The following is a 288,358-nucleotide window of genomic DNA, read 5'->3' as shown; positions in this document are numbered from 1 at the left end:
GTATAAGCACTTTAGGGATGCACTGAATGCAGGATTCAGTTCAGGATTTAGCCATCTTCAGCAGGATTTAGATTCAGTCAAGTCCAAGTGCCTGTGTGAACCAGATCCGAATTCTTAAACTCTTGTTACTATTCATCCAGGAACAAGGAAATTGCTGTTTTATTTCCGTGATCCCATTTGACTGAATCCCATCCTATTACATTTGCTAGCCCAACAATATACTGTAGCTTGTCAGCTAAGCATTGTCATTGTCAAGTATTATGAACAATACTACAAGAACAGAAAATCTGGTGTAAAAATACTTTTTGCCTTTTTTTTTGCCTTTTGCTTCCACGCCTCTTTCTGTTACAGTTAGTGCTGTAGTATTTCTGGTCAGGTGATCTCTTAGGCAGCACACAGACCATCACAAAATGGTGGTTCAAGGCGAGAGATGTAAAAGGGCAATATTTACTTAAATATATATTCCAGTTTGATCAGATTCTTTAATATGTCACTTAATTTGATATAAACTATCTGTTGCTCAAGTATTCATTTTTGGGTATAGTTTTCCTTTAAATTACTAAGGCATTGACTGCTTTTGAAAAGAATGTAATATTCTTTCTCTCTAATTAATATGCTTCCATATATGACCAAGAGGAAAAATATTTATTAAATAAATAAATGCAACAGGAACATGATTCAAATACAGAGAAGGAAATGCATCACCTATTATGACTAATACAAGACAAAGCATTCCACAATAATTATTGTTGTTAACACGTTCTGGAGCGTAAGTCCAAAATATTTTTCAATAACTTTAGAAATGTTATTTTCAGAACTCCTTTACTAACTCATCTGACTCTTTCCAGTCAGCCATTAACATGGACATATAAGGGAAATTTGTACATTTTTATTTTACTTCTAGAGGGGTGTAATCAGCCTTGAAAACACCCCACTACTGTCAAGTGGGTATTGCTCAGGAAATTCTGATTTTCTGAAGAATATTATCCTATATTAAATGATTAATTAACCATCAACAAGAACTGTAGTTGGAGAAGCCCTGGGCTGAACTAATACTGAGGATTTGACTTAGTAAATATCCTCTAGAATCACTTCATTGACAGTTGTTAGTTGTTTTCTACTCTAATTAATCAATAGCTAATTCTGCCCTATGCTGTTATCATCACAATTTAACTAGTCCCCAGTGCACATTACTTTTGATGTGGTCATCATGCTTCCTATATACTACATGCAGGACTTCAGTCAGTTTTCTATTTATTTATTTCAGTATTTTAAATTTTTGCAATAGTTTCCTTTTAAAACTGAGAGGTTATGTATAGTGATAGTAATAAATCATGCCTGCCAATTCAGTCCTAAATCATGTTCCCCAAAATGTGTGAGGTATTGGGCAAATTAAGGGCATTTCTGGATATGACTAGGGTCGCTGGGGGTGTAGAGTAGACGTCCCACTATGATTATTTAAAGTTTGTGAAGTTGGTTTAAGGCTAAAGGAACCCTTGTTAATGGCAATAGCTTGATGCTGTTTTTCAAATACTCGTATCCATTATTGTTAGAATGTGGTGCATAAGGGACAGAGAACATGAGTAATTTTTATGGAGACATAGTTAACAAGGATTTATCTGGTTATCAAGTAACCTGGTCAATCAGGATCCTGTACCCTGAAAGATGTAAACAAGCAGCTGTCCTACTTGTTCTCTCAAGCAGCTCCCTTCCTCAATGGACCTGCAAAGAAAGTTCAGGTACTGTATCTTGTGGTAGGATGTAAGCATGCCCAGGCTGGCAATCTGTGGATTCTGGCAAATTCCATAGACAATTATTATTTAATGAGCTGAGGGGGGCTGTTTGGGCCTCTGTGTATTTGAAATGCCAGGGCCTATTTTAAATTCCAATCCAGACCTGGATGTACTTTATGACTCAGGATCAGTTTGCATTGGATCTGTAAGTGGGGTGAATTGGGCTCATAAATTGTTAGTCATAAGAATTTTGAAAATGTTACACATTTGGTGGGCTATTTATAATGCGGTATGAGTGAAATTTGCAGAAATTTTTTTGTAAAAAGCCGTGTGAAATAAATGGTGAATATTTCTGGGTTTTTTTTTACTCCATGTGAACGCCAGATTAAAATTTAGAAACATTGTTAATATGCACTGCTTCAGATCTTTGTAAGTAAGTTCGGGCAAATGTTGCTCCCAACCGTCCCGTTTTGAGCGGGACAGTCCCCATTTTGACAGCTCAACCCACAGTCCCAGATATGTACTGATATGTCCCGAGTTTCTCTTTGATCTGCTGCACTGAACTGCCAGAAAAAGATTTCTAACTTAATTGGCTCTTGGCAGAGAGCCCCAGAATACATATTTAAAGGAGACATTTTGTGTAAAAAATAAGAATGTACCAGTGCATTATACTAATTTAGATATAAAAGAATTGTGCTTTAAAAAGTAGTGTTTCAGGATGATTTATTTAATAGTTCTGCAAAAACCCTAATAATCCCTCCCTTCTCTTCCACTTCATGCTCCCTGAATTCCCAGGCTGTGCAGGGGAGCCAGCGGCTCTCAGCTCACTGGGCTGTAGGACAGGAACCAATCAGCAGCTAGCAGGACCTGATAGGGAACTGAAGCCTGTCTATACTTGTTTGACTGCATGGCTGTGATTGGCTGTCCCCCTCCTACTGTGCTTCTGACAGAGACCGTTAGGACACACCCACCACTCAGCCGAAACACAGACAGGGACCAGAGAACATCTATAGGGAGCGCTAATATAGGGGCTATTTTTAAAGATAATATTAATTTTTACCACCATGTAAAAGAAACACCATATATTACTTATAATTGCCTACAAATTAGGGTTTTTTCATTTACCCTATATGTCTCCTTTAACGTTAAAACGTTAACGGTTTTAGATAAGAACTTAAAGGGCAATATACCTTCATTAGCAAAACTGTAATAGCATAAAAACCACAGAAATGTGTTCAAACTTTCATAACCTGCCAAATGTTGTAAAATGGACATATTAATTAGGGGGTGTGGTCACAAAAATGGACATGGTCAAAAAAAATATTTTCGCGGCGATACACGCAGCAAATATTTTTGTCCCTCTTTTTTTTTTTTTGTGAGGTATGAAAATGTATGCAGTTTTTTACACATGTGGTGAATTTTTACACTATTTTTACACAAATAAGAAATATTCCCGTTAATGGTTAAGTTTCAAGCTTCCGAGGACCTCTTGACCCACAATAAACAATAGTTTATCCACTGTGGGACCACAGGATAATGCATACCTCCCAACATTTTGAAGGTAAAAAGAGGGACAAAAAAAAAGTTTTCACACGTAGCGCAGCGGAATTTTTTGACCACGCCCCTTTCTGTGGCCACACCCCCTTATTACCATGTTCATTTTACAAAATTTGGCAGGTTATTAAAGTTTGAAAATAATTCTGTTTTTTGTGTCTGAAAATTGTTACAAAGTATCTTATTTGCACCTGTTAGCTGTTCTGTTTCTTTTTCTTGCTGTTCAGTGCAGAGAAAATAGGGACTTTCCAGTACAAATGAGGGGCTGCAGGCTGAGCTGTCAAAAGAGGGACTGTCCCTCCGAAAAAGGGACAGTTGGGAGGTATGAAATGTCTCACTGATTATTCCTGGTTATGACAAATGACATAGATGATTTATTAATTTTTAGAAATATGGTATGATTTTGGTCTTATATTTCCAGATATAAACATAAAATCTGTATTTTGTAGCCAGTACCTCATCACCCTTAGGCAGAACGTCTTTGGTTTTGTGCAAGAGAAAACTACAAGTCCCAGAATCCTATAATCACTGGCGTTAAGTCGTTGCTAAGCGACAAGAACGTCATGATAAAAGACGTTGTTGTTTGCGCGGCCGCGTGTGAAGCGCGCAAAAATGGCGGCTCACTGGAATAGTGAGAATGTTGTGGTAGAGTTTCGGGACTCGCATGTGAGTGGAATGAATGTAGCAGCTGCGGCTTCATCGCAGATATCGCCTGAACGGCTCCTTTAAAGGAGAAGGAAACCCCCAGGGCGCTAAACCCCTCCCCCCCTCCCCTGTGCTGCCCCCCCTCCCTCCTCCCCCCTGGCCTACCTGTCCCCCTGGGCAAATGCCCCTAACTTTTTACTCACCCCTCTGCGCAGGTCCTGTCCACGGAGTACGCAGTCGCCATCTTCTCCCACGCGCGTCTTCTTCCTGCTCTGATCGGCGTTTTCTGGCGCATGCGCAGTAGGAACAGGTACCGGTACGGCTCTACTGCGCATGCGCCGAATGTCACGAAGTGAAATCGGAAAACTTCGTGACATTCGGCGCATGCGCAGTAGAGCCGTACCGGTACCTGTTCCTACTGCGCATGCGCCAGAAAACGCCGATCAGAGCAGGAAGAAGACGCGCGTGGGAGAAGATGGCGACTGCGTACTCCGTGGACAGGACCTGCGCAGAGGGGTGAGTAAAAAGTTAGGGGCATTTGCCCAGGGGGACAGGTAGGCCAGGGGGGAGGAGGGAGGGGGGGCAGCACAGGGGAGGGGGGGAGGGGTTTAGCGCCCTGGGGGTTTCCTTCTCCTTTAACCTTCAGAAAAAAATAAATAAAAGAAATGAAAAGGCTCACGCATGTGCAGCAGTGTTAGATGGCTGACGCTTGAGTCACTTGTTAGCTGTCAGGGGAAGTTGAACTGGCATCAATGTGTTGGCTTCAGGACCAGGTCTGTCAGTTCCCCCAGGCAACCCAGTTGGCCGTTGGCAACTTAGGTCCCGACCGCAGTTGTGCGCGATGGCGCACAATCAAGGACTCGCGTGCGCAACCGTGCGTAACGGTGCGCAACCGAGGGCGCGCGTGCGTAACAAATGACGCACGTGCGTAATGGTGCGCAACCGAGGGCGCGTGTGTGGTCGTGAGCAAAACACTTCGACTTCACAGAGTGCACCCACTTTGCAATGTGGTAACACTTGCAGGACTAGGGGTTGGCTGCATACAAGGGAAGTGCCTGGTGCCAACAATCTTTGCACCGGACATACCTCCCAACTGTCCCTTTTTCGGAGGGACAGTCCCTCTTTTGACAGCTCAACCCGCAGTCCCTCATTTGTACTGGAAAGTCCCTCTTTTCTCTGCACTGAACAGCCAGAAAAAGAAACAAAGTTTCTCACTTAATTGGCTTTTAGCAGAGAGCCCAGAACAGCTAACAGGTGCAAATAAGATACTTTGTAATAATTTTGAGACACAAAAACACAGTTTAGATAAGGAGAAATATTTTCAAACTTTCATAACCTGCCAAATTTTGTAAAACAAACATGGTGATTAGGGGGTGTGGCCACAGAAAGGGGTGTGGTCAAAAAATTGCTGCGCTGAGTGCGTAAAAATTTTTTGGCAGGTATGGCACCCTATGCACTTGCCTCTTGTGCCTACCCCTACTTCCGGCCCTGGATGGCTTTGTGGCATTTAAAGGAGAATTCAACCCCCTAGGTGCAAAAATCCCTCCCCTGCATAGGCCTCCCCATGGCAAATGCCCCTAACTTGTTAGTCACTCCTCCGTGCAGGTCCTCTCTTGCGCAGTTAACGGGCGCCATCTTTGCCCGAGTGCTCTTCTTCCTGTACTGATCGGCATTTGGTGGTGCATGTGCAGTAGAAGGCATTTGGCGGTTGAATCTACTGCGCCATCAAATGCCGATCAGTACAGGAAGAAGAGCACCTCCTTTAAAAATACACGTTCATAAGATATTACCCCTATATAGGGCAGGTCAATTACACCGTATTTTTATACTTTTCTCATTACAATAACTTTTATACTGTTGCTTTGGATAGTTAGTAGACCACCAAATTAAATTGTCACATTATTGACCTTTTATTCAAGTATATTTTTGAGTCACGTTGCTTATCCCCTCTGTCTTTTTTTTAAATTGTAGCATATTTGATCCAAAATAGTTTTGTGTAGAAGAATTAATTTGACTCTTTTCCCTTGTGTGAGTTTCTTTTTGTTCATCCCACGTTGAAAAATTATGCAAGCAGCTTTATTGGCTCATAAAAATAAAAAAAAGTGACTATAGTGCATGTAGAGACTAGCCTTCCTGTATTTATTATTTCCAGTAACATTATCATTGGTATTGTCTATCATTTTCACCAGCCAGGTGGCAACCTTCAAACGCTTGTCCACCTTAGATTTGTAAATTCTTTGGGACAAATGTGACCGGGGTAAAACCGTTCCGTTGTATTGTGTTAAGTGTATATAAATGTATATAGCCTTTTTCAAATCCATTTTAAATAATTCTGTTGTGTATATATCTAGCTCTAAAAGGAAGAAGCTATGAATTTAAAGGAGAACTAAAGCATAACTAAAAAATGGGGCTGAAATATTTTAAATGTGTTGTGGGCTTCTATACCAGCCCAAGGCAACCACAGCCATTTAGCAGGGACGATCTGTGTCTCCAAAGATGCCCCATTCACTCCTAATCTAGTTTTATGCTGGTTCACTGCACGTGCTCTAAACTGCTGTCACTTACTGAATTTAGGGACTGATACACAATGTACTGAATAAATACTATATAAATGTCACAATATAAGGCTGAGCCAATAATTATAGGTGCAGCAGAATTAGCATCATAATTTAATAATCAGCCCTGTAGCGTCAGTTTATATTCTGCTTGATGATTTGTGACAACCCCGAAGCTTAGCTTCTCAACATCTGCTCAAAGCGCACTGAGCATGTACATGTCAGAGACACTTCTAACAAAATCAAAGATGGGAAATTCTTGTGACTACTCTGAAGACTTGGATTATAACTACGATTAGAGATTCTCAACATTTAGACTAGATCAGTACACAAGTTCTAAAAATCCACTGGTGACCAGGACCTCCCTTAAAGTTAAGGACCCTCCTTTAAGTTAAAAAAAAAAAAAAAATTGATGGCCAGGCCCAGTGGCGTAACTACTGGGGGTGCTATTGCACCAGGGCCTGCCGTAGATCGCGCAGTGGTCAGCATGCTGCAAGCTTCAGAAGAGAGGACTGGAGCTCCCATACGTGCATGATGATCTATTCAGTTTTCTGTACCCTCATTGGTCACTTAAGTTTAAGTCCCAGGAAAGCTGCATTGGGATTGGATAGGCTGGAGGGGAAAGATCCTACTTCACCTATCCAATCGCTGTACAGCTTTACCCAGACTTATCTTTAAATAACCAATGAGGTTGCAGAGAACTCTGACTAGGAGACAAATCACGCACATATGGGAGCTCCATTCCTCCTGCTGACAGCAGAGGGGTCCGGCTAAACAAGTAAGTCAAGCCTGGCCGGGCCCCCCCTAAGAAACAAAGACCTGTGGGGCACAGGACAACTGTGCCCCCCCTGATGACGGATATAAATATGTATGTACAAGACTTTTATTATATAATAAACGGAAAAAGTCCAGACTATTTCCTTGCATAAAAGAAAAAAAGGCTTTATTCAGCCAAGTATACATACAATGTTTCTCGAGCATTATCTATCTTAATGACATCAAATCCTATTTAAAGTTAATTAAATGGAGAATATGACCTGCATGCCTTTATTTGAGAGTAAATAGGTTTTGAAATTGGGGGTGGCTCTAGGACTGATATTAATATGAAACACGCAGACATGATATGACAAGACGCAGTAGAAATATGAAACTGTGAGGCGGTGACCATGGTAAATGGACTTTTGTAAGATTATATTGTAGGTACATAATGTTTAATCTGAACCACGTGACCTAAATTGGTTACATATCCTACCTCTGTCATCATTCCCTTAGAGGCACGATTACGGGGCAGCTGGGGCCGTAGGTGGGTGGTGGTCTGGGTCAGTGGGGGACCACTGTGGTTTTTTTTTTTTTTTTTTTTTTCAATGATGGGCCCCGCCGGCCCAGTTCAACCCTGAGTTCTGAGCACTCCACTGTTTACAAAGGATGAATAGATATTCATCCCAAATGTCACCCTTATTGGGCTTCAATCTGGGTCCTTCAGTTGCACTATATACTGTAATTTCTGTTACTATCCTAACTACTGACATCCCTTGTCTTACTTTTTATGTTATATTTCTGTATAAATTACAGCATTTTTTTTCTGGTCTTTCAAAGAAGCAAAAAGAAAATCCATGTAAATTTATATTATGCATTTTGTATAGAATGATAACTTGTGCATACATAATATTTTTTTTTATTATTATTAGTTTTCATTGTAACAAAAAATAAGTGCAATAAAATACAATATGTGCTCAGCTACAATACTGTCCATGTCTGATTGACCTCTCGGGTTATTCCAATTCGGTACTAATCTTGCAGCTGGCTTTAAGTTAGGGAAGAAAAGATAGACGAGGGGAAAGGGAGGAAGAGAAAGACCTCTAAAGGGAGAGATAGTTATTTTAATTTCAGTATATCATTACCAGTCGACATCCTATCTATTACCTAGTTCAAGTGGTTCCAGAATCATTGTACTTCATATTTTTTAAAGGGAACTGCTACATCAGTGGACTGCCAATAACAGCTTGCTGTACTTTCTGGGTGAGTTTGTTTCCACGAAAAAACTGTATGTGTGTAGTGCATTTACAAATGTATTTATATAGCACGGTCCTGATTATCCAGTTTTGAACATACTCAATATTCTGTCAGTTTTAAAGTTTTTATTAAACATTACAGGTTACATGGTGAAATTTGTTTTACACAATTATTCATAAGAACATCAATAAAGTTTTACATTTCCTTTGACATTTACCTGTCCCGTGTCTCAGTATTCAATCCAGGTACAGTGGTAGTTGTAGTGTGTAGTTGTACTGGAAAGTCCCAGTTTTCTCTGCACTGAACAGCCAGAAAAAGAAACAATGTTTCTATCTTAATTGACTTTTGGCAGAGAGTACAGAACAGCCACAGATGCTTATAAGATACTTTTGTAACCATTTCAAGATAAGGAAATAAGTAATTGTAACAATATAAGAAATATGTCCTTTGGGAAAAGTTAGACTCACAGCTTAAAGGGCAATTCACCTTCATTAGCAAAACTGTAATAACTGTAATAAAAAACCACAGAAATATGTTCAAACTTTCATAACCTGCCAAATTTAGTAAAATGAACATGGTAATTGGTGTGTGGCCACAAAAATGGGCGTGGTCTAAAAAAATCTCTGTGTTCGCGCAACAACTTTTTGGTCCCTCTTTACTTCCAAAATGTTGGGAAGTATAGTATGGGTAATAGTGGAGATTTCCACGACCTAGCGATAATAATTTAGCTGCTGTAAAGATGTGGGTGATAAAGGACCCTGGAATGTTTATTTATGTTCGGGATTTTGCTCCCCAGTAGGTCCTGGGTCAGTGATTTGTGCAAGTTGATGTCAGTAACTGATTGCGGTGCACGCTTTTAAGGTGCTTGGTTGGCCCTTCATAGCTGCCAGCTTTCCACCGTCACTGACCCTCCTACTTCCATCTCTGATCTGTCACTCTCTGCCCCTGATCTGCCCTCTACCTGTCCCTCTGATAACATTGCCTGCTTCCCTCCAAAGCTGGATGGTAAGTTTTGGCAAAGGTGGCAACCCTAGAAATGTATAGTGACCATCTACGGCATCATACAGCAGGCTTTATGGCATTTGCCAGAATCTACAGAGTGGCAGTCCAGTCCTGCATACCCCCATCAGCAACCAGTAAATGAAAATTAATTTTAATACGTTTATCATTTAGAGTGTTCTGTCTTCAAATACAGTGCTTTTCTTGTGCTTGAATAAGAGCCCCTCTCCTGCAGGCCATGAAGTGACAAATTACATATAATAGTCCTGGATAATTACCTGAAAATGTGGAAGGAGGAACTGTTAAAGAGGAACTGAAAATGAAAATTTAATATAAACGTCATCATACTAAAATAATAAACGTTCTAAATATAATAAATTAAAAATACTGTACCGTTTTTGAAATAATCAAGTTTATCTTCACTATCCCTCTCTCCGCATCTGTTTCTCTTCATTCTGTCTTTGTGCAGGAGTTTAGTGTCTGCTAATCATTGACCGTTAGATCCAATACATCTTATAAGGGGACTCCTTTTGTCTAGAGGATGTATTAGAGCCCACTCTATAAAAATCATCAGACATCATGCCTCTCTACATGCAGAATTTGTGCAAAAGGCAGATTTTTTATTTTAAATTGTTTGTACTGGAATCGGTTATTTGAGTGAGCTCTTATTTAAACAATTAGCCTTGATTGGCACATGAAATGTTTTTTTAAATGCAGCGATGTCAATGGGCAGGTATTGTTGGGTGCTTCATTGCCCGTGGGAGGGAGGGGTTTCCCACATGGTGATGAAGCATCCTGTTTGACCGGGCCATTAGTGTGAATCTTTGCAATGAACTCTATGTTAAAGGGGTGGTTCACCTTTCAGTCAACTTTTAGCATGTTATGGAATGATCAATTCTAAGCAACCTTTTAATTGGTCTTTGTTATTTATTTTTTATAGTTTTTGAATTATTTGTCTTCCTTTTCTGAATCTTTCCAACTTTCAAGTGGAGGTCACTGACCCCATCTAAAAAAACAAATGCTCTGTAAGGCAACACGTTTATTGTTAATGCTACTTTTTATTAATCCTCTTTCTATCCAGGCTTATCTCCTATTCATATTCCAGTCTCTTATTCAAACGAATGTATGGTTGCTAGGGTAATTTGGACAAACTGGAGAGCTGCTGAACAAAAAGCTAAATAACTCAAAAACCACAAATAAAAAAAATGAAAGGCAATTAGAAATTGTGTCATAACATCACAATCTACATAAACGTAAAGGCGAATAACCCCTTTAACTTTTACACAGAGCTGGATTATACCGATATAAAACCAGTAATAACCTTAGAGACCATGCAAAGTTGTCCATAAGCTAACAGCACTGTTATATCTATTTTATTTTCTGTGTGGGAAGCAAAAAGTATAACCCAAAAACAGCTTTAGTTACTGTTGGTGCATAGGGTTCTTTTCCAACAGCATTATGCCTCTTTAGTCATACTTCCCAACAGTCTCATTTTCTGTGGGATAGTCCTGATTTTGACAGCTCAGCCCACAGTCTCAGATTTTAGTTAAAAAGACCAGAAAAAGATACAAATCTTAACTAAATATGAGACTTTTTTGGCACAGAGCCCAGAATACACAGCACCTGCACTTAGATGGATTTGTAACAATTTAAGATAAACAAAGATACAATTGTAATAATTTAAGATAAGCAAGTCTCTTGGGAAAACTGTGACTCACAGCTTAAAGGGCAATTTCAGCTTCATTAGCAAAACTGTTATAACACATAAAACATGACCGTAAAATGTGTTCAACCTTTCATAACCTGCCAAATTTTGTAAAATGGACATGGTAATTAGGGTGTGTGGCCATAACATGGCCGTGGTAAAACATTTTTGTTGCACATGTGGAAGTACTTTTGTCCCTCTTTCGATTTTTTTAAATGTTGGGAGATATGCTTTGATTACATAGTAAGTTAGGTTGGAAAAAGACGCACGTCCATCAAGTTCTACTGCCTAACTGCTAATTGATCCAGAGGAAGGCATTCACCCCATTTGAAGCCTCGCCAATTTACCTCAGAGAGGGGAAAAAAATTCCTTCCTGATTCCAAGATGGCAATGGGACTAGTCCCTGGATCAACTTGTACTATGAGCTATCTTTCATAACCCTCTATTTACTCCCTTGCTAAAAGGTCATCCAACCCATTCTTAAAGTTATCTAATGTATTATCCAGTACAACTGAATTCAGGGAGAGAATTCCACAACTTCACTGCTCTCGCTTCCAAATAGATGGAACCTCTTTTCTTCAAAATGGGTGACCTAATAGTAAATAAAGCATTAGTGAGATTATTATATGATCCCCTTATATATTTATACATAGTTATCATATCACCCTGTAAGCACCTCTTTTCCAGAGTTAACATCCCTAACTTGGCCAGTCTTTCCTCATAGCTAAGATTTCCATTTTTTTTACCAGCTTAGTTAGACCTTATCTGCACCCTCTCTAATTTAATAATGTCCTGTTTGAGTGCTGGGGACCAAAACTGTATGGCATATTCTAGATGGGGTCTTATCAGTGCTCTGAACAATAACCCCCTCCTCCCGCACATCTGTAAGACCTTATTTGCCCTTGATGCTGCTGACTGGCATTGCTTGATACAGACAAGTTTTATCTAAAAGGACTCCAAGAAGAGGTACCCCTTCATGCTCCCTAGGCACGTGCTTCTTCTGCCTACCCATAGTTCCGGCCCTGCCTTCAGTCATTCATGAACAAGTTAAATAAAAGTGGACCCAATACCAAGCCCCATGGGACCCCACTAAGAACCTTACTCCAAGTAGAGAATGTACCATTAACAACCACCCTCTGTACCCGATCCTGTAGCCAGTTTCCTATCCATGTGTAAATGACTTCATTAAACCCAACAGACTTTAGTTTAGAAAGCAGTCCTTTGTGGGGCACTGTATTTAACGCATTGGCAAAATCCAAATAGATCACATTTACTGCTCCCCTGCTGTCCATCATCAGCTGGCCATAGACGTGCAGATTTTACCCGTGTATTCGACGAAAAATCGGACATTCCAACCTGCCACTTACCATTCAGATTAAATAAAGTAGTAAAATAACAAATCAGACGATGTTCTGCTCATGACGGCAATCATACAAAAGTTATGTCCGACAAATATCAGTGACAGTCATCCATTGATATCATCAGATCAGCAATACATGAGAAATTATCGTTAGCTGCCCGAAATCTTCTAACCTGTCCAATCGACTAAATGACTGATTGCTATGGTACGAAAAATGTTGGAATGAGCCACACATGGTCCAAAAGTCATATGAAACCTCAACTTGTGCTACTATATGTTTGCGTCTATGGCCAGCTTTACTTACCTCATCATAAAACGCAATCAAATTTGTCTGACATGACCTATTCTTCATAAGTGTCTGCAAAATGCTTTACCATATCCGATTAAACAGCTCTAGAAGCTCTCTCTGTTTAGTGTAGTCAATTAGTTGTTGAAAAAAATGATCCAAAAACATGTGTGTGTGGCAAACTTGAGTGAATCAGTATTCTCTTACTCAGTATTTGGTGTAACCCCCTTGTGCAGCAATAACTGTTGATCAGTCCTGCACATCGACTTGGATGAATTTTAGCCCATACCTCAATACAGAACAGCTTCAGCTCTTGGTTGTTGGTGGGTTTCCTTACATGACCCTTTCGCTTTAGGTCTTCCCACAACATTCAGTTGGATTCACTTTATTCTTCTTTTACCATCCTTTGGTAAAATGACTTGTGTGTTTAGGAACATTATCTTGTTGCATGACCCTCTGTTACTTTAGATTCAGTTCATGGAGAGATGTCTTGACATTTTCCTTTAAAATTCTCTGGTATATTTAAGAATTCATTGTTCCATCAATGGAAAGTCATCCAGGCCCAGATGCAGTAAAAAAGGCCCAAACAAGTTTCACTTGGATGCATTGTTTTCTTTTTCCAAACCTAACGCTCCTCATTGAAGCCAAAAAGTTTTATCTTGGCTTCAGTCATCCAAAAAACATTCTTGCAGTATCCTTCAGGTTTGTCCACATGATGTTTAGACAGTCAGCAATATTTCTGGGGGAGAGCAGTGGCTTTCTCCTCTACCCTGCAATACAAGCTACTGTTTTATTATTACAGAGAAAAAGGAAATCATTTTTAAAGATGTGGATTATTTGATTAGAAGGGAGTCTAGGGGAAACAGCCTTTCCATAATTTGGAACTTTCTGAATAATTGGTTTCCAAATAACGGATGCCATACCTGTAGTACATTCCCTATTTCAAAGTTTTGTTACCTGCTCTAGATTGCCGCTCACACAAAAAACATGCCTCTCTACAAAAAACATGAAAATACTTTTGCCTTTAAAGCATTTTGATCGGGTTGGTCATACCCGTTGAATTGTGTTGCGTGAACGCAAATAGTTTTATGGTTCGACTAGCTTGGATAAAGCAATTGCGATGCTTTTCAATACAAATGTATTTTTTGGTTGTTTTGTCAACTACATGAAAGGCAATTTCACATGGCTGACAAAACACCCAAAGTGCCATTATCCTAATTGTAGCAATCCACATTTCATAACATGATAATTTGCTTTCTTGGATTTATTAAGCAAAACCAGGTAGGGAACACCCTTCGTTTTCTCAGCAAGAAAAGACTTGACTTGTCAGTTGCATTTTAAAAAAAGAATATTTGAGTTGCTTTGTTCTGCATACTGCATGCACTGCATACTCCAGGTGAGGCACTGGCAGGGTCTATAAAGAGGCAAAGTTATATTTTATCCCTTGATTTAAAGGTGTTGTTCGCCTTACAATCCTTTTTTCATTTCAGTTGTTTTCAGATCGTTCACTAGAAAGAAGACTTTTTTCATTTACTTTCTATTTTCTATTTGTTTTTCTAATATTGAAGCTTAAAGTTTCATGTCTTCTAAAGCAGCTCTGGGAGAGGGGGGCCACCAACTCTGTAAACTCTTTGGCTCCGCTGAGTGGAATCCCTGAGTTTCAATAAAGGCAGCTGTTAGAATTGATACAATTGTTGCTTATATTCCACAGATGCTGTTGAGACTTGTATCAGCTAATGTAGCAAATTCTAAAAGTTATGAATCTGTACCTGGCTTACTGAGCTGCTGGACTGAAACACCAGAGACAGGAGCATTAAACTTTAAATTTGGAAAAACGGTAAAAAGTGGAAAGCAATTAAAAAAAAAAGTCTGGGGAACAATCTGAAAACAACTGAACTGAAATAAGTTTTTGGAAGATTAAAAGATCAGTAACACCACAAAATGAAAGTGTTTTAAAGGAATGGCAGTATACTTTAGTGTTGCCCTGCACTGGTAAAACCTGGTGTGTTTGCTATTGAAACACAACTATAGTTTATTTAAACAAGCTGCTGTGTAGCAATGGGGGCAGCCATTCAAGCACAGAACACACAGTAGATAACAGAAAAGTTCTGAAGAATCCCATTCTATTCTACAGATCTTATCTGTTGTGTATCCTCTGCCTTTTCTCCTTTTTCAGCTTTGAATGGCTGCCCTATAGCTACACAGCACAGCTACTGTTATAGAGTTTCTAAATATGTCGGTTTTACCAGAGCAGCAAAACAGCATATTGTATTTTCATTAAGTTAAAAGATTTTAATTTTTTTGGTGTTACTCTTTCTTTAACAACCCCTTAAATGCCCCTTTTTATGCATGTGTAGTTCCTGCAGAATGATGCTGCCTGGAATTAAACAGCTTGTTATCTAGAAAAACCCCAACAAACTACCATTAAGGGGCACATTTACTTAGGGTCGAATATCGAGGGTTAATTAACCCTCGATATTCGTCTGTCAAAGTTAAATCCTTCGACTTCGAATATCGAAGTTGAAGGATTTACCACAATTCGTTCGACGATCGAACGAAAAATCGTTCGATCAAACTATTAAATCCTTCAAATTGAACGATTCGAAGGATTTTAATCCATCGATCGAACGATTTTTCTTCGACCAGAAAATTGTTAGAAAGCCTATGGGGACCTTCCCCATAGGCTAACATTGCATCTCGATAGGTTTTACTTGCCAAAGTAGGGGGTCGAAGTTTTTTTTAAGAGACAGTACTTCGACTATAGAATGGTCGAATAGTCGAACGATTTTTAGTTCGAATCGTTTGATTCGAAGTTGTGGTCGAAGTAGCCAATTCGATGGTCGAAGTAGCCACAAAAATCAGTTTTTTTTATTCTATTCCTTCACTCGAACTAAGTATATGTGCCCCTAAGTGTATTACTCACATTCATATTATCTCTACCAAAGTGCACAACCTTGCATGTACTGTATCTATATTGAGTTTCCAGTATTGTCAAATCACTCTGCAAAGTGGCAGCATCCTGCATGGAATCCAGGATTCAGTTCGGGTTTGGGGCAGGATTCAGCCTTTTTCAGCAGGATTTGGCCAAATCGTTGTACCTGGTGGAACTGAATCCTAATTTGCATGTGCAAATTAGAGGTGGGAAGGGAAATTGTGTGACTTTTCATCACAAAACAAGGAAGTAAAAAATGTTTCCCATGTTTTCCTTTCCTGCCCCTAATTTGCATATGCAATTTAATTTGCTTATGCAAATTAGGATTCTGATTCAGTTCGGTATTCAGCTGAATCTTTCACGCAGGATTTGGGGATTCAGCCGAATCACAAATAGTGGATTCGGTGCATCCCTACTTACAACACTAGCCTAATTAGAAAATGTTCCATTTACAATCTCTCTTTGTAATCTTCTCTTCAGTCCGTTTTCTAGCTAACAACAAATATGTTTCAGGCCAATATTCCATAATTTAACCATTGTACACATATATTCCATACTTCTTTGCTCAGCTGAGGCTTTCTCTACTGACTTCACTATGAAATATCACCATCTAGTGGTCTTAAACAGGTTTCTGTTAAAGGAAATCTATACCCCCCAAACAATGTAGGTCTCTATAAAACGATATTGCATAAAACAGCTCATATGTAAAACCCTGTATCATGTAAATAAACAATTTTCATAATAATATACTTTTCTAGTAGTATGTGCCATTGCGTAATTATAAATAGAAAATTGCCATTTTAAAAAATAAGGGCCGCCCCCTGGGATCATACGATTCTCAGTGCACACAAACAAACCAAACAAACTATACTTGTTAGGTCACATGAGCCAATTAACAGACAGAGTTCTGTCTTTTGCTTAAACACTTCTTCCTGTTACAGGTAGAGTTGTAGCATTTCTGATCAGGTGATCTCTGAGGCAGCAGACAGACCAACCATCATGAAATGGGGGTCAGAGATGTAAAAGGGCAATATTTACTTAAATATATATACCAGTTTGGTAAGATTCTTTAATATGCCACTTAGTTTATATCATATTATCTGTTGCTTAAGTATTCATTTCGGGGGTATAGTTTTCCTTTAAAATGTTTCAAGAATAAAGATCTATAGCAGCCAACATGCAGATAAGTACAAATACAGATATAAAAACTATATTTTATGCCAGCAATAAACTGTTCCTTCCTGCGTTACTGTTTAATAAAGACAGGATAACTGAAATTATATTTGCTTGTTTTATTTTTGAATATACAGAAACCTTGAAATTTACCTCTCATGATTATGTAACCTTATGACTGCAGACATTTGTTGTCCCTGCTTTTTTAGAGCAAAAAAAGGAAGACAAGAAAAATGAGTATTGCCATGTGTTTTATATTCATGTACAATATTCCACATTTGTCAGCAAGTTCCACTTTGCACAGCATATTTAAAGTTACATTAGCCATTTCTGTTTATCACGTGTAACCTGTAAGAGGCATTATCTATAATCAAAACATTTATCTTTGCCAGAGACATCAGAAAGCCTGCAGTGTCCTTGTCTGCAGTAGGTAAGTGTTGTTTTAGTTGCTCTCCTTGAGTCTGTTTTTATGTAGTCTAGTTTCTCTGCATAAAAATGCAGTTCGAAATTGGGTTCACAGAATAAAAAGTATTAATCAATACCACCAAGTCTTATTCTATTTTAGAAAAGTCATCATAACACTGTCTGCAGTAGTAGCTGACGTAGTAGCGGACATAGTAGCGGAGGTACCAAGCATTGCTTGGGAAATCTAGTGTAATAACTTTAAAATAATATGTTTTTAAAAGTGATTTGCATTGCAAAACAATTTTTACTGTAAGGTAGATTTATTAAGCAGTATTTTTAGCTCAAACATCACAAGCAAAGTATTTGTTTCCCACTCTTGAACATGTCACATAAAGTTGACAGTGGGAAGTCGATAGGTTAATGTCAGCAACCGAAAGCTTCTGCCCTTGAGCTTTGTAGATGGACTTTGCAGAGGTGGACCTGTACCCTAGTTTATGCTTTATAGTTCTCCAATATTATGAAATGGCCCAGCCACATCGGGCAGGTGGTTAGACAATGCAGATTAAAGCTCTTTACTTTTGTTCTTTTGAAAACTCTCATTTGTAATAGAGATAGGTGTTGCCATTGCATTTTAGTTATGTTTAATCCTAAAATATGTAACAGCAAAAGGTTGAGTTCACTACTGTTTTGTTTTCCTGCAGCTGGGGCATCACAGATTAAGTGGAGCAAAAAAATTCCAATTGTCTTGCAACAAGCCATGATGGTGATGTTAGAATTTGGGACCGAAGGGTAAGCAAGTAATATTATCACAGGTGGTTATTACTTATGCAGTATTAAGTAACGTAACTAGGTGGGGGCGTCCGTGTGATTTCTCTCTGCGCCTGCAGCCGACTCCAGCTGCAGGGGTGCGGGCCCTGGCCCAGTTGCACCCCCTGCTCCCCCGGTATTTACGCCCCTGGCAGTATTTTGTAGCGCAGACTGGTTCAGAATTGGCAAGTTAGGCCAGGTATATCAAACCTGTCCACCCTTATTTGCACTAACTAACCGTGAGATTAGGCATGCACTGAATCCCGGATTCGGTTCGGGATTCGGCCTTTTCAGCAGGATTCGGATTCAGACGAATCCTGCTGCCCGGCCGAACCGAATCCAAGGCCTAATTTGCATATGCAAATTAGAGGTGGGGAGGGAAATTGTGTGACTTTTAGTCACAAAACAAGGAAGTAAAAACATTTTCCCCTTCCCACCTCTAATTTGCATATGCAAATTAGGGTTCGGATTCGGTTTGATATTCGGCCGAATCTTTCACAAAGGATTCGGGGGTTCAGCTGAATCCAAAATAGTGGATTCGGTGGATCCCTACGATGAGATGCTCTATTTCAGTGATCCCCCACCAGTAACTCGTGAGCAACATGTTACTCACCAACCCCTTGGATGATGCTCCCAGTGGCCTCAAAGCAGGTGATTATTTTTGAATTCCAGTTTTGGTTGCATAAAAACCAAATGTGCTGCCAAAGCCTCAATGTAGATTGACAATCCACATAGGCATCCAGACAGTGAATATATCCTGGCAACCTCCAGCCAGGATAACTCTGTTAAGGTAATGTTCCCAGGAGACAGGGACAAAAATATTAAACGTTTGCTTGCCAAGGGCGAAAGAAATTGCTTGTGACTGGAGCATGGTTTGATTAATCTGACAAACAGAATTGGGAATTGGCTACGCAACTGAAGGATGGAATCAGAAATGTTTAACCTTAAATTGTCAAGGTGTATTTGACTATGCGGAGATACTTCCATACTTTATAAGGTTCAGAAACACAGATCCATAGATGTTTACACTTATCCAATATGCTCCCAAGTAATGTGCAAGTAGATTTTATAAAGTACATATTTTTAGAGGACAATTTTATTTTATATGTTGAGAAGCTCTCTGTACCCACATTACTCTTAACCCATAGGCATTGAATTAGCAAGCTTAAATGTATTTTGTATAGTCTAATCAATGGAGAGTCTAAGGCTGAAGGGGAATTTACATGTCATTATTATCATTATGGGGCAGATTTATTAAGGGTCGAATTGAAAATTAGAATTTTCGAGTATTTTTTATGGTCAAAACTGTCACATTCTATTAGGAAGTTATTCAAATTCGATTCGAGTTTTTCAAAAAATTTGAATTTCAAGATTTATCGTACTCTGGCCCTTTAAGAACTTGAATTTAAACCTGGTAAATTGCTGTTTAAGTCAATGGGAGACGTCCAGGGATCATTTTGGAGTTGTTTGCAGCCTTCCTGACATTCAAGTTTTTTTAAATTCGATTTGTTTCCGATTTGAGTTTTTGGGTCGATCCTATTCACTCGAGTTTAAAAAAATAATGTAATGTAATAAATTTAGATTCATCAAATTTCGTGTTCATGGGAGTTTTAAAAATCTCATATGAATTCGAAATTTGACCTTTCATAAATAGGCCTTCCCATGTTAGCCAAAATGTCAAGAGGAGAGCTATTTTTTTTAAAAGCATATGCCTCAAAATGCAGTATGATCCTGCAAAGGTAGAACAGTTTTGTGCACATAACTTTTGATATAAATGAGAAATCTTATGTCAGACCTACTGCAGTCTTACTGTCAAGAATAGTATTGGCAGCATAATATTCTCATTGTGCTTCTAATCAGAAGGAGCTGGGATGCTTGTCAGGGTTGAAGGGAAATTTAATGACAAAAAAAACCAGAAGCAAAGGAGAACCAGCTTCACTCAATGGAATAAAAATAGCCGTATGTTTTAGAAAAATATAAGCAAGGCTGAAAGGGAGATGAAAGTAATTTTACAAGATGGAGCACAATTCTGTACTGAAATCCATTTTTCAAAAGAGCAAACAGATTTTTTATATTCAATTTTGAAATCTGACATGGGGCTAGACATATTGTCAATTTCCCAGCTGCCCCAAGTCATGTGACTTGTGCTCTGATAAACTTCAATCACTCTTTACTGCTGTACTGCAAGTTGGAGTGATATCACCCCCTCCCTTTTTCACCCCAGTAGCCAAACAAAAGAACAATGGGAAGGTAACCAGATAGCAGCTCCCTAACACAAGATAACAGCTGCCTGGTAGATCAACACTCAATAGTAAGGGTAAGGGCTATTCCACACGGGGAGATAGCCACGCGTTTGCGGTCGCGGCGACAAAGCGCCGCGCCAGTCGCCGCGACCGGCGCAGGCGACAGTTTTGTATGGGCGCCTATGTAAAAACGCCTGTGCTAACCACACGAGGCGATGCGCTTTTCAACAGTCGCCTGAAAAAGCCTGGCGAGGCATTTTCAGGCGACTGTTGAAAAGCGCATTGCCTCGTGTGGTTAGCACAGGCGTTTTTACATAGGCGCCCATACAAAACTGTCGCCTGCGCCGGTCGCGGCGACTGGCGCGGCGCTTTGTCGCCGCGACCGCAAACGCGTGGCTATCTCCCCGTGTGGACTAGCCCTAAGGACACACTGGACGATTTGTCACCAACGTTTTAAAAAAGTAAATCGCAGCGACAAGACGATCGTCTTTTTTGAACAGACGATTCACAGCGACTATTGGCACAGAGCGATTTGTATCCCATTACTCTGTGCGGTACGTGCTCCACCCAAACCGGAAACGGTTTGTGCTTCCCGCTGTAACCTGGCGTCTTTACATTCTTGCGTTCTTGCGTCATTGCGTTCGCATTGTAATTTGAATACAATTGCTGCTACTTATCTGTATGTGTGTGCGTGTCTAGGAGATTTCAGTGCTTTTCTAAGTACATGCTATTTCTGATAAATCGCTCGGAAAAGGGTCTCAGTGCGTTTTGGAGCTACAGGCGATTCACAAACACGCTGTGGGCACAGGAGCTGGCGTCTTTCATTTGGTTTTGTTCAGAGACAAAACGAGCAATATGTCACCGCCATTTGCTTTTTAAAAACGTTGGCGACAAATCGTCCAGTGTGTCCTTACCCTAAAAACCCATGTCCCACTGAGACACATTCAGTTACATTGAGAAGGAAAAACAGCAGCCTGCCAGAAAGCATTTCTCTCCTAAAGTGCAGGCACAAGTCACATGACTGGGGGCAGCTGGGAAATTGACAAAATGTCTAGCCCCATGTCAGATTTCAAAATTTAATAGAAAAAAATCTGTTTGCTCTTTTGAAAAATGGATTTCAGTGCAGAATTGTGCTGGAGTAGCACTATTAACTGATGTGTTTTGAAAAAAACATGTTTTTCGATGACAGGATCCCTTTAAACTTGCATTTTATTTGTGCAAGTGCAATCAGAAGCTGAAATCAATATAAACATCATTTGAATGAATTCACACTTGGGTGGATTGTATATTTAAATATTATAATTGTATTATTTATGTGAAAATAGATTTATTGTACCCAATGGTGAGTGTTGGCTTTTTTCATTTGGTAAACTGGGTTTATGCAAAGAATGGAGTACAACAGCATTTAAGATAGGCTTGCAGGTTTTCCATTTTTGCTGCATATAGACTACCTGAGACTTACCCCATACAGGGGCAATAGTCCTCCTCTATGAGGCAAGGCCTGTGAGGGTGTAGGCTGCTGTATACCATTCTTGGTCATTCTTATTTACTTTACAGTTCTGGGATTCCCGGCAGCCACGAAAGTGTCTTAATTTATTACCCTGTCAGGTGCCAGTTTGGAAGGCACATTACACGTAAGAAAGGCCTTTAAAGGACAAGGAATGTCAAACAAACTGCACTTTCCAAGATGGTGACCCCGCCCCCCCCCCCCCCCCCCCCCGTGACAAGTTTGAAGTCCTGGATCATTGCTGCTATTGAGGGCAAGTGCAGTTTATAAAATATGGCATTTTTAGCCATATTCATATTTAGGGCTTAGTTCACCTTTCCTACAAATTGTATAAAGCATTATAAATATTGAATATTTTCAGTGTGCTTGACACATATTAATTATTTTTCAGATGGCAAATGGGGCAAATAGCTTTTACATGTATTTTGGCATGTGAACATATCCCTTTGTTATTAGCAGTGGTGATACCTACGACTACCTCTTATCTCACAGTGACAGGCTCTCCCTAGTCCCTGCATGCTGACATTAAGATAACACTCAGGTTGACAGATACTGTAGCACACAATATTTCTCTCTTCTTCTGTCTGTCAGATTCTGAAGGACACGTCGCTGAAAAAAATGAAACGCAATCAAAGCTGCTTGGAACCCTGTCTACGCCAACTCATTTCCTGTCTGGAAAGCTTTGTGGTGAGAAATTAGAACCGAAGTGGGTATGATTAAAATCTTAGGGGATGCGTAGGAGGAAAAATAGAAAACCACCATTTAATGGACAGATAAATATTTGCCTTTTTCTTTTATTTAAAGGACCAGTAACATCAAAAAAAAATTAAAAAATTTCGTTAGTACACAATGAAAAAAAACACCTACATAAATTATAGTTTAAAAAAGCAAAGTCTTTATTAAGAAATAACTTACAGAAACTCTGCTTCCTGTCTTCTGCAGAAAAGGCGAAAGGGCGACCTCCATTGAGCGGTGCTTTATTTCTGAGCCTGTACAGCAGTGAGAGAAAGATCATGGTCCCATAGAAACACTGGCACCGCAGATCCGCAGAAAGTTCATTCTGGAAATGCCGCTGCACTACAGAAAGCACAGAATGTGGCAGCTAAAGGATCCAGCAGCAGAGAGCCAGGGAGGAGAAATCAAGCACCGCTCAATGGATGGTCGCCCTTTCGCCTTTTCTGTAGAAGACAGGAAGCAGAGTTTCTGTAAGTTATTTCTTAATAAAGACTTTGCTTTTTTAAACTATAATTTGTGAAGGTGTTTTTTTTTCGTTGTGTACTAACGAATTTTTAAAAATGTTTTTTGATGTTACTGGTCCTTTAAGGCAGGCCAGTGTGTAATTATATTGCCTTGCTTTTTAAAGGGGAAGTATTACCCTCTCCTCCTGCAAATCTATGCTCCCTTCAATTAACTTGTTCTTTTTGCAACTGCCTCATTGCACCCCCACCTAATGGTTTTAAAAATTAGTGGTGAGCACAACTTTCCCTTGTTTGTTATAGTTTATGCAGGAGCAGTGACCAGCTCCAAGTTGGACCCTTCCCAGCTGTTGTCCGTTGATCTCACTGCTGGCTAATTAAATGGCAACCACGTTTGGGAGTTTTACTTTGAAAGCAGCAAGTAAGCTGCAGGTAAAACTTCGTCCCTTTGTTAAATTTATAATGAAGCAACAGAATTCTTAATGAATCAGATGTAATTTAAGCGTAGGACTGGCCAGATATGGGATGACTTTGACGTAGTTGGCCAGCTTAAATATATTGCAATATATGGACAAACAATCCCTGTTTTGTTTAAAGGGTAAGGCATTTTTTAGTAGCTGTATGCACAAAATGTCTCAATATCTTAAATATATTCATAATGGCTTGAGTGCAGTGGACCTCTTGTATTTGACTATTTGTCCTTGCAGCTGCCAAGTGGAATTGCTTGCTACAACCAAATTTATTATCCACAAGTACCCCTAGGTCTCTCAGGAATTCATGTGCCTCGTGTTACACGCATAAGATTGCATCTCATTTTATGTTTTAAAAATATTTTATATAGTATGAGGCACGTTGATACTTCCTTTATCATGGTCTTCTCTGCATGTTTTGAGAGGTATTTTGCTCCTTTTAGTCCAGTTCATCCTAACCTCTCTTACTCAAATACTTCTTTATTCTTTTTTGTGCCACAGAATCAGGAATCTAGCCCTTCAAGCAGCCCCTACTATCTACAGGGCCCAATCATCCCACCGTTGCTCATGTCCCCAATGCTTATGGCTCATACCAGGATGCCAATATCCCCTTTCCAAGGACTTCTGGTGCCTGTTTCTGCGGTGCAGGTAAGTAATCTGTATATTATAATTAATTAGATAAGATGTTCGTGTACACTCACAATGAGTTACTTCAACTGTGTAATATGGGCTAACAGGGTGGGTTGTATACCTCTTTTGTGAATAAAAAGAGTATTGTTGAAAATTTCTTTGTATGTCTCTTTTTAATCAATATCATTAAACACCCAGGCCATTGTTTAGTATTTTGTTAAATTACCTTGTCCTGCAAACTACTCAAGTGATAAAGTCTTGCAGGAGACCTTGTGCAAAGGCAAAGCAGTATTACATCCAAGACATAATGTCCTTAGCTGACCTAAAGTGAGGCACATGGTCATATACACATCTGCAAGATAAGCAGTCTGATTGAATGCATGCAATTAGTAAATCATTATTTATGCATAAAGGTCCACTTTTTGAAGTACACTTAAATGAGGAGTTCATCTTCTGTGTCTATATGTTATTATTCCTTTTTTTAAATATTGAATTATACCAGATTCATTTTAATTTACTTCCTATTACATTTATTTTTTTAGGTTATCTTGTAAAGATACAAGATGCAGTGTCCCCTACAGAGCCTACACCAAGGTAGGAATCAGAATGAATCACTTTTTTTGTACAGTATCTAGAGCTGTAAATTCGCAGACTAAGCTTTACCTGATAAATTGTAAAGGAAAAGCCTACTGTAACCTCAAGCTTAGACAATTTAGTATTTGTATTCTTTACGTACATATTTAGCCACAAACCTCTATCCCTACCAGGCCCGGATTTGCGGCAAGGCCGCATAGGCCCGGGCCTAGGGCGGCAAAAAATAGGGGCGGCATGCCGCCCAGCCGCATTATGGGGAGGTTCGCGTCCCCATTCAACTACACCAGCTGCGCCGGCGTTTTTTCGCCGGCGCGCTGGGAAGGCGGGCGCTAGGACCGCGCGGCCGCCTGGTCGGACCGCGCGGCCTAGGGGCAGGCGGGGAAGAAATCCGGCCCTGATCCCTACCTAGACATGAAACTGTTTTTGTCTGTGCACTACAAATTATATAATGTGATTCATCAAAAAGTTCTTTCTGTGAATTTTGTGAAGGACTGGAATCAAAAGACAGTAGATCCTTGTAGTCCTTGAAATATGTGTTTCTGTTCCTTTAAACGCAGAAAACATCAGCAAACTGTATTTTTAATTCTTTAAAATATATAAGGGTAGTTTACAATGCAATGCAGCATTTTAACCTTAGAGCAGCGTTTTACCAATGTTTTAGAGCACCTGCTGTTGTGGTTGCATTATTTGTTGAAAACCCCTATAGTTATAGAAAAAGCAAAAACTGTTAGCTTATCTATTCACCATTTGCAACTGAATACAATTTAAAGAGTATAAGTGTGATTAAATATACTCTTTCTCTCCTTTTTTCCCATGTTTAGTTTTTCTTTGCTCACACTGCTGCTGAAATTCTCTTTTGGATTTTTCACCAAACCAGCATAAAATAAGTCCATGTTTAACCCTAATAAGCTTTATAGATTACATTTTTGGCTAACAAACTATATTATTAATATATTTTATGTTGCCTATCTACAGTATTTACCCAGTTTTTATTTTTACACTGAACTGTTCCTTTAAGCTGTCCATGCACAGTAGAAGTTGAAAGTAGCATCGGCCGGGGTTTCTGATAAGTGACTATAATCTCTGGGGGGTGCTTAAAATTTGGAACCTCCCCAGTGATTTTACCTTTCCTTCTACTTTAATTAAATTGACTGACAAGGAAGGTATGCAAGATTTAAAGTAGGTTTAGAAACACAACTTAGGAAGTGATACCCCTGCTTCAAATTTCCATGTAAAGAATTCAGAAGATTTATATGTTGTAATCCAGGCTGAGAGAGTGGATGATGCTCAGCTCTGACAGATGGAGGCATTTCTATATTCAGAGGGCGTTTCTGACTGCCTCTCTGAGGCAGACAATGTAGAAAGAGTGAGTCACATCTGTTTTCTCATCTGTGAAGGTTTGGTACAAAAAGAAACAAGAATCACATGATTGGTGATTTTATTATTGTAAATGTCCATGCAAAGCAAACAATACTTGGAGGGTGCGAAAACACGTAAGGTGGGCCATGTGGGGTCAATATGTATCATAAGACTTTTTAATAATTTGAATAATAAATATTTATTTTTACTGAAGATGAGCCTTGGGACATATATATTTTGATATAAATTTTTGTGGATTAATTGCCTTTTGAACCAGGGCATGTCCCTCTGGCTCTGCCGTAAGCTACTGGACTCCTGATTATAAAATGGTTTACATCTTAGAATTAACACTTGAACCAATATTATCAATATCTTGCCCTGGACATGCCTTAGGATACCTTTATGAATGAGTAAGTCATTTTTTTTTAGAATGTTATCCTGTGTAAAAAAATTACTTTATTAAAATAAAATTAGAATTGAATATCTGTTAATTTTTCCGTCCCTTTGCAGAGTTTTTTTTTATACACAGTGATATAATGCTTTTAACTTTGGTTGCAGATCCCTATCGGCTCTCTCTGCTTATCACACTGGAGTGATGGCACCATGAAAATTCGGACAGAGACTCCAGGAAACCTGCATATATGCAGCTTGAGTCCAACTCGCAGTGAGAAGGAGCAAGTTTCCATTAGTTCTTTTTTTATTACAAAAAAAGGGTATGTAGGCTTTATCATAGCCATCTCATTTAATAATTCTCTCTCCTATAGTTATGCTAATATTCAATTGCCATAATGTGACAATTTGTCACCTATTAGGCAAGTCACACAAGTGTGTACTACTTGAGATACTCACTGCATGCTGCAGATTCAAAGGCGTACAAGCCACCTCTATCTGAATTGCTAACTGTGGACCATCAGTGCAGATATATCACTTTAGCAATTAGCCAGCCAATCACTGTGTTCTTTGCAAGGAGTGAATGGAGGTGGAGGTGTCTTGGCTTGCTAGCTTCTTCTTCTTATAAATTTGGTATTTGTTACACATCAACAGCAGCAGCTCAGTATATTATTGATATCGAGATTTGCTTGCTGCTGCTAGTTAATGGTCAGAATGCGTAAATATTTTCACCATAAATGATCGCACGCACTCATATCCTTACTAATAATCTATTCAAACCCTTTGGTTCACTGCTTCCCATTGTGCCACTTCTAAGGCACTATAGCTTAATGTTATTCATTATTTTTAAGCTCAAGTCCCACTTTGTGGTCCAAAATTGTCTCCATTTCCTTGTTTAAAAATATTGTTAATTTGGCCATTTTACTGTCACAGATAGAATAAGGATTTAGCCAAAACATTTGGCCTTCCAGAAACATCTCTAGTGTAGTAAATAAACACTCAAAATCTCATTCTGACTGCCTGCAGCTTCAGGCCCCTGTCCACTGTCGCAGGCCACATTAATGAGGTACACGTACACCCCACAGATTTGGGAATGTTTAAGAAAGTGTAATGCACTGATGCCACCATGTCATTAGGGTCAAATTATGGTACATTCTTAGATTATTGTAACAAAACAACTACACAAGGACTGCCGGGGTGATTTAAAATTTTCAGAAATCTTCATTGGCCAAGCAAAATCATTTAAGGTATTTTTCTTGATAATTTTTTCCCATTTTTTTCTCTTCTCTATCGCCTCGCTCTACCTTTCATCCTCCTTTCCCTTCACCTCTTCTGACATGCAGACGTCCCCCCTGTCTGCTTGCAGGCGATGGTCCATCCAAGTGATTAACTTCGCGGTATTGTGCCCTTTGCTGCCTTTTTTCCCTGCTCAAATATCTGGTGCAGTTTGTCTAAGACCCCAATAATAAAACTCTCACTCTATGCTCTCAAGCAGTACACCTAGTGACCACTGCTACTGCAACCTGGTTCCTGCACCTACTGTAGCTCTATACAACAAAGTAGTGTCTGGCAAAGGATGAGACACTAGCACATTATATATATATATTATAGAGCTCATTCTCCTCATTCTCTGCTATTTAAAGGGGTTGTTCATCTTTAAATTAACTTTTAGTATGATGTAGAGAGTGATACTCTGAGACAATTTGCAATTGGTTTTCATTTTTTATTATTTGTGGTTTTTCAGTTGTTTAGCTTTTCATGCAGCGGCTCTTCAGTTTGCAATTTCAGAGTCCAATTTACCATAGCAACCATGCATTAATTTGAATAAGAGACTGGAATATGAATGAAAGGCCTGAATAGAAATATGAGTAATAAAAAATAGCAATACTAACAATAAATGTTTAGCATTATAGAGCATTTGTTTTTAGATGGGGTCAGTGACCCTTATTTGAAAGCTGGAAAGAATCCAAAGAAGGTAAATTATTCAAAACTATGAAAAATAAATAATTAAGGCCGATTAAAAGGTTGCTTAGAATTAGCAATTGTATAACATAAAGGTGACCCACTCCTTTAAATAATGTGGCTTTCATAATTAGACTGTTGTGCTAAGGCCTTTGTTTTAACATGCTCTGAATCAGTTGAAAATGAAACTGCTCTATGCAGAATTCCCATACACTTATCAGATGTATATATAACTTGACACTAATCATGTAAGTACTCACAAACCAATCTGCATCATTGCTTATTTATTATAACTTTGCACCAATCATTGTTTTATTCTCTGGCTCTTGGTCCTCAAGCTTTGTACTAAACCTTTCCCTCAATCTGCAAATATATATAGGGAATATCTGAGTCTCCTGTTGTTTTTTTTAACTTTATTTTTCTTTGCTATAGTCCTTCCCAATCAGGCTCCCTTTCTCAGTTTCTTGGTTATTTTGATTTGTTGCTTATCTTTCTCTTTTCTGATGAGCTGCTTCTTTTTGATTCTTGCTTTTTTGTCACTAATTATGCATTGTTCCTACTCCCTTCTTTCTGCTTTTGGTGTTATTTTCCTTTTCTTTGTGAAACTGGAACTAATTACCTCACGACACCCAACATTTCTTTCTCCCTCTTTAACCACTTTCCAGTGTTTGCCTCAATCTACGACTGAATTTGATTTGGCCTGCCATCACCCTCTGTTTATGTCAATTGTCCAAATTACTGTTCTCCAATTAACACAATCACTCTTAGTGATCCTATGTCAGCACAACAAGGTTCATTTTTAAGTGGACACAGTTGGACTAATTATTATTATGGGCTCACTGTCTGTAATTGGGAAGCAAAATAACCATAGTCATTTTTGTGTGGCAAAAGTAAAATAAATTCACAGTGTCACTTGGTCTTGCCTCATATGAGGACATCCTACGAAAGCCAGCGAAAGTAAATGAAGCATTTTTTCCCCATAAAAAAAAGTGCTGCTTATTTTGCCTTATCCTTATCCGCTTGCCTTCTATATTCACAGTTTACATGTTTGAGAAGTTAAGTTTGACATTTCCAGGCAGTGTCTGCCAGTAAAGTAATTTTAGTCCAAGCTGACCGCCAAAGTAGTTCCGAAGAATGATCAAAGTGTATTCCAACGTGATCATTTTCATTCTTTGCCAGTAGGACCCGCTGATGACCCCAGTCATATGACAATTTCAGCTGACATGACCTTTCTATATGCCAGAATGCAAAGCAGTCTTCGTTTTCTGTTTAGAGTTGGCTATGTGTATCACTAGACCAGTGGTCCCCAACCAGTAGCTCGCGAGCAACATGTTGCTCACCAACCCCTTGGATGTTGCTCCCAGAGGCCTCAAAGCAGTTGCTTATTTTTGAAATTCTGGCTTGGAGGCAAGTTTTGGTTGCATAAAAACCAGGTGTACTGCCAAACGGACCCTCTTTTAGGCTGCCAGTACACCTAGGGGTGACCACATAGCCAATCACAGCCCTTATTTGGCATCCCCATGGACTTTTTCATGTTTGTGTTGCTCTCCAAGTCTTTTTTACATTTAAATGTGGCTCACGAGTAAAAAAGGTTGGGGACCCCTGCACTAGACTATACCCATTCATAGCATATTTGCCTGTGTGTGGCTGACGTTATTCAAACAGTCATAGCATAGCAGATGCCCTCAAAATATGAACAGTGAAGATGGCTGAGTAGGATTTGTTTACAAAATATGCCTTTCCTATCAAACCTCCCCTGACAATTGTAAAACAAAGGATTGAAATTTTCTTTTTTTGTAAGTAAGGATGCAAACTTTTCCGGAACTTTAATGTCCGAATTATGCAGTTCTGGAAAATATCTTACTGCTTTGTGAAGAACAATATGAGATATGCGGCAAAGATGGGGAATTCTAAATGTAATACTAAAAAATGCAAAATAATCAATTTAGGATGAAGCAACGCAATTCTTAAATATGATAGGAAATGAACACAAAGAAAACATTTTGGAAGTTGTAATTTTTACTCTGCCACTAAAATACCTGCATTCCTGTCCATAGTTTGTAGCATGCCTGGCTGTGTATCTAGCATTCCTGAAGTCTGCAGAACAGATGTGAGCATTGACACATACCACAATTATAGAACATCTCCAATTAGGTACTGTATATAGGTGGCAGCAAAAAAAACCCTGTATAGGAAGCCTTGTAGATCAGGCCTATTACTTATTTTAATGAGCAGAGCCAGACCCTCTGGCCATTGCTTTTGGCAGCCCATAATAGATTTGAGAGGGTTAGCTAACAGTTGGCTTATATTGTCTGTAATAATTTAATACACACTATCACAGCTTTTTAATGTTTTTTTTTTTATCCCTCAAAATTGTGTATTTGGTACTATGATAGACACTTGTGCCTAACCACAAGAATATACAAAAATATATTATTCAAGTACTTACTTTGGCCATTCTGCTTGTTCCCTTGTGACATCTGTGTGTTGGGACACTCTTATTAAGAGTTTGCATGTTAAGTGTACCTGGATGATGCTGGTAAAAAAAAGATTAAAAAATTAAATTGGTTCAGGGAAAATGGTTCACTGCTTCCCATTGTGCCACTTCTAAGGCTAGTACCACATGGGCACTGTAGCTTAATGTTATTTATTATTTTTAAACTAATCTAAATCGAATTAATAGAAAAAAATAGAAAGCAACTGAGAAGGCCATTGGTTGGTTGCTATTTAAAAACTATGCACATTGTATGTTTCTCATAGCTTGGCACAGTTGCCAATCTGTTACAGGTATGGGATTCGTTATCCGGAAACCCGTTATTCAGATTTATCAAAATGTGTGATTAGAACTCACCACAGTAAAACCCACCCATGTTCTATTCATTCCTATGCGTTTTTTTTTAGAATCACATTAATCAATGGATTGATCAATTCACCATTTGATAAAAATCTTTTACAAATCCCTTAGGAATGGATAAAAAGTGAGTGAGTCTTTCTGTGGTGAGTTTTGAATTCACACTTTGAGAAATAAGTATGATGCAGAGAGTGATTTCTGAGACAATTTGCATTTGGATTTCATTTTTCATTATTTGTGGTTTTTGAGATATTTGGCTTTTTATTCAGCAGCTCTCCAGTTTGGCAATTTCAGCTATCTGGTTGCTAGGGTCCAAATTATCCTAGCAACAATGCATTGATTTAACTGAGAGTTATGAATAGGAAGGGGCCTGAACAGAAGATGAGTAATAAAAACTAGCAGTAACAATACATATTTGTAGCCTTTCAGAGCATTTGTTGCTTAAATGGGGTCATTGTCCCTCATTTGAAAGCTGGAGAGAGTCAGAAGAAGAAGGCAATTAATTCAAAAACTATAAAAAAAACAATAAGTAATGAAAACCAATTTAAAAGTTGCGTAGAATTGGCCATTCGATAACATACTAAAAGTTAACTTGAAGGTGATTCACCCTCTTAAAGGGTACCTCTGAAACTTAGGAGTTAGGGGTGATGAGGTGGAGTTATTTGATACCTACATACATATTCTTTCTTTTAAGGAACTAGTTATCAAATAGTTTTGTAACTATAACAAAGCTGGATAAACGTAGCATCAGAATTGCCCATGTGACCTTTCCTCTAAGTGTGTACGAACTTCTCTTTCTCTGTGTTTTTACTGTTTATAAATATTGTGAATTAAATCAGTACTTCTCATATACATTTACATCTTTTGATGTCATTCTTCCTGCAACACTTTCTTTTGTTATTCATTTTGCTCAGTTTTGTTCATATTTTTTTTTTAATGTCGCTCAACACTAATACACCCCCTTTACTCTTCTTGCCTACCAGAGAGATGGGACTTTAATGGTTCAAAGCGATGTGTAAATAAAATGCAAGGGCTGCGCTGAGTGTGGGACGCAAAGATCTGGTGCAGGTGTGTTTTCGTTTCACCACAGCCCACAAGTGGGAGAGGTAGTGTAAAGCACACTTATAGCCTCTGCCTGGGTATTAGCAATCTTTCAGTGGAGTGTAAGCTCTTGCAATCATTTTTAAAAAGTAAGCAGCTTTCAGGTGGGTATAGAATCCAATTTGTAAACGGTGCTGCTGCTAATGATGAATGTCTGAGCCCCAAGTCTGATCCTGATGCAGAGACCCCATGGGCACATCACCCATTTGGCTGGCACCTACTGGAATCACTGTATGGTTTGCTTTACTCTTACACTTCTATCATGACACACACTATTTTGCACTTTTTAATAGACGGACAGCCTTCCATTGTAGTTTCTCCATTCCCTTTCCCTTGATTGATTTTTATATTAATAGATTTCTAATTACTCCTTATATATAAATAGCTCTTTTCCACAATATTTGGATTGATACCATTTTAATACGTCTCTGTTTTTCTTCACAGGCTAGCTCATTACTGCCATTTGCCAACATTTCCTTCACGCTCTACCCACAGCCGATATGTAAGATCCTCATTTAATTCTTTAAAGCACACTTGGTGCATATGATTTGATAACACAGAGAATAAATAAGAGACGACACAGGCTTTTGAGGCATGTTTAACTCATTCCCTGCCATTCTTCTCTGATCTTGCAGATCTATGTGCCAGACATCATGGCACAGATAAAAGAAAAACCCAGAAATGTAGGTTGTGTAACTTCGACAGTCAGGTCTTTGACAACTGTTATGATCCCTGGCATCTAGGTTTTTTTTACATTTGAAAGCTGTATGACCCACAGACAAGAATAGCAATAGAGAAGATGCCAGGTGAAACCTGGGTGGAACTTAATATTTGCAGTCAATTCACACCCTGACTTCATTTCCGTTCGCACTAGATTTTTAGAGAAGTTTGCCCTGTTTTTATTCTACATAGTACTCCCCTCCACCACCACAATCATCTTCTTATCCTGCCTCTTCTTACTTTAGTTACATCATTTGGACAATCTTCTGAGCATTAAAGGCTACATTTTCCTACCATGTATATAAGTTGTCATGGGCATATCTTCCCCACTCAAGCCACATCATTTGTACTGCATATAACGCCATTTGTCAGCCACATAACATTTTCCTAAAACAAATATCAGCTTTCACCTGGTGGCCATTTTCCCTCTGACACATCATCAGTAACATTGACATGTGCAAACAGGACATGTATGCTCTAAGTTCATACAATACAGAATGCAGCTTTACACAAGCACAACATACTTTAATAAAAAGTTCTGCTGGGGTTGAGCACTGTAATGTTTAAGCTGAGATCAGGAGAGGTAGTTAGGAGAAAAAATAAGATCAGACAGCTAGAGCAGAGTTTCTATGGGAACCAGAAATGCTATTTCTTCATTGGCTGTTAGACTGGAGGTTGTGTTTAGTAATCTGAGCTGAGAAGAACTGAGCATGCTTATGAGCCAGAATGGGGGGCAGAATGGGTTAGAGGAGTAGAAGGATTTCTCAATGATTAAAGGAGAAGCAAACCCTGAAGTTAAAAAAAACCCTACCCTACATAGACCCCCTTCCTCCAGCCTAAGTGTTACCCCGGGCAAATTACCATAACTTTTTACTTACCCCTGGGTGCAGATTCAGGCATCGGAGTTCACAGCCATCTTCTTCTCTTCGGAATGAGACCGGCGTATCGGCAAATGTGCAGTTGGAGCAATTTTCTGTTTCGCGACAAATGCGCATGAGCCGAAACTCACGGAAATTGCTGAAGCGCCAGTCTCATTCAGAAGATTACCGAAGCGGCTGAAGATGTCGCCCGTGACCTCCAATACCTGAATCTGCACCGAAGGGTAAGTAAAAAGTTAGGGGCATTTGCACATAGGCTGGGGAGGAGGTCTACGGAGGGGTTTTTTAACTTTAGGGTTTGCTTCTTCTTAAGGGGATGCTGCAGCCTACTGTTAACCTTTTAACAACCAGAGTGGTAGTTATTTAAAGATTTCAAAGAGGCTGTTTACTGATTAAATTTGTGTGTGCGTGGGGGGTTTACATGTCCTTTAAGAATAAACCCATTATCTCTCCAGTTACCATTTATTTAGTTTTTTCATACTATGGGTTCACAGAATCTACTTTTTTTATGAATAGTGAACAAAAAAATTGCCATGTTTCTTTGTCCATAGCTTATGTGATGTTATGTGACTTTAATGGTTCGAACTTCATTTGGCTGAACACAATGTCCTTCAGAAATTCCTAGGAGTCGTCTGTATCTGGAATCCAGTGCATTTTTTTTGTTACTCAGTAATGACATATCCGAAATATAGGTCTCCTATTCCCATACAACTGTACTTTCAAAGTATCGCAGAAGCTTATTTGCCAAAGAAAAAGGGGGGGGGATACTATGATGCCAAGTAAAGTAGTGTCTCAGTTGCAAAAACGAATTTAATAGAAGGGTATCATAGCTCCTAGAAACTTTCAAAACTGGGTAAAGTGTGCTTTGGATGTTTAGAGATATAATGAGCTCCAGTGTTAGAAGTCTTGAACTAGGAATATAATGATTATAACAAGAGTTCAGAAGCAATATGTTTGTAAAACCACAGTATAGAAATTCCATGTTTTTGTCCTGGTTGACAAGATGTCACAGATGTAACTAGCCTTGTTATTTACAGTTAACTTTGCTATTCTGTGCAACTATCACTACAAATGACTTCTTAAAAAAAGTGTAGGTTATTTGTTTACCAACAGCTTTGGGTGAGTGATGCTTACACAGAAGCACCACTAAATAGGCCTTTTTTTTTTAAACATCTATGATAAAATTGTTTTAGCATGCTATTTATAATTTTGCCATAAAAGTACTTGCCCAATGCTTTTGAATTACCTATTTCATCCCCAATGTTCCTCGGTAACGGGGCTGCTGTATTTTTGCTGTAGAAATCTATTACCATTAGATTCTCTAACTGACTTGTTGATTGGAGACAGTCAGGTAGGTAAAACAGTCAGGTTTAGGAACTTCAAGTAACAATTATTTACAAAAGCAGCCCTATTAGCAAAAAATAATCAACATGACCTATAGGTAAATTTTAATGTATATTAATATTTTGAGTTATTATTTTGTATTTTTAGCGGTTTCTGATATATCTGCGTAGACTTTTTGTGGCTCAAATGTTAACAACCCATATGTTAACTGAATAAAAAAAATTCTCCTTGGCTGGTGCATTTTTGTGCGCAGAGTCTCAGGAAATAAACTTGTCTAAATTTACTTGGGGGTGCTTAACATATTGGCATTAAAAGTGAACTCAACTTTACTTGTTCTTTAAGGAATGTTCTCAGTAGTAAGAGTAGTACCAGGGCTTCATATTTATTGGAGAGAGTCTCCATATCCATTCTTTACAGATACCAGCAAGGTGCGATAAAATCCAAACTTCAAAATGTTATTGTTACCCATTATTCCTATAATTCCATAATTTAAATACAGGTGTCAAGTATTGTGTACTGTATTGAAATTGTTGGTACATTATCAATACATTGTTGCTGAAAACCATTGCATATATTTAGGAGTAATAACATGATAATCAGTTATACTGGAATATAATAAAAAATATATGCTCTAACAGGGACTCAAGATATTGAGCATGGGGCTTCCTGGGAAGATGCATCTCCTGATACTGTAACATAAATTATGTGGATCCATGGGAACAGGAGAGAGATCAACACACAACAAAAACAAACGGTGATCACAGTGTTTGCGAATCTTGTTTCATAGGAGAATTTGATAGATTTACCAAAAAATGCAGGTCCTTTTGCAGAAACTGCACTTTTCACCTTAAATGCATTGTCTGCATTCAGCAGCACTGTATTCATGAGAGATGGGCTGGGGGAAGCAACTAAGCACCCCTACCCGTTTGCAGATTACCTAATACTGCATTCTGATGTGTATACTACATAGGAAGAGTTTAATTCTAATTTGGTTTAGAATCTTCTCTGTTACCAGAACACTTCAGTGGGATAAGGAATTAAACCAGTTTAAATCCCTGGGCAACTTATTTTTTGTGTACACAGTTTTAAATTGAGAGGCATATAATGAAAGTGCTAATACTATGGTATGATTCTGCGTAGGTTGCTGGACCCCGTCAATGCTCAGCAGTTTGATGACTTTAAGAAATGTTATGGAGACATCTTGTACCTCTGGGATCTGCAGGAGAAATGCGCTGAAGTGTTAAAATCTGTTTCTTGTCCTCATGAGCCTTATCAGGCGGATAGGTAAGTATTTGTACACAGCACAGTGTGGCTGCAGAATGGCATCTTAGGATGGCTGAAACTCAGCCTGCTGAAGAACCCGCCCCTATGCTGCTGAGGGGTGTGTGTATGGATGCTGGGTTTTCATTTGGAGGGGTTGAACTTGATGGACTTTGTATTTTTTTCAACCCAACTTAACCATGTAACTATCATACTGAAATAAGAAACTTACAATCAATTACATTTTCTGCATCGTTTATGTTCACTATCCCTCTCTCGGCATCTGTTTCTCCCCGTACTGTGTTCATACAGCAGTTGGGTGTCAGATATTCATTGACAGTTAGATCCAATATATCTTATAGGGGAGCTTCCTTTCCTAGAAGATGAATTAGCTCACTGAAATAACTGATTTGATTACAAACAAAATCTAATAAACTACGACACTAGGATAAAGTGAGAGATAGATGCCAATAAACAATAATACAATTAAGTATGAGAACCAATGGGCCAGGGTGTCCACCAACTGATATGTAAATCTGTATGGGCAACCAAATGGGACTTAACCCCTTGCCCATATAGTTCGAATACACTCAATTCAAATAAATAAACATGTAATAAAGTAAAAGGCAATATTTATTCAACACTATGCCTGAACACCATAGCTAAAACCAATTAAAAAGAAAGCAGCGCTGAATGTGGAAAAAGGGATCCCTTAATGCCAATCAAATTTATGTACTTGTGCAAAAATACAAATATAGATGGAAGTGGACTACTATCCAAATGGAATGTGTCTCTATACACTGGATAGGGCTGTCCAATGATGGAATAAAGGTCCCAATATCTGGTTGGGTGTACAGCCTCCAAATGTCCGGTTGCTGCAAAGGATTGGATAGCACACCTGATTTCAAAAGGCAGCTGCCTTTTTTGATTTTTGTTAATTTTTTGTGCCCCTGATGAAGACCCTTAAGGTCGAAACGCGTTGGGCTCATTATGCTTTTGTTCTGTAAATTTTCTTTTTTTGTGTTAGTTTCTTTTTGTGTATAATAAATAAATTTTTGCTTTTTTTGAAATCAGGTGTGCTATCCAATCCTTTGCAGTTGTACATTATATGGAGACTCTTGTGGGGAGTAACCTTTGGATTAGCACCCTGTAATGTATTACTAGGGTGTGCGCCTTCTTTTCATATTATGTTTGCATCCAAATGTCCGGTGTCAGTGTCCAAAATAAATTGCTGCAAGTGCACAATTGTAAAATGTCCCAGGGTCTGAGAAGGTACACGGCTTTCCAATAGGGAACAACACCCCTGCAATCACTATGTGCTTGGAGTATATAATGCCGTATCAGGGCTACTTGTAAAGGGGTGTGCCCGCAGCGGAGTCCTGTATGCACAGAGAGGTGTGGAAAGGCCATCGCCCAAAATAATGTTTCAGTGAGATACTCACGTCCCCCACGATGTACCGCCTTAGCGAGGCGAAAGAAATTACCGACCAGTGAAATCCTTGGCGTCTCCCCTGAGGCTCAGTGCGATAACATCTCCAATGCGGCTCCGTGTTGTATCAGCATAAATGGCTATCCCTCATAACAGACCTCCAGGCGGGGATCCCCACATCCACAGCAGACGCTGCACCTCGACAGCCGTTTCGCCACCAGCGTGGCTTTGTCAAGAGGAAAAAGCCACTCGAAATTCAAAAAAGCCTCTTGACAAAGCCACGCTGGTGGCTGGTGGGATATTTGGTAATTATGATGTCCAGTTTTGCAGTACTTTGGTAGGGATGGGGAGAAATGTTGCAATTCTGATACACAGGTTGCATTGCACCAAGGCACCATGACAAATAGGGAGCTATGAAAAACCATGCACTTTGTTATTAGATTACTTCAATAAAAACTCATGTAAACAGTAAGTTTTTCAGATTAGTATTATGACTGGTAAGGGTACCATCTCCTGCACATTGACAGCAGAAACGTCATACTGGAACACTTTTCAATAGCTTGGGAGGTCGCTGGGCTGCCTTGCAGAGGTGGCAGGACCATAGGTTCAGTAACTGAATGTACTTTTCAATGTCATATATTTCAAAAAATGGAATAAAAAAAAATCTCATCCTATTGAAGTAGGTTTTATATTCATATATAAAAATTATATATGTGTTTTACAACTTGCAGGTTATCAAAGTGTCCCAAGTGAATTTTACTCCATCACCAATTATATGCTTTAGCTATATAAATAAGATTTCAGCTAATAACAAAATGATAAATTCAAATAATCGAGGATCATGAGTACTACCTATATTGCATAGGGTAACTACATTTATGGTTGAATATTCAGTGAACTATATGGACCCATGCTTTATGTAGCAGTATAGGTATAAGGGGTTCCCTTGCACTCATACAATAAGTAGCTTATGAGCGTTGAGACCTCTGGGTGAGACATGGCAAGATCAGCAGTGATCGGCGGCAATGTGTATTTCATAAACAAAATGATGCCTTACTTTTTTTTATTAAAGGAACTAAACTTTTCAGCCTTCATTTTTTTAAGTAATGCTAACACTGTGTCAGTGGTTTACCATTAAAGCCCTGACCCCAACCAAACCCCTTCTTCTGGATAAATCCCCATAGTTTATGTGCATGCAAAACACATTTCTGTTTATATTTGTAAAGTAGTAATAGGAAAATCATTTGAGGGTGTTCACATTTTAGGCATCCCCCGTTGGCTTTAGCTGCTACCTCCTGTTCTAGGGTGGCGCTCCTCTTCCCCAAAATACAATCTAGCCCCGTACACAGTTTTCTGAACACTGCAACAACATTTTCTTAAAGTTTTTCTGGCTGAAAGTAACTGCGATGCTGTAAAGCAATTCCTGCCCCTCACTGATCAGTTGATCAGGAGAGCTTTTTTTGTTGTTGTTATTATATATTGGGCAACTGAAGTGTGTGTTTTTTTGGGGGGGGGGGGGTTTGATGGGACTAGTTGTGTTTGCACACTTTAATTGTGTAGAGCAGTGATCCTCCACTAGTTGGTCATGAACAACAAGGAGTGCTCACAAACCCAAAGGCTGTTGCTCCCAGTGGCCTCAAAGTAGGTACGTCTTTTTGAATTCCTGGCTTGGAGGCAAGTTTTGATTGCATAAAAACCAGGTGCACTGACAAACAGAACCTCCTGTAGAACACCGGTCCACATAGTGGCTACCAAATGGCCAATCACAGCCCTTATTTGGCACCAACACGGAACATTTTTCATGCTTGTGTTGCTCCCCAGCTCTGAATGTAGCTTGAGGGTTAAAAAAGGTTAGGGACAGCCGATGCAGAGGTTGTTGTTTCGGATTATTTGTGTCATTCTCTGTGTTAATGGCTTGTTTTTTTCTGGATTGGGTGAAAATGATCTGATATATACATTTTTTTATATTTGCTGCCAAATACTTATTCAGTTCCCCACTAGAGGTCACTATTCATCTATCTTACCCATCTGCAAAGAAATGAGACAACTCTGATGTGACAAAGCTATTGCAAATGTGTATGTAATCATTGGCAAAGTCTTAAAGACCAGTAACATAACAAAAATGTTTCAAAAAATTAATTTTTACTTAACGAAAAAAAACAAGAAGACACTTTTAACTTTAAATTCGCAAAGTCTTTATTAGGAAATAATTTACAGATTCTCCGCTTGCGCTCCTCTTCAGAAATGTGTTTCTTAAGAGGAGCGCAAGTGAGAATCAGTAAGTTATATCTTTTTAAAGGCTTTAAAGTTAAAAGTTTCTTGTTTTTTTTCGTTATGTAGAAAAACATTTTTTCTCATAGGTGGAGCCTGGGTTTTGCCTGTGATAGGTAAGGCCTCAATAAATTAAGGTTAAGAAATACCTTGAAGGGCAAGCTAGAGAGAGAGTGCTGAATGACTTAATCATAAAGTATCACAAGTATTTATATAAAGTATTTTTCAATCTTCTCACTGGGAAGGTGCATACTTTTTTTTTCTTTCTTGTTGGGGTGGGACGAGAATCTATTGCTGTACAAATTGTAGCTCTGGATAGGGGCTGCCTCCTGGCTGGTAATTACCTGCAGTGTAAATTGTGATCATGTTGACATTGTCATCATCTTGATGCTGTAGCTTCCCCAAAATGTTTTTCTTATATAGCGTGACATGCACAAGCTACACTAAACATACACAGAGAAGTTTGCTTCTTTGTTCAGTCTAGCAAATGAAATATTATTTAGCAATATCTACCTAATAAACGATTTGCAGTAGTACAAATAACAGTCTAAAAACAGGTGTGCATACCTAACCACTAAATACCCACATATCTAAATCAGCTACTGTTGCAATTATTGGTAGGCACTGAGCTACAGTCATTCTCTTATGTAGACTTCAAGACCCATAGAGATTAGCTAACTATGCACTTTCATTTACCAGTATTACTTGTCAATAAAGGACGTTGTATATAAATTATAACAGCAATCCTAAATGGAGGCAGCTTGTTCTGGCTTTTTCTCAACCAAGTACTATTCTTGGATTTATACAATTACTTACATTTAAGGGGACCTGTAACCCAGATGTAAAATAAAAGCCCCTTTCAAATTAAAGGGGTTGTTCAATTGTTGAGACAATTTTCTCTTTTATAGACCCGCCCCCCGATGATGTCACAAACGGGGCAGGATGAGAGGCGCACGTCTATAAAAACTCAACCCGGAAGTCAGAAGATGGCATTTGAAAGGTTGCGGGCGGGTAGAGCAGTAAGAAGAGTTCAACCTGCGACTCGTAAAGGAGCATGCGAGGTCGGCCCGAACTGCCAACCCGTGGGTGTCGGGACGGCCCACACATCACTGTTAGTAACAGTGTCGGACTGGGACACCAGGGGCCCACCCAAAAATCTTAGACCAGGGGCCCACCAAAGAACCATAGACCAAGGGCCCACTCTCAGTATTATTATTCTTCTTCTCCTCACTCAACCTCTATTCTCATAGTCTCTATTCTTTACATACTATAATCTATTATTCCATCTATTTAGCCCCTGTGTTCTCAAAGAAATAGGAAATGGCCATGAAATAGGCCAAATCTTTAGCAGCACAAGGGCCTCCTGATAACTGGGCCCACCGGTTATCCTGGTCCTGGTATTAGCAATCATGCATTAGTTTGAATAAGAGAATGGAATATGGAATAGCAGAGGGCCTGAATAAAAATATGAGTAATAACAATTAATTTGTAGCCTTACAGAATTTGGTTTTTACATGAGGTCAGTGACCCCCATTTCAAAGCTGGAAAACTAGCAAACGGATGTTTATGACCATATTCAGTTATTCTCTAACCTGATTACAACTGGGGTCCTAAACCCAAAATGACAAGGAAATATGACTCTAAACTATATAAAACAGCCTGAAGTCTGAATCATGAAGTGTTTGGGACCTATCTCACATTAAGTGACAAAAAATAAGTATTTCTACTTACAAACAGTAAACATGTCATATCTACAAATATATACATAGCTGTTAATACATTGTAATGTTCACCGTTACAGCGAGCAGAATCAGTGTTTGAAATGAATGAAAATTACAGTTCACAATTTGATAAGTATGCTTCTAAAAATCCCATAGGAATGAATAGAAAGTGGGCAAATTTTTCAATAGTAAATCTGCCCCTAGATTTTAACTTTACTGCGCATGTTCCCTGTCCAGCCGCAATGGCTCTCAGGACAAGAAATAAAGGGGGTTATTTATCAAGGTCCAAATATCGGAACCTTGAATAATTTGTAAAACGACATATTTATGAAAGTCAGATGGTCTAAAAACTCAAAAAGCTTTCGAGGTCCTGTATAAGTCAATGGGTCCCAGTGTCTGCGCTGATGTCCGTACCAATATCTGATGATTTCGGGGGTTTCGGAGAAAAAATCATAGTTTTTGCAGAAAGCTCCGAAGTTTGTCCTACTCTAGGCTTTTTTTCCTTCATAAATCAGGTCCATTCGGGAATTCGGAGTTGCTCGAAGTTTGATATTAGAATATTAGAAATACTGAGATAAGTTCGGACCTTGATAAATAAACCCCCAAATGTCAGCGCAGTGCTCAATAGAATAGTACGCTTGGGTTGGTGCATTTTTCAGTAAGATTAGACATTAAAATCATTGAGAGGGCCCCCCTCACAGTTAATTAACCCTTTCCATGTCCTTTAAGATGACTGTTTTATATTTTTATCGGTCACTTCCCCAGGTCCTTGTGATGCCAAGCTTTGGTACACACGATTAACAAGTAATGGTACTATTAACACATTTGCTCCAAAATTTTTTTTTTTTGTGTTTTGTTCAGTTAACAAAGTACTGTAAATAGTATATAATTCAAATATCAAATTAAACAAATGAAAATGAATAACTCCTTAGGAAGATTCACAACAATAACAAATGTGATTATTTGAAGCAAATATATATTCCTGGAATTACTAGAAGGCAAATATACAGATAACAATATAACAACTTTTTATATAAAAATAAATCAAACACTTAGGGGCCCATTTACTAAGGGTCGAAGTGAATTTTTGAATTTAAAAACGCTGACTTTCGAAGTAACTTTTTGGGTACTTCGACCATTGTTTAAGTCAAATTTGACTTTAACATCGATTCGAATTGAAAAACGTTGAATATTCAACCATACGAAAATCAAAGTACTGTCTCTTTAAAAAACTTCGACTTCGCCACCTTAAACCTGACGAATTGCTATGTTAGCCTATGGGGACCTCCTAGTTTTTAGAAGTCAAAGTTTTTTTAAAAAAAAAAATCATTCGATCGATCGATTAAATCGTTCGAAATCGTTCAAATTGAACGATTTTACTTAGAACGAATATTCCCATATTCGATAAAAAAAAACGTAGACTTCGACTTCGAATATCAAACTACTACAATTTGATGGTCGAATTTCGAAGTTTTTTTCACTTTGAAATTCGACCCTTAAATGTGCCCCTATGTATACACTTTTTGGCTACAAGGGGTCTGTTCCTTTAATGCTATGTATTTGCACAGTTCAATTAATATTACATTTGTGTAAAGCTGTTTTGGTATCTGTTACCTTAATGTGAAATAAAAGCCAAAAACTTGCAATTTCTATACAGTTTGATAATTTTCTAAATCTCATTTCTGTTTAACAGTTTGAAGGCTGTGCCCCTGAGAAAAATCCATGTTCAAAGGCCGAAAAAAGCTCAATGTGGCATACAGTAGTGTAGCAAAAACAGGGCTGGCAAACATGATGCAGTGAATTCTAAAATGAAGAAGCACATGATTTAAAAATACTAAAATAGTATTCATTTTGTATTGAAATTATGGATCCAGTCTTAGCCTTAGTCACCCTCCTTGTCTCTTCCAGTGATGCAGACAGAATAAACAATATGTTGCTGGAAAGATCCTCTTGTATTACACACTCTGAAAAAGGAGAACAAAATTGCTGAATAAACATGTAATTTTGTTTTGTTTTTTTTTTACTATCTTTTTATTTATTTTAACAATAAATCATATTCATTTCAAAACATTGCGATTAATTGTACATTTTTTGTCATTATTCTTTTTTGTTACATGTTTTGTTGGTGCATAAGTTGTATCTTCAGTGATAAAAATGCAAATACAATGATATCAGAATACAGCAATAATAAAAGGAAATGAAAAGCACTGTGGGGAAGAGTCGGGGGAGAAAAGCATTTTTACATTTTGGGGTGATATACCATCTTGAAAGTATTTTGTAAGTCATTTCTTGAGATGCAATAATAATTTTTTGTGTGGATATCAATGTCTTAGTCCAATCTTCTGGGCTCCAGGACAAATTAAAGTATTTTTCCCATGCTGTCATATAGGAAGTTGGTGTATTCGGTTGTATTTCTATTAGTAATTAATATATCTTAGATATTCCCTTTAGTTGATAAAACATTTTTACAAAAGTTTTCAAATAAAGATCCCTTGAGAGTGGGCTTCCGTTGTAATTGGGAAGAATAGAAATGAGACAGTTGGGAATACTTCAGAAATTTTTGGGGGGAATAGCTAACTGTTCCTTAAGAACTGCCCATGATTTGAAGCCTCCGAGGGATAATAGATCATATAATTTGGTAAGTTTATGGGAAGACCACCATTGGAACCCACTGTGATTTAGTCCTGAAATAAAATCTGGATTACCAATTAAGGACTGCATATAACTGTTGGTGTTCTGTGGGATAAGTTTGCTTTTCATTGTTTTCCAAAGTTGCAAATTAAATTTGATTATAGGGTTGGTGATATAAAATTTCTGAATGTTATTAGTAGTTGTCCATAATAGTGCGGACATTTGTAATGGGTATACTGTGGTATTTTCAAAATCTACTATCAGAGAATTCCTGGTGAATTATGCCATTGAATTACTTGTGCCAATCTAGCTGCTCTATAATAGTTTCTTAGGGTGCGAGGGGCACAGGCTTGTGTGGGGTTGAAGGAGGGAGGAGGGAGCTGTGACTGATCCACATGGAGGGAGGAGGGGTAAATGGAGTGTCTGTGTGTGAGGGAAGGTAAAGTCAGTGCTGGGTGGAAGGTCTGTCATTTGTGGGGACATGTGAGGAGGGAAAACTCTCTGTCTTTTGTGTGTGTGGAGGGTGGCTGTGTTATAATGGGGTTTGTGAGGAGAGAATGTAATTTTTGTACTTGGGGAGTGCTGGTGAATAGTCTCATGTGGAGGGAGAGCTCAGTCACTTTCAGGTAGGGCTCAGCTGACATTTCTCAGTGTTTGGTGGGGGTAAGTTGTAAGTGGACAGACACCATTTTCTAGAGGGGAATAAGTCTTGAGAGTCTTGAGTAAATGTTCTGCACAATAAGCTGTACAAATAAATGAGCAATACAAGCACATCACCTTAGCAGGGTGTTCTTTTTTTATCTGTATTCTATACTCAAATGACTGTGCACTTTAACTTTCCAAACACAACTCTGACTGTGTTTGCTGAAGTAAGAGGATTTATTTTATTAATTACTCTATAATCAGGCAGCCCTGGGATTTATTATTAACCTTCAACTCCTGTGTACCTGTGTCAATGAAGGAAAATATATATATATTTGTTTGATTAGAGAATTGGAAAGGACTTTACAGTGGTATTTTTCACTTTTCACATACAGTAAGGGATTTCTGATAATTGTGCAAATATGAGGATATAAAATAATAATTACATGTATGAGTGAGTGGGATTATGCATTTGAGTGAGTGGAATTACATGTATGAATGGGATTATGCATATGAGGGAGTGGGATTACATATATGAGTTGTTTTATGCATATGAGTGAGTGGGATTACATGTATGATTATGCATATGAGTGAGTGGGGTTACGTGTAGGAGTGAGTAGGATTACACATACATAATAAAGTTACATTACAAAATAAAACTTCTAAGCAAGGTCATCAGGCGTGGCTGGATATACAAAAATAAATGATGATAGAAAATGTCTGCCTGGTTGAAGCAGATCTTGCATTCAGGAAAACATTACAAAGAAATACAGAGCAATGATGCATTTTTTGTGGGGAATATGTGCCCAATTTAATGACATGGTAAGGGTTTATAGAGTTTAAATGTCCATTAATGTATATGCTTATTTGCATAGTAAAAATTAGTTAGATTTGGAATATGCTGGGTCTTTTTACCTATGTGAGACTCTCAAGTAATGTGCACAAGATAGCAGCCAATGCAAAGGAGAAATTAACCAACTGGGTAGTTTGTTTAGGAGAAATTAACCAATGGCCTTTGAATTTATGTGACTGCTTACAAGTGCACAAGCAACCAATGAATTACAAGGGGAGGGCTGTATCAATGGCCAATAGGAAACAAGTAAGGGCAAAGCCTGAGAGTGATGATGTAATCAAATAGGAAGTGCAGGTTTAAAACAGGCCACTCCTATCCTTCAGAAAACTGATCAGAGAAACAGGAGAAGGACAGATTTAAATGGTATATAAACTAGCTTTTACAATGACCTTTATACTTTTTTTGATCGCAAATGGGGTTTCTAACACAATGAGAACATTTTTATTGTTTTCTTAAGATTTGGACATTAAAGGTGAACAACCCATTTAAGCTGTACTGTATAGCTGTTCAATTTTTTTTCACATCTTTGTGAAAAGATGTGGCTGCCCTGCCTATTATTATTATAAAGAGAGTCAATAGCACCTGGCGCATTTCGCCCGGCAACCCCTAGGCTTTATCAAAGGCAGCGATCACGGAAATGGATATTGAGTTTTATAGCCGCTCGCACCTGCTGACGTAATTATTGTCTGCCAATTGCGGACAAGGTCGTCATGTTAGGAGGAGGTATCGATTTAATCGGTCTCATCTCTGTGACAGGAAACATAGATGATCCACCGAAAAATGACGTGTCAAATTATGCATAATTCATCTCCCAAGGAAATCATCAAATATACAGTTTTAACATAATGTATGGTGAACTATACAATGTATCCTCTATGAAAATAGGAGAAGAAACATTGATACTCATTATACTCGGATTAGATACTGTTGCAGTTAATAATGTGGGTGTGTCCAACAGAGGAACTGGACACAAAGTAACACTTAAAAGGTATAAATACTGAGATTAACTGGCCCCTGCATTGTTTACACCTCAAATTCACACAGTAAACTCCTGCATTGTTCACACCTGTAACATCTGTATTGTTCACAACCCTAAAGCCCTATGCTCCCTGTGTGCCATACTCTGCCTGTCCTATGCTCCCTGTGTGTGCTATACTCTGCTTGCACTATGCTGTGTGTGCCATACTCTGCCTGCCCTATGCTCCCTGTGTGTGTGTCATACTCTGCCTGCCCTATGCTGTGTGCGCCATACTCTGCCTGCCCCATGCTGTGTGTGCCATACACTGCCTGCCTTACCCTGCCTGCCCTATGTTCTCTGTGTGTGCCATACTCAGCCTGCCCAACACTACCTGTGGGAAGAAAACATCATAGGGTTTGTTAAGGAAGTTTCTTAGCATTTGGAAATTGTTGTAAGGGGGTCCCTAAGGTGTTTAATTATGTGCTGGGGGTGCAGTGTTATCCACTGTGAATGAGGAGGTACAGGGATTTAAGGGTATGCTTTATGACTATGACTTAAAAGTTTAACATATGAGTGCAGTGAGCACCAGGGCCGGGTCAGACACCCTAGGCAAACAACCGGTCCAGCGCCTGCTAGCCACGCGCATGCATAAACTGCTGCTTCCGTGCACGAACCAACACTCTCACGCACATGCGTCTTTTGATGTACGCGCGTGCATGTGCCATTTGATGTACGTGTGCATGCGCGAAAGCACAACTACGGGGCCAAATAGAAGAAACTTTTGGAGAGAGGCGACTGGATATGAGGCATGTGCCTGGCGCCCCCTATCTTTTGCGCCCTGGGCACGTGCCTACTCTGCCTACCCCTAGTTCCGGCCCTGGTGAGCACCAACCATTTGTTTATGCTACCACAATTAATGTGGATATGGTCTTGTGGTCACATGGGTGTGGTTTAAAGTGGGTGTGGCTTAAAAACAAAGCGTGGTCAACACTGGCTTCCATTTTGGTCCCTCCACCATGTAGGCCAGAAAAATTCCAACCCTCGTTACCACATAAGTTGGACAGCACTGCTTTAGGGCAATCTAATAACAGGTACAACATTTAGTCCAGTTGAAGTAATCCATAGGGACCAAACAGTAGGTTGTATTCACTGGTCTACTGGAAAGCAAATAACTGCTTGCTATAGTTGTCAGTCAGCCAGCCAGGAATATTTGTTTCTGGTGTCACATGCCTAGAATCACCTTGTTATTAGCAAAATACATAAATCATGGGGCATTTTGCATGGCTTGTATTTAAATAATTAAACCCATGTGTATGTAAAATATTCATGACTTTTCTCATATGGGAAAGGTTATCGTGATCACTGATTTACCCCACCACTAGCTAGCCTCAAAACATTTTCTTGTTGTTGAGAAAAATACTTGTGGGGATACACAAAAGTGGCGTACACAAAAAGTGGAGTAAAAATTATTATTGGAGTTAAATTGTTATTATGGAAGCCAATTCAATAAGTTTTGCCATTACTTTGACAAACCTGGACTGTAACTCATCACAATGTGAAGTTGGTTTCTGCAGTGGCATATCTACCGCCCCCAAGGACTACCTTTCAAATTTCTTAACACTTTTTTTATGGGGAGACCATACAAGGTAGTGATGTGTGTGTGTTAAGAAATAACCAACCAAATATTCTATATAATAAGTCCAAGTACATAAAAAGTTATATACAGTGGTCACATCCCAGGAACCCCCAGTCCAAGGGTTATCCATAGTTTAGTGGGAGAAATCAGGCAAAAATCTGGAGAGACCTACTGTTGAGTGAAGAAGTAGCCCAAGTACTATTAAAAATAAAAAAAATTTCTTAGGATATACATCAGCCTGTCTGTGAAATTCAGAATACGACTCAAATGTTATCAATCCTGGTGCCATCTCGTGGAGCACTGCAGAATGCATTGGCACTATATATGTAAGTAATATTTTATAATAGTTCAGCCATCCAAGTGGGTTACTTTTTAAAATTACATCTGTTACAACTGTTCCTTTTGAAGTATGGAAACGCACAGGACAAAACGTGCTGATCAGCTGAAGGTCTGACCTTTAGTAATTTCTTACACAGTAATAAAAAAAAATACCAGTCAAATAGACTATTGGCTGTTATGTTAATAAAGTGCTTCCGGAACAGAACCTATTGCTGTCAGTCTGAGAATGGTCCTTAGAGGCTCAGAACATGTGGTTTTTTATTAAGGTTACCAGATAAATGGAACAATCAGGCATATTTCTAGTAAATTTAAGTTGCTGGGTTAAACTTATTGCAAATGAAATGCAATCAGTTCAGTCCTTCCAGCTGGATGTTCTAAAACTGCCCCTGATTTTTGTAAGATTAGGTTATCTTATTGATATTGTTCCTTGCATTATTTGCCCCTCTTTAATTAATGGACTAACGCTATGGGGGTTATTTATAAAAGTCCAAATGCCAAAAACTCAAAAAATTTTAGTTTTTACCATAAAATCCGAATTTTTAGTGGGAAAAAAACATCGAATTTTTCAGAATTTATTAAACCCTGAGGGTGTTAATCATCAGAATAAAAAAAAGTACTCAAACTCAGACCTGCCAAGTTCATGTAGAAGTTAATGGGAAATGTCCTGAATATATCTGCTCTGCTCTGCAATAATCCAAAAATGTCATGGTTTTCGGGCAATAATCCAGTAAAAAAAGATTTTCTGGTGTCAAATCTGAAAAATCCAATTAGAATTTTTTCATGATTTTTTAAAGTTCTTTCCCGCACAGGAAATTTTCAGGAAAATGTATTGATAAATAAGGGGGAAAAATCCATACAGATTTGGTCGGAGTATTTTGGTTGGAGAAATTTTCAGATTTTGATAAATAATCCTCTATGTGTTGGTGAACAGCATTTTCCTCACAATTTATGCCCACCTGCTTAAATTCTGTTCATGGTAGTCTTTCCCTGACATCTATGTCTCCCATGGGAGGTGGCATATCTTCCACTTCTATATCTCCAACTGGTAACTGGATTTGAAAGTAATATAGTCGGGATTTGAAAGTAATATAGTCGGGATTTGAAAGTAATATAGTCTAATATGTAACTGGACTTGGAAGTAAATGGTCTAATATGTATTTGGTACCTGCTTTCCGCTTGCTGGCTCTCTTTGCCAGTTTGTTAACGGAGCTGTCTGAGTTCTCGGATAAGATGGGTTAGCTGTATTACGGTTAGCTCAGGAACAGGTCCTGCAAGCTGCCGACGCCGGTGCATTAAACAAGGAGGAGGACCCAGAAAAGACCAGTAGCTCTTTCTGCTCACGTCCATATGCTGGAAGCCAGACTTGTTTCCATATGAATATGGGGGGGTTTGTGGATGCACACCTAAGGCCAATTTCAAAAAGTATAATTTCAAAAAGTATAAAGCCCTGTCTAAGTAATTCAAGTAAATATGCCAGTGCATGTAATTTTGAAACAGGGTTTTTTTGTTACAAAGTTATGATCATAATATTGATAAGCCACCATACCACGTCAAGGTAAAACCCCATCATAACTTTGTAACAAAAAAACCCTGTTTCAAAATTACATGCACTGGCATATTTACTTGAATTACTTAGACAGGGCTTTTACTTTTTGAAATTATACTTTTTGAAATTGGCCTTAGGTGTGCATCCACAAACCCCCCCATATTGATGTATTTGCCTGAAGCTTTGGCTAAGCTCATGTGGTTATTGCACCCTCATACCCCCCCTTTATACTTTTGGTGGTCGCCCTCACTTGTTGTGCCTTGGTTTGTGCAATCGCTCTCTCTTAAAAGCCATAAGTGCTGGCGGCATGGGAGGGTCTAGCCGTGAAAAAACCAACGTCCCATTAGACACTACTCTATGTACACATACACTTATTATGTCTCTTATTTATTTCTTCTTTACATTCTTTTATTCTATGCTTTCTTACACATATACTCCCAAATACACATACACTTTCCCTTACCACTACCATACATACCTTCACATTTCACTTACACATGTATACACACTATTGTGCAACTGCACATATCACTCTATCTTGATTTTAATTACAACACCTGACTTCTACTTTTCTAAAATGGGCGTTGGTTAAGGCGGTCTCTCCCTCTTAAAAGCCGCTCAGCAGTTGGCGGGGGAGGATCTAGCACAGAGTTGAAACCAAGGCACAGGAGATGTTTACACAAAGAATTGTTACTACAGAGAGGTAATGTACCTTGTTTACTATGATTAAAGATAAATAAGTTAGGGACCACCATGTGGGGTTTTACCTTGACGTGGTATGGTGGCTTATCAATATTATGATCATAACTTTGTAACAAAAAAACCCTGTTTCAAAATTACATGCACTGGCATATTTACTTGAATTACTTAGACAGGGCTTTTACTTTTTGAAATTATACTTTTTGAAATTGGCCTTAGGTGTGCATCCACAAACCCCCCCATATTGTTGTTTCCATATGAGGCATACAGAAAAACAATATCAGAAACACATTGTTTATACATATACTGATACATCACTTCCTCTGCCTCTGTAATTCTGTAAATCCTGTTACTGGCATGCTATGTTTACCTTGAGGTGGCGCTGCGGCTAAATCTTGAATATGAACTCTTTCTTTAAAAAGAAAACTAAATATTGAGGCTAGACCTCAATATTTAATCCTTATAATAAAATATCTTTGATTGCTTATGTGATATGCAGTGTTACTATTTATGTCTCATAAAGCCCATCAGTGCTACAAGCTATTGTGATTTTCACAAACTCACAGTAAGGAATGTAGCCATCGTCTCACTATCCAGAGTATCACACCATAAAATCCTCTGGTTGCAGGGCAAACTCATAGACAGTCATATATCCCAGTCTTCTGCGCCTCTCTTTATTCACAATTACCTTGCATTTCCTTATCCCTGAAATTTATATAGAGTCCTCCTTCCCACCTTCATGAACTATGTGTTGTTGCTCTGCGTGTCAGGTGTCTGTCTGAACTCATTGAGTTTCAGGTTTTGTGTGAAAGGCTCCCATTACAGAAATGCATATATCTGTGAATACATACTAGGAACTAAATGCCAGGGTGTGTTTCTGTACCACACCTTGTAAGGCTCGTGCGAACAATTGCTGAGCATCAGTGTGAGATCAAGACTCACCAATAGTCCTTTAAAGGAAAACTATACCCCCAAACAATGTAGGTCTCTATAAAAAGATATTGCATTAAACTAATCATATGTAAAACCCTGCTTCATGTAAATAAACAATTTTCATAATAATATACTTTTCTAGTAGTATGTGCCATTGGGTAATCATAAATAGAAAATTGCCATTTTAAAAAATAAGGGCCACCCCTTGGGATCATACCATTCACTATGCACACAAACATACCAACAAACTATACTTGTTAAGTCACATGAGCCAATTAACAGACTGAGTTGTGTGTTTTGCTTCAACACTTCTTCCCATTACATTTGCTCTTTTGAAAAATGGATTTCAGTGCAGAAGTCTGCTGGAGCAGCACAATTAACTGAAAACATGTTTTCCATGACAGTATTGTTTAAGTCATTATGCGTTTCATCAGCTCTCCAGTTTGCAATTTTAGCAATCTGGTTGCTATGGGCCAAATTACTCTATCGACCATGCAAGAGACTGGTATATTAATAGGGTATGGTCTGAGTGGAAAGATCAGTAATAAAAAGTAGCAATAACAATACATTTCTAGCCTTAGGGTTAGTTCACACGAGGAGATTCGGGGAGATTTTGTCGACTGGCGACTAATCGCCTCATCTTCTGAGTGACTATCTCCCTGAACTGCCTCAGCGTGTTTTCCCATAAGCTATAATTAAAAGTCGCCTGCGCTAATGCACACGCGGCGATGCGTTTTCCAGTCACCCGAAGTTGCCTCACACACATACTGAGGCAGTTCGGGGAGATTGTCGCTCAGAAGACGAGGCGATTAGTCGCCAGGCAACAAAATCTCCCCAAATCTCCTCGTGTTGTGTGAATTAACCCATCCAGTAGCAATCTGGAATTCTGGCAAATGCCATAGGGGTTGCTGTAAGCTTCCATAGACAGATGCTTTGGTGCTTTAGATTGTGTCTGTTTGACACATTGCCTTCCCCTAATTCTTGAAGATATCCTGATAACTGATTTCCTTCCACATTCACTTGTTAGGAAAGTAAATATAATATAAAGTATAAAAATGTAAACTACTAATTGCCAGTGTGTTCAGTGTACATACTATATGTAAATATCCATTGCAGCTTGTCAATTCCTCTTGTCAGAGCAGAGATAATCCTAGCAATGTAAAACAGACTTCAAGATGTGAATGGGACTGTTGTTCTGATGTTTACATGGGGGAGGCTGCCTGGTGTTCTGCCACTATCACCAGATCAGGACAATAGGCCCAAGTAAAGGTGCTGTCCCCTCCTTCCTCCCAAGCCCCCAATACGTCTGTTTAAAAGGCGTAACTCTTCCAACTGTGACTGGCGTGAAACTCTCTGATTGTCCTTACACAACACTGGCCTATGTGTCTCTCCCACACCATCTTTCCCCTTGTCTATGTGCTGAGGCAGCAGCTAAGCATTAGGAATTTCAGTGAAGGGTTGATGATATTTAAAATATGGTGGATTTGCTGCTATTGCAAAGGAAACGGAGCATCACTTCTAATGAGTTAAAAACATACAGTGATTGTCTTACTCGGCTGTCACTAAATAACATAACATTTGTTTCATTTTCATATGTCAAATAACAGGTCTGCACACTCACAATAAATCATTAGACTCAGGTGGTATAATAGAAAATACTATCCCCTTGACAAAGGCTGTGTGCCGAAACGTTGGGGCTATTCTCATTTGGCAGGTGTATTCGCTTCTTGTCGTTCCTTTTCTGCCTTGTGTGTACCAAAGGGTGGTATGTATATTACAATCATGTGCAGTGTTTTGTCTTTGTAAACATTGTGTTACTGTCAAATTGTTTTTTTAAACAGTAAAGTATTTTCTATTATACCACCTGAGTCTTATGATTTATTGTGAGTGTGCAGACCTGATATTTGACATGTTATATTTGGTTGCTCTCTAGGGGTGACTTTAGGTTTTTTTGCATCTCCTATTGCATTTTTGTCTCTCTTTGTTCTAAATGAGAGTGCCCTCCACTTACCTGTATTTTTGTATTTCATTTTCATATACCAAAAGTTTGTGTGGCAGTCAACCCGAAGCTGCCGACCCATGGCTCCCACAGACTTCGGATTGGCTCTCAAGAGCAGCCATACAAAGAAGCCCGGGGCGTAAATGGCAGTCACCAAAATGGTGGCGAGAATTACAATTACAAACCACCTGCAGGTCTTAAGACTCCAGCTTTGTCTGGTCTGTCAGTTTTTGGATGTATTAACACACCCCTAATGTGTTCATATTGTTGCCATACTGAATGCATGTATTAACAGCCAAATAGCATTCATAATGATAAAGCAATTTGTGAAGCGCGCGTCGGCAACTGATCCTTTTAAAGCAACGGTTTATACCATTTTATGGTAAACCTTGTTTTTTTTAAAAAAAATACAACTTTTTTTGTATTGCGCCCTTTTGGCGCAAACTGTTTGGAAATCCAAATCCTTTTTCTCTAAATCTATTTACTTTCCTAAGAGCACTGGGATTTGTGGTTTTATAGTTAGCCAGCTCTTCCATCAGCTAGATACGGTTACCACAGAGACCACAGTCCCAGTGTCCCTGACTTCTCCTCTTTGTGGGGTCCCTCAGATAGAAAAATTACAGACAGTCACAGCTCTAACGGGACTTCTCCATCTACCATTTTCTAATCATTCTTATCTGTGAAATCTGAGCATTGCTATTACTCGATTGAATGAATTAAGAATGTGCTTATAATAATTAATTTTTAAGTCACAAGGAAGTGTTGTTAATTAATTCATAACAGTAATTAATTTTTCAAGGGGTAACTTAGAATCTACTCACACATTATCCCATGCACTAAATCACTTTATCTAGGAATGAGATAGCCTGGAAATCAGGGAATTGTATTGAGCACTAAGTCAATTTAATTGCGGATAAGAATTAGTCAGTCGTACAGAAAAAACTATTGCACTAGCACCTTATAACATTGAGTAATTAAGTAATTTATGGGAGTTAATCCCTGATTTTTATGTATTACTTTTTTCTTTTCTTAAATATTAGTTACAATTTATTGTGCGTTTATAATCAATTGGAACATATTTTGGTCAATTAATTTTATTACATGCTATAATTAATTAAGGGGATACCTTTTTTATCTTGATTATCATTCGTTATGTGTAATCACTTGCAGCAGCTTGCACACGGCTGAATGCAGAAGGCAAACATGGAACTTTTTCATTAAAAATATGATGACCAATGTAAAAGTATTGTTTTGCTTTTTGCACCGTGTTCTATTAGGTCTGTAACTAGTCTTATCAAAAGAGATGCCAAAGCTTACACCATTGCAAGCCTCACTGCTATATGATGCGCTAGATGTCTTTCTGAAAATGTGTATTATAGTTCTGTAGTCTGCAAGGCCGAATAAAAAGCAACTGCAACTATGTGGTGTTTATACAAATGGCCTGTAGATGTCACTGTGCTCATACTTATACTGTGCATACTTCCAGGTAGCTTAAAAGTGAAAGTTACTGTTGTTTAATGCCTGCATGAGCCTGCTAATAAATCACTGTTATACTCTAAAAAAAATTGATATTGCTATTGATATTGTCGGTCCTTTTACAGATGTTCCTATAGATTGTAGATTTGTTATAACCTTGATGGACTATTACAGTAAATGGCCTGAAATTGTATTTGTTTCTCATATAACATCAGCTACAGTCTACAGTCTTCAGCAGAGAAGGTAATCCAAAAGAGTTAATATCAGACAACGGACCACAGTTTGTCTCATATGAGTTTGAATCCTTTCTGAGAAAGAGGAATATTGTGCATAGCAAATGGAGAAATCGAGCAATTCAACAGAAGTCTGAAAGAAGCACTACAGACAGCAAATCTTACTGGGAAATCTTGGAAAGTATTTACGACAGAGTTCCTACATACTGTAACTACAGTGCAACGTGCCATGCAACAACCCAATCATCTCCAGCTGAATTATTACATGGTAGACAGATGCGCAGACTTCAAACTTCCACAAAATACTGTGCCAACAAAATCATCTACTGCTGACATTGTGAAGCGACAACAAGCCAAATGCAAGGCTTATACTGACAGAAAACGTGGTGCCAGATAAGTACACTTTCAGCCTGGATCTTTAGTCAGAATTAGAAACCAGGAATACTGAAACAAGGGCAATCTAAATTTACTACACCACTTGAAGTGAGACGCCAGTGAGGACCATACACAAGTGAACTGTCTGATGGACGCATATGGAAATCAAGTCGTCTTGCTCCTGTTAGATATGATGCTGGAGGAGCTCCATTTGATGAAGGACATTTTTCTACTCCTGATGTCAAGTGCAATAGGCCTGAAGAAAGTGAACCTATAAGGCGTACTGAGAGAATCAGAAAACTACCTGAATGGACCAAGGACTATGTTATGTGAAGAATGTATAATATTGTTTTAAAATGCATACTGTTTAGTTGTTGCTGTTTATTATAGTTGTCAAAATGCTTTTCTACTATAGGGGGAATATGTGGTGTTTATACAAATAGCCTGTAGATATCACTGTGCTCTTACTTATACTGTGCATACTTCCTGGTATCTTAAAAGTGAAAGTTACTGTTGTGTAATGCCTGCAAAAGCACATACTCAACTCATCCTCGGCTACCCAAAACATAACAAACTACATTTTCAACATGCTCTGCTCACAAGCCAGTATTTCTACATTTAGCAACCTCAACAAACAAGTATGGCCAGCTCCAATAACTGATAGAACAACCAAAATGTAAATAAACAAACCACAACCCAAGCAAATATGTTTCTGCCTCTCAAGGCTATTTTGAAAACGCCACATACTTGCCCCTGTGAAGAATACCCCTGGCCTTCTGGTGCTAGTTCCCAGCTAGCATAGCCTACAGCCAGGAGGACTGGTAGACATACATGTCTTAAGCATTCAGTAGGAAGTACTGTTAATAACGTATGTGATATCTGGTAATCACAGGGATGCTGTGAGTTTGTGACACCAAGCTTCAAACAAAGAGCAGTAAGTAAATTAAATAAATAAATAAGTACAGTTGCAGTCAGTTAACTTTATTTAAAAGCATTCCACTTCTGTTTTGTGTTAGTTTCTTTTTTAAACAAGAGCCGTAAATTGTCACCTCAATTTGTATGACGCAAAGTGTTCAAATCTATGGCAAAAAGTATAGTCAGGATTCAGACAGGAGCCACTAGATGGCCTTCAATGGAAAGGTAACGGTCGCTGGCTGTCTTTAGAAAGGGAAGCACCCATGCAAAGAGCAGTTCAGAGTGATTGTTTTATGAAAGACTTACATATGAAGATGGGTGCCAATTACTTTGAGGTGATAAAGTAATTTTTGTTAAAGATATTTGTTTACTATTTTCAGCAGACTCAAACAACCGCTTCCCTCCGACATACACTTTTATGGATCTTTCCAAAAGTATTGTTCCATTCATCTGATGGTATCTGATGTTGGATTGTCATTAGGGCCAGAGTACCAGAAAAAGATACTCCTTGGCAATGCAACAAGGCTTGGACCCCATCTGAGGGATAAAAATAATTCTTTAAATTGGCTTCGGCTGTCGATGAAAAGGTCTGAGCTGATAGGGGGATGCTTCCATATGCAGTTTAATAGCTATGGCTCACACTCCTGCCTGGCTTAGCCCTGACTTACCCAGAACTGCCCTCAATCTGCCCACACCCACCAAACTCCTTGGAAGGAAGCCACACCCACCTTTGAGGCAGTTAAAGGTAAACTATACCCCCAAAATGAACACTTGCGCAACAGATAGTTTTTATCAAATTAAGTGGGATATTAAATATCTTATAAAACTGGAATATATATTAAATAAATATTGCCCTTTTACATCTCTTGTCTTGAACCACCATTTTGTGATGGTCTCTGTGCTGGCTCAGAGATCACCTGACCAGAAATACTACAACTCTAACTGTAACAGGAAGAAGTGTGGAAGCAAAAGACACAACTCAAATTTTCTACTATGATTACCCAATGGCACATACTACTAAAAAAGTATATTATTATGAAAATGGTTTGTTTACATGAAGCAGGGTTTTACATATGAGCTGTTTTATGAAATGTATTTTTATAGAGACCTACATTGTTTGAGGGGTAAAGTTTTCCATTAAAGGAGAAGGTATAGCATTTTACACTTGGGGGTGCCACGTTAGTGACTGCTTTTACTTACCTGACACCCCAGGCTGGCGCTCCTATCAGCAGAAAACCGCACTGGCCCGAGGTTCTTCTAGCGACCATCATGGAGAGATCCTCTTCCTGCTTCTGCGGGTCTTTTCGCAGTTGCGAATGCGCAGTAGAGAGAAAAGCCGTACTTTAACGAAAAATCTGTCTATTTTCACTCTAATGCGCATGCATCTTCCCTGGGAAATTTGAATAAAGCAGCAAGAGGATCTCTCCATGGTGCTCGCTAGAAAACCCCTGGGCCGATGCGGTTTTCTGCTGATCAGAGCCCGAGGTGTCAGGTAAGTAAAAATAGTCACTTGGGGGTGCTTAACTTTTTGCACCCCAATTCTAAAATGCTATTCCTTCTCCTTTAAGGCTTAGAAATGGCTCCTGACAGGGCTATGTCCTATGACAGCAACTACAGTATGCGATGAGGGCAGTGTTGCCATAGATACCCAGATACATGTTACCCACAACCCTCCACACAGTAATTAACAGGGTAATTGTGCATTAATTGAGAAAACTATTAATGGGGAATACAAGTGATTTAATGTCTCCAACAACGTATATACAAAACACCGAGCCACTACCTGAAACTGGTCAAGGTTCACATTTACTCTCTAACACATAATTATTGGTCTGGAACGGAACGCCTAGAACAAGGTGTTTGGAGCAAACCTAGTCTTCTTCTGATCATTATTGAGGCGAAAGTTGAAAGGCTACTTGTCTCTTCCAGTTACACACAGTAAAACCTTTGCTTCAGGGCCGGACCTAGGGGTAGGCACAAGAGGGGGGGGCGCCAGCCACTTACCTTATATGCAGCCTACCCCTAGTGCGGCAAGTGTTGCGAACGCACGTCCTCGGTTGCGCATGATTACGCACGCGCGCCCTCGGTTGCGCACAATTACGCACGCGCGCCCTCGGTTGCGCACAATTACGCGCGCGCGTCCTCGGTTGCGCGCTGTTACGCACAATTACGCACGCCCGTACTCGGTTGCGCGCTGTTACGCACGCGAGTCCTCGGTTGCGCATGGTTACGCACAATTACGCACGCGCGCCCTCGGTTGCGCACAATTACGCACGCGCGTCCTCGGTTGCGCGCTGTTACGCACAATTACGCACGCCCGTACTCGGTTGCGCGCTGTTACGAACGCGAGTCCTAGGTTGCGCACAGCTGCGGTGGGGACCGAAGTTGGTAATGGCCAGCTGGGTTGCCTGGGGCAACTGACAGAACTGGCCCGGCACTGCTTTGCTTTGCTATCACCTAGTCCTGACGGTCCAAAGGATCATGGGAACAGGCAGCGGTCAGCAGGGGGACATTCTGTGTCTGAGTGCCATGGAAACCTACCAATTTGGTTCTCTAGGTAAACCTGAACGCAGGCCCCGCCCATCCGCCACGCCCACAGGGAAAGGACGCGGAAAAGCCTAGCCGCAGGTTACTGAATATGTAATACTATGCAGATAAGGCGGGCGTGGCTCCCACTGCTGATAGTTAGGAGCTTCCCACTCCACTTTGTAGCGGCTTAGGAGCGCTGTCTCTTTGCACCTGTCTCTCTCGGCTATGGCTTCGCGCCGGGTTTCACCTGTTGAGTTGCGCGACAAGTGCTCCGCCGGCAAGTGCTGGGTCCTTCTCGGTAACAAAGTGTACGATGTGTCGGCTTTTGTCAACCTCCATCCTGGGGGGGAGCGATTACTGCAGGACCGGGCTGGGAAGGATATCCAAGCAGATTTGAATGGACCCTCGCATCGTCACTCGGAGAACGCTCGCCGCTGGCTGGAGCAGTATTATGTGGGAGACCTAGAGCCGGAGCCCCAGGAACTGAAGCCGCAGGTGAGTTGAGGGGCGGGTGTAGATGTAGGTGTGTGAGACGCTGGGAATCTCTTCGGCAACAACTTTCCATCTGTACTGCCACTGGGCAGGGGTTGGCTGTGCTGACGTCATACAATGAGCTACAATTGCTGCTGAGGGACAGTTCATCCACACTTTCTGCCCTTGGGACAGTCTCTCAGTTTCAACTAGATAGAGCCCCCCTAGACTCATATTGTCACTGCTTGTCCAACAGTGTTCCACCACCTTCTGCTATTTACAAGGTCTGCCTTCCCTCTCATTATTCTCCTGCTAAAACTTACAATTGTAGAATACACTTTTTGCTAGGCACTTTATGAATATTTTGCTTATAGTTCCTTTGTGGAATTCTTCAGAAGCTTGTGGGTACATGTGTGCAGTCTCACAGGATATGTTATCAGTGTTGGACTGGGGTATCTGAGACAACACCCCAAGGACCCAGGAACCTCTCCCCATCCTGGCCCATACCTATTCCTTCTGCTGGGTGCTGCTAAGTTCAGGCCAGCAGCAAGTGGCTCCTCCCATCCTTCAGATCACAGACAGTCAGTAGTGGCAGGGCCTAATGGGATTTCTCCCGGGGGTTCCACTGGCCCAGTCCAATCCATTGTACAATATGTAGGTACAAATATGGAAACTATTATCCAAAATCCTCGGGACCTGGGGTTTTACCAGATAAGGGATCTCGCCATAATTTGGATCTCCATACTTTACTAAAACATTATGTTGAATAAACCCACTAAAATTGTTTTGCTTCCTATAAGTATTTATGATATCATAATCGGGGATCAAGTAAAAGTTACTGTTTTATTATTCCAGCGGGAAAAAAAAAGTTTTTGCAAATTGGAATTATTTGCTTGCAATGAAGTCTTTAGGAGATGACCTTCCCATAATTTGGAGCTTTCTGAATAACAGCTGTCTGGATAAAGGATCCCATACCTATACCTAGCTCTATTCAGTTGGCAGGCAGCATTGGACCATGACCCATACAGGCAAAATGAGTTCAGAACAACGATGCATGTTCCCTCTAAGCTGTACACATATGCATTCAAAGTTTTTGCTGCTGCACATTATGAATTGCACTGCAGCCAAATAATTTTTTGTGTTTAAAAATGTAAGTAAGTTTCTTATTTATATGATAAAGTTGATATTACATTATTATTTTCATGTTTTCAATCCATACTTTTAGTTCTGGGAAGTTACCATAGGATATGGGGTGTGCAAGTGAATGGATACAATGGCTGATAGTTAGCCTACACCTGTGTTCACAGTTGTTATTTACATGGCTATTAAAGGGGTGGTTCACCTTTAAGGTAACTTTTAGTATGTTATAGAATGCCCATTTCTAAGCAACTTTGTAATTGGTCTTCATCATTATTTAGTTTTTGAGTTATTTGCCTTTTTCTTTGGATTTTTCTCAGTTTTAAAATGGGGTCACTGACCCCATCTAAAAACAAATGCTCTGCAAAGCTACACATTTATTGTTATTGCTACTTTCTATTATTCATCTTTCTATTCAGGTCCTCTCCTATTCATATTCCAGTCTCTTATTCAAATCAGACCATGGTTTCTAGGCTAATTTGTACCCTAGCAACTCAATTGCTGAAACAGCAAACTGGAGAGCTGCTGAATAAAAAGCTAAATAACTAAATAAAAACCACAAATAATACAAAATGAAAACCAATTGCAGAATATCACACTCTACATCATACTAAAAGTTAATTTGAAGATGAACAAGCCCTTTAAGTGAGGGGAGAAAGCAATAGTGTCGGGGTTTATGGGAAGACACTAATGTTGCATGAGTTTGTGATTAACAGAGGGTAACAGGTACCTGTTGGAACCAGCTGATGTCATCCAGAAGATAGCAAAGGAACACCTTTTGGGGCGTGTCAGTAAGAACCTAAGGTATAAATGAGCATTAGACTCGTAGATCACGTGAACTATTTTTCAGAATGAATATGTGAGCTATAAATGTAAAACTGCTAATCACAGCTGAACCTGTGGGAATAACTGAGGATCAATCAGTTTACCCTCTTTTATTGTAAATCCACTGTCAGAGATAAAGAGCAGTAGAGTGAGCAGTAAGGATTGACAGGAAACAGATCTGAAGCAGGTAATTAGATAAGAGTAGGTATGTGGGTGCTGAGTTAAAGATCAAGGTGAAGGAGATTAAACAGTGACAGGTGGAGGCACGTGAATTTCAGAATTTGTATATGAAAAATACGGAGTGGGGTTAAAGGTATGTGGCTCAAAGATTAGCTATTAAGCAGTAAAAAGGAATTGCACTATTAAAATTACAGGTAATTACCACTTATAAATGTTGCTGCCAAAATGACTGCATAACCCATCTCATCACCCTTGAAGACCCCCTACATGTATGTTTTCTTCTTTGCAGCTATGCCCTTATTGGTCAGATAGTAAGACATGTGAGTTGAGGCTAATGGCCCACAGAACACTGCCTTACCTTTTCTCCTCTACAGGGAGCTGATATCAGTGTGAAAATGTGAAAGTATGCAGTTTCACATCTATATCTGCTCTGTGTGTCTGCACACAAGTGACATCGTGCCTGGTAGTGCTGAGACATGAACAAGCAGATGGGAGCACATCAACTTCTTTCTGCCTGTGGCAAAAACAGAGGTTGAGAGAAGCTGAGACAGAGCCCTGTTTGCTATTAGTCTTGGTTTATTGGCAAAAAAGCTTAGTATTATTGAAAATTGACTATTGAATATGTTTTGCCACAATGCACTGTTCAGTAGCCATGGATCCAACGTCACCATTCATTGTAATAACTAAGAAATTAGTTGAGACAAATGAAGGCTGGTACCACTACTGTGAAAGGTGAAATGGCAAATTTCCTGTGTTTAATAAAATGCCACAAACAGCACACTAGGGGTGTATACCCTTTGGTATATGTTTTGTCCTTTGCCACAATGCCTGCTATGTATTTTGTTATACTATAGCATGGTACAAGCTGATTGGTCAGATGGTAGGCATGTGTTATTCGGGTAAAAGTATTAGGCTCGGTGCCTTTGAAAACCGCTGGCCTCATGTTTTGATGCATTTAGGTGTACTCAAGGGAATGTTGAAATTGGACTGGTGAGATAGAATGGGCGGAGGGAAACATTTTGCATACAAAAAGTAGTTTTTGACCTTTGTTTTGGCAAGAGGATGGTCCTTGAACAGTATTATGGCATTCCCTGGCCAAAAGAACGATATATGCTAACATGAAAGTAGAAGAGATGAAGCTCCAAGATATGCAGGGCCATATTTTTTATCATTGAACTGGTTACTGTCCCTTTGGAAGAGAAGTTTTTTGCATATGGTCATAGTGAACACACAAAAAATGTGTTTCTCTAAATGTAGCACTTATTTTTAAATGAGCTATTTGGTATAGAATGGTGACTCTCTTTGTCTAAAGATGGCCATACATAGCAGATTGAAACTGCCGGTTTGGCCCTTTTAGACCAAGTGAGCAGCTTATCTGCCCATGTATGAGGCCCATCAATGGCCTCCCAACTGATATCTGGCTGAAAATCAAAAATATCAATCAGGCAGGTTTGAACATTCTGTTGGACAAAAAGCACATTGATATGTTGATGTGGTCCTTGCCCCATCGGTCTTTGTATGCCTCAGTGGATGATTGGACTCCCAGAATGTGGTGGCCAACTCATGCCAGGATCCACATGTTTGGCAGCCTCTCCAAACAAGCAAATCTGGCCATGGACAACTTAAGACTGGGTAAGGGCAATGACAAGTAGTGATTTGAGGTGCTCTGTTACCCAGCGAATTGCTAACTCTATGGGTGGGCAGCAGAACACTCACAGTTGCTTTCTATTGATAGGAACATTGGTGACCTGGAATTGTGGGTACATATGAGAGTTGGATGATGCTTGGAAAATTTAATTTTTCCTGCCCCCCCAGCATCAGAAGATAGAATGTAGATAAATGTAAAAAAATGAGTTTGTTTTGTAAAAATTGTTACATGCCGCCCATGTCTGACCCTCAGGCATGTTAACGTTTAGACAGTGTATTACCAGGTGGATTCTCGGGTCTATGGAAAAATACCCCTACATTTCCTAATTTGTGATGTGCCTGTACCTGTGTCAGGAAGCAGATTTTGATGCAGAAACACTGGCGTATGCAATTTGGTGCCAAAATCCACTCCATGTGCCTTCACCAAGGTCAATATAATTGCTCCAGGTGCAGAAACATGACAAAGTAGTTTGGGGCACAGGGACATTTACCTAAAGGACTACAATCCACCTGCTATCACATTAGACTCATTCTGTGAGGCTACTCTCAAATAGAGTTACTTGATACCAGAATAATAATGATTACAAATGTGCATTAAGATACTGAATAATTGTATGAATTGTTGACAGCACTTTCCAGCCAAGGAAATGGAACATGCAAATCAACAATATAATATTCAATATTCAAAATATGCTGTACAGGCAAGAGTGGTAATTAACACCAGCACATTTTCGTAGAGCAGGGGTAGGCAACCTGAGGCTCTGGAGCCTCATGCGGCTCTTAATCCCGCTTGCTGCGGCTCGGTCTTGCAGCTTTGCCTATGAGGTTGGCTATACAGCCCTCGTACCTGCTGGCGGCTGCTTGAGTGTGTGACCAGGGTAAGTTAACGGTTAGCTTACCGCAGTCGCACACTCAGGAAGCCGCCAGCAGGTGCGAGGGCTGTATAGACATCCCAGGAGTGACAGACAAGACCGAGCCTCAGCAAGATGATTCATCATCGTCCTTACTGCGGTCACAAACTCTAACTCGCTATTCAGTGTTTAATTTATTTCAAAGTAGGCCTACACACGCACACTGCACTTCTGTTTGTTGTATTCTGTTTTTGTAACAGTTAAAATTGAAAAAAAGGTTAAAACTTTTAAATGTTTATAATCTGTTTTATGTTTTGCGGCTCCAGACTATTTTCTTTAGTGGAAGAGGGGGCAAAATGGCTCTTTTGATAGTAAAGATGCTGACCCCTGTCATAGAGAGCAAATGTCACTATGGGCTAGTACATTTCTTCAAGCACAATTAAGGTTATTTAAACAAAATAATTAAATTATTTTATTACTGGCCTTTTGGACCAAAATTAGTTTTGTGATTGAGCTGGGCCTATTATCACGTGGCAGATTTATAGCAGTATCCCATGGTGTGGTATCACATGATGAGTTGAAAGAAAAATGTTTTTTTATAGGGGTAGTCTAACTTTAACTTAACTTTTAGGGGGTTTATTAAAGTCCGATTTTTTTCTAGGGGAAAACACAATTTTTTCATAGAAAAAAACTCTGCTAAAAGTCCTAAAAAAGGAGTACTCCATTTCAAACCTGCTGGGGTCATGTAGAAGTCAGTGGCAGATGTTACGTTTACAATTGGAAGATATCATGATCTGCACTGGGTTTCGCACAATAATCCGATTCATTTGTGGTTTTCAGGTGATAATCCCCCTCAAAAAAATCGGGGTAAATACGTAAAAATCGTACAATTCTGATTTTTTTTTTAACATTTTTATCAAGTATTTTCCCACACCAGATTTTTGCAAGTAAATGTATTAAGTACAGTAAAAATGGGCACAGGATTTTGGTCAAAGTTTGGATTTTAGTAAATAAACCACTTGGTATGTTAGTAGTGATATTCTATACATTATACAATTGGTCTTCATTTTTGTTTTTGTGTTTTTTTGTGTTTTTTGAGTTTTTTTGCTTTCTTTTAAGCAGTTCTCTGATTTGGAATTTCAGCAACTATCTGGTGGCTAGGGCTTAATTTATACTAACAACCAGGCAGTAAGTCAAATTAGACACTGGAATATGAATAGCAGGGCAACTGAATACAAAGAAAAATTATAAATATAGCAATAACAATAAAATTGTAGCCACACAGAGCAACCATTTTCTGTCTGCCATGTCAGTGACCTCTATTTTAAGAGCCATAATAAATAATTTAGAAACTATAAGCAATGAAAAATTAAGACCAGTTAAAAAGTTGCTAGGAATAGGTAATTTTATAACATTTGTTAACTTAAAGGAACAGTAACACCAAAAACAAAAGTGTTTTAAAGTAATGAAAATATCATGTAGTGTTGCCCTACACTGGTAAAAATAATGTTTGTTTGCTTCAGAAACAAAACTATAGTTCATATAAACAAGCTGCTGTGTAGCAATGGCGGAAATTGAAAAAAGTCTATATGGCACAGGTTAAATAGTGCATATCAGATGACACCATTATGTTCTACAGACCTTATCTGCTATCTGCTGTGTAACCTGAGCTTTTTCTCCTTTGAATGGCTGTCACCATTGCTACACAGCAGCTTATTTATATAAACAATAATAGTGTTTCTGAAACAAACACACTACTTTTACCAGTACAGGTTATCACTGCATTATATTTGTGTTACTTTAAATCACTTGTATTTTTTGATTGTTCCTTTAAAGGCAGACTATCTCTTTAAAAACATTTTTTTCTAAATGAATCAGTTAATAGTGCTGCTCCAGCAGAATTCTGCACTGAAATCCATTTCTCAAAAGAGCAAACAGATTTTTTTATATTCAATTTTGAAAATTGACATGGGGCTAGACATGTCAATTTCCCAGCTGCCCCAAGTCATGTGACTTGTGCTCTGATAAACTTCAGTCACTCTTTACTGCTGTACTGCAAGTTGAAGTAATATCACCCCCTCCCTTTTCTCCCCCCAGTAGCCAAACAAAAGAACAATGGGAAGGTAACCAGATAGCAGCTCCTTAACACAAGGTAACAGCTGCCTGGTAGATCTAAGAACAGCACTCAATAGTAAAAACCCATGTCCCACTGAGACACATTCAGTTACATTGAGAAGGAAAAACAGCAGCCTGCCAGAAAGCATTTCTGTACTAAAGTGCAGGCACAAGTCACATGACCAAGGGCAGCTGGGAAATTGACAAAATGTCTAGCCCCATGTCAGATTTCAAAACTTAATATAAAAAAATCTGTTTGCTCTTTTGAGAAATGGATTTCAGTGCAGAATTCTGCTGGAGCAGCACTATTAACTGATTCATTTTGGAAAAAAATTTTTTCCCATGACAGTATCCCTTTAAGGATATTTTGCATTGTTGGGTTGGAAGTCTCAGGACAAGAAGCAGACTGGTTTACAGTACTTGTCAATCAACTCAGTCCAAATAAGTCAACCAACCTAGTCCGATTTGCAGGAATGTAATTTTTTCAGATTTTTTTTGCTGTAACATTAACCTAGAGATGTGTAATATATCTGATAACAGCAGAGAGGTGTGGCCATAGTTTCTTCTGTTCTTGGTTTCTATATATACCAGGCAGCCCTGCTGTTTCATTTCTGCATCCAGTTAATGTAAATACATTTATTAACAGTAAATCAAGTTTTGAAATTGAGTTATGTGATGCACCAGCTTTGCCATTTGCTTAAAATTTGATAGAAATAAATAAATTAAAGGGGACCCATCACCCCAAAAAATTATTCAAAATCCTATTTTATCACATTAGTTAAGCAAAATTAACTTTAATTACACTAAATAAATTATTTGAATCTTGCTTCCTTCAGTCTGAGAATTAATAATTATGGCGAGCAGGCAGGAGCCATTTTGTGCACACTGTTATTAAGGCAAGCCTTGCATCATCTCAGAATCCTGTTTGTGCACCAGAATGGGGGACCTGATGTCCATCCCCATGCCCTGGTTACACAATTAAATGGTGATGAGAACTGGGGCATATGTGGAGAGCAGTGACATCTAGGAAGTGCTGAATGGAAAGTGAAAGTAATTGTCTGCCTCGCCTCTCTATGCCCAGGTCATAGAGGAGTGACAGACAATATTTGATTGACAGCTGAGATTTTTAAATGAGCTTAAAACAAGTATGAATGCTTTAATAAAAAATAGTAATTGGATTTCATGTTTAATTTGAAAAGGACTTTTATTATACAGATTTTTGTGTCTGGGTGACAGGTCCACTTTAAGTTAGTGCTATATAGTTATAGTCAGTATGAGGGCCAAACATTTAATATACCTTGTTTATCTAGTTATATGATGCCTCTTGGGTAGAAAAAGTTGGAATGATTTGCTGGCATTGTTTCTTTTACTTAAAAGTTTTTCACCCTGTTGCAGGGTAATGCAATGGGTCTGCTGTTCCAGGTTTTTCTAAAGCAGGTTTATCAAGTTTTCATTCATTCTTCTCCTGTTTAATCAGGAATAATAAACATAATCTTCATATTCCTTTAAATAAAAGAATAAAAACCTTTGATTTCTTCATAATGCTTCGTTGCAATTACAGTTATCCAAAATGCTCAGGACCTGGGGCTTTCCGGATAACATGTCTTTCCGTAATTTGGATCTTCACACCTTAAGTCTGCTAAAAAATCATGTAAACATTAAATAAACCCAATAGGCTGGTTTTGCTTCCAATAAGGATTAATTATATCTTAGTTGGGGTTCCGGATAACAGATCCCATACCTGTATTCGATTTTTGTTGATGCAAAATCTAAATAAATTATTTATTAGTGGAATTTTTCAGCGTCATCCCTCATTGCAACACTATGTAAATTTGTGACAGTCACAGGCTGAGCTTCTGCTTTCACTCTTGATGTTCTCTTTCCTGTCATGAACTCTCTGTCAGTCGATTGACCCTGCAGGCATACTATTTTTGCCCATGAGGTCACTAACCCAATCAAATACACATTCACTAACCTAGATGCTGTATATCTATTTTGTTACACTTTACGTCATATTTGACTGTATGTAATGGTATCATAGGCACCTAATACTGCTGCAAATTGTATATCTCATTACTTTCTGTGGGTAGGTCATTGGAGCTGCAGTTGTCTGTACTTTTCTGCAACAAAACTTACTACAGGCATGGGATCCATTATCTGGAAACCCATTATCCAGAAAGTTCCAAATTACAGGAAGGCCATCTCCCATAGACTACATTTTTCATCAAATAATTCTAATTTTTAAACAATATTTCCTTTTTCTCTGTAATAATAAAACAATACCTTGAACTTGATTCCAACTAAGTTATTTTTAATCTTCCTTGGAGGCAAAAATATTCTGTTGGGTTTATTTAATGTTTAAATGTTTTTTTCGTTGATTTAAAGTATACCAAATACGTTTATTTAAAGTACTAAATAAGACCCCTTATCCTGAAAACCCCAGGTCCCGAGCATTCTGGATAACAGGTCCCATACCTGTGCAGTAACAAATAATTTCTTACTTTTGCTTTTATAGAAATAGTCACTCTCTATAGGTAAGCCTAACACACAGATTATCTTTCTCTAAAAGTACTCATTTATTAATGCTGCAGATTTGTTTTTTATCATCTACATTAGAGCAATCATGGTTCCTCTGATGAGGTGAAGACATGCAGAGACGCTAAGGAAAAAATGAAGGCCCATTATTATGACAATAACTGGAAAAAAGTATTTTGAGAGAAGCTTCTCTAAATCGTTGTACAGGTATAGGATCCTTTATCTGGAAACCCGTTATCCAGAATGCTCTGAATTACGGGCTATATCCCATAGACTCGATTTTAATTAAAGTATTCAAATTTTACAAAATGATTTCCTTTTTCTCTATTCCATAGTGTGAGTGAATACACAGCAATGGGCAGCATTGAATCCATATTTGGAGCAACTCTATCATAGAGCAAACTGCCTAAAGCCTTTAAAAAGATTTAACCCTGTAGGATTAGATGGGTAATTTATAAATAGGCAAAAACATGCAGGAGAAGAAAACAGTACATTATACAAATACAGTTATAGGACCTGTTATCCAGAATGCTTAGGACGTGGGGTTTTCCAGATAAATATTTCTGTAATCTTTATACCTGAAGTCTAATTGAAAATCATATAAACATTAAATGAACCCAATAGGCTGGTTTTGCCTATGTTAGTTTGGATCAAATAAGAGGTACTCTTTTATTATTACAGAGAAAAAAGGAAATCATTTTTAAAATGTATTATTTGGAAAAAATGGAGTCTATGGGGCAAATTTACTTACCTTTGAAGTTGTGCTAGCGTTGGCTTTGCGGCACTTCACCAGTCGAAGTTTTGCCAGGGTACCGCCAATTCACTAAGTTACGTAGTTACGTCCCTTCACCATAGCGCAACTTCGCCTGGCAGAAGGGTGCGAAGTAGCGCTAGAGTAGGTCCACTTCGCTAGCGAAGTAAGTTGGCGAAATAACTAAATGATGTCACGCTGGCGAATTTGCCCTAGCGTTAGCCGTTTCGCACTTTAGTGAATTTGCCCCTATGGGAGACAGCCTTTTCATAATTTGGAGCTTTCTGCATAACAGGTTTCCAGATAATGGATCCCATGCCTGTATTATATATGAATGTACAGGAAATCTCTAAACCATTTAATGGTTTTATTCCCATGTAGATAAAAAAGCAAAAAAAGGACCGCAACTGCTCGCCGCTCTCCCCTCAAACCAGGTGCTCAGTCAGACAGTGTCCCCACTGTGAACGTAACAAAACTCAAAAGGCAGACGGCACATCTGAAATGGGGTTTATGGGAGTTCCTGCTGGAAAAACCTAACGCGTTTCGGGAGTTATCCCTTAGTCATAGGTACTAAGGGATAACTCCCGAAACGCGTTAGGTTTTTCCAGCAGGAACTCCCATAAACCCCATTTCAGATGTGCCGTCTGCCTTTTGAGTTTTGTTATGCCCATGTAGCCTAAATATAAAACATAATTTCCCAGAAAATTGTTCACATTAACTATAATACACAACGGGGCACATTCACTTAGCTTGAGTGAAGGAATAGAATAAAAAATACTTCGAATTTCATAGTATTTTTTTGGCTACTTCGACCATCGAATTGGCTACTTCGACCTTCGACTAAGACTTTGAATCAAACGATTCGAACTAAAAATCATTCGACTATTCGACCATTCGATTTTTCCTTCGATTATACGAACGAAGGAAATGCGGTAAATCCTTCCACTTTGATATTCGAAGTTGAAGGATTTTACTTCGACGGTTGAATATCGAGGGTTAAATAACCCTCGATATTCGACCCTAAGTAAATGAACGATTTATTCTGTTTTTCTGGACAATTTATAATGAAACAAAAGTAAAAATTGATTCAAATAATTATTGATTCCAACAAGGTCAGCACAGCTCTCATTGATTTTTATAGGACCTCGACAACTTGGCAAAGTTTGGCATTAGTGGTTTTCGAGGTTTCTACACTTAATAAATTTCGAAATTTTAGAGATTTTAGGAAAACCACAAAATTTCAGAGATTCGTGGAAAAAATCCCAATTTGATTGTTCGTTAATGGGCCCCCTAATGTTTAAGGCAGATGTAATTTTGCATTGACCTCTAAAGACTTTCTGCTAGCGTTTGCACAATTGATTTGTGGCCATGATATTTCTGCTAGAATTTAAATATGTTTATTTTGGAATGTAGTACACAACCTTTTTCTTGTAGCATGTTCTTAATATCACATTCTGATAAAGATATGCTTTTGCGTGTAACTGTGCTCACAGATTTTCTTCAGATAATTCAACTTCATTTATTTTCCAGGTAAGGTCTAAGATTGCCATCTGTAGGCGTCTCAACTTTTAGCCAGTTAAAACCCAGTTGTATTCAAACTGATGGCCTTGCAGGTTGATCAGTGAAATTTGGACAATAGTTTGGCCAAAATGTTTAAATGACTGACTGATTAACTTGTACACTGAAAAGTCAAGGTCCTGAATCTCAGTCTCTGTATGGCTAGACAGTTGCACTTAACCAGATGGCATAACCACATAAAAAATATATTGTGTTTGAGCAATCTGTTTTGATTACTTTGTTTTTGTTGTGTCACATTTTTGATTGAATAATGTGTCCTGCAGTGAAATTATGGTTGCAACACATTCTCCAGCTTCTAAAAGAGAAATCTTTCAATTCAGATATGATTCAATCTTATTGAATGCACTTGATATACTTTGTTGTTTTTTTAGGAAATTAAAAGCTAAATTCCATTATATTTAGTTCATGTGTAAATTTAGAGGGAATTTCACACAATGGTCACATTTGGAACCTCATTCTATAAATGTATAAACAGTATACAGTTACAAAATAGGACAATGCAATTTTTCAATATGTACTATTTAAAGTGGAGCTATCGCGAAAATGAAAATGAAATATAAGCTTTCTAATGCTGAAATAAGAAACTTTCTAAATACAATCAATTAAATATTTGTTTCTGTATTGTTTCTAAAATAATCAAGTTTATGTTCACTATCCCTCTCTGAGCACAAATTCTGCATGTAGAGAGACATGAAGTCTGGTGATTTTAATAGAATGAGCTCTAATACATCCTCTAGGCAAAAGGAGCCCCCCTATAAGATATATTTTATCTATCTGTCAATGAATATCTGACACCCAGCTCCTGCATGAAGAGAGAATGAAGAGAAACAGATGCTGAGAGAGGAATAGTAAAGATAAACTTAATTATTTCAGAAATTGTACAGAATTATTTTTAGGAAACTTCTTATTTCAGTATGCTGCAGCTTATATTAAATTTTCATTTTCACAATAGTTCCCCTTTAAACAAACCTTCATTTGTGACCAATTATTTTTTTATTTTCCCTGTAATAAAAAGACCGTACCATGTACATGAATCAATGCCACATCATACTAAACCTGTTAAAAACATAACTGATCATCTTTCCACCTTAATATAGCCCCTTTTCTCCTTTTAAAATAACTATTGATGCTAATTAACCCTGTTGGTTTAGTACCCTGCCATGGGGTCATTTTTATACTCTTCCTTTAACCCTTCTAATTATTAAAATCAAAACCGATAGCTTTTTCTGTCACAAAATATTGCTGACGTCCATCTCTTTGTCTTTCTCAAGCAACTACTTAACCACACATGTATTTATACAAAAAAAATTCACCGGTCCGGGTTCATCTTTCCGTTCGCACCACACTCCACATCCAGATATCCCTTCCACCACACTGGGAACTGTGTTGTTCCCGGGTAATTGTACAAAATTCATTACTTCCACATTCTAGTGCAATTACCAGGGGTCACTACATGCAAAGTATTTGCATGCAGCAATTCCAATGGATCTGGAATGGCAAGTATCATTTTCACTTTGTCACCCACAGGAGAGGAGATTTCCAGTGGGTGACAACATGCCCTATCTGTCATTGCCCTTTAAAAATGACAGTGCTTTGTATACAAGTAGCGCTATATAAATATATATAAAGATATGTATGTTATAAATTTAGCCAATGAAGACAAATGTTTCCTTTTATGTATATCTTAATGGCACAGCATGAAGATACATCACCTGCTTGCACCCTGTTAGGGGATGCTACTAGTTAGACAGAAAGACTAGTGTTACATAGAGCTGTTCATAGAGCTGATGGGAGCGCATCAGAAAACGCAGGTAGACAAAACTAGTAGCATTCCCTAACATGGTGTTTTCTAGGCATGGTAACCTCTAACCTTCTAAAGAATTTTATTCTAAGGAGTGTTTGTTCATGGAATAGGTGTTCAGTTTAAGCACACCACCGGTTTCAGAAAATTACCTTCATGGTATCTGTCAGAATTATTTATAGCTATCTTTCACAGAACACAAAAGATTGTCGTGGCTTTGGAACTAAGGGCAGAGACACACACCAGGAGATTAATCGCTAGCGATAAATCGCTGCTTCTCTGGGCAACTAATCTCCTGCACTCTCCAGTAAAAAGCTTTCCCATAGGAAATAATGTGAATCGCTGGTAGTAAAACCCATGTGTCGCTCCAGTCTCCCAAAATCTGAAGGAAGCAAGATTCAAATAATTTATATAGTGTAATTAAAGTTTATTTTGCTTGACTAATGTGATAAAATAGGATTTTGAATATTTTTTTTGGGTGACGAGACCCCTTTAAAGACCAGCATGGCATGTGTGAGGTAGTTTATCCAATAGTCTCTGGGACTTGGCTAGCCAATCTTGAAAATATTTCCCCACTCGCCCAAGCAACTCCTTTAGATGGAATTTCCTAATGAGAATACAATTACCATAATCCTATTATCTTTTTTCCTCTTGTAGTAGCTAAACCTTAGGACACCAACATATTGGTGTTATGTCTGCTGTGATTCGCCTTAATAAAAGATGGAAACAAGTGTCTACCCACTGTAGCTTGCTTACCATGGATTCTATTACTCTACCTATAGTATGTTGTGCTAAGTTGACACTTGCATGGTTACTGTGGCTAATCGCGTGATGAAAACATGATTTTGTTATTATAGAAAAAACACTAAATATTTTATAAAAGAATGCATTTATGAACCCTGGAGAAATATAAGGTCTTATGGTATATTTTTTTTTATCTTGAAATATTAAAATATGTGTTTTAGGTTTTTGTTCTCCTTTACCCTTCCATTTCCAGGTTGTGATGCTCAGCTTGAACTATACTGTCACTTGGATCCCTTATCACGCTGTACCAATGACTACAGGCTTTTTTATATATTATTTATATATTCTTAGTTACTGGATACATTTTTAGGTGTATAAACAAGGTTTTTAGGGCCTGCAGCACACAATGAACATGAAATTGTCTAGTAGTTGTAGCAATGTGTAACTAGTTGTTCAAATAAATTGTGAATTCAAATGAGGTAGGGTGCGCTATGGCAGCAGTGTAACGATCCTACAATCTGAAACGAAACAAGATTTCCAATAGTGCAGCGAGCCTGTACACGGAAAGATATAGACTAGCTACAAAAGCTACTCACAAATTTATAGCGGTATTAATGCCATATAAGGTTTCACAGCCCCATAGCGGAAAGCAGATCTCCTTCCAAATAATACCTAAGGAAAAAGAGAACTCCACATGGTGTAGTAAAATAGGTAAAGTGTTAGGACTGCGTTAAACAGTCCGCGCTTACCCTTTAAACTTGTGACAGTAGCGTAAGTAGGTAGCGATGATCCGGTCGTCGGTCAGGGGCACTGTAGGAAAAAGCCGGTTCCTACAGTGCCCCTGACCGACGACCGGATCATCGCTACCTACTTACGCTACTGTCACAAGTTTAAAGGGTAAGCGCGGACTGTTTAACGCAGTCCTAACACTTTACCTATTTTACTACACCATGTGGAGTTCTCTTTTTCCTTAGGTATTATTTGGAAGGAGATCTGCTTTCCGCTATGGGGCTGTGAAACCTTATATGGCATTAATACCGCTATAAATTTGTGAGTAGCTTTTGTAGCTAGTCTATATCTTTCCGTGTACAGGCTCGCTGCACTATTGGAAATCTTGTTTCGTTTCAGATTGTAGGATCGTTACACTGCTGCCATAGCGCACCCTACCTCATTTGAATTCTGAATTTCTAAGTGGACCAGTGGATCCTTATATCAGAGGTGCTGCTTAGATAGCGGTACAAGCGCGGTCACTTCACCTTTACTTACAGATTTACTCAAATAAATTGTGCTTGATCATTTTAATACGCAAACCTGAAAGCAATGCGGTTCATGATCACAGTGTTATTTGTGTAAAGATTAAACTACTTTTATGTAGCAGTTTAAAAGCATAGCAACAAATATCCTTTATGATTTAAGGGCATGTCAACCCAAAAATAATAATTTGCTTAATAAAAGAAAACCTAATTGTAACAAAGTCTCACCCTGGTAGTCTAGTGGGGGACGGCAGGGACGCCTGCCGCTCCTCTTCTTGCGCCGGCTCCTTCTTAGTGCGCGCACGCGCACTTCCGGGTGTAAAGGCGCCAGCGCGCAATGGCGCCAAATTTAAAAGTATTAAAGGGGCATTCCCACTGTTTGTCATTGCCCGTGATAGGATTGTATTCCTGGTGCTCCTGAGCCTTGTGCTATTTGTCTGCTTTCTTCTGAACCTGTTTGATTCCTGTTGTGACCCCTGCCTGGCTATTTGACTATTCTGACTTCTGAATCTTGACCTTTGCCTGCTTACGACTACTCTTCTGTTTAACCCCTTGATTGATCACCCGGTTTTGACCCTTTGCCTGTTTGACGATCCTTGCTATCTGCCTGACTATGATTCTGCCTAATCCTTTGTACCGTGACCTTTGGCCCAAAAAGACTTTGCTAACAGCCGTGCCCCTTTGCCAGCCAGAACAATCTCGCCTTGCACCCCTCGTTAAGTCCAGGTGGCACCCAAGTAAGCTGAGGGCTCTCCCGAAGCCCAACGGTGATCACACTACTGGTGAAGCCGAGCCGAGACCAGGGTACTTGGCACTTGTTCTGGTATCGGGTGCCGGCCGTGACACTAATTTTAAGAAATGTTCCAATATGCATTGTTTTTTAAATTGCAGTGCTTTTAAAGTTATTAAATATTTTTTTATTAATAAAAATTGCTATAAAAAACATAATTTGCTCAACTCCTAGTTGTTACTTTCTACAAAATGTTGCAAAACAATGTTCCCAGTAAAGACAAGACTGTTAATCAGCTGAAGTCTGAGTTACCATGGAAGGTACAGATGGAAGGTACAGATGGAAGCTACAGACAGACACTGCATTCAATAGCAGTATATGTATTAATACCTTATAAACCACAGAAAAACGTGCAAAAAGTTGCTTAGAATCATGTTTTCCCGTGTCTTCCGTCGGCTTAAATGAAAAAATGCCTGAGCCAATGCATTTGCGGTGCTTCGGTTTCCGAAGTTACCCACGAGTGCATTGGCGCAGGCGTGTTTTCATTGAAACAGACGGAAGACACGGGGAAGCAGTTCGGGGAGATTAGTCGCCCCAAAGAAAGAAAGAAAAACCCTTAGCCAAACTCAAAGTTAAACTACATAAACTAAAAACAATTGGCAAACCTAAAACAACTTATATATTAATTGAACCTGGCATATAGCTGTAGAATACTGTAGCTGTTAAATACAATCCAAAATTAACTAATGTATTGTTCTTAGTAATATAGTTGCTTCTGCCTCATTAAAGCTCTTAAATCTGATTTGAAGTGTTGTTAAGGTTTAAGGACTGAATTTAAACCTTATTGGGGCTCTTAGATTAAATGCTGCACAAATCTCAAGAATATTTTGCCTGTGCTTTTGGGGTTTCACTGCCCGCTGGGGTTTTCTCCCCATTGGCCTAGTCAGACCCTCTCTATTGTGAAGCACAGAGGTGGATCTATGTTATTTTGTGTGAGGTGGGGATGTGAGCTACATAAGTACATGAATGTAGCTCACATGACAAGAATCTGAAAAATAAGGCCAAGCTGACCCTCTGTTCTGCTATCCTGTAAATAAATGTAAATAAAAGAAAGTAGATTACTTAGTAAGTTTTATGCATGAGCAACCAAGAAAAAATATTCTGACCATATTTTCATAACATTATTTTTTTTTTAATCTTTACGAACAGACTTTCACTTGTACAGAAAAAAATGATCTGCAATGTAATCTTCTAGTCGTATAAAAACCTGTAACCTTTGCCCCATGACTACTGACTAACTCACCTTATCTGATGCCAGACTATGTTGTCACATACACTCCTTAGGACACACTTCCCCTTATATTGCTCCTCCTGTAGCACAGCTGTCAACTGGCTTCACTGCATAGCAACTGGTGTAGTTACCTCTACCTACTAATAAGTGCTGTATACATTGACATTGGAGGGTAGGGCAAAAAATTTTTTTATGTAAGTAGAGTCATTGCTAATCTGAACGATCAACAGGCAAAGGGCATTCCAATCTCAGTTTGCAAAACTTCTATTAGGTTGATAAATGTAACAGTTTAAAAGAAGGTATTGTGCACAATGAGATACATGGGGCACAAAGTTTAAAGATCATAAACCAGGAATACTTTGTACTTTACAGATGCTAGTTTTTCTGTTCAACCCAACACAACTGGGTTTTAACAAGAAGACAATGACTGAAAAACATGTATTATGGATAGGTAATACCCTACATTTCTAACTTTCTGCATCAGGATGCAGTATGATCCTACTGGGCTTTCACACAGCCACTGGGCGATTTATTAATGGGGTGACCGTGGAAGGCAGTTTGAACACATAAGTGAAACCACTTATGACTGTTTATCTTGAAATATAAGATCATTATAGGAGAGCAAAATTTCACTATACAATGTATCTGGGCCTCAATGAACAAAATGGCTGTGCAGACCATTATGAAACCACCACCATGTTTTCAGTGTAGTAATAGTTGGCAAAAGACATTGTAGGTTGAAATTTTCCTTTCAGCTTTCTACAAATATTAAAGGTGAAATATGATTTTTCAGAACAAAATACATGTTTTACAATGCTCCGGAATCCAGGTGTTATGCTTTTTACATCCGTTTATGTGTTATTCATTGGCTTCACATACAAATGGTATCTGAATGGCAGCCTTACCATAAAGTCTAGCTTTGTGAAGCTCAATACATACAGTGTTTGTTAAGACTGTGTAACAGTCATGTAGATTCAGTTATGCGTTAAATGTTGAGGCTGTTGTATTTTGGTATTTATCAACTATTCTGTAAAAGTACAGCAAAAGGTAGTTTGTAATTTGGCAACATCTGAAATGGCTCTGTGATGTTTATCAGGGAAATTTACAGAACCTCTGAGCTTTTCTTGTTTGTCAGGTTTCAGTGCTACACTTTTAGTGTTGGGTGTCATCAGCCACTTTGCTCCTTTCTTCCTGCCCACACCCTGGGCAAGGAGTACGTGCACAAACCCAGGCCTTGCACAGCAATACCGACCCATCAGTGCTTACCCTCCTTTCAGCAGAAGTATGTGATGGAGATGCAAGCCAAAGATGGAGACCATGTGATTTATTTTCTCATTTTGGTGGAAATAATGTAGTGTTTTTGGACAACATCAGGAGTCCCATGTTTAGACATAAGTCAGTTTTTTTTCTCCTTAATTGTTTATTTCCCTGTGAGTGAGCTTTGATTTGTGACTACTGTTCCTCTTTGCTGACAAATTATTTTCCTTGGCATAAGGAGTCGTAATTTCTGAGATTGTTCCTCTCTTCAGGCATCAATTATTTTCCCCTAATTAACTCTGTATCTTAATGCTGGCACATGTTGTTGGCAATCAACCTTGACATCATAGCCACCTTTATAATTTTGATGTAGTTATTTGAACTTAATGAGGGCCCAGATATACAAATCAGACACCCCTGGGCCGGCACTGCTCATTGCCCCCCCCTCACCTTCCTGTGCATGCAAGCATGTGCCCGTCTTAAAGGGGTTGTTCACCTTTGAGATAGCTTTTAGTATGATGTAGAGAGTGATATTCTGAGATAATTTGCAATTGGTTTTCATTTTGTATTATTGAAGGTTTTTAAGTTATTTAGCTTTTTATTCAGCATCTCTTCAGTTTGCATCTTAAGCAATCTGGTTGCTAAGGTGCAAATTACCCTGGCAACCATGCACTGATTTGAATAAGAGACTGGAATATGAATAGGAGAGGGGCTGAATAGAAGTATCAGTAATATAAAGTAACAATAACGATACATTTGTAGCCTTACAGAGCATTTGTTTTTTAGAAGGGGGACAGTGACGCCCATTTGAAAACTGCAAAGTGTCAGAAGAAAAAGCAAATAACTATAAAACTATAAAAAAATAAATAATGAAAACCAATTGAAAAGTTGCTTAGAATTGGCTGTTCAACATAATCAAATTTACCTTAAAGGTGAACCACCCCTTTAATGCATCAGGTCCAGATCACTAGCACTGGAGATTGGTGTGCAGGAGATTTAAAGAACTTGCAAATCTCCTGCTTGTCTCCATTGCTTGTAACCAATTTACAATGCTGCCCTAGGCCCATGCCTTTGTAACCTTGCAACAAATCCAGCCTAACTTAAAGGGCACATGTTGGGCAAAAATATTATCCCCAAGCAAGATGCGGGTTAATAGAGCCCCCACTCCAGTTGGGGGTAACAGTAGTTTTTTATAAAGTGCCCCCCTGTCAGCGCTAGGACACTCACACCGGGGAGTCATAATTCGCTTCTGACATCACGCTATGCGCAGAAGGAATGAGTTGCAACATCCGCTCATTATCAGCATGCGTCTGTCAGACATGGTTGTTTGTACCTGGAGCTCCCTCCCTGTGCAGGTGTCTTAGCGCTGGCGGTGGGCAATTTTTTTTTTGTTTTTTGTTACCCCCAACCTAGCCTACACCTTTGGTTGGGGACAATATTTTTGCCTAACAGGTACACTTTAATGTTGCTTTCCTTTATTTTATCATCTCTTCTAGTAAAATGGTAAGATTTGTTGTGCCTAGTTAAATCTGCATACCATGGGCATCAAATCTCCATCCCCTTCACTAGCATTTCAAACGCTGCAAGTAAAGTACATTACTCACATCGATAAGTCTTTATCACAGAAAATACATTCCTTATCATTTTCTTGCAATGAAGCTGCATTTTCAGAAGATTTGTCACCCACATTAGTGCAGATTTAAACAAAGACAACACATCTTACTGTGTGCCATCGCCCTTAAATTGTATGTACTTTTGAGCAAGGCACTGTTCCATTCTAAAACACTTATTTGTTAGGGCCCAGTGTTTTTGTTTTGTAATGTTGAAGTTCATAACATCCCTTGTAACTAAATTATTAGATGTTAAAGTATTATTTGACTTTTTAAAAAATATTTTTCAACCCACTTGTTTTGAAAGCTGGTAAGGAGGACAAATGTTATGTTTTAGGAGGTAACCATTTGATGCCATTACAGAAGAGTGCTTGGCAAAGGTCCAGTGTTAGGTATAATTATCTTTTTTTCTGGCTTTCCTGGTATTTATAGCATAATGAGTATTAAGATCTAAAAGCTAATTTACTATGCTGAGGAAAGTACACAAAAATTGTGGTAAATGCCACATTTTTGTACTTTGCACCACTTCTGACCCTTGACTTGATGTATTGTGATTACAGATTCCATTTACAGTAGACTGTAACAGGTCATAATAACAATACAGTATATAACAATATATTTTTCTACTAGTATGTGCCATTGGATAATCCCATGTTGATTGCAAGTGGACATGGTTTGTACATACTGTATGTACTGTACACTATGGGGGTAGATGTATCTAAATGTGAGCTTAGAGCTCACCACAGTAAAATTCCACCATATTCTATTCATTCCTATGGGGTTTTAGAGGCGTATTTGTCAAATGATAAACTCTATCTTTCACTCATTGATAAACACACATCTTAAAATCCCATAGTAATGAATCCAGGATTCCTACGATTTTCGGACCGTGTGTGGAGAGTCCCGACATTTTTCGTCCGATGGAGATCGGTCGTTTGGTCGATCGGACAGGTTAAAAGATGTCTGTCGGCTGCCGGTAATATCTCTGCATGTATTGCCGATTGTACGATATTCAGTGGGAGACTGTCACTAGCTTTTGTCAGACATAACTTTCATACGATTGCTGTCAGGGGCAGAACATCGGCTGATCTGTTCTTTTACTACTTTATTTGATTTGAATGGTTAGTGGCAGGGCGGGAGATGGGGAAGTCCGATCGTTCAAGGATTCGAACGATCGGATCTTTGCATCTATGGCCAGCTTTATTATACTGTGATCTGATACATGCTTAAAATCCTTTTACAAGGGTGTGTTTTTGCTGCTTTTCCTAATGAAACCTGATCAGACCCGCACCTACTAGACAAAACAGTAGAATGTTTCTATTTTCACAGTGTTAATATTTGTGGTTTACACATTGCTGTTTGTTGCATGATAAATCAATCAACTGGAAGAAAGAAAATATCTACAAGGAAAGTTGGTTATATGTTTAAGTAATTCATTGGTTTTCAGAGTTTTCCGGATCCCTTTGAGTTCCAAAGATTTGTCCAGAAGCCTCTTAAATCAGTATAAGATGACAGATATGAAACCGTATGTGTTTGACTCTTTAATTGATAGCAATCAATCCAGATCTCATCTTGGTTTACTGTACCCCCCCCCCCAAGTCACTCTGCTAATGAGAGAGAAGTCATTGGAAAAGCAATGCAGGAAGGCAGGTGGCTCAGATGCAGACTGAAGCAGACCAGCACCAATCCAAACTAGGCCAACACCAACCTGCCTTAGTGGGCTTGATGCTGCTTCTGTCAGCCTAAAGATGGCCAAACCCACACATCACTACTGCTTATGATTCCTGGAAATCACTAAGGTTACATAACTCTTAATTGGCGAATATTTTAACATTACTGGCATGAATCAAAACATGACTCTTCACGTTCCAAAACTTTTTCAGTTCAGATAGTATTCAAATAATAAATACGTATAGTGAAAGTAACGTTTTTATGCTTAACTAACATGGTAGAATCTGGAATTATTTCTTAGGCAGCTACAATAGTTGATTATAGATCTGGAAACAACGGAAATGAAAAAGTGTTTGGAAGGTGAACAACCCTTTTAATATGTTTTTGTTAATAGAAGAGATAAGAGACCAGTATTTAAGCCCCACATTCATGCCTAATTTACTGTTATTCTGTAAATACTGATTTTACTTTAAAGTTGTCCTTTAAACTATAGTCTGCCTTTCAGGCCTTACCACTGGGCCTCTGTTAGAAGATAGTTAAAAATTGATTTCTGAGCAAATAAGAGGTGATCATCAGTGCCTGGTACACAGGCCTAAGGACATCAGAATACTTCTCTTTTTAGCAGGCTTGATTCAGTGCTGTGTATAATTGGCTTGCGTTAAGTCATTTCTAGATGACTGCAGCTTTTGTTAAAAAACAAAAGGAATTCTTATGCAACTTCTTTGCCGTTTTCATTAATTTGACTATATGCCTCATATGCTGTCAATTTATCACATACTGTATGTATTCTAATAACTGCTTAAAGGTCAATGCTGATGGGACCCTTCACAAAGGATTTTTCCCAAGTTTTTCTTGTATTTTGTTATTTCATGGGTTTAAAGGGGATGTAAACCCAAAAAAATAATTTGAAAAGAATGAAAATGTTATTCGAATCAATAAAAAAATCCTGTTATTTTTTAAAGTACCTTAAATACCATTCTTGTGGACATACTTTATTGTATTTAAAACATAGACTTTGCGTGTATTATTATGTGCAGCATTTCATTAAGAGGGTTATTTACTAAAATCCAATGTTTTTCTGGTCAGGGTTTTAAAGGGGAAAAAAAACAATTTTCAAGGGGAAAAAAACCTCTAATTTGTTTAGTATACCCAGAAGCTGCTTAAAGTTAGAATTTGAAAATACTCCATCTCAAACCTGCCGAGGTCATGTAGAAGTCAATGGCAGATGTCCCTTTAACAAATGGAAGATATCATGATCTGCGCTGGGTTTGGCCAATAATCCAAATAATTAGTGGTTTCAAAAATGTATATATTTTTTCAAGATTTTATCAAGTCTTTTCCCGCACCAAAATTTTTTATTGATAAATAAGGCAACATATTGGATGGAAGTTCTGCAGACGAGTCCTTCAGTGGGTTGAGTACCCTCGGTTACCCACAAAAAAAGTGGTACCCTGCGGGATGAGGGTAAGATTTTCGGGTGCGGGTATAGATGCGTGTTGAGGGTCAGTTTGCAAGTCTCATCTATATTTCTTATGTTATATTGTCTATATTTTACTCCTTTTGAAATGTTACAAAACTTTTTTCTGTCTCCGCCCACTTTTGGTTTGCAGCAAGAGTACTACCTGTTTAATGGTCGTCGTGGGGTCGCGGATCGGGTTGCTTGATAAGGCAGTTTGCGGGCTGGGGTCGGGTAGCGGATCCAAGTGGGTAAATATGCGGGTTGCAGTTCAGGTCACAGGTTCAGGTTCGGTCCGGGTCTCAAAAATTGGTTCTGCGTAAGACTCTACTGCAGCCCTATCATGGTAAGTTTCCATTGTTGGAGAACTCAGCAAACAAACAGATCTTTACTCAATTCGGCCACCTATAGTCTTCAACTATTCGATCATAATATGGAACTATGAAGCCCTGTCCTGTGTAGTCCTCATCTGATGGGATTTTAAAACCTGCCCAATTGGTTGCTGCAGATTTTTGTATCAAGGTGTCAGACCTCCCACAAGCCCCATAATAAGCTTGATAAGCTTCTGACTTGGTCTTTATGTACTTGTGGCTTTATAGAAGCTTGGCTTTATAGAAGCTTGCGGGAGATAAAGTATAGAAGAATACACTTAAGGTGGTCATAGACGCATCAATGATATCATACAATACAATAAAATAATTGTTTCATACCATATTCGGTGCGTCTGTGGCTGGAGACGAGGCAACCGTCATTGGCAGAAGACTTGGATATCGGTCGGCTCGTCTATAGGGCTGGCCAGAAAATTTTGATCAAGAGCCTTTGAAGGCACATGAACATCAGCCACTGTTACCGCTGAATTGTCAGATACAGCTAGAATTCTATTGTTTCTACCTGTATATCTGACAATTCAGCTGTAACAGTTAGTATTGAAAAACAATAATCTTTGAAAGATCGTAATTGTAACATCTATTGCCACCTTTAGCTCTTAATAGTTCCATTCCAGGAAGGAATATTTTGTGCTAATGATTAAACCTTGATGTACCCACACTGTGAAATTCAGTTATATGAAGATTTATAATTCCATGGCTGAATCATAACTTTTTGCCTGTGACTTCAGCATGGTCATTTGTGAAGTTCCCTTTATCTGTAGAGTGGGCGATAGTGGGTGATGGAATTTCACAAATTCAAAAGATGCTGATGTAACTGCCCGGAGTCAGTGAATAAACACTATACATTGCAGAATGTAGAAAATGTCATTGTTTTCACAATGAGAGTTGGTAGCTAATGTTCAGAAGACAAGCAGTAGTCAGTAAGCAAAATACATTTCAACATGTTTGAAGAGTTGTTAAAACCCCCTGAAATTGTTCTTCTTCTGTTCTTATTTATCCCAGATAAAAGGAAGAATTGTTTCATACTTACCATAATTCTCTTTTCCTGGCCACTCTCCATATCAGCATTACACCCAGGAGGCACCTCCCATCCCTGCCCTTAGACCAGACAACCCCCCCTCTCCAAAACCTTTAAAGGCACCCAGAGACTCAATAATACCAAGTTAGCCTACAAGGGTGGTAAATGCTGATATGGAGAGTGGCCAGGAAAAGAGAATTACGGTAAGTATGAAACAATTCTCCCTTTTCCTGGCCACTCCATATCAGCATTACACCTGGATCTACCAAACCTTCAAAATACTCAGGGTGGGAAAAAATACATCAAAACCCAATAGAATGCAAGAGACCTTTAATTCAAGACAAGAATGCAAGACGAGCTCCTGCTGCAAAGCCATGACTACCGGAGACCGAAACATCTAGAGAGTAATGCTTAATGAAGGTTCCAGCCAAAGACCAAGAAGCCACCTCGCATATCTGCGGCGTTGTAACCTCCACCAAGCTGCTCAGGATGCAGCAATTGCCCTAGATGTATGAGCCCTCAAGCCTTTCGGAGCTACTATAGCTTGCCTTAAAACTGGTAAGCCTTCGAGACGCATAAGTAAATCCATTGACGCAGCCTGGCCCTTATGGCAACCTGCCAGGACTACAAACAATCTCGCCAACTTCCTGACGGTGCCTCAAACCTCTAGGTAATGATCCAGGCAATGTTCTGGGTCAATCTTGTGCATCACATCCCCATGATCCGACTTGAATATAGGGAGAACCACCACCTTCTTCAAGTGAAAGAATGACAATACCTTGGGTGAGAAGCACTTGTCCGGCTTCAATATCATATATCTATCATGCAGAAAAAGGATATGGCCTGAATCACAGGAGAGAGCCTGCCACTAACAAACTCTTGCAGCAGAGGCGATAGCCACCAGGAAAAGGGTCTTGAGAGTCAGAAGCCATACTGGAAAGATCCAAAGCCAAGGCTTTAAGCACTACAGAAATACTCCAAACTACAGAGATACTCTTTACTGCAGGACGTAACTTGAAAGCGGGCATAAAAAATCTTTTCACCATTGGATCTTTGGCCCAAGATCTACCTGACAAGGCTCAGAGGGCAGACACATGGACCTTTAGCATCCTGTACTGAAGTCCCTTCTCCAGGCACCCCTGCAGGAAGCACAAGTCCTGACACAGTGAAATCTCCTCTAACTCCTCCTGCTGCCCTCTCCACACCAGGATTCTCTCATAGATTTTGTAGTAAGTCGAATATGTAGAAGGCTTCCTGGCCCTCAGGAGAGTAGTCACTACAGATCCCGATTACCACTAAGGCCAACAACATCTTGCGCTCATCCTTGAGGCCTGAAGAGACAGCACCCCTGGGTCTGGATGTAGTAAAGGACCCTGTAGTAAAAGGTCCCTCCTCCTGGGAAGAGGCCAAGTTGGTGCTATCACCAGATTGAGCAGAAGTGGGTACAAGGGCCTGCATGGCCACTTTGGAGCAATCAGGATCAGCTTGGCCTTGTCCTGAATGACCTTCGGAAATGTTTAGAGAATGAGCGGAACCACAGGAAAGGCGTAATAAAGTCATATAGAAAGACCAGTTCTGCAGAAGTGCATCCAGTGCCCTTGCCTTGGGACAGAACCTTCTGGAGAAGAAGACTGGCAGTTGGGTGTTGAGACTCGAATTGATTTCTGGCAATCCCCATCTCTCCACCAGCATCAAAAAAACCTCTTGATGTAAGAACCACTGGTGCACATTCCGACTCAAGAAGTCTGCCTTGTGATTCTCTACATCCGAAAGATACGCCGCCATCAAAAAGACAAGGTTCCTCTCTGCCCAAGACAGAATCGGCTGAACATCCTGCAACAGAGACCTGCTCCTGGTCCCACCTGCCTCCTAACATTTACTGCTACTGCAGAAGTGTTGTTTATTAGCATCATGACCAAGGAGCCCTGCAGGACTTTGGCAAATGAAAACAGTGCATGTTTTTCTGCCTTCATTTCTAGCACATTGGATGGAACACCCTTCTGTTGGAGAGGCCACCACCTCTGGACCCACTCCGAGCCCAAGTGCACCCCCCAACCCCACGTGACTATCTTCAATTGAGGCTAAGCTAAAGGAAGCCCATTGCTGAAATTCTCCTCTGATAGCCACCACCTGAGATAGAGATTGAAGGCCTGAGACAACTGGATCTGCTGATTCTAATCTCTCCTCACCCTGTTCCACTGGTCCAGGAAGAGACACTGGGCTTGCCTTATGTGCCATCTGGTCCACCTTGTGACTGGGATAGCCACTGCCATGGAACCTATAAGAGACATTAGCTCCTGGGCAGAGACCCGAGATTTCTCCTACATACGTGACACTTGGCAGATTAAGGCTTTAAGTCCCTGTGGTGGAAGTGACACTGTCCCTTCCAAGGTGTTGAAAACAGCTCCCAGGTACAGCAGAGACTGAGTGGGAGTAAGATGGCTTTTCTCCCAGTTCAGAAACCAGCCGTGAGCCAGCAAGAACTCCAGGAAAAAGTCCGATGAAAAATGAGGCTCACCTTGCTCCTCACCGACAACAGGATGTCTACTAGATAATGCCATATGGAGATCCCCTCCAACCTTAGGGCAGCAATCAGGGTTACCAGTACTTTGGAGAAGACCCTTGGGGAGGTTAATAGGCCAAACAGAAGTGATGGAAAAGATGGACTCCATCTTAAACGTCTGAATCTTCAGATACCTGTTGACCTCCTTGAGATTCAAAAATGGCCTCCAACCCCCAAGGCTTTCTTTACCAGGAACAGGACAGAATAGATTCCCCTGTTTAACTCTTAAGTTGGCAATGGGACCACCACTTTCTCTTCTATCAACCACTGGACATACTGATCCAAGGCCTTCTTCTACTTCCCAGAGGCAGGGTAAGGGGACACCACAAATCTGTTTCTCACCAGAACTGAAGAAAACGACATGCCAATAGCCTCTAGTCAGAATGTCTAAAATCCACTTATTCGAAATGATAGCATGCCAAATATGACAAAACTCTGCCATTCTGGCTCCCACTCTTCCCTCTGCAGACAGAAACACTTCTTAGGTGGTTGAGCCGGTCTAGACTTATTACTCCTTGAAAAGGCAGATTGGATTGGCCCTCTTCTAGAAAAAGGGCTTTAAAGTCCTCCCTAGTTCCTAGAATGGTGGGAGGAACTTGCAACACTTGATTCATGGGACACAAATGATTTAAATGGCTGGTATCTTGGTTACTTCTTATCCTGAGGCAGAAACTGGGTCTTGCCCCCTGAGGCTTTGACTATAACCTCGTCCAGTTTGTCTCCAAAGAGACAAGATCCCTCAAAAGGCAGAGTTTACAGACTCATCTTGGACAAGACATCTGCAGACCAGGACCTGAACCAGAGGGCTCGTCTAGATGCTACTGAAATCGCCATCTAATGGGTGGACAATCTGGTAATATATACTGCGCCCTTTGAAACAAAACCTGCTGCCATCTCTTTCTTATATGTCCCCTCATTTACAGCTATGTCAATGGTGTTGATCCATAAGGACATGGCTTTAGCCACTGAAATGAGAGCCACTGCTGGTTTGCGTGCTCCCGCTGCCTTTCTGAGGGCAGATTCCACCCTTCTGTCCATGGGGTACTTGAGGGCAAAACAATCATCAATTGACAAGGTGATCTTTTTTGGCAGGTGAATGACCGCAGGGTCTACCGATGGAAGAGCAGACCAGTCCTTAACCTCCGCCTCTTTAAAAGGAGACAATTTGGCAAACTTAGTGCCTGGTGAAACAAAGGAGACCTTCTTAGCCACCTTCTGCCACTCTGCTTTAATCAGATTTAAAAAAAAAAGTGAAACCAACAAGAGACAGCAAATAAAGAAACTATAAAACCAATAAAACATGCAGCACTAAAAGGCCTAGTATACATATACATAAGAAGTAAATTGATCTAATTTACACTTCACAGCACAATATAAATATACATGCAAGAGGCTAAGGTATTTTTAGTATTCTGCAGTGGGTTGTAAACATTAAGTACAATGAGTTTAGTAACTAAGGGTTGAGTAAGGTAAAACATTTAATTCTTATTCTTTGCTTTCCTTCTTTTTTATGTCTGCCCACAGTTCAATCACGTCTGGTTTTTGATGATACTTATGTTTTAAGGATGGGAGCCAATATATGGTAAAGCTGCTGTGGGTCTGCTAGTAGTTTTTTTTTCTGAAACTCCCACATTGAACTTTTTTGCTCCTACAGGGGCAAGAAGGGGCCTCAGTTTCACTAGAATCTTGGGGGGAAAAAACCACTGCAGCTGCTGTTGATGTAGAATTGCAAATGCAAAGGAGGTTCAGGGTTGAATGCATGTGCCTACCATTTCTCCATGCTGCAACCCATCAATGTAATAAAAGGATTTGGCCTTCTCTTTGACAGCCACTGCATGAAAATATATTATACCGTATAGGGGTCACTTACTGATCTCCTAGCACACACCTTAGCATACCTCCCAACATTTGAAAAATGAAAAGAGGGCCACACCCATTTTATGGCCACATCCCCTAATTACCATGTCTATTTTTCTAGGAGTTTTAGTGCAATGTTATAATAAGTTATAACAGTTTTGCTAATGAAAGTGAAAGAGTGCTAATGAACGTGTTTTTTGTTTTTTTTCCAGAACTTGAAAGAGAAACCGCAACAATACAGCTCAGCCACAGACCATAAAGATGTTTCTACTGGAATTCAGTTTAAAACTTTCAGCCCAGAGACGGTATGTCAATTCCATGTGGTTTTTCTATAGCAATAAACTGCTATTGACACGTTTATTGGTAGCATACTCCTGAAATGAGGGAAATGTGATTGAAAACTGAGTAGGGCAAATTGTGGTTTCAGTGGAAAGCCAATTTTTTCTTCAAAGGTCGCATTGGAGCTAGTGCAGTAACACTTGCTGGGATCATTTACTAGGACAGTGTACTTTGTCCCTTTCCTGTTGGTGAAGGCCCACAGACGCAGGTCCTTGTGCTTGAGAATGAAGTGCAAAGACCTGTGCTTTTTGCATAAATAAAGTGCTACCACCATGGACTGAAGGGGCTGAATTGACCACTTAATTCTGCCTTAATTTTTTAGGATTCATTGAGGTCTGGCATGGTGCAGAGAGACTGGTGAATTGCTAATGTGGTGCCGCTATTCAAAAACGGATCACGTTCTCAGCCTCAAAACAATAGGCAGTTAGTCTGATATCAGTGGTAGGAAAGCTTTGGAAGGGGTATTAGGGGATAAGATACTGGACTTCATTGCAAATCATAATATTATTAGATTGTGCCAGCATGATTTTATGTGTAAAAGATCTTGCCAGGCTTATTTAATTTCTTTTTATGAGAAGGTAAGCAGGGACCTCGATTCTGGGATGGCAGTGGATGTGATTTACTTATACTATGCTAAAGCATTCGATACAGTGCCACACAGAAGGTTACTGGTTTAATTAAGGAATGTTGGCCTGGAAAATAGTTTTTGTACCTGGATAGAGAACTGGCTAAAAGAGTGGTGGGCTGAGTAGTCATTCCAACTTCTAGTGACATGTTCAATTTGAAAGGGACCTATATTTTAAAAATTGTTTTTCCCACCAGATGTGTGGGCAAAATAGTATAGTATTTAGCAAGAAAATCTTCCTTTTAAGTGCTGTGGTTCCTACACTGGGATGGAGCTCCCATTGTGGGATGCCAGGTTGTGTGGGTGTTCTCCATCAGTTGGGACACACTGCATGCCCTGCTGATACATGATCTGTATACAGTTATTTATCTAAGATACTCTTGTTTTCACTAAAGATCTTGAAGTGGTAGTTTACCTTCAATTCAACTTTTAGTATGACATAGAAGGAGACCATTTGCAGTTGGCTTCATTGTTTTATTTTTGAAGACTTTTCCAGCTTAGATTTCAGCAACTGGTTGTTAGGGTCCAGTTTATCTTCGCAACCAGGCAGTGGTTAGCATGAGAGACTGGAATATGAACAGAAGAGGGCCTGCATAGAAATAGAAATAATCAAAAGTAACAATAACAATAAAACTGTAGCCTCACAGAGCAATACATTTTTGGCCTGCTGGGGGTCAGTAACCCCCCATTTGAAAACTGTAAAGATGTAGAGGAGGAGGACAAATAATACAAAAACTATAACAAATAAAATAGAAGATGAGGTTGCTAAGAATAAGGGCTTCTAATACATAATTAGGATAATGCTACTAGGGATGCACCGAATCCAGGATTCGGTTCGGGATTCGGGCCAGGATTCGGCTTTTACAGCAGGATTCGGATTCGGTCGAATCCTTCTGTCCGGCCAATCCGAATCGTAATTTGCATATGCAAATTAGGGGTGGAGAGGTAAATTGCGTGTTTTTTGTCACGAAACAAGAAAAAATATGTTCCCTTTCCCACCCCTAATTTGCATATGCAAATAAGGATTCGGTTCGCTATTTGGCCGAATCTTTCGATAAGGATTCAGGGTTCGGCCGAATCCAAAATAGTCGATTCAGTGCATCTCTAAATGCTACACAGGGGACTGATCTTGAGCTGTAGAAAAGCGCAGGTCAGGAATCAGTTCCAACACTGACATCAGCCCAAGTGCAGGCACACGCAGCAGCATTCTATGCGGAAATGCAAAAGCTAGAATTATGGAGCCGAACTCTGCAACATGTGCCTGCATCCAGGCCAACACAATGGTTCTGGGTGCAAACAAAGTAGAAAGCTTTCAGCGTTGTGGCTGATTCTCGTCCTGTGCTTTTATACAGGCAGAGATCAGCCCCTGTATGGCATTATCCTAAAAGTTAACCTAAAGGTGATTAATATACCGGAGCATGCCACCAAAAACCTCAATATCTGCATCTTGAACACCTTTCTCTTCCTATCCCACTGTACAGATTCTGCTACACAGCTGCACAGCTCTTATTAAATGCTTGCTCTCATCTTGCCTCTAAATACTGTGTATAGGTACTTTTTAGTGCAGAGCTGTTATCTGGCTTCTTAAAAATTCCATACATTCTTGGACCTTGGGCAGCAGACCTCTTGGGGGAGTTCAGTAGGATCTGTAAAGAATAACATACAACTGGATTGGATCTTGTACACTTAGCCTGAAATGGAAACTCTAAAACAATAGTTTGTATTAAATTCCTAAAGTTGGTATAAAATAGCTGTGTGCATTATTCCAGATAATTAGCATTCTTTCTGATCAGCTGGAACCCAAAGTATAGCGTATACCAGGGGATTTTTGTCCATATATTTGATACACAACTCCAGTTGGCCTGCCTCAGTAACTATTATTGTAATAATTTCTCTTTTTTGTGCTACACAAATGTAAGCAGACACAACAAGTTGTAATTAGTTAATTGTTTCAGTGTGAGTTTTAATTATTGCTCCGGATTCAGAGGAAGACGGGCAGAGAGTAGGACTGCGCTTATATACTCTCCCCCTTTCCCAGAGACTCATGAAAGCCTAGATATGAAGTTAATTGATTTTTACAGAGAACACTTTTCTGCCATACATATTCTTGGAACTATGGCAATATCTGTAAGATAGTTCTAAGCTATTGGGGACTCTGACCAAATGTTTAAGGGGTGCCAAAAACAGAAAAAGTCAGAAACACACTATTTTATTTTGCTAAAACTAAGTTTTATTTCCACTTTTTAGGATTTAGTGGACTGGGAGAAGCCTTTACTCTGGCAAGTGGGCCACCTACAGGAGAAGTATGATGAGTGGGTACATCAACCGGTGAACCGACCTATCCGGCTATTCCACTCGGACTTTGTGGAGTCATGTTCCAAAACAGCCTGGTAATACTGTTATTTCCATGCTCTGACCAATTTAGAATCCACGATTTGACCTTATTTATCAATGAAAATACTTGATATAATCGGTTCGGAAAAAAACTTGAAAAGTTTGTGTTTTTGCAAAAAAACCGAGAATTTTTAGAGTTTTATGCCCATAACGCTCTAAATTTTCATAAAACCTTGTGAAACCCATGATTGTTTTCTGATTTTTGGCCGAAACTCAGCGCAGACCATGATATCTTCAAATTTCAAATTTGGACCTATGCCCTCGACTTCTACAGGCAGGGGTGATCCTGGCCCATCCGCCGCCTGAGGCAGCAGCAGTTGCTGCTCCCCCCTCCCCTGGAAATTCGCTCTTAAAGTACCAGGAGCAGCATTTTTGCTGCCCCTGGTAACTAGTGGGGCGCTGCCGCCTGAGGCGACAGCCTCAACTTGCCTCATTGGCGAAGCACCCGTGTCTACAGGACCCCGACAGCTTGGAGATGGAGTATTTTCGGATTCTGACTTTTAGCAGCCTCCGGGTATAATAAATCAGTTTCTTTTTCCACTAAAGTTCTGATTCTGAAGAAAAACTTTAATTTTTCAAGTTTTTGGCATTCAAACTTAATAAATAACCCCCTAGAAGTTCACTTATAAGATTTTGTGTCACAAGAAGTCTAAGAAATGTCTTTCTAGGGTTACATTGGTAGACACATTGTGGGACATTCACTAAGAATTGTAGTTGCGCTGGCGTCCGCTTCGCCGTGCTTCGCCGCACTTTGCCAGGCGTATTTTTGCCAGCGCTACGCAAATTCACTAAAATCCGAAGTTGCGCTCAGGGGTAGCGTAAGGCAGCGTAAGGTTGCAAAGTTGCACTAGCGTTGATTCACTAAGCAAAGCGAAGTTACGCTAGCGATGGTTAATTTGCATACGGCGCCAAATTCAAATTTCAGTGGAAGTATATGTAGCAGCACTACACAAGCCTGAGAAACCTTCAAAATATCAAATAAAATGTTTATTTTGCCCTACACATGTGCCCACTGTATAGTTAAGTTGCCATGAGTTAGGAAATGTAGGGGGGAAGGAGGGGAGCCCCAAATTTTTTTTTCGATCTTTTTCAGCCTATCACCCATAATAAAGAAAACACGCCAGCGTTTTGTGTTAACTTTTTTTGAAGCAATCCCTATCTACTCTATTGCGCTTTGCTGGTCTGAGGTGGCGAAGGAAGTCTAGCGTAAAAGGTAGCATTCAGAATAATGCGCGCGTTAGTGAATTTGTGTAGTTACGTCCATTGCGCAAATTCGCCAGGCATAAGGGTGCAAAGTAACACTAGCGAAGTAACACTAGCAAAGTTACGCCAGCATCTGTTAGTGAATTTGCGAAGTAACGAAAATGCCCAACGCTAGCAAATTCCCGCTAGCGTTGGGCGCTTAGTGAATTTGCCCCATAGAGTGAACCTACAGTATAAGTAGGAATATCCAGTCTGTTTATTATAAACAGAAATAATAGGAAAAGTGAAAGGATCGGTTATAGCGTATGACTTCCCTAAATGACTTGGATACCATTTGAATATTATTTTGCTAAAAATTATATGAATGGTCATCAAATTGTATGCAGATATTGGTCATGGATTTTATCATAACAACACACAGTATATTCAGACACATAAATGTTAACATAGGATAATAACAAAAGAGCTTATGGCTTTACACATGTCTTTTTTTGTCTACACACTCCACTTTTGGGGGCCGATGTATCAAGGGTCGAATATCGAGGGTTAATTAACCCTCTATATTCGACTGGGGAATGAAAATCCTTTGACTTCGAATATTGTAGTCGAAGGATTTTGCGCAAAAAGTTTGATTGAATGATCGAAGGAATAATCCATCGATCGAACAATTAAATCCTTCGAATCAAACGATTCGAAGGATTTTAATCCAACGAATGAAGGATTATCCTTCGACCAAAAAAACTTAGCCAAGCCTATGGGGACCTTCCCCATAGGCTAACATAAGGTTCGGTAGCTTTTAAGTGGCAAACTAGGGGGTCGAAGTTTTTTCTTAAAGAGACAGTACTTCAACTATCGAATAGTCGAACGATTTTTAGTTCGAATCCTTGGATTCGAAATCGTAGTCGAAGGTCGAAGTAGCCCAAAAAACACTTCGAAATTCGAAGTTTTTTTACTTCGAATCCTTCACTTGAGCTTGGTTAATTGGCCTATTTATGTGAACACTCCTATTGATATAGAATGTAGCCCAGTATTTATCAAGGGTAATTAAGTGAAAATGTAATAAACCCCACCACTGGTGTAATTTTTGGAGTTGTGTGTAATACCTTATAGCTCTGTTTTTTTTCACCCTATGCAGGTACATCGTTTTGTCTGTATGGGTCCCTGTGGTTCTTTATTTATCTTGGTACTGTCTCACAGAACTGTCTCAAGGAAACACAAGGCTCTTCTCTTCATTCACCAAAGGTACTTACTCAGCCAAAACCAATATTCTACATGTATGGGTACAGATTCAGGGCCAGAGGTAGGCACATGACTAGGGTGGTTCCGAAGTCAATGATGGGGAAGTGAGGAAATGAGCTATTGAGTAAGTTGGGGAGGGGGTGATGTGGGGGTGCAGGCAGGAAACAGGCTGATGAGCCCCATAGTAGTGTCGCCTTTGGCAGCAATACTACTTGCCAGGCTTTGACCAAATTATGATAAAAAATGATGTTATACACAAAGACTGTGGCACCTTTGGACATTCCGGGCCATGTAAATCCACATTTAGCCTCCAGTTGGACAGCTTTGACCTATAAAATCAGAGGGGGGCATTTATGAAAGTGTATACATAATGCAATTAATAATTAGTAATTATAATGATGTAATAATATGTTTACATTTTTAGCAACAGAGTTGTGCTAGATATGCACTTATGTGAAACATCATTGTAGTATGTGGTACATTTTTAACATTTTAAACAAAAATTTCACTGGGCTATTGTAAGCGTTAATAAAGTGCAATATGCAATAAAGGGATTTTATCACAATTATAGATATTTAGTGACAGAAAAGAGTGCCCTGGAACATTTGGGGCAATTCATATCTGTATCAAACTGGGACATGTAGGACTTATGCTTCCCACTTCCAAAGCAGCAGGAAGTAAAAAATACATGTTCCTCACCTGCACCTTGCAGCCCCTCCCTCTGGATGAGAATGCATGGCTTTAACAGCCTCACCTCCCAACGACAAACCTGCTGATCAAACAATTAGCATGTTATGGAAGGGCAATGACACACAGTGCTAGAAAATACCCTGCCATAAAAAAATACTGAGAATTGTCTCTGCTAAAACACTCAAGTGCTTATGAAGGCACTATGGAGCGATTATGCGATATAAGTATATAAGTATATAAGTATTTTAGCAGAGACAAGTCTTAGTATTCTCTGTGGAAGAGTATTTTCTGGTGTTTTGTAGCTGCGACAAAACACACACAGCAAATAGCATTGTGTCATTGCTGTAAAGGTATTTAAAAAAAGAAATAATGTGAAAACCATTGATCTGTCCAGTGCTGTAACTATATAGAAAGCTGACCTGACGGGGTGGAGGCCCAATGAACAGGAGGGCCCAGACTGCGTGGTTGTCTACCTCTACATACCCGTGAGCATGCAGTGGCAAGAGTGAAGTTAGGGTGCAGGTGGGAGGAGCTGCAGACCCCTTTGTAGACTTTTGCGTGCTGGGCCCTTTTGCAGGACTGACGATCTCTTGCTATACCACTGGATCTGACATTAGCAATAAAAAGTGTATAGCAACCTCTCTAATCAAATAAAATAATCTGTTTGGCTATGACACCTTTAAAGGAGAACTTAACCCTTAATGAGAAAAACCCCTACCCCCCAACCCTACATAGACCTGCCTTCCCCTTCCATCCTAGCTGCTACCCCTGGTAAATGCCCCTAACTCTTTACCTACCCCTCTGTGCAGATTCAGGGCATCGGAGTTCACGGGCGCCATCTTCCGGCACTTCGGTAATCTTCGAGTCTTCTTCCTTCACTTTGGCAATTTCCGTGACTTTCGGCGAATGCGCAGTTGGTGCGAAACGGAACCCTATGTAGGGTTGGGGGGTAGGGTATTTTTTTAATTAAGAGTTGAATTCTCCTTTAACCAAACTGTTCTTTTTGATATGTAGTACAATGACTTTAAACACCATGTAGGGTGTTGCATCTCATCATTACGTACTGTATGAAAATGAAAGGAGGAATATTCTTTAAATACTTTGCATAGTACTAGAATTATTTGGTTCCCATAGCACCACCAGAATGCAAGTATATCAATAGTCTCATGGGTAAATGAACCACCAATAGAAATAGATAACCAGTGCATACCCTCAGGGAAAAAGAAGCCAGATATGCCACATGCCTGCCTTTGCCTAGACCAGGGGTGTCCAAACTGCGGCCCGAGGGCCACATTCGGCCCAGGATGCATATGAATGCGGCCCAGCTTGAAACGCTTGGTTTCCGAGGAAATAGGAGGAGGGGGACTCTGCCCATTGCCCAGTTAGTAATAATAATATAATAATATGTCTATATAATATCCAGGTGTCCCATATTCCAGTGTATAGTTCCACCTGGTTATCCAACTGGTATTGTAGTTCTTTTCTGTGTATTTCCTTTACTTTTACAAATCAAACGTGTTTTTGTATTTCATGTGTGGCCCCAGACAATTTTTCTTTTTCCAATGTGGCCCGGCGAGCCAAAAATTTGGACACCCCTGGCCTAGACGCAGTATTCCATAGATTATATAAAGTTCTCTTAGTATGAAGATAATCAATTCATCCCTGAACTTTGAGATTTACTGCTTTTGTCACATCAAAAAATATTGTTGTGGGAATTAATTTCCTCTGTTTGGAGTATATTCCATATCCTGCTGCTTTAGCTTTTTGGAAACCCATGTTTCTGGCCTGTTAGTGGCCAGTGATATTTCAGATGTTTCATTTATCCACAAGCTCAGGCACCTAAGAGAGCTTCCAAACGCCAGTTCTAGTCTGCAGGTACATCAGTATAAGCTTTGTGTATGAGTTCATTACTTTTCTATTATTCACCAGTAACTACTGAATTGTTGGTTAGCATATATTCTTTTCCCCAAGCCAAACCAGATAAGGCTTTCATGTTAAGCTTGTATCTTGTATTGATACGTGCTAGGAAAACCTAGAGGGTTTGTTCCAATAAAATATTTACATGTATATTAGTTGTAACCCAAGCTGAAACCCAACAGTGTGCACAAAAGAAAAGTTTATAGTGCACACTTCTGGACAAAAGATACACCATGTAATAGAAGAACCAGTAGGAATTGATGGGGTCTGTTGTAACAGCTTTTTTTAATGTGTAATTTTTGCAGATTATTCCGTTCCTGTGCCAGTGTTTTTCTTCTTTCCACTTTTCCTTATTGGAGTATTGATCTGGACACTTATGGAATATGGAATTCACAGATTTGTCTTCCACATGAACCCACCTGCTAGTAACTACTATCTCATCACCCTGCACTTTATGTTGCATGGACAGCATCATAAGGTAAGGTGTCTGAAAACAGCAGCACAATTAATCTTGTCTTAACACACAATAGAATTATTATTTGTGTTCTTAAAAATTCTTTTTAAAGGGGCTGTTCACCTTCCAATCAATTTTTTTCAGTTCAGTGGCTTTCAGATTGTTCATATAAACAAAAAAGAGAAGATGCCGGCTCCAATCTCCTTTGGACTAATTATAATATATCAATAGAGCAAATCACTTATAAATCACTTATAAACTTTGCGGGTCAAATCCCTTATTTTTGTGTATATATATATATATATATATGCATGTAATGCTCAAGTTGCTCAAATTTCTACGTTGATGTAGACCGCTAGGCAATCCTTACCAAGCAGAAAAATCTGGCCTGGGTGTCCAGACCCCAGGCCCTTCACTCCAATCGTTAAATGATAGAAAACAGCCAAAGAGCTTTACACTCACCAAGTTAGCCGAATGGTCTTTTTCAAATGCTTTCCAAATTGTATTTTTTACAATGTTCCCAAATTTTAGGTTCAAAGTTTAATGTTCCTGTTACAATTTGCTGCATTTAGTTGATACATTTCTCAGCAGTATCTGTTGAATATTAGCAACTATTGTATCAATTCTAACAGCTGTCTTTAATGAAACTCAGGGATTCTGCTCAGCAAAGACAAATATAACAAATGTATCAACTAAATATTTAAATTCAGAACATTTAAAGAGTTGGTGACCCTCCGCCCTCCCTCCCCAGAGCTGCTTTAGAAGGTGAAAAATTAAAATTTACACTTCAGTATTAGAAAAACGGTCACAAATAGAAAGTGATTGGAAAAATCTTTATTTCTGGTGATCTATCTGAAACCAACTGAACTGGAAAAAGTGTTTGAAGGAACTTTTCTTTGCGTACATACAATTAGCAGTAAAAACAGATTCTATTTTTTAGTCAGGAAAAAATCCAGTAGCACACCAAAATATTGTTGCTTTAGTGAAATAGGTGATTTATTTAACCCTTAAACATTCACAAAGATGGCAACGTTTATCCTTTATCCAGCCCGGAGGGACCCGAAACGCTGTCAACTTTGTGAATGTTAATGGGTTAAATATATCACCTTTTTCACTAAAGCAACAATTTTTTGATGTGCTTCTGGATTTTTTCCTATACTGACCTTTGTCCCTGTGCAAGGAGGGGAACTTCTAGTTGAGCACCCACCACTTCCAGCGGAAACTTTGCAGGTTGAGCACTCCATTATGGCGCATCTCTATTTTTTAGTCAGTGATTAGTGTGGGGCATATAAGACTTTGGACACCTTTCTAAAGGTTAGGTGTACTAGAGGTCCATAAAGCGCACCTAAATACATGAGTTCAGTTATGTTACTGTGTTAAACTACACAAAATGAATGTTTTAGCATGCACATATATTCAATGACACTTGCATTGGTTGTTCCTTGTGGGAAAAAGTACATGTAGTACAGCCACTCTATGCAATTATGATGAATTTACAAAGTAATTTTGAAACATGGCTAAAATGTGATGAATTGATTATTATTATTACATTTCAGGCTCCTTTTGACAGCTCTCGTCTAGTGTTCCCTCCAGTTCCAGCATCCATTGTGATAATTCCTCTATATATATTGGTGCAGCTTCTTTTCCCAGTTCCAGTGGGGCTGTCTATCTTTGTGGGAGGACTTTTTGGATATGTGGCATATGACATGACACATTATTATTTGCACTATGGCAGTCCTAGCAAGGGCTCATACCTGGCCTGGCTAAAGTCTTACCATGTCCGCCATCACTTTGAGCATCAAAAATCTGGTATGATGTTTTTTGAAGACTTTGTATTTTCATTCATTTGATCATTCCCTGCCTCTGTTTATCTAATGAATTTATACCTATTTTTTACCATATTATACTTTTTGTTGAGTCATTTACAATTTACTTTGATTTCACTTCTTAAATATTACTTTAAAAATATGTAGTTTGTCCATGAAATGTAAAGTGGGCTTGGCCATGGAGAGGCTTTGAATGCCGTGTCAAAATAAAGTAAAGTTTACAGTTCTTTACAGGTGTATTAGTGCTAATACTATTAATGCACTACTAGCTAATTTCCTTCCATTAGTCTAGTGCACACTATGATCAAAGCTGGTCGGTTGTTGCTGTTTATTTTTCTGGTGCAAATTAGCACCCATGTTAATAAGTAAGGGTCCCAATGTACAGGCCCGTATTTGTGGAAAGGCCACCTAGGCCCGGGCCTAGGGCAGCAGGATTTTATGGGGGCGGCATGTTGCCCAACCACACCAACATTGATTCAAAAACACTGGGGATGTGCTGGAGATACAATCATTTTTTAAATTTCCCATGCGCCAATCCCCATTGATGATGAAAATTTGCACGAATAAAGGGGAGGGGACAGGGTGACGAACAGCAGTGGGCCTATAGGTGCCCACTATGTAAATCCGGCTCTGCCAATGTATGGTACCAGTGCGAGCTGTTATTTCTGTGAGAGAGTTAAGAAACATAAAAACCTGTATTTACTGAAGCATGGGTTCTTTAAAAAAAACGACATATACTTATTTCAAGTACTTATGGCAACAATTCAGCAAATCAAAGATTTACGGGACATTTTTAAGCATTTTGGGGGGTTGAAGACAGTCTTGTGGGTCAATAATTTATTAAGTCCCTTGTCTTACAGCAGTGTCATAAATTTGTAAAAAAATTAAAATAATAATTTCCCTTGCTATAGTTCCATGGGTTTCTCATTAAGCATTAACCCAAAACTGGCCTCGAGACTGGGTCCCTTAAGTCCTAACAATTATAAAAATATATAAAAATATATAAAAGCATTGGTTAAAATTCCCCTGCAGTAGTTTTATAGATTTCCACATTTTGTAACTTATTTTTTTCTAGCTTATAACTAGCCAAAGAAATAAAGGATGACAGTTTATGACACTTCTGTGCTCACTAACTTCATTTTATGAGCAGCGCAACATCACATCAACATCCTCTTCTCACAAAATTCATTTTCTGCCAACGGTGTGCGTATGAAAAATCAACACCAGGTTGCCCCGTTGCAAATTCATTATATAAGCAGTCTAAAAATTGCTAATATCTTAAGTACTAGAAAAAAATGTCAATTAAAAAACAATGGGCAATTTTCCTTTTTTTTTTTACAATTTTTTTTTTTGAAAGGTTTCCTTTAAAAAATGTATATTAGAAAGTTGCTCAGAATTATATATATTTTTTATTTTGGCTGAGGGCCCCATTAAGGACACAGCTATTTAATCCCCAGCAATAGACACTGGCAGTAGAATGCGTTCTACTGAAGAGATTAGTGACTTTTGATGTGGCAGCACATGTAATACCACCTATGTACAAAATAACATTAGTTGTTCACTGGATTTAATATCTGTGTGTGTGGAGAAGCATTCAGTGTGTGCAACATTTGTTGTTTGTGTTTTTTGAAAGTAAACTCTTTTCGGCAGAACCCTATTTACCTCTTTTTTTAGTTACTGTTGGTTTTTGTATGTTTTCTTGTATAATGGAATAAAAGGCAGTGTGAGTCTCTCAAAAGCAGTAGTTGTCAAAACTAAACTTTTATATTAGGAGACGGGCATTGCCTAACACCTTTTGTGCCTATTGGGGCACTGTCTTATAGCCTTGTGCGTCCATTCCCCAAATATTCTAAAAATAATAATAGTTGGCTCTTAATTTTTTACATACTTTTCTTCCTTTTTTCTTTTTTAGCTGCAATTTATGACTGTTTTGTATTTTTCCCTCCAGGTTTTGGCATCACCAGCACCTTGTGGGACGGTCCCTTTAACACTCTTATTCCTGAGGATAAGGATAAAGACAGCTAGGACGTCCCATGCTTATAGTTTTATACATTCACAAAGACACCTGCTGGCTTGCAGCCTACTGTACATACAGGGGGAGGAGAACATGTGTTTTCACCTTTCTATAAATAAAAGATGTTCAACTTTTTCCATTGATCCCATGTGTTATGGGATGCATGTCAGCGGGAAATAATTATTTATTAAGGAAAAAACAAATTGAAGGGGATTGCCAAGAAATGTAAGAATGCCTGTGCTTGGCATCTACTTAATCTAATGCAATGCAAGTGTTTCCATAGCTGAAATGGACCGCGACTACTTGACCAAGGAGGTATACACAGACACATTGTATTCCTTTAAAATCGCACTGACAGACTTCAGCTTTAACCCTGGCTCCCCCTGTCATGTGAACAGCACATTGTAAAATTCCTAATGTGTATAAATGCCTAAAAATAAACTAATATTTTCTTTTTTTTTAAGAAAGCAAACATGTATGTTATGTCAATTAAATATCTGTCATGTTTCTAAACATGCTAGGATACAATGTCACACAATGTTATATAATGCACCATAGCAAAACACTTACTGCATACATTCAGTCCCCCTTATCCTTGAACAGGGAAAAGTCCACATCACAGTCTTTGAGAAATGTATTGATCTACTCTTTGCACCAAGGGGGATGTAACTGATGGCAAAAAAAACAAGGTGTTAGCTGTTGGTTCCATCCAGTTGGCACAGTGTATAAATATATATTTACCATGTACATAGAAATTGTATTTGCCATTTGGAGAAATGTGTTCCAGATTTTCCAGGACAAATAATACCCAATCATCTAGTTCCCATTTCTTTATGGTACAGCCCAATATCTTGACTTCATGTATCATGTAGAAACCCTCCTAGGCCTGACTGCATATAGCAGCTCCTTTTCCAAACTCCTCGGTTACACCGGTGTGTAGTGAGATAAGCAGCTCTGGACAGAATCTCAGATATGTAGTTTGCTACAACAAGAAGGCAGTTCTCTTCAACTTTTACAAGAGTCATCTTTATTTATATACTGCCAGAAAGCTATGCATCACTTTACATTGATTTATAATGAACATAGATTTTACAATAATTTAACAAACAAGCGTTACGGAATTTTTTAAAAAAGGGATTTGAGTTAGTGGCAGGGAAAGGTGGCAGTCCTATTATATACAGGTATGGGATCTTATATCCAGAATGCTCAGGACCCGTGGCCTTACAGATAAGGGATCTTTCTGTAATTTGGATCACCATACTTTAAGAGGCCCATTTACTAACAACCAAATTGCTAGAAGAAAGCTAAACAAAACTAGGGTCCCTGGCCAGGAAAAGGACATTGGCTAGTGGGGCCTGCTGGGATTTCCCCTGTGAAACCAGCTGACCAGTCTGACCCTGGACAGAATGGAAATAATAACGATTGAAAGAAATGGCACAGTAGTCAGCAAATTAAGAAAACATTTCAATATTCAACAAATGTATAAAACATTGTTTAATGGCACATGGTTTTCCTAAAAGCTCTTCTGCTTGTAATGGAATGAGTCAGTGTTGTTTTTGTTTAGGTTGGTTCAGTACTGCCTTTTTATACAGCAGCGAGTAGAGTTGGCTGATATGCAATGCTTGGTGTGTTCTTCACCAGGAGAAAGAGATAGAAAAGGTAAAATTGCTTCATTATTTACTGTGATTTTCCTTTCCTGGTTCCTCTCCATATCGGCAGTCATCAGGTCAGGCCCCTCCTCACCTCATTGAAGAACCCATCCCACCAAACAAAAGTCATCCACAGGCACCTACCTGCTTCACCTCATGTGCCAGTGTGCCCATGCCACTAGATGAATGGAAGAAACCTTCATCCTCAGAAGCCTGGCTACATTCGAGCGAAGATCTTGCTGTGTCTTTTCACCCCTGACTGGGTATTCAGAACTGCTCCAGACTTTTCGACCAGTCTAGATGAGTCATGATCTTGAAGAGCCTTGAACACCTTGTCCCTGTAACTCACTGATTGAGACCTTGAAGAAGCACAGGTAGTGGAATACTCTTATCCCCTGCCACCCCTGAAAGGCACATATCAGAATGTGATGTCTAGGGTACACACTCAGCAAGCCACGGCACACAGCCCTACTTGTACTGACTCCAGAGACTCCATTTTGAACTTTTGGAATGTTGAAACCGGTTCACGGGCTTAGGTTCAAGATCAGATACCAGTCCCCTGAAGGTTTGCAGACCATTTAGAAGTAGAAATAAACCCCCTTCTCCTGCACCTAAAGGGGTACAGGAATTATAACTCTTTGAGCCAACATCTGTTCCAAACAGGCCAGCAAATCTTGCCTTTTTTCTGGAGAATTCAGAAATGGGGACATAAGACACCTTGGGGGAGGAAGATGATCCCGAAATTCCAGTGTCTGTGTTTTTTTCACAGGCACCCAGAAAATGTTGTAACCTTACTTCTAGCACCCAGGGACCCCGTCTTTCTGAAGGACTTCCAAGTGGATAATGTGGCAGTAGATCTGGAGCTGAACTGGTGAAGGGAATGAGTCCCCCAGCCCAGCTGTTTTGCTGGATTTCTTCCTGTTCCTGAAGCCCCTCAATTCGGGATTTCCTGCAGATCTGAGCTTAAATGGAACCTTGCTGCAGAAGAACTTTTTAGACCGTTGTGTATGTATCTTTTTCGACAGGAACTGGCTCTTGCCCCCAAATGCCTTGGAAATGAATTCTTCCAGCCTTTTACTGAAAAACACTTGGAACGATAATGAACAAATGACTGATTTCAAGGTAGTATTTGACACCCAGGACACAAAGCCCTTCTGTATGAAACCGAGAGTGCTACATATCTAGAAGTTAGTCAGGTAATGTCAGTGGAGGCATTGAGCAGGAAGGAGACACCTATTCTGTGTTCAGACTGACCTTCCAGAATATCATTCTTCTCTCGGTCCTCTATGATAACAATCTCTACGCTCTCCGGCCAAATTTCCACACCTTTTGGCCATAGATATGCCACCCTTAATAACAAAAAAAACGACCCCCCTACCCTACATAGACTCCCTCCCTCCTCCACCCCAGCCTAGCTGCGCCCCCCCCCCCGGCAAATGCCCCTAACTCTTTACCAGTGTTGGACTGGGATGCCAGGGGCCCACCAGAAAACCTTAGACTATGGGCCCACCTTAGACCATGGACTCACTTTCCAAACTATTATTCCTCCTCTCTCAACCTCTTTATTATCCCAGTCTTTTATATCTACTTTATATATTCTTCCATTATTAAGCATTTGATTCCCATAAAGAAATAGGGAATGACCATAAAATATGCTAAATGGTTAGATGCAAGAGGGCCCACTGACACCTGAGCCCATCGGGAGTTTTCCTGGTATCCCTGTGGGCCAGTCCGACACTGCTCTTTACTTACTTAGGCACTGAGGCAACCATATGGAGAAGCGTTAAGCAGTGTTTGCTCAACCCTAAATCAAATACCATCTGTCAGTGTCATAAATAAATGAGCAATATTTCTGTGACTAAAGCAACGTCACACATGGGCAATATGTGTGTACTAGTGTTAAACTAGTACAGGGGCACCCCCCCTACACAGCATGTATTGATTCTTATCATGATTGTACTCATTCTGATTCAGCTACTCGCGTGCACTGAAACAAACCAGCCCACCAGGAGTCATAAAATATACTGTAGATGATAAATGAGAGCAAATTAGTCTAATGAGTAAAAGCAGCAGTCAGAGAGGAAATGTTTGGGATGATACATCACAAACTAGGGGCAAATTTAGGGGAAAAAACATTTTAAATACAGTAATATGTCTGGATGGTGGAATAAAAAAGAGGTAAGAGAAGAAGTAAATTCTATAGGACAAAGTGACTAACGCTAGCAAAAATTCGGCAGATTTACTAACGGTCGCCATGGTAACTTCGCTAGCGAAGGAGATAGACTGTAGCGGTACTTAGCTCACTAGCGCCTGGCAAATGGACATAACTATGTAAATTCACTAAGATGTGGATTTTACTGAACGTTACCTCTTGCACCAGACTTGCCTTCATCACCTCAAACCAGGCGAAGTGCAATAGAGTAGATAGGACTTCCTCAAAAAATAGTTGAAAAGTCCCAATAAACGCTGGCGACTCTTCATTTTTCAAGGTGATAGGCTGCAAAAGATCGATTGTTTACAGTCTGGATTCAGTTTGAATACTGAGAATTTGGACAAGAAGAAATGAAAATGGCTAAATCCCATACCCAATATCTTATCTGGTGCACCCCAGTGCTTAACAGGGGGGGGTTTAGGGGTGAGGAGGAGCTGCAGATGTGTTAATATAAGGGAAACATGCAGGAGCATATGGTTAAGCAGTTGGATGTTTCTTCCTTTTAGAAGAAATATATACACTACTTTAGTGTTAAAGGTGTTCAGCTCCCAAAAGGTTTTAAGATTCCCCTCAGTAGTGAGTTCAGTTTTTAATGGAGTGGGCCAGGTATGCAATATATACTGTAGTTCTGTCGGACATTCAACCTGTCGGGAATAATGTAAAATTTCCATTGTATGGTCACACCCTCTTCAGGGGCTTTCAGTTATGCATATCGGTTCAAGAACAATAACGTATTTACCTTGTTGTTAAATTAACCATTGCCAGAAGCTGGAAAGTCACAATCAGAAGATCAGAAGATTAAATGTTGGCTTAAATAAAAATACAAATTAAAGAGAGCACATCAGGTCACTGCTGTATGTAGTATATTTTATGCTTTATTACATTTTCTGTACATTTGGTTAACAGCTTCAACATATTTAAAGTATAATGGAGGAGCTTTCTCCATCTCCATCCAAAGTGCTTTCCCAATAGCTTGAATTCATCTAATCCCTAAAACTCATGTGATCAGACATTAACTCAAATAAGCAAAAGCAGATTGCTATTATAAGTCTCACCAGGGTCAGTTCCATAGCTGGACATGCTTAATTATCTAAGAGCACAATAAGTCTGTTCTCTCAGAGAGAGAGAGTCAATAATTACCTTACATTGGCCCTTTACCAAGTCCTGTGGGTAGGAACATTAGACCCTTGAGTAGAAATACAGCTCTACTTTATGGACACATAGCTATAAAGTTATTTGCTGCATACCTGAGATTTGAATAATCTTCTCTCTGGTGATAACCCCTCACTTGCTGGAATCTATCACTTTCTGCATAATACAAGCTCCTGATGGAAAATCATTACCCAGGGCAAGGGCATCTATAACATAGTGAGATATTCTCTTCATAAAGTCTTCAGTGCTTTAAATTATTGTAATTTATATATATTTCTTATTTATATATATGAATTTAGAAAAACAAACATTATGAGCGTGATTCACATCAATGAAAATACTTTATTTTATGGTTTATCCTATGAAAACTTATGAGCCAGATTCAATTTGAGTAGAAAAACCTGTTCTAAAAGCTACAACATTTTGTGTGTATATGTGTGTGTGCATTGGCAAAATGTGTGTTGTGTGCATTTACAAGTATGTGTGAGTGAAACCCCCCTGATCCCCCAAATATGTATGCGAGTGTGTGTAAGTGTTAGGGATGCACCGAATCCAGGATTCAGTTCAGGATTCTGCTTTTTTCAGCAGGATTTGGATTCGGCCGAATCCTCCTGCCTGCTGAACCGAATCCTAATTTACATATGCAAATTAGGGGAGGGGAATTGCGTGACTTTTTTCCCAAAAAACAAGGAAGTATAAAATGTTTTCCCCTTCCAACCCTTAATTTGCATATGCAAATTCGGATTTGGTTCGGTATTCGGCCGAATCTTTCGCGAAGGATTCGGGGGTTCGGCAGAATCCAAAATAGTGGATTTGGTGCATCCCTAGTAAGTGTAAATGTGTAATAGTGTACAAAGTATGTGTTTGTGTGTTTTGTGTCTGTTAACACTAACCTGGGGGGGTTGCAGGCAGCAGACCCATCCTCTGCGACGCGGGACTGGCTGGAGGCACAGGAGGAAGTTGTCCCACGAAGATCCAAGTCTGGGGTCACCACTAAGGGAAGGTGGAAGTGCAGGTAGCAGAAGGCACCCTTTGGGGTCCCTGGGCAATTGCACCCCAGAGGCCACTTTTCCACCCACTCTGCTCAATGGGTAGGGGCTTATGAGCAAGCGGGGCAGAAGCAAGCATCTTTAAAATCTGCTCCTCCACGCCAATATACATTCTGGGGCACTTGGGTACTTTTATACACAGATCGTAGACAACCAGCACTGGTAGGTAATCTTTCATCTAATCGAGTCAATATGCTCCCTAGAAACTCTAGTTAGGGAGGCTTTCCCAATGGCCATGTGGTTAAGGCATCCACCAATGGTGCAGATGGTCATGAGCTTGAATCCCGCTCGCGGCTTTAAAAAAAAATGCCTGATGCATCAGTGTAAATCGCTGCCTAGGGAAAGAGCACCACATGGATGTATGGAAGTTAGTGAAGGGGGAGCTGCAGCGATGGTCAAGGTGGGGCCTGAAGTCACCCATCTGTGATGAAGGAAAGGGGTCTTGCTTAAAAAATAGCTAATAACTGAATGGCACAGAGGAAATGTCATGTACAAATACCCCCAGACAGCTGAATGGCACAGAGGAAATTTAAAGGTATAAATACTCCCAGACTAATCTGAATGGCATTTCATGTATAAATAACCCCAGACTAATAGTGGAATGGTACAAAGGAAATTTCCTATATAAATATCCCCAGACTAATAGCTGAATGGCACAGAGGAAATTTCATGTATAAATACCACAGAATTGCACATAGTAAATTTATTGTATAAATACCCCCAGAATAATAGCAGAATGGCAAAGAGGCAATTTCATGTATAACTACCCTCAGACTTATATCTGAAAGGCACAGAGGCAATTCCAAGGATAAATACCCCCAAACTAATAGCAGAGTGGCACAGAGGCAATTTCATGTATATATACCCCCAGAATAATAGCAGAATGGCACAGAGGCAGAATGCTTAACCTTGGGCATTGTTTATTAAGAACAGTGTTCTATACAAAAATTGAAAAAATATTTGGAAAGCCAATTAGCAATAGCATCTGTGGCACTTTACCAAACCCAAAGTATTGGTTAATTAATAACAAAGCCCAAAAAAAGGGAGCCTGTGGCAGATGCCTTTGCATCCAAAGGACAGTTATCTAGTGGAACTTGAACTCTGGGCTTGTTGGACTGATACAAGCGATTGGACATGTATGCCACAGAGCAGAATGGCAGCTTGGAGAATGTAGCTTTTTTCAGAATAGCCCCCTGCATCCCAGGGCCACCATGGATGGAGGATACTCTGATCACTTTCCAGTCCAGGGGTGGCTGCTTGCCTTTTGGATGCGGTCTCTGTGGGTGAGGAGATTCCTTTCTGGGTAGACGAGGGAGTCCTGAATCGAAAAATGTTGTCGCGCGGCAAAATTGTTTTGACGCGTTTTTTTTTTAAGTTTACAATTCTATGGGCGTCATTTTTGCGGCGAAACAAGCGAAAAAATTCGCCCATCCCTAGCGACAAGCACTGAGACAATGTGGCCCTTTCACATGTAGCTCAATTCTTCAAAAGGTTCTTTGATCTTTTCCGTAAAAAATGTTTATCAGTCTATAATGTCCTCTAATGTACTCATGCCCCTCGCAAGCACATTTTTTCTCAAGAGAAAAACAATCCCAAACTTGATAGCCTTTCCTCATAGTTTGATTCTTCTATGTCATTCTTCCATCCCTATTATCTGTTTAGTTACAAGTCTCTGTACTCTTTTCTGCTCAATTATATCATACTTAAAGGAATTGTTCAGTATAAAAATAAAAACTGGCTAAATAGATAGGCTGTGCAAAATAAAAAATGTTTCTAGTATAGTTAGTTAGCCAAAAATGTAATGTATAAAGGCTGGAGTGACTGGATGTCTAATATAATACCCAGAACACTACTTCCTGCTTTTCAGCCCTCTTGGTTTCCACTGATTGGTTACCAGGCAGTAACCAATCAGTGACTTAAGGGGGGGGCACATGGGCCATAACTGTTGCTTTTGAATCTGAGCTGAATGCTGAGGATCAATTGCAAACTCGCTGAACAGTTATGTCCCATGTGCCACCCTACAAGTCGCTGACTAACTCAGAGTTAGAGAGCTGCAAAGCAGGAAATAGTGTTGTGTTCTGTTAAACATCCAGTCACTCCAGCCTTTATACATTACATTTTTGGCTAACTAACTATATTAGAATTTTGTTTATTTTGCACAGCCTATCTATTTAACCAGTTGAATCCTAGGATCCCAGGGGGCGGCCCTTATTTCTTAAAATTTTAAATTTAGGGTTACCCAGTGGCACATACTACTAAACAAGTAGATTATAATGAAAATGGTTTATTTACATAGAAGCTGTTTATGAAATTTTTATATAAACTTACATTGTTGGTTAGGGGGGATAGTTTTCCTTTAAGTGCAAATGGCTGCACTAGTGTTATTGGATACCCATTACAGCTCCTGTACTTGCACCTATGAGTTTGCAAATGACCTCCCAGTTTTATGTCATTCAGTCATATAACCACAGACATGTTGGGTTAAACTATAATCACATACCTCCCAACATTTTGTAAAAAGAGTAAAAAGAGGGACAAAAAAATTTTTTCCGCATGTAGCGCAGCAATTTTTTGACCACACCTCTTTCTGTGGCCACACCCCCTAATTACCATGTGTGTTTTACAAAATTTGGCAGGTTATGAAAGTTTGAAAATATTTCTCCTTATCTAAACTGTGTTTTTGTGTCTCAAAATTGATACAAAGTATCTTATTTGCACCTGTGGCTGTTCTGGGCTCTCTGCTAAAAGCCAATTAAGTTTCTTTTTCTGGCTGTTCAGTGCAGAGAAAAGAGGGACTTTCCAGTACAAATGAGGGACTGCGGGTTGAGCTGTCAAAAGAGGGACTGTCCCTCTGAAAAAGGGACAGTTGGGAGGTATGCATTATGTTTCTCCTGCTCTGTCATGTGCTGTTCCACTAGTCCTGCTCATTCCCTCAGTCAATATAGTCACTTCTTTCCAAATTTCTGAATATGTCTAATAATGTTTCTAATAGACAATGGAGTAGAAAAGAACTAGATCATACATTAATTTCTCACACACCATGCCATCAATAAACTGTAATAAGAACACACCATTCACAGACAAAAAAAATCATCAAAATGTTTTTATTCCCTTTTATTGTTCCTATACAGAGCTCACCAGCTCTGTGTAGCTAAATAGACGTACAGCCGCCTGCAGTTCACATTCCCACACGCAAAAAATAAAATGCTCCACCCAATAAGCCCTCACTTCCTGTAGTCGCGGAAGTAAATTTCGCCTCTCTGACTTTCTTCCTGTTTCAGACTGACCTCAGGAGACGTTTTGTGTATCTGGCCAATCGCTGATCAGGGGAATCGGTAGGCGGGGCCAGAGCGGTTGGCGGGGAGAATAATCTGATCTAATGGAGAGGTTATATTGCACATTGCCGGGCTAATGGTTTGGCATTCGAGTACCCACAGTAAGGTTAGTAGTGATCATGCTGCTTTATACAATGGCGGAACTGCAGAATGTTCCCTCCCTATTCGCTTGTGTATCCACTGACAGCTTGTGTAATACTGGCTTTGCCACTTCTTCTGCTTATGTTTTATTTACATGAAAAAGGCTGATCTTCAGTGCACACAGCAGATAGGACGTGCAGAAGACATTGTTGCTATCAGGGACATTATATTGCTGAGGCTCCAATACACAGCCCTTGCCACATTTAAGGATAGTAACTGTTTACTATCCTTAAATGTGACAAGGGCTGTGTATCGGGTTATCATCACTAAGATTGTAGTGTAAGACCTGAACCTTGTTTTAATTACCCTTTTTTTAATATAAGGCTATTTTACTGTAGTTACAGGGAGTTACTGTAGTTTGTTACAGTTGCAGTCCATATAAAATTGCTCAGCAAGGCCTGATGCAGTTTAAGGGAACAGAAACACCAAATAAAGTAATGAAAATACAATGTACTATTGCCCTACACTGGTAAAACTGGCATGTTTGCTTCAGAAACACTACTATAGTTCATATAAACAAGCTGCTGTGTAGCAGACATTCAAAGCTGAAAAATGAGAAAAGGCACAGGATACACAGCTGATAACAGATAAGCTCTGCAGAATACAATGGGATTCTTCTGAGTTTATGTTATTTACTGTGTATCCTGTGCTTAAATGGCTGCCCCCATGGCTACACAGCAGCTTGTTTATATAAACTATAGTAGTGTTTCTGAAGCAAACAAGCAGGCCGAAAAAAATTTAATCGCTGATTGGTTATAGCCTTTGTTGTTTTAAAGGAAACTTCTGTAAAATGTATGTACAGGTATGGGACCTGTTATCCAGAATGCTCGGGACCTGGGGTTTTCTGGATAACGGATCTTTCCGTAATTTGGGTCTTTATGCCTTAAGTCTACTAGAAATTAATTTAAACATTAATACCCAATAAACCCAATAACCTGGTTTTGCTTCCAATAAGGATTAATTATATCTTAGTTGGGATCAAGTACAAGCTACTGTTTTATTATTACAGAGAAAAAGGAAATCATTTTTAAAAATTTGGATTATTTGGATAAAATGGAGTCTATGGGAGACAACCATTCCGTAATTCGGAGCTTTCTGGATATTGGGTTTCCGGATAAGGGATCCTATACCTGTATAAGAATTTGCCATTTTGTAAATCAATTAAATATTTAGTACCGTTTGTAAAGTTTCTATTTACTATCCCCCTTCCCCTGAAATCTGAATCTTTACATTCAGCTTTATTTTGAAAGACTTAAAGACATTGTATAGTCAATATATTCTAGATATATTGAATGAACAGTCAGTCAAAATCTGACTTCGACGTCTGGATGAAGGAAGACAGATTGCTGAGAGGAGGGCACATGAGAACTTAGAGTATTAGTACATAATTTTTAATTGGCCATATTTGAAAAGTTGTTGCCTCTAATAGCACACTTTTACTGAAATCACTGGGGGGGGGATATTTGTAAACAACCTTTTATTTGTGCCAACTATACTCTTTTGTTTCCTGGAGAAGTCAGGTAGAAGTGCTATTGCATGTGCACTCCCAATGGTATCATCCAACCACAACAACTTTACACCCAAAGAGAAAAATCTATGGCACTAGTTTAAAAGTATCACCCTGCCAGCACTGTACTTTTTGACAGTCCTGAGTTGGACATTATTCTGTGCTGCATTTTGATTGGTAACCCATGGCACAGAAATTCTGTAAAGGACTTAACAACACATCTCCGAGAAATGGTAGACCTTATGTGATATGTTCAAATTTGAACAGTTGGTTGTATTGAGTTAGCACACCAGGGCAGCTTGGTGCATTTATCTTCGTACATATGGGGTGTAGTGCCTTACTTGATATATTTATGAGCTTGAATTGTTTTTTTTTTTTAGCACTGAATATGGCACAAGAAGAAATGGAGGTGGATCTTCTTAACCTATTGAATCCCATGTATTCAAACAGAGATGTGAGCACATCACATCAGCCCCGTGGTAGTGGGCAAGTTCTTTTCCTGCCACCCCCCCTTACATATTCAGATGATTCCGAGGACCTCTTCTTAGGACCAACGGAGCCACATGATGTTATTGTGTTGGATTCTGTGGAGGAGGCTCCTGGGCAGGTTGCAGCACCAACTAATGCTCTACAGATGCTCCACAGCGCTCTTGAACAGTTACGACAGGCTGCTGAGCAACGCTCCTCTGTACGTCCTACAAGGGTTCAAAGAAGGAGTACCAGGCGGCATCAAAGAGGAGGGTCACAGCGTACAGCTGGAACTAGGTATCTGATAGCATAGACCATTATACTGTATTTTTTAAAAAAAACTTTCGACCAGCGTTCCAGTGTCTCTGTCTGTTTATCGGGGCAGTTCACTTTTATCAATGATGCTAATTGAGCAGGTTACACCCGCAGGTTTGTAATAAATATGTCACTTAGAATAACAAGCTTCGGACTGTGCCCCTTAAAGGTCTGGGGTGCAGCCCTCGACTAAAGGTGGCCATACACGGATAGATCCGCTCGTTTGGCGATGTCGCCAAACGAGCGGATCTCCCTCCCATATGCCCACCTTGAGGTGGGCAATATCGGGCTGATCCGATCGTGGGCCCTAGGGCCCAACGATCGGATCCTAGCGTTCGCCAAACGGGCGGTCGGATCGCGGGACCGCATCAACGAACAGATGCGGCCGCGATCCGACGGGATTTTTAACCCCATCCGATCGAGATCTGGCCGACTTTCGGCCAGATCTCGATCGGGGAAGCCCGTCGGGGGCCCCCATACACGGGCCAATAAGCTGCCGACACGGTCTGTCGGCAGCTTTTATCGGCCCGTGTATGGCCACCTTTAGATGCAAACCCGTTCAGGTGAAGAAGAATATAGTGACTGACTACAAATAATCGCAGTAAAACGTATCTTTTAATAAATTGAATTAAAATCAACTCGGGCCAAGCCCTTACACAACGGTGCACATGACAACAGACTCACTGTATGTCCTCAATCTTGCAGTGCAGGGCAATTCCCTTAAAAGTACACATAATTAAAAAATCCACAGTAAGCGAAGGTAACGGGGTGACTTGTGCTTGTGAATACACCCCACGTCCACCTACACTGCCCTAAGCATTTCGCCGCTCACAACAGCTTCATCAGGGGCATAGGTACCATGCGCGTCTGGTTTTGCAGTTTAAATACCCTGCTGGTGGAGTCAAAACCCGGACGCGCGTCTTTTTCGCGTCACTTCCGTTTGTGTCATTCGAAGGCAGATTCGTATCCGGAACTGATATTGCTCAATGCGCATAATACCTTCGTGTTTATATTGCGCATGCGCTGCCTAACTTTGCCAGTACTGTCCAGCAGGGATAATTACTATGGTACCAGTATATGTATCCTTTTGCCAGTATTGTAGCCAGAAATGATTATATTAAAGGGATACTGTCATGGGGGAAAAAAAAATTCAAAATGAATCCGTTAATATTGCTGCTCCAGCAGAATTCTGCACTGAAATCCATTTCTCAAAAGAGCAAACAGATTTTTTATATTCTATTTTGAAATCTGACATGAGGCTAGACATATTGTCAATTTCCCAGCTGCCCCAAGTCATGTGACTTGTGCTCTGATAAACTTCAATCACTCTTTACTGCTGTACTGCAAGTTGGAGTGATGTCACCCCCCTCCCTTTCCTCCCCCCAGCAGCCAGACAAAAGAACAATGGGAAGGTAACCAGATAACAGCTCCCTAACACAAGATAACAGCTGCCTGGTAGATCTAAGAACAGCACTCAATCAATAGTAAAAACCCATGTCCCACTGAGACACAGTCAGTTACATTGAGAAGGAAAAACAGCAGCCTGCCAGAAAGCATTTCTCTCCTAAAGTGCAGGCACAAGTCACATGACCAGGGGCAGCTGGGAAATTGGCAAAATATCTAGCCCCATGTCAGATTTCAAAATTGAATATAGAAAAATCTGTTTGCTCTTTTGAGAAATGGATTTCAGTGCAGAATTCTGCTGGAGTAGCACTATTAACTGATGCGTTTTGAAAAAAACATGTTTTCCGACAGTATCCCTTTAAATAAACACATAGTGTATTGAACTATAACAGTGTAATGAAGTCATTACATTGTGTTGATGCCTCGTTTTAAGTGATGAGAAAGTATAAATTGGTGCAATAGCCCTGAGAGATACCGTTTATAGAGAAAAGGGGGGCATAACCGTAATGTCTTCATAGAAAGTCCTATTTATATTTTGGACTATTAGAATCAAATTGGAAGTGGAGCCAGTAAACATTAATTGTATGCATGCCGGAGACCTCTAGTGACCAAACAGAGGTATAACCAAAAACTCAATAATTTCTCCAAGGCATGCTAATAAGTAAAAAAATATACTTTATTTACATCAATAGTTAAAATACATGAGAGATATCCCCTCTAACGCCTAACGCGTTTCATGCTTACCCAGCACTTAGTCATAGGATTCTGCCTATGACTAAGTGCTGGGTAAGCATGAAACGCGTTAGGCGTTAGAGGGGATATCTCTCATGTATTTTAACTATTGATGTAAATAAAGTATATATTTTTTTACTTATTAGCATGCCTTGGAGAAATTATTGAGTTTTTCTATTTATATTTTGGCCCGAGTTGATTTTAATTTATTCGTTTTACTACGATTATTAATAGTCAGTCACTATAGTCTTCTTCACCTGAACAGGTTTGCATCTAAGTCGAGGGCTTAATTTGTATTTATTTGCATTTCTTAAAAGTGCTAGGATTCAGCCAAATCTTGGATTTGGTGCATCCCTGATTTTATTGATATTCAGAGTGTTGAGGTTCTATTCTTTATAAATACTTTCAAAATTGAAAAAAATGTGAGTTGCCACTGCCATCCATATTTTGGAGCTCCTCTCTTGCATGATTATAAGACTGAAAAGTTACAGAATACATTTTATTGTAGGTTATGCAAGAGGTGCAAGCTATAAAATTATAAATGTCCCATATTTGTGTTTACAGTTCTCGTGCTGCGTTGAGTAACTTCTTCCAAATAAACAGAACCCAAGGCGTGGCTCCTACCTCCGAAAGAGAGGAGAGAAATGCTGCTTTGAGGACAGAATCTTCAAGAACTTCACCAGGGGACAGTTCTGATGAAACTGTGGAACTGAGTGAAGAAGAGGAGGGTGGAGGAGGAAGCTCAACAGATGTTGATGAAGTAGATATTAATGCAGGAGCTGCACCACCTGCAGAGCCAGGTCTGTCTGTGTCTTAGCTGCAGGCTCTGGTTTTGCTTAGTATTACATGAAACATAGCCAGCTGAAAGGTGGTCTCATGCAAATGCAGCACAAAGCTGGTTATTACACCAAAAGCAAGAATATTTAGCAGGCAGCAATTTTCCCAAGCAGGTTGTTGTTTTGTGATGTCTCTGCACGGGGTCACCTTATTCTTTTTTTCTTTGTTTTATTGCGAATTCATTTATTTTGCAGTTTCCCCTTAACTATACTTAAAGGGGTGGTTCACCTTTAAGTTAACTTTTAGTATGTAATAGAGTGGTCATTTCTAAACAACTTTTCAATTGGCTTTTGTTATTTATTTTTTTATAGTTTTTTAATTATTTGCCTTCTTATTCTGACTCTTTCTAGCTTTCATGTGGGGGTCACTGACCCCATCTAAAAGAACAAATGCTCTGTAAGGCTACAAATGTATTGTTATTGCTACTTTTTATCACTCATCTTTCTATTCAGGCCCTCCCCATTCATATTCCAGGCTATTGTTATTATCAATGAGTGGTTGCTAGGGTAATTTTGACCCTAGCAACCAGATTGCTGAAATTGCAAACTGGAGAGCTGCTGAATAAAAAGTTAAATAACTCAAAAACCAGAAATAATACAAAATGAAACCCAATTGCAAATGTTCTCACAATATCCCTATACCTCATAATAATGTAATTTTAAAGGTGAACAACCCCTTTATTGAGTGAGCTGTCAAAGGCTACCAGTGTTTCAGCATATATTGTACTTGTAGCATACTACATATCTGTGGTAGCAACATATAAGGGTCTGTCTGTGTCTAAGCTGCAGGCTCTCGTTATGCTTAACATTACAGCTCAGGTGGTCTCATGTAAATTCAGCACAAAGATGTTTATTATACTAAAAGCAAGAATATTTAGCAGGCAGCAATATTCCCAAACAGGTTGTTGCTTTGTAATGTCTCTGCACAGGGTCACCTTATTTTCTTTTTCTTAGAGTACAGATAATAGGATTTGGAATGCATAGAACTAGGTAAGGGAGCTTTCTACAATTTGAAGCACATGTCTGCAGGTTTGTAAAAATACATTTCAACAAAAAGAAACAATAGGAGAGTTTTTTGACCTAGTACAAATTACAGAGGAAAGCATATTAAGATTTAAAAAAGTTTGCAGTGCTTTCTGCATAATGGGTTTCTAAATAATTCCCTCATATTTGAATATAATTGATTGCAATAGGCTGCTACCATACTAGCAATTCTTGTGAGACTTCTGTAGTAGGAAATTACACAAAATACATCTTACAATAATGTGCTTGGTTTTGTTAACAAGAACCTACTTTTGTTTGATATTTTTTTTTTTTTAGCTCCTGAGGAACTCCAGATTAATGTTATAGAGGTTCAAGCAGAGGCCCCTGAATCATTACCTGTTCCTGAAAGTGTCACGTTACCTCTTCAAATACAAAAAAAACAGGTGTGTCACAGTTACCCATGTGGTATCCCGAAGTACCATCAGCATAAAAATTCGTATTTAATTTCACATTTCAATATTTTAAAATTATTACACATTAGAAGCCCATTTATCAAAGGTCGAAATTCCAATTCATGTAAATTTTATAAAATTCTAATATACTCACAATTCGACTGGGAGGTTATTTAAGAAAAAAATTTTAATGGCTAATATGCGATCGAATGGTTCTGACCCCAAACATTTGAATCGTATTCGGTTCGTACGAATTGAATTTTTCTCCCGAAAAAAAAACTTGAATGTCAGAAAGGCTATTAATATCTCCAAATGGCTCAACAAACTCGCCAGGTCTTAGGTGGTGAATATTCGTATTAGGACTGTTTCCATAGTCGAGGTGTGAGAAATCTCACATTCAAATGTACATTAGATTATTGGAATTGAATTTTGAATGTGTGAATTTTAAAACTCGAAAAATTTGAATTCATTTAAAATGTACTATTCGACCCTTGATAAATCTGCCCAATTGTGTTAATCATTTAAATAAACACTACTTTGGCATTGTGCAGAAAGACTTGGTATCTAAAATCCATGTTACCCTTCCCTTTATTCTGTAGATTTTTTTCTTAATTATCAAAAAGAAGGGCAAACGAACAGTGGAGTTAATAACCTGTTGAGCACTCATAAAAAAAAAAAAGAAACCTTATACCCTCTCACTCACAGAATTCATTTTACTATCCTAGAACCAGATTTTCAGTGTTTCTGAGGTATATTAAGGTCTCTCTTAGAAATCTCCTTTATTTCTAAATGTTTTAAAAAGAAGCTTTGTTCCAAAGGTGGTTTTCAACTTCCTTGATAGAGTTTGCCCTCTCTGTCTGGTTTAACTACTGATATTTCCTGTTATTAAAGGGTGGCATGTATATGGTTTAGAGAGAAATGTTTTTTGTTTTTTTTTGTTAATGTACCTTTTGCATTGTGGGGGGTTTTACACCTGTTCACCTCTGGATGATGAAACTTGTTGATGTGTTGGCGCTGGGGAAAACAAAGTTATAAATTGGTATTGTCTCCATAGGAATGAAAACACATAAGGTTTGACTGTTCCATTGTTTGTGCTGTTCAGCTGTTAGAATATGGAGCTGCCAAAAAAGGCATCCGTATGCATTGGAAATCGACATCTCCTCAATCTCTCCACTTCTGGTGAAATTAAATTAACAACTTCCTGACTAATCAGAAACTGACATACTTTGCAAGATATTGTCCACATAAGTTTGAAGCAGCTTGGTGCCCATGGGTGTCCTTCCACGATGCTTCTAATAAAACTGCGAATGTGTGATGGCAAAATTACATGTTTACTTTTATTCTTTATTAACTTCTCTCTCTCCTCTCCAATCCATGTCTGTCTGTCTTCCCTTCTTCGTTCTATTTACCACTGTTAAAAGTTTAAAATGCAAAAATAAAAATTTTAAAAAAGAATATTGAGCTACACTATAACTAATGTTCCTTCCAACATGAACTTTTCTTTTTTTTGCAGAAAACACCAGTGAAACAGTTGTCACCAGTAAAACATTTGCCACCTGAAGAAGATGAAGGGGACACATGTGCAATCTGCTTTGAGCCATGGACAAATGCTGGACAGCACCGTCTTTCTGCCCTGCGCTGTGGTCATTTGTTTGGCTTCACCTGCATCGAACGTTGGCTGAAGGGGGGTGCTGCCAAGTGCCCACAGGTCAGTGAATATTTACATTGGTTACTTATTGAATTTTCTAATTCAGCATTCAGTAGATCAGCGTTCAAAGTAAAAACCAACTAATTAATTACTGGGTAGTTAAAAATATAAAAGACAATGATCAATTAAAGAATTCAGACTTGCATTGCTTCTAAACTGCAATTAAGCTTTTATTGTGCACTCCTATTACATGTTTCGGGCTCACAGGTCCTTTTTCAAGTGTGTAAAACCTAAAATAGAATAATGGTGGAAATGCTGTATTTTGTATACTAAACATAAACATGAACTTACTGCACCAGAAACCTAATAAAATAAATGATTTATGTTTTTAAAGTTGGCACTAAAGTTGTAATTTTGTTAAACATCTTTGCAGGACCAAGACTACGTACATGCTCAGTGTAGTCTGGGCTTCAGTTGGGGGGTTAAGCTTAGGCATCATCATAAATTCAAAAGAGCACAAGTCAAATAATACAGTATCTGCTATAGTAGCCGATACAACAAGACTGATTAATAATCAGAATATGCAGACTGCACTGGGTCTGTGGATACAAATCTCTACACGTCGCCAGCTGCTTTATAGGGAAACAAACAAAGCTGCTTGTTCTGAGAAGTAAGGTGGAGGGGCTTCCCTGCTCTGTTTGAAAGTATGATTGTTTCCCTGCAGTTAGGGACCGTCTGAAGTTTACTATCTGCAGCTGCCAGAGCAAGTAAAACAAAGGGGAATTTCACTGCATACAGTCAGGTTTCCTATAAAAAAACTGTACACATTTTTTAATTAAAGTATATTGGAGATATAAATATTAAGGCAAGGGATCTGGTTAATCTATAGTATAACACGGGACACAGGTAACAACTTGCCATCAGTAATATAGGACAAAAGCACATAAATTCTGTGCAAAAGTAAATTCTGCAGTATGAAAAGTCTTTGGTTATAAGTAATATATTATGATTGTGCAGTGCAGAAGACCTGAAAAAGGAGCTCACAAGTGCTGAAAAGCATCTACAATTTCTTTAATTTCCTCCTGAAGTTGAAGATGCTGATATCAATTTAGAATAGCAATGTAATTTTCCTTTGTATGCACTTTACCTTTTTTAAAGAATCTGCTTTGTATTTCCAGTGCAATAAAAAAGCAAAACGTGCCGATATTGTTGTACTTTATGCGCGGACACTGAAAGCTCTGGACACAAGTGAGCAGGAACGAATGAAAAGGTACTTTTGCTTCCCTTTGATGACAGAACTGTTATTTGGAAAGGAAACATGCTTCTTGTGTTCAATTCTAAATAAAGGAATTGAATAGCTATTATATTAACATAGCTTCCATCCCTTGTCTCTTAGTTCCCTGGAGATGGAGCAGAGTATGCGCAGGAAAGCAGAGTTGGAATCTGCACAGTGCCGACTGCAGGTTCAGGTGCTAACAGATGAGTGTGGAAAATTGCGCAAGCAGATTCAGGTATGTGTGGCAAAATCTTCTTGAAGTTCATCAAATAATATTCTGTAATGATTTATAAGGACTAGGGCAAGGGATCTGGTTAATTATATCAGGGCTGTACAAAAGATAGATCTGGATCTACCAGTAAACCCTCCTGTTTCATGCTTTTTGTTCAGATATTTATTGCATTAAGGTTACATAAGAAATAGTTTGTTAAATATAGCAATATACATTTTCTCATTAATCAATATTTACATAATATTTTTCATGGAACAGAATGCAAACTGCTTTTATAGATCATCATGGGAAAGCATCACAAAAAGTAGATCTCACATTTGTAAAGTATGGGCATTCCTGATCTATAGTATAACATCAGAAACGGGTAACCGCTCACCAACAGTAGCATAGAATGACCAATAAACGTAAAACCTGCAGTGTGAAAGGCTTTGGTTACAAATAATAACTGATGATGGAGATGTGCAGAAAACCTGAATAAAGGCCACAAGGGCTGAAAAGCATGTAAGATCATTTCTTTAATTTCCTGCAGGAGTTAAAGATGCTGATTGCTCAGCATGGCACCAGTACCTCCATGCAGGCTTCTTCCTCTCGATCCACTATTTCTGGTAGCCTGTCCTCTAGCCAGGGCCAGCACAAGTACAGCTTTGAGAAAGCCATCCTAATCTCTCAGACTGGGAGCTGTCGTGTTATGTCATACTGTGAAAGTATGAGCTGCCTAGTAGTATCGCAACCTTCACCTCAGACTACACTTATTCCCGGTAAGAAACAATTTGGTTATGGACAGATTTTTTTTTGTAATTTGTTTTTTATGCTTTAATAGTATTTTGATTTTGAGATCAACGTTTAAACATCTCATTGCTGATTAATTATAATCATTAATTTCAATTGTTCAGAGGGCAAAGGTTATTACAGTGAAACCTCAAATTTTAAATACCCTGATTTTAAGTTTACCCGCATTTTACATTTTTTATTTGTGGTCTCACCAATTTATAATGCATTGTTTTCCTGGGATTTTATATAAAAAGTTTGTCCTGATTTACCCAAAAACAGTTTTTGTTTTTTTCTCAATGTTATTTGTGAAATAAAGAGGTTTAAAATACTAACCAGATTTATATTTTTCCATGGTTCTGCCTGTAAATGGTTAATTCCAATAAGTCTGCCCCTTATACATTCCTGCTCCAATCACTTATTGCTTTAGGTTGTGTATGTGACTGACAGAGAGTCTAGCACATGCCCCCCATAGTGTAACATTAACACTGCAATGCTTAACCCTTGTTATTAACACACTAAATATTGATCTAAAAGTAAAATGGACTCCTGTGCTTATATCCTTTCAGTACTTAAGAAAAACTTACTTTAACAAATTTCCCTGATTTTACATTTTCCTGGATTTTATATCCTTTCAGTACTTGAAGAAAAACTTTAACACATTTCCCTGATTTTACATTTTCCCGGATTTTACATGATTTTTTCCTGGTCCCCTGAAAAACGTAAATGGGGGTTCTACTTTACTTTGTAATACAAGCATTTTACCAAGCAATTATAAGCAGTTCCCCCTATTAAAAAGCAAAAATATACAAAGAAGACACCCTAGCAGAATAATGGAGCATTTAGTAAATGTAATTGTTTTTCTATGTTATAAAAATGTAGCAAAGCAAATGAATGCGTTAAATCGAGGCACCACAAGGAAATAGAACACCCTTTGTCTTTTTTCCTATGAATGCTATTTAATATTCAAGTACATATTATTTTTGGGAGACTGTCCAAAGCTAATTTTTCTTTTCTTTTTTTTCCCTGTAATCTGCTAAAGCTGATTTTCATATCCTAAATCTTCTTATTTCTGTAGGTGTGGTTTAGCAACATCTGACATTACTATAATTGTTGCAAAAGGGGAATTCAGTTACTGAACATTTGTTATCTTGTAGACAGTTCAATGTACCTATTTTTATTCATTCTTCCTTTCAATTCTATTTTATTCTGAAGCTGTCATCTTTGTAGGTTCACTGACCCTAGCAAATATAGGCTTCAGTACCTTTATTTAACATCATGCCCTGCTAAAATCATTCCACAAGTAGGAACTAACATTGCTATGGTTTTATGTATTTTTCAGGTTGTGGAATTAAAAAGCTCAGTGCTGCAAATCTGAAAAGTAGCCAGTATGTTCCCATACATTCAAAACAAATCAGGGGCCTTGCATTCAGCAATCGTTCTGATGGCCTGTTGCTCTCAGCAGCTCTTGATAACACCATTAAACTCACCAGGTAGAAATTTTTGTTTAGAGAAGTATTGAAAAAGTCACATTGTGTTATCCATTTGCATTCTGGTTAATGATACTGCAGTGAACTGGGTGGTTCTCCTTGAAGTTAACTTTTAATATATTATAGAACGGCCTATTTCTAGCAACTTTGCAATTGGTTTTCATTATTTCTTTTATTATTTTCAAACTATTGCCTTTCTCTTTTGATTCTTTCCACGTTTCAAATAGGGGTCATTGATCCCAGCAGCCGAAAACTATTGAGGCTACATTTTTATTACTGTTACTTAGGGGCAGATTAAATATAGTAATTGACGGCACCAGTCAGCGGTTTGTTATCTTAAAATGCCTTTATTGGGACATAGGCTCTGACCCCAAACACCCGGCAACGTTTCAGACCCCTCTCGGTCTTTCCTCAAGCCGGGTGTTTGGGGTCAGAGCTTATGTCCCAATAAAGGCATTTTAAGATAACAAACCGCTGACTGGTGCCGTCAATTACTATATTTGGTTTGATTGAACGGATTGAAGTTGGAAACCGTTGGACGTGCATCGCATTAAAGTAATTTGGAGGTGAGGGTGCTGACTGTGAAATTTGTGAAACTTAGGGGCAGATTTACATAGTGTCGAATATCGAGGGTTAATTAATTAGCGCTATTCAAACAATCGAAGGATTATTCCTTCGATCGAACGATAAAATCCTTTGAATCGAACGATTCGAAGGATTTTAATCCAACGATCGAAGGAATATCCTTCGATCAAAAAAAGTTAGCCAAGCCTATGGGGACCTTCCCCATAGGCTAACATTGAGTTCGGTAGCTTTTAGATGGCGAACTAGGGGGTCGAAGTTTTTTCTTAAAGAGACAGTACTTCGACTATCGAATGGTCGAATGGTTTTTAGTTCGAATAGTTCGATTTGAAGTCGTAGTCGAAGGTCATAGTAGCCCATTCGATGGTCGAAGTAGCCCAAAAAACACTTCGAAATTCAAAGTTTTTTTACTTCGAATCCTTCACTCGAAGTTAGTGAATCGGCCCCTAAGTCTGTGCACAGAGGCTAATTTTTCCTTGTTTCCCATAGCTTGATGACTAATACTGTGGTACAAACATATAACACGGGACGACCCGTCTGGAGCTGCTGCTGGTGCTCTGACAATAGCAATTATGTTTATGCTGGATTGATCAATGGCTCGGTGCTTGTATATGATCTACGAGACACAAGTAATTGTGTACAAGAGCTGGTGCCGCTAGGGTCCAGGTATGTAGCCTTTTTCAATAACTGTAAATCAGAATGTATTGTGTAAGTTCATCTGTCATTGCAGTTTTTTTTTTGTTTCTGTCAGGTGTCCTGTGGTATCATTGTCTTATGTGCCACGGGCTGCTTCTGAAGTCTTTCCTTGTGGAGGTGTGCTGGTTGGGACCTTAGAGGGTGCATGCTTCTGGGAAATGAAAGATGATCAGTATCGGCCACATGTCCTTCCTTTGGAGCCTGGGGGTTGTACAGACATACAGATAGAGAGCAATACACGGCACTGTCTTGTTACTTACCGTCCTGGTAAGTCTGTCTTTTAAACTACTGTTTACATTTTTAACAAATGTGTTTGTTACTGATTTTTGTTAATGGGACCCTTTAAGCCGTGGTGTCATGACTAAAGGAATTTCTGAGATTAAATTAAGCCAATAGAAATGGGTTTTATTGGAAGTCTGATGGTTAAACACATAAGTTTCAGTTTAAAGGGCACTTAATATTAATGCTCTAAATGAAACTTCAATGCAGTGGATAATGTCATGGAGCTACACCACACTTTGGAGGCAGAGCAACTTTATAATAAGAAATATCCTCCCCAGTACATCGGCCCTGTCTTCTGATGTATAGACTTTTTGTATGAGCAAAGTTCTGTAACTATAGCACATTTATTTGAACTCCAGGAGTGACCATTACACAAATTGCAAGACTGAGTAGTAGTACTAACCCACCACAAGGTACAGTTCATAGTAAAATATCTGTATTATGACAGAGTTCATATAACTTATCTCTGAATTTTAAAGAAGATATATGAGAGAGAGAGAGAGAGAGAGAGAGAGAGAGAGAGAGAGAGAGAGAGAGAGAGAGAGAGAGAGAGAGAGAGAGAGAGAGAGAGAGAGAGAGAGAGAGAGAGAGAGAGAGAGAGAGAGAGAGAGAGAGAGAGAGAGAGAGAGAGAGAGAGATGTATAGATATTAAAAATCATTAGGCGAGGGTGTGACCACAAAATACATATAGACAAATACAAGATTCCTCTGCACTCAACCCATTATCAATATATTTAAGACAGAGACATTTTGTGCATACTGCTACTGAAAAATGCCTTACCCTTTAAACAAAACAGGGATTGTTTGTCCATATATTGCAATATATTTAAGCTGGCCAACTACGTCAAAGTCATCCTATATCTGGCCAGTCCTATGCTCAATTTTCATCTGATTCATTAAGAATTCTATGGTTTAATTATACATTTAATAAAAGGGACGAATACGTTTTACCTGCAACTTACTAGCTGCTTTCAAAGTAAAACTCCCAAACTTGTCTGCCCTTTTATTAGACACCAGTGGGATCACCTGACTATAGTTGGAGAGGGTGGGAGCTACAACATGGAGCATGTCTCTGTCTTAAATATATTGATAATGGGTTGAGTGCAGAGGAATCTTGTATTTGTCTATATATATATATATATATATATATATATATATATATATATATATATATATATATAGAGACACACACACACACGTATATGTGTGTATGTATATATATGTGTATGTGTATATACACACACACACACACACACACACACACACACACACACACACACACACACACACACACACACACACACACACACACACACACACACACACACACATAGAGTAAGCCTTATTTTCTTTTTGAATGTGTGTCTATATTTACAGGTAAAAACCATAATTATGTACGTGGCGTGATGATGGAGCTGACCAGTAACCGGCTGAATGACTCAGAAGATGAGTACAGTTGTTCCTGTTACCCTGTTCAAACTTTTAATGCAGGTAACACTTGCAAGCTTCTCACCAAGAATGCCATATTTCAGAGCCCTGAGAGAGATGGCACTATTCTGGTTTGTGCTGGTGATGAAGCTTCAAACTCTGCAATGGTAAGTACTGAAGTGTAATTCAGGATTTGGAATACAAGGTTGCATACATTATAAATACTGCTACCATTACACCCAATATAGTGGTGAGACCTGTATATGCTGTCTTGAAAGTCAGCTAGTCGCCCTACTATCCCTTCATCAGAGTAGAATTGTTTCATCCATACTGATGATACTCGTGCAATAAAGGCATACCGTTATTCTTATAGGGGGGATACCATTACACATTCAGCCATACAATGGATGTTTTTCTTTGTGATTAATGTATAATACCTTTTTACAGCTTTGGCATTCAGGAAATGGTACTCTTCTTCAGAAGCTTCAAGCGGACCAGCCTGTTTTAGACATCTGTCCCATGGAAGTAAACCAGAGCAGTATGCTGGCCACTTTAACAGAGAAGATGATAAAAATCTACAAATGGGAATAACATGTCTCTTCAAAAGATTTTTTTTTGCATATCTTTCTGGCAGCATAGAAAGTCTTCCTAGTCGTCATCCTGATCTTACCTGTGACACCGAGATGTGCCAGGTCTCTAACTAAAATTCATCTGAAATTCACTAATTTATGTACAGTAATAGTTTGTTCAGCATCTACGTATTTAATTTCATTCCTACGAAAAAACGTCACAGCATAAAATTGTGTGGAATCCTATTGTAATTTTAAAACACTTTTTTTTTTTTTTTCTGGGAAGACCCTGTCCAGTGGCTTTCTTTAAAAATAATGCCTGTTTGTATGTCTCTTGTATATATTTTCATTGTAATTGTAAAACCATTTCCTTGTTCCCTTCTGTCCCAATAAAGACTACTCATTTTATTACCAAAATGGCGCAAAATATGTTTTTACGTATTTTTGCAATGTTATTAGATCTGTTTTAATTATGGCTTTCTCATAGTTTGAAGCAGTGATTAAATGTTAAAGGAAGCAATGCAGATTAAGGGGCAGATTTATCAAGGGTCGAATTTCGAAGTACAAAAAACTTCGAAATTCAACCATCGAATTGAAAAAGATCGAGTTCGTAGTTTTTTCACCGAATTTGGCAATCCTACGATCGAATAAAAATCGTTTGATCGAACGATTTTAGTGTACGATCGAAGGATTTTTATTCGATGTGTAAAGACTTAGAAAATGTTTGTAGAAGGTCCCCATAGGCTAACATAGCAATTCGGCAGGTTTAATTTGGCGAAGTATTGAAGTCAAAGTTTTTTTTAAAGAGACAGTACTTCGATTATCGAATAGTCGAAAGATTTTTACTTCAAATCATTCAAGTCGAAGTATCCAAAAAATTACTTTGAAATTCGAACTTTTTGTACTTCGAAAATTCACTCGAACCTTAGTAAATCTGCCCCTAAGAATTCCCTGGAGCAAATGTCAGCCAAAATATCAAATTAAACTGTTTCATCTAGGTTGCAAAATGTGTTTTGCACCATATGTGCAAAATCTAATCTCTGTAGATAAGTTATATGTGTCCTCTTTGCCAAAAAATCACTCCAAGTGAGATATTTAGAGGCCCATTTATCAAAGGTCGAATTTCGAATTCATATGATTTAAAACTCCCTCAAACTCGCATGAACTGGAAATTCGACCAATCGAAATTTATAAGAATCTAATTTTTTTTTAACTCCAGTTAATTGGATCAACTCGAATTGAATTTGATTCGAGTTTTGAAAACTGGGTTTGTTTTTTTCGTAGAAATTAAGTCCCTAAAAATTCTTTTCTAATAGATTCAGTACATTCCAGCACAAGAAAACACAATAACTAAGATGGGAGTTGGCCAAGTCCTCCCCCGTCGCTAGTGTAAATGCCACTGCTTTACTATACCCTGCAAGTTCTTGCACAATATTGTGTACCTGATTATGGCATGTGCCATTAAAATTGAATTCTTAGAAGGAATGTTAAATTGTAGGTTTAAAGTATAAGAAATTATACTAATTATTAATTAATTATAAGAAGTATAAGAAATTGCACAAGTTTTTGCACTAGTTTAGTAAATAGCAGGTATGGAATATTTTTTTCAGAAACCCAATGACCCTAAATCTCCCACAATTAATTTTAGAAAATGTTTTGCTCTGTAGTTATAACAACTATACCATATGCATTATGTTAGCTAAGCTTCATGGATCCATATTGGTTTGATAGTAACTAAACTGTATAAATCCATATTAGTGGCAAAAAAATACCATTGGGATCATTTATTTAAAAAAAAATATTTTTAGAAGACCATGTATGATGATCCCAATTACAGTAAAAAAAAATGTTTTTTGGTAACCCTAAGCTCCACCATGAGTGGTAGCTGATGTTGGAACTCCAGGAAGTACATCAAGAACTGCAGCTGCTCCAGAGAGAAAAGTTTGTGACAATCCTGGGAAGTGTACCAGCATTTACTAACAGACCCTTGTAAAAAGCACCAGAAGGCTGCATGGTGAAAATATACTGTCAAGTTAAAATTTGTACCAAAGGATTCAAATTGATTCATTTGCCTGCACCAGTGGAGGCACACTTGACATACTAGCAAAAAAAATAAAAAAAATATACTAGCTTATTATTAGATGTTTTGTGGACATTTTGTTTCATAAAAAGTAAAGTTGTGAATGTTGTTGAGCACTTCCAGATAAGGGAGGTTTATTGCAAAAGTTATAGCAGATGTAATGGTTCGCCTCCTGTCCTGTTTGGCCCTGGGCAAATGCCCCTTTTTTCTTGTTTATTTGAACAGCCCTGAGGTAAACATCTGCTTATTTGACTAAAGATGGGAATATACTGTATAAGCTGATAAAATTTCCAGCTATGCCCAATCGATATGTTGCAAAAATCAGCCCTACATGTATCGGGATAGTTTGAAATTCTGTTGGGCAACAGGCCTCTGTATGATCACTGTATGATGAAATTATTGTCCCTAGGGCAACAGTGATTATCGTTAGCAACCACACCCAACACGCAGATTTTAGGGGGTTATTTACTAAAACCCAAAAATGTCTCAATGTTTTACTAAAACCACTTTGACCAAACTTCCATCCACATTTTTACCTTATTTATCAATAAATTTGAAAAATTCCGGTGCGGGAAAATATTCAATACATTGTTTAAAAAATCCGAATCGTATGTTTTTATTTTTTTGGATTATCGACCGGAAAAAACGAATTCAGATTATTGCTCAAAACCCAGCGCAGATCATGAAATGTAAATGCAGTGTCGGACTGGGACACCAGGGGCCCACTCTATTTTTTCTTTCTCTCCTCACTCAACCGCTATTCTCCTATTCTCTTTTTTTTTTATTTTTTACATACTATAAATCAATTATTCCATATATATAATATATAATAAGCCTAACGGTTTACTAAATCTCGAAAAAAGTTGCTGTGCCAAACTGGGCTTGCCTCCTTTCCTGGAAAAAAATACCGGCCTTCCTATATATTTATCTTTTTTCCCCTAGTAATAACATCGGGATTAACCATCATTTTTACGGGACAGGCCTATAAAATACAGGCCAGGTGGCAACCTTAATCATGAGGTGACTGCATCAGCATCTATAGGCCAATATGCCCTCACTATGCAGGGCCGGATTTACATAGCGGGCGCCCCTAGGCCCACTGCCGTTTGTCCCCCCTGTCCCCTACCCTTTATTCATGCAAATTTTCATGGAGATTGTATCTCCTGCACATCCCTAGTATTTTTGAACCAATGTGGGTGTGGTTGGGCAGCATGCCGCCCCCCTATAATCCTGCCACCCTAGGCCCGGGCCTAGGTGGCCTTCCCACAAATCCGGGCCTGACTGTATGGGATTTTCTATCTTATCCAATAAGATAGTTATCCCATTTTTGGTCACATTTTTGTCAGACATGGACAGTAATCTGTCCATAATTTAGTCTGAAGAGGCCAAATCAGAATAGATTGGCCCTGGTATTGTGAGATACTGGCCCTCATCCAAGTATTCTGGCGTTGTTTGCAGACAATATCTACAGGCAGACACCAACATTAGGTAGTTGGCACCCTAGAAAATCTATTGATGTGTTTTCATTCGTAGTTGACAAAATGTAACTGATTATGTAAACATGTAACTTTATTATAAAGCTATTAATTCAGAGCACCGAAAATCTCCCATTAGAGTATACCACCAGCAAAAACATGGCTACGAATTAATTGTAGGCTTGAGTTATTTCCCCAGTAAAAGTCAATTTGAGCCAAGATTTCTAGCCCTCTGGGCACAACAAGTACGTCACAGGACACCAGCGGCCATCTTTGATAAGACCATTGCCTAGAAACCAACCCAGCGCGCTAACGCGTCCAACTAGACTACGTGACGTAATTGCGTCGTCAATACGCGTGCGCGCTTGGATCTTCCCCGGTGGGCTGTAGCTTTGCGAACTGCTCCTTGACTAGCACTTCCCAAGATGGCGGCCTGCGGACGTGTCCGGAGGTTGTGGTACTTGTGTGTGATCACGGGGCTAATTGTGTTAAGCTCCGTGGGTTCCAGAGCGCAGCCCGCTTCGCTGGATGGAGCTGCAGCCGCGGCTCCGGTGGGGGGTGCTGCAGCACAACCTGCGGCCTCACAAGCTCGTAGACTCCCAGGCTGGAAGCTTGCAGAGGAGGAGGTCTGCAGGGAAGACGTGACCCGCATCTGCCCTCGACACACCTGGAACAACAATCTGGCGGTGTTGGAGTGTTTGCAAGATGTTCGAGAGGTGAGTGCCTTTGTGTTTGTGCTTGGGGAGTGCCGCTGCCATTGTGTGCTTGTTTGTACACTGCCCGCAAGCCTTTCAACAAGAACTTCTTGCAAATCCGACATCCTCTGCGGGGAGTTGTAGTTCAGCAATTCCTGCTTAAAGGCTGTCTTTTGTTCCTTGTTAGACTGTTACAACTGTCCATCATGTGTACAGCCTAGACCTGAATATGTGCCTGTTCTATTGCTGTGCATTGAGTGGCACATTGTAAATCACTTTTCTCAATGTCTAATCCATCTGTTTTTGGATCATGGTTCCTCGCTCACACTTTGCAGCCAAACACTGATAGAAACTGACCAGATGTTACACAGTGGCCACATGTAACACAGTGGCTGATTGACAGTAATCGCTAATTGGTCGTTTTATTATGCTGTCCTGATAAGGCTATAGATAACTATGGATTGTGTCATTTATGTTGTGCAACTGTATTTTCCTGCCGTAGTGTTATTATCATAGAAGCAGCTTCTCTGCAGTAAGAATTGTACGACAGGGCTACATTTGATTAAACACTTGGGGATTAAAAGTGCAAAAGTAAATGCTCGTAAAGGAGACGTGTAAAAAAAAAAAAAAAAATAACAACGTACCAATACGTAATACTCATTTAGATATAGAAGAATTGTGCTTAAAAAAAGTAGTGTTTCGTGCTGATTTATTGAATATTTATGCAAAAAACCCTAAAAATCCCTTCTTTCTATTCCGCTTCCTGAATTTCCAGGCTGTGCAGGGGGAGCTGTGGCACTTAGCTCACTGTTCTGTAGGACAGGAACCAATCAGCAGCTAGCAGGACCTGATAGGGAACTGAAACCTGTCTGTGCTTGGACTGCAGGGCTGTGATTGGCTGCCCCCCCTCCTACTGTGCTTTTGGCAGGGACCGTTAGGACACACCCACCCCTCATTTGAAACCAGTGAACATTTATAGGGAGCTCCAATAAAAGGGCTATAATTTTTAGCACCATGTAAAAGCAACACCATATATTACTTATAATTGCCTACTAAATTAGGGGTTTTTACATTTATCCTATATGTCTCCTTTAATTGTTATAGGGGGACACATAGCATAAGGAACAAGTATTTGCCTTTGCATTCTACTAATACAAGGGATGTGCTTATACTTTACAGTGGGGTGCCTAGTGATTATAATGCCTAGTGATTATAATCTCTAACCTGTGATCCTGCCATCTTGTTTCTTGTCCAGGGATCCCTAGCATCTTCTCTGTGTAGTACTAATTTGAAGTAAACTAAAAGTACTAATTTATTCAAATAAGTTATTGGCAATTAACTTTATTGCTGATACCATGCCAATGATGTTTTAGCAACGAGGACAGGTGGCACAGGGTCCAAAATTAGCAATTCTTATCACTGGACTTGTCTAAGAAATTGGCACGCAGTGTGATTAACCCCTTTCTTGTCCTTCAAGAGTTGCTTTTATATAAAATAAATGCTGCAAACCCTGCAAGCATCGAACATGTGTACCACTTCCTTATGATTGCTTTTCCAGGCTGGAGAGTCTGTGGATCTCAGCACTTTGCAATGTAGGATACAAGCCAATCAGCAACTAGGCAGATTTCGCAGTAAACTACATTTTATCTTTCACTGTGTGACAACTACCTGCATCCTACAGTGTATCTGGCCAAGGGTCCTTTGGTACCCACCACTCACTTGTAACATAGACAGGGAACACAAAGGATCTACAGAAAGTTTTGGAAAGGGTGTGTTTTTATAAGGTAACAATCCCTTTTAGCCAAGAATAAAATCAGGTATGATATATTATTAATCATTACCTAGATGATCAACAGCATTGAAAAGTAATTCTAATTTAAAAAGTATATGAAATTAAAACATATTGATACATTGTGGAAAATAGGTCTGTCTTTGACATTTTAAAAGTAAAATTCCCCTTTAATGAAACCGCAAAACTGTTTATACCACATGTCTGAAATTAGTCTTAGATAAAAGGCTTAATAGAAAAAAAATATTTAGAATGCGCAGTATAAATGACACACAACACACACACTCTCTCTCATTCTGATTTTTAAAGGTGTTGTTCACCTTCCAAACACTTATTTAATTCAGCAGTTTTCAGATTGTTCACCAGAAATAAAAACTATTTTCAGATGCTTTCCATTTTTTATTTTTGACCAATACATTTCTCAGCAGCATTTATGAAATATTAGCTAACTATTGTATCAATTATGTAACTGCTGCCTTTAATGAAAAGCAGGGATTCTGCTCCGTAGGGCCAAAGATACATTGAACTAATGTATCAATTCAGAACAGTTTACAGTGGGTGACCCTTCCAACCCAGAGGTGCTTCAGAAAGACATAAGGTAGAAAATTAAACTTTAAACTTCAATATTAGAAAAACAGTGACAATAGAAAATAGAGAGTAACTGAAAAAAGTCTATTTCTAGTGAACTGTTTGAAAACAACTGAACTGAAAAAAGTGAACAACTTTGCATGGCATTGTAATTCCTTATTGCCTATGAATAAAGTGCCAGAGGGTACAAGACACATAAAGCATTAACATTTTTGTTTTATATTATTACTCTGGATATATCTATGATTTAGATAAAAAGCTGAAAAGCAAAATAGCGCATCTGCTGGAAAAATGGACTGCATAATACAAATTCCCCTTTAAAAAAAACTAGAATGTACTGTAAAAAAACAAAAAAAAAAAACAAACAATTGATACTAGTTATTTATGACCCATTGAAGTAAGAATGCAATAGTAAGCAAGTATTTGAGGATGAAAAAGTACAGGCTCATCTAGATAAACGTTTTGTTCAAACAATTCCTACCACAAAATGACCCAAACGATCTAATTGGCTATTTTTAAGTCAGAAAATATTTTTCCTGCTTTCTAGAGCTGTAAAATACTTGGGATCAGTCAATTGAATTGCTATACATTTTAATAATTGTTTTTAACTACAGTGTTTTTTTTTAACTGTTCTATGTTATTAATTTTAGCTTGTTTGCTCATCTTCTCAGATGACTTTATACATCTTTTATTGTGCTATACGAGTACTTGCTTGGTTAATCTGAGGACTTTCATAGGTAGAAGCCATTCAAAGTAAATATGAAAAATATTTATAAACATCCTAGATAAGGTGCATAATTTTAGACAATGAATATAGCTAGAAATACTGTAATGTACTAAGTGAATTGTATGAGTCCAGTGGTTCAGCAGCACTATAACCGTAGAGATTCAGGCCTTCAAAGTTGTCCATATCCACTTCTCATCTTGGATCTTGTTAGGCCATCTTTCAAGTAACTTGTGACTTAGCACATCGTAACTGCTCTGGACTGCTCTTCAGAAGCAAATCTTTGTGGTCAAGGGAAATAGTCAAGCAGAAAATGTTCCTTTTGAGAAAATGTTAGTTTGCCATAGAAACTTGTGCTTCAGGGCTGATTATTCAATACTGATGCACAATGCCCTGGTTTCAGAGCTGCTATGATACCAGATCTGAATCGAATTGGTGTAACTGACAGTAAGTATACTACTGTTCCTTATCGTGTTGGCCAGGCTTCGTGTGGCCCTTAAGTGTTAATGTGTGTATATATAAGTACTTTTAATGTTGTTTGAAGGCCTTGCTACTTCCACTTTAAATTTCATTCAGAGCTGATACCCAGTCTACTAATGGAGTCTTGGATTTTGTGTGTTATTTCCTTATGAAATTAAACAGAAAAACTACCTACGCTTGAATGTACGTCATTACGAGATTTGTGCTGTCAGGCTGATTCTGATAACATGTAGGCTGCAGAGTTTATAAACTGTCCTTGTGTAGGACAACATTAGGTTTTCTAATGGCTACTGCTCTGGTGCAATTAGCCTAGTACAGGTATGGGAAATCTTGTGTGGAAACCCAATATCCAGAAAGCTCCAAATTATGGAAAAACTATCTCTAATAGAGTCCATTTTAAAAGAGGATTCAACACTCCTCACGCTGCCTATTACAGACAAAGTGCCCCTATTTGTGTACCTGCTATAAAAATGCAGAGTTGCTTAGCTGGGTTGCAGGTGCCATCTTGCCCCTCTTGATCCTCTGGCAGTTAGACTCTGACAATACTGGAGTATTTGTAGTTCATGCTTATCCTGGCCCAGCTTGGCGGGGGGGGGGGGTAATTGAATTCTCCTTCAAACAAATCAGTTTAAGGTTTTACAGTGATTCCCCTTTTCTCTGAAATAAAAAAGGGCTTTTCCAAGATGTGCACTGTACTGTCAAAACCCACCCTCACTTGCGAGACCTTATCTATAATTGGAATCGGCATGGCAACCTGACACAAAGGTTGCTATTGGCTGCTGGTGACCATTCATGAGGTTGCTTATTCCTTCTACTCTGTCACTCAATCAGTTCTGATTCCCTGGGGGACACTATTGCACAGAATCGCAGTCTAAGGTATGGAGACTCAGTTTACAGAAAAAAAAAAACCACACAGTAGGTCCTATACCTGTTCTAGGTTTATCTGGCTACTGCAACCCCTAATTTTGTGTCAAAAGTAAGATATTAAAAAACATTAACTCCTTAAGTTATAAACTATTGTCTTCTTTGAAGAAGTCAGTCAGTGTAAAAATAAAAACTGGCTAAATAGGCTGTGCAAAATAAAAAATGTTTCTAATATAGTCAGTTAGCCAAATATGTAATGTATAAAGCCTGGAGTGACTGGATGTTTAACATAATAGCCAGAATCCAACTTCCTGCTTTCAGCTTTCTAACTCTGAATTAGTCAACGAATTGAAGGGGGACCACACGGGCCATAACTGTTCAGTGAGTTTGTCATTGATCCTCATTCAGCTCATATTCAAAAGCAACAGTTATGACCCATGTGGCCCCCATCAAGTCACTGGTTACTTCCTTGTAACCAATCTGTGGAAACCAAGATAGCTACAAAGCAGGAAGTAGTGTTATGTTCACATCAACTCACTCCAGTCTTTATACATTACATTTTTGGCTGACTACATTTTTTATTTTGCAGAGCCTATTTACCCAGTTTTTATTTTTATACTGAACAATACTGAACAATTCCTTTAAAGAAGACAGGGCCAGATCACGGGTTGCTGAATGTGTGTGCTAATGGGAAATTGTAGCAGTTAATTATTGAGAAGACATATTACGGTTCTATAAAGTACTAGAAATCTCTACACATTTGCACAATACCTGTCATAAACTTAATGCTACAGCTTCAACATACCTTCTATGCCTGTTTCCACTGGTTATTTTTTATATCAGCACAAGCTGTCAATAGCCACCTCAGATATTTTCTCTTGTCAATTGTAAGCCATTCGACTTTGTTCCATTTTCATTTCCTGCTGTGCACCTGCTCCCTTTCATTGCCACAGTTAACAGTCATGCCCAAAAACATATTGTGTTTTTGCCAGTGAGACTTTTAAGTCATTTTGTATTCAAGAAAGGTTTAATTGCTTTTAAAATTAAATGAGTAATTGGTTTTGCTTGGGGGAATGATATGTTAAAGGCAGTCTATCATGATTTTTATGATGTCGTTTTTATTTCTAAATTACACTCTAAATAATTCATTCTACAATATAACATTTCATTCCTGAACCAGCAAGTTTTTGTTTTTTAAGTTGTAATATTGGTGCCTAAGCAGCCATTTCATGTAATTTTGCCTCGTCATGTACTTTCAAAAAGAGCCAGCACTTTAGGATGGAACTGCTTTCTGGCAGGCTGTTGTTTCTTCTACTCAATGTAACTGAATGTTTCGAAGTGGGACCTGGATTTTACTATTGAGTGCTGTTCTTAGATCTACCAGTGAGCTGTTATCTTGTGTTAGGGAGCTGATATCTGGTTACCTTCCCATTGTTCTGTTGTTAGGCTGCTAAGGGAGGGGGTGATATTACACCAACTTGCAGTAAAGAGTGACTGAAGTTTATCAGAGCACAGGTCACATGACTGGGGGCAGCTGGGAAACTGCCAATATGTCTAGCCCCATGTCAGATTTCAAAATAAAATATAAAAAAAAATCAGGTTGCTCTTTTTGAGAAACTGATTTCAGTGTAGAATTCTGCTGGAGCAGCAGTATTAACTGATGCACTTTAAAAAAACAAAAAACAAACAAACATTTTTTCCCCTTGAAAGTATCCCTTTAAAAAGCAAACAAGTTTTAACAGTTCAGCCAGGCTGTATGTTATAACTAGGGATTATTTTTGTTATAACAGAATAATTCCTGTCCGTACATACAAGAGACCCTTCAGGCATAATTTTTTGCAATATACCAAATGCAATTATATAAATGATTTTTCTGTTGACACATTTACGCAGCAGCTTGCCAAGATTATACATTATGCAGTCTGTTCCCCACAGAGCTTACACTCTAATTACCTTATCATTAACACACAAGGGTCAATTTTGTCAGGAGCCATTTACCCTGCCTGTGTTTAGATTTTGGAAAGAAAACAAAGTACCCCTTGGAGTCTCACTTAGACACAAGTGCTGCAAGGAGCAAGTACTACCCACTGAGCAGCTGTGTAAAATAGCAGTTACAAGGAGTGTTGTTCACCTTTAGGTTAACTTTTAGCACAAAATACACGTATTTGTACCAACTTTTGAATTATTCTTTGTTTCATTTATTTTTTTGAACTTTTTTTTCCTTCTAGCCTTTTTCCATCAGATGGTGGTCACCTAACCCAGCGGCCACAAAACTGTTGCTCTATGAGACTATAGTGTCGTTATTACCTGTTTATTGTCCCCCCCCCCCTGCTTTTATTTAGGCCCTCACAATACATTTTTCAATCTCTTATTTAAACCACTGACTGTAGAGATCTGCATCTCTGTTTCTTAACTAGGTTTGCATGTTACTGCTAAAGCTCAGCAATCTGCTTTTGCTTATAACCTATTGCAATGTGTGATTTGTATCATCACTCTTATACCTGCTGTATAATCTGTTTAAATCTGACTTGGTTCATAGAAATGAGAAGATTGCACAGCAGTTTCCTATAGGGGCTTGTGTTGACACTTGCTTTTAAAGGAGAAGAAAAGCTACAGAAGCAGTTTATTGAAAATAGATTAGCCACAATAGTGCAAGCTATAACACTATATGTATTCTGCGGAGTTCTTTACCAATCCTGAGTAAACCGCTCAAAAAGCTCTGTTTAGGATAGCAGTTGCCCGATTACCTTTTTGTGACATCACTTCCTGCACGAGTTTCTCCCTGCTTGTTTATAGATCTGGGATCAGATTACAGCAGGGAGGGAGAGTGGAGAAAACTGAGCATGCTCAAGCCCTAGCCCTGAAGGTTAATGCTGAAAACAGGAAGTCTGATACAGAAGCCCATATGTACACAATAGAAGGAAAGAAATACAGTGCCTCTTTTGACAGAGGATAACAGTGAATTAGAGAACTGGAATTAGAGAACTGGAACTAGTCAAAAATGCAAATAATTAAAAAAACTATAAAAAAATAAATAAATAATGACCAATTGGAAAGTTGCCTAGAAAGTTAGAATTGACAATTCTATAACATACTAAAAGTTAAACTTTAAGCCATACACTCTTGTAAGCACACAGAAATTTAAAGCCAGCACAAAAAAAGAATGCATACAAAGAACTTTGGGCTAAAAAAAGAATGGAGTGCTTATTTGGATCAATCGCGTATGTACACGGGGGGGGGTTAAATCACTCACAAAGGATAATGTTTGTGTACACTGCAAAGAGAAATTAGAGGGAACATAAAAACCAATACCTTTTGGCAGCTGCAGAGACCACAATGATTGTTAAACTGAAATAGACTGCAACTCTCCATAGTGGTTTATTTTTTTTTTCTTTGCTCTACAAATAATTTTCCTGTATAATTTATTTTAAAATGAGGGAAGTGTCTTTCTATAACTTTGTTATCCATTAAATATTTAAAAATAAATAACAGAAAATGAACATAATAACCTGGCCATACTTACTAAAACATATCAAATAGACATGCAATATGTGTGATATCATTTAAGGTGCTTAAACAAATAAAAGGATAATGTTCCCTTTTCATTTTCTCTTCTCACTTTTGCTAAGGATGAAGCAGTTAGTTGTTGGGTAGCGACCCAATATATATTTTACCTAAAGTTAAAAACACGTTCTCTTCTTGTTTTTTTGCCCTGTGACTGGCCAACACTGTACAGAGAACTATACCTGGAACATCTCAAGGGAAGGATGCTCAGCTACCGATCACATACCTAGGATAAAGGCTAGCCCCAGTATGTTTGCTTTCCATGTGAAAAAGCCAAATAGTTTATTACTCAGAATTAATTCAGTAGCTTTCTTTCTCACTTTCAAAGACTCATGATTTACGTGTTTATAGCTTTGGCATTTGAGACCCAGTTAGTATTTTTTTTTTTGGGCTGTAAAGTTAGCAGTGCCTTGAGGTTTGGGGGATTTATCTTTGGCGAAGCAAAGGTATTTATGGAAGCAAATCAAATAATTAAAATTAAAAATCCAGGGTAGCAAAATGCTGTGGTTGTGTTTATTCAAGGCTACGACACAACATGTTTTGGGTCTTACATACCCATTCTAATGCTGGAAGCAAATCCTCTCCTTAGAACCAATCATTTATACATGTGGTACTGTAGCTGTTTGTGTAATAGCCAGTAGAGATCTTTGCCTAATGGAACGTTAATGGGATTTCTTTGATTGTAATAAACTCTAGTTCAGAGAAATGGCTTCTATGGGCATGCTAACTTTTAAAAATATATCCGCATGCAAAAGTCAAATTTTTCTGCTTAAAAAATGATTATATCTGTTTCTAAAAACCGGTGTGGGACAAACATACTTTTTATTTAATAATTGCTTAACTTTTTTTTTCTTCTGCCATGCTGGTTTCACCACCATTTTTTAAGACTTGTATGTATGTACACTGTAAACTATAAATAAAACAATGCAACGATTTGTAAATTATTTTAACACTATATTTAATTGCAGATAGTATAAAGACAGCATGTTGAAGCTGAGAAAATATTATTGGTTTGTGAAAAATATATGCAAATTTTTTTTATTTGATGCCAGCAACTCCTATCCAAAAAGTTGGAACAGGGCATGTTTCTCACTTTGTTGCTCTGTAAAGTTGTTAGTTTTGAAAGTGAAATCTTTTTTCAGCTGCTCAACTTTTCAGGGTCTCCTTTGGTACATCTTGAAACAAAAGATACAACAAATGTTTTCAGTGGGTGAAGGTCTTGGCTGCAGGCTGGCCAGTGTAGCCCTCAGACTCTCTTAACTTGAATTTGATTGAATGCCATTGTCTTGCTAAAATAAGCAAGGCCTTTCCTAAAAAGGAGTCCTGGATGGCAGCATATGTGGCTCTAAAACCTGTATACATTGTATACCATCCAGAATTAAAGGATGTATTTTATATGACCTTCATATTCGGTTAAATTACTCGTCCTTCCTCAAAACATGTAATGATGCAGAAAGAAAACCGTTTTGAAAGCATTTTACCTCCTAAAACTGTCATTATATAAGAGCTGCAGAGAGATCTTTACAGAAACTAGGCTGAAATGAGGAGTCTGAGTGTCTCTTCAATCTCCAACAGGAAGTGGTCACAGCACGGACTCCTAAACAGGAAGTTTGCAAAGGGGGAGGGCTGAGCATAGTTTTAAAGCCAATACAAACATTTTTGACTCAAAAGGTATTAAAATAAAAACAATTTCTTCTATTTTACATTATTTTACATGGCTTGATGCATTGTGAAAATGTATGCTATATGTCCCTACTTGTACAAGCTATCCATTGCATACCATGACAGATGTTGGCTTTTGAACCAGGTGCTGATTGTAATTTGAAAGTGCCTTCCCATTTTTACTTATCTGACCAAAGGGCAGTTTTCCACTTTTCCTAAGTCCATCTGATATGAGCTTGGCCACCAAGCAGTGGTATTTCTTGATAATGTTTATTTGGTTTCTACTCTGAATGGTAGAGGTTTTGTTTGTCGCTGCATCCACAAATTCAGGTTGTGTTTATAGACGGTGGCTTTTGGAATTATTTTTGATCGCATGCAATGATTTCCATTACAGAATGAAAATGAATTGATTAACCATGTAAAATGGATTATATGCCGGTGAATAGATGCCTTGCATATGCAAATTAGGGTGACGAGGGAAATCACATCATCTTCTGTCACAAAACAAGGAAGTAAAAATGGTTTCCCCTTCCCACCCCTAATTTGCATATGCAAATTTGGTTCGGTAATCGGCCAAATCTTTCACGAATGATTCAGGGGTTTGTCCGAATCCAAAATAGTTGATTTGGTGCATCCCTACTGGCTACTTTGCAAAATAGAAGCGATGCATGTTTTCCCACTTTGATTCACACTGCTGCTGGTGGGAAGAAGATAAAGGTTCATTTGTTGTCCACAGTATCACAAATTTAATCCGGTGACAAAAGGTTTCACTTGCCATTGCCCTTATGGGTAAAGGGACAGTAAGATGTAATAGCAATGTCATCATACCTTTACTAAATTACATGTTTTTTTATTAGCTTAGTTAGGCAAATATCCTACTTGTATCCGGTGCACTACTTTCTGTTTTGTTTTGTTGTAAACACAAACGGTACTACGTCCTCAATCCTGACCAAATTGATACATTTCTTTGCCGAAATTCGCCACATGTTCCTGCATCTGGCCTAACATAATTGTTCTGGGTTCAGGCAAAGAAGGGTCTGATTTTTGGGGTAAAGGCAGAATTAATCCACTAGCTGATAATAATGCACCATGACTGGCATTAACCTGAGACAGCTAGACTGCGGCCCAGGCAAAAAAAAAAAAATACTTGGGAATAAGATTTTTTTTCCATTATGACTAGTATAGCTGTGGAAAATATACCCCATTTGCTATAGTCCTTATGCTTGGGCCAGACGAGGGGGATCTTGCCCTGTGGAGAAATGTAGGCTGAGAATCTGCTCCTCCGCTGCTGCCCATGTTCCTGCATCTGGAAAAATTATCTCTGCTCGGGTGCAGGCAGACACAGCAGATTTTGCCACTGAAACACAAGGTTCTCCTCAGGCTGAGATCCAGCTTCTCAGGTCCTAGGCTTCAAGGTTGCCAAGGTTGACATAGCAATTATGATTTTTCTTAGAAAGATTGTTCATTTTAACACACACTTGTAGAGCTGAATTGTCGGATATACGGGTAGAAACAATAGAATTCTACCTGTATCTGACGATTTAGCAGTAACAGCAGCTCGTGTTCGGCTGCCTTCAAAGATGCCCAATCAAAATCTTCCACCAACTTGTCTCCCACCATACAAACGACAAATATTATGTGAAAAATTTTTGGTACGACTAGGTGCATGTATGGCCACCCAAGTCTTTGACATACCAGCCATTGCTCAGTTTCTGCTTTGTTGCTACTACTTGCTATGAACCACACGCCTTTACTTGTAAAGCACACCAGCTGCAACCCAGCTAAACTCAAATATTGATCTTCCCAGTCTCCCTATGTACCTATGATTCAGAATGTTGACTCTTGGAAATATATGCTAATTAAGGTAGATCAATATAAGACAGTAGAAAAGGTATTGGGCATGTTATAGAAACCAGCTTTCACTGCACGGCAGACTTTGGTATATGCCTGCTGCAAGTACAGTACAGTATTTGGTCTGAGATTTAAACGGATTGTGTCATGATGCCGGTTTTATTTCTAAATGACACTGTTTACACTGCAAATAATTCACTCTACAATTTAAAATTTCATTCCTGAACCAGCAAGTGAATTTTTTTTTTAGTTTATACTTTTGTGCAGGCAGCCATCTCGGGTCATTTTGCCTGGCCATGTGCTTTCAGAAAGAGCCAGCACTTTAGGATGGAACTGGTTTCTTTCAGGCTGTTTCTCCTACTCAATGTAACAATGTGTCACAGTGGGACCTGGATTTTACTATTGCTATTGGCATTCTTAGATCTACCATGTTATCTTGTGTTAGGGAGCTGATATCTGATTACCTTCCCATTGTTCTGCTGCGGGGAAAGGGAGGGGGTGATATCCCTCCAACTTGCAGTGAAGAGTGTCTGAAGTTTATCAGAGCACAAGTCACATGACTGGGGGCAGCTGGAAAACTGACAATATGTCTTGCCCCATGTCAGATTTCAAAATAAAATATAAAAATATTTGAGAAATGGATTTCAGTGCACGATTCTGCTGGAACAGCACGATTAACTGATCTGTTTTAAAACAGTATTCCTTTAAAAATCTCTATTTTGCTGTTCCTGCTACAGACTCCACATGTTCCTTTAATTTAAAGGAAACAGCTATAGGAGGGTTAGGGCAGATTTACCACTGTGGTTCTTCCTGATGGCACTTGGGTTCATTGTTTGGACTGTATCTGAGCAACTAGAATAGTAGAATGTGTGCTTTTTTTACCGCAATCTCATGCCGCACGTGATCTGCACCTACACTCTTAAGTAATGTCCCTGCACCCGTGTCAGCACCAGTGCTGGCACATGGAGTGGATGTTAGCATGTGAGTATGCATTTTGGTGCTGAAATCTGCTCAGTATGCCTGCATTAGGGCTGAATCAAGTGGCTCCATGTGCAGGCACATCCGAAAGCTGTTAGGGGCTGATTGTTTGCCTGCATTTATCCGCTGGCAGGCAATCTGGAACAAGATGATATGAGTCACTGTTGAATATTTCTGTAGATTCTTTAGCTGTCCCCATCATTCCACTTATGGATGTGCTAGTATTAATGTCAGGGCCCTGGATATGCAGGTCTGGCTTTGCACTTTTAAATGTAAGATTTTGACAAAAAAATGACAGCTTGGAATTTAAGTGATATTTATTCTGTTTCTAAAGGTTGACAAAGTGGATTTTGTAATATAGGGACTATGTGCTCTTTAACAGCATAACATCGGCAATTCCTTGCGGATGTGTCTGGCTCCTGTTGTGCTCCAGTTACCACATAATAGGGAAGAGTATTTGATTTCAAAAGTGCAGTTTTATACAGTGTATGGCAGAGGCTCTGTTCGCTTTAATGCAAACATCCAATTTAATGAAGTCGGGGGGGAATTTTTTTTTTTTTTAAATTGCAAACACCACCTTGCAGTTGTAGTTATTAGTTAGAGCTGTCACAGTTTAATCTGATTTATTTTGTGCTCCTTTCTTTTGCCTGTTCATTTGTGTAAACACATAGTGATACCTGTGTGGAAGCGATGGCTGCTATATCGGCTGTAGGCAGGCTATTTTATTTGATTCATTTTGTATACTCCACTAGGTCATGGACAGAAGTTCAGTGCATTAAAGAAAGTACAAACAAATCATTCACACACAATGTAACAAAGAATGGGCTCAGAATGCCCTGCCTGCGAGAGCTTGCACAAATGCAATGTAACCAGCCTTAAAGGCATACTGTCGCGGGAAACATGTTCCCCCCCCCAAAACGCATCAGTTAATAGTGCTTTCTGCACCGAAATCTGTATTTTGATCTGAGGCTGCAGTTTAGGGTTTGTTTATACAGTTATCACCTTTTTCACAAATTAACTTGTTTATATAGCGGTAGCAATTTTTGAACAGTGGTTTATAATGTATACAATTAAGAAAATATATATTTAAAAAATAAATCAAATGCAGTATATATTTAATACAATTTGTTGTGCTTATTTTTAGCAAAAGAGTATGTCGATGTACACTGTCCCTTTAAAGGTCAAACTCATACCAATAACTTTGGTGCCCAGGTGCCAGTTTATGCAAGTGTTTTGTGGTAAAATATATTGCTTTTTTTAGGCCAGTATATTGGGAACATTCCTTCTGAAAGTGTTGTTCTTCTATAAGGCAGTGTTTAAAAGCATATTAAACAGGAGAATGAATCCTCTCTCATCCCCTTTTCCCTCTAGCTAAGAAGAGAAATTGGTTTATATCTTTACAAGATATCAAACGTTACTCTGCATTTCTTCTCACACTACTTGGTTTCCCTCATGACTCAAATACAGTGCGCATGATAAATCAACCAATCCCAGTCTTTCCTATAGCAGCTGGCAGGGCTATTTATAGTGACAGGGTTTGAGCACAAGCCTAAATATAGCCACAATGTTTTGTTTAGAATGAAAATTTTGTTTTTTAAAAATACTTCTATATGACCCAGCCAGAATTAAATCCTATATCAGCACTGAGGCTCAACATAATGTCCAGAGGCCAGGATTAGGTTTCTATATGATTTCTCCATTTTGCTAAATGTCATAAGTCATATTAATTTTTTAGCTGGATCCTTTGCCTATTTGCATTAGAAATAAGGACCACAGGCTTGCAGGTCCATGGTTCCAGTGCTGGTAAATGTGTCTGTATGACTAGACATTGTTACTGCAGTTTGTCATTTTCCATTCCAGGTGATTAGTGAACACTATTTCAGTGCAAATTTCAAGTGGTAGAGCTCAGTAATAATAATAATAATTATTACACATTTGACAAATGTGTAACCAGGCTTTCCTGGACTGTTGCAGTATTATGGGAGATGGATCCCAAACTGCTACTTTAAAAATGCAGTAGTTTCTGTCATCTTTTATTTGCAGGGTTGTGGAGTTTATAAATCCTTAGCGTCCGACTCCATGGTATACCATACTACCACTACCTATCCTACTTTCAGTGCTTGTATTTAAAGTTATTAGGAGTCAAAGTCTCTACATTTTTGGCGACTGACTCCAGATACCCAAAATTACTTCCAACTACATCCTTGTGACTGGTTTCAGTAGTTGCGAAAATGGTTTCAGACTGGGCTGCTGTGACAATTTGGACAAAACCTGGTGGGCCCAATCCACCCAGCCCTCTACCCTACCCAGAGCTGATGATGGCTTGACTGGGAGAGGGCCCTTTTGGCTCAGTCTGACCCTGGCCAAAATATCTAGCTACACCACTTCTTACCAGATCCTTTTATGCCTCTTTTATCTGTTACAAAGATGTTACAGACTATCATTTAACCCTTAAAGTATTTTTAGTGGTACCCCATCCTGCCCAATGACTCCCTAGGGTTATATCATATGATTATGATGGAGTCTTTAAACTAGTTAAATTAGACAATCTGTAATATGTTAAAGGAAGTGCCAACCCCAAAATAAGAATTGTGCATAATAAAAGTAAACCCAATTCTAAGCAATCTTTGCAATATACATTATAAATTGTCAATGGTTTTAAAGGTTTTTGTATATGTATTTCATACCAGCAAATTATGCAGAAAAAAAGAAAAGCAAAAAACTAAGTTCTTAGCAGGCAAGTGTCTCCTGTATTGGGAAGATAAGAGGGTCCTGTGTATAAAATTCACAGACAACGTATGGGCATTTTTGGCTAAATCCAGTGACTTCTTCATGTAAAAGCTACTGTGCATTGTCATAGTCTGATTCTTACTCTTATTAGGACCAGTCTGAACATATAGCTGCTAATAAGAATTTTTTCTTGTTGCTCTGGTCTCTCTTGACTAAGGAAGAATAGAAATGTAACAGTGCGAGTGCTTAATACTGTGACAAGGTGACAAGTCATATGCACAACTTTTCAAGATACTTTTTTCTTTTTATATTTTACAGGAATTTATCATCTTTGACACTGCTTCAAAAACTGTCATTATTATGATTATAAACAATACTAGTGTGAATGCAAGTAATTGCATTTATAAATTAAAATTAAAAATGTGTTTTAGGATTTCAGACACATTCATTTTTTTTTTTCTACTTTCCAGACTGATAATGAAATTTCCTCCGACTGCAACCATGTAAGTATGACACTTTTAATAGTTCCATTTACACTAGGAATACAGCTGTGTGCTATCAATCTTTATAAATATCCGATACCTTATGCTTCAAAACTGCCACTTAAATAATGGCAGCACAGAACTAGTAATTTAGTAGATTTATTTTTTATATTTATTTTCAAATATGTTTAGGTAGGCTTGAAGAGATCATAAAACCAGCCATGAGAATATTTTATGTACAGTTAGGTTTAGGTTAGTGGCACACACTGTATTTTGGCCGACATGCATGTTGTGTTCACAGTGACAGGATTATAGTCCTATCCGTGTGCCATAAGCCTTATATCTTTTTTTCCAGAATAACTATATATACATAGAAACATTTTTTATTTTGCACAGCCTATCTATTTAAATAGTTTTTATTTTTACACTGAACAATTCCTTTAAGGGCAATGGACATAAGGTGGTTTTTGTCACGGCTACAAAATGCCAGGAAATATATTGCAATATTTTTTACTCTGAGAATCACCTCTGCTAAACTATTTTAAACGCATAATTATTCAAAAATGCCTTTGTGCACATTTTTGAGCAATTAAGCAGTTGAGTGTTTTAGTAGAGTTGAGTCACAATATCCCATATGACAAGGTATTTTCTGACATTTTGTAGATGTGGCAAAAGGTGTAATTGCTCTTAGACTCCTGGTAATAAAACCATTCTAGGCATGTACTAAATGCATTAGTTTTTCTGAATATACCTGGGCATTCTTTTCGGGTTTGGACACATTTTGAATGAATTGGAACTCTTGGACCCATCTTCTGTCAAAACCTTGCAAACCTCAAGATGAGACTTTTTTTTTTTCAGATATTTATTTTTACATTTGCTCAGATTTTGATATGACAACTTGTAATCACTAACATTTTATATAATATCCTTTATTTTGTTTTTGTATTGTATTTTACTGGTACTGTAATTTGTCGCAAATATATTGTTTTATTGTTATCTACAGCTCCTATGGAATTATAAATTAAACCTGACAAAAGACCTCAAATTTGAGTCGGTTGCAAAGGAAATCTGCAAGTCCACTCTGTCCATGGTTAGTAAAATGTTTCTTGGAAAACTGTCCGGAGCTGTTAGTTGATTTTATATTCAGCAATTTATTTGTGAGTTCTTAAACCTAACATTATTTTCCAGCAGTAAGCAACATTCTTATTCTTGTTGACAGATTTTACTGGTTCCAGTACAGATCAGCATCTAGCATGGATCAGTTGTTTATTGTAGGCAGTGATAAGTCAAGGAAGCACATTCATAATCCATTAATATCTCAAACAGAATGAGAAAATAATTAAATGTATTTTTTTAAAAAGAACTATACATCATCTACAGTTTGGGTATAAGATTATATGTATCATCTTGATGTTGATCAGGGTTAACATAATGCTCCTAAGATAGGGCTGTTAAAATGAAGGCCTGCAGGCTAGATGTGGCCTTCATTCCTATGATTCTGCTCAAGTGCTTCACAGACCCCTAGGATGACATAACAATTTTATTATAATTTGTCCTTGAACATTTAGTATAGTATAGCAAGTGGCTTGCAAACAGTTGGGTAGCACTGCCCTAAGGCATTGGTTCTAAAGCTTTAGGGCTCCGTACCCAAAGCAGTAGTTGGGTGGCATTAGTCTCTAAAGACAAATTTTGGTGAGATTTTACGTGAATGCAGTAGTTCTAAAATTAACCAGCCTTGTTATTCAGAGTTGTGTTTGTATCACTGGGAATCTAATTCAAATTAACACCCTTATTTTTCAACTGCATAATAATTATGGAAATTATGGGAAATATGCCTACAGTATTACAGCATACATGTGGACACCATCCAAACTCTGCTGCATAAGATACTCACATGAATTTCTATATATGTGCTATTTATGCATTTTATGCTTAATAGCTGAATACATTTGCTATGCTGTATCAAAGCAGAAAGCAGAATTTGATTTAGGTTTTGTCATAACCCAGATCTTTTGATGGGGACTCGTCAACAAGATTCCCACCTTGACAGCACACAATACCAATAACTTTTAAAGCCATAAATGAATTTCAAAAACTATATTGTTTTGCTCAATATTTCATAATGTTTTCAGGTAAAAGACGCTTTGTATTCTGACAGCAAAATCATACTTGTAAGCAGATTCTCCAAGTTTAAAGGCAGACTTTAAAAAGAAAAGTCTTAAGCTGGCCATACATTAAAAGATCATACAACCCCCCCCCCCAAATGTATATGCTCTGTCCTGCCTTTCAGCTTTGTAGCTGACACTGTAACAATCCAGAGGGTTCTACTTGCTGGACAATATGGCAGTATTAATTAATGTCATGCACATAACCTAATTGTGTTTCTTTGCAGCTAACAGAATGTGCAAATGAGACTCCTGGCAAAGGATATATAGTTTCTTGTTTGGTTGATCACCGTGTTAATATCACAGAGTACCAGTGCCACCAATATATCACCAAGATGGCTGCTATTATCTACAGCGACTACCGGCTTATATGTGGATTTATGGAAGACTGCAAAACTGAAATAGATGCTTTAAAATGTGGCAGCATAAGACCTGGTGAAAAAGTGAGTGGGATTTATAATGACTTGATTAAATGTTGCTTGGAAGTTCATATATAGTATATGACAATACAGAAATTATTGTATGCAGTATAGCTAAAAGTACTGTAAAAGCACGTGTTTACTGTATATTAAAGTTGGCCATATTTATTATGGGAGCATCGCACATATTTTAAAGTTGTAAACCATTAAACAGTGCATGTTCTTCCTCCATCTTGAATGTGAAATTCTGGCATTTTGTTTTCTTGCATGTTTTGAAATGTTTTTGTTTAAGAAACTATTTTAAAAGCTCATTATTTGGTTTAACCACTGAATATAGAGCTAGATGGTCTGAATTCACTTGTCTGAAGTCTAACTTGCTCTTTCTTTTAGGACCCTCATTCTCAAGGAGAAGTTGTGTCCTGCCTTGAGAAAGGAATAATTAAGGAAGCAGAGGAAGTAAACTCTCAGTTGCACATTTCTGATAAATGCAAGCAGGCTATTTTGCGAGTGGCTGAACTTTCTTCAGATGACTTTCATTTAGACCGTCACCTTTACTTTGCCTGCCGTGATGACCGTGAAAGGTTCTGTGAGACTGTAAGTATGAGTTGGTGTTGTGCAATCCTGATTTTTTGAGGGTCGAAAAACCTTATAGGCTTTCTAGCATTTTTTAAACTGGTTACCATGATGGTTTAATTTTCTAATGCAGTTCTTATGTTTTAAGTTGTATTCTGTAAATTTCACCTTTATATGGGAAAATTTCACATTGGACATCCTTTTTTCAGACCCAAACAGAACACAATATACAAAAAGTTATTTTACGGGGATTACATTTACAAAACCATTGACCATTTTTGATTTTTTTTTATATTGGAAAGTTGTGTAAATTTACTCTTTCATTTATGCAAAACTTTAGCTATATACATAATACCATAAAATAATATCCTAGCTTCATGGTAACTTAGTATCATAGTTGCTTAGATTGGAAAAAAACCTCCTTTGATGAAACCTAACTTTGTTGATCTGGAGGAAGGGGAATATACTATTTATTTTTATAGTGTTTATGCACGTTTTCTACATAAATCCAGCTGAATAAGCACAAAAAGTGGTATATATTTCAAGTGTCTTGCATTAGTACATATATATTTCTCTGTCGTCTTTAGGGGGACACAGGGACCGATGGGGTTAAGCTCCATCCTCCAGGAGGCAGGACACTTGAAGTAATTAAAGTGGGCGTGCCAGGTTAGGCTTAACCCCACACACTGTACTCAGACTTCAGTTTTTTAAGTGTCCTGCTACCTGGAGGATGGACATCTCTATCTCTGAGAGAAATCTACGGTCAGTCTGTGACTGACACCAGGGGTGACACCTAAGGCAGGATTACCTGTACTTATATGGTTAGCCCCCTACGCGAGGACATCCACCGGGGTCATAACTCTAGCCTGTGGGCTATACAGACCACCCAGACGTATGCCTGTTCTAATTCTAGCGCAGAGGGTCTGGCCGGTGTGAGGGGGGGGGGTAAGTGACTACATATATGTTATATAATGTATGTTCACTATGTCTGCTGATTCTGCATGACTTTGTCTCCGGTGACCCCTTTCACCCCCAACTCCCCCCACCCCCCCGCCCGCCCGCCCGTCGCCTCACTGACTAGCCATACCTTACTCTCCCTTAGTAGTGTGGGTGGAGGAAGATAGGAGGAACCCAGCGAGGGAACGTCTAGCGTTCCAGCGCTGCTCAAATGGCGGCTGTCTGCTTCTTCGGCGGGCTGTATTACAGCACGCGCCGAGTGGAACGCATGATGCGTTCCAGCGGCCATTTTGGGTTTCCTCGGCGGGCTGTTACACGCGCGCGCCGAGTGGAACGCATGTGCGTTCCAGCGGCCATTTTGGGTCTTTTCCCGCGGCTCAGCAGCGCTACACAGCACAGCTCTTGTCTGGCGACGGCACAGGTTGGCTACCCCACACCCTCTACATAGGATGGCAGAAGGTAGGCCAGGGGGGCTATTCAGCAGGGCGGGGGGACGAGTCCCCACAGCACAGGTGAATTTTTTTGTGTGTGCTAAGTGTCAACAAAAATTTCAGGGGGCACAGGGTGAGTCGCTTTGCAGAACTTGCACCATGGGGCAGGGGGCAGCTATGGTCTCTGGGGCTCTACCAGAAACACAAGCTGAAGATACAGTGCAAGGCACTTCTCAGGAATTATCTCATGGGCCAGCAACAGACCCACTCCCTCCATTATGGGCAGTACAGTTGTCACAGTCACTGGCTTCTCTTCAGGGATTGCCAGCCATTGCTGATAATCTAGGAAAGGCGCTGGCTAAATTTCACCACAAATCCGGTGGTAAACGCAAACGTCCTGATGACGAAAAAGCGGATTCTGTTACTCACAATTTTTCTGAGGATTCCTCTATTGAACAGGGTTCTTCCCAGTCAGAGGGAGAACTTCCGGCATCTATTGCTTCTTCTGATGATGAGCAAGAAGAACAAGATGAGGCAAGGGAAAAGGATAGCCTTCATGATGTTGAGGGCATTATTAAAGGGGTACTCGATGTACTTAACATTTCACCGAAGTCTAAAACAGGGGAGACAAAATCTCTTTTCAAACGACAGCATAAATCTACAGTCTGTTTTCCTGAACATGATCAGTTACTAGGGATCATTCAAGAGGAGTGGGACGCTCCTGAAAGGAAGTTTCAAGCTACTAAGAAATTCACAAAGTCCTATCCCTTCTCTAAAGAGCTTATTGATAAGTGGTCTAACCCCCCGGTGGTCGACGCACCAGTGTCAAGACTTTCTAAATCTACCACGCTGCCAGTCACTGACGCAGCGGCATTCAAGGATCCATCTGACAAAAGACTAGAAGGTTTTTTAAGGGCAATATATTCCTCAGCAGGATCTACACTGCGGCCCTGTTTGGCTTTAGCATGGGTCTCAAGAGCCATTCAGGCTTGGTCCGAGTCACTCGTCAAGGACATTCAGGGTGGTGTTCCCCGAACTGATCTTCTATCCTCTGCACAAGCAATTGCGGAAGCATCAAGCTATCTTTGTGATACTTCCTTGGATGCCTCACAGCTTACTTCACGTACTTCGGCTCTGTCAATAGCCGCACGCAGAACGCTTTGGCTGAAGAATTGGTCAGCGGACATTAGTTCCAAGAAGTCCTTAACTTCTCTTCCGTACAAGGGCCAACGATTATTTGGCGAGGAACTCGAGAAGATTATCTCACAAGCGACAGGTGGTAAGAGCACCTTCCTTCCACAAGCCAGAAGTAGAGCATCATCAGCCAACAGACGGGGAAATTTTTTTCGTGGCCAGAGTGGCCGGTTCGCGCGGCGGGGTAGTCCGCCACAAAGATCCCACTTTCGCTCCAAAACCAACGACAAGAACCGCCCCCCGTGGAAGAGTAATCGACCTCACAACAAACCATCCGCTGATAAGCCCACGTCGGCATGACGGGGCAATCCCTCCGGAATCGTTGGAACAGATCGGCGGAAAATTACTACGATTCCGGGAGGAATGGATCCGTCACTCTTCAGATGCCTGGGTCAAGGAGATCGTCTCTGGGGGCTACCATCTCGACCTGGCGGCACAGCCTCCCAGGAGATTCATTATGTCCAGGGTACCCTCCAATCCCTTAAAACAAAGACCTTTTCTGGAGTGCATAGACAAGATGGAGAGATCGGGGGTTATCACACCAGTACCTCAGCCGGAGAGATTCTCCGGGTTCTACTCCAACCTTTTTACAGTCCCAAAGAAGGACGGCACGGTCAGACCTGTTCTCGACCTCAAGCGACTGAACAAGTACATCCGTTCTGTGCGCTTCAAAATGGAGACTTTGAGATCAGTAATTCGGGGCATGGAACAGGGTCAACTAATGATGTCCCTGGACATAAGGGATGCCTACCTCCATGTTCCCATTTGGCCTCCTCATCATCGCTACCTCCGCTTTGCATTTCAAAACATTTCAAAACAGACATTACCAATTTGTGGCACTACCGTTTGGCCTGTCCTCGGCCCCGCGGGTCTTCACCAAACTAATGGCAGTGTCGGCAGCCACCCTGAGACTGCAAGGGATTTCGGTGACACCTTATCTCGACGACCTACTTATCAAAGCCCGGTCAGTAGAGAAGGCCAGGGTGGATCTCCAAAGGGCGATTTCACTTCTCCAGAGCTTCGGCTGGACCATCAATTGGTCCAAATCCAATATGACTCCGAGCCATCACATGACCTTTCTCGGGTTGGAATTCAACACCCTCACGCAGTCTACCTCTGGTCAAACAGAACAGAATCAGGGGTCAGGTACAGTCTCTGATAGACAGCCCGGTATCCACAGTACACAGAGCAATGCAAGTCCTCGGATCGATGGTATCAGCCATCGAGGCTGTCCCCTTCGCACAGATACATCTTCGTCCTCTTCAGTCCAGCATTTTTGCCACCTGGAAGGGGGGATCGTTGAACCAACCTGTCCGGTTATCTCCGGCGACGAAAGAAGCTCTACGGTGGTGGCTGTCCCCCGAGAACCTAGCAGTAGGACAATCTTGGGCGACGCCAGATTGGAGGGTGATGGCCACGGATGCCAGCCTTCAGGGCTGGGGAGCAACTTGGGAGAACCACTCTGCGCAGGGCCGCTGGTCTCCCGCGGAGTCCAGACTTCCTATCAACATTCTGGAACTCAGGGCAGTGAAGTTGGCACTCAGTCAGTGGAGCCACCTCCTTCGGCTACAGTCAGTCCGCATCCAAAGCGACAACGTCACCACGGTGGCCTACATCAACAGACAGGGAGGGACTCTGAGCCAAAAAGCTCTGGCAGAAGCCAGAGAGATTCTGCAGTGGGCAGAGCAGAACTCTGTCAGACTATCAGCCATTCACATACCAGGCGTGGCCAATACAAAGGCGGACTTCCTCAGTCGAAATCAACTCGATCCCGGGGAGTGGGAGCTTCACCCGGAGGCTTTCGATCAACTAGTGTCAATCTGGGGAAGACCAAGCATAGATCTCATGGCGTCGAGGCGAAATCGAAAAGTCTCAACCTTCTTTGCACGATACCGAGACCCTCTAGCGGCAGGGGTAGATGCCATGACACAACACTGGCAGTTCAAGCTGGCTTATGTCTTCCCTCCACTTCCAATGCTCCCTCGGGTGCTCAAGAAGCTCAAGCAGTCCAGAGCCACAGTAATCGTAGTAGCTCCCTTCTGGCCGCGAAGAACCTGGTTCTCCGATCTTCAAGAACTGTCCGTGGCTCCACCGGTCCGGCTGGACGGCAGGCCAGACCTTCTGCAGCAAGGGCCCATAGCTCATCACAATCCCGGTCTGTTTGCTTTGACGGGCTGGCTGTTGAAGCATCCATCTGGCGAAATCAGGGATTGACGGAAGAGGTTATTGCTACTATGCTCAAAGCTCGAAAACCATCGTCTTCCAAGTCGTACCATAGAGTTTGGCACTCCTACCTCGAGTGGTGCAATGAGTCAGAATTTTCGTTCATGGAGCCCTGTATCCCTCGAATCTTGTCCTTTCTTCAGCGGGGCCTCCAATTAGGGCTTAAACTCAGCTCCCTCAAGGTGCAAGTTTCTGCCCTTTCTATCCTATTTCAAAAGCGCCTAGCTACTGAGGAGACGATTCGCACCTTTCTACAGGGAGTCGCTCACGTGGCACCCCCATTCCGACCGCCTACAGCTGGATGGGATCTCAATCTGGTGCTGGAAGCCTTACTTGATCCTCCCTTTGAACCCCTGGGTTCAATTTCCGATGCATGGATGACGTGGAAAGTGGTCTTTCTGATGGCAATATCCTCTACTAGACGAGTATCTGAACTTAGCGCTCTGTCTTGCGACTCTCCATATCTCATCTTTCACAAAGACAAGGCTGTTCTACGCACACTTCCACATTTCCTGCCGAAGGTTGTTTCGGAGTTCCATCTGAATCAGGAGATTATCGTTCCTTCCCTCTGTCCGGAACCTAAGAACGATAAGGAACGCAGGATCCACAGCCTTGACGTAGTCAGAGCTCTTCGCTGGTACGTTGAACGGTCAAAAGCCTTCAGAACTTCAAGGTCATTGTTTGTGATTCCCTCTGGACCTCGAAGAGGACAGGCGGCTTCTAAGACTTCTCTTGCTCGTTGGATTAGAGAAACTATCAAGCAAGCATATACTACAAAGGGAAGAGCACCGCCTGAAGGTATCCGGGCTCATTCCACTAGATCGGTAGGTGCCTCTTGGGCTTGGCGTAACTCTGCTTCCTTGGAGCAGATCTGCAAGGCGGCTACCTGGTCATCCGTTAACACATTTACCAAGTTTTACAAAGTTGACACCTTTTCCTCGGCCGAGGCTTCTCTCGGGCGTAAGGTGTTGCAAGCAGTTAAGTAATTCTGCAGTTTCGGTCTATGCTCGCACCCACCCTGCTGTTTGGGACTGCTTTGATAAGTCCCCATCGGTCCCTGTGTCCCCCTAAAGACGACAGAGAAAACAGGATTTTTGTACTCACCGTTAAATCTGTTTCTCTGTAGTCGAAAGGGGGACACAGGGCTTCCCGCCCAGTGACGAGCTACAGACCATATTTGGTTTTCTGAATAGGTTCCTTGGTTTACTAGTTCTGCCTGTTATAAGTTTAGTAATTCTAGTAGCAGCTTTGGAACAAACTGAAGTCTGAGTACAGTGTGTGGGGTTAAGCCTAACCTGGCACGCCCACTTTAATTACTTCAAGTGTCCTGCCTCCTGGAGGATGGAGCTTAACCCCATCGGTCCCTGTGTCCCCCTTTCGACTACAGAGAAACAGATTTAACGGTGAGTACAAAAATCCTGTTTTAATAATCGTACCAGTTTCTACATTGAGTAGATATGACTTCTGGCCCTCTGTTGTGGAAAATCCCAATTTTCCTCCAATCCTACCATTACTAGTTATAAAATTTACTGGTTGTCTGTCTCTGCAAGCTTTATAAGGTACTGATTTCTGTCTGTCACGTGTTATTTAATTATATTTAACCACCCAACAGGTCCAAGCTGGAGAAGGCAGAGTCTATAAGTGTCTTTTCAACCACAAGTTTGAGGAATCCATGAGCGAACCGGTATGTTTCTGGAAACTGCTGCTGAAAATCCATTAGAGACAATCTTTCATTGTAATCCTTGTAATCCAGTGTAAGAAACAATTCTGTTGTTGGCAAAGAAGTTAGCCGTGACGGTCCTTATTTGTGTAAAATATATTTTCCTCCTTTCTCTGTACAAAGTGCCATGGATGACCCTTCACTGCTAAAAACATTGCATATGCATGAGACCTGTTATCCAGAATGATCCGCACCTGTGGTTATTTGGATAAAGGGTTCTTTCTTTAATTTGGATCTTCATATCTCCCTACAAAGTCTACTAAAAAGAATTGAAACATTAATTAAACACAATTGTGTTGTTTTGCCTCCATTAACGATTCATTATAGCATAGTTGGAATCCATTATATGGTACTATTTTATTACAGAGAAATGGGAAATAATTTCTTAAATTTTTTTTTTACAAATGTGAGTTTTTATTTAAATTGGGTCTATAAGAGATTACATTTATTTTCTGTCCACAGTGCCGTGATGCTCTTACCACACGGCAGAAGCTGATAGCTCAAGATTACAAAATCAGTTATTCGTTGGCAAAGTCCTGTAAAGCTGACCTGAAGAAGTACCGATGTAATGTAGAAAATCACCCTCGTTCACGAGAAGCACGGCTTTCTTATCTACTGCTGTGTCTGGAATCTGCTGTTCATAGAGGTATGTGCATGGGCGAAAACCCTGTTCTTCGGTAGTCATAGAAGTTGCTGTTTCTATCTACACCTAAGTTGAGGAGGAGTTTGGTCTGTTTTTGTCTCCTTTGGCTGTGAAATTGATTAATGACTACTTTATGTAGAAATACTTTTTTGTGTGTGTCTTTGATTGTATGTGGTGGATGGCAGTAGATTTGTGAGGTTCTTAAAGTTCTAGTTTTCTTTATTAGTTGTTTTTAACATTTCTATTGTATGACAGTTAAATCTGCCCTGTTTTTTAGTTGCACAGTGCTTTACAATAATGTATTAAAAAAAAAAAAACAACAACAATGTGAAGCCTTTGCCCTAGTGATGGACAAAAATGTATTTGTTTTCCCTTGCTTTCAGGTCGCCAAGTGAGCAGTGAGTGTCAGGGGGAGATGCTAGATTACAGACGCATGTTGATGGAAGATTTCTCTTTGAGTCCAGAGATCATTCTCAGCTGTCGAGGCGAGATTGAGCACCACTGCTCTGGCCTACATAGAAAAGGACGGACGTTGCATTGCCTTATGAAAGTGGTGCGAGGAGAGAAAGGCAACATTGCAGAAAAGTGTCAGCAAGCTGTGAGTCTTTCTATTGCAAATACCTGCATGAGTGACTTTTAGTCAAACAGGTTTATTAGAAAGCTATGCATTCAGTATCAACTTAATGTTATATGTTCTCCACTTTATATTTCCATTAAATATGCAAATAGGTAGAATGTCATGTTTGTATATGTGCTAGAACGATATATATTGCTGCATAGTGATTGCAGTGTCCTTTCTTCTATACTATTTATTGCAAAATGTATAGTACTACATATACAAGTACTGCCATATAATATAGCTTTGCAGAAAATCCTGCACTGTATAGCCCTTTTTAGTTACTTGTCTTGTGATAGTCTGTCTTCTGTACATAGTCTCAAAACACAATTAATCTATCCCAAATCAGCCAAAATATGTGAAGGACAGCTGGTAGTACCTAGTAGTACATTACTTTACAGCCTGAATTTTTTGAATATATATACAGTATTAATAGGCTATACGACACTTGCTGTTGAAAAGATATGTACATTTTGTCTTTAAATCCCCCCCCCATATAGCTCCAAACACTGGTACAAGAGACAGACCCTGGAGCAGATTACCGAATTGACCGTGCTCTCAATGAAGCTTGTGAGTCTGTCATTCAGACTGCCTGCAAACATGTCCGTTCCGGAGATCCCATGTAAGTGTTACCCTTTTTACTTTGGAGCTATAGGAGCTTACAGCATTTTCTGTGTAGGTAAACTTTTTTAGTGGCTGTGAACCTGTGTATTTATATATATATATTCAGAATTTAAAAGGTAAAGACTGGCCTTTTAATTTTCTCTTATTTAATGGGATAGTTCGCATTCAGATTAGCTATTCGTAGGTAGTGATATTCCACAACAATTTTGTTTTGAAGCTTTCCCGTTTGGAATTAGCAACTAGATGGTGATTTCAGTGATTGGGAGATAGATAAATATAGTATAGATAGATATAGTAGAGAGTTATAGTATATAAAGATAAGCTATAAAAAGTAACAATAACATGTTAGCTATCTGTTTTTAGTTGATTTGACAACCAGATAGGCTTTTACAGTTATGAATCCTATGAAATGCTCCGCACCTGCAGTTTTGCACATAAGGGGTATTTTCCTAATAATGAGAACCATTCCTTGAAGGGGGAATTTTAATGCTATAAACGTGCATCCGAATTGTAGTGAATGCTAATAATAATTCACAAGCAGATAAACCGCAAATCGGTTAAACATAAATAATTGTTTTTAATAGGATATTATGAGGAATTCAATTTCCATATTTTATATGGGACCTAATCTTTTTTCTGTAATTTGGGTCACTATTCATTGTCTACTATAACATTGATTAAACCCTGTAGCATTGTTTTGCCCCTAGTATAGTTTTATGCAACCATAGAGTACAATGTATTGTTTTATTATCACAGAGAAAAATGAAATCATTAAAAAAAAACTTTTAATTTTTACCATTTGTGATGTATTGTAGAATAAGTTTGTTGAGACAAGTGATATGGAAGCATATCCTGACTTGTATATTAGCAAACACACACACACTACTTTACTCTTTGGTTACATGAAAGCTGACCTGACTTTCTTATGCCTTAGAAATAAAGTAAAGCTGGCACATTAATGAATTATTTCCTCTTCATCACATTTCCGTGCTTTGAAGCCAGCGGAATACCTTTGATAGTTTAATATTGTTTAGCACCATGTGACATCAGATTTTAGTGTTTGAGTTGGAGGACATAATGCAGGTCTGCCCACTTCTACTCCTGACTGTGCACAGACACAAGGATTTTGTGGCAAAAATAAGTACCGTACTTTTGATTTCCGCGGCAATATTTGCCCAGTCTTAGTTCAGGTCTGTTCACAGGCTGATGCCGTGCCTACTTATGTCAGGGCAGAAGGAAGCGGATCCTAATTTTTCCCCAGTGTAGATGTGCCTGTGGGAAAACACCTGGTATGAAACTACTTAAAGCAATTTTTGCCAGTTACACCCCACGTTCAAGGTTTCATGGATTCATGTGTTTTATGTGTACTATTCTTTGACTCTTCAGGATCCTGTCCTGTCTCATGGAACATTTGTACACTGAGAAAATGGTGGAGGAGTGTGAACATCGCTTACTGGAACTACAGTACTTCATTTCTCGTGACTGGAAGTAAGTACTTTTTAATAACCAAGCAATGCATATGTGTGCATAGAATTATTTGCTTTCCTTAAAGTGATTCTGTCATGGAAAAACATGTTTTTTTTTCAAAACGCATCAGTTAATAGTGCCACTCCATCAGAATTCTGCACTGAAATCCATTTCTCAAAAGAACAAACAGATTTTTTTTATATTCAATTTTGAAATCTGACATGGGGCTAGATATTTTGTTAATTTCCCAGCTGCCCCTGGTCATGTGACTTGTGCCTGCACTTTAGGAGAGAAATGCTTTCTGGCAGGCTGCTGTTTTTCCTTCTCAATGTAACTGAATGTGTCTCAGTGAGACATGGGTTATTACTATTGAGTGTTGTTCTTAGATCTACCAGGCAGCTGTTATCTTGTGTTAGGGAGCTGTTATCTGGTGACCTTCCCATTGTTCTTTTGTTTGGCTGCTGGGGGGAAAAGGAGGGGTAGATATCACTCCAACTTGCAGTACAGCAGTAAAGAGTGAGTAAAGTTTATCAGAGCACAAGTCACATGACTTGGGGCAGCTGGGAAATTGACAATATGTCTAGCCCCATGTCAGATTTCAAAATTGAATTCTGCTCTTTTGAGAAATGGATTCCAGTGCAGAATTCTGCTGCACTATTAACGGATTCATTTGGAAAAAAAAATTTTCCTCCCCATGACAGTATTTATCCCTTTAAAGGACAAGGAAAGTTAAACTAAAGAAGTTGTCTAGAAATGTTGTACATTATGTTTTGTGCTTCTGTACCAGCCCAAGACAACCACAGCCCTTTAGCAGTAAAGATCTGTGCCTCAAAAGATGCCCCAGTAGCTCCCCATCTTCTTTTCTGCTGATTCACTGCACATGCTTTGTGCTGCTGTCACTTACTGAGCTTAGGGACAGGCATAGAATACAAATGTTACAATATAAGGCTGATTAGTAATTAATATGGATAATTAATACATGGCAGCACATAAATCAGTGCAACTAGCATCAGAATTTAATAATAAGCCCTATAGCATCCGCTTATATGACCAGACAATATCATTTTCTGCTTGATAATTTGCAATGTCCACTAAGCTTAACTTCTCAACAGCTGCTCAGAGCCCACTGAGCTTGTGAGTGTTAGACACTTTCCAAGATGGTGACCCCCTGTGACAGTTTGAAGCGTCTATGTCACTGCAATACCCATCCTAAATGCCATGTGATAATAGGTGTACAAGGCTCCATGTATTTTGCCCAGTTCACTCTTGATTTTACCCCATAACAGAGGCCTCACTGCAACAGACACCAAGACTTACTAGATAATTATTCACTGACATCCACATCTTGTGGCAATAATTTAAGGTGCAACCCATGGGCATCACGCACATTCGTTTTAGGGGTTACTGGTTGTTTCTATAGCTAAGTGAAGTGGTTCTGCTAAACTGAACATTGCTCTAATATCAGTATAGAGTAAAATGACATCCCTTCATAGCCACTGTCCTTTAGTGAGTTTATTTGATTTAAAATTTTTGGACTTTGTTTCTGATAGGTAGGTATCACCTGGTACATACCCACCAGCACATTATCTAGATCCCTCTAGTTATAGCATGTGATATAAATCTATTGAACAGGTGTGTGTGTACCCAGTAATAAAAGGGAGGAACAATCTTACTTGTGTAATTTTTAACACAGGCTATGCAAGATGTAACTACCAGGCACCTCTTCTTATACTCATTACTGCCCTGCAGTAACTTTCAAATTCATATCTCCCCTTCCAAGGCTTGACTTTGTCTTATACCGGAAATGTCAGGGTGATGCCTCTCGTCTATGTCATGCCAACTCTTGGAATGAGACTAGTGAGAACATGCCAGCTGGTGCAGTTTTTTCTTGCTTATATCGACATGCCTACCGTACAGAAGAGCAAGGAAGAAGGGTAAGTAAGAAAAGTAGCAACACTTGAAAAGTACAGCACTTTATTTTAATCTGTGTCATTGATTTGTGCTTAAGGGATATTAAAATTTGGAAGGTTGGCGTCCTCTTTCCACTGCTTCTGTTTTACATAGGTTATAGTTATTGTATGTAATGTAAATATTTTTTTTATTTTCATGACAATGGAAATTTGATTATTTGTACATAAACTAAATAACACGTACATTCAAGACATATATAAACACATACATTTTTTGAGAGGTAGTTGTGCTCACAGTGTGCTGCTTGGGTTATGATTCTTGGAGTTTTATGACCATATTGTGATATAAGCCTTGGAATTTTATCGAGCAGCATTACCCCCCCTCCTTAAAATCTCTAGGCTATAGGAAACTTCTAATTCTGCTGTCTAATGCCCTGCATTCAATATCTCAGTTATCGCGTGAATGCCGTGCCGAAGTACAACGCATCCTGCATCAACGTGCCTTAGATGTAAAACTGGATCCTGCCATGCAAGCTAAATGCATGACTGACCTGGGAAAATGGTGCAGCGAGAAGACAGAGAGCGGCCAAGTAAGTCTGTACCATTGGTGCATAAATGATTAACTGTATTCAGAACCACACTTGTAGAAACTTAAAACAGACTTTTGCCTGAAGCTAGTGCGTGTATTTGGTTTAGATGACTGTTCTGAAGGTTGCATGTTTATAGAAATACTAGTAAATAATCTTGAAAATACCACAGAAATGTTTCCACATCACTTGGTTTTATGGTTTGCTTCTAGGGGTAATAGCTCTGAATTGCTGTAGAATCACTCAAGTCAAAGTCCCAAGTTGCCAGAGTGAAGCAACGCTCAAGGATTATATTTAAATCACCAGCCCATGCCATTCTTGAACCTGATTTATGTTGACCAATTTCTAAATTTCTCAGTACGTGCATGACACCACAAGTCCACAATATCAGTTAGATTGTGGTTCAAGCATGTTTAAAAAAAATCTTCAAATGCACTATTTCTGTCAGTGTATGGTACTTTGGCAGATGAGGAAATGAAAAGTAGTTGCAGCTCTTTTTCACTTCCTGCTGATCAATCAAAATGTAAACTTCCTACTCCATCTCTCTGCAGGAACTGGAATGTCTCCAGGATCACTTGGAGGATCTCATTGTTGAATGCAGGGAGATTGTTGGAAACCTGACAGAACTGGAATCTGAAGTAAGCATAAAAATAAACTGTATTTTACCCAGTGTATTCTAATGATACTTTCTGCAGTTGTATTCAAAGCTAGACCTTTTGTAAGATATCTGGACATAGCTTGCACTGACAAAACAAAATTGGATTGCTTGAAAATTGTTGCTAGTTACCAGTTATTATTAAAGGGATTCTGTATGGTTTACTTTTTATTTTTCAATTACACTGTTTACATTGCAAATAATTCACTATACGATTTAAAATATTATTATTAAACCCAAAGTTTTAAGATGTTGTATCGTGTTAGCCATCGGGAAAAAATGCAGAAAATGTAAAGTTTGGTGATACCTTTTATTGGCTAACTGAATTAGTAAAAATTGCAAGCTTTTTTTGCCTGACAAAGGGGCCTGTGTGCTCTGAAAGCTTGCAATTGTTACTTATTCAGTTAGCCAATTGACGGTATCACCAAACGTTAACATTTTCTGCAATTTTTTTTTTTTTTGAAAATTGTTTTTTATTAATTTTCATAGCATGTTATACATTTCTTGGACATTGTATATGTCCAATTACTAGTACATATTGATCAATGATGTTATAGTACATGCATTAAATGAAGGAAAAGAATGAAGTAAATAGAGAAAATTAAATGTAAACAAATTTAACATAGTAGTACATTTTCATAAAATCTGTAATTACAATCTTAGGCCAGATTTGTTTATCGTAGGTAAGATGCCAAAAGCCTGTTAGTACGGTGACTCCTGGGGGGTGATCTTGTAGTTATTCCAGTCCCTTGAAATTTTCTGCATTCTTAAACCAACAAATACATGTTTTTTTAGCTATAATATTGATGTGGAGGCAGCTATCTCTGTGCATTGTACTTGATTCTGAGCTTTGAGAAGGTGCCAGCACTTCAGGATGGAACTGCTTTGATACAGTAATTGTTTCTCCTACCCATTGTATTTATCACAACCTAGGTCGAGCTCCCTAGCCCCACCCCCACCTACTGGTAGACATGAGAATAGCACATAAGCAGGAAAAAGCAGGGTTTTTTTCCTGCTTACGTGCTATTCCCACCCAGTGGTAGACGTGAGAATAGCACCCAAGCAGGGTTTTTCCTGGGTGGGAGACTAATCTCCGAATCTGCCTGTGTGCCCTGACACTTAGAGATCAAGTCACAGCAGCCCTAGAAACAGAACAATGGGAAGGTGACCAGAAAACAGCTCCCTGATATCTGCATTGCTAAAAATGCTCCCATTCTAGAGACCCACCAGCCTGCATCCGAGTTCCAATGATCTCACAAAAGGGGCGAGCAGGCACGCGTCTACAAAGCCAGAAGCCGTCATTTGATGGTGCCGGGCAGGGAGAGCAGGAGAAGAACTCAACCCGCACCCGCCCACCACCAGCGAAGAGGAGTGCAAGGTCGCCCCGAACCTACCCAACCCGCGAGGATTCGGAATGGCCTGCACATCACTATAAAACACCCATTTCAGACCACAACTCCTTCAGTTCCATTGTGCAGTGCTGAGTCTTGCTGAAAGCACATGACCAGGAACAATGACCTGAGATGCCTACACATCAATATTACAACTAAAAAATACAAATATTTATTCTAGAATACAATTGACACTTATTTCAGCTTGATTGTCACATAATACATCTGAATAATACTGTTAACACTGGCATGGTAAAAGCCACATCTAAAATGCACTAGTTTGTACTAACTAAAGCATGTTTTATGTTATCAGGATATTCAGATAGAAGCCCTTTTGATGAGAGCATGTGAACCAATAATCCAGACATTCTGTCATGTAAGTATTGCCGCTGATAACCTCAAATTGAATTTGAACTGTTTTCAGACCCTTGGGCCACTGTAGCTAACTTACACAAATATCATTTGACCCCCCCCCCATTGGCATGTGTTCCAGTGGGTTGGTTGAACAAATATAGTCTGTGTGGCCAGTCTAATTGGGCTAATTGATATAGCTGTTATCTTAGGTGTAGTGATAAGTCATTTTGCTTTACTTTCTCTCCTGTAGTAAAATATGTTCCCCTTTTAATAAAGGGCGACTCCTATCTCAGATATTGCATATGTAACTTGCATGTTTGTGCTGAGATTTGTTGTGTGCGCACAGGCTGATGCCATGCCTGTCAAGTTCACTTCACTGAGTGGATGGGAGTAGATCAAATTTTTCTTCACCTGGGTTTTTTTTTTATATACAGGCATCCTTTTGTACCACTATCTATATGACTTGGAGCAATCAAAAATAAAGATTTCTAGGAAATCATCCCCTTGTCTGAAGACAGTAGCATTTTGTCATGAGTGTCACTTTGATTGCTTCAAAAAGATATATGAAAACCGTGCCACACGATCTGCATACCTAGTATAGCCAAGGCTGTGTGCATGTATGACAACCATCTGTGTGTTCTATTTATTTATAGGAAGTGGCTGATAACCAGATAGACTCGGGTGATCTGATGGAATGTCTGATACAGAACAAGCACCAAAAGGAAATGAATGAGAAGTGTGTTGTTGGGGTTACACACTTCCAGCTAGTAAGATTGACAATTGTTTTTGTCTCCTTCTTATGTCATTGTTTGGAAAAACGTCATGCTCCTCCTTTGTTATTAGTGGTTACATTGCTGAACTGTAATGTCACACCACAGTGAACATGTAGAGCTACCCTGTTCTCTTGGTGCATGCATGTTCAGTGGAGATTGCCAGAGTAAAACATGCCTGATATAATGAAATGGTGTTCTCGAATTATATTCCTCCCCATAGAGGTCCAGCCATTGACCATGGACCCCTTTTAACTCATAAATAGATTGTAGAGGGAAATATCAGTCATTCAACCATTTTCCCAGGATTATCTACCACAACAAATACGTTTTTACCCCAAATTTTACCCTAAATGACTTTGGACTTTCTGCTTCATCTAGAATAGTGCCGCCACCCCCCCCCCCCCCCCGTTTAACTCTTCATTTCAGCAAGACTGGAAAAGATGATGGGGCTCTGTTGGATACTTGGGAGCTTTTAAATGTTCTTTTCTGTCCTGACATGAATCAACAAAGCTTTGATCATTTTCCTTCTTCTAAAAATATTCTCTGTTCCTAATGAATGCTGAAAAAAAGTGTTTCTTTAAATTTTTGAAGTTTATGACGTTCTCAGTGCTCCTGAAATTATACATTTTTTTGTTCATCCTTTGTTACCACCAGCCTATCATATGAATAGTACAGTAAATAGTAATGCTAAGTTATGTTGGCATAACAAAGTTTGTATTGTTCTTCAGGTGCAAATGAAGGATTTCAGGTTTTCATACAAGTTTAAGATGGCATGTAAAGAAGATGTATTGAAACTGTGTCCCAGTATAAAGAAGAAGTGAGTGGAACAATGTTTTTAAAATGCCAGTTCTTAAGAGTTGTTGCATACATGGTATTTTAATAAGATAGCTATTATCTTTGTGTAGGAAGAATAGATATGTGTGAAAAAATTTGCATTGAAAAAACACCCATAGAATCTATAGTAAAAAAAAAAAAAAAGCTGCTGCGAGAAAAAAAATGCACATTGACTACAATGTGGGCACATTTTTTGCCATTTTGCAAATGTTCTGCAAAGGTGTTGAGTATGTCATCTTATATTTTTTATAAACCATGATAAAAGATCTGAGGTTTCTTCCTCCTCTGTGCCCCCCCTACTTTTACAGGGTAGATGTTGTAATATGCCTTAGCACTACTGTTCGCAATGACACACTGCAAGAAGTTAAAGACCATCGTGTGTCACTGAAGTGCCGCAAGCAACTTAGGGTTGAAGAGTTGGAGATGGTAAGTATGAAAAAAGGATAGATTTGGCTTTGTTGCAGAAATCTAAGGGGGTAATTGCATTAAAGTGGTAAAAAATAAAATAAATGGAATTACTGTCCAGAGTAATAAATGCTTTGTATTGACATCATTCTACATCCTGTCATAATATTTGCTCAAATTACTGGCTCGCCATTGTGTTATTATAAGTCTTGGGCCACAGAATATATTTTTAAATACACCGTATATTTTAAACATATACCGTTTCTTTCCATCCTGTACAAATAAAAATGTTTTGTTTGCTCTGATTGTCATGGTTTTATTTGCATAATGTTTATGGTCTGTAGTACTGTTTTTATTGTGTGAATTAGCGGATGATAAATGCACTTCATTACTTGCATTGATAAAAAACCTTTGGAACCTTTTGAAGTTACAGAAAAGCACAGTCTTACGGTGTTTTATGTGCCACCTGTTGATCATTTTTGCCATTGTAGTAACCTAGGATAGTATCTATTACATATGCACAAGAATCAAAAGCAGACCTGTTTTGTAACCAATATATTTGTGCCACAGAGTGAGGACATTCGTTTAGAACCGGAGCTCTATGAAGCCTGCAAAAATGACATTAAGTCACTCTGCCAGAGTGTACCTTATGGAAATGCCCAGGTGAGATCTTTACTGTTCTACCGTTCCAAGAGTTTGACTTTACTTATTTCTCTGTGTTACCTTTATATTTTGGGGGCTAAACAGCTGGGTTAAAAACATTGCAAAAACTTCTCATTTAGACTACAGATTTAACTTTTTGTGTCAAGTTTAATGTTGCACTCATCATTTATTAAAATGTTTCTTTTCTTATTTCTTTTTTTTTTTTTTTTTTGCACTCCTACTACAGTGTACATTGATTTAATGTGCAGAATTGCTGTGTAGTACTTTGTCTATGGAAATAAAAAAGACTAAATAATAATGCACAACTGAATGCATTTTTAAAAAGTAATTTTCTTTAGGTTGAAATAGTGACCACAGTGTATTGACCTTGTTTATAATTGTTTAATTGCTTTTCCTTTTGCCTTATTGCAGGTAATTGAGTGCCTAAAAGAAGCCAAAAAACAGCTGAGTTCCTCATGTCATAAGAAGGTTTTTAAGTTACAGGAGACAGAAATGATGGACCCAGAGCTTGATTATACTTTCATGCGTGTCTGTAAACAGATGATAAAGGTAAGAGAGGGGATTAAGTAATTTTTAAGTATTTTTTTTCCTAATTCAACTATTCTATGCCAGTACAGGTATAGCATGCTTTATCTGGAAACCCGTTATCCAGAAAGCTCAGAATTATGAAATGGCCATCTCCCATAGATTCCATTTTATCAAAATAATCCAAATATTTAAAAATTTCTTTTTTCTCTCTGTAATAATAAAACCATATCTTGTACTTGATCCAAACTAAGATATATATATATATATATATATATATATATATATATATATATATATATATATATATATATATAAGGATAATCCTTATATATATATATATATATATATATATATATATATATATATATATAAGGATAATCCTTATATATATATATATATATATATATATATATATATATATATATATATATATATATATATATAAGGATAATCCTTATATATATATATATATATATATATATATATATATATATATATATATAAGGATAATCCTTATATATATATATATATATATATATATATATATATATAGTTTGTTTTTTTAAACAAAAAGTTACAGTTGAATCTCTTTGTGCTGTTCTCAGAGGTTTTGCAGTGATACAGATCCCAAGAACATTTTGCAGTGTCTGAAGCAGAGCAAGAATGCAGAAACAATGGACCCCAAGTGCAAACAGATGATAACAAAGAGGCAAATAACACAGAGCACAGGTATTTATTCTATTATAAATGAATTAAAACATGAAAGTTCTGTCCTTATTAGTAGTGGTTAGTGATTCCACATAATTGATGAAACTTGTGCATAAAAGTAACACACCTCTTGCATATAAAGAGGTTAACTCCAAGTGTTACTTCCTAATATTTTAAAGGAATCAGGAAATTAATTAACATAATTAAAAATATACTGTACTCTTGCCCTGCATTGGTAAACTGGTTTGATTTTCAACTTGAATGACTATTCCCATGGCTACACAGCTGCTTATATCTATAAACTACAGTAGTGCTTTACTATAGCAGGGCAACAGTACATTCTAAGTATATAATGGATGTGCAACATTACCATTAATTAGTATAGGGAAGATTATAGAGCGTATACAATAACATCAGGAGGAGGAGGCTATCCTTCCACTGAGATTTACATAAATATCCACATCATGCCACGAACAGAGAAATTAACCAAGGTAATAGCCAGAATTTATCTGAAAACACATTTGTTATTTTTTGTCATTTATTCATGGATCGCCACCACTGTGTGCCTAGATTTGCATTGAATAAATTGGCTGCATTCTTATATCCAAATCAAATCTACAGAAGTGGTTTATTGAAAATGTTCTCAAAATCCTCAGTAGCATCAATGAGTTATTCCACTTCCTGCTGACTGCTTTTTTTAGGCTGTGTAGAAGAGCCAACAGCTCTCAATTTCAACCTTTAGTTGACCCCTACATCATTAGGGAGCTAGCACATGGGCAGATTCGGGGAGATTTAGTCGCCTGGCGACTAATCGCCTCTTCTGCTGGGCGACAATCTCCCGAACTGCCTTCCGCCTGCTATAATGAGAAACGCCAGCGCTAATGCACTCGCCACAATTTGATTTCCGAAGTTGCCTCACGAGGGATCTTCGGGCGACTTCAGAAATCGAAGCGCTGCGAGTGCATTGGCGCTATGTATGCAATGTGTCCCCTTTAAAATAATAATAAGCTCATTTGGGCAGGGCCTTCTTTACCGTTATTTGTTGTTTATCTATGTTAATTTGTTCAGTGTATACAGCCATTTATTGTATTGCGCTGCAGAATATGTTGGCCCTTCGTGAATACGTGATATGTAAAATTGATCTGTGCTCTATTCTGAGCACTTTTGAATTTTACAACTACAAGCTTATGAGGTCTACTATGTTGGCGAAATTCCTCAGAGGCCCCGTGAGTTCTAAAGTACTACAGGGCTTATGGCAGGTATGGGAACAAGGCCATTGCAAAGGTTTGGCCCTGGGGAAATTTTAGATTTATGCTTTAGTTTTGCCACTATTGACATTGCCAATATCTGCTATAGCCACCATGTTTGGGAAGTAGTTGCAGGTGGGGAAAGTCAATTTATTCACCACTCTTCTCCCTGGGAGCAGTGACCATCCATGTTCCATTAACATAATATGGTGAGATAGATGATTTATTTTTGTCCCTCTTTAGATTATCGTCTAAATCCTGTGCTCCGGAAGTCTTGTAAAGCTGACATACCTAAATTCTGCCAGAATATTCTGAGCACTGCCAAAGATGACACAGAATTTGAAGGAAAGGTTATCTCTTGTCTAAAACTGAAATATGCAGACCAGGTGAGACCACCAAAAGTTGGGATCCATTCTGAGCACCTTTTATTGCTTGTCAGTTGCTGAACAGAGGTTGGAATTATCCCTTTTCTCAGTTTTCTAAAAAATACTTTTTTTAGGGTTTTATTAGAATATTATTGAATAAAAACATTGAATTCTTTTACAGTAATACAGATATAGCCCAATCCTCTATTATATTCTGTAGTTTGTATTGGTTTTGATTTAAAAATTGCAGATAAGATAGATAAACATAAATGTAATGATTATGTCCCTGACAGTCTTATATAGCTTTCATGCGCAGTATCTGATTGGCCAGCCAGAGGATCCTCTGCTTGGTCCAGGCCTTAGTTGGTCCTAGTCAAGTACAATTCCCATCTATTATCTTATTTGAACAATAGGCCATTAGAACACTTGTAACATATAGCAATATTTAAAGTTGTGGGAAGTCTGGTTTTCTGATGGGCCCTGGAAGTCTAGTTTTCTGACACTGGCTTTGAGGATGATTCCCATCCTTATAATTAAATGGATAACCACCTTGTTCTCTTTGCAAATCACATGACCAATATTTGTAATTTAACTCAACACAATTAGACATTTCTACAACCATGTGAAATTGGTCTAATCACCCATTATTATACAAACAGAGCAGTAAATTAGATGCACACTAGACATACAATACAATAATTATACCAATGGCTAACTATGGTGCAAACCTGTCAGTTAGATGTGTTTATATGGATAGATCTGCCTCAGGGCAAGAAACCAGCCAGAGGCCCCACTTTTTTTTCCCACATTTTTGGGGGCAGTCTCTGGCAATGTATACCCATTTTATAACTGGGAGTCTGTCATTAACTAAATTTACCATTGCTGAACTGTGGGTAGTAAAATGATCCAATTATATAGGAGGCCTGGGTCTAATGCAGTTACCAACCAAATGATAAATATCTCAACAAGCTCAGATCATATACTAGACAAATTATATAAACATGTGTTTTAATATTTGAGTCATTTTGTTTTCTCTTTAGCGTTTGTCACCTGACTGTGAAGATCAGATTCGTGTGATAATCCAGGAGACTGCCCTTGATTACCGACTGGATCCACAATTGCAAGTTCAGTGCACAGAAGAGGTATGAAACTCTGTATAGAGTATGGGAATGCAGTGTTTCATGTAACAAGTGTTGTAAACAAGTGTAATCTTTGCAGATAAATATCCTGTGTGGAGAGGAGGCAGCAGCGCAAGAGCCAACTGGGCAAGTGGAGGAATGTTTAAAAATGAACCTACTGAAAATCCAGTCTCCTGGTTGCAAAAAAGTAAGTGCTAACTTCAAAATTAGTATTATCCTAAGGGAGAGGCATGTATGAATATTGCTATTACACACTTCCCCAATAATCTTAATGTAAAAAAGTATTTCCATTTTTTTCCCTTAAATACAGGAAGTCCTAAACATGCTTAAAGAAAGCAAGGCAGATATTTTTGTTGACCCAGTCCTGCACACAGCCTGTGCACTTGACATAAAGCACCACTGTGCCGCCATTCCTCCAGGCAAAGGACGTCGTGAGTATTTTCTGCTATGTACAGTCTTTACACACCTGCACTGAAAGGAACATTCATTGGTTCAAATCTTAACTCCGTTTCAGTTAAAAATATCTTACAAATTAACAACCAAAGCTAGTTGAATTATACTAAAAGCTGTATACTTAAAATGTGTTTACTGCATTTTCAAGGATTTTAATTGCTTAAGAGTGGATATACTTTACACATATATATACTTTGACACATTGAGACACACCTTGGGAATAGAATTATTATTATTATTATTCATGTTCTGGCTGGCTGTTTTTGTTATTGACTGTTTACTGAAGCAAGCAGCTGATCCTAGACCTGGTGAATTCTGCTGTCAACAATATCAGCATCAGTCCATCTGCCTACTCAACATAGAAAAAATGCTTGCTTGAGCAATTTTGGGTGTAGGTCTGCATGACACATGGCTTCTTATTTAATAATGTTGCTTATATCCATGTGCTGTAAAGCTTATTTTGTTTCTAAAAGTATGAATGATGGCTTCAGTAATGTTATTAACCATGTGTGGATTTGTAATTTTCTGCAGGTATTTTATATACCGTAGTTAAAATGCTTGTATAATGCATATTGCAATGCTTGATACTTATGGAAGCCCAACTTTAACATGTTAAATTTTTGCCTGTGTTGAGACCACTTTTGCTTTCTTTGCCCTCCAGAGATGTCGTGTTTAATAGAAGCACTGCAAGATAAAATGGTTAGGTTGCAACCAGAATGCAAGAAGCGTCTGCAGGACCGTTTAGATATGTGGAGTTATGCAGCCAAGGTAAGTACAAACTGTTAAGTGGACCTGACTTCACAGTGCTGTGTATTGCATAGAGCAGGTATTTCAGCTGGAAACTTTATTGGGTAAGCCCACTTCCTAACTAACATTTCACATTTTTATGTTTTTGTGCTCCAACAGGTGCTAGTTTAATTCCAAAGGGGCTGATTCACAAACATTCCAAACAATTTTCATGCATAGAAAATCGGGTTGAGGCAAATATGTATATTTATAATGATGCCCACAGAGTGAGAAGCAGGGTTTTAGCATAAGTTTGGCAAGTCACCTTAGTGCTAACTAGGCCAACAACAGAGATTTGCCTGGTCCACAAAATAACCTCTCTCCTTTGTTCCTTGTCTTGGGTGGCCTGCCTCCTTATGTTGATAACACTTCCACCTGTGTCTGTTCTTTATTATTCCTTTCATCTCCTCTTCAGGGGTGATATCAGAGAGCACCCAAAATTCAATCAGATTAGGCACATTAGATCATGTGGCTGCTTGCATCCCCTAAATTGCATCACATTTTGTCGACCAAGTTAATTGGGTCTGTGGGAAGAGTAAACACTCCAGTTCTTAGCAGTTACAATGTACAATGCTGTTTCATTCAAACTTGGCCTCTGTGACTTTTTGAGAAGAGTTTGAAAGTTACCCTCTTTTTATTCTTGGTCTAATGAAACTGATAGAGATCCAGACATCCTCCACCATGTGGTGGTCTTATAAAGCAATTTATCCATATTTTTTGCCATTCTATAGCACTTGAATGTGAATGTAGGGTTTTCTTCAGTGCACATCCTCCACCCTCCCTTTATCAGCACAACCTCTGAGTTAATTGTAAGCTTTTGTACTGCCCCGTCCCAGTAATTAGTTGTTTTGTATGAAGTTGCCTTCCACTCTCAATGGGTTGCTTTCTCCTAGGATATCGGAAGGGAAAATAGAATATATATAAAATATAATAATTTTCCCGTTACATAATTTTTCTTTGTAGTCTCTTGGGTGACACAGGACTTATCATGTTTTTTTGTTATGCTGGTTCTGCTATTATTTTTATTCTATATTTTTGATGATCAGGATATGCGTAAATGATAAAGGGACAGGCAGCTCCGAGTGGATAAGTTAGGATGTGAAATGGGTAATGCCTGATGGGTTCCCATAGTGCCTAAACAGGAAAGGATTAGTGTATATTGTAGAGTAAGCAAATTTATTTTATTTTTTTATTTTTTTTTTTAAATAGTTTTCATCTTCAGGAGTGGCATAAAACATTATAACCTTTGTTGACCTTTTCCAGTGTTGTATAAATTCTAAGAAAACAAAAAAAAAATAAGTATATATTGGGAAAGAATAATTTCACCGATTTTTCTTGTAGAATTTTTTTGCGAACAATAACAAATTGCACAAAATGTTTAATTTTGTATTTTTCATTCTTCAAATACTTTTCTGTGTATAAGCAAATCAGCCCTTTGGTGTGTTAATGCCATTTGTCTAATTTAAAGACCCCTTATCATGTTAATGGAAATTGACTGCACACAGACATTCTAATATCGCACAAACCCATGCGCCACATACTCAACTGAAATAAAAAAAAAATCTTCTGCTTTTTCCACATAGTTTCTAGGGGGAAATAATCTGCCTAAAAATGATTTATGTTCTGTATGATATGCTGGCTCAACCTTTGAATATTTTGTCTAGTCTGTGGCTAGTTTATATAGTTTTCTCACTGTAATTGTTTCCTCTTTGTAGGTGGCCCCTGCAGAAGGCTTTTCTGAACTTGCCATGCAAGTGATGAATTCTCCATCCAAAAACTACATCTTGTCAGTCATTATGGTGGGGGTGTGCGTGCTCTTCTTTGGAGGTCTTCTCTGTGGTCGAATCACCAAGAGGGTCACACGAGAGATGAAGGACAGGTAGAGCACAGGACCCCCTTGACATCCCTCAGTGAGTTGTGAGAAGCAGGGTACACGGATGAAGGGAGGGTCAGACCTGTCACCATGTGTACAGCTCTCTCATGTGGCTCAATCCCATCTTCTTTCTCCCACTCCTTTCAGCACAGTGGAATTTGGAGGGAGCAATAGAAGCAGATGGGATCACCTTCCCTGCTCTCACCCTCTCCATAGTCCACCAAACTCACCTCCGCTGCTTAATCATACGCCCCGTCCATTCCCCTAAAACATGGTTACCTTGACCAGCTGCAGACTCCAGCTCTCACCATTCTCCAACCACTTCAGATGGCCTTCAGCCCCTTGCACAGCCTTCCTCTTTAACTTAGTGCCGTGTTGCTCTGTGAATTGTCTGGGGTTTTTGTTTTGTTCTTTTCCCTCCATTTTTTGGGGAGGGAAAATAGGGTACTTTGAAATTTGCCTCCTTGAGCGGGAAGCTGCACCATTGGATTCCTCCCTTGAACCCGACTTGAGAAGGGATTTATGATTGTGCACTTTGAGACGCTGCCTGAGCCTAGGCGTCTGCAAAGAAGATTTGTACAGACCAATTGGCTCCCACCTGCCAAACCTTAGTGAACACATTGACTGTCTTTACTGCTTCCTGCTCCATCTCTATGAAAATCCTTTGATTCCCAGCAATGCGCTTTAGTAGCAAGATTTGCACACAGATCAGAGGTGGTGGTTGTATGATCAAAGCTTACCATAGGCAACTGGGGTTTTATGGGTGCAACTCATCCATTGATTTTTCTCATGAACCAGCTTTTTTTGGTCATTGTCTTCCATCTCAATGAAAGGAAAGACTGAACACTTTTTATTTTTAAAAATCCAAATTTTCAATTATAGTGGCTTTTAAAAAAAAAATAAATGGGTTGCACCCTTAAAACTTTTGTCCTGCTTACCTTGTCTTTAACTCTATCTTGCATTGTAGACTATTTGATTCTTTCCAACTGCAAATACATTGTGAAAAATGTCTAATATTTATGTGTCTCTGAGCTCTGATGAATTGTAGAACTGGGAATTGTATTGTCAGTGTGCGGTTCACTGAGGCTTCTGTACAGACTTATTTAACTGAAACTGTATCTCCTCTGTTTAACCCCTGGCTGCCAAAGGCTCTCTTTAAATACTGTTTCTGTTTCTTGCTTCTGTTGGGTTAAGCTCTGAGTCACGGCTATTGCAAATTCATTGGTTTAGAAACGGCATTTAATGTGCTGTCATTTTTTTTTATTTTTATAACACTAAACCAGAAGCAAATCTCAAACCAAATCTCGTAACATTATGGTTATATTTTCTAGGTGTAGCAACCGTTTAATGCCTCTAGGCTAGTTTTTAAGTGAATCCCTTTCTGAGTGGCATTGTTTTTATTGAGCTACTTCCACACAAGTAGTGATGATTCTTCTGACTACCCTTGTATGTGGCACATAATGGCTGGCATCACATGACTGTTTGCACTAGTAGTTGTGCATGAAAACCAGCTCCAGCAAATCCATTTCAACCATTCTTAAAGTCATACTATATGTGTATCCTGTTTAGAGGCTGTGTATCAGCGTGCTAACTCTTTAGTTGTCAGAAAGTAGGCAGTGAATGCATAACCTTTTTAATGTCAGTATCCGAAAAAACATAGCTGCCTTTTTGTTTTTTCCAAGGCATTAATGTGTGATCAATTAGATGCGGTTCATTTCTTTAACTTTGTGCTCCTTATTTGCAACTATGATCCTCTCCTAGAGGTAGGAAATTCATTGGTTTTACCGTTTAACTCTTGATTGTATATTGCATTCTTTACCAAATTGCTTTATGGCCTTCCCTGCACTGTTTTCTAGCTGATGTTGAATATCTTCATGACAGATCCTTTAAATTATTGCAACCTTGGTGTCACACACACCACGTTGCCCCCCCCCCCAGTTCCGATGACCAGTATTGACATTATTTATTGATTGTAGGGTACAGATTCTCTCTACATCAGAGCTCTATTTTTCCGTTTGAAACTGCTTAGTAAAGGGAAAATAAACCATATCATTTCAGTAAGGGCTTTAGCACACGGGCAGATTCGGGGAGATTTAGTCGCCTGACGACTAATTGCCTCTTCTTCGGGGCGACAATCTCCCCGAACTGCCTTCCATCTGCTAAAATGAAAAATCGCCTGCGGCTATGCACTCGCACCGCTTCAATTTCTGAAATTTTCTCGTGAAGCAACTTTGGGCGACTTCGGAAATCAAAGGGGGAAGGCAGTTCGGGGAGATTGTCGCCCTGAAGAAGAGGCGATTAGTCACCAGGCGACTAAATCTACACGAATCTGCCAGTGTGCTAAAACCCTAGTCTAATATGCCGAATCTTCTCCATTAATATGCATCAGCTGGATTTGACAATTTTGTTTCCTTTTGCTGATGTTATCTCCATATACAACACTAATACGGTGCAGCCATTTTCGATCAAAAGTTTTCAGCACTTGAGATCTATGGCGTATTCCTGTGTAGTATGGCACTCCAATTTGTATGTTTAAATCCAAAAATACAGAGCGAGTATATTCTGTACACACAATAAGCTGTTACCTGCATATGTTTCTATAATGTAAATTAACTCTACTTATATGGTATATTTTCTCTTTAGAGGAATTAGTGCTTTTCTCCATCCTGTTTAGCAACAGGAAGTTAGTAAGCTGGAGCCATCATGTGCCCTGTGGAATGTGTTTTTATTCGGGACTGAAGAAAATGTCAACTTCTCTAGGAAGGTTTACTAATGAAATGATTTTCAGATGACTAAATAAACACTATAACCCATCTTTTATGTGTATTTACTGATGTACCCTTTACTTAAATATTAGTGAATAAGGGAAGCCATCTTGCCACCGGAAGACATAATTCTTATGCAATAGTTCTCACATAGTTCCTATGTAATAGTTTTTTTTGTAGGAGAGGGATGCAAGCTATTACAACTTTCATTTTTTTTCTTTTCATTACCATGTAACAAAAACACTGATCAGAAGAGTGGGGAAACCTTTTCTCCCCCACCAAGAAAGATGTAGAATAATTGGGCAGACTATATGCAAAATATATTATATTGTTTGAATGCTAGCGCACCCCCAACATGTCGCCTTGTAGCTATTTTATACTATACTTCTCATATGGATTAACCCGTTGCTTCCAGCTGATGGAGTAATGGGACCTACCTGTTGAAATGTGCTTTCATTGGGTGTAGGCAGTGAAGCTGCTTGGAATTGTTTTTAGTTTGCCCAACTTGTGGGACTAGAGCTGCTGTAGGATGAATTTAACTGCTTCAGAATATAATATATAATGCTTTTGTGCAGCCTCTAGAAGCAGATATAACATTTCTTTGGGGAGATCTTGTGTAGTACCTCTTTTACAGCTTAATAATGTAAAAAGATCCTCTCCATTGAAAATTGTGATTCTATACTGTAAGCTAAACCAGAGAGCGTAGGGAAAAAGATGGGCATATTTTATATACAGGTATGGGATCTGTATCCGGAAACCCATTATCCAGAAAGCTCAGAATTATGGAAAAGCCATCTCGCATAGACTCCATTTTATCCAAATAATCCAAAATTTAAAAAATGATCTTCTTTCTCTGTAATAATAAAACAGTGCCATGTACTTCAACCCAACTAAGATATAATTAAAAGTTATTGGAAGCAAAACCAGGCTGCTAGGTTTATTTAATGTTTACACAATTTTATAGTAGACTAAAGGTATGAAGATCCAAATTACAGATAGGTCTGTTATCCGGGAAACCCTAGGTCTAGAGCATTCTGGATAAGCGGTCCCATACCTACACTAGTATATTTTCTCTGTTAAGGCGGTCTGTTGTTTTGAGAACGGAGATCAATTTACATAGACCATATATGTCTTGTTAATAGTTTTTCAGCTTTTTCAATATCAAGTAAGTATTAACTGTTGTCGGTACTGTATGAATAGAGAAGCTTTGCCAGTCGAAAATAAGAAAACAATATCTTTAAAGCTAATGACACATTAGGTAACTGAAGGGTTACCTTTAGTAGCCGGTTAACCCAACAGTAACATTAGGGGGAAAATGGGGGGCAGCTAAACTATTCCGAGTTGTAGGCATTTAGTTGAGCAAAATGGATCAGACTAGCAGAGCAAAAAAATATTTAAAATGGAAGGTTATTTTTAAATTCACTTTTTGTAGATATCAGTGTAGCCTTTATGCAACTTGGGGGGTATAACATTTCCAAGGAGGGTTGCATCTAGACCACATAACCCCCTTTCTCTTTATCTGTTGACTCAATGGTCCATGCATGTCAAGCCAACTCCCAGGAGGAGTAGTATAAATCACATTTGGATTAGTATCATATTTTACCCTTAAAAATTAGATTTGGGTATGTTATATGAAAATCTTATGCATATACACAATAACAGGTATAAATCCTATCAAAGCGCTGATGCATGTGAGAAACCAGTGGTTGGTGAATGATTTAAACATATAGGTACAGAGCTTCCAGCCTTTCATTCGTGCCTGCAGCATTGTTATTCCCCATAATGTGCTTTATGCATCAAAAAATTGGCTTATTTCTTAAACAAAATACACTTTTTTGAAGACTTGATCCATCAGCACACAAACAATGCCCGATTAAACAGTTGTCATTGTGCTGCAGCAGAGGGGAGTTAGTTGTATTTTACATTTAGATTAGACATACACTTATCAAAGTCTGCACAATCTGATGCAGATAATAGTGCTGGCCTGCATCTACATGTAGTAAGCACCAAATTCAGCTATACACTATGACTAGGGTTGCCACCTTTTCTGGAAAAAAAAATACCGGCCTTCCTATATATTTTTTTTTCCCTATTCATAACATTGGGATCAACCATCATTTTTACCGGCCAGGTGGCAACCCTAACTATGACAGCCAAAATAAAATGTTTTCAGTGTCTACCTATTAAAGGAACAGTTCAGTGTAAAAATAAAAACTGGGTGAATAGATAGGCTGTGCAAAATAAAAAATGTTTCTAATATAGTTAGTTAGCCAAAAATGTAATGTATAAAGACTGGAGTGACTGGATGTCTAACAGAATAGCCAGAACCCAACTTTCAGTTTTCTAACTCTTGTCAGTCAGCGACTTGAGGGGACCACATGGGACATAACTGTTCTGTGTGTTTGCAATTACATTACTAATTACAGGTCCAATTTCAAAATCAAACAGTTATGACTCGTGTGTCTCCCCTGAAGTCACTGATTTGTTACTGCCTGGTAACCAATCAGTGTAAACCAAGAGAGCTTCAAAGCGGGAAGTAGTGTTCTGGCTATTATGTTAGACATCCAGTCACTCCAGCCTTTATACCAGCTTCGGACTGGCCCACCAGAATACCAGGAAAACTCCTGGTGGGCCCATGTGTCAGTGGGCCTCTGGCATCTCATCGTTTGGTCTATTTTATGGTCATTCCCTATTTCTTTTTTGGGAACAAAGAGCCTAAATAATGGAAGAATATAGTATAGTATGTAGAGAAAAGAGACTAGGAGAATAAAGAGGTTGAGTGAGCAGAGGAGTTATAATAGTTTGGTAAGTGGGTCCTCAGCCTAAGGTTTTCTGGTGGGCCTCTGGCATCCCAGTCCGACACTGCTTTATACATTACATTTTTGGTTAACTTTTTTTTTTTTACATTTGGATTCTAGAAACATTTTACTTTGCAGAGCCCATTTCCTTTTTTTTTTTTTTTTATTCTGAACATTTCCTTTAAATACTTTTGATCTTTGCATTCAGTGTAAGTGGTTATCCATTCATCAGGTACAGCATTAAGGCAGAGTATTGCAGCATAAGTCAAAATGAGCCAAGACAATGCACCCAATAGCGCTACTGCACATGCAATGTCGAGTCCTAACTTATTTTGGCAGCCAGTAGGGTTAGTGCATGCTCAGGAATGTTTGAATCCGTGCTATTTCTGACTTTATGCTTCTCATTTCTGTGTAGGTGACAATTGTCCATAATAGGAATGCAGCTGAGTGATGATTGGTTAAGCACTTACTATGAAGGCAAATATAGGTTTGCTTTTTTTTAATCATTATTCCACATTAGGAAAATGCTTTTTTTTTTTTATAAAAGCAATATACCGTAATACATTGTAGTACTTTCCCTAACATACCACAATGTGCTGAGAGAATACTTCTGTGATGTTTTGAAGCCATCTCGAAAAATGTGCTGAGCTTGTGGCACACATTTTCCCTTTTAGCATGGGCTAAATGTCAACTCACTCCTTCCCCTGAAATCCAACTCCACCTCCCATTGCAGAAATTGGTAAAGTCCTGTGTATGGTCCTGTGTTTTGTCAGGACATAGAAGTAGAAAGCTAAATTGTGCTTATCCTAAGATAAACGGCCACAACTTTGCATAAGAAGTGTTCAGTTCCTTTAAAGACAAATTCCTTACAACGTTTTCTTTTATCAGCAGAAAGGGATTGTAGTTTTGAAGACCCTACATCTCACAAGACTTAATGAAACCATTCTGTTCTTGCCACATCAGACAGACATCTCAGACTGAATCCACATGCTTTTGGCTTTTCATTCAACCTGCTTAAATTCCCATTAAGGGCAGAGACACAGTCTGATTCGGGGAGATTAGTCGCCCGGCGGGAAGGCAGTTTGGGGAGATTAGTCGCCCCGAAGAAGAGGAGATTTGTCAACGGACGACTAATCTCCCCGAATCTAACAGTGTGTCTCTGCCCTAACATACTGAGCCCTAACTAGCAGGACTGCAAACTTTTTTTTAAGGAATAGGGAGGCATTGAGAGTCCCATCCAGCCATATAAAAAGCCAACTACCCACCCCTGTTTACATCTTCCCTTCTAAGATTTTAGGTTTACTACTTTATTATAACAGGTGTCTCTTGCAGTTTCAGCCTGCTCTACAGTACACTGGAGCATAAACCTGCCCTAATGAGGGAAAGCTAACTGATGTCAAAATAAGTACATTTTTACATTGTGTTTTTTTGTTTGTTTTTTTGTAAATTTATTTCCTCTGTAAAAAAAAAATTCAAAAGTTCTTTCTCTTGCTCATGCTGTGTCATTGATATGTTAATGATGTTCTGGGCATAATGTGCTTTTTTTTCTGTACAGATAAAATGAGAAGTTTAATAAAAAAGAAAAATGCTTCAGGCTTGGCTGTCATCTTTGTTAACTAATTCGGAATATGTAACACACTAAGCATACATTAACATTTCATTTTAAAATCCAATGTCCTTTTGAAAGAAGGTGACCCCTCCATAACAAATATACACTGATGATCATCATGCTACAAAACAATGTAGGGTGTTTTCTAGAGATCTACCAAATCCAGGATTCAGCTGAATCCAAATGCTTGACCAGAGTGCAAGGCCAAGGCAGTCTAGGTAACACAGCTGTTGTATATACTTCCATGCACAACAAAATATTCACTGCACTAGCATTAAAATAGCCTTACAATATAAAACTGCTTACCTTCTTGGGACTCTTTACAATCTTGGAATTGTGCTAGCTGACACTCTTCCTAATGCTCCGTTACTATGTAAAGTGATAATAAAGACCGCTTTAGAGAAGAAGCCCCAAGTTTGCCTTGACTTATGTACCGATTCCAAAAATCTTCAGCTCTTTCCCCACAGTGACATATATTGATGTCACATTTTCAGGCATTTGCCATTCACAGTGTTTCCAGCTGTGCAAAGTTTGTTACAAATAACGGTGATCAAACACTAACAAGCAAGTCATGGGTCTAAGAAAGCTGAGGTTATTCAACAGGCCGGCCGATAGTTTGGCAGGACATACACCTTAAGATCCACTTGTTTGGAGAGATTGCTTACATGCTATCTGTGCTCTGGGTAAAGATGATTTGCTGCTGGCCCAGAGGCCAAAGTTTGGAACCAATGTCATACTTGGAGTCTGGGTCCACCAGGGCTTGTGGCATCAGGGACCTGCATACACAACCATGGACTCCCACCCCCAGAACCGCAATTCTTCTCTGTCCCCCTTCCTCACCCCCACCTTTTCTTTTCTCAATACATTTGGGGGGGGTATAAAATAAGCAGCTTTTGACAGAGAACCCAGAACACTTTGATACAATTCTAACAATTCAAAATAAGCAAGTCGTTTGGGAGAACTGTGACTCACGTCTTAAAGGGCAATTTCTTCATTTGCAAAAAATCTGCATTAGCAAAACTGTTATAACACACAAATTCCCAGAAATCTGTTCAAACTTTCATAATGTGGACCTAATATTTTTAGTCCCTCTTTCCATTTTTCAAATGTTGGGAGGTACAGTTGTGTTTAGAACAATAGCAGTCTGAAATCACTAACCTGATCAATCACTGTTTTTGGTAGAAATTATATTTATACATGACAAATAAATGCATTTACTTGTAGGTGTAGTAGAGTAATAGAAAACCAACAAACCCAGAAGTCATGAAATGCATAATGCTGATTATGTGGAACTGAATCATTAATTGAGGCTTGTTCAAAATAATATTGGCTTGTTCCAAACAATAACAGTGTGGAGTTCATTTAGTGAGGCCATTCTGTAAAAAAACAGGCCTTCTTTAAGGTAGGAGGGTAGCAAATATTGTGCATGCTGGTTATAGTGCATTCCTCTTTCTTTGATTGGAGAGGGAAAGACATATAAAGAAGTGCAGAAAATGATAGGCTGCTCAGCTAAAAAAAAGACGTGCTGAAGAGGTTACAGTTTGCCGTAGAACACACTGACTGGCCTGATGAAAGCAAGATTGTTCTTTTTGAGTCTAGGGGCCGCAGATAGTTTGTCAGATGCAGTAACGGAACAAGCCAGTCCCGGGCCCTGGTGCACAGCCTTCACTTGGGCACTCCTGGATGTTTCAACAAGACAACAACCCCAATCACACTACTAAACAAGCAACATTTTGGTTCCAGACCAACAAGATTGATGTTATAGAGTGGCCAGCCCAATCCCCAGACTATAATCCAATAGAAAATTTATGGGTTGACCAAAACCAAGAAATGCAGAAGAATTGTGGAATGTAACAGGTGCTAGAAGTTGGTGGACTCCATGTAACACAGATGTGCAGCAGTTCTCAGAAACACTGATTATACAACTAAATATTAGTTCAGTGATTCAAAGGAAAGCAAAATCTTGAAACAATTTTCAGTTTATACAGTGAATGTTTGAGTTTGTAAAGAAGAATGCAGACACAATTTTTTTTTTGAACAGCCTAATATTCCCTTTTCTTCACTTATAAAGGAATAATACAAATTTGATATAGAAATAAAAGCTATTCACTTTTTTTAAACACACTGCTATTATTCTGAACACAACTGTATGTGTTTGGATCATGCTGTGAGTTTACAGAGACCAATCAGAGGAAGACCACATGAACGAGCTGATGTAGTCCTTTCCAAATGGGGTTTTTAAACCTGCCCATTAGATATCTGGTTTTCAGCCAGAGTAGCAAAGCTAGTACCTGTAAACCAATCATGGATATAATATGTTTGTCAGTTTTATCATATAATTAAAAAAAAAAGTTTCAGCTTGGCATCCCCAGAGCATTCAAATATGGAGTTACAAATTATTACTGTGGTCACAAGCTAACATAACACTGCCAATAAAGCTTATTACTTACAATATGTCACTGGTTTAAAGGGGTTGTTCACCTTCAAACACTTTTTTTCCAGTTCAGTTGGTTTCAGATTGTTCCCCAAAAATAAAGTTTTTTCCATTTACTTTCTATTTGTGACCATTTTTCTAATTTTCAAGTCTAAAGTTTCATTTTTCACCTTCTAAAGCAGCTCTGGGATGAAGGGTCGCCGACTGTAACTGTTCTAAATTGATACATTTAGTTAATACATTACTTATCATTGTCCCTGTTGAGAAGAATCCCTGAGTTTCATTACAGGCAGCTGTTAGAATTGATACAATAGTTGCTAATATTCCACACTGAAAAATGTATCAACTAATTGTATCAACTAAATGTAGCAAATTGTAACAGTTCAGATGCTCCTGGATCACTGAGCTGCCAGACAAACACTAGAGACAGGAACTTTAAACTTTGTTTAAGTTGAAATATTTGAAAACAATTGAACTGAATAAAGTGTTTGGAAGGTGAACAGCCCCTTTAAGGTTGTTGGAGTCACCGGCAAAGCAATGTAGTTGCATTTTCTATATCTATTTGTTATTAATCAACTATCAAGACACGTAGTACAAGATCTTAATTGAGTGCATTTGTAGATATCAATAAGCATAGTAAATACACTTGTTACCCCTGTGAAGATGGGGGAAGCTGGTGATCGGTTGATCTAGAGACATTATCAACAAACAACTTGTCTAAATCACCCTCCTGTTTCATGCTTTTAGGTCAGATATTTATTACATCAAGGTTACAAAATAAATAGTTGTTTGTTAAATATAGTAATATACATTTTCTAATAAATCAATATTTAAGTAATATTTTCCATGGAACAGAATGCTAACAATGTTTTATGTATCACAGAACAAATACTACCTCTAGCCAAGTGTGCATGCACTTCTTGTTATGTAACACCCAGGGCCGGATTTACATAGCAGCTGCCCCTAGACCCGCTGCCGTTCAAGCTCCCCCTGTCCCCTCCCCATTATTCACTAATTTTCATCATAGGGACTGGAGCAATGGGGATTGGCGCACAGAAAATGTAAAGAGCTATTATATCTCCTGTGCATCCCCAGTGTTTCTGAAACAATGTGGGTGTGGTTGGGTAGCATGCCGCCCCCTAAAATCCTGCCGTCCCAGGCCTTGGTGGCCTTTCCACAAATCCGGACCTGGTAACGCCCGGGGGCGGGGTATTTATATAGCCCTGACACATTTTCTGCAGATTATCCATCAGTCCCTGCCACAGTGGAGCTTAAGGTCACTATCAAATTTATACATAGTAGGGTGTCAGTTTAATTAAAGGCCTGACACAGACAATATATAAATTCCTTGCAGATAGTGTCCAAGCTGAAATCACTCTTAGGACCCCAGTGCTGCATGTCAGAAGTGCTACCGACTGAGCCGTTTCCTTCAGCCTTGGATAAAAGCAATTGTAGTTCTGTGACAGCTAGAGGGCCACCTGCTTACAAGTTTTTCTTATTATTGTTATCCAATAGCAAATACCAGGTGGTGCTCCCCCAGCCTTTACAACAAGAACTGGCTGCACTCTTTGTGTATAATACATAAGGAGGGGGCCCTCCATCTGTAACTAAGGATTGGACTCTGACGAGACTGTTGGATGCAGATGCAGTGTGCATCGATGTGACACCATTTGACAATGCTATTACTTACCTTATTTCTGTTGCCTTGTTTCCTTGGAGTCCTACCCTAAATCACAATTTGTTCAGTCTAAGGGAGTTGTGTCTAACAGCAGGAGGGCTTTCATATAATTAGAACCACTACTGTAATAGCGTGTGCAATCCAACATAAAAGACTAAAGCTGTCCATACACGGGCCAATAAAAGCTGCCGACAGACTGAGTAGAGGCAGCCATCTTCTTCAGTAATCTTCGGGATGAAAGTGTCGTATTAACACATGCGCAGTTGGAGCAATTTTCTGTTTCACGACAACTGTGCATGTGCCGAAAGTCACAGTAATTGTTTAAGCATCGCTCTTATTCCATATAGCTGGAAGATGGCTGCCATAAACTCTGCATGGAGGGGTGAGTAAAGAGTACGGGTAGGACTACACGGATGATTTTGGAGCTATCCGACGCGCTGCCCAAAAACGCAGGTGTCAATGCTGCGACTTCATCCATCAATGCATTCCTTACTTACCTTATTTCTGCCGCACCCGTTTTGATGCCTGCGTTTTTGCGCAGTGCGTCTGATCGCTCCAAAATCGTCAGTGCTACACTTACAGGCATTTACCAGGGGTAGCAGCTAGGCTGGGGGGGGGGGAGGAGGGAGGGGATCTATGTAGAGTAGGGGTTTCTTTTCTTTACGGTTGAATTTTCCTTTAAGGGCTAAACTACACAGAAGATTTTGATCTGTTCGTGTCATGCAGCACCATACAACGTCGCAAAACAGCACTAGATTGGTATAATGCTACCAAATCTGACCCCCCACAGCTGTAATGTAATGTCAGATCAATCAGATGGAGTCTCTTGTTCTTGCCTTTACATCAGACAGTCAATATAAAAAAAAAAGTATTTTCAACACCATACGTTTTTATCTTGTCGGGTGAAGACGCTGCATGGAGGGGTGAGTAAAGAGTACGGGTAGGACTACACGGATGATTTTGGAGCTATCCGACGCGCTGCCCAAAAACGCAGGTGTCAATGCTGCGACTTCATCCATCAATGCATTCCTTACTTACCTTATTTCTGCCGCACCCGTTTTGATGCCTGCGTTTTTGCGCAGTGCGTCTGATCGCTCCAAAATCGTCAGTGCTACACTTAGAGGCATTTACCAGGGGTAGCAGCTAGGCTGGGGGGGGGGAGGAGGGAGGGGATCTATGTAGAGTAGGGGTTTCTTTTCTTTACGGTTGAATTTTCCTTTAAGGGCTAAACTACACAGAAGATTTTGATCTGTTCGTGTCATGCAGCACCATACAACGTCGCAAAACAGCACTAGATTGGTATAATGCTACCAAATCTGACCCCCCACAGCTGTAATGTAATGTCAGATCAATCAGATGGAGTCTCTTGTTCTTGCCTTTACATCAGACAGTCAATATAAAAAAAAAAGTATTTTCAACACCATACGTTTTTATCTTGTCGGGTGAAGACGCTGCATCCTGCATTCCCATTTGACAGGCGTGTCACATCCGATGGTAATTGTTTCATATTGTTTACACACCAGATTTTTCTATCAGACCCATTATATTTTAACTTATGTGACTACATCTGACTTGTAGGGTGCATTTTGTCACCATCTTACAAAATCACCCATTTATTTTAGCCCTTCGGGCAGGACTACATGGCCGATTCAGGCGCGATCCGCTGCGCAAAATCACAGGCATCACACCGGATGCGACAGAAACAAGGTAAGTAATGGCAGTGTCTGATCGTGTCGCATTGTTGATGCGATGCGACTGTCAGATGCAGACGTAGTGTGCAGCATTTGCATCCGACAGTCGTGTCGCGTCACATCAATGCTGCGACACAATGTGACAATTGAATTACTTACCTTATTTCCGTCGCATCCGACGTGACTCCTGCGATTTTGCGCAGCGCGTTGGATCTCAGCTGAATCGGCCATGTAGTCCTGCCCTTATACACAGCAGAACATGTGCAAAAGTGAGAGGAGAATGGGACACAATATACGTTTCCAGGAAAAGCTGCTTCTCCACAAACCACACTCAGCAGCAACACAGATCAAGCTGGGAGCAGAGGGGCGGGGCTTGGGCTGCTATTGCACAGTTCCAATTGTCACTCACAGTTATGATCACTTCCTGTGGAAGAATGAAAGGAAACGCCCACTCTTCAGTTCAGCCTAGACACGGAGCAGAGAGGGTCTCTCTGCAGCTCTGATGTAATTACATTTGTAAGAGGTAAAGAAGGATTTAAACCATTTTTTCGAGGACATTATATATTTAAATAAAGGGGCACAAAAGCATGACACAATATGTCCCCTCTGGGTGTGTGGGTTACTGTCAGCCATTACTAGCAACGTGTAAACAAAGTCATTAGAATGGAGCTGAGAGTGCAAGCTGTTTAAACTGTAGGTTACTATAATGATAGGAAGCACAGAGAACACTTGCATCGTTACTTTTTGTGTCCGTTCCTTTTGGAAGGATTATTTTGTGAGCTGTGGAAAATGGCAACTTCTCCGTTCCCTGCTGGGAAAGACTGGCCATAGGCAGCAGCAGCGGTGGAGCATTCCTTCAACTTTGCATCACTTGTCAGCCTGTCACTCCGTAGATCAGACGTGCAGGGAGTTTGTTGCTTTTAGCTCAGTGGGACAATCATTAGCTCTAATAGTCTGTGCAGCTCAGAGTTGCTCGGGTTTCATTCCAGCCAGGGCACTATCTGCAAGGAGTGTGTGTTATCCCTGTGTTTGCAAAGTTTGTTTCCCCTCGTAATCTCCAAAAACATACACGCAGGTTAAAGACGTAGAGGCGGGGCAGGCAATTACTTTCATTTTCCATTCTGCAATTTCTAGATGTCACTGCATTCCTTACATTTCCCCTCCATCTCCAACATTTAATTTTGTAGCATGTGCATGGGCATCAGGTGCCCCATTTTGGTGCATAAACAAGATTTTGGCATGATCTAAAGCACGTCTTAATAACTGTGCCCACAAAATGGCTGCTGCCTGTTTCAAGTTTCCAAGACTAAAAGACACACAATTTAAATCATTTATTTCATGTAAGTGAAGTTTATTTGACTTAACATCATAAAAAAAAAAAGGATTTGGAATTATTTTTTAGGATGACAGGTCCCCCATTAATTGGTTCCTAATAAAACGGACTATAGTGGGTGAATGTGATTGGGAACTTAGATTGTAAGCTCCACTGGGGTAGGGACTGATATAAATAAGATCTAATCTCTGGAAAGCACTGCAGACATTGGCACAAAATAAAGAAACAATAAAAACATATGCTGGGAATAAGTAAGAGGTGATGTACCATGACAGGAGGTCAGCTGAATTAGATCACAATTGCCTTCATGCTTGAAAAGCTATGCACACATACATAAATAGTAACAGCAGTTGTGGATGGAAAAAGACGTGCTCAGTCTATACAGTTTCTTGCATTGACGGGTTCTTTGGGCTACATGTGCAGCGCTGCAACATCAACGTTTGAAATGACATTCTAAACCCTATAATTGTGCTTTATTCAAGCTAAATGCTACTATGTGAAATGTAAATGTGGCTCCATTTACACCTCCAAAAGCCTCTCAATTTCTATCCACTGAAACCCATTAATTACCCTTTCCAAGTCGGCAGCTTATTGATCCATTTATTTATATAAAATATAAGGGGCAGCTCATGGTTGCTTATATAATCTCTTTTTTTCCTCCCAAATTAAAATTCTCCCCAGTCACTGCCAGAGATTGCATGCAAAAATCTAGCAGCATAGTTGGGGTGGGGTTGATGGGGTCAGGTGGCAATTCCTGGGGGACATGATGTCACATCTTGCGTATTTGTAAACGTGATGTTACTGCTGCAAAATAGGAGCGTTGTTAGGTCTGGTGCCTAGGGTGGCACTTGCCCTAAATACAGCACTGGGCCTGCCCAACTGATTGATAGCTTACCAGTTTGAAAACCCGATTGGGTAAGGCCCACTTCAGCCAACATCAGTTTAGTTCAGTTTGGCCAAATCAGGCAGAGATTTGCATATTTGCCAACCTCCTCAGACATTGAGATCTGGACTTCTTAAAGCAATACAACTATCTTACTAAGGATTGTCCACACTTTTGTCCCACACTATTAGACAAAGCCTCTGCAACCTACTAATGGGGGCCCAGTTGGACTTTGATAATCAAATGCACAAATGTGCATTGTAGGTAACTGAGATAAAGTCACTGAAACAGTACCTGCTGCTAAAAAAATTTTTTTTTGAATTAAATTTTTTTGTAATTTAACAAAACGGTGTGATTTTTTTCATTGATTTTAAATGGACATAAGCACAGGTTTGGAGAAATAAACACACTGCACTATCACCGGAGCACTGAACTGAACACGCTCTTCCCTCCTGGAGTCACTATACATGCAATTCCTTATGGAGATTATTCACATCAGTCCCTGTCGCAGTGGAGCTTACAGTAAGGTCTCTGTCACATACGCTATGGTCAAAAGCCAATTAGTCTCTGTATGTTTTCAAGGCATGGGTGGAAACTGAAGTAACAGGAGGAAAACCATGCACACATAGAGATAGTGCTACCATGCTGCCCTATGTATTGGTGCTTCTGAAATAACCATGATTGTTGGAAATAAGAAATATTGCTCTGTTTTACCAAAGTTGCTTGAAGTCTCCTTATGAGGCAACTTCAGAACAACTAATTGATGCATATGTTTTACTACCGGCAATTCACTTCCATCTATTAATGGTGGAAATTCACAGGCAATTATTCGCCCTGCAGAAGAGGAAGGAGAACTATTGGGGGTGACTAATCTTCTGTTGTGCCATTAGCCTAAAGGTGGCCATGCACATGTCGATTTTCAAAAGATTTTTTTTTATTATACAACCAAGCTTATTGTGATACTTGGTTTTTATTTTACTGTTACATTCGGTGGCTTAAATTGCTTAAAACAAAGATTGGTGACCTAACTGATCAAAGGTAAAGCTTTTAATTAACTTGTCTTATTTCTTTATCCGCAGGCTGTCTGCCTCACTCCCCTCCTGGATAGCTTCTTCCTTCTATCCTTAACACCCCCGGCAAAAAAATGCATGCCCGTTTGCTCTCTGATCTTCAAGCACATGTTAGACGGTATGGATGGCGTTGTGTGTGCGCTCCTCATCGTGCAGCATCCACAGAGGTACAGCCATTGCCTGCTCGTGCCCAAGTGGTGATCTGTGGAGGAGGAATTATGGGTGCCTCAGTTGCATATCATCTCTCAAAGCTTGGATGGCATGATGTCTTATTGTTGGAGCAAGGAAGGTGAGATTTTTGCCTGGCTTAACTACGTGCCTGTATTATTAATAATATGATCCATAAATATTACTCCACATTGATGGCTTTTGTAAATCATATTTTTTGCCCTAGTTGAAAATGTGCGCTTTTGCCCTCACCCCAGCAATATGGCTTTGTTTCTGCCACTGTTTGCTGGTTGTGATTGTAAATGACAAGTTTCTGCTCCTCACTGGGTGCCACTTTAGCAATCTTGCTTAATGCTCCATACTGATATCACAGCAAGCCCTGTAGTTAGGCATACGTTCCCTACCCTATATGATCATCGCCAGCCAGTCTGCATGTTTGCTCACACTACTAAAAAGATTTGCACTAGGGAATCAAATATTTCACGCAGTTGGGATCAGCGAGATCAATAAGAGAAGATGTTGATTGCATTATTCATTTATGGAAATTTCATTTTAAGGTTTGCATATAATATCTAATGAAATCTGGGTATTATACCTGCTTGACTTATTGTACTGGATCTATTGCCAAATATATATACAGTACCTTTTGCTTTTGGAGAGTGCACCAATGGGAGCCTGAGAGCTAAACGCCAGTACCAGTATTAGCCACTAGGTGGCAGTGAGTCCCAAGCTAAACTGTTGATGGTAGTGAAAAGGGGCTATAGCAAAGAGGAATAGGAAATATGGTGGTCATTCTGGCAGTGATAGAGGAAGGGACAGACAGCAGTCTATGTTAGGGAGAGGTGAGGAGAATGGATTGTGCCCCCATTTACCTGTTATGAAGAGGTCACAACAATAAACTTGACCTGTTTAAGAGGAAGTCTTCCATACCTCGTGTCTCAAGGTTACAACTGTTGCAAAGTATCACCTTCTCTCCTTGGTGTTTGACTTTGTATTTTGTTTTTAAAAATAGATGAGAATTTTAGCCCCCACCCGCCTTCTCTTGGCAATGTCTTGTCCTGTTTTATTGGTACGCTTACTCTTGTTACTGCTAATAACCGTGTTCCTTTGTGCTTGTGCTAGCACTGTCATATACAGGAGACAGACTAATAATGCTTCCTACAATGCAGGCCCGGACTGGCAATCTGTGGGTTCTGGCAAATGCCAGAGGGGCTGCTATAAGATGCCATAGAAAGTCAGTATTTAATGGACTGGTGGGGGCTGATTGAGCCTCTGTGTACCTGAAACGCCAGGGCCTATTTTAATTCTCAGTCCGGACCTGCTACAATGTCATAATTCAGAACAGCATTGTAGCTCTCCTCTCCTGCCACTACAACCAACATTATATTAAGAAAGGGATATAGTGCTGGATGGGCAAAAGGGTCCCTCACTAATTTCAATAAACATAGTTTGAAGATGGTGGGTGCTCACTGTAGGAAGTTACCTGGAAAACTTTCATAGTATATAGAAAAAAGTTAAACCAGCACATTTCATGTTTGGCAGGGGCACATGTTTGCTTATGAATTTTGTTTCTGTATGTTCCCCTGACAAAGATCCCATCACTATGGGGGCCAAAACATGTTGGGTTCAATGTTAAAAGTGTAACATGATAAAGGAGAACTAAACCCTAAAAATGAATGTGGCTAAAAATGCCATATTTTACATACTGAACTTATTGCACCAGCCTTAAGTTTCAGCATCTCAATAGCAGCAATGATCCAGGACTTCAAACTTGTCACAGGGGGTCACCATCTTTGAAAGCGTCTGCAACACTCACGTGCTCAGTGGGCTCTGAGCAGCTGTTGAGAAGCTAAGCTTAGGGGTTGTGCCATTTCTATTCTATGTGTACTGTATATTGTGAGTGGGTCCCTAAGCTCAGTAAGTGACAGCAGCACAGAGCATGTGCAGTGAATCAGCAGAAAAGAAGATGGGGAGCTACTGGGGCATCTTTGGAGACACAGATCTTTACTGCTAAAGGACTGTGGTTGCCTTAGGGCTGGTACAGAAGCCCAAAACATAATGTTCAACATTTCTAGCTACTTTTTTAGGTAGGCTTTAATTCTCCTTTAATAATGGCCAAGCACTTTCTCCATTGCCTGCAGGACTGCTTGGATCAGGAAGCTAATAAAGCAAAGGGATACTTTTGAATGCTAAACGTATTTAATACAACTAGTGGTCCTCCAGCACTTAAAACTGCAGGCAGTGATGCTAGTGTTGGACTTCCTACAACAAAACTGATAGCTGAAATCTCTTGCAGGTTGGCCGCTGGCTCTACCCGGTTTTGTGCTGGAATGGTGAGCACAATCAAGCACATTTCTATAGAAACAGAGATGGCTGACTACTCAAATAAACTTTATCAGCAGTTGGAAGGAGAAACAGGAGTTGCCACAGGTAAGGAAAATTTAACATATATATATATATATATATATATATATATATATATATATATATATATATATACGTACAAATTGAATATACATATAATGTCATTACATGCTAGCCTTTCACCTTATGTTGTGCTTAAAGATTTAGTAATTATTGAGTAACACCCATTTTTTTTGTCCTGCAGGCTACAAAAAAACAGGGTCAATCACACTGGCTCAGACACAAGATCGCTTGATATCATTGAAACGCATTGTGTCCAGGCTAAGGTAAGGTCCTAGATAAGATGCAATCCCATAGAGCTGTACCAGGTCTTACTAGTTTTGGAAATACTTAATAAGACTGAATGTGATTAAGGTGTGAGATCTATTACCAGAAACAATATACACAAAAAACTAGCAGTGTCATTTATGTACTTTTTAAAGAAATATAATTTTTTTTACTGGCTTCCTTTTTCTGTAAGATAATGTATTGTACTTGATATCATCAAGCACATACACACCCCAAAATAAGCTGCTGTTTCAACCTTCCACACCTGGCTGTTGGCCCATGTTTAGGGCCCTCCTGACTGCCTGCTAACAGATCAGGTTGCAAATTGTCTGGATATCTGCTGGGCAGGTTAGACAATCACTTTAGATAATTGGTGTCTTGATGTTGCATTCTCTCAAAGACCCCGCCTAGACTTGCCTGTATTATGATCTGACTGTTTGGCCGTGCTTGAGCGTGGCTAAATAAGCCAAAGGTCCCTCATGTATGGCCGTGTAAGACTATGTCAATGGCAAAAAATAGTATTTAGTTTTAATCATTTTAAATGTCCCAATTATTCCAGTTAAATATTCTTAGTGATGAGGTGGTATTTCTTTTTAGCATGTATTATTACTTACATTACATTATATTAAGTGGGGATGTAGCTAATACTGTCATTTTTTAAAAATTATAATGGTTTCCTGCAGGATGAAAGGTATTCCCTGTGAGATAATCACACCAAAACATGTTGCAGAACTTCATCCTCTGATTAATATTCATGACCTGGTTGGTGCTATGTATGTACCTGAAGATGCCGTGGTGTCAACTACAGATGTGACCCTAGCTTTGGTGAATGCTGCACAGCAAAAGGGTGGGTACATGGTTTTGGATTATTAATGTAACTTCTTTGTAATCCTTTGAAGAGCTGGAGGAACAGCAGCCTGAAGATGTGTCATTCCATTACAAAATAACCAAACCGGGCACTCAACATAACAGATAATGCTAGATTTTTTTACTGACTATTGCTGGACTTATGAAACAAAAATGGAGGTTATGGAGTGAAAAGGACATACTATTAACATTACTTATATTTTGTATACGATATTGTTTCTTTTTGTGACTGGCAGCAGCACAGGAAACCTTCTTTCTATCTCTGAGAGAGCTGCAATTTGTTAGATTAAAATTAAATGATAGAATTTGCTTTATAAGACTATTTTTGCTTTGCTCAGTAAGAGAAGCTTTTGCTGACATTTAAGTCTACAATCGCCCTTTGGCCTATCAATCAACTAAGAAGGGCAGCTACAAAAGTTGTAAGGGCTGTGTCAGAGGTTTTTAAAATGATGGGCTAGCATCCCTAGGAAGGCTTATAATGGTTGATGGGAGAGTCCATCTTGAAAACAAATAGTTTTCTTAGATACAGATAAGGCATCCATTATCCAGAAACCCATTATCCAGAAAGCCCTGAATTACGGAAAGGCCATTTCCCATAGACTTCATTTTATCCAAACAATCCAAATTTTTAAAAATTATTTCCTTTTTCTCTGTAATAACCAAACAGTACCTTGTACTTGATCCAAACTAAGCTATAAACCAGCCTATTGTTATGCCTACGTTTACATGATTTTATAGTAATAGACTTAAGGTATGAAGATCCAAATTATGGAAAGATCCATTATCCGGAAAGCCCCAGGTCCCAGGAATTCTGGATAACAGGTCTCATACCTGTATTACTGAAACTATACTTATATACTTAATATCATGTTGTATACTTTACTACTGAAAAGATAGATATCTTTACTGAATTTTAAGTTTTAAAGCACTTCGACCCATCTCTTAATAGAAAAGGTAAAGGTCACATCATGTATGTATCATGCAGCTGTCTAAGAAAATTCACTCAGGGGCAGATGTATGAAGGGTCGAATATCGAGGGTTAATTAACCCTCGATATTCGACTAGGAACTAAAATCGTTCGACTTCGAATATTGAAGTCGAACGATTTAGCGCAAATCCTTCGAATCGAACGATTCGAAGGATTTTAATACAACGATCTAAGGAATATCCTTCGATCAAAAAATCTCAGGCAAGCCTATGGGGACCTTCCCCATAGGCTAACATTGACTTCGGTAGCTTTTAGCTGCCGAAGTAGGGGGTCGAAGTTTTTCTTAAAGAGACAGTACTTCGACTATCGAATGGTCGAATAGTCGAACGATTTTTAGTTCGAATCGAAGTCTAAGTAGTAGTCGAAGGTCGAAGTAGCCCATTCGATGGTCGAAGTAGCCCAAAAAGCACTTCGAAATTCGAAGTTTTTTTAATTCGAATCCTTCACTCGAGCTTTGTAAATGTGCCCCTCAGTGTATATCAATATCCCATTAACAACTTTTGTACAGAAGAATTCATTGGCATAAAATTGATAATCCGTAAGGGTTACAGCTTTTCACTTTTCTTGTTTACCTCTTTCTGCCTTCTCACAAGCTCCTTGGAATTTTCTGTTGTGTATTTTAGTAAATAAAGCTAAAAATTGCATCCCTTCCTCCTTTAAATAATTTTAGAAAGTGGTACAATAATGCACAAATGACCAGTTATTAATTCAAATATTATAGACAAATGCAACTTTACATTCCTTCAAGTAAAGTTAGCATTTTAGCTCTCCAAGTTATATGTTGTTTTACACTTTAAATGGAATTTAATGTTCTGGAACCCACTACTCTACTGCCCAATCAGTGACCACTGATTAATGAATTTCTGACCTATCATATGATGAAGTGCAGACTTAATGTGAACATTTCTCCATGTATTAATAGGCCTCCTTTGGGCCAGAGAATTTATAAGGTATGTCTTACAGGGCTTAAAGTTCATGAACATACAACGGTCAACCATGTGTTGGTGGAAAAAGGTCATGTGAGTGGAGTAGACACAGACCGGGGACAGGTGGAGTGTGAATACTTTGTCAACTGTGCAGGGCAGGTAATTATAAGCTAGATCATATTTATGACTGATCAGACCATTTCTCTCTTCTGTCAGTAGTTCTTGATGCACCTCTTAAAACTAAAATCTCTGTGGTGCTGCCAGTTACCTTTATAATATTTGTAATGAAGGCATCTTCATTTTATAGTTGGATGGGAGTGTGGGTTTGTTTTTAACCACGAGGGTGGTTTGTATCTCTTGCAGTGGGCATATGAGCTGGGCTTGTCTAATGAGTCACCTGTCAGCATTCCCCTTCATGCCTGTGAACACTTCTACCTTCTGACCCAGCATTTGCAGCCCCCTCTAGAAGATACATCTCCAAGTATGTACCTGTCTTTACTAAAATGCTCTAGAAGTAGAAAGTAGTCATTTCAATATCATGTTAATGTCAGATATTACTATTCAGAGAATCCTTTTTCTGTGTTTCAGTGCATGTGCCGATCCTGCAGAGATACACAGGCTTCATTTAATATTCTACTGCACAGCCAGCTAGTTTGATGTTTAGAGATGTAGTTGCCTTGCATGTGTGATGACAAACTCAACAAACTGTCTATTTTTGTTTCAAAGCTGTTGTTGATCCAGATGGGAGGATATACATTCGCAACTGGCAGGGGGGAATACTTTCTGGAGGGTTTGAGAAGAATCCCAAGCCCATTTTCACAGAGGGTCGAAACCAGCTTGAGATCCAGAACCTACAAGAGGACTGGGATCACTTTGGTATTCTGATCTATTCTATGGGTAGAAACGTAGGATGCAAAATCTAGGACATTATAGTAAAAGTATTTGATATTAACAGAAGCCTAACTTGCAAAAAGGCCAACTAAGGATGCTAGATTTATAAAGAGGGAGTGAAATAACATTTGAGTATTGACGAATCAGATGTGGGGTCCTTTATTCACTCAAAATCTTCTTATAGAGCCTCTGCTTACTGCATTGCTACGCCGGATGCCATCCCTGGAGGCACTAGAAATACTGCGACTGGTCAACTGCCCTGAAGCATTCACCCCAGATATGCGTTGTGTGATGGGAGAGAGCCCCACCCTTCTACACTATTTCACCCTTGCTGGCATGAATTCTCAGGGGTGCTCTTTGGGTGGGGGTGCTGGCAAGTGAGTAAAAATTTGTCATTGCTTTTTTCCTAACTAAATAGAAGCAAATGTTGTAATGAAGTCACAAGTTAACCACAAGTGTCGCAGGTATTGATGACTTGTGATTAACCTACTAATTAAAAGCTAAATTAACTAGGCATACACTGAATGCACTTTTTTCTGGATTCAGCCTAATGCTTAAACTTTCACCAAAGATTTGTCAGAGTCCTGAACCAAATCTTATCTTGTGTATACAAATTAGCAGGGAAGAGAAAACCCTGCCTTCTAATAATTTGAGGATATGTGTCCAAAAAGGCTTGGATCCAAAACTCTTCTGTGTTAACCTGTACGTTACAATGTCCATATACTTTACTTAAACAAAGTGTTGTTTGTTGTTTAAAAAAAAAAAAAAAAGGAAAACCTATGGGGTGACATCCAAAATGCTGTTTCTGAAACAAGAAATGCAGAAGAATTGTGGAATGTAACAGGTGCCAGAAGTTGGTAGACTCCATGTAACACAGATGTGCAGCAGTTCTCAGAAACACTACTTATACTACTAAATATTAGCTTAGTGTTTTAAAGGAAAAATCTTTAAACATTTTTCAGTTTATACAATGAATGTTTGAGTTTGTAAAGAAGAATGCAGACACTGCTATTTTTTTTTTTTTTTGGAACAGCCTAATATTCCATTTTCTTCACTTTCTGTAAAAGAATAACACAAATTTGATACATTTTCTTCATGTTTTGATTTGAAATAGAAGGTGCCGTGTTTCCAATGCTGTGTGTATGGAAATGAAAGCTATTGTAAGGATTTTGAGCTGTATTCACTTTTTAAACACACTGCTATTATTCTGAACACAATTGTACAAAGTTTCTGAAACTCAATTAACATTAGGCTTTTTTGGCAGAAAGCCTAGAACACTCAGCACCTGCACTAAGATACATTTGTAACAATTCAAAATAAGCAAAGCAACAATTGTAACTATTTATTTAAGATAAACTCTCGGGATAACTGAGACTCACAGCTTAAAGGGGTTGTTCACCTTTAATTAACTTTTAGTATCTTATAGAATGGCCAATTATAAGCAACTTTGCAATTGGTCTTTGTTCTTTTTTTTTTATATATAGTTCTTTAAATATTTTGCTTTTTCTTCTGATTCTTTCCAACTTCCAAATGGGGGTCACTGACCTCATCTAAAAGAACAAATGGTCTGTAAAGCTATGAATGTGTTGTTTTTGCTACTTTTGTATTCCTCATCTTTCTATTCAGGCCTCTCCTATTAATATTCCAGTCTCTTATTCAAATCAGTGTATGGTTGCTAGGGTAATTTGGACACTAGCAACCAGATTGCTGAAATAAGAATCTGTAGAGCTGCTGGATAAAAAGCTTATTAACTCAAAAGCCACATAAAAAAATGAAAACCAAATGCAAATTGTCTCAGAATATCGCTACCTACATCATACTATAAAAGTTAACTCAAACTTGAACAACCCCTTTAAAGGGCAATTTCACCTACATAGCAAAACTGTTATAACGCATAAAACATGGCCCTAAAATTCCCAGAAATGTGTTCAACCTTTCATAACCTGCCAAATTTTCTAAAATGGACATGGTGTTGCCATAAAATGAACATGGTCAAAAAATTTGCTCTGCTGATCTTTTTTCCTCTTTTTCAAATGTTGGGTGGTATGTTGCACTTCAAATAACTTTAAACTATTGAGAAGTTTAAGGGTAAGGTCACACTGAGCGTTTCGGGGAGATTTAGTCGCCTAGCGACTAATCGCCTTGTCTTTGTGGCGACTAAACCCCCCGAAACGCTCAGTGTGACCTTACCCTTAGGGTGAAGACACAATGAACTACTAAGTAGCAGCTACTTGTGGCTACAAAATTCCAAAATATACCCTGCCATAGACAATACTGAAACTTGCCTCTGCTAAAATACACATAGTGTCTTAGCTACATGAATTATCACTATTGTAGCTCTGTGTGTCTTCTCCGAAATTAACACACAGGGAGATTAGTTGCCAAGCAATAAATCTTCGTTACTGTGGATAACTAATCTCCCTGAAATGAATTGTGATTTGTGATTTACATGCTTGCAAACATTCATTGCAAGGTGTTAACTATATAGTTTATGATGTATAGATAAAATAAAGGGCCCTTATTTGTAAAGGCAGTGTTAATAAATGTGTGAAAAACATAAGAGTCCTGAATTTTTACGCAGAATTCTGTTTTAAATGACTATGGGCTTTGGCAAAGACCTAACTACAATGGCATCCATGTAGTTACACATTGTTAGTGTTTACTAACTTCTACAATTACTCAAAGATGTGGTAAACACAGTTAAGTTGTGTTTTTCTTCCTAGATTTCTTGCTGAGTGGATGGTCTATGGGTATCCTGTTGATAATGTGTGGCCTTTGGACGTAAAGCGATTTGGGGCTCTGCAGAGCAGCCGCACCTTCCTGAGACATCGAGTCATGGAAGTTATGCGTAAGTTCTATCAAAAGTTTTTATTTTTATAATGAAGACTTTATTGTAGTACTGTATACAGAGATGTCATTGTAGTACACCAGAGACCTCTCAGAGTTACACGTTTGTTTGTATTAACTGAATCATTTTCCCTTGGATTGATTAATCGATTCTTCTGTCGCTCTAGGGAAATATGGTCCAAAAAACCATTATTAATAAACATCTCCATATATCGAAGAAAACCTAATATATTTTTACATTTTTTTCTGCGTATGTAAGTTACCCATTAACTGCTTACTGGCAAATATACACGGTTTCTAGCAAAACCTACGCATGGTGTTTTTAGTGAACATTTGCAGAAAACAAAATGTAATATTGTGGCAAATGACCAGCTGAGAACTAAAGAATTTAGTTTGCTTTCTGATTACATTAACCACAATGTTTTCAGTAAGTAACTCACATTTTTACCAAACGGGACATATTGCTTTCAGGAAGAAGTACAAAGTTTAATTTTTTGTTATGCTTGTGTCCCTTTCCAGCTCTAATATATGACCTGAAGGTACCACGCTGGGACTTTCAAACAGGGCGACAGCTTCGGACATCTCCACTCTATGATCGGTTGGATACACAGGGGGCACGGTGGATGGAAAAACATGGGTTTGAGAGGGCAAAGTACTTTGTACCTCCGGGGAAAGGTTTGTTGAAATCATAAGTTGCTACCTGTTGGCTTGTAGTGGGAGACTAAATATAATGTACGTCTTCCAGAGAATTTATTATGTATTGGGCTTTTCAGGAGCCATGTAATGTTTATCATTGTTGCCTAAGCCTAACTAACTATGTTGAAAAGGTTTTTTATTTTGCACAGCCTATCCATTTACCCAGTTTAATTAAACACTGAACAATTCCCTTAAAATGGCTGAGCATGGAGAGGTGGTTCTGTCACTCACACTAAGCTAGTGGTGCTATGAACCTTCTGTAAACTGAAGTATTGTTTACATTCACACTACACTCGACAGAAGGATCACACCATTTCTGGCTCACATTAACAAAATTGTCTTTTTTTCCTCAGTGCTTTCCAAGTGTCGGGTGTTGTATCTGAATACATATACTGCTTTGCTGTTAATAACTATAGTTAACCAGGGAAGCCTTTGTGCCTGGAGACAATTGACAGATAGATGATAGATTCTTTTTTTTAACAATTCAAGTTTATTAAGTATATCAGAATAACATCAGTATGACACAGGTTGGTATCGCAAAGTCATATTGCAACGGTACACTCGATGATAGCATGTATAACATACAGGTTATAAGCCTCAGCTAAACTAACACCTTACTGTATCTACCTTGTGTATTGGGTAAATGGGTTGTTAGGTGGTATAGGAGTTTGTATATGCGACTGAGTTACATACCCACTTGCCACAAGGACTCATACTTATACCTTAACTAACAGGGAGGGATTTTTAACACCTGCTTAAGATAACTAAAGAATATGTGAGAATCTTTGGCACTTTATGTGATTCATTGCTTCACTGTACCAGTTGGGGTGGACCTTCTAGTAGATTACAAAGGGGTTATCTAAAATTAGGAATAACTAGATCCCTGTATATTCTTCATGTAATCGCATATTTTGCCCTATACTGTGAGAGTTGGTTGAGCCTCTAGCCACATGTCCCATGTCCTTTTAAACTTTTCGGGGCATCCCCTTCTAATATATATCAGCTTGTAAAGAGGGATTACTGAGTTAACTTGCTTCTGCCACATGCCAAGTGATGGAGGGTCTTGGGCCTTCCACTTCATAGCTATACATTTTTTGGCCGTAGTATATAAGATTGCTAAGAGAGTTCTTGTTGCCCTTGTTGGGACCAATTCCTCCACTTGGTTAAGTAACAGATGATAGATTCTTACTTGTTGTTCTTCAGATTTAGTAATGCAGTATAACTGTTTAGATAAATAACAGTAATATACTTCTTCTTTCTCCAGATTTGTTGGCACTTGATCAGAGCAAGACCTTCTATAAACCTGATTGGTTTGATATTGTGGGTTCAGAGGTGAAGTGCTGTAAAGAAGCTGTGTGTGTCATAGACATGTCTTCCTTTACTAAATTTGAGATCAGTGTGAGTCTTCTTGGATATGCTATTTCATGTTTTTCTAAAAAATCCATTATTTTTTTTGTGTAAATTCCCAAATATATGAAACTCAGGGAGTCTGCTCAGCAGGGACAAAGAAAACAAATGTATCAACTAAATGTATCAATTTAGAACAGTTAAAGAGTCTGTGACCCCATCCCAGAGCTGCTTCAATATTAGAAAAACAGTCACAGGTAGAAAATAGAAAGTAATTGGAAAACGTCTTTATTTTTGGTGAACAATCTGAACCCAACTGAATCAACTGAACTAAAAAAGTGTTTGAAGGTGAGCAATCCCTTGAAGTAGCACGATGTAAACAGTGATTTTCTGATACAATTCACAACTGAACTTTTTTAACAACTTCCATGCTAGGGCCAAAATACCCTAGCAACCAGGCAGTGGTTGGAATAAGAGAATTAAATATGACTAGGAATATGACTAGAAAAAGTTCAGCCAGAATATATTTCTTTAAATTTTACAAGAAATAAAGTATGAGTGCCTCAGTTCTAAGATTTAGACTGGGGCAGTGCTTACTAGAAAAGTTCTTCTTCCTCTCTGTCTCTTTTTCTGTCATCATAATTCCTTAGATTTTTTTGCCTTATATATTCTGTGTCTGTCTTTCAGTCTCCTGGGGAGCAGGCTCTGGACACTCTGCAGTACCTTTTCTCCAATGACCTTGATGTTCCTGTGGGACACATTGTTCATACTGGGATGCTCAATGAAAGAGGAGGATATGAAAATGACTGCAGCATTGTGCGCCTTAATAAGCGCAGGTACCTGACCAGAATTTTGGGATGCAAATATTTATAGAGAAACAGTTGCTATTTTAAAATAACTAAACTTTAGTTAATATTTAAATAATCTGTTTATAAAAAATAGACATTTAATGATTTATTAACGATTTCCTCTACCTAACAATTTGCAATGCACTGCTGACACACAGCATGTCGGAAGATTTTGCAGTAGAAAAAGAATTTAGGATGAGAAAGCACACTAATTAAGCATTTATACATTAAACATTACACAGTACATATACATATTTAACACAAGTTTTAGCAATTACAGTTTAGCAGATTTGTGTTATAGCGATAGTTATAATTTGTATTATTATTATCACATATTTATGGAGCTCCAACATATTCCATAGCGCTGGGTAGCTACCTGTGTATGTAAACAGATTACATACACAGGTAGAGTGCTCACCAGACACCCAAGCTGTTAATCCTGGTTCATGCTTATTTATTTGCTAAGAAACTGGCCAATAAGTCCCAGATCTGGTCTTTTAGCAGATGCCTGAACAACCAGATAAAGTAGGGATACCAGTAAATATTTTCGGCTGATTAACTCTATGGTCCCCATGTCCCACTGTGGACTAAAGAGAAAATATTTATTAGTAAGTATTGCAAACAGACTCCCTTATACATTAAATGATATTTAACCAAAGTAACAGAAATCACTAAATCTTGCTGTTAATCCGTAGAAAAATGTAAATCCCAAAATGTGCTGTTAAATATCAAATGAAAATACCACATACTTCAATGGTACCGCTACGGAGCGCCGATCAAAGCAGTTACGGAGTCAGGCGTTAGAATATCAAAATGTTGGCTTTATTAAGCGCATTGAAATTACAGTGGAGGGGGATTACAACTAACGCGTTTCGTGTCAGCAAACCTGACACTTCATCAGAAAATACCAGTTTGAAAGCTATTTATAATGGATTTAGTAAAATATGAATATATCAAACCTATACACGAATAAATCTTTTTGATATTCCATAGAAAGCTGTAAATACCAAAAAGTGGTATTAAGAAAAACAAAATACTAGTGTGAGAGAGAGAGATAGTGGAACTTAAGGCAATATGTATAAGGTGGAATATACAAGAGATTCCCACCACATCAAGCTGACTTTCTGAGGTTAGTCTGTGCATAGCGTGTCTGGGAATCATTATTTTTATCCTTTAAGTATTTACGGAATGCCTTCTTAGTGCTTTAGTGTTAAAGTTTAGTGTTCACTGTTGCTGCACTGACAGGTAGGACATAGGCTTGTTAGCACACACCCAGGTTGTATTTAGGTGGGAAAATGCATACAGAAGGTCGACAACTATGTGTGATAATTGTCTCGGGTTTTTATGGTTTACATTTCAGCATAGTAGTTTTAATTTCTGTTTTGTGTATGTTGGGTCTGGAGGTTGTATGTATTATTTCTCATAGGTCCATCAAAGCCCTGTGAATAATTTTCTCAAACACACACCAGTGTTTGCACTTTTACAGACAAGACCTGTTGTAACACTTTCTCATAAATAATCATCCTTTTTTGAATATTCTTGAATAAAAGTAACACAGGAAAGAATCCTGGGTTTTTCAGCACCATATCACTATACGGCACACAATTTGTTGCATAGAGTCTCCCTGTTGCATTATGGTTTTGGTTAAATTTGCTTGTTTTGTTTGGTAGCCTCCCTCCAGTTTTAGATGCAATAGATGCATTATTCATTTCTGTGGTGGTTAGGTAACCTTCCATTTCTCTTGCAGATTCTTCATGATTTCCCCTACAGATCAGCAGGTCCACTGTTGGTCCTGGCTGCGGCAGCACATGCCCAGTGACAGTGATTTATTCCTTGAGGATGTGACCTGGAAATATACAGGTATACTAAACTGATAATATTGAGGAGAAAAGTATGCCTTCATCTCAAACTCCTCATAAATCCTCATTAGAGAGATGTAAACAACAGTTCAATAATAGAAGAACAAGAAATGGAGTCTCAGTCCTGTGCTTTATTGATAAGTACAAACCTTCATATCTTCAGATAACTACAACTCCTAGTATTATCCTACAATCTGCTGGCTGCCAGGGTTGTTGTATTTCAACAGCCGCTATTGATCTACAGATGTGACATTATTGCTTTACAGAGGTTCCAATCTCTTTATTTAACATAGGCTAGCATACTCCTCATCAATAGGTTTAGGTTACTGGATACTTAAAATTATAAAGCAAGCTACAACTATTCCTGACCTAGACTTGTTGGTTTTGGTTGTTGTGTGTATGTAAATATATATAAACTGTAACCTCTATGGGGGTGTATTGAATAATTTAGTGATTGCTTTATCTTCCTTGCAGCTCTTAACCTGATTGGCCCCCGTGCTGTTGATGTGCTCTCTGAGTTATCCTACGCTCCAATGACACCTGAACATTTTCCATCTTTGTTTTGCAAGGTAAGGCATATTTTTTAGATTGAATTATTTGTTTTGCTCTTTCATTTAGATTCTGCTAAGGTTGGCTCAGAAAGTGTGACCGGAAATTCACTGTTTAACCACCTTTAATTTTTAAGCCTGTTTGTATGACTTCCATACCATTTTGTGTTATTCGCCTTTCTGTAGGAAATGAGTGTGGGATATGCCAATGGGATCCGGGTTATGAGTATGACACATACGGGAGAACCTGGCTTCACTTTGTACATCCCCATTGAGGTGAGTTGTAAGTCAAGTATCCAATACTACGTGGCTTTATATGTGATCATTTTTCAGAATTTGCTATATAGGAATATTTGAAGTTGAGTGTGTCATAATGTATATTTATGTGCAAACTAGTACACTGAATGATATGGTGGAAGAACAGGTTTTGGGTAATCACAGACAAGATACACAATTTACTGATTGGTATATGCATTGAAACTAAGGACAATATTCCTCTTTGCAGTTAATGAATTTGTTTCATTGTACAAAAGATGCAGTTGATTTATTTTTTAATGTAAATTCATTAGCAGTGCTGCTCCAGCATCACTTTGTTTATCAGAGCAGAGCTTGTATAATGTGCAAACAGAGTAACTAATTTGCATCCCTTTTTCCCCACAGTATGCGCTACATGTTTATAATGAACTCATGAGTGTTGGGCAGAAGTATGGAATCCGAAATGCAGGTTATTATGCCCTGAGAAGTCTGCGCATAGAGAAATTTTTTGCCTTCTGGGGCCAGGACCTTGATGCCTTCACAACCCCACTGGAATGTGGGCGAGAGTTCAGGGTCAAGCTTGATAAGGTATGACGGTGAGCATACAGCATATTATCTTAAGGTATATGTGAAAGAGCTGCATCCAAGATGATTGTTACTGTGCCTGTACGCAGACATGCAGAAACTGTTGCCTTCATTTATGAAAGGAGAGGAACATGCTGTAGAAAATATTTCCATTTGTCATGCCTGTGAGTTTCCTCCTATTACCCACTTGTCCACATATAGTGCTGTGCTTTATTGTGTATGAGGTTCTAACTCCATGGAGACCCCAGGAGCAAGTTAAGAGACATTCTGTAGCTGGAGCACTTGTACAACTTAGGGTAAGGTCACACCTGGAGATTCGGGGAGACTTAGTCGTCCAGCGACTAATCGCCTATACTTTAGGGCGACTTATCTCCCGGAACGGCTTCCCCCTGTCTTCCGCCTGCTCGAATGAGAAATCGCCTGTGGTATGGCACTCGCGGCTCTTCGTTTTCCGAAGTCGCCCGAAGTTTCCTCGTGAGGGTCAATACACACACAGAGCTTCTAGTGGCAGCTACTTGTCATGGCTACAAAAATAGACAATTCTGGTAATTGACTGATATTTGTCTCTATGTGTGTTTTAGCAGATGCAATTCTCAATATTGTCTAGCAGCATATTTTCTGGCGTTTGGAAGCCATGACAAGTAGCTGCTACTAGTAGCTCTGTGTCTTCACCCATATGCTTTCAAGGCAAGTTACCAAGTAGTAAATCTTTGGTAACTGTCTTGCAGGTACCAAAGTTATGAGGAACCATACCTGTTAACATAGAATTTGTATACTGATCAGGCCATTGTTCTCAACAAAATGTGAACCTAGAATGCTGGTTGTTTGTCAGGAAGGGAATAGAGACACTCAGATCTAAAGCGACAGTATCAGTATTGAGTTGTTTGTTGAGTTTTTTTTTTTAGAAATAGAAGTTTTTGAAATAGTAGTTTTTACTTTGTAATCCCAAAATGGTCTGAAGTTAAGTACTGAAAAGCTTTTATTTCTGAATAAAAATATCACTTGTCACTGAGACATTGTGTATAGACAAAGCACTTCTACATAGTACATGGAAAGGTAATTACTTATTGTGCCTGTCATCAGAGACCGCCACTTTGTTTCTGAATATTTTAAATTTTGTTAAACCTGTTTTTAAAATAAATGTGTTCAACCTATTAAGAGACAGTGCCACTCATTTAGGGAATTCTGGGAAGGAAACTTAGTTTTGCTTCTTAAATTTCAATGTTCATGGAAATACATATTGACTGAAGGTCACCAATTGGATTTAAAAACAAACAGCCAGGGCAGTTGCTGGTCAGATTTCTAGTGCAGTCCAGTTTGGCACTTTTTGGGGCTCATCAGTGTAGTGCAGAATTTTCTAATCCGAATAGACAGAACCAAGAGAGTGGATCCACATAAATTCAGTATTGATTGAGGAGACCTTCTACTCATTTGTCTACACTTCACTCAGGGTCATCATGGCAGTGGCAGTGGCCCCAAGAGATGTGAAAGCTCTGGTTTTGGGAGGACGACAGGGCTTGTGGGCGATGGACGAGGTTTGGATGGATCATGCAGGGGCTTTTGTTATAATGGCCCATAGCAGATATCATTAGGGGAGTGGCCATGTATAAATGCTCAGGGCTTTTTATTTTATAAAAATTGGGCCCCCAATTTACTTTTCCCAGTGGTGCCCCTGTGGGGGAGGGGCCCTGCTACTGCATTCATATTTTGCTACTGCCTTAGCACCTTATTATTATTATAAGTATTATTATTATAAGTATTATTATTATCATAAGTATTATTATTAGGGATGCACCGAATCCAGGATTCGGTTCGGGATTCAGCCAGGATTCGGCCTTTTTCAGCAAGATTCGGATTCGGCCGAATCCTTCTGCCCGGCCGAACCGAATCCGAATCCTAATTTGCATATGCAAATTAGGGGCAGGGAGGGAAATTGCGTGACTTTTTGTCAGAAAACAAGGAAGTAAAAAATGTTTTCCCCTTCCCACCCCTAATTTGCATATGCAAATTAGGGTTAGGATTCGGTTCGGTATTCGGCCGAATCCTTTGTGAAGGATTCGGGGGTTCGGCCGAATCCAAAAAAGTGGATTCGGTGCATCCCTAATTATTATTATAAGTATTATTATTATTATTATTATAAGTATTGTTATTATTATTATTATAAGTATTACTATTATTAATGATAATAAAAAAATCATGAGTGCGTTGGTTCTATCAAGTGCTATCAATTTATTGTGTTTGCTTAAGATTCAAACCAAATGGGGAATATATATATATATATATATATATATATATATATACACAGTCTACCCCCTCCAAAAATAGTTTCTTAATCTTAGTACAGTATGTGTCATAATACATCAAAATTGCAGCCATCGCCAAAAAGCCCATTTCCAATATGACTCCTGTTAAAAGGATGTTTACATTCCAGTCATTCTTTCTAAAATGCTCTTGCAGTTACATGGGTGATATTTTGGCCTGGGTTTCAAAACAATGCATAGCCTATAGCTATTTACTGCTTGAAACACGAACTTGCACAGTAAAATAAATTCAGATTAGTGTTGCTGTAATTTAACATTTTGTTTTAGTAATGAAAGCCATTAAAATAAAAGTGTCTTTTAAAATGATAGCTAACTAGAAGTGAACAACGTTAGGACCATACCCTTAAGAACACATGCACCAAGAATTAGAAATGGATCACTTAAAGGAACAGTAACACCAAATAAAATAGTGTTTTAAAGGAATAACAATATAATGTAGTGTTGCCCTGCACTGGTAAAACTTGCATTTGTTTCAGAAACACTACTATAGTTTATATAATCAAGCTGCTGTGGAGCAATGGGGGCAGCCATTCTTGCACAGGATAATAATAGATAACGGATAAGTTCTGAAGAATCTTATTGTATACTACAGAGCTTATCTGTTATCAGCTGAGCATCCTGTGTCTTTTCTCCCCTTTCAGCTTTGAATGGCTGCCCCCATGGCTACATGGCAGCTTGTTTATATGAACTTTCTGTAGCAAACACTCTAGTTTTACCAGTGCAGCACAACAGTACATTATATTGTCTTTACTTTAAGACACTTTAATTTTTTGGTGTTAATATTCCTTTAATCAGTGCTCCAACAACGTCCATGTAGTAGCGTGATCACCCTGTGCGCCACCCATTTGTAAACACGGTTATGTTAAAATATCATCTCATGTGCGAAAATTTGTGCACAATGCGGATTCCCAAAAAATGGAAAGCCGGGCACAGCAGTTCAATGTTTTAGGAAAAAACATGGACAATACAACTATTTGCGAGTAAATCTGCACTTTACGAAATACCCCCCAGTGTGTTTTGTGTGGCTAATGGCCACATTTGTTCTTTGGGAAGTGTGATTGTTAACCACCTTAAAGGGGTTGTTCACCTTCTCACAACTAGTTTTTTTCAGATAGATCACCAGAAATATCAATTTTTTACAATTTCTTTCTATTTTCTATGTGTCACCTTAGTGTAAAGTATAATTTTTCACCTTCTAAAGCAGTTCTGGGATGGGGGGTTGCCGACCATGTAAACCAGGGGTGCCCAGGACGTTGATCGCGGTCTACCAGTAGATCGCAGTAATGTTCCTGGTAGACCGCGATCTGGGCCCCGGCATCAGCAGTGAGCAAGGGAGGGTGGGCGTCAGTGGCCAAACTATCGGGGGTGCAGCTGCACCAGGGACTCTCCTTGACTGATCCAAAGCGAGCGAGCTCTGAGCGGCACAAGCAAAGCTGAAATGCTGCTTTCCCGGCATATAATTGGATGCGACTTCCCCCTCTTAGCCAATCAGGCCAGCGCATGATATCATCGCTCGGAGTGTTCCAAAGCTTTAACTTTTCTAACTCCGAGCAGTCGGTGTTTTCCTCACAAAAGGAATAGGTTGCACAACTTGATGGCAGAGTTATTTGCTTTGTCTCCGCCAAATTGGATTCTATCTTTCAATCCGGCTCGCTGGAATGCAGTCTCATTCATATATCCAGTCATGCCTGACATATATAGGATTTTTGAAAAGCATTAAAGAAAATATTCTGATGAAATATGATTGTACTGTAATTTAAAGGGCAAGTCAATTCCAAAAGAGAAATTGGCATAATAAATGAAAACATCATTCTACACAACTTTCCAATATACATTTATTAACATTTTTCAGTTCTTTCAGAGTTATTTGTAAAAACCTGCTATTAAAAGCAGTATTTGCCTAACTCATACAGTAGTTGTTACTTTTAAAACAATGTTGCAAATACAGGTCTGGTAATCAGTTGCCTTGTCTTACATTGAGCCATCAGGGCAGAGACTAGAAAGGGACAAATGCTACTTTCAACAGCAATACGTGTACAAATTAAATGAATGTATATTGCAAAGTTGCTTAAAATTATGTTTTCTTTTATTAGGCAAACAATTATTCTTTGGGTTGCCATTCCCTTTAAAGGGGTGGGGCACCTTTTAGGATGTCATAGAATGGACAATTCTAAGCAACTTTTCAACTGGTCTACCTAATTTATTTTTTTTAGTTTTTGAATTATTTGCCTTCTTCTTCTGACTCTTTCCAAATGGGGGGGGGGACACTGACCCCCATAAAAAATGCTCTGTAAGGCTACACATTTATTGTTATTTATTTATTACTCCTCTTTATAATTCAAGCCTTCTTCTATTCATATTCCAGTCTTTCATTCAAATCGGTGCATGGTTACTAGGGTAATGTGGACCATAGCAACCAGATTGCAGAATTCCTCATCTTGGAGGAATCTACTACTTTCTAACCACTAGAAAAAAACTGCCTTTGGAGCTTTGGGTTTGGTGAACACGTGAGATAAACAATAAAAACGGATTATTTTTGAGATGGGTTAACTTACCAAACAGCTTTCCCTTTTTTTCAGGGCCCTGATTTTATAGGCCGGGAGGCTTTGCTGAAACAGCGTGAAGAAGGCTTTTTCAAACGCTTCACCATGTTTATACTGGAGGATCATGATACAGACCTAGACTTGTGGCCCTGGTGGGGGGAACCAATCTATCGCAATGGGGAGCATGTGGGCAAGACCACTAGCAGTGCATACAGCTATACACTGGGCAGGCACGTGTGTCTGGGCTTTATACACAGCAACCAGCAACCTATTACTCCTGAGTTTATTAATCGAGGAGAGTATCACATTGATATTGCCGGCCAGAGATTTAAGGCCAAAGCCAAACTGTATCCATTCAGTTCTCTCTTTACTTTGAGACGCAGGAAAGATGAAATGGATATTGGATTTTAATTAAAAAAAGATCTGGGCCCCTGAGAAAAGGATGTCACATAAAAGGACAATAACTGGTGGAGTAGATCCATTTAATCCAGAGACAAGAAATATAGAAAACACTGGATTGGACTGTTTGGGTTCAAGAAGAACATCATGGACATATTGATGAAAAGAATACGGCTTTAGCAAAGATAGGCAAATCATATTCCATAACTGAGCTTACAGCACTGGCTTTTGTAGGATCTGCGAGTAACAGATGAGTTAACCAAGGCTTATATACCTTTGACTAACTTCCAATCCACTATTAGATATCCAGAGCTAACGAGCAACTGAAATCTCTCTGCACATCATTACAAGAAACATGCTAGTAATGGAGCTTTTTGGGAAAGCATCTTTTAGCTCCAGTTCTTGATTTTGTTAATTTGCTATTCCTATTTGAATGCTTTTAGGTTTTTATTGAAAAGCATGTGCACTGCTCGCTTCCTGAGAACCCCCCCCCCTACAGGACGATGACATGGATACACAGATACAGTAGCTTTGCTATACATATTATAAGGGTTTCAATGGAGTCAAATTCCCTCATACCATAAGGAGACAATGTCTGTATCTTGTCTGACATCACAGTCTGACATCACATTAGGCATGACAGGGTTAGGGACTCCAGTAACAGATGAAAGGTGCAAATGGTTTGAAAACACACTAAGGGGCAGATTTATCAAGGGTCGAAGTGAATTAGAGGGAATTTTCGAAGTAAAAAAATTCGAAATTCGAAGTCATTTTTTTGGATACTTCGACCATCGAATAGGATACGACGACTTCGAATTGACTTTGAATTTGATTAGAAGTAAAATAGTTAGAATATTCGATAATCTTTAAAAAAAACTTCGATTTCAATACTTCGCCAAATTAAACCTGCCGAAGTGCTATGTTAGCCTATGGGGACCTTCTACAGCATTTTTCTACGTTTTTTGAAGTCGAAGTAAAATCGTTCGATCCGAAGGATTTAATCGTTCGATTCGAAGGATTTATTTTACTTCGCCCGCAGAATACCCAAATTCGATGAAAAAAGTTTGAATTCAATATTTGAATTTGAAGTATTTAAATTCGATGGTCGAATTTCGAAGTATTTTTTACTTCGAAATTCGACCCTTGATAAATCTGCCCCTAAGGACGAGCTCTCATTTATGCTGTTCTGCATAGGCAAAGAAATTATTTAGTGAGCCTTTAAATCTGAAATTGGCAAGCCAAACAAATCCCACTGTAATTTATTGTCAAGAAATGTTGTGATAGTCATTTTATCATTTTTAAATATTGGGGGTTTTTTTTTCATTGGGAGAAGATATAAACAATTACCAAGCCTATATCAGAAGCCTTTGAAACAACCATACATTTAAACTCCTAGTTCGGATTACATAAAAGTACAAGTTGTGCATCAATTACCTTTCATGCATATTTCCTTACAATAAAATGAATTTACTTTGTTGAAGACAGACTATATACATATATGCTGTTTATTCTTTTAATTAAAAAGTATAATAAATACAGATTTTTTTTTTTACAATTTCTAACTTCCTCTTTAATCAGGAGACTGCTTGAATAGAGATACCGAGCTCTATATAAACAAGCCCCTACCTTCCTCAGCTGCAGCCTCTGCTTTGACAGATAATGAGATCACTATACCATTATATCTGTGGTCTGGAAATTGTATTACCTTCTCTTCCTCCCACAATTGTTCTGAAGAACCAGGAAGTTGTCACGGCAAGTAACTTCATTTTCACTGTTTGCCCCATTTAAGACATAAAAAAACATTAATGATCCCTATTCAAAGCAGTTGGCAAAAAAAGTAGTGTATGTTCAGCACAAGCCCTATTCACTGGACAGTGTGGTTTACTAATTATTTGAGTTAAGTGATGCTTTAGCCTCTTGTACTTTCTTTCTTTTCCTGCTCTGGATTCATATGAATAAATGGGGCATCATTAAACAGGCAGAGCCTCCTCCTCCTCCTCGTAGCAGTTGCGATGCTGCTTGTTGTAACTGATTTGTTGTCTATAGAATTTATTTATGTTAAACCCGGCAGTGCAAGATATATGACATCTACTTGTATAAAAATATGTAGAATTTTTAAGATTTCTCCAAATAAAATACTAAACATTGCCTATTGGGGCACATTAGAGGAGCTCATTTACATCTCTCTCGACCACAATCGATATACCTTGAACCACCAGCAGTCGTGAAGGTTAGTGCCGTCCAATATTTTTGTGTTGTGAAATTAGATTATTATAATATGTATAGTAAAGAAATCTTGGGCAAGCTATACGTTCAAAAATATCTCTTAAAGGGCCACATTCAGCCTGCAGGGTTTGAGTTAGTCCTGTTCTATTAATGGGAAGTATGTGACTTGTGCATTCTCGTTACAATGACAAAACAACACTTTGTTGTCTCCAGTGATACTTGTGCTGCTGCTTTCCAAGGGGAATCGGCTAAAGGCATTATGGGACATTATAGTCTAATATTTGGCACAGTTCAGTTGTTACTTGTTATGCTTTCCCCATTTGTTCTGATTTCAAGCTCAGTATTTCTGCTGTTCGGAGGAGACCAGAAAATGCATGACTTGTCGTAATGAAAGATGGTATTAAATGTAGGCTGATGTTTATACGACTTTTTATTGATATTGTATATACACGACAATAAAATCATTGTACATGACATTACTGAGTTGCTAGTCATTTGTAGAGTGGGGAAGCCGGGGGTTGACTGCTGAGTTCTTGGGGGCAGGGAAGGTATAACTTTTGGGATGGCAGATGTTAACCTGTACATACTCTTGGTCAGAAGTTAAGGTGGCCATAGTCGCAAAGATCCACTCTTTTGGCGACATCGCCAAACGAGCAGATCTTTCCCCGATATGCCATTAACAAACATGGCTATATCGGGGGTAATCTGAACGTTCGGCCGAACGATCCGATTACGATGTGCAATGGGCTCCAGCGGGATCGGTCGGGTCAAAATCAAACCTCTCCGATCGACCAAACGACTGATCTCCGCCGGACGAAAGATGTCGGCACTCTCCAAACACGATGCGAAAATCATACGAATCCTCGATCTGTGCGTCTATGGCCAGCTTTACACTGTGCGTGTGCATAATGTGTCTCTATGGCTTCAACTTCATATTCACTTACATTCTGGTGTCCAAAATAACACAATGATATGGAAATAAAGACAGAAAGGACAAACAAACTGCTTTTATATAGAAACAATCTTACAAGGCAATAATATGCCTTGGTCAATACAAGCCAACAGGACACCCCTTTTAATAAAACCGATTTGGAAAATCATGAAGGAATTACAATTAAATCGGCTGTGTTAATCTGCTATTTGCCACTTTAAAAGGGCTCTGGTTTTTTTGAAGTGACTTGTTTTTTATTAGTCTTGTTCACTAACAGCAGTCACATTTCACAACACTAGTAGTAAATTAGGGAAAATGAGGGAAATGGCTGGGGCAGGACTCGTGATTCCGATAGTAAAGCAGTAGGTATTTAGTCAGGCTGCCAGAAAACATGGGATCTGGATGGAGGGCTGGGTAATGGGCACATTTCAGGAATAACATAAAGAAATATTTTGGATGTCTGGTTGAAAAGACAACTAAAACAAAGTGGTCAGGGTATTTCAGTTACCCTCAATAACAAGTAGTGGGTACAATGCAGAGGAATAGGGGAGAAATGAAGTGAAGGGAGCGATATGAAAAGGGAAGGACATGACATGGAGCACAGGAGGAAGGCCACATAAAGAACTACAGAAATCATTCCTACAAAGTATGTCTGTGGATAGTTAATTAATAGAAAGCTTGTACAGTAGTTACTTGTTTGTGCAATAAAGATCAGATAATAGAAAAGTACCAATATATACTATATACTCCGTACAAAGATTGTGAGCAGGTCTCAAAAATTAGTAAAGCTTTCCATACACAGGCCATATACTGTAGATGCCCATTTAGCCTCTCCGGAGTGACCAAGCTGGCCCGCTGGAGCACCTTATTAGCCCTTGTATAGGAATCTAATTGACCCTTGTATAAGAATCTGGAAATCCTATTAAGTAACGTCTGTCCATTGATGTATTCCTATCCCAATTTAGCCCACCATGTGGATGGCCAAGCTGGAAAAAGATGGAACCTCTCCCCCAAACAGATTTATTGGTGTCCAAGCACATTATTTGTGCATAAAACTGGCAGAGGGAGATAAAGTGTTAATACTGCAGATCTGTTTTAGAATTGGAGTATGTCATGTGTTTCATAATTATCCAGTGAGCATCAGGTCTTGCCATGACGTGACATTGTATGGCCGTGATAAAGTAACTTGTTTTTGACTGTGTAACGTCTTTCATGTCATCAGGAAGGAGTCAATATTTGGTATGCAGAAAGTGTTTTTCCTGGAATCCAGTCCTGATTCATGTCCTGCCCAGCATAACTTTCTGTTTACATGAAAATGTAATAGTCATTTCTACTTTATAACATTTCCACTGCACAAATAACATACTGCCCTTTGCGGGTGCTCTGCCTGCACATCTCCCAATTCCCACTGCTTCCATTAAAGATGGGGCAGGCAAAATCCACACCAGGCCTTAGAAAATCTCCTAAAGGTGGTTTCTGGATTTGGCCAGTACACTGGACTTAAAGTTAATCGCTTGAAATCCATTATCTCTCCTGCAAATCCCCAGGCTTCCAAACAATGTGGGCATGTCGCCCCCCCTAAAATTCTGCCGCCCTAGGCCCGTGTCTTTGTGGCCTTTCCACAAATCCAATACTTCTCGATATAGGAACAGATTCTCCAATGCAGAAACTGTGCTGCTACACAACATGTTTCGAGCTCTGGGCTCTTTTTCAAGTGTTACATTTCCAAAACAATTACACAGATCTATTAAAGGTGTATTAAAGGTGTATTAGAGGCAACTGCTGTGGGGAATATTTTCCAGCCTTGACTCTTGTAGTTGTGCAAAAGTTCCTTCAAGTTTTATGTCCATAAAGTGCATTTAACGATTACACTTGTCCCCAGTATTGCTTCATGCCTACTAGAGTCCATAGTTCATACATATACACAATCTCGTCATGAACAAAGCATGACAATTAATGTCGGGGGGGGGTTGTTTGGCCCATAATGCAAACTCTACACGTATTAAATACAATACATATGTTATAACAGAAAACTATGCTGCCGCTATAAACCTGTGTCTTACCCATGTGTCGTTCATGACGATCAGGTATGTTATTCTATTCATGTACAGGCAGCAGCAATTTTTTCTCACTGAAAGGAAACAGAAGGAGTATTAGCATGGTCATGAAACTCCTTGGTAACTTATAATATCCTTATATTTTACAAAAGGGGGTACTTTATTCACTAAATAAACTCTCTATATCGATATTGCTCAATTTAAAGTCTTGATCTATGTTTTTAGAGAGTGTAATTTAATCAACAATTCATCTGTATCTTTTAGACAGACTGGAATTTGTTTCACAAGTGTTTGTAGATACAAATCGACAAATTTGCTCAAAGGTTCAAGTATAGATCCATTCCCAGACACTATAGGGCGGCCTGGTGGTTTTACCAAGGATTTATGTATTTAAGTACTGGGGTGCGTGGATGCTCCACCTATAAAAAATCAGCTATTTGTTTGGTTATTAACCCACTGGTCAAAGCTTCATTTACAAGTAAGGTGACCTCCTTCTTAATAGCATCTATTGGTCTTTACCAATCACTTCATAATGTCCTGGTATTTGTAATTGCCGCATTGCTTCTTCCTTATTTAGGGTCCTGTCCATAACTACAATAGCTCCCTCTTTATCTGCTTTTTTTATAATAATGGATTCATTGTTTTTCAAGGTATTCAGGGCTTGCCTTAAAGGACAGATTATTGCTGGGTTTTTTAGGCCTTCAAAAATGCTTTTGGCTTCTCTACCACCACTAGTTCGAATGCATTTAGTGCATCATTCTTTACATCCGGTAAATATTTACTTGTCCTTTTATATGGACATGAATCCACCGGGGGCTGGGTATCATTCTTAGGAAAACACATTTTTAATTTTCAATTCCTAAAAAACTTCAAAAATTCTATTTCCCATTCAGGGAGGTATGTATGTAGGTACAGATCCCAGTCCTTTATTTAGCACACTTCTTTCGTTCAGTATTAAGGTGTAAGCAGAAATGTTTATAACAATGTCATTTACCTTAGTGTTCTTTTTCTTGCTCACACAGTTAGTACAGTATATACCCACTGGTGGATAATTTTTAACACAGTGGTTTTAGAAGCCGCTTCAGTGGGCTCCTTCAAAGCCCTGTCCAAACTCTCATACTGAGGAATTTCTTCCTATTATCCTACCACACCCTCCATGGTTACAGTTGTACAGGCCTTTCAGAAGTCTCAGAAAATACTGTAGTTCATGGCCCTCCGGAGGCTTGGTCTCCTTGGACCACACTATGCTCTACCTTAACCCGCGCCCGCCCACATCTGACTTTCGGGTTGCTGTTATAGACCCGCGCCGGGTCCAATGACATTACAAACAGGGCGGAGTGAGCAGGCACAGCGTCTATAAAATACGAACCTGGAAGTTGTAAGCCGAGATTTGACGGTGGCGGGCGGGGAGAGCAGGAGAAGAGCTCAACCTGCACCCACTAAGCACCCGCGAAGAAGAGTGCGAAGTCGGCTCGCACATCACTAATTATCATATTGCAGCTCTGTTACGCTTTTAATGTACAATTCCCTACAAGGCCTATAAGCTTAGCTGAATCAACCCTTGAGACCTACCTTTGACCAAACCCCTATCCTGGTTCTACATTATATTATTTCCAGCAGGTCCCTCTACTCTGGAAAAAAAACAAGATTGAATGGCAGAGAGACATTTTCACGCTAGATGATAAAAAATGTGGTCTGATGCCCTCAAATTGGTCCCTGAACTATCAATCTCCATCAGAGATAGTTATATACAGATTAGATTTCTAAATAAAGTGAATCTGACCCCATATTGCCTGTCAAAATCTATAATAATGTATCTGATCAATGTCCCAAATGTAGAGAGGAAATAGGCACTATGGGGCAGATTCACTAAGCGCCAAATTTGCACTAGCGTCCACTTCGCTCACATCACAATATGTCGCCAGCCTTTGATTTGCCAGGACAACTCACACGGACTGTTCACGATGCTCCCATCCGGCAGACGCTTTTGCAGCATTAAAGCCCGAACAACCAGGCTGCGCGAAAGCTTCAGACTCCTCAACTCACTGCCTGCCCTCCCACTACATTCCAGACACACCTGAACTGTGAACTGAACTTTGTGAACTAATTTATTTGCACAATTCTAAAGGTTTCCACATGTATATATCCAATTTCTGCCAATATATTGCACATTTCATGTTTACATATTTATTGTGTATTTTTAAGTGCCTTTTTGTGATAAGTACTAGCTGGAGCCACGTTGTCTCGTCTCACTGTGTATTCGTATACTGCTGAGATGACAATAAAGTTTACTTTGACAACGCTAATTCACTAAAATCCGAAGTTGCGTCCAGGGCGCTGAATGCTGGCGAAGTAGCGCTAGTGTTGTCTAATTTGCATACAGTGGGAAGTTAAAGTTCAATGGCCGCATATGTTGCAGCCAATATATTACACTACCCAAGCCCGGGAAACCTTAATAAAATAAAATTGTTGTTGAGTTGTTATATTTCCCTACACATGACCCCAGTGTATAGTTTATGTGCCATATGTTAGGAAATGTAGGGAGGTACCCCAGAAAAAAATATACGATCTTTTGCAGCCTATCACCCTGAAAAATGAAAAGTCACCAGTGTTTTTTGGGACTTAGAAAAATTGTCAACTATTGTCAACTATTTTTTGAGGAACTCCTATCTACTCTATTGCACTTCACATGGTCTGAGGTGGTGAAGGCAAGTCTGGCGCAAGAGGTAACGTTCAGTAAAATCCGCATCTTAGTGAATTTGTGTAGTAATGTCCATTTGCCAGAGCGCAACTTCGCCAGGAGTAAGGTAGCGAATGACTAAATCGGCAAATTAGTAAATTGACGAAGTCCTGACGTCACGCTGGCCAATCTTCGCTAGCGTTAGTCACTTCGCCCTTAAGTAAATCTGCCCCTATGTTTCATGTCTTCATTCTGGGACGAGCTGTTGCAATTTGTCAATGAGAAGCTTGCACTTCCACATATCCATTCTCCAGAACTGTGTTTACTAGGATCTAAAACTTCGGTCCTACTCCAGAATGTGTCACCTACAGCTGCTTTTCTAGGCCAAAAACGCTATTCTTATGTATTTGAAATCTCTGGACTCTTCTTCCCTGCAATTCTGGTAAAAGCTAGTAAATGATTCCCTTCCAAATCGGCCAGGCACCCAAGGCAACCCGGCCAACTACATCGCCCCCCTCATGATGCGCATGTGTGCAAGCACACGGACACACCCAGCAGATCGTGCATGTCCCGCAGATACACACAGAAGCGAGCGTGTGCGAGCGCGCATGCACAGAAGATCGCGCACGTCCCGGAAGAAGAAATTGCTGCCACAGTTGGGGAAACAAGGGTCTGAACTAAGGGCAATGTGGCAGAAGAGGTACAGTTTTTAAGCGCCCCTCCACCTTTGCGCCCTAGGCACGTGCCTCTTCTGCCTACCCCTAGTTCCGGCCCTGGTACAGGATACACAAATGCACTGTTATGGCTCCCCTGGGCCGAATTTGAGACAGCCCAAACAGATTCAAACTGACTCAAAGGTTCAGCTCCTCTGCACTCACCCTCTGACCTCCCCCCCCCTCTTTTTCTCCTTTATTATTTCTACTAGTTCACGTTTCTTCTCCTCTCTTGGATCTATAGAAAGCACTGATAGCGGATTGGACAATACTTATCCCATAGCACAGGTTGAGCACATGACGGTAGTACTAATAAAGACAATGCTACGCTTATATGTTCAATACAAAGGTTTATTGGTTACACAGAGATATGTCTATAGCAGTGCCTGCAAGTTTTCATATACCAATCTGCAATAATGTAACTGAAACGATCATACATGTGTTAATACACTATGCTTGTAAGAATTTTTACGGAAAATAAAAAAAAAAATATTAAAAAAAAACAAAAAATTATGCAAGATAAAATCTTTAAAAAAAAAGATGGGACAGGCAATGAAATAAATTTGACAATCCTATTCTTCTTGCAATGGCTCCACCATGAAGATGATGCTTTTAGTCTACGTCAATCCCCTTTAGAAAAGATAGAACAGTCCCATATAATCTTGATACTATTTTTTTACATACAGTTGATCTTGGATAGTATGGATATGTGAACCAGAGCTGTCAAAGAGGTTCATTATAAGAAATAATCAAGACTGGCACATGGTGTATAAATCCTTGAGGTTTCGGGATTAGCAATGACTATTTGGCATCTCCTGTATAGTATCCGTCCTTGTTCCCTGCATGTTCATAGAGCTCGTCTGTGTTTTTTGTGGCTTCTCTTACTTATAAAGTGCTGGCAGTCCTGCCATCTTTTAAAATGTATTTATTTTCCGACTCCATAAACATATTGCAGTCAGGCCTTGGCCACACAATATTTTGTGAGGTTTTTCTAGAGAGTAAACACGTTTATTTACTTAAATCAACTGTTTATTTAAAGCAAAGGAAATGAACACTGAGAATGCAAAGCTTTTCTTAATTCCCTCCAAAATGGAAACCCCATCTATGCAGAATTTCCAGTACCCGGTTACTCCATCAGATTGGCATGAAATATTAGTATGAAGCAACTAATAGTATTATTTTAAAAATGCTTTTCAAAGAGCATCTTCAGAATGGATACTTGGAGACATAGATTGTGACGGAGAAGATGTGTTTTCCAGGCAAAGCCTCTGAGGACGTTTCTGCCATTTCCACATCCACTTGTATCTCAGCAGGACCACTAAGTGGTTTGTTGAGGACCAGCTCCCAGCGGTGTCGGCTTGCTTGACGTACTTCCAGCCCACGCCCTTTTCCTCTGATAATGGAAAAACGCTGGTTGTCTCCCAGTGAGCGTGGGGCCGACATGGTGAACAATACCCTGGGGGCAGGGAGCTGGGACTGCAAAGAAATGGAGTGGAAGGAGATGGAGCGGGGGGCTTCTAGGCAACTCTTGCTTCCCATGAGGCAAGGGGACTTTTCACACTGTCTGTATAGAGAGAAATTGCTTATCACATACACAAGTTATATAGTTATTAAACTCCTGTTGGTGTATTTACAAATGTGTGTAAATTAAAAATAGCTATCGAAATACACCAAACATCATTACATTAATGTCACAGTGCACCATGTAAAATCCCCATTATTTATCCTATTTTTTATGTGCAGCTGAGTGTAAGCTCATAGGGCTATATAATTCCTGATGGCAACCCTGAACCTGTACATGTATACAAAACATGTAGAAATATTTACAGGTATTTTTTTATGATTTGAAAAGAATAATATGGGTTTTAGGAGCCACGTTTGAATTCTAACATTCTGGTTTTCCTGAACAAATTAGGCAGATCTCCATGATAACTTTAAGGGCAGAGACACACGCTCAGTTTCGGGGAGATACCTCGCAATAAATTGCCTTTTCTTCAGGGCGACTAATCTCCCTGAACTGCCTCCCGCCGGCTACAATTTAAATTGCAGATGGGATGGCACTCGGAGAGCTTCGTTTTCTGAAGTCGCACAAAGTTTCCTCGTGAGACAACTTTGGGCGACTTTGGAAAACAAAGCGTACCATTTGCCATCCCACTGACAGTTCAGCGTGATTAGTCGCCCCAAAGAAGAGGAGATATGTCGCTGGGCGACTAAATCTCCCCAAATCTGACCGTGCGTCTCTGCCCTAATAAAAGGAAACCGAACAAATGAGTTTCCCTTTAAAACTAGCTTTTAGTAATTTTTGTTGATTTTTGTTCTGCTACACACTTATTTACCATGGCAACCAATAACATTTCTTATGGTGGCATTCAGATTTTCTGGACATATACATATGAGCTGCCTTTTGTCGTCACTGCTCCTCCAAGAACCCTGAGTTTTCCAAAACCCAAACTCATACATATGCAGGTGGGGGCCAAAAAATTAACTGAAGTTCACCTTTACATTAAATTCTAGTATGATATAGATGGGCCCATTCTAAGCAATTTTTCAATTGCTCTTTATTCAGTGGCATAACTAGAGTAGATATTACTAGGCCCCACAGCAAATTCAAATATTGGTAAGTTCATCTTTTTTCCACTGCCCACATTATGATAAATGTGATTTGAGGTGATCAGAGGGCATATCTGAAGATAAAGATAAGGTTTGGTAGGGTTACCTTTAGAGTGCATACAATGGTAACAGGCATGGTAGGTGAGATTAAGGCATAGGAGGATCCCTTCAATAATGAAATAAATATGGTTGAAGAATTTATAGGCCATATCAAAGCAAATCAAACAGATGCTGAATAGATTTAACCTGCTCCTGTTTGAGCCAAGGTCTGACAGTGTGAAAACTACACCAGGGCAGACACAATAGCGGATACTCACTGGACTGATGTTTTGACGTAACTGGTGTTCTGTTTGGGTTTTGGACACTCTGGCTGGACACAAACGAACCCCCCATATAAATTCACACACAGACTTCCTCCTGGGCAGGGATTCTGCTCTAAGCTGCATTCGTCAATATCTGATAAGAGTAAAGAAAATAAAGGTCAGTATAAAATAAAGGGTCTCAGTACAAATGCGCAACCTTCTTGCTCATAAAGCTCTTACCCTGGCAGGTGTTGTGGTGAGGGTCCAGCACGTAGCCTTCTGGACAGACGCATAAGTATGAACCAGCAGTGTTAATACATTCATGCACACAGATCTTTGCCTCTGCGTTTCTATGGAACATGCTGCATTCATCTACATCTGTAAGGGATAGCAGGAAAATAAGGAATGGCCTCATAATATCATCAGATAAAAAAAGAATACTTCGGACAGAAGTTGGTTCTGTTTATATTTGTGGTATTTGAGCGTGCTATGTAAAATCCATGTAGAAGAGGTGAAACAACGGTTACTGTGTGGGCCCAATGAGTGAGGGATATTTGTGGGGTATTCATGTGTCATATCAATGGTCAGTCAAAATTGCCATTTTTGAACCTTAGCTCTAGTTACTTTCTCGCTTTGAGAAATAGATGACCTACCTTGACACAGAGCTCCAGGCTGGATCAGGTACCCAGGATCACAAGTACAGTGCTGAGTACCTTGGAATGAAGAGCACTTTGCTGGCTGTAGGGAGGACGCGTTGGATAGTGATGCCAACTCTGTAGGCGATAAAGGTAAATATGTTTAACTGCATTTCTTATACAGAGGCGGGGCCTTTGCAGAAATAGTGTCTGTAGGCGATAAAGGTAAATATGTTTAACTGCATTTCTTATACAGAGGCGGGGCCTTTGCAGAAATAGTGTAAGGGTGCCCCCACACTGAACCACTGCTGCTGCAGATCTGAAATACTTTGGGGTATATTTATCAAAGAGTGAAGTTAGAGATCACCACAGTCAGCTAAAGTGAAATATTGCCTCTCTCCATTCATTTCTATGGGATTTTCAAAGGCTGAAAGTGAAAGTTCCCCATTTGATAAATACGCCTTTAAAAATCCAATAGAAATGAATAGAGAGTGGCAGTATTTCATGCTAGTGGACTATGGTGATTTCTAACTTCACTCTTTGATAAATATACCCCATCATTTTTTTGTAAAACATTATCATTTTATTGGAAAAAAAAAAATTTGTATGGGCTCCTGTGCTCAGCCCATATGGTTGCCCCTATATTTATACATCCTGTATCATTAAAGTTCCCTTTACCATTATTAATACATACTGTAGCTGCATTTATAGGAAGAGTCTCTATGCTGTTCATGTCAACAAATATCCTTATTGGAGAGTTAGAGTTATATATAAGGATAGAGCATATCGGCGCCAGTGTTGAAGGTGTCTTTTTGTTTTCTGTGGTTACCTCATTAGGAGACTGTAAGATGCCTTTGTTATTAAACCGGGCACTCTCTCTAAACAGACAAAGAGTGTATGAAGAACCACACACACAGCATTTATTGTTCTGAGCGTTTGGCCAAAGAGCCTGAACAATAATTTGGGATCACAGGAAAGCCCAAGTCAGATAGCGTATATACTAATGGCGGCCCTGTGTGTATCTGTGGACAGTTCACACTTGTTAATGCTTGTGTTGCTTTCTGGAAAAAAATACCGTCATTCCTATATATTTATCTTTTTTCCCTATTATTAACATTGGGATCAACCATCATTTTTACCGGCCATGCCGATAAAATACCGGCCAGGTGGAACCCTAGTTCATGCCGATCACTCCTGTTTGCTCCATTAGTTTGATATAGGAGACGGGCTGGGGAGGAAAAACTACAAAACAACAGACCTCACTGTCGGGGCCACAGGGCCGGATTTACATAGTGGAAGCCCCTAGGCCCACTGCCATTTGTAAGCTCTGTCCCCCCCGTTTATTCATGCAAATTCTCATCAGCAAGACTGAAGCAATGCGGATTGGCACACTGGAAATGTAAAACAATGATCGTATCTCTGTGGCCTTAGTGGCCTTTCCACAAATCCGGGCCTGGTCCCCAGGCCCCCCACAATTGAGGGGGTGTTTCGTCTGCTGTACTATAATTATGCCATTTGTGGCCAGGGCCGCCATTAGAAATCACGGGGCCCCGTACAACAAAATTTTTGGGGCCCCCTGGGCCCCGCCCACACTGACGACCAAGCTCCGCCCCATATCCCGCCCACATCGCAGTTAAAAGACCACACAGACATCAGCGCTAAAAAAGTAACCCCCCCCCCCACACAAGTTGTAAAAAGCTATTGATGGTCAGGGCCCCCTTATAAAAAAATTGGGGCCCCAAAAAAAAAAAAATTAAAATTTTTTTTTTTTTTAAAAACATTGGTGGCAGGGGCCCCTGTTAAAAAAAACTTGGGGCCCCAACAAAAAAAAATGTAAAAAAAACTAAAAATAAACAAACATTGGTGGCAGGGGCCCCTTCTAAGTTAAAAACAAATTGGGGGCCCCAAAAAAAAATTTGAAAAAAAATAAATTTTTTTTTGAAAAAAAAAAAAAACATTGGCGGCAGGGGCCCCCTTATAAGTTAAAAACAAATTGGGGCCCCAAAAAAAAATTTTTTTGAAAAAAAAATTTTTTTGAAAAAAAAAAAATGGTGGCAGGGGCCCCCTTACAAGTTAAAAACAAATTGGGGCCCCAAAAAAAATTAAAAAAAAAAAAATTATTTTTTTTTGAAAAAAAAAAAAAAACTGGTGGCAGGGGCCCCCTTACAAGTTAAAAAAATTTGGGGCCACCAAAAAGAAAATTAATTTTTTTTTTTAAAAAAACCCCAAAAAAAAACAATGGTGGCAAGGGGCCCCTTACGAGTTAAAAAAAAAATTGGGGCCCCAAAAACAAAAGTTTTAAAAAAAAGATTGGTGGCAGGGGCCTATAGAATATTAAATAATACATTGGTGGCCAGGGGATTAAAAAAAAAAAAAAACACAAACTGGTGTTCAGTAGAATTGAACTCATGGCTTCAGTACTTCAACTTCGCCTCCTTTCGTGACTTCGGGTCTTTTCACCGCTTCAGGACTTCGGCTTCGGCTGTTTTCGTGACTTCGGGTCTTTGCGCTGCTTCAGGACTTCGGCTTCGGCTGTTTTCGTGACTTCGGGTCTTTTCGGCGCTTCGTGACTTCGGGACTTCGGCTTTTTCCGTGACTTCGGGTCTTTTCGTCGCATCGGCTTCGGCTTTTCGGCACTTCCGCATTCGGCACTGAAGAGGCAAGACGTACGGCTCGGGCGCTCGTAAGGGGGGCCCGGATCTTCAAAAAAATGCAGCGCTGCCGGGCCCCCTTCATGCCCGGGCCCGGTACGCTTGTCCCCCCTGTCCCCCCCTGATGGCGGCCCTGTTTGTGGCTAATTGGTTTCCAAACTTATCAAAGCAGGTCAGTGTGTCAGTTCAACAGATCACCATTCTGTTTTATGGGGTGTTAGAGTTCAGTGGCAGATCAATGTAAATTAGTGGTGAATTAACAGTTCAGACAAACTGAAAAGATGTAATTCTATTGATTGTCGGGTGGTCCCTCACTCCAGAGGTATCAGGGTTCTATCCAACAGAGTCAGTGGCACCGTCCAAGCCACAAAATATCCAAAGTATAAGTAAAGTTCACTCTGGAGAACCAAATTCGATTCAGTGTATTTTATTTAAACACAACATGTTTCGGACAGACATGTCCTTCATCAGCACCTGGCTAGACTAGTAGACAAGGTGGACAAGGTGGATGAACAATCTAGGTCAGCAATCTGACTTGCAATCAAGCAACATTTTAAATTCCATATTTGCAAAGTAAAAATGAAAAACAAAGATCAATTGAATGTTTTTTTTCCCTTAGTGCATTAAGCTACATTAAGCCACCATGAGCCAATAAATCACTTTGTGGCACTAAACCCACATAAACCAGTGTGAAATAGACTACATTAAGCAACCACTTAACCTCTCACCTGTACAGAGTGCAGGCTCCCCACTCCATGTCTGGTTCTTTTGGCAGGTTCTGGTTTCAGATCCAACCAGGCGATATCCTGGATCACACAAGAAGTGAATCTCATGCCCCACCTTTAGCTTCCCACCCAGTATTCTTCCATGTCGAGGGGCATTTAAACGAGGGCAGTTCTCTGGAAAAAAAGAACCCATCCCCAAATGGACAACTATCAGTTACCGTTACACAGCTTTATTCATGTAGTCAGCATCATTGGGTCAGTGGAACAAGGGTCCTGTAAAGGTGTAGCTGGATTATGGGTGAAGCGAAATTGTGATTTTGAAACCCAACAATTGGTTTAGAATAAATTATGCACTTAAGTGTATTGTTTTCTATTGTGGTAAGACATTTCTGAAAGGGGGTCTGGAAGTAAAAAATTGTAGGGACCCTCCATTAGCAGTAACGTTATAAAAGGAGCAATGAGGTCTCTTACCTTTAGTCTCTCCTTTCAGGAGCTGATCTTTCAGTTGTGTGATTCTCTGATTGAGAGCTCTCAGCCCTCGCAGGTAAGATGCCTCATGTTCAGTAAGCAACTTCTGGACTTGGCGAAGAACCTTTAAAGCCTCTTGTTGCTCAGAACAGGCCTGAAGGTATAGAGGACTTACTCAAGTGCCACAAAAGAGCATTAGCACAAATGTTTGCTGCTTTTCTAAAACCTAAATAGCAAATATTTCATCTTCTTTCAATGCAGATTATGAGGATCAAATAGTGGTTAAAAAGAAAAAGATAAGTAGATGGGTAATGGCTAGTGATGGGCGAATAAATTCACCTGGCAAGAATTCATTGCGAATTTCGTGTTTCATCGTCAGTGAATAAATTCACAAAACTCCCGCAAAAATGATCCTCCCACCGCGCGTCAACACTATTCGTACGCCCATTTATTGGGCGTCAATTTTCAAGTTTTACAAATTTTTCAACATTTTGCGAATTTCGTGAAATTTTCTGTGACACGGGACAAATCCGCCCATCACTAGTAATGGCACAATTGAGAATGAGGAGTTGTAGAGTTTATGAGCTGAAGGAGTCAATAACATCATTTGAAAATAAAAGCTTGAAGAAAGACAAAGAACGCATTTTAATCCCCAAGCAAGTTTCCTTTCCTTTTCTTCTTATTCCATGGTCTTACTTTACTGCCACAGGCCTGGCAAGACTGAACCTAGTGCAGGGATCCTAGTGCATCCCCTGTGCAGTTACAATGTGGCATGTGTCAAAAAAGAACAGTTCAAGGTTGGAGCAGGTGGAAACATGAGTGGCAAGGAGAAAGAAGAAAAAGGATAGGGATAGAATAAAGAGAAAGTGAGACTGAAGGGAGTACAAATGATTAATAATGATTGCATCCACATAAATTTAACTAGCAGACCAGCTAATGTCTGGATTTACTATAAAAATAGAAATTAATCTATTTTTATGCACAGTATTGTACACCCCTATTGCTTTTTCCAGGATGTATAATGCTAAACTTATATGTACACTAAATGGTCTATATATATATACTGTATATTGGCACAGTAATACAGTAGAACAGTTTTTTAGGGGACCAGAAATAAATGGTGTAAAATCTGGGAAAATGTAAAGTCAGGGACATGTATTATGCATAATATATAGGTGGGTCCACAAAAAAATATAAAATGAGGGGAGTGGATCTAAAATGTACCTTTTCCTGTATCTATTATAAATTGCATATACTGTATGTTCTGATGATGGGCTGCAGACAGGGCCGCCATCGGAGGGACAAGTGTCCCAGGCATGAAGGGGGCCCTGCAGTGCTGCACTTTTGAAAGAGCCGGGCCCCCCTTGAGAGCACCAAAGCTGTGCGGCCATTTTTGAATTCCCGAACAGCCGAAATGCAGCCGAACAGCTGAAGTCAACAAAAAACAAAAATAGCTGAAGCCGAACTCATGAAGCCACAAAAGGAGGCGAAGTTGAAGTCCTGAAGCTATGAGTTCAATTCTACTGAACACCAATTTGTGATTTTTTTTAAAAAAAAAATTTTAATCCCCTGGCCACAAATACACCAATAAAAAAACTTTTATGGGGGCCCTGGCACCAATGATTTTTTTTTAAACTTATAAGGGGGTCCTGACCATCAATAGCTTTTTATAACTTGTGTGTGGGGCGGTTACTTTTTTAGTGCTGATGTCTGTGTGGTCTTTTAACTGTGATGTGGAGTGGTCCGGATCTGGGGTGGAGCTTGGGCACCAGGGGACCCCGAAAATTTTGTTGTACGGGACCCCGTGATTTCTAATGGTGGCCCTGGCTGCAGACATAGATGTGACATGGTAAGCTACTAATGGGGTAAGACTTGCAGGAGAATGTTTCTTACTAACAGCTATAAAAGATTAAGTACAGAGTATGTCTATGAATTTGGCATACAGTTTTCTGTATTAAGCTAATTAATGCTTAGTTTGGAAAAATGGTGTTAAATGGTATACTTAGTTACATTGTTATTACTCTTTTATTGTTTCTGCCTTTAAGCCTTCCACTTTCTACTCTAAGTGCCATCTTTACCTCCTGTCATTGTGAGAGTCACTCACCTGCCCATTGCAGAACCACAGCAGATGGAGGATGATGTTCAGCAGCAGAATTGACTTCATTGCTTAATGACCTGAAAAGTGTCCATTCAGTCTTGTTATGTTTAATTACACTCAGTGACTAATGTACAAGGATAGTACAAGGATAGTAGTGATACTTGTTGGAATGATAACCTTGCATAGATAATCTAAATCCGATTATCGCTCCAACAGCAGGAACTTTACCATTCTTTGATTTACTTCGTTTACAGTTGAATATTAAAGATTTGGTTAAAGCGCTGTTTTCCTATATGACCATAAAATCTAGTATGTCCCTAGAAGAGGAGCACTTCAGAAACTTCTCACGTTGTTCTTTGTGTGCACTTATAGCATCACTTTCCATGAGATAGATACAGACACTACCAATCAACTTTTGAATATTGCTCCTTTGAACCCTCCCAGGATGAGAAAATACCTTTTCAGTGAGAACGTTGCATGCGACTAGCAATATATAAAATGCAAATAAGAACAGATAAATGATAGAATAAATGATAGAATAGCTAAACAGACACGTATATATATATGTATATAGCTCAGACAAACTCTGTGCCTCAGACCTTAACACTTACTTTCTGTACGTTTGCTTGGCAATGCTGCTCCTGGTTTTCTGGTTTGATATGAAGTCCTGAAGTAAACAGGAGGCTGCATTATATACTGTGTGCCCCTTTTCTCTTTATGCTGAGCCTGTTACCTCAGCATTCCTCCAGGCGGAGTCACTTCCAGGGAGAATAAACATTGGGAGGGGGAGTAATCAGACGAGTTACTGCATCCAAACACCTTCTCTGTCCCCATAGAACACTACAGAGCATCATATAGCCCAAAATGTAGATAACTATTGATTTAAGGATAGTATGAGTGTTCTGTATGCATGGAGGCTAAATAGGCCTCATGGGGTCTACTTTCAGTGAAACTATTCAAATAAAATTTAGTACTTCAAGTATATTTGTTTCCATATTAAAATGGCATGGAAAATACATATTTGCCATGAAAACCAATTTTAAAGCCTTTTTAATCCATCTGATGGATTCATAAGGTAAATGTAATGAAAGCTGTTAATACAATGCTCTGCTGCCTTCATTTACTGGTCAGCATCATGTCTAATAGGCACAATCTACCTTTTGGGACCCACTGCTGTATGAAGAGACATTTTAAGAGTTATTGATATAAATCCAGGTTATATTTGCAATCACTCCCATATGACAGACCACATTCCTGCTCTACTGATGCCTCTCACAGAGTTAGGTATCCATACTTACTCACAAACCAGCTTGAGACCAAGGGATATTTCCCAGTGACTTAGTGAAGCTGCATCCACTTACTGCCTTTGGAAGGTCAACCTCATTTAAGTAAACACCAATAGCTTGGAAAAAGACCTTTACAAATAAAGGGGGGCTCCATCAAAAAACAGATTTTTAGGTGATAACTTGTACAAGTGCAACTCCTACTAACCACCAATTAGGCCTTTTCTAACTTGTAGCAGACTGATAAAAAATATTTGTTGATATTGGCAGCTAATTGCAAAAAATTGGAAAGTATGGATTCTCTTTTATTTAAAAAGAGTATGCAGAATGCATTTACAACACAAGCCCTATTTATTGTGTTCATTTTTAGCAAAAGGGTGTTTTTAGGTGTTTACTTTCCCTTTTACGGCTATGATATTATGTTATATATTTTAATGCAAAAATAGCATATGGTCACAATGCACTGGTGCTATGCCTTTTTCTATTTTACACTATTGTAATGAATTGTGCATAGCTCATTTAGAAAAAGATGTAAAAAAGATTAAAGGATTAAAAAAGCTTAAATTTTGTATTGCACAATTTTGTATTCCTTTAAGATGAATAAAATGAGCAGTAAAAAAACATATTCTAAACATGTGAATCTTGCTTAGTGTGTGTGAGAACTTATTGTTTTTCCATCCGCATAAATCTATGCTGGATTAGTTAGCATCAAGAAGTTAATGACTACTACAGAGTAAAAACAAATAAGACAAAAATTGCTTTATGGTGGCCATATACACAGGCAGATTTAAGATGCTGGTTTGGCAGCTTATCTGCCCATGTATGGGGCCTCCCAAAGGCATTGCGACTGATATCTCACCAAAAATAGGGCAGATATCGATTGGGCAGGTTTGATTTTCCCCCCAATTGAGGACCGAATCGGCTAGTTGATGTGGTCCTCGCCCATCAGCGGCAATTTCTATAGTTGTAATCATTAGGGTCAAACTATCCGATTAGCCAGATATTACCCTGTCTTTGGTGGGCATATCAGGAGAAAGAGCCACTTGTTTAGTGACCTCATCAAATAAGCGGATCTTATAGTGTACAGCCACCTTATAGGACTTGCTCTGCACTGCATGAATCTCATTTCAAGGGAATATCTGGCCACTGGCTGTATGATGTGTCTGGACGTATAGAAACCAATGTGTGTGTTCAATGTCTGACACTCAACCACTCAGTGCTACAACTTTATTAAAAAAAACTATTGGTTCATAAAAGCACAGGAAGGAGGCTGATTAGAATAATGAATCTTGCTGCACTTCTCTGGCCTCACTATTATTTAAGCCAATATGGGTAGAGGCTCATTTAATTCATCCATTCCAACTGTGAAGAAGGGGCACTTACAGATTACATTCATCAGAGAGCGAGAACATACAAAAAATCCCCATCTAATCTAAAAAATACACTAAAAGATAATGTAAAGCTATGGGCACAAAGGCTGTGTTTCAGCTCCACTGTGTGTGACCGAACACAGGCTGATCAGATTCAAATCAATGGAGCAGGGGCACTGAGCAGATCTTCTTCTCTCATCCTGCAAAGATACGCAGTCTGACAACAGCCACTGACAACAGCCAGATGTCCATCCATAGCCCAAAAGCCCAGGTATTACATTGTCTGCTAGTACTAGCAGAATGGTCTATGTAACTATACGAAGCTGTTGAACATCCTTTCAATGTGCCACTCTCCATTGTCATGTGTGGTGCTCTCTCATTGGTGTCACATTAATGGCCAGATTGGCAGCTGTGCATTACTAACCTGTAGCCAAAAGCTGTTTACTGAGAAGCTTTGCTTCAGGCTATCAGCACCACCTGGAAAGTTAGGAAGATCTAGGTTGGTACAACTTCAGCTGTGAGGGGCAGCTCTACCTGAAAAATGGTACATAAGAACTTTCCAAAAATATGATCAAAATAAGCACAGTTCATTCTGAAGATATACTTGCCCCTTAATCTTGGTGTATTCATGTTGACTGATTTTGGGTTTATCAGATCAACCACAGCAATAGCCTCATTTGGAGCATATTTAATTAACTTTAGGTGAAATATCTTCATTGTAATTTTGATTTTACCCAAAGACCATGCTGTTTATTAGTAAAAGCTTAAACCTAATCTGGGAACTCAGTAGAAAAGAATAACAATTACAGCCAAGCAAATCAGTTTTATTCTCTTTGCATAATGTAAATTTAGTCATTGTAACTATGAATTGGACTATGGCAACGTACAATTAGAAGTTACACTGAGTATTGTCTGGGTGTTTAAAGGGGTGGTTCACCTTCAAACAATTCCTTGTTTTCAGATAGATCACCAGAAATAATTACTTTTTCCATTGACTTTCTATTTTCTATATGTGACCGTTTTTCTAATATTGAAGTGTCAAGTGTCTTTTTTCACCTTCTGAAGCAGCTCTGGGGGGGGGGTCGCCGATCCTGTAAACTGTTCTAAATTGATACATTTAGTTGATCTTTAGGAAATCTCAACCATGACTGTTTCTGCCATCTCTTCCTTAGCCTCAGCCACATCACAAGCATCTAATTTTGCAGACATCAACTGTGAAAACCCCATGACTCACTTCTCCTGTATGCTAATGATCAGAGTGCTCCTAATATTGTTATGTGTTTAGATGAGGAATATGCCTTTCTAATACTGTATTGGCCACATACAAATACTCATTAATAAAAGTGGAGCAGATTTATATACCAGTGACTGGACAACCACATCGACTAGAGTGTAGAAAAAAGCCTTTTGATGCATTAAGATTTTCATGGGCGTATCTCACAGCACGGCGAAGAATTTGACGTAGAACATATCTGAAAATACAAAGGAAGTGATATATAAGAAAATTTTTTATAGATTTTGTATGTTCGGAAATATCTTGATACAAGCATTATTTAGTTTTGAATATAAAAAAATCTCTTCATATGCTATAGGAAAAAACTAACACTTTAATTTGTGATCCCACAAGGACAAAAACACAAATGCAGAAAGAGACCATACAATGCGTATCTTAGACTAGGTTTTGCTCATTTTTTACTCCAGGTGTCACAGCTGCAAATTTTGCACTGGTAATCAATTTTATGCATCAAAAAATAGATTATTTTTGTCTTCTGTTCCTCTAGTAGCAGATGTTCACATTTTTACTCTGTTGGAGTGAACTACCTTATAATCAAACGTTAATCCATTCCACCTGGATCAAGAGGGCTCTCTTTAGAAAAAAAAAAAACCACTGTACAAGCAATAAAGCTTTAAGCGTGTATTGGATCATTTTTAAACACTGCAATAAGTGGAATATGGAAGAATATGATGATATCTTGCACCAAATAATGTTCACACAATCATAAATAGAATGTATTAACACATCATAACAACAACAGATAACATTAGGGGCTCTCTCATTAGAAAGTAAATGCCAATGACACACAAGAATAGCAGTGGTAACCATTAAACATTTCAGCTGAAGAAACTGGCACTTCTTTACAAGTAATAGTATGCACCCACTGAGAACTAATGGTGTGATGGCATGCTAAATGTTACTAACCTCTCTTTCTCCATGTGCCTTCTGCTGCAGTTATTATAAGCAATTTAACCACTTAAAAATAAAATAAAAAAACCTCCCCACATTTGGCCAGATTCAAGTCAAACATATTCTCACTGAATTGATTCTAGCCCTTTGTTGGTTAAAATATGTATAGAGAAATGTATACAAACATTGCACAAAGTTGTAGACATGTTTCACAGGAACAACATATATATTGTACAAATTAACACTTTGGTCCAATGAATGGAAAAGGAAGCTCTACAACACACCTGTTGGGGGGAGGGGCACGTCAAAAGAATGAAGACTTTATTTTTAACTGAGGACATTCAAACATAAAAGTTGAGTGGTTTCCCATTAAAAATGTCAGCGTAGACAAGGGGGTTATGTAATAAAAGGTATTTTGCTCCCCTTGCTGAAGGTGTGGGGTATGTGCATCCGGGCCCACCTTGTACAGCGATAAGCTCTTTCAACACATCTAAACATAGCATATACAGGTTATATATATGTAAAGTATGTAATAAAAGGCCCTAAGTTTGCCCAGGAGCAGTAACCCATAGCAACCAACCAGGAGGAAGCATTTACTGGTATCCTGTTTGAAAGCAAATACCTTATTGGTTGCTATGTGTTACTGCTCCTGGGAAAACTTAGTGCCTTTTATTACATATGGGGGAAAGTGTAGTGAATTTGTTATGAAGAGATAAACATAATGTTTAGAACATGAACCTGCTCTCAGTTATAGACGACTCACCTGGTTCATTCCAGCATTGGCAAAGAGCAGAGTTGGGTCAATCCAAGGGGACTGTGGCAGAAGAATGGACATAAGCCCATTATCTTTGAAGAAGTCTATAAACTTCTGGCGGATTTCTGAAGCAGTCATGGAGGTCTTCATAATGAGAGCTGACAGAAAAATGAGGGAATTTTTCAAGCAACTGAGCTCAATTGAGTGATTGAACATTATATTGCTCCTGCACACGTTTGATAATTGCCCAGTACCTCATATGCAGCCTACCCCTAGTCCGGCAAGTGTTACCTCAGTGAAAAGTGGGGGCGCTCTCTGAAGTCAAAGTGTTTTGCGCACGCGCGCCCTCGATTACGCACGCAAGCTGCACGATGTTGCGCACTGCTGCTGCGAGTGCTGAAGTGGCCGGCCGGGTTGCCACTACCCAGCAGCCCCAAAAGTCTCTAGTTCCTAACGGGCTGTGGCCACTCACTTGCCAAAGACTATATGTGTCGCTATTATAACGTGTCTCAAACATTCCCACCCAGAAAAGCACAATTAAACCCTATCACCCCCAGCCATTATATAAATCACTTCTCTCTATCCACTCTACTAACTCTGGCTTTTACCTAAGCGGGCAAAGCTTCAGGCTCGTATTAAACCCAACAAATTCCACCCACTGCCAAAGCAGCACCGGCGCACAACTATTACTAAGCAATGACGGGCCTTGAAGCATTTCTATTGGTCAATTGGGTTGAAGCCTAATTTTCTATTAATAGCGCCGTCTGTCACGTAGATGGGGTTCTTTGCTGATGCGACTGTGGGCAAAGCAGTGCCGGGCCAGTTCTGTCAGTTGCCCAGTTCTGTCAGTTGCCCCAGGCAACCCAGTTGGCCGTTCGGTCCCCACCACAGCTGTACGCAACGGCGCGCAACCTAGGACTTACGTGCGTAACCGTGCGCAACTGAGGACGCGCGTGCGTAATTGTGCGTGACCGTGCGCAATCGAGGACGCGCGTGCGTAATTGTGCGTAACCGTGGACGCGAGTGCGTAATTGTGCGTAATTGTGCGTAACCGTGCGCAATCGAGGACGCGCGTGCGTAATTGTGCGTAACCGTGCGCAACCGAGGACGCGCGTGCGTAATTGCGCGTAACCGTGCGCAATCGAGGACGCGCGTGCGTAATTGTGCGTAACCGTGCGCAATCGAAGACGCGCGTGCGTAATTGTGCGTACCGTGCGCAACCGAGGACGCGCTTGCTTAATTGTGCGTAACCGTGCTCAATCGAGGACGCCCGTGCGCAACGGCGCGCAGCCCAGGGCGCGCGTGCGTTGTCGCGCAAAGCACTTCGACTTTACAGAGCCCACTTTTCAACATGGTAACACTTGCCGGACTTTGGTTGGGCTGCATATAAGGGAAGTGTCTGGCATCCCCTAGTCACGTGCCTCTTGTGCCTACCCCTAGTTCTGGCCCTGGGGCACAGGGTGGGCAGGTCACATGATCAGTTTGTGCCGGGCACGCTGTAGTAAGTTTGGCACTAGTAGTTTTCTATAGCCCAGCCGGGCGCTTCTCTGATGCCGTGTGGTATCTCTAGTTTGCTGGAGAAAGGCTTATTGGGCCCAGTGACTGCGAGTTCTATTTACTTTTACCCTCACATTTGTGGAATCTTATTTGTCTATGGCTGGTGATTGTGGTGAGAAGTTCACCCCTCTGAAAAAATTATTTGGTGTGGTGCAACCCCAAAAATGCTTGTGTATTCCGTCTTCTTCTAACCTTTATTTTCACCCTATTCTAATGTCCACTGCAATTTCTTTCCCCCTTGTTCTCTGCTCTTCTCTTTTTGATCTCCCCTTTGCCCCATAATATGTTTTTGGTTTCCCTTATATACCTTCTCTTTTTCTCCCCCAGGACCAATTTACTTCATTTCAATCTTTATAGACGCAAGTCTTTTCCATAATCTTCCATTCTTCTTTCTTTATGCCTCTAAATCTCCCTCCCTCGTTTACTGATGTTCTTCCACATTAGTAATAATGTGCACCAGTTGTGCCCCAGGGCATTTCTGCTACCCTTAGGGCTGAAACACACGGCGCGGCTTGGTCCAATCCAACGCAATGAGAGGAAAGGGATGCAACGAAAATAAGGTAAGTAATAGAAATGTCGGACCTTGTCGATGCATGCATCCGACACGACTGTTGGATGCGAACACTGCATGTTGTGTCTTCATCAGTCGTGTCGTATCCACGCAACGTTTCCTCTCATTGCGTCGGATGTGACCAAGCCGCGCTGTGTGTTCCAGCCCTTAGGGCTCTTACACACTGTTGTTTGTTTCTGTGTTTTTCAAATACACACAGAGTACAATAAAACATATATTGCGTTTAAACTTTTTTTTATAGTGCAGCTAATAGAGTTTTTTCTGTTCCAAACATAATCCTTTATTCTACTTATGGCTAAATGTGCGTCAAGCGCAAGAAAATGCAGCATGCGTGTCAACAAATGCACTGAAACTCAAATGTAGTAAAAAGCAACTCAGAACGCTCATACAGTGCAGCCAGGAAGAATAAAATGGAACCAGTTAGCAAATGTGTTTATTTGTGCTCAAACCTGAGTTTAAATGCGGGTCAAATGCATAAAAATGTATGGAAATAAAAGCTATTATAAGGATTTTGAGCCGTATTCGCTTTTTAAAACACACTGCTAAACTCATCATTTAGCTTCTAATATGGACAAATAACAGTTGACTGCACACAGAGGAACAATTCAGGGAATGTCTGCATTTCACAGCTGTTTATGCAGCCCCCATGTGTGCAGTCACAAAACAGCACTTTATCTGTCTTTATAAGCCACAGCAACTCTGAAGAGGGAAGAGTATACTGCCAGTTGTACATCACTGCTCCAAAACAACTAGAAAACACAACATGCTGGCAAATAACTTTCCTATCTTTCAGCTGGCTCATGGCAGAATGAAGCAACATTAGTTAGAGTCCTGCGCGGGTCCATTTTCCGGAACCCGTACCCGCAACCCGCATTCTTACCAGATTAGAGCCTCTACCCGACCCGCAAGTACCTTATACGCAACCCGGACCCGTTGACCATCAAGAATCAGGAAGTGACATCATCGGAAGAAGGCGTGATGAGAAAAAATCCCTATTGAGAAGACCCCCGACCCGCAGACCGCCGACCCACGTCTATACCCGCACCCATAACTTCTACCCCTTCTTAAACATGAATGCATTGTTTCCATTTTGGAGCTGCTACACGCCATATACTTCCTTAAACTTATTAACATTGGTCACTAAGTTGTTCAGCAGATCCCTGGCATTCATTTTTATCATGTCTTGTCTTGGTACATAAATAGTTATCAGAGGAAAGATGCAGTAAAATGGAAGTGTTAAGGCAATTTTTGGAGATTTCATAAAAATTGTAGGAAAGCTTTTATAGTTTGGAGTAGACATATTTACCCAGGCAGTGTGTATCTAAAGTGAAAGCCATGAAATTAGTATGCACATGGTATATTTTAGGGACCTTTACCTGCCATATACCTAAGCATTACATAGGCATCAGAACCGGGGGGGGGCAGAATTTTCCTCCTCCAGTTTGAAAAGGTTTTTCTTTCCACAATTTTTTTTTACAAATATATTCTCACAAATGTATTCTCTGTGAGCCCCGTAAGAGGAGACATTGGTATAGCGTAACTATGGTGGAGAAGTTTCACCCGGGCCCGCTCATCCCCTTTCCCGCAGCCAAACTGAGATTGCGCAACTGCCCCGCCTGCTGCAGAGCCCGGAAGAGAAGACAGGCTGGCGGCGTAACTATGGGGGAGCAGTTGCACTAAGTATGCTGCTCCATTAGGTGCTGTATAGAGATATTTACTTCTTCTTTTATAATGCATCAGTTAAAGTGTTTATGCTGACGTCTAGTGCTAAAAAGTAGTAAAAAAAAAAAAATTGCAATTCTATATAAAATCATACTTAATGGTATAATATCACACCCAGTTTCTCTTTTATAAAATATTTTTTTTACTTGTGCCTGTGCCATCCTAATATCAATTGTGGGGGTATTTATACATGGAATTGCACCTGTGCCATCCTATTATGAAATCTGGGGATATTTATACATGGAATTGCGCCTGTGCCATCCTACTATGAATTTTGTTGGTATTTATGCTATCCTATTATGAAATCTGTGGGTTTTATACATGGAATTGCCATAGTGCCATCCCGCCATGAGTTCTGGGGCATTTATACATGGAATTCTGCCTGTGCCATCTTGATATAAGTTCTGGGGATATTTATACTTGGAATTGCCACTGTGCCATCTTGATATAAGTTCTGGGGGTATTTATACATGGAATTGCCATTCTGCTATGAATTCTGGGGTATTTATGAATGAAGTTGCCATTCCACTATGATTTCTAGGGGTATTTATACATGGAAATCTACTGTGCCATCCTGCTTTCTGGGCAGGGGGTATACAAAAAATTCAGGGTTAAAGATCTTAGTACAAAGTTAATCCAGAAAATGGTCCAATTGCATCTTGGAGTCAGGAAGAAATTTTTTGAAGCAAATTTGGAGAAGCTTTAGAAGGGGTTGTTCTCCTTCCTTTGTATCAGCTAGAAGTTAGACAGGTTTTACTTAGGCCAAAAGGCTAGACGTGTCTTTTTTCAACCTAAATTACTATGTTTATATATAAGTATTATGCCGATGCAGTGGGATTGGAGAATTTGTACAACTGCCCCATTATAATATAACATTGCTTTCTAACTAGCAGGAAATATATCCATGTTGTGAGAGATATTTGAATTTTTCACATTACTAATGCAGTCACTGCATGGTTTTCCCTACTACAGGTTACACAGTGCTCCAGGTCTACAGCTCCTGGGGAGGTGCTAGAACTTATAATCGGCTGGGAATGCCTGTGTTTACCGATTATTATACTGACTATATAATGTATTCTTGTACCCACTTAGCTTTATTGTACATTGTGCTTGGCCTGCCAGTATTCTCTATATCTTACTGCTCATGGTGTCATTGTCCATTGCTCTCTATGGATGTATTTGGTGTGTCAGTGCCCACTGCTTCTTACTATGATATATACTTAATGTTCTTTATGGTGCTTGTGGTACCTTCTCTATATTATGTTCTTGGGAGATCAGTATCTACTGCTTCTTTGTATGTCTTTTGATTACCTCACAGTCTCTGCATGTAATGTACTTTAGGTTACAGAATCCTTTTCCCCCTTTTCCCTATAATGTGCTTGTAATGCAGCATTCATAACTCTCAGTTAAAATTGTACATGTGATGTTAACACCCCCTTCCTGCAGTGCAAGACGTTAAGCAAGTTTTGTCCCCCAATGCTATGGTTTGATTTTCCTGATAATTCAGTGGAAGCACATGGGGAAGTGGGTGGAGTCCAAAGGAGTGGCCAAAAGGGGGGCATGGTCAAAATTTTGCTGCGGCGCCCCGCCTGTTTTCTTCTTCTTGGGCCCCCCCCCGCCATAACCATCTTCTGCTGCCTATGCCTAAGCACATTGGACATCAGTGCACCGCTGGCTAGAGTCCTGCACGGGTCCATTTTTTGGAACCCGTACTCGACCCGTACACGCTACCTGCAGGGTACCACAGGTTTTTGCGGGTAACCCGCTGCAGGACTCTAACCTACCCCTGGCATTCATAATTTGGAAGTTTTTTCTTCTTACCCAATGACATATGTGATATAAGACCCAACCCTCATGGGCCCCCGCCGGGCCAGACCCCCTCCCCCGATACTTGTTTTTTTTAAAAAAAAAAAAAAACTGTGCGCATGCGCGCCGAGTGTGCATGCACAGAGGGGGCGCCATGTGCACTGAGGGGCACCACACAGTGCGTCACAGTAGGGGACGGGGGTCTGTAGTAGGGCCCTGTGTCTATGCCTTTAATATGATCTTTCTTTTTCACTCTTTAAAGCTATGAAACAGACACACAGTAAAACAAGTAAGCTGTTTATTACTTCAAACAGTACTTCCTCCTTCTGCCATAGCAAAAAAATTACAAGTCATAAAAAAGTGCACAGAAAATAATACTGATAAACCCGCCAAAAAAAGGTGGCGGGAGTCAATAAAGAAGCAGAGTGCAGCAAAGGGCAGTGGGAAATTTGGATATGGTGCAAGAATTTAAGCATACAAAGAATAGGGCACAATGCTTGCCATCATTTCCTCATTAAAGAACAAAGAAAAATACAGTGTGATTTTGTCTTTTGTCCAAATTCCCATATACTAAACTTTTAGTACGATGCAGGCAATGATATCGCACAAAAAGTATTCAGTTTTTTATCTATTATGAAATGCTTTGAGTTGCAGATGTCCAGCTGGAATCTTAACAGCTATCTGGTTGCTAGTGTCCCAGGTATCCTTGCAACCATGCAGTGGTTTGAAAGTCAGAATCTAGTAGCCTTACAGAGCAAGTTTTTTTTTGGTTGCTGAGATTGGTGACCCTGACAACCAGACATTCATTTTAAACTGCAATTTGGAAAGAATCAGAATAGGAACACGTCAGATACCACAAAGACCAACTAAAATGTTGCCAAAAGAACGATCTATAACATACATACTTAATTTAAAGAGGAAATGTCCCCTTACTTAGGAAAAATACAGATACAAACAGTGGAGCAAATATGAACACAAATATTTACAACTGCAGGATTGTTATGCAGCAAATCTCCTGATAATGACTCTAGCAGCCAAAGAGATACAGTTACATTCAGTTACCAGGCACTGGGAAACCCCTCACAGCTTTTCATCTGTGAGCTTGTTGTCAGATTGTCATCATTAGATATACCTGGGTAAGACAGAAAAGCACAACAACCAGGCTTATTTGGGTGGTGCAATATAGCTACGACCAATTAGGCCACCTGGCTGCTTATGTGCTATAAGAACAATTCAGAAGGGAACCAAGTGGCAATTTTCAGTTAAGTTCAGTCTATTTATACTTGCATTGTATTCTTTGCTACATTGAAAAATCCTCTGCTAGCATTGTTCAAGAGAGTCGTGCTGTATTGAATCATGCTGCTGTCCTAGGTTATCAGTACAGAGCTTGAACATCCTTCCAAGTCATTAATTCCAGAAGCAAATTGCAAAAGGGGATTAATGATTTGGATTCTGGAAGAAAGACTGATAAATCGAGAGAGAGGTATCGTCACGACCGGCACCCGATACCAGAACAAATGCCAAGCACCCTGGTCTCGGCTCGGCTTCACCAGTAGTGTTACCACTGTTGGGCTTCGGGAGGAGCCCTCAGCTTACTTGGGTGCCACCTGGATTTAACGAGGGGTCAAGGCAAGATGTTCTGGCTGGCGAAGGGGCACGGCAGTTAGCAGAGTCTTTTGGGCCGAAGGTCACGGTACAAATGGAGCAGGCAAGAGAATCGTCAGACAAGCAGGGTCAAACCGGGTTGTCAATCAAGGGGTTAAGCAGGAAGAGTTGTCGTAGGCAGGCAAGGGTCAGGATACAGATTTCAGAATAGTCAGGATACAGGCAAGGTCAAACACGGATAATCAGACAGACGAGATTCAGAACAGATGCACAAGGCTCAGGAAACCACTAGAAACAAGTTCTATCACGGGCAATGGCTGGGGGTCAGAATGGGCTTTAAATACATTCAAAATTGGCGCCAAAACGAGCGTCAATAGGCGCTGACGCAATCACGCCAGCGCGCCTGTACCTTTAAGAGGCGCGCCGCGCGCCCTAGAATAATCAAGATTACACAAGGTAATTTTATTACAGGTATTTCTTTACTGGACAGTTACCATAGTTGTAAATAGTCCCTAATTGTTTTCAACGTCAGTATAAGACAGTACTGCACAGTATGTTTCCCAAGCATCCATCTTGGTTATGGTTCCATGGCAAGAAGTGGTCACGTATTCTATCAGCTTCCATTGTCAAGCCTACACCCTGCACCAACAGTAACATGAGCATATAGTATGGATTGCATTGTATTTTCATTGAAGACAAAATAGTATGAACATTTCTAGTTGAAGTTTTACACTAAATGAACTACATGACCGAGAAACTTGAAATGTTTGTAAGTTCTAAATGATTTCCCTTTTTTTTTACTGGCATATCCAGAGTAATTGTCACCCAAACTATTTCATACTTTATCTATTCTGGTCTGCAATTTGACCACGTTTGTGCAGAACAGCAGAAACTATTACTTTGTCTGTGCGACCTTATTGGCATGGCTTTGCAACAAAACCTTATGGATGAGCATTGTTGCTATTTGTAAACAAAGGACATGGGTATTATGCTGGTAGACATCTTGAAACATGCACAATATGAGGGTACAGATTACAGGTTTTAGGGTGGAGTTATTAAGTAAAGCAGCATATCTTGCACTATTCTCACAACCTATAGCAGCCGTCCGTTACTTGTTCTTGGGTTACTAAATGCAGGATACCAGCAATAGGGAAAAGCCGACTGGTTCTATGAGTTACTGAACCAGAGCAAATTCATGTCTGCATTTCAATAAAACCTTAGAGAGGTTTATCCATCCATTGTATTGGAAATGATATAGGTGTGAAAGTGTGATCAATTTAGTCCAGAATTTCAGGGTTTGCTACAAATTTTACATTTGTTTCATTGATGATTTGGATTATTTTTTGGATGTTCGAATAATAAACACATTACTGTGAATTTTATAACAAACTTACTGAGAAAGATATTTGATTTTTTTTTTTTTTTTGGTAAACAGGATCGCGGCTTAAAAGCCTGAATGACCCAGATAGAGCAGCACTCTAAGGCAAAAGCATATGATTTGGTAAGGCCGTAAATTGTAATACTATGAGATTTATGCACAAAGTGCTAATACATTAGGGGAGGCAACAAATTAAATAAGAGCAGCCCAATGTGCCACCTTACATCATAGAATCTCGTGATTCAAGTTGATTTCATCCCTAAAGCTACATCTTGAAAAATTTGGCAGCAACAATACAATAATTTTCTACAATGTTTAAAGTACATAATGAGACCTTGTTGTCCACGACTAACCCACCAGGTCACCAAAGCTCAGTGTGTCCATCAGGGCATGGAATCTTGATTATGAGTTTGAGGAGCTTCTCCACCCCCTTGTTAGTTTACAAAAATGGGACAAATTTAAGGCAGCAGAAACTCATGTGCTGCGATAAACCTTGATTTTGCCCTCTCTAGCAAGAGTGTCAATAATGTGGGCCTCAAAATCTGCATCATGCACCCCAGTTTTGCGAAATTCTCCTGCGTATCGATTGTTTTCCCAGTAGTGGTGCCAGTTCCCATGACTGTCTGCTCCGAAGCCAAAAACATTCACCTAAAAAGGAAACAAAAAAAATAATCAGGAGTTACTTTTGTGTACAGCACTTTCTTGCTACAACAGCTAATATTTATATCATTATTCATATTATTATAGGAAATATAAAGCTTATTTTATTCTGCAAGAAATCAGGATTTCACAAAAAGCATTAAAAGGACTATTTCTTAGTTTTACAAAGTAAAATCCCGACTCCTTTCCTATCAGGGATAACATATTGCACGTTCTCACACACCCACAGAAAACAAACATTACCACTGTGTGTAACTTTAGCCTTAGATATGGCATTTGGGTTCCACTGTATGTTCAAGGATTGTTACTGTAATTCAACGAAGATCTTTAAATTCATGAAATCTATTTAAATAATCTTGGAATTGATTTGTCTTTTTCTTTTTTAATTATTGTCCCAGTTATTCAATTCAAATGATTGCATCTTGCAACCTCTGCTACTATTGCAGTAACATTTTTTTTTTTAAACCATGTTATACTCCAGATATGAAAGTTGAAACTGCTAGAAATACTACTGGTTTCCCCAGTTTGAACTACAATAAATCTCAGGTTCAATCTAAAAGCTAAGCTCTACTTACCTCATCACAGACATGGAGAGCAAAGAAAAGGACCAACATGCCAGTAGAAGGATATCGCCCATGATGTTCCGTCCAGCGATCATGGATGTATTTGAAGAAAGCTGGATTATATATCTGAACCTGCAGAAACAGAAGTAATATGTCAGCCACAAACAAGATTTATAGAGTTCCCCAAATCTCTGCCCATCCCACACGGCCCGTGAACCACACACCAGGTGCCGGCCTCCAGGTACGCAGATCCTTTAGCTTGGCTCAGGAGACCGCCCTTACCAACATTGCAAGGGGCTCCGACGGACCACGACCACTTCTCCCTGCGGCCTTCCTCCCTTCTTCATTGGGTACATAGAGCAAAGGTGACTGGGACTCTTCAGGGCCACGGATACGGCGGCTGTCTCCCGGCATAGCGCTATACACTGTACCGCAACGTGTTCTGCCTCATGTGAGTACAGCAACCTCCTACACACGTAGGAAAATGCACCACAACACCGACACCCAGTGGGCAATAGGTGAATTCCACTCTCTATTCCCTATGACTTTCACAAGAGTCTTGTATAAAGAGACAGCAGCACCTTTATGTGGCAAGGGAGACCCAGACTGCAACCTGCCAATAACAAGGTTCATTTAAAACTACTCTGCAACATGAACATGCTTATTTGTGAAGTAAATAAAACTCGCAGTCACTGGGCCCAATAAGCCTTTCTCCAGCAAACTAGATACCACACGGCATCAGAGAAGCGCCCGGCTGGGATATAGAAAGCTACTAGTGCCAAACTTACTACAGCGTGCCAGGCACAAACTGATCATGTGACCTGCCCACCCTGTGCCCCAGGGCCAGAACTAGGGGTAGGCACAAGAGGCACGTGACTAGGGGTGCCAGGCACTTCCCTTATATGCAGCCTACCCCTAGTCCGGCAAGTTTAACCATATTGAAAAGTGGGCTCTGTAAAGTCGAAGTGCTTTGCGCAAGACCACGCACGCGCGCCCTCGGCTGCGCGCCGTTGCGCACGCGCGTCATCGAATGCGCACGGTTACGCAAGCGCGTCCTCGGTTGCGCACGGTTACGCACGCGCGTCCTCGATTGCGCACGGTTACGCACGCGCGCCCTCGATTGCGCACGATTACGCACGTAAGTCCTAGGTTGCGCGCCGTTGCAGCTGTGGTGGAGACCGAAGTTGCTAACGGCCAGCTGGGTTGCCTGGGGCAACTGACAGAACTGGCCCGGCACTGCTTTGCCCACAGTCGCATCAGCAAAGAACCCCATCTCTAGGTGACAGACGGCGCTATTAATAGAAAATTAGGCTTCAACCCAATTGACCAATAGAAATGCTTCAAGGCCCGTCATTGCTTAGTAATAGTTGTGCGCCGGTGCTGCTTTGGCAGTGGGTGAAATTTGTTGGGTTTAATACGAGCCTAAAAAAGCCAGAGTTATTTCAGTGGATAGAGAGAAGTGATTCATATAATGGCTGGGGGTAATAGGGTTTTACTGTGCTTTTCTGGGTGGGAATGTTTGAGACACATTATAATAGCGACACATATAGTCTTTGGCAAGTGAGTGGCCCCAGTGAGTGCGCAACTGTGCGTAACCGAGGACGCGCAAGCGCAAAATACTTTGGGGCAAATTCACTAAGCCGCGAAGCGCCGAACGCTAGCGTTAATTCGCTAGCGTTTGGCATTTTCGCTACTGCGCAAATTCACTAACGAACGCTGGCGTAGTTTCGCTAGTGTTACTTCGCAACCTTACGCCAGGCGAAGTTTCGTTAGCGGCGAAACTACGCAAATTCACTTACTTGCGCAGTGTACTGAACGCTACCTTTTACGCTAGACTTCCTTCGCCACCTCAGACCTGGCGAAGCGCAATAGAGTAGATAGGGATTGTTTAAAAAAAAGTCAATTTTTTTTCTAAGTCCCAAAAAAACGCTGGCGTGTTTTCTACATGATGGCTGATAGGCTGAAAAAGATCGAAAAATTTTGGGGGCTCCCCTTCCTCCCCCCTACATTTCCTGACTCATGGCAACTTACCTAGACAGTGGGCACATGTGTAGGGCAAAATAAAAATTTTATTTGCTGATTTGAAGGTTTTCTAGGCATTTGTAGTGCAGATACGTGTTCCTCCATTGAAATTTGAATTTCGCGCCGTATGCAAATTAGCCTTCGCTAGTGTAACTTCGCTTTATATAGCGAATCAACACTAGCGCAACTTCGCAACCTTACGCTACCCCTGTGCGCAACTTCGGATTTTAGTGAATTTGCGGAGCCCTGGCGAAACTACGCCTGGCGAAGTGCGGCGAAGTTGCGCCTGGCGCAACTTCGCATCTTAGTGAATTTGCCCCTTTGACTTCAGAGAGCGCCCCCACTTTTCACTGAGGTAACTCTTGCCGGACTAGGGGTAGGCTGCATATGAGGTACTGGGCAATTATCAAACGTGTGCAGGAGCAATATAATGTTCAATCACTCAATTGAGCTCAGTTGCTTGAAAAATTCCCTCATTTTTCTGTCAGCTCTCATTATGAAGACCTCCATGACTGCTTCAGAAATCCGCCAGAAGTTTATAGACTTCTTCAAAGATAATGGGCTTATGTCCATTCTTCTGCCACAGTCCCCTTGGATTGACCCAACTCTGCTCTTTGCCAATGCTGGAATGAACCAGGTGAGTCGTCTATAACTGAGAGCAGGTTCATGTTCTAAACATTATGTTTATCTCTTCATAACAAATTCACTACACTTTCCCCCATATGTAATAAAAGGCACTAAGTTTTCCCAGGAGCAGTAACACATAGCAACCAATAAGGTATTTGCTTTCAAACAGGATACCAGTAAATGCTTCCTCCTGGTTGGTTGCTATGGGTTACTGCTCCTGGGCAAACTTAGGGCCTTTTATTACATACTTTACATATATATAACCTGTATATGCTATGTTTAGATGTGTTGAAAGAGCTTATCGCTGTACAAGGTGGGCCCGGATGCACATACCCCACACCTTCAGCAAGGGGAGCAAAATACCTTTTATTACATAACCCCCTTGTCTACGCTGACATTTTTAATGGGAAACCACTCAACTTTTATGTTTGAATGTCCTCAGTTAAAAATAAAGTTTTGATTCTTTTGACGTGCCCCTCCCCCAACAGGTGTGTTGTAGAGCTTCCTTTTCCATTCATTGGACCAAAGTGTTAAATTGTACAATATATATGTTGTTCCTGTGAAACATGTCTACAACTTTGTGCAATGTTTGTATACATTTCTCTATACATATTTTAACCAACAAAGGGCTAGAATCAATTCAGTGAGAATATGTTTGACTTGAATCTGGTCAAATGTGGGGAGGTTTTTTTATTTTATTTTGAAAAAGGAATGCAAAACATGATCTGTGACAAAGAAGGTTGTTCAGATATTTTCCTTATTTGTTTAAAATTTCCATTCAATATCAAATTATTTCTAGTGCTATGGGTGCTGCTATTTTGCACCAATGTTTTTACAAAATGCCAGTATTGATGGGGGAGTGGCTCTGGCTATGCAATAAGGCAATGTTCAGTTACCCAGAATGCATTGCTCAGTTTACCAGGTTAGGCCTGCTCTTCCTGATAGGACAGTGAAATATCAGTTTATAAAATATTACAGGATCCTGCAAGCTTGGCCTTCGTTCTGGGTTAGATACAAAAGCAAGGAAGCCAGGCTCCTAATTTAAGGGAATTAATTATAACGTCTGCTGTCCTTACTTGGTCGGTGGTATGCTGGGACAAGCAGTTCAACAAATAGAGAGCCACGACCCTGATTTCAATACAAAAAGCTATTTCAATCACTACGCAAAGTGTTCGTACGTAAGACACAACGATGCTTAATATTAAACCAGTTAAAAAACAGACATGGCAGACCCTTTGCTAAAATTATCTGAGCATGACAACAACGGTTTTCATAAATAAAATGGATAGAGTCCTATTGAATATGTATTTTGTAGCAATATTCTACAAATAAGCAGCTAACATGCTTTATTCATTACTTAGAACTAGTATCCAAGCAAGATGCGGTCACCAAATGTTAAAGCTCACCTTCTCCTTGTCAACACGCAGGAAGGTCTTCACGGGTGCGTATGTACTGAAAGAAGAAAGCAAAAACACTGGATTGTTTTAAGCCATAAGCAATTGTCAACAAAAGTCCCTGTTGAAATAACCTTTTTTCTTTTTTTTAAAAAAAAAATAGTTAGGCCTTCAATTCTCCTAACACACGTTGCTTGTATGAGGTTATGCAAACACCTTGTTTTACACTGTGGTACTTACAAACGGATTTGTCCAGTAGACAGAGCACTTGTGATCCATAGCAAATCTAGTGATTTAAAGGGTACAAGCACAAAGCTGACATTGGCTGGCAGGTTTTTGGCACTTTCAGGGTACATGAAGTGATGAGTAGTTCGGGATCCCACATCCATCTCAAACCCCACTGTGGGGGCCTGGTTTATCCTTCGTAAAGACACAAATTACAAACATTAACCTGGTAGAACTTGTATAATGGCAGTTAGCATGACGGAGCATGACAATAGAGTAGCTAAGATCTAAGTCAGGGTTGCACAAATCAACAGAATACATGACATAATAAATCAAATGTTAAGTTTAACTGTATTTAAAGGGATATAGTCAAGAGAATACATTTTTCCCCCAAAACGCAGCACAGTTAATAGTGCTGCTCTAGCAAAGTTCTGCACTGAAAAACATTTTTTAAAAGAGCAAACACAGCTAATGAAGTGAACCTGCCACAAATAGTTCACCATAAGTAAATTATTTCTAAGGTTAGAGTGAGTGAGGATGCAAATATTCCTTCTGAAGAAGTGTGGCTGTCCACATGAAATGCGTCAAGGATTAGGAGCAGTAGCAGTTGACCCGTTTTAATTGTTATTTTGTGAGTATACCCAGTTGTTAGGGGACATTAATTTTAAATAAATATGTCTGCACTATTATATATTTTTTCTTTTCATGAATATTGTGTGAACACTTGAGGACACCTTGAACTCAGCATGAGCTTGCTTGATGTCTACTTACTTTGAAAGTTTGGTTAGTAGGCCATTTTACCATAGGGTTGCAGATTCATCATCCTTGGTCTAACTCACCTGAAGGGTCTTCAGCACATGGCACTTTTTTAACAAGTCTCACAAAAGTAACACTGCACAGTGTGTTGCACTTGCCACTTTATTATCCATAATTAAAGTGATACTGACACGTTCCTAAAAAAAATAGGACCATGTCGGTATCAGTGAAAAGAAGCTCCTAGAGAAATATAAGCAGCTGATGATTTAATGGTGTTGGAGGGTCGCCATTACTAAAGTTCACCGGGCTGGAGACGGCTTTGGGGAGCTTTTAGCTGCTTATATTTCACATGCAGCTTATTTTCACCGATACTGACATGTTCCTATTTTTATAGGAATGTGTCAATATCACTTTAAGGGTACTGCACCATAGTATCCAATTTGCACTTCCCTACCGAGATTTGTATTAGTATTCCTTATTTTAAGCAACATGATCTGCATTGCTTTACAGATCATTAACCTGCCAATATATTTTTTGGCATGTGGGAGGAAACCCATGCAAACCCAGGAGAACATATAAAGTGCCTTGATTACAATCTTAGGACCTCTTTACATTATTACAATAATAATTTATTAAGTAATTGTAATAACTAGGAAATATATTTTGTCAGCAGCAGGGGGCATAAGCTGCCAGGCAAAGAACTGGAAACAGAAATCAGAATACATTGCTAAAATCCAACTTACGGTCTAGCCAATAATGTAATGTGGCTTTGCGGTCAATCAAGAGTCATTTGTGTCTAAGGGCAGGGGGACATGGAGTGGATCATCTGCTTTCCTTGGACAGTGTTTTCCGTGGACCTCCACTGAGCAGATTTCGGTGCTGAATTGCATTTTCGAACCAATATTTAAGCAGAGTAGCTCTGCACAGTCTGGTTCTTTGCCTGTCAGTGGGGCAACACAAATAAGTGGATGACACAAGAAAACACATGCGGAGGAAAGTGGATAATTGGCTTGGTTCCATGTGCCTCTGCCTTTATGCCACAAAGCCATTTTTTAGCTTTATCTGACTCTAGATATTCACGAGTCTCCTTTTGTAAGTATATGGGAAGCATTTTGCTTTGGTGACACACTCCTAAACATGCATGCCTTGGGGACATAAGCTACCATGCACTTAAATTGCACTTATTAACATTTTGTCTTGCTAAATCTTTTTTCATAACACAAGCATATAGCAAAGTTATTAAAATCCTTCCTGCTGAAAGTAGAGAGATTGAGATATACTACTGCAGGACTGTACTCACATGCCACACTACAAGAGGATCTTCCAATGGGCCCCAGCCAAGGACAATTCCCATCAACAATGTCTCATTTCACCCAAAGGCCTATATAATAGCTATATGTTTGTAGCTACATCTACATCTAGTTTTCACAAAATCGTTTCTTTATTAAGGTCTAGGTCAGGTCCTAAGAGGCCCAGTGCAACACTGTATGACTGTATAAATGTTCATGCATGTTGACATGTTATAAATCAAATGGGGAGCCCACATCTGCAGCAGGATGACTCATTCCTTAAGCAGTCCCAGGAGTTTCAATGCAGCTAATTTTGTTCTGAATAATATATGTGGGTTCCAGGAGGTTCTTTGCATCCTTCCGTCTTACAGAAAAGCATCAGCCGTGCAGGAATGTTCTGAATTAAAAGAAACCGAAAACACTCTTATGTGGGGTGAAGTAGATCCACCCTCCCATTAACAATTCACTGGAACCAATTACGGAGTGATATTTATATGAAGAAGAAAATTATATTCTCTCTGGGGATAAAGAGGTTTTGGCTGATGAGGAAAAAAAATCCTGTTTATCTAGCTCGTTAACTAAAAGACTGCAGACGGGGGGGGGTACAACAAAACATGTTCTATATATGCCTATGTGATTTTTTTTGCTGTCCTGGGATAACACGTTGAGAGAAGTTGTATGAGAGCAACAAGAGAAATTTAACATATAACCCATACAGTAATACAAGCACAAAGCAGCTTCAAACTCGGGAAAGTGCTATTTCAATGATAGTGGTGAATCATGTTCTTGTACGTGGTTCCCCCCAGAATCGTTAACCTACCATGTTACCAGGGTAGTGATCCCTAGCAGTTTACTCCCTTCCGTGGTATATGGTATCCTTGCACATTTGATGCCAGTAAGTCCAGGTAGCACTCAAAGTTAACTTTCCTCAGAAAAAGGTGCCTAAATTAGGATACGGATTCCAAATGTTGTCCTAACAAGAACCTGGCCCCATGTTGAAAAACAAATATTTTTTTAGTCACCAAGGGTTATTAGTCCAGGTGCAAACCTTTGTTACTTTTATTTAGTCGGGCCAAATAGTATTGTAATACAGTCCAAAAAACAATTTTTTCTTCAGCACACCACTTACTGTTTCAGGGTGCATCCACTCCCAAGCTGCCTCCAAGTCAGCCAAATTGCTTATCTTGAATAATAGGATATGAAGCACACCATCCTCAGGCTTTGCCTTTAAAACATTTTATTCCAGTGGAATTCACACACAAGCTTTCGGGGGGAAACCCCTTCCTCAGGTGCCTGAGAAAGGGGTTTTCCCCCGAAAGCTTGTGTGTGAATTCCGCTGGAATAAAATGTTTTAAAGGCAAAGCCTGAAGATGGTGTGCTTCATATCCTATTATTCAACAAATAGTATTGTAACCAGGGTAGTAATAACCCTCTCTGACAATTAGACGTATAAATGCTAATGATATAGAAAAAGATGCGCACCATACCTCATAATAAATTCATAGCCATCAATATCCTTTCCATAGCCGGAGCCTCGCAAATTACCAGAGTTGCCAACAACTGCACAACGTCGACAGGTCATGGGGTCCTGCTGCTTGTAGGGGTTTTGACCAGGGATGATTTGGAACAACTGAGCAAGGATCTCTAGAGTGTTATGTGATCTGAACTGTGGCTGCAACATCTAGACAAGGTACACACATAACAAAGGATTAAAACCAACTCATTCATATAGCTAAATGAATCAGTTGTAAGCCTGGCTTACAATATGTAGTCTTTAAGGGAGGGATACTTTCATCTAAAATATAAATTGTATGTATAATGCCAGAACTAGTATAACACAGTGCTGAGAAAATAAGCGATATACAGTTTAGTATGAAAAAACATTTACTTGCAAACCAAAAAAAAAAAAAAATAGGAAACAAGTGGTCTATAAAAAATGTATGTTCCATATATACAAATGATGATGCCCTTGGGCCTTCTGATCAGATTTCACTTGTTGGATGTCCTTAAATATTGTGTATGAAGGGGAGCAGCAGTGGCCATAAAAGAATAAATGTTACCCAACAGAGCCCGGACCCATCCATCTCAATTACTGTAAGCTGCTGTGGGCAACTACAACATTCCCCATTTCTGCAAATTTAGAGGATTTTATCTACTGGCTGAAGCAGGGAATTAAATACCTGGATGACTTCTTGAAGAATAATACTTTCCACTCAAATGATGAACTTCAATACAAATGCAGATAATCTCCCACTATTTAGATATTTTCAAATCTGACACATTCAGGGTTCAACTTGGTACACTTTTCCCTGCTTTAACATCACTAGCAATGGAAAAGACCCTTTCAATAGAACAGCCTGTAAAGTTGGTGTACGGGCTCTACCATCATCTGATGGCTAGTGTCCCATCTTAATTCCTTACAGCACAGGCTCAATGGCAAGCAAATTATCCCTGATATTACCCCAGGAAACTGGGATGAGGCCACAGAGACCATGTTTAATAGCTGTGAGAGATAATCCAGTATAAAGTCTTCCAACAACTCATCAAAAATTTAAAGCAATGGGCAAGAGCAATGACAATTCCTGTCCTAGGCTTAGAAGCCTGCTGCCAATTTTCTACATATGATCTGGGTCTGTCCGGCAATAACAATCTTTTGGCCGCAAGTAATGGCCTCCTTAGCAACTACCCTTGATTTTTAAAACTTAAAACCAATGATGTGTTGATTTAAAAGACATGTAGGATTGGAATCACATAGAAAACAAGGAAGCATGGAACCTTATATAGGGCAAGACAGCTTGGCTGTTTTGACTACATTGGCTAGTCAATTGCCCATTGGGGCTCCTCAGTTCACCTTTCTGAAAGACTAAAATGCTCTTGAATAAAAGTCAATGGCTATCCATTGGAAAACCTTTCAGAGTATATCCTGGGCAGTGTGTGGTTAGTAGGTCACCTGGCTGAACAATGGCTGCAATGGCCACTCATCCCACATAACCATTGTCTGTTGTGATCGGTCTGTCTATCAGTACAACTTGCCTTGTTATTTAGGCAAACTATACAAAACTCCAGCATTAGACAAGATGAACTGGCACAAAATCTGATCTCATTAGAAAAAAAAAAAGTTGCTGCTTAAAATAATTTACTATACAAATATTACATATGCCAGAAAGCCTAGGCTTGAGGCTTTGAAGAGGAAAAAACTGTTAAGATCACGAGGAACTGGTGATTTAGTGATAAAGAGGAATCACATGCTATACGGCTTGTTTGCTGATAAATGATGGGTCTCCATCTTATGGGCGATGCCTAGTTCAGAATGTATTCAAATGTACCGGTTTTTAAAAATAATATTCTATTTTATCCGAAACAGAAAAAAGATATTCCACTCAATATAAAGATATGTAAAGTTAATTCTATATTCTTTATCTAGGTTTGTTTTATTGCCTGCTCTTGGAGCAACGAGGGTAGTTACAGTGAATAGCCTGGTGCTCCTTGCAAAAAAGACTTCCATCTATGTTGAATTACTTTTCTATGGTCCCTGTAGGACTTGGGTCCTTAAAGCAGTAATAATGTCTGATAATTATGTCACTGTTGGTAACTGTTCAAAATGATATGCAATCTCTGAATGTTAGCATTACTCCACCTATTTCATTATTTTATTTACAATTATATACAGGTGTGACCGGAAACCCACATTATCCAAAAAGATCAGAATAAGGGATATGCTGATTCCATTTTATCCAAATAATCCAAATATTTTTTAAATTATTTCCTTTTCTCTGTAATAATAAAACAGTATTGTGTACCTGATCCCAACTAAAATATAATGAATCCTTATTGGAGGCCAAAAGAATCTTATTGTGTTTCATTAATGTTTAAATGATTTTAGTAGACAAATTACAGAAAGTTCAGTTGTGCAGAAAACCCCAGGTCTTAAGCATTCTGGAAAACAGGTCCAATAACTGTATTTAAGATGATGCTTCAGGGTCGATATTCATTTTTTATGCTAATTTCAGTGGTTTTGGAGCTGCTATATAATGAGAATAAGAATGAATTACTAATCAACCTTGTACATTTATATTCTATATATACACACAATATATTTTGAGTCAGTAACTAAGCTCAGAGCATGTGCATTGAATCAACAGAAAAGATGAAGAGTAACTGGGGGCATATTGGAAGGCACATATCTTTACTGCTAAAGGGCTGAGATTGCCTTCAGCTCGTACAGAACCCCAAAAGATAATGTGCAGCATTTCCACCCTACTTCTTTGTTAAAGGAACAGTTCAGTGTAAAAAATAAAAACTGGGTAAACAGGCTGTGCAAAATCAAAGAACCCCCATTTTACTTTTTCAGGGGACCAGGAAAAAATAATGTAAAGTCCGGGAAAATGTAAAATCAGGGAAATGTGTTAAAGGGTTCACCTTTAAGTTAACTTTTAGTATGTTATAGAATTGCTGATTCTAAGCAACTTTTCAATTGGCCTTCAATATTTATTTTTTATACATGTTGAATTATTTGCCTTCTTCTTGTGACTCTTTCCAGCTTTCAAATGGGAATCATTGACCCCTTCCAAAAACAAATGATCTGTACAACTACATACTTTTTGTTATTGCTATCTTTTTATTACTCATCCTTCTATTCATGCGCTCTCCTATTCATATTCCAGTATCTTATTCAAATTAATGCATGGTTGCTAGGGTAATAAAGACCCTAGCAACAAGGATCCTGAAACTGCAAACTGGAGTGCTGCTGAATAAAAAGCTTAATAACTCAAAAAACACAAATAATAAAAAACAATTGCAAATTGTCTCAGAATATCACCCTCTATATCATAATAAATTTAATTTAAAAGTGAACAACCCCTAAAGTAACTTTTTCCTCAAGTACTAAAAGGATAGTTTTAGTTTGAGATACAATATTTAGTGTGTTAATAACAAGGGTTAAGCATTGCAGCGTTAATATTACACTATGGGGGGCATGTGCAAGGCCTTTCTGTCAGTCACATACACAACCTAAAGCAATAAGTGATTGGTGCAGGACTGTATAAGGGGCAGACTAATTGGAATTGACCATTTACAGGCAGAACCATGGCAAAATATACATCTGGTTAGTATTTTAAACCTCTTTATTTCACAAAATAATAACATTCATAGAGGAAAAAAAAACAGTTTTTGGGTAAATCAGGATAACATTTTGATGTAAAATCCGGGAAAACATTACTTAAAATCAGAGAAATGCATTATAAATTGGTGGGACCCCAAATTGAAATGTAAAATATGGGAAAATTCAAATCAGGGTACTCACTGTAGTTAGTTAGCCAAAAATGTAACATATAAAGGCTTGAGTGACTGGATGTCTAACATAACAGAACACTACTTCCTGCTTTGCAGCTCTCTAACTCTGAGTTAAGATGGCCATAGATGTAGAGATCTTTAAGGGATCTTTTCGTTATCGTGAGTCCACGATTATCTCAAAATCATCTGTTATGGACAGAAGCTTGTCCCTAGAGTATCTGTCCCTTCCAAATTATGATGAGTAAATCCAACCAGTTGGTAGAAAGAAAATGACACTGACACGGCTGTTCAGTATACAAATGTTTTCTCACTCTGTTTTATTTCAGGATACAAAAAGGGTTATATAGTCAAAGTGGAGGTTATGACACCCCCCTAAGCTTGCGGTTAAGACATTTAGCTTCAAATGGAAAGTTACAAAGGTTATTTAGCTTCAAATGTTATACGAAAGTTATTCAGCTTCAAATGGAAAGTTACAAGATACGAAAAGTCTCTTATGCGGTTTAATTAAGCAGTCGTCTTCATGGAACAGGTGCAGAGTGGCATAACCACAAACGTACATGACCTCCTTAGCACGAGCCTGTTTCTTTGAAGAGGTTCCTCTTTGGTTACGGCCTAGCTTGTATTGGCAGGATATATGGTATTGCAAGATAACTGAGCAAGGAAATATGATATAATATAGCAGACACACAGTATAACAGTAAAATAGACTTTTTAAATGATGGCATGCATAAGAGTACTGACCAGTCCACCACACATCATTTACCCCTTCCCTGCCAGCCATTTTGTCCTAGATGCGAACATCTACTGCCAAGCAGTTTTTAGATATTTTGAACTCTTTATATTTAAGGGCCTTTCCTCGGGCGGTCTTTTAGTTTACCCAGGAAAACAATATATTGTTTTTTTCAGGACAACCTGAACTTTCAAAATATGCAAGAATTTTGGTATAATTCTACTTCTGTAAAAAAAATATAGGCTTCTAAGTGTCCAATAAAATGAAAAAAATCATGTTTCACAAAGAACAATCACATATATCAGAAACATAATTTATTTTATGTACGAGGACACAGCTGATTTGGAAAGGTCTATGTCTCCTGAACGCGGCAATACCAAATATATATAGTTTTATGGAGATTTCTCACTTGTATAGATCAAAATCTACAAGCAGTACACAACCAAATTTCCAAAGCACCGCTCCCCAAACGGCATACTTCTGATTTCAAGGCCAAACATTCCACTAACAGTAGGTTTACCCTAGAAAACTATCCATTATTAGAAAGAACAGATTCTGTTGAATCAAAAATGGGTAAATATATTGTTGTACTCCAAACAACCAAGTTGCAATTGTTTCCTAAAGTTATAATGTTTTATAGAAATTGGTGAATTTTTTGAAAAATGATCTCAAAGCTTCTAATCTACAGAATCATATCTCCCACACATCATTAGGTATCAATGTAAAACACCCCAAATATGAAAGCCTGGGGTCCACTGAACAGTTTGATGCCCAATATGTATAGGTGTACCCAAGCATGTGGCATATAGGGGCCCTAAAATGTAGACACCCCATTTGAGCTATCAGTTCTGTAATTCCAGATACTGCAAAATCAACACATTTACATTGTTTTGGGGGGGGTCAAAAGTAGAAAAAAGTAAGTTCACCCCAGAAAACCATATATTCCCACGAATCTAAATTGGGTATGCATGTCTTTGTACTCCAAAGTACCAAGCCGCAAACCATTCCTAAATTTGGTGATTTTGGCGACATTTCCAAAAATTTCCACCCTGCAGCATTGTATTTCCCACATACTTTTAGGTATCAATATAGATCACCCCAAATTTGAAAGCTTAGGGTCCTCTGAACAGTTTGATGCCAATTATGTATAGGTGTACCCAAGCACGTGGCATACAGGGGCCCCAAAAGGAAGACCCCCATATGGTCAGTCATTTCAGGTACTGCAAAATCAACACATTTAGATCGTTTTGGGGGGGGGCAAAAGTAGAAAAAAGTAGGTTCACCCCAGAAAACCATATATTTTCGGAAAGTACACATTCCCACGAATCTAAATTGGGTATGCATGTCTTTGTACTCCAAAGTACCAAGCCACAAACCATTCCTAAATTTGGTGATTTTGGTGACATTTCCAAAAATCACCTCAAAATTTCTACCCTGCAGCATCATATAACCCACATACTTTTAGATATCAAGAGAAATTACCCCAAATATGAAAGCCTAGGGTCCTCTGAACAGTTTGATGCCCAATATGTATAGGTGTACCCAAGCATGTGGCATATAGGGGCCCCAAAAAGAAGACCCCCATATGGTCTGTCATTTCAGGTACCGCAAAATCAACACATTTACATAGTTTTGGGGGGGGGCAAAAGTAGAAAAAGGTAAGTTCACCCCAGAAAAGCATATATTTTCAGAAAGTACACATTCCCACGAATCTAAATTGGGTATGCATGTCTTTGTACTCCAAAGTACCAAGACGCAAACCATTCCTAAATTTGATGATTTTGGCGACATTTCCAAAAATCAGCTCAAAATTTCTACCCTGCAGCATCGTATTACTGACATACTTTTAGGTATCAAGAGAAATCACCCCAAATATGAAAGCCTAGGGTCCTCTGAACAGTTTGATGCCCAATATGTATAGTTTTACCCAAGCACGTGGCATACAGGGGCCCCAAAAGGAAGACCCCCATATGGTCTGTCATTTCAGGTACCGCAAAATCAACACATTTACATCGTTTTGGGGGGGTCAAAAGTAGAAGAAAGTAAATTCACCCAGAAAACCAAATATTTTCGGAAAGTACACATTCCCATGAATCTAAATTGGGTATGCATGTCTTTGTACTCCAAAGTTCCAAGCCGCAAACCATTCCTAAATTTTGTGATTTTGGCGACATTTTTAAAAATCACCACAAAATTTCTACACTGCAGCATCGTATTGCCCGCATACTTTTAGATATCAAGAGAATTCACCCCAAATATGAAAGCCTAGGGTCCTCTGAACAATTTGATGCCAAATATGTATAGGTGTACCCAAGCACGTGGCATATAGGGGCCCCAAAAGGAAGACCCCCCATATGGTCTGTCATTTCAGATACTGCAAAATCAACACATTTACATCATTTTGGGGTGGTCAAAAGTAGAAAAAAGTAAGTTCACCCCAGAAAACCATATATTTTTTGGAAAGTACACATTCCCACGAATCTAAATTGGGTATGCATGTCTTTGTACTACAAAGTACCAAGTCGCAAACCATTCCTAAATTTGGTGATTTTGGTGACATTTCCAAAAATCACCTCAAAATGTCCACCCTGCAGCATCGTATTTCCCACATACTTTTAGGTATCAAGAAATATCACCCCAAATGTGAAAGCTTAGGGTCCTCTGAACAGTTTGATGCCAAATATGTATAGGTGTACCTAAGCATGTGGCATATAGGGGCCCTAAAATTAAGACCCCCCCCATATGGTCTGTCATTTCAGGTACTGCAAAATCAACACATTTACCTAGTTTTGGGGGCGGCAAAGGTAGAAAAAAGTAAGTTCACCCCAGAAAGCCATATATTTTTGGAAAGTACACATTCTCACAAATCTAAATTGGGTATGCATGTCTTTGTACTCCAAAGTACCAAGCCGCAAACCATTCTTAAATTTGGTGATTTTGGTGACATTTCCAAAAATCCCCTCAAAATTTCCACCCTGCAGCATCGTATTTCCCACATACTTTTAGGTATCAATATAAATCACCCCAAATTTGAAAGCTTAGGGTCCTCTGAACAGTTTGATGCCAATTATGTATAGGTGTACCCAAGCACGTGGCATACAGAGGCCCCAAAAGGAAGACCCCCATATGGTCAGTCAAACCATTCCTAAATTTGGTGATTTTGGTGACATTTCCAAAAATCACCTCAAAATTTCTACCCTGCAGCATCGTATTACCCACATACTTTTATGTCAAGAGAAATCACCCCAAATATAAAAGCTTAGGATCCTCTGAACAGTTTGATTACCAATATGTATAGGTGTACCCAAGCACGTGGCATACAGGGGCCCCAAAAGCAGACCCCCCCCATATGGTCTGTCATTTCAGGTACTGCAAATCAACACATTTACATCGTTTTGGGGGGGCAAAGGTAGAAAAAAGTAAGTTAAGCACGTGGCATACAGGGGCCCCAAAAGAAGACCCCCCCCCATATGGTCTGTCATTTCAGGTACTGCAAAATCAACACATTTACATACATTTTGGGGGGGGGGCAAAGGCGGCAAAGGTAGAAAAAAGTACATTCACCCCAGAAAACCATTTATTTTCGGAAAGTACACATTCCCGCGAACCCAAATTGGGTATGCATGTCCTTGTACTCCAAAGTACCGAGTCGCAAGCCTTTCCTAAATTTGGCTATAAAAGCAATGGTTTTTACATTTCTGAAAATCACCTAAAAAGATTGCAGTTGGTCGCATTTATCTCACCCAATTTCTTACATACAATTGGAAAACACCCTAAATATTGACACCAAGGGTCTATGGAACAGATTGATGCCCAATATACATAGATATACCGAAGCAGCTGGCATGTATGTGGTCCCCAAATAAAAATAGTGAATATGAATTTTCTCCACTGCCGATTCCCCTTCTGTGACAATAGACCCTGGACTGAATATTATGTGCCCAAGACCCTCTAACAGCAGAAAGACCACCCCAAAACCCATATATTTTTATAAAGTACACATTCTGACGAATCCAAAATTGCTAAAAAATTTTTGTACTCCAAATGATCAAAGTGCAAAGGACGCTAGAAAAAACAACAATGGAAATAACAATGCAAGCATAAAATCATAAAAAAAAATCAAAAACAATTAGGCAAATCAATGAAATAATATAATAACTGATCCGACAGCGTGGCTAGCGGTCAGAATGCTTGATCCAATAGTCACGCTGTGAAATCAACAGTTTTTAGTGGAATAACAAGAGGAAAATTGATAAAATGAAGAACTAAAAAATAATATATATATATATATATATATATGTGTGTGCTTGTGTATGTATGTGTGTACAGCTCTAAAAAGTGTGTAAATGTGTCTATTTGTGTATTTAAGTGTGTAAATATGTGCAAAAGTATGTAAGTGTACAAAAGACAAAAAAATCCAGAAAAGCAAAAAAAAAAAAACACCTACCTTTAGTTACATGTGTAGTGTGTGTGTACATACATGTGAGTGTGTAAATGTGTGTAAACCAGTAAAGAAACACCACTTACCGTTTCTGTGTCTGGTGGAGTCCTTGGCAGCGTTGGAGGGCCCAGGATCGCTCACAGGAAGTCAGTGGGCGGCGCTGGATCGGGTCCCACGATGTCTGCGACGCTGCCTCTAAAAAGTGAGTATTGAAGTCGCAGGACCGAGGTGGGAGCCCCCTTGGCTCGTTGCCTAAGGGGTTGGGGACACATCAGACGCGCCTGCACGGCGGCAAAAGCCGCCAGTGCAGCGTGGGAGCCCTGAACTGCGCAGCACGTAGGTACTACGTGCTTGGCAGTCAGAGCATTTTCTTGCCAGAACGTAGTACCTATGTGCTTGGCAGGGAAAGGGTTAAATGTACGATGTGTCCATCAATTAAAAAGACCATTTCAGGCGATATTGCCAGCAAAACTGAAGAGTAGTCTGCTTGGCCCGGCAAACATAGATAGATTGCACTGGGACCGATAATTTTTTTTTAACCTGGCCAATCAATTTTCTGACAGATGTCGGACGAAAAATCGTAAGATGTACGATCATTCGAATCCCACTTACTTCACGATAATTTGACGGATTGGTCAGATTCCGCTACAATCGGTCGCTCGGCAAAGAAAAATCTTTGCGTCTATGGGGACCTTTAGTTCACGACTTGAAGGGGGGGTCACATGGGACATTACGGTTCAGTGAGTTTAAAATTCTCCTCAGATTCAAAAGCAACAGTTATTGCCCATGTGCCCGCCTCAAGTCACTGATTACTGCCCAGTAACCAATTAGAGGAAACCAGGAAAGCTGCAAAGCAGGAAGTAGTGTTCTGGCTATTACTGTATGTTACACACCCAGTCACTCCACATTACATTTCTGGCTAAATAACTATATTAAGAAACATTTTTATTTTGCACATACTATTTACACAGGTTTGTATCCTGAACAATTCCTAAAAGCTTCAGTTCTCCTTTAACATATATGTTTATGTTATTTGCAGGTGTAGCTGCAATTGAAAGCAGTAATTACCTATTGAACTAGGCATGTAAATACCTTCTGTTTGCAGAAGGCTTTACACTGCATGTCTTGCATTGTGAAGGGCTTTTTGGCTCGTTTTAGCCTGTCGCACCCTAACCAGGTTGGTTTCTCTGCTTCCCTATTGAACTATTGAAACTATGTAGCATAATTAAGCTCTTCACCAGCCAAGACAAGTCTGATAATCAGCTGGCCTCTGGTACATGGTTTCAAAAGATAAAGGACAAGGAAAAGGCAAAAAAGGCAAAAAAATAAAATCCCATTTTTACTTTCTTTAATGAAAAAGAAACCTATCTCCAATATACTTTAATTAAAAAATGTGTATAAGAAACCTGACTGTATGCAGTGAAATTACCCCTTCATTTACTGCTGTGGATAGGAATTGTCAGATGGTCCCTGCTCTGCAGGGAAACAATCATACTTATGAACAGCAGGGGGATCCCTTGCTTACTTCCCAGCTGTGAAGAACTTAAGCAGCTTTGTTTGTTTCCCTGTAGAGCAGTCAGTGACTGTGTAGAGATTTGTATTGTATTCTATTTTTGCCTTTACATCCCCTTTACTGTTTCCAATTCCAGCTGCAGGGACAAAGATCACGGAGCCAGTTTAAACAGATAAACTGGGATTCAATTAGGATACTTTGCTGCAGCCACTGGCTATGGAGAGTTGGAGAAAGTTTGTATTAAAGGACATGTAAACCCTATAAACCCTTACCATGTCTTTAGGTTGGGCACATATTCCCCACACAAAATGCATCATTGTCTCTGTATTGGGTCAGGTAGTATCTGTATCCCCTCCATTAGCCTGCACTGTAGTGTTTTCCTGAATGCAAGATCTGCTTCAACCAGGAGGCCATTTTTCTATCAGCTACATCATCATTTATATTTGCATATCCAGCCACGCCTGATGACCTTGCTCAGAAGTTGTTTTTGGTAATGTAACTTAATTAGCAAGTATGTGTAATCCTACTCACTAATACACGTAATACCACTCACTCATATGCATAATCCCACTCACTCAGCATTATCCTGATCACTCATATGCATAATCCCACTCATACTTGTTATCCCATTTATGTGTATATGTAATACCACTCACTCATATGCATTCTCCCACTCAAACTCATAAATATGCATAATCATATGCATAATACCACTCACTCATATGCATAATCCCACTCATACCTGTAATCCCACTCATATGCATGGGCGAGTGGGATTACATGTATGAGTGGGATTATGCATATGAGTGAGCGAGATTATGCATGAGTGAGTGGTATGATGCACGAGTGAGCGGGATTATACATGAGTGAGCAGGATTATGCATGAGTAAGAAGGATTATGATGGATTATACATGAGTGAGTGGGATTATGCTGCATTATACATGAGTGAGTGGGATTATGCATGGGTGCGTGGGAGTGAGTGGGATTATGCATGAGTTTGAGGGATTATGCACGAGTGAGTGGGCTCATACATCCTTACTGTTAACCTTTTAACAACCAAAGTGGCAGTTATCTAAAGATTTCAAAGAGGCTGTATAATGCTTACATTTTTATGGGGGGGGTTACATGTCCATTAAACAATACAAAAACTATAAAATCCACATTAGATTACATGACAACACAGGACCCAGTGCAGTCTGTATATGCTGATTATTAATCAGTCTTACTGTATCAGCTTCTGGCAGATATTATTTGATTTGTGCTGTTTTGATAATTTTATGACTATCCCTAAGCAGCCCAGACCACACTGAGCATGTGCAGGGTCAGGGTCAGGCAAAGATGTTTAACAAAGTTACAAGATGACAGCTCCCTGTGGTCAACTTTGAAAGCATTTGTTTGATTAGGCCTCTGGTGCAGTAAATTCAGGTTTATGTTTAGTATACAAAATACACCATTTCTAGCCTTATTCTATAGACTTTCCTTGTCCTTTAAAGCCACCAATGCAGTCAATATTAAAAGGCAGCCAGATACTGCTGAAAATAGCAATTACATTTTAAAATGTATTTTAAAATCACTGACAACTTACATTTTCTTCCCATTTTATTTTTGTGTTGACATCCCTTTAACTATAAAGTGCTGAATACTGAAGCAGGAGGTTTCTACCCTAAAGAGCTTATAGTCCAAGTCATTGATGCAGATCACTTGGGGTGCTTTGTGCAAGGGCAAATAGAAGGCCCAGGTATCCATGAGCAGAGTTTTGTCCTTTGCAGTATCCCTCTCAAAATGCCACAAAACTCTGCAAATTACAGTAAGTGGGAATCACTTACAAGGCTTGCAAAGTATATCCGTGATTCTCACCTGATACTGTACAGATATTTACACAAGAAACGTATGAAGACTGAAAACACTGCTACTTGTAGATAGCTTATGTTTGTTTTATGCTTGGCAAATAACATGGGACAGTTAATAGTTAATAGTGCTGCTCCAGCAGACTTCTGCACTGAAATCCATTTCTCAAACAGATTTTTTTATATTCAATTTTGAAATCTGACATGGGGCTAGACATTTTGTCATTTTCACAGCTGCCCCTGGTCATGTGACTTGTGCCTGCACTTTAGGAGAGAAATGCTTTCTGGCAGGCTGCTGTTTTTCCTTCTCAATGTAACTGAATGCGTCTCAGTGAGACATGGGTTTTTACTATTGAGTGTTGTTCTTAGATCTACCAGGCAGTTGTTATCTTGTGTTAGGGAGCTGCCATCTGGTTACCTTCCTATTGTTCTTTGTTTTTTTTGGGCTGCTGGGGGAGAAAGGGAGGGGAATGATATCACTCCAACTTGCAGTACAGCAGTAAAGAATGATTGAAGTTTATCAGAGCACAAGTCACATGACTTGGAGCAGCTGGGAAATTGACAATATGTCTAGCCCCATGTCTGATTTCAAAATTGAATATAAAAAAATCTGTTTGGTCTTTTGAAAAATGGATTTCAGTGCAGAACTCTGCTGGAGCAGCACTATTAACTGATTCATTTTGAAGGTGGTAAGAGCCTACAACCACACAATCCTATGTTTTGTAGTGCTTTTCTTAATTCACACATTAAAAAAAAAGAACAATTCTTACTGAATGCCAATGAATACTCAGATAATTCTGTTTTGTCATCAAGATTTACCAATAAAGATTCAAATAATTCCCAGAGTCAGAAAACAGTTACACAAAACAAAATACAGAAAAAAACCTGAACTAAATCACATTTCTGTATAACCGTTCCAGAGAAGCCTTTTAACTGTTAGGATATCAATTTTAATTTGCCTATGTTTCATATGAATAACCTACAGCTTCCACTGAAGTTACAGGTATGGGACCTATTATTCAGAATGCTTGGGACATAGGGTTTTCCGGATAATGGATCTTTCCGTTATTTGGATTTTCCTGCCTTAAGTTTTCTAGAAAATCATGGAAACATCAAATAAACCCAATAGGCTGGTTTTGCTTTTAATAAGGATTATATATATATATTAGTCTGGATCAAGTACAAGTACAAGTTTTATTATTAGAGAATAAGGAAATCATTTTTAAAAAATTTGGATTATTTGAATAAAATTGTGTCTATGAGAGACGCCCTTTCTGTAATTTGGAGCTTTCTGGATAACAGATCCTATGCCTGTATAATAAGTGGGAATACTCACCACCCACCAGTGCTGGACATCCGGAGACAGCTCTCTGTTCTCCAAGGTCCACACTGGGGAAACGGAAGCATCATAGTGACTGTCAAACCACGTGGAGAATCCAGGTTGCCACAAGCATTGTCTGCACGAGCAAGTTTTAGGTAGCCGAGGAGATGGGGGTCGGTGTCTTATTCCAGGGTAGCCTGGTACAAGCCTTACTGGGTGCTCATTAGCAGATGCCCAAACTGTTAACTCCAAATAGGCTGGGCCATCTGTGCCATTGTGAGAGTATGTAAAGAGCAGGGACATGATAAAGAGTAAGATGGAGGTACTTAGTATCCATACTCGTAGGGTGCACCTCATCTTGATGCTAGCCATGAAGGGGTCCGTGTTAGAGGTCCCTGAAAATGTGTCCCACCTTTCCGCAGCATGGACCTCCACCCTTCAAGCAGCAGCAGGAGCTACTATGAGCCCAAGCTTCCAAAAGTAGTCAAGTACTTGTTCATCTGGATGAGATGCAAAGGAGCCCGAGGGTTATCAGGATCGAAAGTGAGGGCAAATAGATATGTATTCTAACATTTGCACCATCCATTTTTGATAGTTAATATATGCTCACATCAGCCTATCATCTGTTTGTGTGTCATCAGCTGCATCCTCTTGTGAAGGTGCACAATATTCAGGCACAAAGAAAATCACTTTGTGCTTTGTTGTTCACATTCTGCCCCAGCAGGTCACTTCATCAGAAGCTGCTTCACTTTGACACCACCTGAAAAATAAAAATATGAACTGAAACAAGCGTATACTTTACATAACGAGAACCACTTTAGTACAAGATAGGGAGGACTCGGCTGTAATGAATCCCTTCATGTGCTTGGGGCTGGGCTCCTGCAGTGGAAGACTGCAACTTTAACTACTACTGACCTGCTTCTTTCCATTCCTGCAATCCAAAGCCTCTCTTATACACTGCATCTATAGAATAATTATTAGTGGAAAAAGTCAACAGCACGGAAAAACTGTTAAGCACAGAGAAAGAAATGAGAACAACATCCTATAAGTCATGAAAAAAACAGAGAGGCGGAGAAGTTTGCAAACCTGCAGTAGAACTTAGCTCTGACACATACACACAGACAGACAGACTGCATTCCTCATTCTGTGATAAAATGGTCATGTGACACCTAATCCTGCCCCTGTTCCAAATGCCTTTTATTAATTCTGCTGATCTGCTCTGTGAACATCAGTCCAACAGCAGGATTCATTGCAGCAGGAGAAATGGATCATTTCAGGCTGGACAAACAAGCAGTCAAAAGGCTTATTGCCTGTGGTACAACCTGAAGAGTCAGCAGAGTACAGGAAAAAAACAGCCCAATATTATTCTTGCTGACTGGATATTTTATTCATTTACTTTCTTATATTTTATAATGAAATGTAGTTCAGTTGTAGAGTACCTGTGCAAAAGTACTTGTGTAAAATTAATCTGTACTAAGTGCCTGGGGATACACAATTCTGCTACATTCTATTGTAGTATACAAAAAAGAAAAAAGTAGCTTGATGTCATTTGTCTCATATTTAGAACTACTAGATGGGTTTGACAACTTTTTTTGGAAAAAGAACGCCAGCCTTCCTATTTTCTTAGCTTTCTTCCCTATAAATAGCATTGGCATCAACCATGTTATTTTCCTGGCTAGGTAGAAACTAGATAGATGTGCTCACTGGCAGGATCCTATGTCAGTGAATAAATACTAATACATAGAAAACTGATATTCATGTTACACCAGACTATTCTATCTGCTAAAGGACAGTTAGTAAAATAAAAATATTCAGTTGTATTTCAGTAATGTGAATTATAGGAGCAAAGCAAAATTATGGGGGGGGGGGTGGAGCGGTTTATTTTTATCAATAGATTTTATTACTGCTTTCATGAATTTTTGTGGTCTTGCAGTGCAGTGACAAATATTGGTATAGACTCAGATTCCAAAATCTCTGACATGAAAACTTGTGCTAAACACAAGCAACGAATCAGTGTCCCTGGATGAACCTGTCAGGGAGCCGGGAGCTCCCTCCAGGAAGGTAGTCGGGATCAAGGAGGAAGCCCTCTAGTGGGAGCAAGGTCGCGGTATCCGAAGGGTTAAGCAGAATCAGTAGTAGTGGTCACAGGCAGGAGTTAACGAGGGCAGGCAGATCAGATGCAAAAGTCCAAAGTCCAGGCAAAGTTCAATAACACAGGCGGGTAACAGGAATCACGGACAGGGAGCAGGAATCAAGGCTGGAAGCAGGAATCAGGGCAGGGAGCAGGAATCAAAGTTGGAGCAGGGATCAAGGCTGGAAAACAGGCAGTACAGGAACCCAGGATCAGTAGTGATTTGAATCCTATTCTTGGGCGCCGTCACAGTGTTTTGGGCGCCCTTTTATGACGAGATCCCGGCACCAGTGATGACATCATCATGCAGCGACGCTGCAGCCATGTGTTCAGCATGGGCGCCGCCATCTTGGATCTTCACTGTGACCACCGGGAATGTAAACAGAACCGCCTGGTACTTCTGGGTCGGGTACTTCTGGCAGTCCTGACAGTACCCCCTCCCCCACGGGGGGCCTCTGGACCACCAGGACAAGGCTTTTGGGGAAACTTACCGTGGAAATCCCTCACAAGACTAGGAGCATGAACATCAGAGTGTCCTTCCCAGGAGCATTCCTGATGAGGTAATGAAGAGAACCCCTGGAGATTCTGGAGTCAAGGATCTTTTCCGCCTCAAATTCTTGTTGACCATCCACAGAGGTAGTAGGAGGGGGAGACTCGTCAACAGAAAAGGGGTTGGAGGTAGCGGGTTTCACCAAGGAGACATGAAACACGTTGGGGATTCGCATCTTAGGGGGAAGCTGTCTGACAGCCACAGGATTGATAATCTCCAAGATGTGAAATGGACCCACAAACTTCGGACCCAACTTGGGAGATGGCACCTTCAGACGAATGTTTCGGGAAGAAAGCCAAACTTTATCACCAACCTTGAAGAGAGGAGAGGACCTACGTCTCCGATCAGCGAAGGTCTTGTGCACAAGAGCACTCTTCTCCAAATTAGACTTGGTTACAGCCCAAATTGCGGACATATGGGCCGCATGGTCATCAGCGGCTGGGACATCAGTCAAAACAAAGTCTTGCGGAAAGGCTTGAGGATGTTGGCCAGACCAATCATCTTGGCAGAGGGAGACATGATTTCTCAGGAATTGTTCTAAGGCTTGATTCACTCGCTCCGCTGCCCCATTCGTTTGGGGATGATAGGCAGAGGAGAATTGGAGAGCAATACCCAAGACCTTGCATAAGGAACGCCAAAACTTCACCGTGAACTGGGAACCTCTGTCAGAGACAATCTCCGCCAGGAAGCCATGCAGGCGGAAAATGGATTGAATAAACAACTGCGACAACTCCACTGCAGATGGAAGCTTCCGTAAAGGGATGAAGTGGGCCATCTTGCTAAAACGATCTATGACTACCCAGATCACGGTGTTCCCACTGGAAGGAGGAAGTTCGACTATGAAGTCCATTGCCAAATGCGTCCAAGGACGAGAGGGGACAGGCAATGGCTGTAGTAACCCGCTAGGGAGAGAATGGCTAGGCTTGGAAGTGGCACAAACGGTTGAAAACTTTTCTACTTCCTTGTTTGTGATGAGTCACGTGATTTTTACTGATTTGGTTCTGTCAGGACTGCCAGAAGTACCCGACCCAGAAGTACCTGACGGCGCTGTTTACATTCCCGGCGGTCACAGTGAAGATCCAAGATGGCGGCGCCCATGCTGAACACATGGCTGGAGTGTCGCTGCAAGATGATGTCACTCACAGTTCTCTTTTTCCCTTCCTGTTCCTATTTTTACATAAGGGAGGGGAAGAGGAGCAAACTGAGCATGCTCAAGTCCTAGCCCTGGAGGTTTAAGCTGAAAACAGGAAGTCTGATACAGAAGCCCATGTGTACACAAAGAAGGAAAGAAATGTGGTGTTTCTTTTGACAGAGGACTCAGAACAGCATTAGTTTGAGGGTTTACTGGTGTATTTATATAGACCTTTCTGATAAAGCTTAATTTTAGCCTTTCCTTCCCCTTTCAATGCTTGACAGTCCTGTAGGATCACAACCTCACTTTATAAAATCCAGCCATGACAATAATAAAGTTACTACAGAATTTCTACAAGAATGCCACAATCAAAGGAAACTGCAGATACTGGTAAGCCTGGAAAGGGCTATAATGTCATTTTAAATGGTCTGGGACTCCAATGAAGGACAGTGGCTCTCCAACAGTGAACAGTGAATGGTGAATCTCTTCACCAAAGAGGAATCTGGGGTGTAAGGTACACTTTCCTGTTTTGTTTTTTTTTGGAGCATTTTGGATATAGATCTGTATGTGTTAAACAGAACTTTTAAATCAATATAAAACAAAAAAAATAAAAACAGCTATCCAAATTGAATACAGTATAAACCCCCCCCCCATGTTACAGGGGACCAGGAAAAAATTATGTAAAATCCAGGAACATTTAAAATCAGGGAATTTTTTTTTTTTAAAAATAATATTTTCTTTAAGTACTAAAAGGATATAAGCACAGAAGTCAGTTTTACTTTGAAATACAATATTTACTGCTTTAAAGGGGTTGTTCACCTTCCGAACACCTTTTTTCAGTTCAGTTGTTTTCACAATGTTCATCAGAAATAAAGACTTTTTTCAATTACTTTCCATTATTTAATTTTTACAGTTTTTCCAAAATCTAAATGATCTAAAACAGCCACACATAGAAAATAGAAAGTAATTGGAAAAAAGTCGTTATTTTTGGTTATCTATCTGAAAACAGCTAGTTGTTTGAAGGTTAACAACCCCTTTAATAATAAGTTAATAAAAGTTATTAATATAACATTGCAGCATTAATTTTACATTATGGGTGGCATGTGCTTCTGTGTCAGTCACATACACAACCTAAAGCAATACGTGATTGGTGCAGGATTGTATAAGGGGCAGACAAATTGGAATTGACTAGTTACAGACAGAACCATGGCAAAATATACATCGGGTTAATATGCAAAACCTCTGTTTGACTAATAATAACAATCACAGAGGACAAACAGCAATTTTTGGGCACATCAGGACAAAATTTGTATGTAAAATCCAGAAAAACATGATGTAAAATAAGGGAAATGCACCCATTGAAATGCAGTATAAATTAGTGGGACCACAAACAAAAAATGTAAAATGCAGGAAAACTTAAAATTGGGGTTTCACTGTTTTAGTAGGATTTCCTATGAATTATTTCTATTAACTAATGTGTCACATTCTAAGAGAAAACTATCAAATGCATATAGTGCTCATGTTAAAATCAATTGTAAGCAGCGCTCTGAGGTAACAAAGCTAAAACATTGTGCTACCCAATGATACACGTTTTATCTTAATTAGGTGTGAACAAACACTAGTGTCAATCGATTTTAGCAGTAGGAGTTTAAACTGCAAGTAACACATTTAGGGGGTTATTTACTAAACTCCAATTTTTTCAGGTCGGAGTTTTAAAAAAAATCATGATCTGCCCTGGGTTTTGTGCAATAATCCAATATTAAAATGAATTTGTGGTTTTTGGGTGGCAAATCCGAAAAAAAAAAAAAACTATTCAAAGTTTTTCACCATTTTATAGTCTTTTCCCGCACCAGATTGGTAATACTTCCTGCCTTGTCTACTGGTCACAAAAGGACCAATCATTTCATGCAATCTGTTTTTTTTTTTACAAGTGAGTTGTGTAATTCTTTTATTGTGCTTAAAATAGGCTAAACTTGCAAAATGTAAATCCTTACATTCAAACAATATAACAATATGCATATAAAACCCGAAATCTGTAATGTTTAATACATAATATATATATCTGGTTATATCCTGAACCTGTGGCATACATATCTGTTCCAGATTTTAGATAATGAAGTAATGTCATTTTTTGCCATGTAAAGGGCAGTGTACCCAGCAGTATGAGGTACAGAACTGTGTATTAGAGGTCAGAGCAAGAGTAGTAACGCACCCAGCAGGACTGGATGCAGCTCCAAAACCCCTCCTCATTCACCTGATGATGGCAGCTTACAAGATAAAGAGCTTGAAAAGCCAAAGAGGCATGAACTGAGCATAGAAAAACCAGCACAGCATTCATAGACCTTGCCTATTATCAGCCAATCTGGAATTTACAGATAAGCAAGGAGATGACAGGAAATGCCATCACACGTCTCCCAACTGCCGGTTTTTCGCAGGACAGTCCCGATTTTGACAGCTTAACCCGCAGTCCCGAATTGTTACTGAAATGTCCCAACTTTCTCTTTGATCTCCTGCACTGAGCAGCCAGAAAAAGATGCAAAGTTTCTAAAACTCAATTGGCTTTAAGCAGAGCCCAGAGTATGTGTCAGGTGCGCTTAAGATAATACTTTTGAAACAATTTAAGATAAGCAAAGAAACAATTGTAACAATTTAAGATAAACAAGCTTGGAGAAACAGTGACTTGCAGCTTTAATTTCAATTCACCTTCATTACTGTCTACAAAACATGTGCCTTAGCAGTCTCATATGGGAGAATGTCTTGTCTTAGCTAACAGTCTATGGTCCCATGTACAAGGCCCAATTTATGGTCTATATAGAAAGATATATCAATTACTTTATGGTAACTAAGAAAATTGCACCGATACAATTCCAGATAATAAATCGTTCACCTATGATAAATCAAAAATACAAAATCAACTAAAACAATTACAGCCAGGTGTGAAATCAGAGCCACAATCCCTATGATTTGCAAAGACCTGCACTAAAATGATACATTGTAGGGTACACTGCATTAGGTATGGAATATTCATTTGCATTACAGTGAGAAACAGGAAGAAAAGCTCCTGTGTTTCTAAAGAGAGAATTTTGCCATATATTTTGTACAACCTCAGTTTAGCAAATGTAGAACTGAACCATTTAGCATTGTGAAGGATGAGCCTGGTGACCTCTACAGTATGTCCCTCCTGTCAGCTATTATAATCCTCAAATGCAAAAGGACAGAAGAGGATCTGATAGGTCACAAGAAGACTGCAAAAGAGAAAGGGTTTTTGTTCCATACCCTCAGTAATAAAAGGATAGTGATGCAAACAGAATATATATACAATAAAGTGGATTTCCTGATTTAATAGACTCTCTCCCTTTTCCCATTGAATGGCAGAACCAGGGAATATAATGCCTCCCTTGGGGTTATTTGCTTCATTTTCTGAGAACTTATTTGCTATCTATTATGTATCCTTTGCTTGAATGGCTTACCCAATGGCTACACAGCAGCTGGTTTATATATAGTTGTGTTTCTAAAGCATACACAGCAGTTTTACTACTGCAGTCAAACATTACATTACAACATTTTGTAAAATTTTAAATGAAGTAAAATATAGACAAAATAACATAAGATAAGAAATATAGAGAAGACCCGCAATGCGAATCTATACCTGCACCCGAAAATCCGGCCCTCACAAGGTACCTGCTTTTTTTTCCTGTAACCCGCAGGTACCCGACCCACTGCAGAACTTTACCTTGAAGACGTTTCAAGAATGCTTTCTGGATAATGGGTCCCATTCCTGGATTTGTTATTACCAGATCCAAAAGAGCATATTTTCTAGTAGGTTTCTGATCTACCAGAAATAAAAACCAGTCATTTAGTCCATTTCCTATCCTGATTTGTTTTTTTCTGACTGTCCCAGAAAGCAGAAAAAATTGCACATCAACAGTTATGCTAAAAGTGCCTCAACCAACTTATTAAAAAAAAATGCCTACGGTATGTGTGTACTAGGGAACGGGTTGGCAAGCTTCAATTGGACTGGGACTGATGTGAATGATGTATAATCTGCAGAATACTGCATGTCATGTTGGTACTACATAAATAAAAAGACATTGCATACTAGCTGTTTAAATGTGCAGAAATGTTGTGATGAAGATTATTTACTACACTTATCTCCTCTATGAAATGCAACAGTTTTCTTCCAGCAGACCAATTAACTGAATGCAGGTAGAAAAAGGTTGAACGCCATAAATATCATTTGGGTCTCTTGTTAGGGAACACAATTAATGATCTCAGCAGTAGATCCCACTGATTATTGGTTAAGCTCATTTTTATTGGTGCACTATTTTGTGTTTGTGCCCTGATGCTGTTTAGTGCTAGTAATTGTTTTAGCTTCATACACAAGTCATAATAAATGGAACAAAAATGTAAAGACCATGAAAGCTGATGTGGAATCAAGAAGAGTTGGCAATTAAGTAAATAGAGAGTAGGAAATGTATAATCTGATCAAGAAGTCTAAAGCTTTTCGGAAATCGGCTGGAAGTAGTCCTTTCCAAAAAGCAGATTATGGCTGCACCAAGCCAATCAAAAGTACAGAGACTTTTGATTCTGCAGAAACAGCAATGACTACCTCTGCAGTTTTCCATTAAAGCTGTGCTCTTGTGCAAATGCACACAAGTTTTATGTCTTATAATAAAGTACCCACGGAGGCCAGTACATGCAACAAATCGTGGAAGTATATACACAGCCAGGAATAAATTAGAGGGAACACTACCACTGAAAATTCTATGGGGTAGATTTATCAAAGAGTGAAGACTGAGAACGCCACAGCCCGCTAGAGTGAAATTCTGCCTTTCTCCATTAATTTCTATGGCAATTTCAAAGGTGTATTTATTAAAGGTTGAACTTTTACCCATAGATAAATATGCTTTTAAAATTCCCATAGAATTCCCTTCTTATACTTAGTTATTTAGACACTTATTTACTTATGTAGCTACATTCATTGGTCTTAAAAGACTTGATTTGGTATGTGAATCAAAAAGTACGATTGATAGTTCCCCTTAGCATTAGACACAGACATTCGCACACAATGTTAATTGATGCAATGACCTATTAGTAAGGTTCAGGGATGCAGTTTTGCAATGCAGCATCTTGGCCTGATGCGATTCCTATACTGACATGTTGACAGAGCTAAGCACTCAGTGACAGACCACAGGGGTTGGATTGCAATGACTAAACTATTGAAGTATGCATACATTTGTGGCATGCAAGACCTAAACCAATATCCTGATCTGGTTCAATAATCAACTACAGCTTATATGAAAACTGCAGATCTAGCGTACCTCTATGCAAGATGCGCAGTAAATGCTGAGCCTGCAACAAGTTCAGGAGCTTCTAAAAAAAAGCAAAGAGGTGCAATTCTGCAACAAAATAAAGGCATGAACTAGAGGGAAGAGAACATTAATGCATGGACTGGACAAGGCATTTTAAGGAGGATATTTACTAAGTCGCCAAAAATTGAGTGTTTAGATCATTAAAATGTCTCAAAACACTTGCAGTTTAAAGTAAATGTGTCCAAAAATAATAACAATTGTAGTGTTACAAAGTGGGATATATTGTAACAATAATATCCGCTCTGCAACTTTCAAGTTAACCAGTTCAGATGACAGACAATAAAACTTTGACTTTTATCTGAATTACGCTAAAATCACGCTGCCGAACGCTCAAGGTTCACTACTAACACCTCTCATGAGTAGTGCTGGACTGTGTCCATTAAACCACACATATTAAAAACACATAGAGTGGATCGGTAGAATATCTGTAACCTGATAACGTCTCAGTTACGGATAGATTCTATTATTTAAATAGGGTGTAGGACGTTCAAGCCTCCCTTCTGTATATACCCCTTAGGGGCACCCCCCATCTACGTTGGGAAAATAGCAGGAGCTGCTACAACCAGTAAGTGTTAATGCTCTCAAGGTAAGTCAGTGGCAACTGATATGCGAAGTATAAATCACCAGGTTTGCATAATAGCTCAGTAGTTCAAGTAAGATGCCTGTGCCACCCTTTCCCTCCCTTCCATTCATTCCCCCATGCTTTCTACCTGTCTACGTAGCCAGTGTCCGACTGGGACACCAGGGGCCCACCAAAACCCCTTAGATCAGGGGCCCACCCAAAAATCTTTAGACCAGGGGTCCACTCTAAGTATTGTTTTCTTCCTCTCCTCACTCAACCTCTATTCTCCTATTCTCTTTTCTTTACATACTATAACCTATTATTCCATTTATTTAGCCTCTATATTCTCATAGAAATAGGGAATGGCCATGAAATAAGCCAAATGTTTAGAAGCAGGAGGGCCCACTGACAGCTGGGCTCACCGGGAATTTTCCTGGTATCCCCGTGGGCCAGTCCGACACTGCACGTAACGAGCGGGTGTGGAGCTAATCACCCACGGTCCACCTATGCCACCCAACGCATTTCGCCTAACGGCATAAGTGACCGGCGCATGTCTAAAGCCAGTTTAAATAGGTCTCCGGTCTTGGTCCCTGTTGCTGCACATACTTTCTCATTCGTCATTTCCAGGCAAAGGGGCTAAATGTAAAGTCTTCATTGAGGCCCATGGGAGCTTTGCTATTTAACCAATAAATCTATTCGGCTTCATGCTGTAGCAACTTCCTATCAATATCACCAATCATTGTTGTGAATTTTATATGTTCCACAGCCTTAAATTTCATTACACCACTGTCACCATTGTGATACTCATTGATATGATTTACAACTGATGAGTTTCTTGTGTTACGTACATCACCCACATGTTCCAGTGTTCGTCTCCTGAATTCTCTTATGGTTTTGCCCACATATAAATTTCCACATATGCATTTCATGACATATATCACGCCAGTCGTTTTGCAATTGATAAAATGTGTTATGTTTTGGGTAGTCGAGGATGAGGAGAGTATAACAGTGCTTTATTAGCAGAGTCATGCAGGCATTACACAACAGTAAGCTTTCACTTTTAAGCTGACAGGAAGTATGCACAGTATAAGTCTGGGCACAGTGACATCTACAGGCCATTTGTATAAACACCACAAAATGCTTAATAGAATACTCTTTTAATGTCCAATCTGCCAATAAAGATGGTAGTTATATTTACAAATGAACAGGCCAGGCAATCACCACATTTATAGCACCCCTTGATTTCATTCGAGAGCCAGGTTGATTTAGTTGGATTTCTATAATGGCTCTGTATTAGTCGATCCTGTAAGTTTTTACTGTGTCTAAAAGTTATTTGTGCACAACTCCCTATAACTTCTTTCAGGTCTGAATCCTGTTCTAGGATGTACCAGTGGTTACGAAGGAGTTGGTAAATTTCTTTATGCTCTAGGCAGTAGTCTCCAATAATTCTGATTTGTTTATTACTGTCTGCAATATTTGGATTATTGCGTTTTTTAGGGATAAGTAGAGTATTTCTGTCCGATTCTAGAGCTCTCTTATATGCTCTTTTAAGAGTGTTATGGCTGTAGCCCCTTTTCAAGATCGAGGCAAAAAAACTTTGACAGATTCAGACAATCGCTGAGAGTGCTAAAAAGTCTCCTTATACGCATATATTGTCCAGTGGATATACCTTTAATCAAATTTGTGGGATGTTGACTTTTTGCATGCAAAAGATTGTTTGTGGCTGTCTTTTTTCTATAGACTGAAGTGTGGATATTAGTTTCATGATCTCGAAAAATGTGAAGAAAGTATTTTATGTGTTAATTATTTTATGCTCTGAGTATTATTTTGTGTTACTTCTTAATTTGGAGTTTGTATGTCACATTATAACTGAAGTAATTCGTGATTGATTTCTGCTGTTACCTTCAAATTGATTACATTAGTATTCAGCTTTTCCAAAAATTCGTAGAACTTAGTTTCCGTACCAGACCATATAAGTACTACATCATCTATGTAACGTAACCATTGAGTGTCTCTTGGCAACCAAAAGTATTTAATAAACAGCAGGCAGCACCTCAAAGAACAATATATACTATAAGAGGCAGCAGGTCCAGACAACCCATAATTGCAGAGAGAGGAAAACATTCTTAGCATACAAAATATAAGGAATATTGTATATAAAAAGTGATAGGCAGTGAGTACCAGTAACCAATACATTATTTACACTGAAAGGCAGAAGGTTTTTGCAATGAATTACATGCAGTGCAACGCAGCAGTGCTTGGCAACCAGAATACATAATATAAAGTAAAACAGCTGGATCTAGCACTCCACTACCAAAAACTCAAGTTTCCTGAAGCATTCTGGAGACTGTAATGCATCCCATGGTATACACTCCTGTCAGTCAGACAGTGAATTATAAAGTAGGTGATTTGGGCCCCTTGGAGGCACAGGATCTGGTCAGGCACCCAGATAAGATGGGTAAATCAAACTACCAGATGATGATGTGGTAGCTGGTAATCTTTCAGAAATACCTGTATTGAATGGATCAATACAAATATAATGCTCTGGCATGACTATACAGGTATAGGACCTGTTATCCAGAGTGCTTGGGACCTGGGGCTTTCTGGATAATGGATCTTTCAGTAATTTGGATCGCCATACCTATATAATATAAGGTGGCCATATACGGGCAGATAATGCTGCCGATATCGGTCGTTTAGACCAATTTGACAGCTAATCGTGTATGTAGGCTCCCGACAGGTCTTTCCAATCGATATCTGGACATGATATAGATATGGAAAGGTTTGATTTTTCTCCTGACCGACCCATCCGAGCCCATTACGCTCCTCATAATCCGATCATTCAGCCATAGGGCTGAACGTTCAGATTACCACCGATATAGCCCTGCCGTTAGTGGCATATCGGGGAAAATATCCGCTCGTTTGGCGATGTCTCCAAACCAGCGGATCTTATAGTGTATGGCCACCTTAAGTCTACTAGAAAATCATGTAATCATTAAATAAACCTAATAGCCTTGTTTTACCTCCAATAAGGATTACTTATACCTTAGTTTGGATCAAGTATGAAGTACTGTTTTATTGTTAGAGAGAAAAAGGAAATAATTTTGAAAGATCTGGATTATTTGGATTATTCTATGGGAGACGGCCTTTACGATATTCAAAGCTTTCTGGATAACAGATCCCATAGCTGTATCTAGCATTCGCACCAGCGCCCCTCTGTGAGGGATTATGATGAGAAGATTTTTCCCAGATTGGTAGAGGATTGTTAGATGAGCACATAAAAGGTACTTAAGTTGTATTTATACATTTTTTGCCTTATGAACATGTACCAAGCACAAATGCACCACGCAATTATACTTACAGACGGCTATAAACCACAGTCCTGTACGAGTACAAACAGGCAGAATATAATGAAGTCAACTAGCTAATGAGTTTAGGTGTATTTAGACTCACAAAAAAATAAATGATTGCATGTAAAAGAGCTTGGTCCAATGACAATACAGATTCTTAACTTGCGTACAAATGCAGGCTGAGAAACAGCTCTTACACGGAAATATTCCTCCCCCTGGATTTCAATAATTTGCACATGCTATTTCAAATTCGACTTGTTTCTTTGTGGGAGTTGTTATTCACCTAAGTCCAAAAAAGCAGGATTCAGGAAAAAGGTGAGTATTCCATTTGGGCTTCAAGTTTCTCTTCTGCATGACCAGCTCACACCTACAAGACCACCCCAGCCAATGTTGCAAATACTATATAATAGAGGAAAGGTAATAAAAACTTCAAACTCTGTAGCTGTAGCAAAACTGCACTTCTAACATCCATACACAGTTCAGATACCAAAAGAGGTGTCGTTTTGGGGACTGAACATCAGTCTTTTTAACAGTCATGACCTTCCAGCTCAATTTTAAATACAGCTGCCATCACTAGGCAAACAGCAGCTGGACGACAAAAGGATCCACATGCCAGCTTTACAAAAAATATAATTATGAATAATAACAACAACACTGAATTTGTGAAAAAGGCCCGATACATATTCAAAATCATTAAGTCTTACACTGACCTAGGGTGATTTTTTTTTTTAAAACTGTGCTCGGTTTTACCTTGAACTATTTATTCTTCTATGTATGCTTCGGTGGTCTTGAAAGAGTATTCTGAAAACGCAAAGCTTCATAAATACTGCACATTAATGCATCTACATGTGTCCAAATCATCAATCTGAACTGGACATATAATTTGATTACACATGATTTAACACAATGTGTTCAGATTACATTTTCAAAGCCAAACTTCTGAATATCTGACATGTAAACTGCACTGTAGCCAGGTCCCTTTTAAAACCGTAACATTTCTATCCACCACAGTAATTAAAAAGAGGTGTGTACTTAATTTCTAAACCAATTATCGGTTTGTGTCTTCACTCCCTGACTTAATATAGGTCCCCTGAGAAAAAGATTAAAGGGATAGTGTCATGGGAAAATTTTTTTTCTAAATGAATCAGTTAATAGTGCTGCTCCAGCAGAATTCTGCACTGAAATCCATTTCTCAAAAGAGCAAACAGATTTTTTTATGTTCAATTTTGAAATCTGACATGGGGCTAGACATATTGTCAATTTCCCAGCTGCCCCAAGTCATGTGACTTATGCTCTGCTAAACTCCAATCACTCTTTACTGCTGTACTGCAAGTTAGAGTGATATCACCCCCTCCCTTTTCCCCCCAGCAGCCAAACAAAAGAACAATGGGAAGGTAACCAGATAACAGCTCCCTAACACAAGATAACAGCTGCCTGGTAGATCTAAGAACAACACTCAATAGTAAAAACCCATGTCCCACTGAGACACATTCAGTTACATTGAGAAGGAAAAACAGCAGCCTGCCAGAAAGCATTTCTCTCTTAAAGTGCAGGCACAAGTCACATGACCAGGGGCAGCTGGGAAATTGACAATATGTCTAGCCCCATGTCAGATTTCAAAATTAAATATAAAAAAATCTGTTTGCTCTTTTGAGAAATGGATTTCGGTGCAGAATTCTGCTGGAGCAGCACTATTAACTGATGCGTTTTGAAAAAAAACATGTTTTCCGATGACAGGAAACCTTGCTCTATAGGGACGAACAGGAATTGTTCCAACTGCTCAGGTCAATCCGAAATTGCAGCTGAAACTGATTTCAGCTTTGAACTGCATTTCCACAGAAATATTGGGCACACATTCACGCATTCAATCTGAATGTTGAATATCAGATCAAACTGAAGACCAGACAAGGCCTTGGCTTCTATTTCATGTCCCTTCATCCTGAATAAAGTGCAGCCTATGAAGCTAGTGATACCTGCCAGATATGCACTTTATGGAATACTCTGTTGCTAATCTGTTCGATTCAGTGGCTTTGATTTTACCCTGTGCAGCACAGGCAATGCAGTAACATGAATTCTCCTTAATGAGCACCAAACACCCTATGGCACAGTTCTGGCACTGGGGTATTGTGCCTGGATTCCAGGGGTTTAGTCGCTCATTTACCTCCTGCCAAATGCACATAATACAAATCTGCGTTGTAAACATCACAAAGTCAGAACAATACTGCTGATACTGCAGGAAGAAAAATTAATCAGCCAGCCAGAATGGATGTGTATATAATAGCAACAAGACAATGCAGACTCACCTCATCTGTGCGGATGTTTGTGTCCCACCCTTTCACTCTGTCTATTGAAAGGTGATACCAAAACTGGGATTCAGGGGGCTTCCATTTGCTCTTTAGCCGTTAACCTTAGCAAAGCCTTTCTTCAGTGGTTTATTTAACACAGGACTACATATCCCAGCATCCACACACAGAGGTGTATCTTGGTGTACAAAACGTGCTGCTGTAGGGATTACGGTTGAACATCTCCACACTGAAGCTACAAAGCAGCATTTTAAGTTACAACACCCGCAATCATTCAGTGAGAAGAGCATTCCTCTTACTATACTATAACGTGTGTACATAGCAGTATTTACCTCACAGAGGCCCTTTGTTCCAATCCTCCCCCCGGCTTTTCCTGTCTTCTCTTTTTAATCCCCAACTCTCCTGTACAATGAAAAGGAACTCCCTTTTCCCAGCCCCCTGAATCTGCACATCAGATATTTCAAACAGCAGTGAGCTGCTGGCCCCAGGGGATGATGGGAAATGGAGTCTTTTCCACCCCAGACTGTACTTGTAAGGCAAAGTATTCAGTGCGTCTTCACTACAAATCCCACTGCCCTCGAATGAATGAAAGACAGATGAGCCACATTGTGGGTGTTGAAATCCACCAAATAGAAATTGTCACTTGGGCCCCAGGGATGATCTACTTGTGCACAGCTGGAAAGTTATGACTGGTAAAAAGGCTGATGTGCTAGTTTATTTCACAGAACTACAACCCTCTGCTGGAAGTGTTTCAGCAGCTAGAGTGCTACTGGAAGTTGTTAAATAAAGCTAAATAGCTATATCTACACAAATCTTTAAGCCCAAATGGTATCAGGGGCGTAACTATAGAGGAAGCAGACCCTGCGGCTGCAGGGGGGCCCAGGATGTATAGGGGCCCCATGAGGCCCTAATTCATATACAATTTCAATAAATATTGGAGAAAAAAGTCAACCTCTAAACATTTTGGGGCCCTGAAAAATTATTTGCTTTGGGGCCCAGTAATATCTAGTTACGCCACTGAATGGTATATGAGAATATGGTAAGGATGCACAAAATCCACCTTGTATGGACTCTTGCAAGTACCTAATCTTCCACAAAAGATTCAGCCAACTGGTAATTTTCATCCTACAAAAAAAAAAATCAACTTTCTGCTGTCACATGATCTAAAGTCTCAAGAACTTCGCATGCGTTATTTTGTATTTGGCACAGGAGACAAAAGTTTGAGTGCACCTAAATGCATCAGCTATTTTATTTCTATTATATTCTATCTGTTTGTACTCGTTCATCCAGAAATGGGCTTTATTGAAAAAAAATGGTCTTAATTCTATGTGCCCATGAAGCTGAAAGCAGGTCATACTTTATTAAAGGAGAACTAAAGTCTAACAAAAGAAGTAGGCTAGAAATGTTGTACATTATGTTTTGTGCTTCTGTACCAGCCCAAGGCAACCACAGCCTTTTAGCAGTAAAGATCTGTGTCTCCAAAGATGGCCCAGTAGCTCCCCATCTTCTTTTCTGCTGATTCACTGCACATGCTCTGAGCTTAGGGACCCACTCACAATACAAAGTACACATAGAATATAAATGTCACAATATAAGGCTGATTAGTATTTAAATCCTGTCATCGGAAAACATGTTTTTTTCAAAACACATCAGTTAATAGTGCTACTCCAGCAGAATTCTGCACTGAAATCCATTTCTCAAAAGAGCAAACAGATTTTTTTATATTCAATTTTGAAATCTGACATGGGGCTAGACATTTTGTCAATTTCCCAGCTGCCCCTGGTCATGTGACTTGTGCCTGCACTTTAGGAGAGAAATGCTTTCTGGCAGGCTGCTGTTTTTCCTTCTCAATGTAACTGAATGTGTCTCAGTGAGACATGGGTTTTTACTATTGAGTGTTGTTCTTAGATCTACCAGGCAGCTGTTATCTTGTGTTAGGGAGTTGTTATCTGGTTACCTTCCCATTGTTCTTTTGTTTAGCTGCTGGGGGGAAAAGGGAGGGGGGTGATATCACTCCAATTTGCAGTACAGCAGTAAAGAGTGATTGAAGTTTATCAGAGCACAAGTCACATGACTTGGGGCAGCTGGGAAATTGACAATATGTCTAGCCCCATGTCAGATGTCAAAATTAAATATTAAAAAATCTGTTTTTTGAAAAATGGATTTCAGTGTAGAATTCTGCTGGAGCAGCACTATTAACTGATTCATTTTGAAATTTTTTTTTTTTCCCCATGACAGTATCCCTTTAAAGGAGAATTCAACCTGTGGGGAAAAAACCCCATACCTCCCACCCCAGGTAGACCCCCCCCCTCCCTCCTGGCTAACTACCCCCCAGGGGAAATGCCCCATACTCCATACTCACCCCTCGCCGCAGATTCTGCCAGTGGAGTTCCATGCATCCAACTTCCGGGTCCTCGGTAAGCTGACTGAGAGATCGGTATTTCTGTGCATGCGCAGTTGGAGCAGTTTGCCAGTTTGCGACAACTGCGCATGTGCGGAATTACATGGAAATTGACGATCTCCCAGTCAGCTTACAGAGGAGCTGGATGATGGATGTGTGTCCAACTTCGCTGGAAGAATCTGCGCCGAGGGGTAAATATGGAGTATGGGGCATTTCCCCGGGGGTGTAGTTAGCCTGGGGGGAGGAGGGAGGGGGGTCCACCTGGGTGGGGGGGGTACAGGTTTTTTTCCCCACAGGTTGAAATCTCCTTAAATTGCTACATGTCCACTCAGAAATTTAACCACCAGGTGCCGATAATGTACTTTTCACTCTATGTAAGAGTGGCTAAAGGACAAGGCAAGCCACTGATCATGTTAACCTATAATAAAAGACTTAACTTGATAAATTCAGCAGTGTTCTGTAAGTACGTTTCTGTTCCTCCAGCTAGCTGTACCTCCAGTACAAAGCTGGCAGAACATGCTGCCTTCTGGTTCCAAGCAGGAAGAGGTGTTTATTCTCAGTGAGGAATTACACTATGTCACACGTGGACGGCCCATACCAACAAACTTGTTGTCTGTCGCACAATGTGGGGGATGTTTTCCACACACTATGGTATGCTTTGGCTGTGGAAGGTTTTTGCATCGAATGAGGACCTCTATGACGTTCGGTGAAAAGCCGTGTTTGATTCACCATGTGGTGAGGCAGGCTATCAAGAGCCAGGCCGTCAAATGAAGTATGTGAAGTTTCAGGTGTTTGAAGGGGCTCTAGGTAAGCAGACGGGTTTGTGAGGTAGTTGCCAAGGCTTTGCTATGAATAGCTGGAGTAGGTCTTTGTACCACACCCTGTTGGGCCAGTCTGGTGCTATGAGGATCACTGTTGCTCTGCTCTGTTTGATTTTCCTGATTACTATGGGTAATATTGCGAGCGGTGGGAAGGCATACTGCATTTCAAAGTCCCATGAGTAGGGTTGCCACCTTTTCTGGAAAAAAAATACCGGCCTTCCTATATATTTATCTTTTTTCCCTATTAATAACATTGGGATCAACTGTCATTTTTACTGGCCAGGCCGGTATAATTCCGGTCAGGTGGCAATCCTACCCATGAGGTGACTAGGGCATGGCTAGCTTGCTGCGTGTTCCGCCCTGTTTGTTGACATACTGTATGCCACTGCTGTTGAATTGTTGGACTGGACCTGGACAGAATGTAACCTCAGTTGGGCTGACCAAACTTCCAATTCCAGGGTGATCGCTTTGAGCTCTAAAACGTTTATGGGTAGTGAGCTCTCCTTCTGGGACCATAAGTCCTGGAGCCAGTACACTGCTCCCCAGCTCCTGCGGCTGGCATCTGTTGTCACTATCTCCCAGGGAGTGGTAGCCCACCTGCGACCTTGGTTGAGGTTGTTTGGTACAGTCCACCATATTAGACTTTGTTTGGTGGCTCGGTCTATGGGTATTGGCTGGCGGAGGTCTTTGTGATTTTTGTTCCATCACCCCAAGAAGTTGAGTTGCAGGGCCTAAGATGGAACCTGATGAATGGGATGGCCTCCAAGGCTAAGGCAAGTTTCTGTGTCTTTGATTGCTTGTTTCACTGATGTGCTTTATGCGCAGTATGTTGTCTAAATACAGGATTACATGTATTCCTAGGGATCTGATGCAGGCTACTATTGGGGTAAGTACCTTGGTGAATACAAGTGGTGCCGTACAAAGCCCAAAGAGCAGCGCCACAAATTGATAATGACAGTCTTTGATGGAAAACTGTTGAAAGCGACGGGACTCTGGGTGTATTGGGATGTGTATGTACGCGTCCTGTAGTTGTATAAGTCAGGAATATATTTGTTTGCTTGGCTGCAATTACAGTGCAGACGGTAAAGGTTACTTTCTTCTGTATGAGGAAGAGGTTTGAGTAAAATTCCTTGAATTTTTGGGGCTCTGGAACCTCCTATATAACTCCTGTGTGAAGGAGTGTTGTGACTGCATGTTGCAAGTGGTGTTCCTTGTGTGGGGCTGTGCTGGAGGGAATAAATCTCATAGATGGTAGATGAGGATAAAAGGGTATTCGGTAGTCATGCTGAATCATGGTTAGTACCCAGGTGTCCGTCACATGTGTTTGCCATTCCCCTAGGTATGGTTGGAGTCTGTCAGATGGTGTCAGGCAGAATTGGGTTTGCTAGTTTCCTATTATTCCGGTTTTGCTGCTGCCAGGGTGGCCTGGGGCGTTTACTGTTATGGTTCGTCTGGGAGGACCTACGGTTGGCACGAAAGGACCAAAATGACCTGCTAATCCAGTTCGCCAGTACATTTTAGGGACAGTAGTCTTAGTTTGGATGTTGTGTCTCCCGACCAGTGGCAAAGCCAAAGGGCTTGTCTTGCATCCACAGTGTTTGATATTGTTTTGGCTGTTAGGTTGACTACCTACATGGCTGCATCAGCTAAAAAGGCTAGTGTCATAGATAGTCTGTCTACCTTTGATTGGAGCTGTTGGCATGACAACAGGGGGGTGTCGCTAGGTCTTGTGCCCAGTGTTTGGCAGTGCGTGCTAAGCCTGCTGACGCCTTAGCCGGCTGCAGTATTGCTGCTGATTGGACATAGGCTCTTTTCAGTATCACTTCTAGGTACAATCTGGTTTTTAATGCTGCCTCCTCAGCAGACAACGTGGTCTGTCTGGATAGCCTGTCCACTGCTGAGTCCACCTTGAGTGCTTTATCCCATTTCTTTTGATGTTCATCTGGTACCAAGTAGGTCTTAAAGAATCTTTGCGTGAGGGCAATGTGCCTATCCGACTGAGCCCATTCAGCTTCAATGGCCTGAGTAACAGCAGTGAAGACTGGAATTGTTTGTTTTGATTTCTCTTGCACTCCTAAAAGCGTGTCCATCTTTGATAGAGTCACTGTCTCATCCTTTAACTATAGCGTTTGTAGCATCAAGTAATTTTTTTTGCTACCTCTGGCTTGGATGTGGATGAGGTGCCATGCTCCAAATTGGTGTCTGTATCTGAGAGTGCTTGGTCCAATGAGTGAGAATCTAACATGGCCATTCCTTCTTCCTCAGAGTCTGAGGCTAATCCCTCCTTGGAATCTGAAAGGGGGATTGGGGAGGTAGAGCTTTATGCTTCTTGTTGTCCCTTGTTGGATATGGTTGTTTAGTCTGAACGGTATTCATTATTCTTTGTAAAAACTCCCCAAATTGATTTGGCTCCGAGGTTGGTGACGGCGCTTGTGCAGATAGTAGTACTGGGGTTTGATCCCAAGGCATTGGCCGCAGACTCTGTGATACAGTTTGTGAAGGGGTATTTGAGGTTGGAGTCCTGTTAG

The 288,358-nt window shown here is 39.5% G+C and overlaps 6 protein-coding genes and 2 long non-coding RNA genes across 11 annotated transcripts; 5 read left to right on the top strand and 3 right to left on the bottom strand.

The window, feature by feature from the left end:
• The first annotated feature begins 59,681 nt into the window (after positions 1–59,681).
• Positions 59,682–102,760, top strand: fa2h.S (fatty acid 2-hydroxylase S homeolog). The gene is made up of 7 exons (XM_018260650.2): positions 59,682–60,352; positions 89,800–89,892; positions 92,799–92,941; positions 95,284–95,390; positions 98,300–98,472; positions 100,005–100,257; positions 102,223–102,760. Exons 1-7 carry the CDS (start codon positions 60,083–60,085, stop codon positions 102,297–102,299), a joined length of 1,116 nt encoding a protein of 371 aa, XP_018116139.1. The 5' UTR covers positions 59,682–60,082; the 3' UTR covers positions 102,300–102,760.
• An 8,857-nt stretch (positions 102,761–111,617) lies between these two features.
• Positions 111,618–127,912, top strand: rfwd3.S (ring finger and WD repeat domain 3 S homeolog). The gene is made up of 13 exons (XM_018260649.2): positions 111,618–111,791; positions 113,714–114,098; positions 116,817–117,052; positions 118,409–118,515; positions 120,038–120,232; positions 121,351–121,442; positions 121,569–121,683; positions 122,210–122,438; positions 123,791–123,941; positions 125,010–125,186; positions 125,272–125,483; positions 126,876–127,093; positions 127,374–127,912. The coding sequence occupies exons 2-13, from the start codon at positions 113,722–113,724 to the stop codon at positions 127,515–127,517; spliced, it is 2,253 nt and encodes a 750-aa protein (XP_018116138.1). The 5' UTR covers positions 111,618–111,791; positions 113,714–113,721; the 3' UTR covers positions 127,518–127,912.
• Positions 127,913–131,370: 3,458 nt separating this feature from the next.
• glg1.S (golgi glycoprotein 1 S homeolog) lies at positions 131,371–177,974 on the top strand. The gene is made up of 26 exons (XM_041561268.1): positions 131,371–131,766; positions 147,446–147,478; positions 148,461–148,547; positions 149,850–150,065; positions 150,432–150,635; positions 157,032–157,103; positions 157,602–157,785; positions 158,166–158,380; positions 158,899–159,020; positions 160,409–160,510; positions 162,270–162,423; positions 162,852–162,989; positions 163,538–163,624; positions 165,346–165,408; positions 166,040–166,153; positions 166,888–166,976; positions 167,302–167,419; positions 167,969–168,061; positions 168,473–168,610; positions 169,195–169,318; positions 170,788–170,930; positions 171,950–172,051; positions 172,128–172,235; positions 172,359–172,479; positions 173,163–173,269; positions 175,003–177,974. The coding sequence occupies exons 1-26, from the start codon at positions 131,476–131,478 to the stop codon at positions 175,168–175,170; spliced, it is 3,393 nt and encodes a 1,130-aa protein (XP_041417202.1). The 5' UTR covers positions 131,371–131,475; the 3' UTR covers positions 175,171–177,974.
• A 10,530-nt stretch (positions 177,975–188,504) lies between these two features.
• pdpr.S (pyruvate dehydrogenase phosphatase regulatory subunit S homeolog) lies at positions 188,505–212,923 on the top strand. The gene is made up of 18 exons (XM_018260647.2): positions 188,505–188,658; positions 191,431–191,710; positions 193,886–194,019; positions 194,198–194,279; positions 194,964–195,127; positions 197,099–197,220; positions 197,425–197,542; positions 197,788–197,937; positions 198,137–198,329; positions 200,676–200,800; positions 201,319–201,474; positions 202,760–202,893; positions 203,530–203,678; positions 205,438–205,550; positions 206,024–206,118; positions 206,284–206,373; positions 206,758–206,940; positions 211,838–212,923. Exons 2-18 carry the CDS (start codon positions 191,496–191,498, stop codon positions 212,210–212,212), a joined length of 2,598 nt encoding a protein of 865 aa, XP_018116136.1. The 5' UTR covers positions 188,505–188,658; positions 191,431–191,495; the 3' UTR covers positions 212,213–212,923.
• An 8,217-nt stretch (positions 212,924–221,140) lies between these two features.
• LOC108715472 (fibulin-7) lies at positions 221,141–231,336 on the bottom strand. The gene is made up of 8 exons (XM_018260646.2): positions 230,908–231,336; positions 230,303–230,373; positions 228,202–228,352; positions 227,734–227,904; positions 224,373–224,492; positions 223,960–224,097; positions 223,735–223,873; positions 221,141–222,371 (listed from the first exon to the last, which is right to left on the bottom strand). The coding sequence occupies exons 2-8, from the start codon at positions 230,360–230,362 to the stop codon at positions 222,014–222,016; spliced, it is 1,137 nt and encodes a 378-aa protein (XP_018116135.1). The 5' UTR covers positions 230,363–230,373; positions 230,908–231,336; the 3' UTR covers positions 221,141–222,013.
• A 2,421-nt stretch (positions 231,337–233,757) lies between these two features.
• Positions 233,758–236,846, bottom strand: LOC121393290. The gene is made up of 2 exons (XR_005960950.1): positions 235,898–236,846; positions 233,758–234,421 (listed from the first exon to the last, which is right to left on the bottom strand). It is a non-coding gene; the product is annotated as an uncharacterized LOC121393290 (long non-coding RNA).
• Positions 236,847–243,615: 6,769 nt separating this feature from the next.
• st3gal2.1.S (ST3 beta-galactoside alpha-2,3-sialyltransferase 2, gene 1 S homeolog) lies at positions 243,616–283,061 on the bottom strand. Of its 4 annotated transcripts, XM_018260643.2 has the most exons (8): positions 282,941–283,061; positions 282,609–282,843; positions 267,224–267,968; positions 253,551–253,744; positions 250,034–250,213; positions 249,806–249,851; positions 245,763–245,882; positions 243,616–245,175 (listed from the first exon to the last, which is right to left on the bottom strand). In XM_018260643.2, the coding sequence occupies exons 3-8, from the start codon at positions 267,578–267,580 to the stop codon at positions 245,002–245,004; spliced, it is 1,071 nt and encodes a 356-aa protein (XP_018116132.1). In that variant the 5' UTR covers positions 267,581–267,968; positions 282,609–282,843; positions 282,941–283,061; the 3' UTR covers positions 243,616–245,001. The 4 variants fall into 4 exon arrangements, with proteins under 4 accessions (XP_018116132.1, XP_018116133.1, XP_041417201.1 ...); XM_018260644.2 differs by lacking the exon at positions 282,609–282,843; XM_041561267.1 differs by lacking the exons at positions 282,609–282,843; positions 282,941–283,061 and adding an exon at positions 268,295–268,317.
• On the top strand, positions 248,110–250,714 carry LOC121393291. Its single transcript, XR_005960951.1, has 2 exons — positions 248,110–248,409; positions 249,761–250,714. It is a non-coding gene; the product is annotated as an uncharacterized LOC121393291 (long non-coding RNA).
• Positions 283,062–288,358: the final 5,297 nt, after the last annotated feature.

The sequence above is a fragment of the Xenopus laevis genome, chromosome 4S (assembly GCF_017654675.1).
Source record: "Xenopus laevis strain J_2021 chromosome 4S, Xenopus_laevis_v10.1, whole genome shotgun sequence".
NCBI lineage: Eukaryota > Metazoa > Chordata > Amphibia > Anura > Pipidae > Xenopus > Xenopus laevis.
The sequence above is the reverse complement of the archived record's forward strand: the minus strand, read 5'-3'. Positions and strand labels throughout refer to the sequence as shown.

Excerpts from the sequence above, each read along its gene's own strand:
- st3gal2.1.S (XM_018260643.2), bottom strand. The coding sequence starts at position 267,580 with ATGGCTAGCATCAAGATGAGGTGCACCCTACGAGTATGGATACTAAGT. Across the intron at positions 245,883-249,805 it reads TGCGTGTTGACAAGGAGAAG|GTTCAGATATATAATCCAGC; the intron begins GTGAGCTTTAAC and ends CTGTTTCTGCAG. Across the intron at positions 245,176-245,762 it reads CTCTCCATGTCTGTGATGAG|GTGAATGTTTTTGGCTTCGG; the intron begins GTAAGTAGAGCT and ends TTTCCTTTTTAG.
- LOC108715472 (XM_018260646.2), bottom strand. The coding sequence starts at position 230,362 with ATGAAGTCAATTCTGCTGCTGAACATCATCCTCCATCTGCTGTGGTTC. Across the intron at positions 227,905-228,201 it reads CCTGAAAGGAGAGACTAAAG|AGAACTGCCCTCGTTTAAAT; the intron begins GTAAGAGACCTC and ends CTTTTTTTCCAG. Across the intron at positions 223,874-223,959 it reads TCACCACAACACCTGCCAGG|ATATTGACGAATGCAGCTTA; the intron begins GTAAGAGCTTTA and ends TACTCTTATCAG.
- pdpr.S (XM_018260647.2), top strand. The coding sequence starts at position 191,496 with ATGCATGCCCGTTTGCTCTCTGATCTTCAAGCACATGTTAGACGGTAT. Across the intron at positions 194,020-194,197 it reads AGAAACAGGAGTTGCCACAG|GCTACAAAAAAACAGGGTCA; the intron begins GTAAGGAAAATT and ends TTTGTCCTGCAG. Across the intron at positions 197,543-197,787 it reads TCTAGAAGATACATCTCCAA|CTGTTGTTGATCCAGATGGG; the intron begins GTATGTACCTGT and ends TTTGTTTCAAAG.
- rfwd3.S (XM_018260649.2), top strand. The coding sequence starts at position 113,722 with ATGGCACAAGAAGAAATGGAGGTGGATCTTCTTAACCTATTGAATCCC. Across the intron at positions 122,439-123,790 it reads TCAGACTACACTTATTCCCG|GTTGTGGAATTAAAAAGCTC; the intron begins GTAAGAAACAAT and ends TGTATTTTTCAG. Across the intron at positions 125,187-125,271 it reads CTGGTGCCGCTAGGGTCCAG|GTGTCCTGTGGTATCATTGT; the intron begins GTATGTAGCCTT and ends TGTTTCTGTCAG.
- fa2h.S (XM_018260650.2), top strand. The coding sequence starts at position 60,083 with ATGGCTTCGCGCCGGGTTTCACCTGTTGAGTTGCGCGACAAGTGCTCC. Across the intron at positions 89,893-92,798 it reads AAACTTTCAGCCCAGAGACG|GATTTAGTGGACTGGGAGAA; the intron begins GTATGTCAATTC and ends TCCACTTTTTAG. Across the intron at positions 98,473-100,004 it reads TGCATGGACAGCATCATAAG|GCTCCTTTTGACAGCTCTCG; the intron begins GTAAGGTGTCTG and ends ATTACATTTCAG.
- glg1.S (XM_041561268.1), top strand. The coding sequence starts at position 131,476 with ATGGCGGCCTGCGGACGTGTCCGGAGGTTGTGGTACTTGTGTGTGATC. Across the intron at positions 159,021-160,408 it reads GTCCGTTCCGGAGATCCCAT|GATCCTGTCCTGTCTCATGG; the intron begins GTAAGTGTTACC and ends TTGACTCTTCAG. Across the intron at positions 173,270-175,002 it reads TGTGGAGTTATGCAGCCAAG|GTGGCCCCTGCAGAAGGCTT; the intron begins GTAAGTACAAAC and ends TCCTCTTTGTAG.